The sequence below is a fragment of the Carassius carassius genome, chromosome 19, assembly GCF_963082965.1.
Source record: "Carassius carassius chromosome 19, fCarCar2.1, whole genome shotgun sequence".
Classification (NCBI taxonomy): Eukaryota; Metazoa; Chordata; class Actinopteri; order Cypriniformes; family Cyprinidae; genus Carassius; species Carassius carassius.
This window is the reverse complement of record NC_081773.1, coordinates 5,597,260-5,837,963: the sequence shown is the minus strand read 5'-3', so window position 1 is coordinate 5,837,963 and position 240,704 is coordinate 5,597,260. Positions and strand designations below refer to the sequence as shown.

The window sequence follows — 240,704 nt, the reverse complement described above, 5'->3', positions numbered from 1 at the left end:
GCTATAGTGCATGATGGATAAGATTGGACACCAGATCGTCATCTCTTTTGTTTCTCAGATCAGTGCTGGAAAGGGGAAGCAGATTCCCGCCCTGCAGTTCACCCTTGACCACTGCTTTTACTCTGCCAAAACACTGCAGCTTCCACAAGCGCTGGTGTCATATGGGATGCAAACACATCCAGATGTTTTGGGCTGAGTCAAGTCAAGTCAAGTCCCATTTATTTATATATTGCTTTAAACAAAATACATTGCGTCAAAGCAACTGAACAACATTCATTAGGAAAACAGTGTCAATAATGCAAAATGACAGTTAAAGGCAGTTCATCATTGAATTCAGTGATGTCATCTCTGTTCAGTTAATTAGTGTCTGTGCATTTATTTGCAATCAAGTCAACGATATCGCTGTAGATGAAGTGACCCCAACTAAGCAAGCCAGGGGCGACAGCGGCAAGGAACTGAAACTCCATCGGTGACAGAATGGAGAAAAAAACCTTGGGAGAAACCAGGCTCAGTTGGGGGGCCAGTTCTCCTCTGACCAGACGAAACCAGTAGTTCAATTCCAGGCTGCAGCAAAGTCAGATTGTGCAGAAGAATCATCTGTTTCCTGTGGTCTTGTCCTGGTGCTCCTCTGAGACAAGGTCTTTACAGGGGATCTGTATCTGGGGCTCTAGTTGTCCTGGTCTCCACTGTCTTTCAGGGATGTAGAGGTCCTTTCTAGGTGCTGATCCAGCATCTGGTCTGGATACGTACTGGATCCGGGTGACTGCAGTGACCCTCTGATCTGGACACAGACTGGATCTGGTGGCCACGGTGACCTCGGAACAAGAGAGAAACAGACAAATATTAGCGTAGATACCCGAACAATGTTAGGTAGGTTATTCCAGAGTTTAGGCGCCAAATAGGAAAAGGATCTGCCGCCCGCAGTTGATTTTGATATTCTAGGTATTATCAAATTGCCTGAGTTTTGAGAACGTAGCGGAAGTAGAGGATTATAATGTAACAGGAGCTCATTCAAATACTGAGGTGCTAAACCATTCAGGGCTTTATAAGTAATAAGCAATATTTTAAAATCTGTACGATGTTTGATAGGGAGTCAGTGCAGTGTTGACAGGACCGGGCTAATATGGTCATACTTCCTGGTTCTAGTAAGAACTCTTGCTGCTGCATTTTGGACTAGCTGTAGTTTGTTTACTAAGCGTGCAGAACAACCACCCAATAAAGCATTACAATAATCTAACCTTGAGGTCATAAATGCATGGATTAACATTTCTGCATTTGACATTGAGAGCATAGGCCATAATGACTTGGTTTATAAATCTTAACAACATCCAATCAGCCTTGTGTTTCTCAGTTTGTTTTGTTACTGTCAAAAGACTAGTTTACACAAAAATGAAAGTCATGCCTTTATTTACTTTATATATGTTTTTTTATCCTTAAATGATTGAGAAACACATTTATCATTTATCATTTGTGTCCATCGAATTTGTGTCCATTTGTAAGTGAACTGTCTATTTAAAGTTCCTGGAAGTTTGTCTTGATAGTATGTTTTTACTTCATATTGAGTGATTCCCTCTCTTCTCCTCATTCTTGTCATCTTTCGTCACTGGATTATGTCAGATGGGTGTGACGCTGTGCTGTACTCTCCAGCGTGTCAGGGATGCTGATTAGTTTAGCAGGATGTTCAGTTCCTGTGGGTTTGTGTCTGTGTCCAGCTGGCCCACACTCACCCACACTTCTCATTTTCCCAGCACTGAGTCCAGGCTCCGTCTATAGCTGCATACTGGCCTTTTACTGCTGCATGATGCCAATGAATGGTCACTTACCATTTCATCACTTGATTTGTGCTGTAGAAAACCCCCCGGGAGCCCCGACAACAAACTGTGTACACTACAGCCAAAAGTTTAAGCAAAATTATTTGTTGGAAATGTATTGGTTTCTCATGTAAAAAATAAAATAAAATAAAATAAAATTATTTGTTAAAACATCAGCTTCTCATCTTTTTGTTTGTTTGTTTAAACTAGATTCAACATTTTAGAAATATTTTTTGTTTATTTATTATTATTATTACTATTATTGTTTTTTATGTTTGTGGGTGTTTGTTTGTTTTCACCCAATAATACTGTAAACTAGAGTCAAGTTTTGAAATATGTGACCCTGGAGCACAAAACCAGTCGCTGGAGTATATTTAAAGCAATAGCCATAAAAACATTGTACGGGTCAAAATGATCTTTTTATGTCAAAAATCATTAGGATATTAAGAAAAGATCATGTTCTATGAAGATATTTTGCAAATTTTCTACTGTAAATATATAAAAATTATATTTTTGATTAGTAATGTGCATTGCTAGGAAATTCATTTGGACAACTTTCAAAGAGATTTTCTCAATATTTCGATTTTTTTTGCACCCTCAGATTCCATATTTTCAAATAGTTGGATCTCGGCCAAATATTGTCCGATCCTAATAAAGCTTATAAATCTCAATTTCTGGTTGACTGGTTTTGTGCTCCAGAGACACAGATATGTTTTAACAACTTGTTTGTTCCTAAATCTTAAATGTGTCTTGTTTTATTTTGTTTCTGTTGTTGTTTTGTTTGCTTGTTTTTATTGAAGTAGTATGGGACCCAACCACACTAAAGTTACAAATTTAGAAACTTTTCTGTTCTAAACTTTGTTTCTCTGTCTGTGTGTGTGTGTGTGTGTGTGTGTGTGTGTGTGTGTGTGTGTGTGTGTGTGTGTGTGTGTGTGTGTGTGTGTGTGTGTGTGTGTGTGTGTATGTGTGTGTGTGTGTGTGTGTGTGTGTGTGTGTGTGTGTGTGTGTGTGTGTGTGTGTTTTGTGTTGTTTTGTTTTGCAGGGAGCAAAGGAAGACCTTCTGTGTGGATCATCTAAATGCAAATGCAAATGCAAATGAATGTTTTCAACATAGAAAATACTGTCTTAAAGGTAGTTTATTTTTACGTTGAAGTAACTGTGGTTCACACAGTCATCCCCGCCATTTTCCCCTGGATTATTGCCTTTCTCCCAGGAGAAACTAAATTATGCATTATGCAAGATTGTTCCATAACAGGTCATATTTTAACAAGACACTGATGTATCATAGAGACAGGCAGTCTGTGAAGGGGTTGTTTCTGATCGTATCTCTGCTTCAGTCATTCAGAGCACACACTCCCTCTGCTCATGTGCATACCTGCAGGACATCAGCATTAACACACTGACCCGCTTCAGTCACAGGAACTTTAACCTGGAAGAGCATGTTAACTCAAATCGACTGAGCTTTTTTCACAGTCCATACACTAGGTTTCACCTCCCATCATAATTTCAGTAAATGTGGGTAAAGAAAAGCATGCACATATTTCACATGCAAATAATTCCTAGTATGCACCAATATAAACACTATAAACAAATATTTCGGAAAGTTAAACAGCTCTGAATGAAGCTCTTTTATACAGTGTGTGTACAGTGGCAGGGGGTGTAACAAGACTCATCAGTGTGTAATTATGCAGAACCTGAAGTCTGGAACATTGTAGTTCTCTTCTTGTGAACTTACACGATGGCCTGATGCTTTACGAAGCCAGAATTTGATTTATTTCTATTAGACGCCCATTGCGTACAATTTAGACAAACGACAAATGATCAGTACGGCCAATTGAACAGATTGTGCATCTATCCCTCAGCCTTAATTTAATTCACAAAGCATTAAAAATGGCATATTCCCTTGCTAAGACCCATGTAGACTTTCTTTTTATTCATTTTTCGTTTGAATCAACGATCAATATAGTGAATTGTGCATAATGAGACCATGACCATGCATTAGGAAAACAGTTTAAAAGTAGAATTTACAGATTTCATCATGATTTAATTGAAGTTTCTATCCAGTTATTTAAGTATGAAGGAAGTGTGGAAATATGTCTAATTGCATTTTCTTGATATTTAAAAGAAACACCAAGCTGGTGCTGCCATGCCCTGTTCATTGAGCAGAGAGTAAATATAACATAAGCAGCTCCAATTGAGGTGACGTGCACTATCAGGTCTGTGTGTGCTGTCCTAGAGTAACTTAAGTATTAGGAAACACTGTGCCCACACGTTTAACCCTGGACTCCGTTCTGCATGCCTGCAGGTCATGTTGCACAGATCACAGCGTCATGTGATCGCCGGAGACATTTTTACATCATTTAAAACAGTTACTGTGGCTCCACTGCTGAAAATTACTCTGCTGAATGAGGCAGTTAAGATATACAGGGAAGAATATGGAGACAACATGTCATAATGTTGACTTTAATATTTGTTTATGTCTTATTTGAGAATGTTAAATCGTCGAAACCTTACAACTGCATCCTGCATGGCACAGTACTAACACTGTTTATTTCCCTACAACTGCCTTTAAGGCCTCTAGGCATCCTTCCTGAATCGGCAGACTGTTCTTTTAGGCTTAGTACTCTATTGATAATCTTCCACAATGTCATTTGTGTGGTGGAAAATATTGCACACGACTCATAAATCAGGGCAGGTAAGAACAGGGCGAGTGGCGTATCTGGAGAAGTGGCAGAGGTGAAGCCAGAGGAAAGACTGAGCATCTGTCTCTCTTGTTTGAGGAGAACCAGCTCTGCACTGAGGTGGGCAGTAATGAGACAAGGTCACTGCACACCCATCCCTGCAGGCGTCCAGATGCTGAGAGCCTTAGGTGTCCTGACACAGACATGGACTCAAAGCAGACCTTCTAATGCAGCTATCAAAAGTGACTTCAGGCCCAAAAGTTCAGTTTACTCTGCTTTGAGAACCCTGACCAAACAAAATAAAATAAAAAATGAAATAAAATCTTATTATAACTAATGTAATACTTCTTAAAAGTAAAAAAGAAAAATTGTTCAGGCTACTGCTTGAGGCTACTCCTAAAAATAAATGTTCCAGCCCCTTCAAGTCTTTTGTTGAACTTTGTGATATTATACATAATATTATAATAGAGGATGAGGATACATCTTAATGTGCATCATAATGATATCAACCCCAACTTTCCAACATAAATGTATTGTTGATGTTAGTTGTGTTGGATTTCTAACTTACACACCCAAAGTAGCAACCTATTGGTTGGCATTATAATACGATTTAATGTATGTTGTGTGATCTTTTGCGTGGGTGGGTGTGTGTGCAGGTGTTTTGTAAGGGTTTTGTTTTTTTGAGCATTAGACATGGTTACAGACAATTGAATCTTTGTTGTGAGAATAAGTGTTTATGTCAATAAAAGTCAGCAATAAATAAAATAAAGGTTCCAAAAGTGGGGTTTTGTAGCAATGCAACAGAAGAAACATTTTTGGTTACTCAAAGATAAATGTGAAGAGTTCCTAAAAGAACACTTGTTTATTGATGAATGCATGCATGCATGAATGAATGAATGAATGAATGAATGAATGAATGAATGAATGCATTAACAACCATTACAAATGAAAAAGTTCCAAACTTTAGGTTTATTATATCTCAAGCCAAAGTAAAATGAAATAAAAAATAAAAAGGGCTTGATGTTACATTAGTTATAATAATAATAATAATAATAATGACAATAATAAATGGTAATAAAACATTGTTTAAGCTCATGCTAAAGACAGCATGTTGGTCATCCCCAGAACTACTGTGTCACAGCCCAGCATTCTTTCACATGATGTTGAAAGTAGCCTGGAGTGAAAGTTGGTGCAGGTCTAATGAGTGGGTATTGACAGATGACCGTTCTCAGAGGGACGCTGCTCCAGGCTGAAATAGTCCAAATCCCTCTTTTAATCCTGAACTCAGTGAAAAACTTTGGAGTCTTTAGTAACGGTTCAGTAAACCGATGTGAGTCTGAAGTGTGTAATACTGACACGTTCCACACACAACGACTCCTGAGAGAAAGAGGAGATGATCTGTTGTTTCTGTGCTCTTTCACCCCTGAGGCTGCTGGGAGATTCACACACTCCTCTAAATGAAAGGGCACACACACTCACCCACCTCTTCGGACTGACAAGAGGAAAATGAGATTAGGGTCAGGCGGGTTGTGTTTGTTTCATGCTGTGAAACGGTGTTGGTTTGAAATGGCTCATTTGCTGTGGTTATGAGTTCTTAAATATTTCAGTACAACATCTAACCCTCTCAGAAGCTGTGCAAACCAATGTGGAGGATTTGTTTGAGAGTTTGAGGTTTATGATATTATAAAAAGTGTAGCCGAGATAGCCATCAAAACTTTCCCTGGAAGAAATCAGGCTACATTTAACCAGCCAACATAAACCAGTCTGTGTGTCACTGGCAGACTCCTGCCTAAAACTCATTCTCAAGCTCTCAAAGTGGCCTTTCTTTTCTCCTCTGGCAGCCAGTGGCCTGCCACAAGCAGATAAGTGAGCTGTGCTGAAAGATGCATTGAGGAATGAAGAGGAACAAATTGTTCAGCATTACAGATGATAGTGCTACAAGCTCACAGTCTCACACTAGGGCCCCTGGATGCTGCTCGTATAATTGAAGGGAATATTTAGCTAAAATCTACCATATGCTGTTTTTTGTTTTGTGGAACACAAAAGGACAATTTTTGTTGTGAATTATTGTGAGTAAAAGAGCTGCTGTACGTGAAGGTTGCAGATTAAATAGTGATTATTCATGGTCACCCATAGAAATTCACAAATCAAACTGCTCTCTTATCAATGTCATTGTCAAGTGTAATTGGGTTTGCACTGAAAGCATTTAGTTGGCTGGGCTGAATCTTATCTCTTACACACATTGATCTCTGGATTCATGTGACCTCTCAGTCCCTCCTGCTTTATTTTCTGAATGAACAAAGAGCAAATGATTCACTTATGACAATACGATCATAAGACTTGGTGACCTCCCATTACATTTTCCTTTAAAGCAATTTCAACTGGCCAGGGGTCAGCGATGACTGCATGTGCTTTTATCCCATTTTAGATTCATTTTAACCCTTCAGTTTTGGGTTAACCAGTGCAATCTGCCGATTATGGCAAGTTGTGATGTAGGATATGAGAGTTTGTTTTTTTTTATAAAAGAAGATTAGTTTTTTTTGATTGCAAACTTTCGTAAGACCTTCTCCTGTCAGGAAACAGCACTAGGATGAGGATAGTTTAGCTTGCCTCAGAGCCGTGCAGCAGATGGACATCAGACGGTCTGATCACAATGAAAAATGAGTCTGAATTATGACACACCATCTGGGACACCACTGTATTTCACTACTGCTTTATTATTGTAATGAGGAACCAGTTAGAACACAATATTTAATTTTTTTGTTTATTTATTTGTTTTATTTTTATTTTTTCAGCCGAATTTTAAAAAGGTAGTTTTATATTTTATATTGACTTTTTTATATTGTATAAATTAAATGAAATAAATATTAAATAGACGTTAAATTACATTTTAAAAATCCTTTTTTCTTTTTCTTTTTCTTCTTTTTTTTTTTTTTAGAATACCGTAGTATGGGTTGGCTAGTTTGGGACCAAATATTGTTTTAAAGTTGAGTGATAAGCTTATTTTGCTATAAATAAAACATAAAAATAAAGGCCTGCTTCAGTTCAGACAGGGCTTAGGTTAAGCCAGGATTAGGCTATAGTTCAATTAATACATTTAAGTATCTTTTATAAACGTTACTGGTGTGCATCTTGAGAAAAAAAAAAGGCCCTAACATACATTTAAGATTTGCATTTTAATCTGAGACTATGTTTAAGCTTTGTCTGTGAAACCAGGTGGGAAAATAAAAATGTATAAAACGTTGGTAACAGGTTGAACACTTGAGCTCAATGAAGTTACAACTATCTTTTGTTATCCGTTTCATTCACCCATTAGTTCTGTAGAAACACTGAAAGACAAGCAATTATGCTGACAATTTTAATTTTCTCTTTTTCCCAGAATCATTTAGACACTTTGAGCTCCTTTGGTCTTTTCAGAGGTTACGTCAAACCGGATTAAGCACTATTTCACGCTGTTCAAAGAGAGAAATTCTTCAAGCGTCAAGCTTCCGCTGTCCTTTCTCCCTCTGGAACCCCGGTGTCTTTTTGTGTGACCTTTGACCTGGGCTCTTTTGCCATGGGTTTGGGTGAGAGTTGGCTGGAGACTGGGGGTCAGGGGAAGGACAGACACAATGAAGGGGCTGAGAGTCTTCATCCTGGGAGTTCCTTCACTTTAAATCAATGTGCCTCACTGGACACCACCATCAAACCTGTATCCCCGTGTGGGATTTCTGTGGTGTGAGTAAGGCCTATAGATTTATAGTGTTTGGGTTATTCTGAATTCTGTTGTTCACGGATTCATCTGCAAATTCTTATAAGAGGACTCATTTTAATATGACGTGATACTTTCATCTTCAAGATTTTTGTTATGTTTTTGAAAGAATTCTCTTTATGCTCACTAAGGCTGCATTTATTTGATCAAACATATAGCAAAATAACTGTATTCTACTGTAATCTGTTGTAAAATGTCATTTATTCCTGTGATTTTCAGCATCATTATTCCAGTCTTCAGTGCCAGTAGTCTCTAGGTCGATTCTGTTGATTGTTGGTTAACATAGTAATATTTCGATTAGCCTATAACTCAACAAGAGCTTATAAAATGTGTAAAGGAGTCAACGAGTATTCCTCTGTCCTTCCTCCTTGAGGATTCTGTCCTTTTTAGGGTTGCATCTTATTACATCACGTCTTGTTTTTGGTTGATTTAGACGTCTTTGGTCCATGTTACATTCATATATCAGTGGAACTGGACCAGAGTTTGTTTGGAAGTGGACCTAAACCCCCTGAAAAGGTTGCTTTCGGTTTTCTTGTTGGGTGCGCAACAAGGTTCAGATGCCAGCGCTCACACTTAATCAGTTGAGCCACATTAACAGAGTAATCATTTGAATCAACCCAGAGCTTCTCACTGTAAACACCCTCAGACCAGAAGTTAATTTCCAGTCTGGAAATGACCAAGCGAAGAGCAGTCACAGATAATCCATCGATGACGGATGATCAGTTCCACTCTCACCAACAATTTAGCAAAAACAGCCAACAAAAGTGCAGAATGTTCACCTTTGAAATGCTGATCATTGTGGAACAAAAGCCAAACGTGAAATATTCACAAAGAGAACAATTCACAGGCCTGTCAGTTATGAATATGAATGTTTACATTTCCTGAGCTCTTTAGAGAAATCACTTGCCTGTAAGAGTATGCCTGTGCTGATGTTTCTTCAGTGAAACGCTTTTATTTTCTGCACACAGTCTGTCAGACATACCGTCGTGGCTTCTTTCAGGATGAACTATAGCTCATGTTTGCCCCCAGCTGCTGTCACTGGAGGAAAAATCGCTGTTATTTCCATCTTGTCTAACAGCATGAGTTCACAGAGAAATGCTCTGTTTAAATGTTTAATGTCTAATGTATGGGAACACGCTGATGTGTCAGTGCACTTAAAATATACGTTCACCCGACAGCGAATATACTAAAAACAGAAAAGTTTTTCCTTTGCATTTTTGTGTTCAGACAAAATATTATCCCCATTTACAAATTGAGTAAAATCGCTATATTAATCATGCCAGGCCAGAAGTTGGTGATGTTACATTGTAAGGAAACACTACACACCTGCACACATAAATATAGACTGAACAGTTTACATGGAGATGATAGTAGTATCATTTTCAATATTTTGCACATTGAAACCTATTTTTAAAAGTTTTCATTTCCAGGGCCCCAAAATGCAGTTGTTGTGTAAATGAACACCCAAATCGCACAAGAAATTTCAGTGTTTAATTGAAAATAATGCCATGTAAATACATCCTAAGAAAAAATTCAGGGAACCTATCACCAAATGTCTGCATTGTTTTACTTAATTTTGTTTTGTATTTTTCATGAGTTGTAGTAAAATAATGATTTTGTCTTTTAATTTATGCAGTGGATTTTTACTTCCAAGAGAGATTGGCTGCATCTCTGTTTTTTAGTAAAGTGAAGGATCTGTTGGAGTTCAGTTGGACAGTTAAGAACAAAGTTTAAATCACAGCACATAATCATTGCAGTTACTAGTGTTCACCCTCTGTTTGATTACGTGAACTAACTGCATGATTCTTACTGTACATTTCTGCCATAGTGACCACTAATAACCTACTCCTAAATGTCATGTAGAAACTTCATATTTTCTGTAAAGCTGCTTTGCAATGATTTGTATCGTGAAAAGTGCTATAAAAATAATCTTAAATTGAATTTATCATTATATCATTCATTAAATTTACATGATAAATAAGTTACCTTTAACTTGCTATGCAAGCTATTATGACTGAAAGAGATAAGATTAATGAAAGGCTCAGTTATGTTAAAGTAGTTGGATCAACTTATGTTTATTAACTTAAGTAATCAACTTAAACATTTGTTTATACTATTGTTTGTACTCCTCTAGTTTGTTAGAAGTTGTCATAACTCATTCTTGGTGAATTTCTCCCACATACGGACACTGATCTCCCACTTGGGAAAGTTGTTTGTCTTGGCTTAATGTCCAGTCGGACATGTTATTCACCTCTCACATTTTCCCACACTTCCAGACCACTAGCTGTCCTCATCCAGCCAAGTCCACAGAGCCAGAGCTGCCAGGAGGTGCCAAGCAACTTATCTTGGAGTTGAGCTGTTATGTCAACACATTTAGCACCCGCAGGCCTGTGCTGATGAGGACGTGAGAGCACTGCTGCTGCTGCTGCTGCTGTCCTGAGCACAACAATGAGCACAGGTGCAGAACAGCTGCGGGACAGCGGGTCTGCTGCATGTGCCAGCTGCACTGAAGAAACATACCGGGAAACATCCGTTTCATGCGGACCGATGCTCAGCTGGATTGTGCCAAAGTTTGATCTGATCTGATGAACTTGATGAGGCCTCATGAATTTCCACACAACTGTCTTTTATTAAAAATGGATTGAGCAGCAATATGATATAAGGCACCAATGTTAACTTCATTAATTAATATTAATAACTGCAATGAACAAACCTTCTGGTAGTGATTCATTAGCGTGCAATTTCACAGGTAGAAAGATCTGTTCTTAAGAGTGTAGGGATGTATGAAGCACAGTTCACACTGAGGTCACTCTCAAACCAAAGCAGCTTTCTGTTGACCAGTCTGACGAATTCGCATGACAAATTTCTATTTATATGACTGAATCACCCACTATATTTCAGAGCAACAGTAAATGTGCCCACAGCTTATGTGTAAGGTGGATACAGTCACTAAGCACTGTGTTGGCTTGGCAAATTAATATTTAATATGGTCTCAAGGTGTCTGCATTTTATAGTTGTTTTTTAACATTGTTCATCCTTTGAACTACTCATTTGTACCACACTGGTAAGGTGCGGTCACATTTACAGATGTAATTTGCACAGGTGAAAGGATTTGCTTGTGGATTCGATGCGTTGATCAACAGAAAGCTGCTTTGTTTAAAAGTGACTTCTGTTAACTGTGCTTCATACATGGCTACTAATGACAATAGACAATGAAGCCTTTTTTTGCCTGCTGTATTTCACTGATGTAACCGCACCCTAGCTGATGTTTGAGCGATGACTTTACCAGACCACATGCTCACTACATTTTCTTAAGATTTGAATTTCAAATGACACATTGGAGCATTGCCAGGACAGACATTTCTGGGATGTTTTACCTTCTATTCACGGAGCATCATGGGTTTTTTTGCAAATGAAATTATAAAATGTCAACTGAAAACTTTATTTCTGAGCATCTTTGACCATGATCAAGACTAGCTTACTTCGTAGATATTACTGGAGTATGTAGGCCAGCTCTATACTGTTTTATAATGTTTTTAAATAGACTTTATCCAATGATAGCTGTTGCAAATTATAGTATGCTATGTTGTCACATGACCTCAAGATCGGCAAGTTTAAAGTTTTTCTTCCATGCATCAAGCATGTATTAAATTGAACATTTATAATGCAAAAAAAAAAAAAAAAAACTCAAATGCTGAATTGCTGAATATCATCCATCATGGTTTCCACAACATTAAGCAGCACAACTGCCTTCAATATTGATAATAATAAGAAATGTTTCTTGAGCAGCAAATCAGCATATTATGATTAGTATGATTTCTGAAGGATAATGTGACACAGTAATGATGCATGCTGACAATTCAGCTTTGATCACAGCAATACATTTTAAAATATATTCAAATAGAAGACAGCGATTTAAATGTGTAATATTTCACTATATTACTGTATTCAGTGTATTTTTGATCAAATAAATGCAGCTTTAGTCAGCATAAGTTATTTTTCATTTTTTTTAATGGTTTAACAAATTTCAAGTCCAATCAAATAATAAATCAACTCTCTGTCGAGAGGATTTCTTTCGGTTTAATGATCACATAAGAAATGTACGGTGACAGACGGTTACTGTGGCAGGATCCAGACACAGATTTGGACACAAAGTGCTGAGGAGGTGACCAGGTGTCATTTTCTGCAGAGCAACTGCTCACGGTCTCAAGCCCCTGCTGTGGGGTCAATCATTCACAGACTGCTCAAGAGCTTTAGCTGACGGACCCACAGCCCTGAATTAATTAGCAATGAAATCTTAGTGTCCTAAAGTAAATCTTCTGTCCACACCGAGAGTGAGAATACTGCAGAAACCAGCTTCTGATGCAACCAGACACACAATGAAATAATGCCATGACACATCTTAAAATCTGTCACCTTTTAATTTCTTAGAAGACATTAGTTGTATTAAATACACGTTATTATTGCTTTTCCAGTTTTTCTAATGAATTAAGAATTACGTTTTTCTTCTGTGACAAAAGGCTTATAGCAAGGCGATATTTACATGAAATACAAAAATATATATACACAAAACGGTATTACAGATACATTTACAACCAACTCTATAAAATTAAAAATATATTTCAATAAAAAGCTATTTAAATAATCTTACAGCTTAAGTTTTTCAGAGAGCACAGCCATTCCTGTCGAAAGTGTATTTTTATGCGTTCGTATTTGAGTGTTTGTATGGGCGTAAGTATACACGTTCAGCATGTGAAACCCTGACCATGTCTTCTCCATCTTCACAGTAGTTCAGGTTCGTCAGGAGCAGTCTGGCTGTCGTCCCCCAGCGGAGCTACAGTGTGGTGGGCCCCAGTCATCCCGTCTCTTACTCACATGCCTGGAGGAAAAACACAGTCAAGCAGGGAACAGACTAAGTACATTTTCATGTCCTCGGGTGTCAGGGTTATTCTCAGTGTGTATGCAGTTCCCCCCCAACAAACACTGCAGTCCTATTAGCAAGTCTTTCATTAGCTGCATAAACAGAAGAGCATTTAAAAGCCTGCATGACACATTGGGAAACATTTAAAGGTGTCTGAATTCAGACACATAAGCAAAAGAGATACGGAGGAAAGCAGTCATAAAAAAAAAAGATTTATGACAGTTCTATTTGATCAAAATATAGTAAAAACTGTAATATTGTTAAGTATTTGTATAATGTACTTTCTTTTTAAACATATTTTAATAACTAGGCTACCATCTAAATGTTAAGGTTGTTTTTTCATTCAGCCCTTGCCATCAACAGACAAGAACTAAACTGCAGCATGGTTTTATGCATGTTTTAAACCACCCAACAGTTCACCCTATTTTAGACTTTAAATCTGACATCATTTAACACTTACTTGCTAATGTTCTGTCAAGGTCGGCAATGAAGTCCTCTAGCTCTTTAGTGTCTCCGAGTTTAGCTGAAGAAGACAATACCCAGTTGATCAACATAGTACAGCAAATAAACCTAAAACCGACACATTCGCATTAAATATGTCAAAAAGGAACCTATATTTGAACTCACGTTTAGGAGATGTGACCAAGGGACTGTTTGTCGAGAAGACGCTGGGAGAGTTGAGCTTCTCATCACTGAAGCTGAAACTGTTTCTATTCAAGGACTCTGCACCTGTTACAGGAGGAAAGAAAGAAAGAGACAGAGGAAGTCAGAAATGAAAAACTGAAGCTTCCTGTATGTGTACAGTAACAGCACAATGCCTTCTCTTAACTCCACCACAACAGGTGGATAACAACTACAGAGTCTGTCACTTAAGTGACTAAATCTAAAGTGACAGACACAGAGAGCAAAGAAAAAGCAATGATGAAATGCAAATACAATACAGCCCAACATGTAACTGTGCAGAAATAAGGACCATTCGCATCATGGATGATAACTATAAAGATAAGTGTAACTATAGTTTTAATAATCATTCATATTCTCTGTGAATAGGGAAATCCACACCAACAAAAACCAGAATGAGTGTAACGATATCAGTGGAATCACTTCTAGTTCTAGTTCTTGGTGTGAACGGGCCTTTAGGATTGAAAACTCTACCGTATTTTGTTGCAAATTCATATGTCATGATATGAAATTCACATGCAATGTCCACAAAAATAAATAAATAAATAAATAAAACCTTGAACTACATTAAATACTATTCCACTTGCAACATTTGTACACTTTTCAGTTACACTTTATTTTAAGGTGTCCTTGTTAAAGTGCAATTATACATTTAAGCACTGAGTAATACTAACTACATATACTTACTTTATGGTTAGGGTTAGTAACATAATTATGCGTAATTTATTGTTATTATAATAGTAAGTACATTTAACATGTGTAACAAAGACGCTGTAAAATAAAGCGTAACCATTTTTCCTTGCCGAGAGCATGAAACCATTGAAATTCAAGGGGCAGCTGGAAAAACTCTAGTCTGAAGGTCTATAGTATTCAGTTGTGTTGAGGAGCACTGCTCTCCACCACACAGGCTTGCCAAACATGTGCAGTGACCCATAACCGGAGGGGAAGGGGGTGTTAGGGGTTAATCTTTGCTAGTAGAGCGGGTTGAGTTTGTAATCAATGCATACTCTTCTAATAATAGCCTCTCTCTCACGAGCACACTTTCAAAGCAGGTTCAACTGCGACCCACCCTCAAACAGGTTCATTTGAATCCAAGGCAGAGCAGGCATGCTATTACATGGAAGCTCAATTTTTCCCTTCGCCTCAGTCATTAGATCCTCTCGCCTGGTGAAATGTGCGAGTATCCTCTCATCTACATTAGTGCTTTTAAACCTTAAAATCAGCCAAATAGTCATATATTTATACACAATTAGATTAATTAATTAAATGGAAAAAAAAGCATTGTTCTCTTAAGGATATGCTTAACAGTTTTTAAAAGCGAGGCTGATGTTTTATCTAGTATAAAGTCCTGAAGCAAAAGCGCTTGTAGCCACTGATCCAGATCAATGGCACGTGTGTCAAAATGGCAACAGGCTTGATTGGATCCAAAATGCAGTTGCACAGATCCATGAGGGCGACTACAGGGCACATAATGTCATCACTGCACCAGAAGAAGGTTTATTGTGCAAGCACAGAGTCTGTCACATTCCCTGTTTGTTCCAGAAGGAAAAGGGTGGGGTAAAGAGATCACTTGTTGCTTAATCATTAAACACAAGAACACCTCTAGAGCAAAAGTGAAAAGGAACATTTCTATGCACTCATAAGCAATCAGACTGCTTCCATATATCCATTCACGATGCAATCCATCTTCAGATTCTGGATGCTTCCCATCCGCACTTCAACACAGAAGGAGGTTGGGATATAATGGGACTCAGGCTAAGACAAAAGTGAGTGTTTAACTTAAAATTGATACCCTGAAGTCTCCACAAAACGTCTGAGCAAGGCTCTGGTTCTTTGTCACTGGCTTCATGCTGTGCTCAGATCCAGACTGTCTCAGGGTCTGACTGAACTCTCATCTCCTAACAGCTATTACAGCTGATCTGACTATCAGAAATCTCAAGGTCTTTTAAAAGACGTTTAATGAACCCCGGCTGTTCTGTGTGCTCAGATTAGATTAGATGAGATTAGCACTGTAACTTCTGAGGCCCGGGGCTTTAGTCGTGAGTGACGCAGAGATAGTGGCTCTTCTGGAATAATCAAAGCAGCTTTCTCCTGCTGCAATACTCACTCTCGGAGTCGCTGATGCCGCTGTCGCTGACGCTCGCGCTGCTCCGTCTCTTCACGGTCTTCAGGTGCTCATCATATCTGAAGTGTCGCTTCTCCACGGGGGACGAGAAGTCCTCGATGACAGCGTCGAATTCACACAACAGGGCGCTGAGGTCGTCATCCTCCTCAAGAAACGCTGCAAAACGCAACGCAAGAGATTTGTTGCAGACTTGCAGAAACAGAAGTATCGCCTCAGTGTAACAAGCATTCTTAGTAGCACGTGTAGGGTTTCACTGCATTAAGTGAATGATGTTTTTGACTTACATTTGCTCTGTGACTTTATCTTTGGAGACTTCTTCATCTTCTGTGGGTACTCCTTTAGAGTGTTAAACTCCCAAATATCCGATATTAGCCCAGTGTCCTCCTGCTGACACACTCTCCTCTGTGTGTGCTGTGTGTGTGAGCGAGCTCTGTGGGGTGTTTTAAATATCGCCCGGCTCTAGGAGAGGGCGGTGACTGACGGGGCGTGCTGGACGTGGACAACGCATCGCCAATGAGACGCTCGCGCCTCGCGCTCGTTTTAGCCCTCAGTGTGAGTTACATGACTGGCGTCATTCCTCCCTGAACTAGGTGTTTGTAAACAGCTACTATGACATATATGCGACGACATCAGTACTGCTTTATTTTTAACCATAACTCCATCATGGTCACCCTTTTGCGATGACTTCACTTGCTGCAATGTTTTACCAGCAATAAAGCAATATGTTACTGGAAAAATGGCTAACTGTGTGTAATGCAATACGAAGCCCTTTGGAATGTTCACATGTGGCTCAATATATTTATTAAAATGTTAATTCTTCGTGCTTTGTTTAATGTAAATTGTCAGTTTTGGCCAAAAACAAGACGGGCAGAAGCAGTAGACATGTCATATAAAAGAGATAAAAAAAAATAAGTTATTTAATTGTGATGATGATTATGATTATATGAATGACACACACACATAACTTTTGTTTTCAACATTGATAATAATAAATGTTTCTTGTAACTCATTATATTAGAATAAAATTTGTATAAATTATGGGAAATTATATATAATTTCTCCTTTTCTGCTTTACGTTTCCCCAAAAAATTTTATTTTCAATGTAAGATATAAATGTGGTAATAAATATTCCAGAACTACTTGGTGCTTCACCAAATATTTTAATATTTTGAATCCACATAAGTTTTTATCAATAAATGCAATTACATAAGTCACATAGGATTAAAAGTAAGGTTGATGGTTTAGATGTAACAACATAATTTGATGTAAAACAAATGCATTATGTGTATATTACCCAGTTTTTTCTGTTTTAATTATTGGTGTTAAATCCAAAGTATTTGCATTTTCTGTGTCAAGTCTAATCGTTGCTATTCCTGTTACTGTTATTCACAAAACTCATCTTGTCCAAGTTAAGTTCCTGCAGACATCTGGTGGTGACTAAACGTATGTGCACTCAAGTTATTAGTTCATTGAAATTAGATTAGATTCAGATAAAAAAAAAAAAAAAAATAAAAAAAAAAAAACCTTTTTACTGTTCAGGTGTGTTCACATGCATTAAATATTTGTCACTTATTTCAGAAGCTTCGGTACTTTCCGGTGCACAGGCATTTTCACAAGGACAAAATATACTTTTGAGGCCTAACTACTTAATCATAAGCGGTTAAATCCTGCTTTTTGTTATTTTTAGTGGGGCTGTGAGATTTATCACTTGGAGAAGAATTCTTCACAGCTCTGGTGTTGGAGTTAACAGGTAGACACATGGTAAAACAAGACGTGTTTGCAGCTGCACTTGCCTGCTGACTTTAGGATTTAAGTGCACATGGAAGGTGTAAAAAACAACACTTACTGTCTGAGAGGCTGAGATCTGTTCGGTTCACAAAATAAAATGGTCACAAGGATTTGACGAATGTTGCAGTCAAAATAAAAAATAAATAATAATAATAATAAAAAAAAAAAATATATATATATATATAAAGTATTTGTTAAATTCAAAATTAGTCTTTGAAATTCTCTCTCTCTCTCTCTATATATATATAGATATATATATATAATTTCAAAGACTAATTTTGAATTTAACAAATACTTTTTTGCAAAGATTGTACTTGTAAATACTCATTTCCGAAATTCATATTCCGAACATAACCAAAAAAAATATGGTCACTACAGAAAAGTCCATGATTTTTAATTGTAACATTTTCCTGATATTTCTATTTTTTCCTTTACTATCGGAATCCTTTTTATATTTAAAATCTTTTAAACTCCTCTTTGATCCAGATTGATCACAACTGTTATATACTATATATCAAAAATAATTCGGTTTTTTTTGCACATTTTATTTTCATATTCACTTCCAAACACATCTGACAGTCACTGGTACTGCAAACTATTTACACAATGACAATTTTCTCTCAAATACAACAAATTATACATGATGCTGAATAATCAAGACAAACGTCAGATATGATACAATCTTAATTTAAAGTGCAATACAGTCCCTGTTTTCCAAATGCTACTGCTTACAAAAAATAGCTGTGAAAAACAAAATAAATAAATGATTGAAATCAAGCCTTTGAGATGTGTTGAAGTCTCATTGATTTGCTTGTAAAAGATGACAAAAAACACTAATATGTTGCACATTACTGTGTTTCACAAATGCATCACATTGAGGTTGGGATAATATGTGCTCACATTTATGATAAAGAGTGCGGGTTCTCTTGTTTTTTTATCTCACTTTGTTTCATAATAATGCTCTGAATGCTTTGACAGTGGCACCCACTAGTGTTTATGATGGAGTCATTAATAGCTTTAGTTATGCAGTCTGTCTGGTTCAGTTTAGATATAATATATGCTTTCAAAAGAAATAAAATTGAGAATCAAGTGCAAAATAAATATAATAGTAATTGATCTGTATCCGCAAGCATAGTAGAACGCTCACGTTGCACAATAATGAGGACCAATGTGTTATTTCATATAAGTTAGACATGCACAAGATTGCCTTTAGAAGTTTCACAGCGGCAACCTGTGGAATAATAACACTGAAACAACATGCAAAGTTATTACAGACTGAAAATGTTATAACAGTCTCTCTTGAATGAGGTCTTCATGACATTGAGCATGTTTCACTCTTAAATAATAATAATAATAATAATATGTAGTAATAAGACATATAGGCATCCCTTGCTGCATGTGAGTTAAACCCTCAAAATGCTCCACAGTCTATGTTTCCAAAGAAATCTGTAAACTGCACAATCCAAATGCAATCCTATAGACATATACTGTACTGTATATCTCCCAGTCACTCTTTCTGTCTTAACTTCATACAGAACTCCACCCTAAATTATTGCATGAAACTGTACGGGCCAAAGTGCACTAGCACAAACAGGATGTCTTCTCCTCCTGTCCACCAGCGAGCTGCAAGAAGTTGCTCTCACTCGGCTGTTTCAGTCTCAGGGGCTTGTGATTCTTCAGCCTGTAGGCCAGCGTGAGGAAAATGGCATCGACATGCTCTTTTTCCGCAGGGTCTCTTGCAGACGTCTCAAAAAGCGGGAAGTTGTAGCTGTCAGCCAGTCGCTGAGCTAAAAACGTGGACACCTCTCTCGCTCCTCTCAAGTCACATTTGTTCCCAACTAGGATGCGTGGGACCAAGGGAGGGACTGAGTGACGGCTGCACTCCTCAATCCACTCGGGCAGACTCTCAAATGAAGCCAGGCTGGTCACGTCGTACACAAAGATGATGGCATGCACGTTTCTGTAGTAGTGCTCCACCATGCTCTTCCTGAAGCGTTCTTGTCCCGCCGTGTCCCAGATCTGCAACTGAGAAGGAGAATGCAATTTGCACCAGTGTAGATATAAAATATACTAGCAGTTTAGAGTCCAAAGTCCTATAACACAGTATACACACATCACGTGACATTAAAATGTATAGGTTTGAAATCTAACTACACGTTAATACAAGTAAACATTAGCTACACTACTCTATTGAAACAATATTACATTATTTACAAATATTTCAAGTGTTGTTTGTCTAGCTCTGTCAACAGTAACGTTACACACAATAGGCTACATCCGCTGGGTGAAGAATCTCATACTCCTTATTCATGCTCAAAAGGCTTTTTAAAGCTTTCTGTTTGGATTCTTACCTTTATGTTTTCTCCATCGAGGTCCAGGGTTCTCTCTCTGAAATCTACTCCGATTGTTGCCTCGGGGTTTTGGAGAAATTTACCACCGCAAAAGCGGTAAGTTAGACACGTCTTTCCCACATTTGAATCCCCGATGACTATTATCTTAAAGACCCTCTCCCGAGGACTGTCGTTATCCGGACACGAGTCGTTGGCCAGACCGTCTCTTGTGTAAATCGTCGAGAAATCATTGTTGCCCGTTGTGTTCTCTATTGCCATAGCTCCGATACTCGGGAAATATCGCGAGAGGATAAGAACGAGATCTTAAAGTGAACTCCCGTGACCTTTGCATTTACTGTTAGCAGAATAACATGGAGTGTATAAGTGTATAAGTGAATAAGTGTAGTAATAGCACACTTGAGAGGTTATGAAATGCCCCAAGATATGTGAAATAAACAGTAAATGCTCCATCTTTCCTGAAGGATGGGTTATTTTAATATTGTATCTAAATGTTGTCTTTGTAAATCAAAAGCGTATTAACATTTTGCCCCATATCACCTCAAACAATGTAGCCTTTATATCTGAAACCTCGTTCATCATGTATTTTCACATCAATTAACCCCCCCCCCCCCCCCATCAGTATTACATAAAAATAAATATTTGTTTTCTTCTGATCATTATACACGTTGAGACCAGAAATAGACACGTTTTTTTTAAGAAGGACTGTTAGCCCCATTATACCCTGTTCAAGATTCCAGCTAATACTGTTCTTTATTTATGTAAGATTTACAATTAGAGAGCTCTTTAATGCAATTCTTACTACTAACAACTGAATTAGAGAGCGCTTTAATTCAGTTAAATAGCTCTGCAATTAAACATCTTTAATGTTGTTGTTTTTTACAAGTAAGAATTGATTTAGAGAGCTCTCTAATAGGAATTGTTACTAGTAAGAATTTAATTGAAGAGCTCATTCATTCTAGTAAAAATGCAATTATGATGAGTAACACTGGGAATATTTTAAAGGGAATGTCACCCAAAAATGAAAATTCTGTCATCATTTAATCACCCTCATGTTGTTCCAAACCTGTATTGCTTTCTTATGTTGAACAGTTGGTGGTTGCCATTGACTTCCATAGTATTTTCTTTTTCCCACTATGGAAGTCAAGGGCAATCACCAACTGCTTGATTACCAAAAATCTTCAAAATATCTTCTTTTATGTTCAATATAAGATAGCAACTCATACAGGTTTAGAAGTCAAGCTATTAATATAATTAGAATTAGAATATGAATTTAATATAAGAGAAGACACAGTTATGACCTTTTTATTATAGAAAGAACAAAACTAAGAAAAAATAGAATAAAAATAGAATAAATGCCTTCAACTTTTTTTTTTTTTCACAGACCAAGTGCCATAAAAGTCACCAAGTTTCGTACAATTCTGGTGAAGCTACAATTTAAAAAAATTCTAAATGTAAGCGTTAATATAAAATTATATTAACCTTGTGCAGTCTTCGGTCACTTCTGACTTCTTCTCTGAGAATTTACAATTTTGAATATACTATATATATAATTTAAAATTAAATGTATGTGCAAATTAAAGTAATATAATCTGATTTAAAAATAAACAAAATTGTCAGAATGGAAAGTCATGGTTTATCTGAGCATTCAATTGCATTAGATTTCACTGCTTTTCAAGTGGACCTTTTTTTATTATCGAAACACCGAAACATAAGTAAATGCATTGTGAATGTAAACATATTGTATGAGAGTTTGATTGAATGATAGAAAAATAAACAGAATTTGATTCATGCAATTGAATAATTAGTTACAAGAAGAATGGTTTCATGAGGTGTGTAAAAACGTATAGAATATATAAAACTACTGAATACTATTGAATATTCTTCTATGTACACTGGGATCTAAAAGTCTAAGGCCACATTGAAAATCTGGATAATTCTCAAATCATGCTGGATAAAATTAACATGATGAATTAACATTATCATGGAAATCATCTGAATTGAATGTAATGTTTTCAGTTAATTAACATCTTAATTACAATGAAATGAAAATGTATTCTAATTAAAATGTATAAAAATGCACTTAGCTAATATGAAAACTATATTTTAAAGATTTTAACTAAACTACAAGCATTCAGGTTGTAATGAAAAATAAAGAAAGTTTAGAACAGCATTTTCAGCATCAATCAGACTTTTAGCTCACATCATTTTTCTTTGCAAAATGGTCTTAGTTATAACTGCGATTGAGCACATTAATCCTGCTCAAGGCGTCCTTGTTGTCTATGGTCTTGTGGACAGTAATGATGAAGGGGAAGGCAGAGGGCAGCTCGACTCTGCGGCTGAGCTTCTGGTGACCCCAATGCAAGCAGCGCAGTCTCTCAGCTAGATCACGACGGCCCGCCCGCTCAAGACCGTCCTGCAGAAGCTTGGTTTTGTTCGGTTTGTCCCAGGAACGCTCATACCTATCAATCAACAACACAGCTCATCGGAGCTATCACCAATTAACACCAGCACAGCTCTCATAGAAAAAAAAGTGTAAGTTCTGTAAAATAAAGTCTAATTTAAAAAACAATAATAAACAGTTACAGTTAATAGTGTGTTGGATTAATACACACCATGATTCCAGCATTCTTTGAGCCTGAACCCTCTTTTCTTTGGATGTGGCATGAAACTGTCTGACTTCATTTCTGGTGAATCCCAGTTCAAATGCTAGGACGGTCCACTCGAACCCTAACTGCTTGGCAATCTCCTGCACAGATTTCATATTGATCACAGCATCCTAAAGGACAAAGTACGGTACACATTGACATATAATGGGGAAAAGACGGCAGTTTTAATAATAATATTGTAGAGATGACTCACCTCTTGTGCCTTGTTTGGCATTTTATCCACTTACGCAAGGAATCTTGTTGGTTCCACAGGCAAAAAACAAAAGCTACAGTGTGAAGTCTGTCAGAACAGTACCATTTAATGTCTTTCTACTTGAAATGAATTACATTCACAATCTATATACATAGTTTAAAACACTTACAAATGTGTGCTGTTGTCGCGTATGCGACTGGAGCGGTCAGTGGTTGTCAGAGAGACTGTCCAACACACACCTGTCTGGTTAAAAATTAAAACATCACATAGTTCACTAAAGCTTTTACATTAAGAATTCAGTGAGTCAGTGTGAGCGTAATTTTGAAAATTATTACAGTTTAACACATAAAGGTTTGTTTAATTATTAAGCATACAAAAACGCAAAATGATTGTGTTTATAGACATATTAAACTATATATTATCCTAACAGAGATATTGTTAAATATTGTAAAATGATCTCATCTCATTTTAAAAGGACAGCGATATATTTAATCATGTCTGCCAACTTGACAAATATATTTACAATAATATTATTGAATGGAAAACTGCTTTCAACACCCCCAGAGGGCATTTTGAATATTTGGTTATGCCATTCGGTCTTTCCAACTCCCCAGCAGTTTTTCAGGCACTCGTGAATGACGTGTTGAGAGACATGGTAGATCAATTCATATATGTTTACCTGGATGACATATTGATTTTTTCTTTGTCTCTCCAGGAACACGTTTCTTGGTTACATCGTCTCTTCTGAGGGAGTGCACATGGATCCTGACAAGGTTAATGCTGTGATAGACTGGCCAAGTCCAGATTCCCATAAGGCCCTACAGCAGTTTCTGGGATTCGCCAACTTCTATCGGCGTTTCATTTGTAATTTCAGCCAACTAGCCGCACCTCTGACCGCCTTGACCTACTCCAGAACTACATTCAGGTGGTCCGATACAGCCGAGGCTGCATTCACCAACTTAAAGAGCTCCCATCTTAGTTGCCCCTGATCCCAGACGTCAGTTCGTGGTGGAGGCCGACGCATCAGAGGTGGGGGTAGGTGCAGTTCTTTCCCAATGCGCTTCCTCAGACAACAAGATGCATCCTTGCATGTTTTTGTCCCATCGTCTATCACCTGTCGAACATAACTATAACATTGGTAACAGAGAATTGTTGGCCGTCAAGTTAGCATTGGAGGAATGGCATCATTGGTTAGAAGGGTTGGGGGTACCCTTTATTGTTTGGACTGACCATAAGAACCTTGAATATATTAGATCTGCTAAAAGACTCAACTTCAGGCAGGCTCGGTGGGCACTTTTTTTCGGATGTTTTGACTTTTCTCTCTCGTACTGCCCGGGTTCCAAAAACATCATACCCGATTCCTTATCTCGCATTTTTGATCCATCCAAACGCCCGGTTACTCCTGAGTGCATTTTACCTGAGAAAGTAGTTATCTCCACACTCATATGGGAGGTCAAATCAAAGGTCAAGACGGCCCTAGAAGGGGTAACGCTATTCGATGGGGTCATTGCTCTAACGTGGCTTGTCATCCAGGAGTAAGCCGTACTAGCTGCTTAGTCAAGCAACAATTCTGGTTCAATCTCTTGCTCTCCTTATGTTGTTATATGCATGTTAACAGCAGCAGCAAATGAAGACTGACGCCAGGACGTGGTTTTCCCAAAAAAACTTTTTACTTCGATTTCAGTTTAATAAGAAATAATTGAAGTCACATAAATCACTGTTTACACAACTTGCTTTTATTACTGCTCATTTATATCACATTCCTCACTTACATTACACTGCTTACATAAATTATTCACTTATATTACACTGCTCCCTACTATCCATATGCATCTTTGCTCTTTCGTGTTTTTTCACCTTCTCCGAGAGATGATGCATTTCGGTGACACCTGTATTTTTCCATGCAATGTCCATCATGCTCTCGCGATGTAACAAAATGCAGCTGTAAATTAGCAGAATAAAGCGTCAGCTACTTCACAGCCTATTAGCCTTTTTCTCTGTTCATACCACTTCCTCGAAAATACTTTTTTACACGACTTCCCGCCCTTTGTAGATACTTGTTTGATGTTTAATTTGGTCTTGGTTGTCCTAATTCTTTAATTGCCCATTTATCCTTATTGCTACAACGAATGAATGGTATTTCTTTCAGCGACACGATAGAATTAATCTACGCTGAGGTAACGTTCGCCGTGATGTTTATCAAGTTCAGCTGACAACTGAATTTGCATAGCTGTCCCCGTCTCTCTGTTTTTTTTTTTTCACATTTGATAAAGATATTAAAGTAGTTTTTAATTTTTTCCTTGTTGTTAAAATTAAAAATAGTTTTTAGGATGTCACTGTTCCCACCAGTAGTTGCACAGGTTAAGGTTACGCACGATGACGAAAGCACGTTAGGGCGAGCCCTCCCGGAACTCATTGAGATTGCATTGCAGTGGCTGCAGTTCGAAAAAAAAGATCTTTGAATGGAAGTCTATATGAGAGCACTCTGGGCGATTCACAGTTTGACAGAAATCGCCCAAAAAGGGGCGGTACTACACAGAACGCGACTCGACGCTGATTTGACTATTTAGAGGCAGCAAAAACAGTCTAGCGTAACACTGTGGTTGAATGTAAAAGAAAAAAAAATTTGGTGGTGCGTCGCCCTAATGGAGAAACCGCCACTGTTCTCCCGCCCTCTAATGGCATGTCGGTTGTTTTGACCATAGTGGACCAGTTCTCGAAGTGGCATGCAGATGAAGAGAGATGAGCACAACATGAAACCTGTTTTAGACAAATGATTCATGCTGCATTTTAACACACAAAAAAACATTATCATTAAATAAATAAATAATTTACATAAAAATGTGGGATACTGAACTTACCGTGCTCATACTTCTTTTCAATGACCTTTCTTTATACACATTTCATGATAAAAAAAAAAAAAACGAAATAATTTATTTCTAGAGATTTACCCTGATGGTAAGACAGATATCTTGTTTAGCCGACACAAGAACTAAAGAAACGCTAATATTCAGTACTAGTGTTATGCCAGAACAGAGATCGAATGTTTATGTAGGCTACAAAGTTTTCATTTTATGTAAATTTAAATTAAATTTATGCATTTAGCAGACACTTTTATCCAAAGCAACTTACAGTGCATTCAGGCTATCAATTTTTACCTATCATATGTTTCCGGGGAATCGAACCCCCAACCTTGCGCTTGACAGTGCAGTGCTCTACCAATTGAGCTACAGGAACACTGTGTGGATTATTTGGTTTTATTGGAAAATTTCCGACTCAACAGCTTGCGATATGTGGCACAAAAAGCATATTTACCTGCATTTGCAAGGTGCCCGTTACATTTTCAGCTCTAATCTAATAATTGCGAACATAATAAATCCCATATTTTTAGGCTGGTACTAAATATGTATGTCATGTCATACAATACATATTTTTTAAATTTGACTGAATTTGTATTTAACATGACCACAATTGAATAAAAACATTATATAGCCTACTTATAAAGCTTTCATTTACAATTCAAATAGCGAGGGAATGACATAGAAAAAGAGCAAAAACATTTACATTATCAAATAATATTATTCAGTCTAGCGAGCTTTAAGCGCTCTCAAAAATAAATAAAATAAAATAATAAAAACTCCCCTTATAATTAGAAATTGTCTGCATTGTAAAATGAATCTCTTACTTTGTTTATGTGTATATTTCTGATATTTTTTAATAAAAACAATCTCTTACTTTCTTACTCTTACTGTACATCTGCACTTTGTTGTTTATATCAGTGCACACAGAACAAAACTCAATGCAATGACTGATCTGAATGCTTCTGATTGGCCATTGCATTTGTAAACTCAACACAACTTGTAAACTTGTTTACAATGCCTTACACTGAAATAAAATGCGTAAAAAATAAGCTAAATGCTAAATAAAATCTGCTAAATGATTGAATGAATATAACTTATCATTTTGTCGATAATATCTCAATATAGTGCATACCAGATCTTGTGCAAATCAGACAAACAGCCTAAGACGAGTTAAAAAAGTAGCCCCCCCCCCCCACAGTTTTTTTTAAATACTCTCTTGAATATCATATTTTAGTACGAAACATTTCTAAACATTAGAATTCAGTTCAAAAGCCTTTTTATTCAACACTGGAAAAACATACCATCCATTCCCTTCCATCCAACCTGTTTAAAAAAAAAAGAAAAACAAATGTCACCATTTGATGTGCAAATGTCTTGTCCACGGTGCTCTGTTTCACGAGCATCATGTAAACATACAATCTTCAATGCATGCCTTTCACTCTAGGCTGCATTTAGTGTTTTACAGTCCATTTCATCTGCTTTTACAAATGCACCAGATCACCCTCATAATTCACTTGCCATATGTTGCATCATAATTGACAACATTATTAAAAAAGGAATGCAACATGTGCAAAAGAAACCAATTGGGTACTACTCTGGCAATACTGGTTATCTAATGTAACAATGCAAGTTAACAGTAAAAGTGCTATTTGACTTATGCTTATTAAATTATAACATCTACAAAACCCAATACAGTCCTTATGTTCTTATCTAATTATTAATATCATTTGACAATTGGTTTCAATGGTTAAAAAATTGTGCTGCAATTAGGCAAATTATTTGCACGTAAACACTTGTATGCATAATGCTCTGGGTTTCAGCCATCAGGCATATTGCAGTGGTGCTGTATTGCATTTGTTAACAGGGCTTTTCAACTTCGAATCACTTGATGTTATCTTATTTCCACGTAAGGTCTAGTTGTGCCCAGTTGAGCCCAGCCAGCTGGGCCTGAGACATTTAAGGTCAGAGCAGTTTAATAGCAGCCGTCCCTCCAGCTGCCGTCACGCAGGGCGCTCAGAGCAGAGACACTCTTCGGTGGGGTCAGTAAACTGAAACGACAGTGACCAGTGTTAATTAATCTATTATACAGTATAGTATACAAAATATCAAAATCTTTTACCATCATGAACTAACAATGAACAATTTTAACCAATAAATGTACGTTTCTGCATATATTAATACATTTGAATTGAAATTTCAAGTTGCATAAATGAACATGAGTTGTATTCTAATGAACTATGAACAAACATGAATTAACAATGAAATAGGCTTACTGTGTATGAAATGAAATATATTTAAATCATTTTAAAACATTAAGCTACACTACTGCTCAAAAGTTTTGGTTCAGAGAGTGTCTGTGATGCTCATAAAGGTTGCATTTATTTGATAACAATACAGTAAAAACAGAAATATTATTATAATCTAAAATTGTTTTTTTTATTTTAATATATTTTAAAGTGTAATTTATTCCTGTGATCAAATCTGAATTTTCAGCATCATAACTCCAGTCTTCAGTGTCACATGATCCTTCAGAAATCATTCTATAATGCTGAATATGCTCAAGAAACATTTATTATTATTATTATTATCAAAACAGTTGTCATACTTAGGATTTTGTGGAAACTATAATATGTTTTTTTTAGGTTTATTTAAAGAAATAAAAAGCCCATAAAGCTCATCTTTTGTAACATTATACATGACTTTACTCCTTCACTTTTGATCAGTTGAATGCATCATTAATAAAAATACAAATATGCTGATTCATTAATGAAAAAGAAATTGCAAAATCAATATTTTGCAGAGAAAAGCTCTAAATCAAGTTGTTTTTGCAGATAAATCAATTATTGAATTACAAAAAGTGACTATGGTTTGTTTTATGTCCATATCATTGAACAGAAGCCTAACACTATTTTGCAGCCAACAGCAATACATTTTCTGAGTTTGTCTGAAGTTTACTGGTAACTACATGTGCATTTGCTTCAATGAATATGAAATTCTGTAATTACCAGTAAATGTTTAACAATAAAACACTTGTCCTCTCTGGAACAGCTAATGTTATAAAAAGCAAAACCAGCCTCCTGGATGAGAAGCCCATGAGCGAATGTACAGTAATACATTCACAAAAGTAGAGGAGGAAGAATGATTACCTGCGCATGGGCTGGCCAATTTTACTGCGCGAGACCCCACTTGTCCCAACAAAGGAAGCAGGCCGAGGTAGAGCGCTGCGAGTGGAGGAGGGGGCGCTGGGTTTGCTGGGGAGAGGGATGCTGCTGCTGCTGCTGCTGCTGCTGGGGATAGAGCTGAGACTAACAGAGGAAGGCATTGTGGTGGCACTCTGGATGGTAGGGCTCACATACGCCGTGGCTTTCAGAGGGGGCCGTGTTGAGAAGTTGCCCACGCTCTGAACCCGCTGCTGTAACTGGCCCGGACAGGGAACTGAGATTGAACAGAGAGCAATGAAAATTGACCCGAGGTTCATAAAAAATGCGATATAATCAGGAACTAAGATAATTATTATCATTTACTGTGATGTTTGGACTTACTTGCAGACTGTATCTTGGTCAGACCACTGTGGGAATCAAAACTCTGACTGTTTCGGAGTAATGACAAAGATGAGGACGATGTGGCAACGTGAGCGGCCGGAGCAGGAACACTGGGCACACTGATGACACTGGGGATGCTGGGAGCTCGAAGGAGGTTTGGCATGCTCCTCCGTAGCTTGTCTGAAAAACAGGCCAGTTTGTTGTTTTGGTTGTTTTCTTGTTTTAATTGGGTAATCCTATAAAAATAAGTTTTGTGCTCAACATATTTATTACAACTAACTAAATATCTCTAAGACTATTTAACTTCAGTTTGGTTTCCAGACACTAGATGGCACCACTCAGCAATCGATTCTACCAAAAAGCTTTCATATTAAAACAGAGAGACTGGAGTCACCGTAGCAGTGAGTTATTGCTGTGTCAGTGTTATCAGTATATTTTCAGCCTGACCTGTGTGGGCTCTGTAGCTCTGGGTCTCTGTGGCTGTGCTGGAGCTGAGGTTGGGCATGTGCAGCTGCTGGTAGGACAGGCTGCTGAGGTACTGAGGCGTGGAGGGGCTGCGCCGGCACTCTCTCATGCTGGAGAGGCTCTGTGAGTGGGACGTGCTGCGCTGCATGGAGGACGTCCGGAAGAGCCGTGGCTGCGGAGCGGACAGCTGATCGTACTCCTCCTCTTCCTCTAGCTCGGCCTCACTCCTCATGCTCCTGCGCGCGCCTGTGTGCACCGAAAAACTGGCACTACGGCGCGTAGCTGTGGCAGTGGTGCTCGCGTACTCCTGTCGTAGACCTAAACACAAACACACGAAGCATCCTGAGTACAAAATACTTCTTCTGACCCAGTCCAAGCTTTTGAAGAATGTTGGTAACATAACAGTTTTGCTTCCCTTTGACTTCCATTGTACACTGACTTCCACCTGTGGTGCAAGGAGCCTATTGGAAGTTTTTTCTTCTTCTTCTAATCCAAAACGAATTGCAATTTTTAGGGCCTAAACGTGCTCGAAAACTCATGAAACATACCATGTTCAATCTGCACCAAACTTTACGTTTGATAAAAATCCTGGCCTGAAGACATCTACGTGTCAATATTGAGTTATAGTCATAGCGCCACCAGCTCGCAGCAGGAAGTTTGACACATATAAATGACATATTCCTCCTATATTTACTGCTTTAAATGCATATTGCTGACCAGTCGCTGTTTTCCTAAAGCCACCAGGTGGCAGTGAGCCTGATGCAAGGGCCCTTTCAATTATAATGGCAGTTTATGGGAACTGAACGTGTTTGGTGACCAACATTCTTCAAAATACCTTTGTTCTACAGAAACGAATCATACAGGTTTGTAATGACATTAGGGTGACCATGTGATGTATTAATATAGACTTACTCTCCTCCTGCAGTCGGGCCATGACCTCCACATCAGTCATGTCCTGAAGCTTATAGCTCATAGAGATGGAGTCGTCCTCCAGTTCAGAGACACTTAGGTCACTGTCTATTGACGACTGAGGACTGAGGGGCCTTTGATGATGACTATTCCCTGAAAGAGACATTTAAAGTGCATTTTTATATTGATTGAAAATCATGGAGTCCTGTTTTGTTCAGTCTAATAACAAAAGTGCTATGGCAAATAATAGGGGGAAAAACAAACATTTAAATAGCATTTTTGCTTGACTCACAGTTTTGATGTGCAGAATACATACTGATTTACTAACTGCAGAAATTACTCATGGTTTTATTTATTTATTTAGTTTTGTGCATCACAGAAAATAGGATGCATATTTTAACAGAAAACACAATAAGCATTACTTTTGAAGGTGTCTTTATTTTATAGCAAGTAAACTAAATTAAACATTGACTAACAATCTCAAATGAAAATTGTACTGTCATATTATTTATGCTGAAATTAAATTGTAAAAAGGCAAAAAAAAAAGATCATACTGACCTATGTTAAATAACATTTTGGCTAACATCTACTGAAAATCTAATGATATGATCTTTCTACTTTGTGTGAATGTTGTTGTGTTTGGGGAAAGAAATATTTTTGATTAATAGTACATCAAAATTTAGGGTTTGAATCAATTCATAAATATAATTTAAGAAGCAGCACAACTGTTTTCAACGCCGATAATAATAAGAAAGCAGTAAATGAAAGTAAAGAAAGCCGTTAATCAGCATATTATTTAGAAAGGATCATGTGACACTGAAGACAGGAGTAATGATGCAGAAAACTGAGCTTTACCTCACAGGAACAAATTACATTTTCAAATATATTAAAATAGAAAACAGTTGTATTAATATTTCATAACATTATAAAATATTGTTTTTGATCAAATATATGCAACCTTGGTTGGCATAAGTGACTTAATTCTAATGGAAGAGTTGTGTGTTTGCTTTGATGGGAGATCTTGGTCAAGCTTACCTTGTGTAGCCGTGTGATAGAGGAATGTGGGAGATCTTTCGTTTAGGCTGGAGCAGTTTCTCCCTGTGAGAGTCTTCTGATGGTTTGGTGAAGGTAGATCTGCTTCAGGAGAGAGATGATAGATAAATCAAAATACGGTATGGAGTAAAAATCACCTTTATAAACAATGACTAAACCATAAAGACATTAAATTCGGGTTTGTGTACTAAAGAAATTCTTTGTTGGGTTGTCATTTGCTGTCCACTGTCAAAGCTGTGCCCTAAAGCAAAACCGGTTGAGAACCACTGATCTAATGCATATAAATCTTTAGTCCAACCAGGACCATATGCAGACCTTCTGTGACAAAGTATCACAAGCAAATATCTGTTGTGTGTAACATATGCTGCAGCGGTCACTACCAGACACCATGAACTCATCAGTGATGTATCATATTTCTCATGGCTTGGAAAATGCTGATCTGACTGATGGAAACGATATCTGATGCCGGGAAAAAAAATCAATATGTTCTTTCTCAGCTATTCTGATTGCTACGTCTTTACGTTTCTCAACTTCCTAGTTCACCAGTATATTTCAATCAAAAATTAATAGTAGTTCAATATTATACTTATGGCCCTTGTGAAAAAGAAGGGTGCTTAAGTGTATTGAATATGCAGCTGTAGTGCACTTTAAATCTGAAAAGAATTTATATTAAAAAAAGAAAAAAACTGTACATGCAGATTAATAAAAGGCCACTTAAGTGTACTTAAAGAACACACTTAAGTGCACCTTTAAAATAATGCACTTAAGTGCACTTTGTAATAATGTCAAGTTAAAAGTTTTGCTTTAAAATACATTTTATTTTGTTGTTTTAATAGTTTAAAGAGTACATTTTACTAAAACACATGTAAAGTACTTCATACGTGTAAAGTGTCATTTAATATTACATTTAAAGTTAATATATTTTAAATGTACTAAATTGCATTATTACAAATGTAATTACAGATATATTGAAATACACAACATTTTTGCATTTCAATAGAAACTGGTTACACTTTATTAATTGAAGGTGTCCTTATTACAGTGTAATTATACATTTAGTACTGAGTAACATTGAATAACTACATATACCTACTGTATGGTTAGTGTTTGCCTTAGGGTTACTTGCATGGAATTATGCATAATTAATTGTTATTATAATAGTGTAAGAAGGACACCTTAAAATAAAGTGTTACTGAAATGATATTAAAGTATATTTTATTATATCATAAATGCCAGTACATTCAGCAGTACACTTTATATTTTTTGAAAGACATACAGTATTACAAATCAAGATATCCTTTAGTCCTCTGAAGCACTCTGAAGTTGAGCAAATTGCATTTCATATTAAAACAATATAATCTTTTTGTAATAAAGTGGCTAAAAACATTACATCCAGTTCACTTTTAAAGTATATAATTTCTGTAATAAGCACTCTTATTTAAAATAAGCTATGTAAGTCTACTTCTTTTCCACAAAGGATTGTATAATACGCAGTTCAAACTAAGTAGTTTATCAGGCATAGAGTACAGAACCTCTATTAGCCCAATAGAGAGAGTTAGAGAAAGCATGTAATGAATAATAATGAGAAATAGTTTCTGGTCTTGAGTTAGGATGAGTGAGGCGCAAGTGTTACCTGTTTGCTCAGTTAGTGCAGGTTTAGTATAGGGTTTAGAACAGCTGCTTAAAGCAGAGAGTTCATCTACAGGACTGTACAGAGCGCTTGAAGAGAGGACACCTCTCCATCTTTTGGCTAATGGGAAAAGAGAAGTGCAATTAATAAATAAACATGACAAACAGCAACATTAACATATTAATAGTATGGTTAGTGTACTATTGTGAATAAGGATAACAAATAAGTAAATAAATAAAGTTTCTGTAGTTTTTATTAAATGTATATATATATAAAAAAAAAATTCCCACAATTAAGAAATGTAAGCTATTTCTGACAATTTTGGAAAACAGTAACTAGGACATTCTTCTCAATTTCTCCTTTGAAAGGTTTGAAAGGTTCATTCTGGGTCAAACTATTCCTTTAAAAGAGTGAAACTGGGTTGTCAAGCGTACTTATGCTTACCTTAACAATTAGCCTTTTTCAAGATTGCATAAAAACAAGCATTCACGGCTACCCAGAAAAACAAAGGTTTTCAGAGGCTGCCGGAACAAAGATGTATTCATGATCCCGTTTACAGAGAGCCAAGCTCTCGCTGAATCTGGCCTTTCAAAAGCCTTTCAGAGCGCCCGCAACTCCACAACACACGTCTCTGTATACGTGCGCCTCATACATCATTTATGTATGGACTGATCCAAAAGAATAACTGATACAGTACAGAAACATTCCACCATGTCCCCAGAACAGTCTCCAATACATCAGTGTGAGTTAGAGCGGATTCTGCACTAGGAGTTGTTTCTATGGAGACCATCTCCTCCAGCAGAAGTACAGAAAATGTAGGTTATCTGACACTGACATAGCTACCAAGACACTGCAGTGCTAATTTTGTATCTTCTCAAGGTCTTATTATTTATCATCATACCAAGTTCTATTTTATATTAGGCTGAGTAAAAGAAAGTCTGCCACTCCCCAGTCTGCCACTGTTCATTATCAGATTCATCTTACAGCTTTATAAAATTAAATTGTATATGTATCTGCATTATATTGAGACTCCATTAAAGAAATAGGTCTCACATACACACACACACACACACACACACACAAACTTCACTTCACTTCACAAAACTTCACTTTCATGCCACTTTGATTTGAAGAAATTAACATTATGTCACTTGCTCACCAATAGATCAATGGATGCACTACAGTGAATGGGTGCCGTCAGAATGAGAGTCAAAACCGCTGATTAAAAACATCACAATAATCCACACCACTCCAGTCCAACAATTAATGTCTTTTAAAGTGTAAAGCTGCATGTTTGTAATAAACAATTCCATCATCAAGATGTTTTTTACTTTAAACCATCGCTTCTGGTCAAAATACAGGTCCATAATCCATAATAAAACTTCCAAACAAAGTCCACCCCTGTTGTTGTCTTACATCAAAAACATAACAACATATTTGTTTGGAACTGTTTTCACTTGTTTCCCTCCCGATTCAGACAAGATTGCCTTTTCACTCTATAGTTTTTCACAATATTATGGATAAAGCAATGTTTTGATGTAAAAAAAAAAAACAACAACAAAAAAAAAAAAACTTGTGGTCGATTTGTTTCTTTTAAAACATGCCGCATTTCAATTCACAAGATGTTAACTGATGGACTGGAGTGCTTGTGATGTTTTTATCAGCTGTTTGGACTCTCAGTCTGACGGCACCCATCCACTGCACAGCATCCACTGGTGAGCAACTGATGTAATGCTAAATTTCTCCAAATCTTATCTGATGAAGAAACAAGCTGGATCCTTTGGGTGAAATATTTCTTTAAAAAAGCTATAATGGTCAATCTCAAATTTGACATTGACATTTTAGACATTCACATATCATACTCTAGTTCCATGGGAATGATGGTTGGTACCTTGGTCCAGTTTGTAGCACAATGAGCGTTTGGCTAACTCCACTTCTGGTCTGGGGTTGTCCAGCACATGTCTGCACCACTGAAGAGGACTGAGAAGAAGATGAGGAAACAGCTTGGCTTTTGGAGACACGTACAACCTGGTGACATAAAAACATGGTTAGAACTTCCCAATCTTTACTTTTGCAAACATTCATTATTACAATGTTGCATGGATGGTTCATGGTTCATGTTTCATTAATGTAGTAACATTTGAATTAGCTCAGCTGATTAAAAGAGAGTTTGAAACTAAACCTAAATTATAAAAATGCATGAACGACCACGACCTGCTGAACTAAAACTAAGCCATTTGTTTGAAACATAACTGATCTCTATTTAAAAATATATAAATACATGATATGATTTATTAAAAATATCCTACTAACTATTTAACAAGATAAAAAATAACTACTATAGGTCTAAATTTTAATTCAGGATGTGAATGATGTTAATTTGACCTGATCAAATGTCTACCCATCTCTGTGAGTGTCCTGATGTTACCTTATGTTATGGTTTTCAGGAACATGTAACATAATGTTTTAAATACATATTTCAGTCTTAATCTATATCTTGTGCCATGCAGTATGAACACATAAAGTGGGCTTTACCTCTGAGGCATTTTTGTGCAGTTTTCAAACATAACTTTTTTGTCATTACAGATTATATTATCAGCATAGCAACCGATCTTAATAATGGCCTAGTATTTGGTTTGTCTCTCTTTTAAAAACCCAAGAACTTTATGAGGTGCCATGAAATTGTGTTGGCAGCATTCAAGCTGCATGAACTCCACAAGTTCTTCAGCATCGGCAATTCCAGCAATATGGATGTGACATTTATCAGACGCTTTTATTCAAAACAACTTACAGTGCATTCAGGCTATAACTTTTTTTATAAGTATGTGCATTCCCCGGGAATTGAACCCACAACCTTTTGCGCTGCTAATGCATTGCTCTATCACTGAGCCACAGAAACACATTTGAACTCATAATGACAGCTGAAATAAACATCTTAAAGTATTTTAATTGGTAATGTATATTCTCAGAGCACCCAAACTGGGGAATCAACAGGCAAAATATGTTTTTCTAAAATATACTTAAACCTCCCCAAAACAGGCAAATAGGCATACTACATTATGGATGTGACAGAATCCTCAGTAGACCATTTTGATTAAAGTCTGTGAAGTCTAATGTATAAATATACTAATAATACAGAAGTGATCTTAGCTGACCATAAAAATGTATGGTAATATATAAGTACAAGAACGGAATGGAAGCAAGAACTTCTGATCTGTAGAAAAGTGTCCACATGGACACAGATTTGTTACTTGTAGGAATTAAAAAAAAAAATTATTTCTTCAATTTATTTTACAGTCTCCACTTTTTTTTCAGTGTGGTCTCAGACTTTCGAGTCCCACTGTAGGAGTTTTGCATTCAAGACTAATGTTGCGTCCCATAACGAAGGCAGGCCAGATTAGCTGTTTTTATTTGTCTGTGTAGTGCTCACGTTCAAGTTAGAACACTTGTGACCATCTGGTGTGAAATGATCACAGACGAACATTCAAATAATTATGCATCTGTGCACTTCACATTTAGAAGACAAAAGATCTTAAGAATAATAAGTCAATTTTTCACATCAGCAGAGCATGCCAATCTGCAGCAAGAGACCCTGCATCAGTGCTGTTCAGACACTCACCAGTAACAGTAACTAACAATGGATCTGGACACATGGTCTACTACTTATGGTGACATTTCATGGGAACTGTAGCTATTTAAGCGATGACAAAGAACATGCAACGCTGGAAACCGATTGTTTACGGAGCAAATAATGCAGCATCAGTACCAGATGTAATCAGACTCTCCATCGATGGGAAGAACAACACGAAGGTCTAGTATTTCCACCTCATCCAGTACAGTGGCATCTTCCTCATCAGCACCAGTCACTGACTGCGGATGAAAATACGGATAGTGCTCCTCCGAGGGTCCAAAAGATGGAGAATATGAGGATGAAAGGCAGTAGCTCCCGGTGTCTGGGCCGAGACGGCCGCCGGAGGTGCAGTTGTTTACGGCGTTTGCTCTGGTCCTGAGCTGCTCGTTCTGCCTTTCCAGTTTTCTCACGAGCTCCTGAAGCTTTTTCACCTCCAGCTCTGCGTTCATTATCTTACTGTTGCCATTGACGTCCGCCATCGTCTGCGGGTTGAACAATAGTCCGTCCATTGAAGAGAAAAGCATATAAACAGTAGTAAGATGGTGGCGGTGCTGTTTACCCTGTGTGCCCAGACTCGCAGTGCTTTCAGACGGCTTGCACGCTTCATTCAGATGCTGATGTGTCTCTGTCTCCTCCCCCTCAGTTAAAAACAACACACGACCACCACAGAACCACCAGGAACAAAAAAACAAAAACTTACCCATGCAGCTCCTCGACAGCCTTCTTTCCAATCAGATGACTGCGAGAAAATGGTGCCTTACATCTGGAGTGTTCTATTCTATTCTATTCTATTCTATTATATTCTATTCTATTCTATTCTATTCTATTCTATTCTTGCGTCACAGGAATACATTGCTCATGTAAATATATTAATTGCAATAATTTTACACTTTTTATTGTATTTTGATCAAATAAATATAGTTTGGTGAGCTTAAGATATCCTTAAAAAAGTGTAACTCTTACTGACTCCAAATGTTTGAATGTAGTGTCTTAATATATTGGACGAGATATTAAACTCATAGTTTCATTGTTGTAGCTACTGTAAATGTATTAGTTCTTTTATCATAATATCACAATTTAAATGGAGTACTTTATTACATTACTGCCCTACAAAGCAAAAAGGCAGTAACTACGCAGAGTGCAGAACTGAGAAAAATGACTTAAAAGTCATCCAGCCTAAGTAGTTACTGTACAAACAACTACCATTTTTCTCCAAAACGACACACATTTCAGATAAGATGTTTTGTCACATAACAAAGGATGCCTTGAATGTCATGAAAATGACAATAACAAATTTTTGACCAAAAATGCAGTTACTGCCTTTTTGCCTTGTAGGGCAGATTAGTCTTTCTATGTGAGAATTCCATGTTAAATTCAGTTACTTGTTTCTTTCTCATTATTTGTAAAAATTACAAGCAATTTCAGAGAGAAAATTGTTTCAAGGTAAATCCTAAACCGTTTGTGTTTGTGTTCTTTGGATTGAACTTTTCTGCTGAAAAATTGATTATTTATAAAGAAATATTTCAGGTGTTTCTTAAATTTTCCATTATCTAATTGTAATATTTCGAATTGTTTTAATGTATAATTTGCGAATGTTTTCCTTTGTCCTCTGTATCAACTTAGATTCTGATAGTCTTTGTAAAATCCATAAACTAACAAAAGTCACTTAATTAATGACATCATCTTCCAGGAAGTGATTTTAATTGTATTTATTTTATTGTTATTTTTTGTGTGTGTGGGAAATCATGGCACAATAAACAAGCAACTGATTAAAAAAATCTGTAATGAAGTTTAGTTGGTTAAAATTAAAGAAATCCAGATAAAAATCTACATTTTAAAGGAGTAAAAGGTCAAATAATATCAAATTAAAAGTTGACCCTCTCAAGCACAAAAAATAAAATAAAATAAAAAACAAAAATAAAATAATACATGCAATGGCTAGCTTTAGCTCTTTATTTGCATCCTCTTATGAATCCTGTCATAATATACAAATTGAAGAGTCTGATCTTAATCACAGCATATTTCTGAAAGACTGCAATTCATTAGAAATACGTACAACACAAGCATATTCGATTTATAGCTACCGAGGTGAAAGCTACTGCATAACTTATCTCTGGAATGATGTTTAACCAGATCTGAACAATAAAAGATAATCAGATGAAAACTCAGGAGGAATATGATATCTTCTCATCATATACATATATGCTTTGCTTTAATAATACAACAAAAGGGAAGAAGAAAATGAAGCAACTCAAAAAAAAAAATTTATTGTCATGTATTAGGAAAAATATTCTTCTTGAAAAATATTCTTATTATTTTGGTAATTAGATAAGATCCTTGTCACATCATCGGGGAGAATAGCAATCAATGCAATTAATAAACCCAAAGTCTATTATCAGACAGAAGTCCACCACCAGAAACTGTTTTATGCACTTCAAATGGCCCGGGAAAGTTTTGGAATAGTCTCTCTCATAACATCACTTCATTAACGCTAACTGTGGTTTCAGCGGAGCCATTTGCCTGTAAAACAAATTAATTTAGTAAACACATTGACTGTATCATTCAGAAAATTGAAAAATAGAGTAGAGCGAATCTTACCCTTAGTGACACCAAAGCAGCTCTCACAGTGGATGGCACGACGGTACACCCACAAACTGTCCCCCGCCTTCAGGTGTCCCAGAGAAAGATGACACACCCCACACTAAAATAACAAAAGTTATTTTATACATAAATTATATATTTCAAATTTTATTGTTTTAGGTTTTATTGAAATTAAAATAAAGTTATGTCATAAAGTAAAAAAAGACACATATTAAAGCATTAATAGCACCACCAAAAATCTTAATTCTAAAATAAACCATTCATATTTCATACTGCACTCACCTAAATACTGATTTCATGAAAACAATTACTACACATTTTAAAAGAGCTTGAAAAATAGCTAACCTTGAAACAACTTGCGTGACAGTTGATACTCATGTCATCCAGGACAATCTTTTCATCCGTGTACATGTTTTTATGGCAGACTGTGCAGATGTCCTTCCCACTTACTACCCTGCAACAAAATGATACGCCTTTCACGTGTGCACTAAATATCACATCAAGCATGGGCAAATATGTATTGCTTCCATACCTTTCCGGTGATGTGTACACAGTCGAGGTGGTTTTTGATGTGAGCGTTTCAGACAGGTAATCAACAGGCCTGTAGACAAAAAGACCTTAATAAGTCTACAAACCTGGTCAAATGTGATCCGTAATTCTTGGAACGGAGTAGTGTATTAATTGACAAGACATCTGAATATGTGGAAGTGGATACTCAACCTGCTCTCTGTGTAAGATGTCCTGGTGTAAGAAGGACTTGTGACTGTACTCCACTCATCTCTATATGCAGATAAATAAGTGTAATAAACAACAGATAATGTATCAGGCAAAGACGCTTGAATAAGAAAAAGCATCCTACCTCTCGTTTGTAGAATAGATGGTTCTGATGGATTTGGAGACCGATACATCCTCGCGACTGTAGGAACGATAAAAGTCCATGATAGAGTAAACACTGCTGCAGTGAGAGTGAAGCTCTAATGGAAAGTACGAATGTGCAACTGCTTTTGTGCTTTTAGCCTGTCAGTCGTAAGACTGGTTAAACTACTTAAAGGCAGAAGCAAATGTCAAACTCGACACGAATGTGTTCACACCTTATTAATATGTAAACGCCACATACCTGCTGTCATACTTTGTGTTGGCTGACTTGATTGATGCAGGTATGAGAGTATCGAACAGTTGATCCTCAGTGCTGAAGAAAAGCATCGAGTCAGTGATGATCTTTGTGTGAAAAGCATTGATGGGCGTGGAGCTACTTGGAAATATCTGTCAGATTCTTACCTCTTTGTGGATCGGACAGAATATGCTGTTGTTTTAGTTGGTGAAACATCCTCGGTGTAGGTTTTGATGCTAGGATTGAACATGTTAAGAGGTTAATCTTATTATTTCAGGCTAATCAGAAGACTGTAAGCTGGAGTTACTGTACCTTGTGGTGGTCTTGACTGGTGAAGTTGGTCTAGAAAAAAAAAAATATATATATGATAGGCTTTAGGTCAATGCACTCAAAATACAACAAAAATATACAAATTAAATGTAAATAAAACATCAGCAAGCGAATTAAGAGATTTTGTGTAGGTTCGATATTACTACAGTGGTTTAGGACAAAAATATCCTTCAAATATTCTGTTCATTATAGTTTTAATTAAAAAGGAGATTAATAATCTTTTGTCTTGCTGTAAAGTACACCTACTGTAATACATTGACTAGCATGCATGTAAAGTACGTTATTATAATTAACTGTTATAATTAATTATTGTTTTTTTTATTAAATATTACTTTTAAAGTTTATATATTTTTTATGAAAAAAAACGTAGTTTCCCAGTTACAAATGTATTTGAATACATTTGACAAAAAGAATTATGAAATTACATTTAAATATGTATTTTAGTCCTCTTTAAGTGGGTCAAGTTCAACTCACTGCATTTAATATAAATGCAATCTATAATACAGTTTAATTACCATATAATTAAGTGTCTGAAAACATTACATTCAGGTCACACTCAAGTATGTTCTTTTAAAAGTATGCTAAAGTATATTTTTTCTATTGCTGTGAAACGATTAATCACGATTAATCACGATTAATCGCATTCAAAAATAAAAGTTTTTGCTTACATATGTATGCTGTTTATATTTATTATGCATATATAAATACACACATCAGAAATTTTTGGGTTAAATATTAAATATATTTATTTATGACACACACAAATATTATGCAAACAAAAACTTTTATTTTGTACGCGATTAATTGCGATTAATTGTTTGACAGCACTAATTTTTTTCACAAGGGATTCATTTGTAACAGTTATAAAACAACTGAGGATTTTGGCAAAAGATAGAGCTCATTTCTTTATCTATTCTATCAATGCATGATTATATGGTTTGCTGTATTTTTAGCTGCATAGTTTTTTCCTCTGTTGTGTGTGAACTATTAGAATAGATGAAAGTCATCTGTGGGTCGTGACCCTTGGGTTGAGAAGCACTGATCTATGACACTCACACATCACTGATGTCCTTTGAAGACTTCACAGTAACCACTTCAGTCTTGTAGTCACTTTAGAGACACAAAACAAGAGCAGTTAGCAACAATTCAGTCCATTAATGCAGGTTAATTTCATCGCACTGCACGTTTTTTTTTTTTTTTTTAATTTAAACTAGAATTATGATGTGAATCTTTCACCTCTTTGTGCTGTAGGATGTTGTTTTAGTTGGTGAAACATCCTCCTTGGTGTAGGTCTTGATGCTGTAAATGAAACAGGTTAAAAGGTTAATAAACCGTATTAGTAACCACATTTTTTCCAGGTTAGTCAGCCATCTGCAGCTGTATTTTGTTTCCGGTTAGTCAGCAAGGCTGTGGTTACTGTACCTTGTAGTGGTCTTGACAGGTGAGGTTGGTCTAGACAAAAAGAATTACGCTTATTGTTAATATATGCAAAAACAGTAAATGAATTATGAAATCAAATCATTTTACACATATTTTAAATTGCACATCAAGTGTTCACAATGCAGTATACCAAAATAGTGTTTTCAAAAGCACAAGGAAATGTCTTTAAAATACTGGTATACATTAACATGAACTGTACTTGCCAAACATCATGAAAAAATATTAACAATACATAAGCTGAATAAGAACATTTTTGTTTATTAAATGTAATCAACAAAATGTATGGCATAACTTTAAAAGTTGTTTCTCATAAGTTTATGCATGCATATATGGTAAATTGCCTGGAATATTGCTATTTAGCCTCTTCCCCTAACCAGACATACAGATGATATGTGGGTCATGACCCTTGTGTTGAGAAGCACTAATCTATGACACTCACACATCACTGATGTCCTTTGAAGACTTCACAGTAACCACTTCAGTCTTGTAGTCACTTTAGAGATACAGACAATGTTCAGTGAGCAACGATTCAGTCTCTAAATGCAAGTTCACTGCACTGTATTTAATTTTTATATATATATATTTTTTTATAAAAGCTAGAATTGTGATGTGAATCTTTCACCTCTTTGTGCTGTAGGATGTTGTTTTAGTTGGTGAAACGTCCTCCTTGGTGTAGCTCTTGATGCTGTAAATGAAACAGGTTAAAAGGTTAATAAAATGTATTAGTAACTGCATTTTTGCATCTGCAGCTGTATTTTGTTTCTGGTTAGTCAGCAAGGCTGTGGTTACTGTACCTTGTAGTGGTCTTGACAGGTGAAGTTGGTCTAGACAAAAAGATTTTAAATTGCACATCAAGCATACACTAAAATAGTTTTTTCAAAAGCACACAGAAATTTCCTTAAATTACTGACATTCATTAAAATGTACTGTAACAAAATGTATGGCATAACCTTAAAAGTTGTTTATATTGAATTTATGCATGCATATATGGTAAATTGCCCGGAATATTGCTATTTAGCCTCTTCCCCTAACCAGACATACAGATGATCTGTGGGTCGTGACCCTTGTGTTGAGAAGCACTAATCTATGACACTCACACATCACTGATGTCCTTTGAAGACTTCACAGTAACCACTTCAGTCTTGTAGTCACTTTAGAGATACAGACAATGTTCAGTGAGCAACGATTCAGTCTCTAAATGCAAGTTCATGTCATTGCACGGCATTATATTTTACAATAACAATTGTGATGTGAACAGTCTCTTAAGTGCCCACCTCTTTGTGCTGTAGGATGTTGTTTTAGTTGGTGAAACATCCTCCTTGGTGTAGGTCTTGATGCTGTAAATGAAACAGGTTAAGAGGTTAATAAAAGCTATAACCAAATTTTTTCCAGGTTGGTCAACGATCTGCAGCTGTATTTTGTTTCTGGTTTGTCAGCAAGGCTGTGGTTACCTTGTAGTGGTCTTGACAGGTGAAGTTGGCCTAGACAAGAAGAATTACAGGCTCAGTGTTAATACAACATTAAAACAAACGCACACAAAAAATTGCATCCAAATTATGAGATCATATCAGATTACACAGATTTTACATTGCACTTTAAGTTGTGACATGACAAGGTATCCCAACAGTTTATTGTTCGAAAGCACACAGAAATTTCCTTAAAATCACCACAATCTGAAAAAATTATTCACATTACATAAGCTGAAAAAGGAAACTGATATTGATTTCTTAATGTAAACACAAATATACAGGAATAGATTTTTGTGATTTTATTCATGCATGAATAAATATATGTTTGCATTTCACAATTTATCTTTTTTTCTATAATTTTTATTTGTTTAGCATTGCTATCCTTCATCTATGGGTCTTGACCCTTGGGTTGAGAAGCACTGATCTATGACACTCACACATCACTGATGTCCTTTGATGTCTTTACAGTAACCACTTCAGTCTTGTAGTCACTTTAGAGAGACAAAACAAGTTCATTATTTTCTACAATAAATACAAGATTTTTACAATCAGTTGTGGAACTAGAACATTATAGAATGCTGAGGTTGATATTGTGATGAAAATAATCTTTCTCAATGTTTTGTGGAGCACGATGTTGGGTTAAGTTGTTTCATTTATATTAGTGCTGTCAAACGATTAATTTTATATTATTATATATAATCTTTATTTATTATAAAGACACACACATGCATGTGTATATTTAAGAAAAATATGTTATGTTTTATAAATATATATAAATTTGAATGATGTCATTTGATCAACTAAGACTGAAATACAACTTATCACACACACATTTTCTTAGGTTCCTACAAATCAAAAGCTTTATACAGAATCCAATTTGGCATAAATTTACTCTGGAAATGTCACCAATTGAGCAACTACTATACAAAATACATAGCAATAAGGCTATAGTAAGGCGATGCTATGAGGCCTTTTATAAGTCCATTAAGACTAATAATACAATTATTTAAACATGGGCTCGGGACCTTGGGGCAGTAATAGATAAAGTTATGGAGGCGGACATATGGGAGCATGCTAACAGCATATCCATGTGTAATAGAGCGAAGGAATTACAATTTAAGTTACTGCATCGCCTTCAGATATCACCTGAACTCAGACATAAGATGGACCCAAGGAAATCAGCTCTGTGTATGAAATGTAACAGGGAAGTTGGTAGCTTTATACATACTGTATGGACCTGTATGCATATCCAGGATTTTTGGGTAGAAGTGGCTTTGAAATTAGACTTGGTTTTTAATAAGAAGTTGGACCTGGACCCAGTGTGTTTATTGTTGGGATTACCACACCCACAAATAAAAGGATCACATTGTCAAAAATTGTGGAATGTTTTAACATATGCTGCACGTAAAGCTATATTGTTGAAATGGATTTCAAATAAACCACCTACAGTTTTAGACTGGCATAAGGTAATATTTGAACTTTTACCCATGGAATACTTAACATACTGGTCCAGAGGGAAAATTGGTTTATTTTATCATATATGGACCCCATTTCTTGATTATGTAGGACCTAGAATATCTGCCATATTTTGGAAGGTGCTTCCCAGACCAAGGATTAACAGTTAAATGTTATAGGAGAAGTTTTGCTGTTTGTAATATTACTTTTGGTTGTTTTGTTTTTTACTTTATCTTATCTCCTAACTGTTGTAATGTATACTTATTTTTTTTTATTTATTTATTTATTTTTATTTTTTTAATTATTATTATCTTTTAATTTTATACTATTGTTAATTATTGTCATTACCATTGCCATATGATACTCTGCCATGATTGTGACTGAATGCTGTGCTGTATGTTCAACTTTGGAGGGGGGGGAGGGGGGGGGGGTGGGGGTTCTCTTGAAGGGGGGGATGGATGTAAAAAAAAATCTTGTATATGTGAATAAGATGTGATGCATAATTAATAAAAAAAAAAAAAAAAAAAAAAATATATATATATATATATATATATATATATAAATTTTATAAATATAAATATATTTTTATATAATATAAATGATATGAATATAAATATATAAATGTAAATACATGTAAATATTTTCAAAATATGTACTATGTGTGTGTGTTTATATATACAGGTGCATCTCAAAAAATCTGAATATCATAAAAAAAGTTCTTGTAACGTATTTCAGAAAGTGAAACTTTAATATATTCTAGATTCATTACATGTAAAGAATTTCAATTTTTTTGGTTTAATTTTGATGATTAGAGCTTACAGCTCATGAAAGTCAAAAATCCAGTATCTCAAAACAGTATAATATTTCCTAAGATAAAAAAAAAAAAAAAGATTTTGCAAAACAGAAAAGTTCAAGTTCTTTAAAGTATGTTGATTTTTTTATGCACTCAGTACTTGGTCAGGGCTCCTTTAGCACAAACTCCAGCATCAGCTCGTCTATATTGTTGGATCGACTGTTTCTCATCTTTCTCTTGAAAATATCCCATAGATTACATATGGGGTTCAGGTCAGGCATGTTTGCTGGCACAGTAATATCATGATTATCAAACCACTTGGAAGCGGTTTTGGCACTGTAGGCAGGTGCTAAAGTCCTGCTGGAAAATGAAATTAGCATCTCCATAAAGCTTGTCAGCAGATGGAAGCATAAAATGCTCCAAGATCTCCTGGTAGATGGCTGCATTGACTTTGGACTTGATAAAACACAATGGACCAACACCAGCAAACATCACGGCTCCCCAAATCATCCCTGCCTTCAGAAACTTCACACTGGACTTCAAGCAGCTTGGATGCTGTGCCTCTCCAGTCCTCCTCCAGACTCCAGGCCTTGATTTCCAAATGAAATGCTAAATTTACTTTCATCTGAAAAAAGGACTTTGGATAACTGAGGAACAGGCCAATTATTTTTCTCCTTATTCCGCACCTTATCCTATCCAGTTTCTTCCTTCCAGTCAACTTTGCATTTAATATGCTTTGATACAGCACTCTGTTAGCCAGCCCTTTCAGTAATGACCCTTTGTGACTAACCCTCTTTGTGGAGGGTGTCAGTGATCTTCTTCTGGACCACTGCCAAGTCAGCAGTCTTCCCCCATTATTGTGGTTTCAAAGAACAAGAGACTCTCGGAATTGATACTTTAGGGATGACTATTTATTGGAACTCACATATAAATATTCTAATATACTGAGATAATGGATTTTTGACTTTCATGAGCTTTAAGCTATAATAATGAAATGTTTTACTTTACGTAATGTAACGGAAAAATAAAACTTCTTCACTATATTTGAATTTTTTGAGATGCACCTGTAGGCCTACATAATAAATATACACAAGTACACACACATATGTTATGTAAATACAATTTTTTATTTTGGATGCGATTAATCGCGAATAATCATTTGACAGCACTAGTTTATAGTTATGCAAATACCACATACCTGTGGTCTGGTTTAGTGTTGGCTGATTTGACCGATGTTGGTATGAGAGTATCAAACAGGTGATCCTCAGTGCTGTGGAAAAGCATTCAGTCAGTGATGCTCTTTGTTTTACAATGACTGAAAAGCATTTACTTGTAATTGTCTGTCAGATCCTCACCTCTTTGTGGATCGGACAGAATATGATGTTCTTTTAGTTGGTGAAACATCCTCTTTGGTGTAGGTTTTGATGCTAGAATTGAACATGTTAAGAGGTTAAGAAGGCAGCCACATTTGCTCAGTTTAGTTAGCAATCTAAACAAGGCTAACCAAGTTACTGTACCTTGCGGAGGTCTTGACAGGTGAGGTTGGTCTAAAAGAGAATTATAGGTTTAATTGTAATACTCATAAAAATAAAAGATTAATTGAATTATGAGATTATTTCAACTTCATTTTATAACTCTCACCCATCAACAGTGTCCTTTGATGACTTGACTGTAATAACCTCAGTCTTGTATTTTCTTTAATAACAGATGAAATGCAGTGAGACATAGCGCGACAATTTTGCACATTTAAGCGACAAATATCAATATGAATTAGATAACAGCAACAAACCAACACATTTATTTTATTTGAACAGTATATCTATTAGTCATCATCTACAACTAAACACATTTTTTAAATTTGTGTGAAAGGAGTGTTTGTGCAAATAAATGCCACTTGGTTTGACATTTATTTTTGTATTCAAATGAATGAATGTATTTTGAATTCAGCTGATTTACCCAGAACTCTTGGTGTTTAAATCTGCCAGGTCTTTATCGGTGAGTGTTTCAGACTTGGTAGATGATTTCACCACATCCTGGCTAAGGACCAGAAGACAACACAGTTTAAAATAGTTCAACTGCCTGTATGAACTGACCCTGACATTCATAACATGTTCCGCGATTGTAAGCGAAGATGATTATAGTGTGAAATAGTTCTGACAGATTTGACATTGATATGATGTCTTTTCAGCATCTTACTTGGTAGTGGTAACAGTTGTCTCGGTTATCTTTGTGCCATCTTTGATTGTTGATGTTGTTGAAGAAGTAGAGCTGAAAGAGCAATCATCAGGTTTGTAAGAAGCTAGTCTTCATTCGGTCAGTCAATCATTCATTAAGCAGGTGTGTCTCAGAGTTGTTACCTTCTCCTCGGCTCTGTTTTCACTGTTGTTTTAGTTCCTGTGGTTCTGTAGGGTTGGGTTGGGAAGATAATTGAGCTCTTAAAATGCTTAAAATTCCAAGCTTTTTTTGGCTTCTGAACACTCTTACAAACAGGTTTTAAATACAGCAAACGCTGGTGACTAATCGTATTGTAAATGTAAGTCTACATTCTTCAACAGATTAAGTATTATTGTGCTGTATAATACTCTGTATAAAGTGAGTTCAAGATTTTTACTGTGAAACAGATTTCAGCAATAAAGGTGATGATTTTTTCAGTGCTAGAAAAGAGTGTGCATATTTACCTGGTTTCATTCAGCTTGTCCTGGCTACCACCAAATCTACATATTTAAAACAATCAGTGAGACCACTTGATTAGATTTTATTACATAAACTTTCTCCAAAAAAACTTTTCTTCTACATCAGAAATCTTGCTTCGGAAAATCATAATTATGACATAAAAGTCACCAGTTTGACATAAAATATAAATATTATGAAATGAAAAGACTAAATTATGAGATACCAAGTAATAATTAGAGCTGCAAGCAGCGATCAAAGGGCCCTCGCACCCGGGCTCACCACCACCCAATGCCCATAGGAGGAACATTGAACGTTGGGCCATATGCTTATAAAATAGTAAATATATTTGCCACATTTCCTGCTGCCAACAGGTGGCGATATGATTACAACTGAATATCGGCATGTTAAAGTCTTCAGGCCAGGACTCTTACCAGACAAGCAAAGTTTCGGGCAGATCAGACATCTCATGTTTAAGTTAGTATAAAATAAGTCATTTCCTGTTGCCACTAGCTGGCGCTATACTTATAATTGAATATTGGCCTTTAGCTGTGTTCAGGCCTGGACTCTTATAAAACATGTGAAGTTTGGGTCAGACTGGGAATGCTGGGTATGCATGAGTTACAACAACTTCCTGTTTCATAGTATTAATAGCATTCTTTAACACATAGTAAGTGTTGCTAGCATGTTTGAAAATATTTCTAGCATGATTAGCACACAATGGCATATTTTAATGTGTTGCAAACAGTGCATAAGAGTGTTAAACATGACACTTCCTGTTACCAACAGGTGGCGCTATGACTATAAATGAATACAGTCATGTTGATGTGTTCATTACAGGACTCTCGTCAAACTTGTGAAGCTTGGGGCAGATCGAATATTGCTAGCCTGAGTTACAGCAACTTCCTTATTCAATGCAATAGTTGCATGCTTTAACACTTAGCGCAGTGTTGCTAACATGTTTTATTATACTTCTAGAATTTTGCCAGCCTATTTAACACTTTTTGACACTTTTTAATTTGTTCCTAGGAGTCCATAACAGTGTTAACCTTGTCACTTCCTGTTACCAGCAGGTGGCGCTATGACTATAACTGAATTTGGTCATGGGTGTTTGTTCAGGACAGAACACCCATCACACGTGTGAAGTTTGGGGAAGATCGGACATTGCTTGCCTGAGTTACAGCAGCTTCCTTTTTCACTACATTAGTAGCATGCTTTAGCACTTAGCTTAGTGTTGCTAGCATGTTTTAGTATGCTTCTAGAATGTTGCCAGCCTATTTAACACTTGTTGATGCTTTTTATTATTTTGCAAGAAGTCCATAACAGTGTTAAACATGCCACTTCCTGTTTCCATTAGGTGGCGCTATGACTATAATTGAATACGGACATGTAGATGTGTTCAGGACAGGACTTTTATCAAACTTGTTCAATTTGGGGCAGATTGGACACTGTATGCCTGAATTACAGTAACTTCCTAATTCACTGCATTTATATGATGCTTTAGCATTGAGCTAAGTGTTGTTAACATGTTTAAGTATGTTTCTAGCATGCTGCCAGTGTATTTATCACTTGCTGGCACTTTTTAATATGTTGCTAGGAGTCCATAACAGTGTTACACATGACATCAAAATTTGTCAGGCCGCCATGGACACGCCCTTTAACGAAACCTCAAGATCTTCGCAATTTAACATTGCAAAGGCCTTTAGATAACACTGACCAAGTTTTGGCTGAATAAATCTCTAGGACGTGCATGAAACATAGCTGGAAGGCTATTGATTTTCTTAGTATAGGTGGCACTGCTGAGCCATTTCGCCACGCCCTCTTCTGAATCCTATATCAGACGTAAATTTTCACCAGGTTAGACGCGTGTGCAAAGTTTCATGACTTTTTGAGCATATTTAAGCCCTCAAAAATGCGATTCATTTTGGAGAAGAAGAAGCAGAATAAGAATAATAATAATAAACGGAGCAGATACAATAGGGTCCTCAGACCATCGGTGCTCGTGCCCTAATAAACGGAGCAATTCCAAAAGGGTCCTCGCACTGCAGTGCTCGAGCCCTAATTATGAAATACAATACATACGAAGTCAAAATTACGAGTTAAAAGGTAGAAATTGCTATATTATGAGTTTGTCATAACCATTACTTTTTATCTCATTTTGACTTCTTATGTCATCATTTCAAATTTTTTTATGAATGACAATTTCAATTTTAACTTAGTATCGAAATTTTCGACTAATTTTCACTTTGTATCTCATTTAACATTTTATCTTATCATTCTAACATAATTCAACTTCTGTCATAATATTGACTTTTTAACTCATAATTCTACATTTTTTTATCATGATTTCAACTTTCTTTCATAATTCTGACTTTTTATCTCATAATTATGTATCTCATAATGAATAATGTATCTCATAATTTCAACTTTTTATCTTATAATTAAAATGTTTAGGTCATCATTTGGATTTAACAGTTGTTTTTATTATGTGACAGAAATGGGCTACCACACTAGTGAGTATTGTTCTGTACTGTGTGTAATCTGCTGCACATTTGTAACACATTTGATAAGATGTCAGCAGTGTATTACCTTTTACTGAGAGCTTGGACAGAGGTACCTGATGAAGTGGTGACAGTGCTGGTTTTGCTCTCAGTTTTGCTAGTTTTATCTTGAGGGCTTCATAACAAAACAAAAAAAAAGATCATAAGGATCTCATATTACAATTTTTAATAGCAGCATGTTGATCCAGACACGAAATTACTCACCTGACAAGGTTTTCGTTGGACTTGTAACGACTCAGAACGCTTCTGCCGAAGTTCGAATCACGTCTGTAGAGAGAAGGGAAAAATATATTTAGCTTGTCAGTTGTTTAGTCTGTCAGACACACATAAATCCCACTGACATAAATATTACAGAGGTGAGATATAAATCAAGTTATGTCTGTCTGGTTTGCTGTTAACTGATGAATGTGTTGAAAACTTACTCGACTTGTTCGTTCTCGTTCACATTTGTCTTAATCCAGCTATTGTCCTTCAGCAGGGATTTCTTTTTGCCATCATCCACTGTTTTAATGGATCTTGTGCTTGAAGTTGTAACTGTTTTCAATAAAAAAAACAGGTAAATAAAATGACTTGATTTAGCAAGATATATAATGAAAACAATTCAATTTTAAGGCGTTTTCTCACCTGTTTGGGGATTACTGTATGACTTTGGAGTGAAAGACATGGTTTACGCTGTAAGATGGAATTGATACACATTATTACATTTCCAGTAGATACAGTGCAGTCACTTCTAACAAGAATACCATCCACAAGATGCTGCCACTAGATCAAGTGCATTAAATGCATAATTTCACAAATCACGGTTAACACATTCCATTCCTAGTAGTGTTTGATGTAGCACTGTCCTTTTAATTCATGCTTTTCTGGATACACCCAAAACTAGTTTGTCCTGATCCCTGATCAGACACACCCTGTTCAAACACCTGCCACTCAAACCATAGCAACATTCTCATGCTTGGAAATAAACGTCAGATGTACTGAACATCACTCAGCTACACGGGAGGCTTCGCTGGATTTTCTGTATCATAGTTAAAATTGTAAAAACTTTCCATATAAATATGTAATTTCCTTTGCTGATCTTCATATTCTGGTAGTTAATTTTAGGAAGCTGACCTGCTAAACTCCATCTTAAACTATCTGAAACAATGTTACCAATTCTTTTTTAATTATTATGCATGCAGCTGACGTGCATGATGCAATTTTAAAGAGACTACACACTTTAATATAGCCTACTTTATGCATGTTTTATATTTTTAAATAAACAATAAGGAATTTATATCCAAACAAATTATTTACATTTTTATAATATTAATGCATCATATAAATATATATCATAAATGTAACATGAAATCTCGGTGTTTATTTAAAAGTCAATGCATGAAATACCCATTTATAAAAAACACTTACAAATCAGAATAATCTCTGTGGGAGTTTACAATGTTTTTCAAATCATTATTGTAAAACATAACAGTCCAGGTAAAACTACTATATGGAGAAACGGATGTATTTGTATTTTGATTTGATAGGAAAATCACTGTCACACTTTTGACGTACAGAAGCACTATTTTAATTTTATTTTTGAAAACAAAAAAGAAAAGAAACTGCAGTAAACGTAATGTTCTGACATTGACCTTGACATAGTAAACTGTTCTTTAGTAAGACTGCACTGTGTTATTACTAAATACTAAACAATGTTTAATCACAGTCATACAATACATCCATTTCACAAGAGAATCCATTTAAATGAACATGCTTTAGAACTGATCACTAAAAACCCTTTGATTTGACAAACAAATAGACATATTCAAAATATTAACCATGAAAATAGAATTAAAACAGAATTCATAGACACACATACAGATAGAAGTCTATGTGGATAGAAAACAGTCATACCTCGGTATTTCAGGTGCGCGGGACGTGATAGAGGTTAAGTGAGAATAACATACAGTTTTCTGCTCTTCCCCTCTTACATATTTGACCTGGGTAGGGAAGGCAGACCAGTGAAAGGTGTGGCTTCATGCAACTGAACCTGAACTGTCAGCACAGCTATGTCAGTGTAGTTTACTGTAAAGGGTGTGTCTTCATGAGGTCTTTCCCTCCAGCTGATGAAAAAAGCACTAAGTAATGGATGGCAGGACATCAGCAGCCAGTTGTCTGTGTTAGGAAGCTATGTGAAACCACCATAACAACCTCCACCAAGATGGCAAGATAAAACTGTTTGGGGTGTTGCTCTCAAGGTTTACAAGTTCAAAAGTCTGTAATTCTGATTGTTTATTGCTTATAATATCAAGCACTTAACTGGAATTAAAACGTAATGTTAACTTCAATTAATTACTTGTTTCTGTGTAATTGTGAAAATTATATTGTATATATTATATTGTTTCAAAGTAGCCTAAATCTCCATATTTTTAGTGTACACAAAAAAAATAATTTGTCGAAATTGTAAATTAAATAAATAAAGATTATTGGAGTGTGTTTACAAGAAAATACGTCTTCCTACTTCAAAATTTCACTGTTAATTCAATGGTGCCATTTCTTTGTGAAATTTACTAGCAATTATGATTTCAACACTATTTTTTCAGTGCATTGTTAAAAAAAAAAGATTTTTCAGTTCAATTTTTCAAGTTGTAAATAAAAAAAAATATATTAGTGTTTTTACAAGAAAATAGGCTACTATTTATGGAAGCCTGATAATGCCACTGGATAAAAATAAAACAAGGTAATTGCGACTTTTTATCTTGCAATTCAGATTTTTTTCCAGCAATTGTGAGTTTATATCTAGAAATTCTGACTTTCTGTTTATCGCAGAAGTTATACAGTCAGAATTACAAGATAAAAAGTCGCATTTACCTTGTTTTATTTTTATAATTTTTTTTTTGTGGCGGAAACGGGCTTCCATAACTATTGCAGACTTTCTACTTTGAAATTTACAAAAGTTACTTTCCATGTCTTTGTAATTACTTGTGAAATGTAGAGTGAAAAGTATTTCAGTATTTTCAGTGTACTAGAGCAGGCTGAAATCAAAGTTACATGGTGAAGGCTCGGCGAGAATACATTATATAATAATACAGCTCTGAACCTCAGAAGATGAAACCTTCTGAGCCAGAAAATATATTTTTGCTTGTTCTAAATGAACGGGGGTGTGGCTGCAGAAGCATGTGGCTTGTTAGGTTTGTGCTTTATTGTGAGAGGTAACGTATGTCTGACAGAAAACATGCAGAGTATGTCTGTGGGGTGTGACACTGCAGTTCATGTTAATCACACCCTTTCTCAATAGTTTTAAAGTGTGTAATATGCAAAAGACAATCAAACTCGGTGACATTCGATGAGGAAGAAGCTGCTTCTGATGTTACGCCAAACATGCCTCATCATTTTAATGCAAATATTAATGTTTGCAAATACAAGGTTTGGACTGAGAAAACAATGACTGTATATATTTAACAGGAAACATTGTGCATCTAAGGTTTAAATAAGGTTATTTCATCTGCTTGTTCAATTTTGTAAGATAAGTACCATAACTGCAGGACATTTTGTTACTACAACTTAATTTCATTGTGTTCAGTTCACTCAAATATCTGAAAATGAAGTTGACATTTTATTTGTTTGTTTCTATAAATGAAACATCATGGCGAGTTTAAGTTCCCAGCACGCTTTCCATAGGACTCATTTGGGAGAGTAAATGTTGAAATGAAGTGCTATTTAATGTGTAAAGGAAACCCAAAGTTCAGCTAGACATTTAAAAGAGTTTCTGTTGTTGACGTTTTGTGGAACCTGTGATTAGGTTGTAGGATGGTTATAACTATTGTGTTAAGTTAGTTGTTCCATTCAATGAGAATAGCTGTGCTAACGTCAAAGGCAGTAATAAATTAAAAGTGTATGTCTCAAATAAAGTAAGTTTGTGTAAACACTTGCCTTAAATAATTGACTGATCATGCGTCCTCTTTCCCAGGACATTTCTAAATTGCCCAAAGTACCCTGATTTTGTCTTTGTTTTCTTATTGTTTTCATACTTGCTGAAGGTAATGACTGATAAGTAGTTCGACCAATGGCGTGCAGGCATCCTACATAATCGACCAATCGTGGCGTGCGAGAAGGCGGGATCTACAAAGAAAATTCTTTATTTGAAAAATCTAAGTGCAAAAAAACAAACAAAAAAAAACCTTGCACAATAAAGTGTAGATGAATGGAAGATCGTGAATACTCAATCGCACTGTTCTTTCAGATGAGGAAGGACAATTAAAAGATATGAGAAGCAATCAGAATAATATGCCATATGCCTAAAAGTCATAAAGTAATTAGTGTGTTTATGAGAAAGTACCAGACATGGCTATTTTGTGACATATAAAGAGATTAATTAGGTCTATATTAGGTGATTTGGCAGCTTTAAATAAATAGCTTTTGAAAACTACAATCTCTGTTATTCTTTATGATGGTAAACTTGAAACAGTTTTCACTTGTACCTTTATGGAAGTTTCTAATGATCCCAGCAGACTTTGATTAATTGGTTCAGGTGTGTTTAATCAGGGCTGGAAAGTGGCCCTCCAGGAGCAGGACTGGATTTACAAATGAATAAATAGATTAAATAATTTATTAACACTAAATCATAGTCGTTCTTTAGATTTTGTTGAGAGGTTTGACAAAGTGAGTCATATTTATCATCAGATATTCATCAAAATTCTCAAATATTGTAGTGCTTTTATCCTTTTTGTGCTGCATTTACTCTGTCCTGTTATTATACCAAGTTCTCTTGAAAGATTTTTTTTCACTGAATGTAAAACTTCCTATTGATTGTGTTAAAGTGTCTCTGGAAAGGTGTCTTTGTTAGCAACGTTTTACTGTTTTAATGAAAACTGGTGTCATTGTATCACAGAAGTGTAGCTGAACAGTTAATGTTGTTTTAACATTAATTCTGAGTACATCAGATTGCAACACTGTTGTATATATTATCCTTACCTCAATATTGTCGCAAGAAAAGTGATTTAGAACCAACCATATTTGTAAGCTTTCTTTAATAAATCAAAGTTGTATCATCATGCAACATGGCATGCTTTCTTTTTAGACAGACAGACAGACAGCAATGACGTTTCTCACCACTAGATGGGGCAAGACATTATAAAGTTAATGTCTAATTTGTGTTCATGAATTTACTGCAGGGAATAAGTAAGAATCTCGCTGCATTAAACATTTGTTTTAATTTTAGGATTCTTGTGCATATTGTGTTGTAAGAAACCTTATTATGACCTTTTTAAATATGCACTTACTCTCATATAGCCTGACCTTTTCTCTCTATCTCTCTTCCTGTTTTATAGACATCCACATATATGTCTCACACCTGCTGATCATTCTAGTGTGAGATATTTGAAACAGGAACCTTTATTTGTAATAGTGCACTGTGGGTGGATTGTCTATTAGATTATTTATGATTATATTTTAAAGGCAAAGGTTGCATGAACAGTAGGCTATCCACATAAATGTTTTTGTGCCTTCTGCATTGCCATGTTTCAGCTCTCTGAAGAAACAGTGAGGTATGCATTAATATTTTTGTTTCAAAGGTTTCGTTGTTGTTCAAAGATGACATGAAAACTGAAGTGTGCGAGGTTTAATTAAGGTGACTGCTCCCGCCAAGACAACTGGAATTTTTTTTTTTTTTTTACCAGTAAAGAGAAATGTGACATCTGAGAGGAGATCTTTGCAGGTATGCAGAATTTATATCAAAGTGAAATGTTGTGGATACAACAAGAATATATGGGTTGCAAGTCAACCCTATGTTTTAAAGTACTAGGTCCATAACACCGTAGATAGTGACCCTTCAGCAAACTTTCAAAAATAGTACTTATGGAAATTTTATATATATTTATACTTATTTTTCTCAAGGGGACACATATCCCCATTATTCAGATTTGTAGGTTATAATTCATTCACTCGTTCATTCATTCATTCATTTGATTGTTTGATTGAGCGTTTGTGGTGATTTTTTTTTAATCTTGACATTTTTACCGTACTTCTCCAAGGTTATATCCCTCGTTCTATTGTAATAATGCTCAATGGTGCTTAAATGGTAATCCTATACCAGAAACTGTACACCAGAAAACATGCTGTAACGTAATCCATGGAAACACATTCTGACAACAAGACTAAGGTTTTGAGCAAATTATTCATCGTGAAGGAGTTTATTTTGTTAAATAATCTCTGGCCAACTATGCATTAAATTAATATTTCAGCTTAATATGATATTTCTGTCGTCATTCATTCACCCTTATGTGGTTCCAAACCTGAATTGGACCAATTTTTTTTATTCTGCAGCACATAAATACAATATTTGAAGAATGTTGGTAATCAAACAATTTTGATAACGAAGCAGTTTCGGTGACCATTTTAATTATATGCCCCCCCAAAAAACTACATTAAAAACAAATAATCTATCTATCTATCTATCTATCTGTCTGTCTGTGCTCCCCTAAAACAAACAAACAAACAAAACAATAAATCGTATAAGTTTTTTTGTGATGACATGAGGGTGAATGATGACGTAATTTTCATTTTTGAGTAAACTTTCTTTATAGCCTAACTACTAGCCAAATAAATGAAAACAATTAATTCGTTGCAATTATTTTATTACGTGAGAATTAAGTGAAAAATTTGAAATTACGTCCTAAAACTGCATGCTGCTGTTGACCAATCAGAATCAAGTATTCCAGTTTAATAATCATACAATAACGTATAAAAGAGCTTATAAATAGGCCTTATATCACCAGATGTTGCCAGAAATTCATAGCTCATGTCATTGTCAGGGCATAGTAAGCTTACAAAACTAACATATTGTGGAATTGGCTGCGTGATTCAAATTCAAATTGAGAAGAAACGAACGTTAAAGCATCCAAACCCGCATCTGACGCGCTATACTCGGCCGCTTAATCGTCACTACAGCGGGCGCGTTTAAAAACCTACCAAGTCCACTAGCAAGACAGCACTCTAGGCGCCTTCCGACTTGTCGCGCGCATCGCGCCCAAACAGCGTCTAGGTAGGCAGCGCACTGCGTTTTGAGTCCTAGCCGGTGTGTGCTTCGGATGGGAATGTATCCCAGCATGCTTGACAGTCAGCAGCGACATGAGCAGGGAAGGATGATGAAGCTAAGATGGCAGCGCTGTTAGGGGTGCTGTCTTTACAGGGTCAAGAAAAACAGCAGGAACAAACGCAAGGCACACACGTCAGCTCGCGCTCTTGACTTCTTTCACTAAAGGCAGTTGGATCGCCTGCAATCGAGGAAATAAAGGTTGTTTTTTGACCCGAGCTGAGTAAAGAAGAGACGCTTATATCGCAGTCGCAGCAGAGTGGCTAACGTTAACCGTAAACGTCGTTTAAATTGGAGACAACGTACTCGGATGTAATTCGCCGGGCGTTTTTGCGGCTTCACGGAGCGGATTTATGGAGGGTGCTTGGGACTTTTAGCTCTGTTGACTGACATTGATATCTAATATATGCGTTGTTCTCCTAAACGATGATGTGTGCTGCTGCGGCAGCGGGTGCCGGGGGCAGCGGGATCCCGTCCTCCTCGTCCCACTCCACGGGGATGGGGGTCAGGGTCATTCCCGGATCTGGAAACGAGTTCGCATCGATCGGATCAGGGATGGGCTCCTGTCCCGTTGTGGGGACACGCTCGGACTGTCGGAGCCGCTACCAGCTTCTTCTCTCAGGGCGAGCTCTGGCGGAGCGGTACCGGAGGATCTACACCACCGCGATCACCGACAAAGAGCAGGGGCTCCACCTCGGCAGGTGGGTCTGATTCACCGGCTCGGTTCGGGACGACAAACCGGCGTACCGATGGACGTGTTTGTAAACAGAACAGCAGTAACTTAACGTTAGCAGTTAGTTAGCATGCGGCTAACTTCCTTAGCGAGCGCAGCTAAAACACTCGTTTCATCTCACGCAGGGTCAACGCAGAAGCTCAGTTTGTGTTGAATTTAACTTATGCCCTTTTTAAAATCACGTTCACTCTGCTGTCACGGTCAACAGTGCCGTTTCGAGACACCTTGCACGACTAGATCAATAGCTGTAACGTTAGCTATTAAGCAGCTGCTTATAGACTCATGATGTAACGTTAGTGTTGTGCTAATAGGACGTGGTTGGATGAGTTTAATGTGTATAATAACACTAAACTGGCTTCAAATACAGTGAACACACAATGATATGTTATGCGAAGAAGAATATATTAAACCTTTTGCAAGTTTGTGTACATTTAAAGACAAGCGAAATATTGTCAGGCAGTTCAGGTTGTGGATATCAGCCTGCTTCACTGAATTGCATGTTCAGGGTGATTGTTATTCATAATAAGCTACTACATTTACATAACCGTGACTTATTTAACGATATTACATATGGTGTCGTGTGTATTCAAAGCAGAAGGCGTGTGTCTCACTGAGGTGAAGGGCTGGGTTCTGTTGTGCCTGACGTCACCCTGCTGTAGACACACACACACACACACACACACACACACTGATGTGCTTCACCTCATAGCTGTCTCTTAGTGATCCCACTGTACAAATCGTTATTGTTTCTGTTCATATATTCATGCTGTGACCTTTGCTTAATCCATAAATTGTTTCACAGTTGCCAAAAAAAGAATTAAGTTAAAATGAGAACATACTCATAATAAATTAATCCGACTCATACAGAAGACTTTCATTTCAAATTTAGATTGGCCAGACTGATTAAATCTATATGAATTTTACAAATAATAATAATTTCACACATAAAATTTGACTATAGGTTAATAAAAATAATCTTTTTTTTCTAATATTTTTTAGAGTTACAATTGTCATAATTCTGTAATTTTATTTAGTATACTATATAATTTTGACTATATTGCTATGTTATTATTATTATTATTTTTTTACTGGCTTTTGTCTATTCCAATTTTTTTCATTATCAAGTTGTGGTGATGTTCTTACAAAAATATGTCATGAAGAATTTCTAAAATTGTCTCAAATTATATAAAAACACTGCAGAATGTGAAAATGAGTGACCACATTTTTTCCTTCTTAAAATTACTGGGAAGCATAGAAAGTGATTTTTCTTGAGGTTTGGTAGTCATTTACAAGCAGCAGTTACTAAAAAACTGCAAGCTCCTACTTTTATATTTAACCTCTTTGCCAATTAGTTGATTTCTTATTTGATTGAATAAATAAATCAAAATACTCATTAAAAATAACATTTAAAATTTTTGGTTTTAGTTTTGCCTATTTTCTTTTAATGAATATTAAATTAAAAGTTTACCTAAAAAAATAATATGGGGCAAAATTAAATGAACATATACAACTCTAGTCAAGATTAATAAGCACAGAATGACTAGAGGTCAACAAAAATAATCTAATAAATTATTTAAAGATCTTTGAGATTAAGATCAAGTAAAACAAGGATGCTATATGTTATGTTGTTACTGACTTCTCTTTGCAAAAGTTATCAAAAAAATAAAATAAAAATATCTGTGTTCATTAGAATATATTTGATGAAAGTCCTTAGTTAAAATGCATGTCTTATTTTGTATTAGTTTGCAAAATCGAAAATAAATTGACCACATTTTTCCCCACATTCCAATCTCTGGGAATTACAATCCTTGAGGTCTAAAAATCCTTTTACCAGTGGCTTCATAGTGTAAACTTACACCATCCACTTATGACGCCGCCGGTTGATAATGTGCAAAGTGTGCTGAACCATTGAACGCCCCTCCCAACCTTCAGGCTCTTCATCACAAGCAGCCTCTGTGCTTTCACTTTTCTCTGCATATGATCAGCTGCTGTTGTTCCGCTGTTTAATGCTGCACACAAACTCTAGCACTTCAGCACCATTCCTTCATAACGTTCTACATAATAGCAGATTCAGATGGCTCTCTTGATGAAAAGAAAACTATGATCTCCCGCTGCAGGAGCGCTTTCTTGTGTGGGGTTGCCACTAGGATTCAGACTACTTGCAGTTTCTCATGTTAGACAAACAGTGTAATTTTACTGTGTGTAAGAAAATTTAAACCAGTGTGAAAAAGACCAACATATGCTTTATTGCAAAGGTGTTAACATGGCAGCATAGCATCTCTTTAAGATATCACTGCTCTTAAAATCCATCCTTATTAAAAATGCATGTTAAAACCACACATTACAGGAATGACAACATGTGCTGACCGATTAAGAAATCTGTGTGACCTCTGGACTTTATACCAGTATGTTGAACTGGTACTAACTACATGACAAACCAAATTGAAAATGCCAAATATGTTAGTAGTAGTGTCAGCCTCAGATACCCACAATCAATTCACTGGCTGGCTGATTCATATTGCACATTCAACTGCAAACCATTATCCAAAAATCAGTCGATCAGAAGTCATCGAGTACACTATTTCTGTCTCTCGAATTGCAAAGTCCACCAGAGAATGAAGTCGTGTTTATGAGATGCTGGATTGACAAACTGCATGTTTTTTGGACCGCTGCTGCTGTTCAGTTTTTGTAGGCATAAATCCATCTTTTACCGTAACGTTTACCGTATTTTCCGGACTATTAGTCGCACTTTTTTCATAGTTTGGCTGGTCCTGCGACTTATGGGCCTTTCACACAGGACGCGGTATGCACGGCGCTTGCCGCTGGGTTCAGCGTTGCCTTTCAGATACAACGCGATTTGCGCTGCGCTATGGCGTAGGCGAAGTTTTAAAAACTTTTAGCGGGAGCTCTTTCATAGTCTGTTGTTCCTCCTTTCGGTCAGCAGCAAACATGTATCTGTCCCGTTGTCAGAAGCGAGCGATAGTGCTAGTCCTGCTGATGAGAATTAAGAGAGAAGCAAGACACAGCTTTCCTGACGATGTCCCTATACGACCTCAAACTTGTAACGTTATCGTACAGCTCAGGAAATTCTGACACACACAGTACTAGTCGTTCATCCATTTTGATTCCCGTGCTTGTTTGGATCCCCCGATTCTATTGTTCACGCTGGTAATCGTCACAGAGCGCAGCGGCAAAAGTTGAACTATTTTGAACTTTGACCACGGCGTGCGAGCAAGCATGCAAATGATGCGCACTGCTGTGCTTGCGCTTTGGTCGACGCAACAACAAAACGTCCTTGCGCGGCGCAAGCCATTGAGATGAATGGGTTTTATAGCGCAGCGCCGCGCATACCGCGTCCTGTGTGAAAGGCCCATTATAGTCAGGTGCGACTTATTTATCAAAATTAATTTGACATGAACCGAGAGAAATTAACCAAGAGAAAACATTACCGTCTCCAGCCACGTGAGGGCGCTCTATGCTGCTCTATGCTACTGTAGTCTACACTGAAAACATAGAGCGCCCTCTCGCGGCTGGAGACGGTAATGTTTTCTCTCGGTTCTTGGTTCTAAATAAATGCGACTTATAGTCCGGTGCGACTTATATATGTTTTATTCCTCATGACAACGTTTTTTTTTGTGAAATGGAGTAAAACGTAACTGTGATCTATTGGAAATTGTATTTTCAGACTGTGAAGTGTTGTTAATACAACTCACTGTCTGCTCCTTAAGCGTGTATAGAACATATTGAAACATCACTTACATTTTCTTTACTTGGTCTTAAAAAGGCCTTTACAATTTAAATTAATCTTCAGAAACCATGTCATTTGTGATTATTGATAGATCACACTGCGAAACCACTAACATGTGTCATTCTTCTCCAGGGGAAAGAAAGTTTTGAGCAAGAAGAAGCTAAAAAGGCGGCAAAAAGTCAAATCAAAAGTGAAAACAAGAACAAAGGTAAGATTGTGAATCTGACTGTGGATACTGTAGCCTTCATTGCTACTCCTGCTGAAACTGTAGGGTTTAAAAGCCATTATTGGTAGCATCATTTCCATATTCACATATTCGCTGACTGTATTTTAAAAACTATAACCTTTCTCGTTTTAACATCATGTAACAGTGGTTCTTTTGCCAAATGTTGATGTAGCGTTATCCATTGAAATCTTCTGTCTGCATTTTCTCTTTGGCCATTTAGGTGCAGCTCTGATTCCATTAAGATTTTTTTTTCATGTATGTATACATATGTATTTTCATGCTTGGAAACTGCTTAGTTGTCACAGTTGAGAAGACGCCAGTAAACACTCGCACACATGGCGGAGGATTCAGGAATGGTGGGGTCATGATTGGCTGTTGCTCGGCGACCCGTGTGTTGCACGTTTCCATGGCAACAGCTTCCTCCATCTCCTGCACTGAGCACCTATGGTGTTTGTCTCGCTACGTCTGCAGCGTTTACCAGCGCTCAGAAAATAGACAGAGACCCAAAAGGTCTTTTATTGGAAATTGTGTATTGTCTTGCCATTCTCCAAAGCATGTGTGGGGGTTAATGCATGATTGTGTTTGGATATCCTTTCCCAGGCACTCTGTTTTCCCTAGTGGATGCGAGTGCTTCGCAGGCAGGGATAAGAGAGAATAATGTGATTGTACATATGCCGTCATAATCCTCCACCCTAAAACCCTGCTGGCTAAGGAGAAAGAGCTCACTTATATTTCTCCTTTCTGCCACAGCCTCCTTAAAGGAGCTCCTTGGCTTTGTTTGCTCATAAACAGATGGGTGGAGTTTCTCCAGCAGGGAGGTGCTCATCTCGAAGACGTGCTGCTGAAATGTCTGTCATGTTCAAGCACTTCACATTGCTTCGTCCGATGGATAAGAATGTGTCTTCGTATGTGTGCTGCCCTTCTGGTTTGATTTCTTTCCTCGTCTGAGATACATTACACAATCCCAGAGAAGCTTTGTGCTTCTGATGACTAAGACTGGCCGATATTGATGGAGCATGACATTTATTTAGCTTTTTTGTATATATTTGATGTTTGTGTATTTGCTTTAAAGTGCCCCATTATGACTATTACCTTTCTTGTAGTGTGTCATGTTGCTGTATGCGAACATAAACTATCTGAAAAGTTGTGCAGGGTCTCCGCGGGGTTGTAAAAGGTAGTAAATGAAATTAGCCAAAATTAAGGGCATGAAAAAGTATTAAAAAGTAATAAACGTCATCTGACTAGGAATTAAATTTTCAAGCCCAATTTTTTATAGATACAGTTTCAATTTGTGTTAAGTGCAGGCCTTTCCTCTAAAATTCACGTGGATTTATTTATATATTGAGAGTAAGACCTGAGCGATATCATGTGAGGTGTTCAACTGGGTGCCCAGCTGGCTTGCTGCCAAACATGTACGCGAGATTGCTTCCATTCAGTAATTTAAAACATGGGGAAATGCAAGTTTTCAGACCAATTTTTGCAAAAGCAGCGTCCCGTGACGTCCTCGCAATGTGCATTCAGTCAAAGAAAGGCCTTGTGTTCTCATCATGTCCGATTTATAAGAGCTACACTGGATAAACAAACCGAAAGCGGAACTGCGCAGACCGTTTATCTGCTCGAGCCGGAGCCGAGACACCGTTATACACAGCTCTGGGAAATACAGTGAAGTAAGTGGTCGAATTCACCACAGAATCAATAACATCTCTGTGAAATCTTGTTAGAAGCATTCAAATTCAGCTGAGAATTCTGTTAAAGCTGATATCAGAACAAACGCCACTGATGTGGAGACCAGGAAAAACATTGTTCAATAAACACACAATCTCCACCATTGACCATGGGTTTTTACAGTAAAGCTACAGGGACAGCTTGTGACAGAAATGGTCTGTTTTCGAGTGATTTTAAATGCTTCACACAACATTTCCCACAATTCAGTGATTTAAGTAAGTATTACCGAATTTGAAAGTTATTTTTAAATTCATCCTTAATAGGTTTTCCCCATATATAAAACCAAAAGTTTTATAATATAGGAAAGCAAACACTTATTTAAAAATAATACAAAGAAGCTATTAAATGACCACTTGTAGATGGCTGCAGAGAAGTACTTATTTATTTTTGTATTCATTAAATTCTGTTTCGACATTATGAATGGCATTAATAAAAGTGCATTTTATCAGATGTAATTTATTACATCTGTAAGACATCTTCTGAAGATCTGGGAATCATCTGTGTAATCAGATAAAGGTCTTAGAAGCAGTTTTACATGCATTCTAATTAGGAAACATCTTAAGGACATACTGCAGATGAACAAGCACTCTTAAAAATACATCTTGCATATGTAAATGCAGACATTAGACATCTCCGAGATGTAGATGTGTGATTATGGTGAGTGCTTTACTGTCAGGTGCTGGTGCCACCTTCTGTAGAACTTAATGTCACTAGTGCTGGTGTCCTCAAACGTTAGTCTGGAGACCTACAGTGCTTCTCCAAGTCAGAAAAGTCAAATTTTGAGAAAAGCCACAGCAAAATCAGTCATTTTGATTGCAAAAATCACAGAAAAAAAAAGAAATCCTGTAGGGGCTGCCTAATGTTTGGTAGACCTATATGCTTACATAGTTGTTTGCATTCAAACATTTTCACGCATTTGTGATCATTTTATTATTTAGTCTACTGTTGATTTTCGGTAATAGTAGCTATAATATTGGAAAATTGATTTAATTAAATGTAGGTTGGAGTAGACTAATTTACCTGTTAAATATGCAAACTCAGGATTAATAGCTCCAGTCTAGGCCACAAGCAGCCAGGCCACAGGGTCCTGCTCCACCTCTCAAATTGACTAAACATCTAGGTCAGTGGTTCTTAAACTTTTCACAGAGTACCCCCTCAGAAAATATTAGGCTTTCCAAGTAACACTATTTGACTAACATTGACATGGCTTGTGATGGGCATAGTGTTATAGACTTACTGTAAAGCTTAAGGAGGGAAACTGCAGGCAAAAACACAGTTTTTTTCATGTGCCTGTCAATGTTTTGATTTTGGGCTTTTTGGCTTTTCATAAATGTTTTTTTCAGACTAATGGAAATAAAACATCCAAAATACACTGTTAAGTATTTATTTTATAGCACAATCAATAGAGTTCAATTACAAAACATATTTGTAAAGGCCGTTTTCTCAAAATGAATTTTTTCTCCAGCACTGAGCCATAAATCTCCACTTCAGTTGCACGTAAACACACCAAAGTTGACATATTTATTCCTGTCTATATTCAGAAGGTTTTTACAGAGGGATGTGTTCATATATAATTTTCTTTATTAAATACAACATTTTATTCCCCCCTATAAGAATTTTGAAATTGACTTCATCCAGTGTTCAGGTTTTTGCACTAGAAATGTATGCAAAGTAGCACATATTTCATTAATGCCTCATTTGCATATTTAAACATAACATTTTAATCAACTTAGTAAGTAAGGTGATAACTATTTTTTTTTTTACCCACTTCACCTGCAGTGTCTCGTCTTAATCTGGAGGTTTAGCATGGCTCTGATAAAGCCAAACATAAATTATAGGGATTTTGTTTAAATTATTTTATTGTATGTTTAATCGTATCCTGAGTACCACCAATAGTGAGCCACAGCTGAAGAACCAATGATCTAACTTTGACAAAACAGTCCTGACTAGGGGTGTAATGGTACGCAAAAATCACGGTTCGGTACGTACCTCGGTTTTAAAGTCACAGTTTGGTTCATTTTCGGTACAGTAAGGGAAAGAAATGCAAACATTAAACTGCAGGTTGTTTATTACTATACACTTTTTAAAAAAAATACTTTTTAATAAAATATATTTAAAATAAAAAAAGAATAAGAAATAAAATTCTGCTGCAAAGTTCTCCACTAAATAAAATACTCTCAGTCTCAAACCAATATCATATAATAAAATATAATGAAAAATATAATAAATAACTATGATTACAGTGCAGCATTACCAATCCCAGCGTGTAGGCCTGCTTCACCAGAATCGTGCCTGACTCCTTCCTCTTCTGTCTTTATTTCTATTCTTATCTCTGTGGGCAGTTTTTGAGTCCAGTGTTGATGTTAAGTTATAATGACCTCGTTACATTGTGATGCAATATTTTATTCCATTCGGAAAGATATTTAATTTATACCACTACAGTTGCAGCTTGAAGTCGCGCTGGTATTAAAAAATATTTTGAAGGTATTAAAAAAGGTAGTAAAAGGTATTAAATTCAACTAATGACGTTGTGTATATACCCTGTTGTGAAGCTGACAGTGCACAATAGATAGAAGTATTTGTCAAAAAAAAAAAAAAAAATCGGCTTGCAATCACCTAAAGGAGTCTGAATCTTCTTCTGTCACAGCTCTACGTCATGAAGTAATACATTTGCATAATGTCCGCCCACGTTTTATGTCGTCATTTCACCATTTCAGAAAAAAAGACGCTGTATCCTACACTGTGAGAATAAATTTGTTTTGTCACATCCATTAATTACCACAAACTTGCCAACACTTGCCACTTAGCACTGAGAAATGTCCTGCTCCAGTCGTGCTTGTGAATCAGTCTCTTGTGAATCAGCCGTTTTAACCGTTTTATCATCAGACTCCGGCTCGAGTTGGTAAGCTACAATCCATACCATTTTTTCTATGTATTGACAAGTCTACAGGGCAGTTATTCCGTAACAGCTATGGGTGTTTTGTCGCGTATGCGACCTTTTGAAATGACATTGCGACCCAATTTTTTTTGAGGTCGCAAATGTATCACTGATTATTTTTGTACCTACCTTATGTTTAAGGCAAGATGCTATGATTTACTATGAGCATTTATTAAAACAGAAATGCGTATTTTAAAAATAAGTTTAATAACGTGCTCTGAGCATTCAACACATCAAGTTGGCTTCAGCCCCGCGATGCGGTAAAGCTGAACTGAGCAGCTGGTTACTCGCGAACTGTGTTCGGTGCGCACGAGAGAGCCGCTTCTCACTGACAGCAACACTGAACCAAGCTCTCCTTCAGGACGGTCGCGTCCTCCTGCACCTGAACGAACAAATACAAATGGCAGTTTAAATAAACAGGAAAAAAAGAGCGAAAAGCGAAAGAGCTCAATTCAGCACTGCGGTGTTCTGGTGTTCAAGAGGCAAACAGAGACGCGTCTCAATTTCAATTTCAATTTTATTTGTATAGCGCATTTACAACAGCCTCCCGGCTGACCAAAGTGCTTTACAGAAGAGCAAGAATATTACACATACCTGAAAAATAGACCAGACAAAAATTTAAAACCACCCATTTCAAAATTTAGCATATCACAGTAGTCCGTACACTAAGGAAAATAAAAAAGTTTTTAGCAAGGACTTAAAAATAGACAAGAAAGGGGCCAGTCTGATCTCTAAAGGCAGGGTATTCCAGAGTCGTGGCCCAGCCACCGCAAATGCACGCTCCCCTCTACGCTTTAGCCTAACGCGAGAGACCACCAACAGAGCCTGGTCACAGGATCGTAGGCTTCTTGATGGAGTATAAGGATGAAGGAGATCAGATAAATAGACAGGAGCTTTGTAATGAAGGGATTTATAAATGAAGAGCAGAATTTTAAAGTCTATTCTCTGAGAAATCGGCAACCAGTGAAGGGATCTAAGAATTGGAGTGATGTGATCATGTTTACGACAGTTTAAAAGAAGTCTGGCTGCAGCATTTTGGACAAGCTGAAGTCGTGCAATTTGAGATTTAGATATACCGCAATATAAAGAATTGCAGTAATCTAGACACGATGTAACAAATGCATGAACAGCCATTTCTAGAGTTTTTGGAGTGAGAAAGTTTTTAATTTTAGACAGTAAACGAAGCTGATAGAAACTGGATCCAATAACAGAAGAGATATGTCTATCAAATTTTAAGTTTTGGTCAATAATAATACCTAGGTTCTGCACCCGAGAGAATCTAAAAACGGACAAACTTTCTAGCTCAGGGCTTATACACTGAGAGTTCTCATTAGGACCGAAAACAATTACCTCGGTCTTGTCCTCGTTTAAGAAGAGGAAATTTTGGGCTAGCCATAATTTAACCTCCTCTAAACATTGGAGGAGAGAAGTGATCGCAGTGGAGTTGTTTTTCTTAACTGGATGATAGATTTGAGTGTCATCTGCGTAGAAATGAAAAGACACACCATGTTTTCTTAGAATAGAACCCAGAGGTAGCATGTATAGAGAGAATAGAGAGGGAGCTAAAATAGAGCCTTGTGGAAGGCCGCAGGTCAGAGGAGCAGGGGAAGAGAAAAAATTTCCCAGTTTCACTAAAAACTCTCTGTCAGATAGGTATGACTGGAACCATTTCAGAGCGTTTGCTTTTAGACCTACCCCAAGACTCTAATCTATATAATAGTAAGGAGTGGTCTATGGTGTCAAAAGCAGCCGATAAATCTAAAAGAGTCCCAGGAATCAGTGGAGAGGTAAATATCATTTAACACTCTCAGAAGGGCAGACTCAGTGCTGTGAGCAGACTTAAAACCAGATTGAAAAACCTCATAAATAGAATTACTAGTCAAAAAGTGTTGATGTTGATTCAGCACTATTTTCTCTAAAACTTTTGAAATGAAAGGCAAAACAGAAATTGGACGAATTTTTTTTTAGAACAGTGTGGTCAAAGTGAAGGCTTCTTGAGTAGAGGAGTGACTGTAGCAACTTTAAAGTCGGCAGGAACAGAGCCAGTTTGGAGACACTTATTAATAAGAGACAGCAGACCTGGCCCAATCGAATCAGTAATTAATTAAAAAAATTCGGGGTGAATGATATCGCTAGAACAGAATGAGGGTTTAAGATTGTCAATCACCTCCTTCAATTCCTGGAGACTGATGGGTTCAAAAGCGTCCAAAAATGCAGAGGAAGATGACATGATTGGAGAGATGGTTAAAGTTAAAGTGGGGCAGACACCAAGTCTTAAGTTAGTAATTTTGTCACTAAAATATCTCAAGAAGCTTTCACAGAGAGCATCAGAGGCAACAGGCAAGGTGTTAACAGAAGGATTGGTAACAGATTGAATAATTGAAAACAAAACCTTAGGTTTAGAGTGATTAGTTTCAATTAGGTTAGAAAAGTATGCAGCTTTTGCAGACTTAGCTGCAGTCTGGTAAGAAGGAAGAGTCTCTGAACATTTGAATAGAGATATGCAGCCTGTCTTGTTTCCATTTACGTTCTGCCTTTCTACAGTTTTGTCTTAGGAGACGGGTATCAGAGTTTTGCCACAGTACAGATTTTGTTTTTTGCTTGTGAGGCTTAAGGGGGGCAGTTGCATTTCCTGCCTTAAGCCAGGCAGAGTTCAAGAGGCTAAGATGTTGATCAGCATCCAAGTCAGATAACGGTTGATCCAAGTGCAACTGTGAGCAACAATCAGCAAAACACAAGTTGAAATTTGTGCTAAACTGTGTAGAGTAGAAGCGAGAAAGACTTACAGTTGTATTTGAAAAATAAGAGAGCTCTGGAAGAGACAGTGTGAATAATATAGGCTTATGGTCAGAGATCATAAAATCTGAGAGCACAATATCAGACACATCAAGCCCATATGAGAGTACAAGATCCAACGTATAACCCTGAATATGAGTAGCGTCACTGATCCACTGGGATAGATTGAAAGCATCGATAATATTAAGAAACTCATGTGATAAGGGGTTAGACGGACAGCAGAAATGGATATTAAAGTCGCCCACCAATAGAAAGCGATCGTAATTTGTGGCAATATTGCAGATCAGTTCAGTGAAATTCTGTATTAAATCCTTCGTGCAGTGCAGAGGACGGTAAATCACCACTAGACATACAGGACCATTCCAGTCCAAGTGAAGAAACTAAGCTTCAAAGCTGGAAAAGGCTGTTCCAGGGACCAATCGACAGCGTGCAGAGAGAGAGTTCTTTAAAATTGTTACTATGCCACCCCCGCGTCCACTCGGACGAGGAGAGTTAAAAAATGTGCAGTCATCAGGGATCAGATCAGAAAACTGAGTTAGATCACCATCCTTTATCCAGGATTCCGTGATAAACATAAAATCCAAGTTGTGAGCTTATTCACCAAGGAACGGGCATTTAATAATGCCATCTTTGGTGGAGAGATAATAACAGGAGATGAGGACACTCTTTCCAGCGCGCGTAGATTTCTGTGAGTTACTCCCCGACGTCGGGAGCCGTGGGTGATTCGGCGGAGACCGGAACGAGAAACAGGGCTCGTGTACAGGGGGAGAACATGACGAAGCCACTGGTATGCCACGTCCAGTGGGCGCTAGGTAGTAGAGCCATCGTAAAGCGATTCGTGAGAAGGATCCGAGAGAAAGCCAGCCCGCAGATGAGCTTTCAGCTTCACGATGTATCCTCCACGGTTTCCTCGTTTCCTCCTTCGCTTTCTCCGCGGGATGTTGAGGGGCCACCGGCGGCTTTGTCCCGGGATAGCCGATGTGAACGACTCATCAGTCTTGTTAAAGGAGCAGTCCACATCTAAAGTGTAAGATTTTGTGAAAGAGGTCTCAACAGAGTTGCGAATATCCAAGAGTGCTTGACGGTCGTAGATTAAAAGCGTGTAGCAGTTTAAAAATAGAGCAGACAACCAGACAAGCAACCACAAGAGAGACAGACGGCAGGCCCATTACACAGGCGCCATCTTGGTTTCCAGTCCCAGTTCTCAGATTCAAATTTCAAAGTCTTCTTGCCTTTGTACCGACAAATACATACTAAATATGTCAAAATACCCGTCTTGGAAAGTGTGTCCGAAAAGTCTGTGGTTATGTCTTAAATGAAAGTAAAGAGTTGGAAAGAAATCGGATGTGTATAATTATAATGGATGCATTGTCTCTTAAAGTGACCGCGCCTAATTTACTAGCTCTGCTGTCAGTGTCTTTAATGTATGAAAATGAAAGTAAATCACTCACTGCTCTTGACTGAATTACTTTGTAGTTTTAACAAGAATTTATCCACAGTCAAACCAAAAATCAAATGTAATTGATTATATTTTTTACTAGTGGGTGCAGGACACTATAGTTCATTTATGTAAGTGAGTATATTAAAATACAGTGAGCTGTGAAATATTATACCCCGAAATTCTTCATACTGTAGACTACCAGTGAAATTGATAAAAAAATAAAATAAATTAGGGACCTGACCATTTCGTGCTTAAGTGTTTCTTTCTTTAATTGCTAATGTAGCCTTTTCACACCACAGACTGAACAAAATTAAGCATTGCTTGCTTGGTAATTGTTCAACAAAGTATTGATAGTTGTGTAAATATTGTCATACTGACAGTTGTCTGAAGTTTTGGTTGATTCCATTATATATCATTCTATCAAAGTTATCTGACACTATCAAGATGAATTTGTTCTGACACAGTTTAACTCTGAGTTCTTGTCATATTTTATTACCAATTTCTAAACTAAAACAAATAAACTGTGCTAATGTGAGAAATGTTAAAGGTGTCTGAATACATTTTGGTTTGACTGTGTATTTTATTTTACAGTGAAGACTATGCAGTGCTATTTTAAATTAGTTTCTGGACACCTACAAAAAAAAAAAAAGTAAACATTGTGTAAATAGCACAAATAAATAAATAGAACGAACATACAGTAAATATTAAACCATTTCAAACAGGGCCCACTGTACAACCTGCACAAGGGCCCCTCTAACCCCAGCTACGGCCCTGGGTTAAGGTACCAAGATGGAGCAATGCACTGTGTGTACCGTAAGAAATAAAACAAGAAGGCATGTGGTTTAAAAGATGGCAAGTAAAATAAAATGCACATCTGTATGCAATACAGTTTCATTATTATCCAGAGCGGCCAAATCATGTTTTGCGCCAGTAACTGAAAAAGTTAGTCGCGCAAGTGCTACCAGTGGAAAAGGTTAGTGTAGTTCCCTGATGCGCTCTACGCAGTAGACCAATCCAGAGCCAATCTCAAGTCTCTCTACGGCTCTGGACCAATCACAAAGGACTGCGCCAATTGACCAATCACAGCAGTGAGGGCTCATGGAAAGGAGGGTTTTAGAGAGACTGATACTTTGAACTGCTTCGCATGAGTCGTTTATGAATCATTTAGAAATTAGGTCAAATAAAATCTATTTCCTGAGAAAACTAACATGTTTTTTGACCTTGCATGCATGTAAACTTGTTTTAGGAGACTCATAAAACAATGTGACCAACCTTAAAAATAACATTATGGGGCACTTCAAAGTTTATTTCCTTTTCATAGTAATTTATATTAGTGCTGTCAGAGGTGGAGAGTTAAGGCCCTGCTATACTTTAAACGGAATCGAAGAACGAACTGATATGACATAATTTCGAACAAAATCAGGGGGAGGGTTGAGCCCAATCGTAATTATGGGAGCCCTAAGAGGAGCGTCGGTGGATGTTTGAAAAAAACAAAAAACTATTTTCATTTAAACAAATCGGTGTAAACTACACATTTTGAGTTAATCGATAAAATCGATTTATCGCCCAGCCCTAACACTACGGCTTTCTTCTTTCGTGAGGGGGTTTGGCAACACGGTATCTTTGTTTCCAGACAGAACATTAAAGAACGCGACACTCATCTAATCCAGTCCGATTACGACTTCTACACTCCTGAAGTGTTTCCACTTTTGTGTCCCATATACATCAGACATTTAGCCAAAGGTCCGTGGGCTTGACGTCTAAGGCTGAGACTAATTACGTAAATAATGACAGAATTTACATTTTTGGGTGAACTAACCCTTTAATTAAAACACTTCAATTGAATCACAGAAATGAATCAAACCTACCTGTTCTTTATGCTATTGTAATACTTTTGATGGACGTTAAATAACAAGCTTACAATCATTGCATTTTTCATGATGATGCTTAATGTTACATCAAGTCATCACATTATTACACTGAAAAAATGTGTAGAAAAAAATATTCATTTAGAATTACTTGTACATTTTCAAATAATTACAAAGAAATTGCAAGTAACCGAATTTTGAAGTAGGAAGACTGAATAAATTTTTTTTTTAAAAACACTCCCAATTGTTTTATTTATAACTTTGAAAAAATATATATTTTTACAGTCTACTTATAATGAAATTTAGTTTGTAAAATGTATACTTGCATAAGCAAAGATCTTAAAACTAGCTTATCTCATTTTACCTGTAACCAGCATTTCTTGTAAGTTGATATCATCTACCTCTGACCTTTTAGGCGACAGTGATGGGACTTTGTATCTTGGGGTGGTGCTAGCGCAGTGGATAAGACACATGTCTTTGGTGTGAGAGACCCGGGTTCGAATCCACTGTGAGACACCAATGTGTTCCTGAGCAAGACACTTAACCCCTAGTTGCTCCAGAGGTGTGTGACCTCTGACATATGTGGCAATTGTAAGTCGCTTTGGATAAAAGCGTCAGCTAAGTGAATAAATGTAATGTAATGTAAATGTAATATAGTATGACTCATGTACCTTTGTACGGACAACTGACTTTCATATTCTCAATGCAACCTTCAGGCCTCTCAGCATTTTATTTAGCTGAGTTCTTCCACCATGGTTTGCCACTTGTTAAAGCAAGACACCAATTTCTGGCCACAGAGCAGAATAGCTGATACAGTGCAGGTTTAATTTACACATCACTGTGTGTCCGCAATGGTATGATTGATATTACCACAGAGCACAGCGTTATTGTCACCCCCTTTTGCTGACACAGGCACTGAAGTATATATCCTCACTGAAATATATATGCTCATAAAGAACCGGTGTAGGCGCTAAACAGAGGTGGGTAGAGTACCCAAAAACTGTACTCAAGTAAAAGTAAAAGTACTTTTAGAAATATTTACTTAAGTAAAAGTAAAAGTACTAGTCTTGAATAGTTACTTGAGTAAGAGTAAAAGAGTATCGGATAAAAAATCTACTCAAGTAGTTAGTTACTAGTTACTTTTGCTCATATATACTGAGCCTATTTTTATTTAGATGTATAGATAAAATGTATGTAATGTATGTGTGTGTGTATAAATGTATATATTTCATCAGCCTTTACTCCAATTCATGTAATTTATTATAAAACCCAGTCTGTTTACTTAAGTAACAGATATAGGTGTCATGCCATAACATATTTTTAATACGACTGACTTTATATTAAATGTGAATTTAACATTGAAAGTTAATGTGATATAAATATTGCTACTAATCTTTCATTGTTCAGAAAGAGAGCAAATAACATTTACATTATTAAAGATCATTTTCACTGACAGTCTAGATTTCAATCACTCTCAGAAACTCCCATTAAAATCACTGAAACTGTTAACACTGTGAATCAATATCTTAATTAAAGATTCGTACACACATCTGCACTGTTGTTTCTGACGAGAGAATTCGCCAAAAAGAGGTATTCAGTCAGTAGGCGAGTGAAGGAAGCACCGGCATTTTAGCGATGACTCATCTGAACACCTCTGATTGGTCAATGCTTTAATAAGCTCAAAAGAATCATGTGTGATTTGTTATAATGGGCAGCGCTGTATAAACGCATCTATCTCTGGCTCAGCGCCAGCAAGCAATCACAGATCTGAATTTAGCAGCTGATAATATGATTCGCTGACCGTACTTGCACCAAGTGTGATTGTATTAAAATTAATAAAATCTTAATCGGCTATTTTTTGTCTTTTGGAAGCTGCATTCAACTTGACTCCCCCGTTATAAGCCACACACGTACAACAAACTAATGCCACAGTGGTATCGTGTACTGTAATCGAATGTAGCCCAAGTTATTACCTGTTAAACAGTAGACAGCACACGCGGTGTTCATCTAATAAGGATCTCCATTGCAAGCAAATAATAGCCTTTGCAGATTTGCTTTCAATTCAGTGCCGTTCCAGCCACGTTTTCAACGCTGCTGATGTTCTTAAACGTTAAAACTCTGAGTGAACCGCTTCAGATGCTCAGCGCGTGCGGCAGGGAACTGAACGACTCATTCAAACTGATTCATGAACCAGTTCACTCGTTTGCCAATTGGTTTGATCAAGCCTTTGAACAGAATTGACTCAAAAGAATGAATCATTCACGAATGGGCATCGCTCATTGCCCAGAGAAAAGTAGACTGCGCGTTTGGAATAAACTGAAGCATTTATAACATTTATTGCATTAAGATAAAGTAACGAGAGGATCGTCGCCCACAGTAACGGAGTAAAAGTACAGATTTTTCCCCAAAAAATTTACTCCAGTAAGAGTATAAAGTACCCATCTATAAATATACTCCGAAAAGTATTAGTTACCCCAAAAAATTACTCAAGTAAATGTAACGAAGTAAATGTAACTCGTTACTACCCACCTCTGGCGCTAAAGATATTGAATTTTCAAACACCACAGAGCTGCAATTTATAAATGCCGTGCTTAAGTGTTTGTTGAATCAGTTTTAACCCATTTTGGTATTGAATGTAAAGAAATGGCATAGTTTGTATGCCAAGAGCTTAAGGAGTTTCAGTTTATCAAAGTACATTCATTTCCTTTCTTCAAGCTAATGTGATAATTTGAAACATCCCTTCCTGTTTCAGGCTCATATATTACACTTTATTGTGCGTTCCTCATCTATAAGGCCTGTATGTATTCTCCCTTTGTACAGGTATAAAGGAAGATCTCCTTTCCTTGCCTTGTGCAATTATGGTTTGTTAAAGGTTGTTCTTCCAAGAGCTTGTTATGTCCGTTGGTTCCTTTCTCAGTATGAGGCTGAATGCGCTGTTATCGAATGAACTCAAATGTCAGTGTAGTCTGGGGAAGAAAACAGCAGAAGTCCTCTTTGTTGATCACAGTATTTTTGTAGTATAGTTCACAAGGCTGGTGGTATTTTTTTGTCGTTGTTAGCAAGTTTCAGTTATGTAATCATAGTGTATATATTAGAGCTGGCTTGAAAATATCAATTTCTTTGTTAATCGATTCTTAATTGATGAACCAATCCCAATAAATGATTTATGCTATTTTTAGTTGAACAAAACGTTGCAGAGCATTGCTACTTTTTACAAGAAACAAAGTCTCAACTTTTAAATTCTGTCAGTGTTATGAAATTAAACAATAAATGTAGGGCTGCCCCCAAATAGTCGACTAAACGTTAGTCGATATGAAGAGGGCTTGGTCGAATACATTTTCATTAGGTGGTTAGTCGCAAAAAAAATCACGTGAAAAAATTACGCAATCGGGGGCTGCGCAGTCAGTGTATGACATGACATCAAAGTAACGAGAGATCAACGAGATCTCGTGCCTCGTGGTATACCAAAGCGCACTTGTGGGAGAGGTGTCTGGCTGATGCTAATAATTATGTCAAGAAAAAAGTCCAAAGTGTGGGATCATTTTGAAAAGTTGAAGGACGACCCTAAAAAGTAGGGCTGGACGATTAATCGAAAAATAATCAAAACCGAAATTTATAACCTCTAACCGACGTAATTTTCCCATGTCGGTTATTTCGGTTTTTTAATCCTGTTAATACTTCCCCCTTAAAAGCATACTAGAGCGTGTGTAGCCACGTGACTCTGCTCTCCAGTCAGTGGCATAAAAGCAAAACACGGAGGTGAACGTGGGTTCAACATATACTGATGGCGCGTGAGCGGTGAGCCTTGCGTCTTCACTAAAATTTGTCAGTTGTATTTGTTTTATGGTTTGGACATTCAAGCGATTAGATGAACGGATGTGTATTCTTATATCTAGCTACCATGTTCGCGCAGCTGAATTGTGGCACGGACACTCATATAAACATAGCTATGAAGATCGCGCGCACAGAGGAACGCAGAAACTAGTTGCCAGCGCTTTCCTGTGATATATCACTAAATAGCTTAGAATCGCAAAACTTATTATAGCATGTTTGTGTGCAGCGCACATGAAGCACAAGCGCGTGCACAGAGAGTAGCGGTCGGCGGACGCGCTGCGGGTTCCCGGTTTGTGTCCGTTCTTGGACTGTTTTGTGTATTTTAACTGTAGAAACGGTTGTTCCGAGTCGAAACTACGATGCAGAAAACTACATCAGTATATCATCATAATCGCAGGCGTTTTTGTCTTACGTGAACATAAACAGATGAGAAAGAAAACACATATGTACAGTATTTTTGCTTAAAGAGACAACAGCCTAATAAACGCGCTGTCTATCATTAATGTTAATCAAAGAACAAAAGAAAATCATTCACTGATCTTGACTGAATATATTTAATAACTTTACTTGATTAATTTTTATTTTATTTATAAAAAGAAAACTATTGCAGTGTTTTTAAACTTTTAATTACAGTTTCTGTACCTGAAATTTAGTTTAGTTGTATTTATTTATGATATTGCTAATTGATTTGTTTGTTCCTTTCTTATTACTGATTACTTATTTGAAATTTATATTAATATAGTTGTTTTTGCTATGGTATTATTTTTTTTTGTCACAGGCAAAATTCCTCTTGCTGTGTTTTGTAGGCTGCTTATTTTTGCTCGTTATTCAGCTGCAACAGAATGCTTTGTAAAAATGTTTGACATCTAAATGTTTGGCTTAATTTTTTTTATATTGGATTTTTTATCTTATTGGAATCGAAACTAGGAATCGATAAAATTCAAACAATACCCAACCCTAGTAAGAAATGTTACGAGATAAAATAACTGCTGATAGTCAATCATATTTACAGTACAAACCTTGTCAGTGAACTATGAGGGCAAAAAACAAAAACAAAACCGAAACACAATAATCGTTCATTAATCGTAATCGAGGTAAAATGTTCAATTAATCGAGGTTTTGATTTTAGGCCATAATCGTCCAGCCCTACTAAAAAGGCTGTTTGCAAACTCTGCAGGCAAACATTTGCCTATCACTCGTCAACATCGAACTCGTCTTTATCATTTAAAACATGTAAGTAGTAATGTTAACCACCACATAACCACCACATAAACACATTTCCGCTGTTAAGTTAAATCATATTCATGGTTTTTGACATGCATTTGTCTCTAGGCTCATCCACAATATAGCAGCGATGATGTGGCGTCGTGCACTTCGACTTCTGAGTCAACAATGATGCAGCAGAGATTAGTTTTGAGACCCCCTCTAAGTGAGAAAAGAAAGCGAGAAATCACAGAGAAAATTTCGATTTCATTGCGCTTGATATGAGACCAATCAACGTTGTCCATGGTGACGGGTTTAAAGAAATTTTTGAATTCCTCGAACCAGGCTACACCATTCCCAAACGTGACACAATAATGCATGGCTTAACAAGCAAGTTCAACACGACTAATGAAATTCTTGTTAAGAAAATTCATAGTTGTACAGCAGTCAGCTTTACAACAGACACATGGACCTCTATCAAGAGTGAGGGTTACATGACCGTTACTGCAACTAAATTACCAAACGGTCTGAACGAGGTCTAGATCTCACAACAGCACATTGGCTGACAGCTGAGGACACGGTCGCAGTACTAAAGCCTATGATCACTCTCACTGAGCTGCTTTCTCAGGATTTAAACGCATCCCTATCTGCCACACTGCCCATGTTAATAAACATGAAGAGACGCCATTTGGTGCTGAGAAATGAAGACAGTCCCACCACAAAAGCACTAAAGACAGAACTAGCAAAAGAAATTGACACGAGATGGCAACTGACGGAAAATATCGCGACCAGCATTTATATTCAAGTTGCTGTCTTAGACCCATGTTTTAAGAGCTTGTCATTCTTTGACCAACACGAACGAGAAGATGCGTACTCCTCAGTGTCGGATCTGGCAGAAAGTTTATCTACAGAAGCTGCGCCAGAAAGTGATCATGACAGCATTAGCCCTGCAGAGGAGGGTGAGCCCGAACCGAAAAAGGAAAAGCAGGCCGAGATATCCATGCTGATGGCCATTGATGAGGAGGAGCGTGCAGAAGAGAAGGATGAACTAAAAATGTACTTGGCAGATAAAACAAAGGTTGATTCGGGACCATTGGCATGGTGGCAAAAAAATGAACATCGATATCCAAAGCTCGCTAAAGCAGCTAAACGCCTCCACTGTATCCCTTCCACATCCACTCCATCAGAGCGCATCTTTTCAAAGGCCGGCTTCATTGTGAACAAGTCGAGAAGCTCCCTTCTTCCCAACAATGTGGACAAGCTGGTGTTCCTCTCACATGATATGAAAAAAATAAAATCGAATTGAAAGCTTAGGTTAGAATGCTTAATTTCCTTTTTGTAGTGTTTCTGTTTGCTATCTGTTAGGCTATATAAAAAAAAAACGGGTATTTTTATAACGGGTAGGCTATACAAATAAATAAATACATATTATTTTTTATTTATTCGTTTTTATATAATGCAGAAGTTGTTTTTTATTCTGTAACAAAAATTAGTCTGATGTTTGCAATTTGTTGTTTCAGGTCGAGACTCATCCGTCGTCTTAATGGCAGTTTGCGGCTTTGCTGTGATATTTTTCATTTGTATTAGTGTTCTTTAAATTATTTGTTCCACATTTTGTCTTAAATATAGTTGTTCTAAACAATTTAATCAAATACTTAGGCTGTTGATTTGTTTGCCGCCTTCTTTTTTTATTCTAAGTTTTGGCGTTGTGCGATGTGCCATGTGCATTTATTAAATTGTTCGTTTTTGTTAATTTTCCTTTTGAACAATATAAAATTATATAAATTTTCCACTGTATTTTTTTTTACCAAACAGCGTTTTTGCTACAGTATTTATTTTTATTTTTTTGCCTTGTTTTGTACTAGGCCTAAGTTACTAATAAGTTTGATTTATTTTAAAGAACGAATTTTAGTTTATTTTATTCAAAACGGTTTTTTTTTTTTTTTTTTTTTTTTTTTTTTTTTTACATGTAACTGTTACAGTTTGTATTTTTGATAATAAATTATTAAAATGCACAGGGAGTATGATTGCTGTTTTTATGTTATAATTAGCCTATAAAGTTCCGGCCACTGATTTTTGTGTCCGTAAGCGATGTATACTTTAAACGCTTTACTATTCTGTTTTAAGCGCTTCATTTTAATTTTGAACGTGCTAATATCATGCTTTAGCATTTTCTGTCATATGGAAGTGTTAAACTTCAACTTGGACTATACCTTTCCTTGTATATACGCAAGTTTGTATATTAATATCAGAAATGAACGATTATTCGACTAATCGCTAAAATGCAGGAGTGTTAGTCGACTAGGAATATCTTTAGTCGGGGGCAGCCCTAAATAAATGTGAACTGTGCTGGCGAAATGAGTCATAATGAGCAATCAAAAAAATGAAATTATATTTATTTTATTTTTTAAGACCTTCTAAATGATGAATGATTTGTTGGAAATGGATTAAAAATTATGGAGCTCAAGTTGAAGGTTTCGAAGCAAAATCATCAAGCAACGTTGCATCTTTTCCTCCAGTTCTTTTCTTAAGAATAATTACTGTATTAATAATCACAATATAGCTATTTTTATTTGATCTTTGTTATTATAAATTAGAACGAATTCAAAAATCAGTAGAACAAATATAAAGAAACAAATAATTGATAAATAACCTTTTCCATTTTACATCTAAACAAAGGGATTCAAGTGCGAAAAACAATTAATCAAATGTAAAAATCCCTTTATTGCGTTCATTACAAGTAATTGAATTATTAAAACTACAAAAACAGTTCAATTAAGAGCCGCGAGTGATTCCCTCTTTTATTGTTTGATTATCATTGAGACAGACCGCCTATATATTAAAACAGTCATATGATGTGATTAAATTTTTTCCTTTCTCTTTGGAGTGTTACAAGCTCTTGGTGCATAAAGAAGATCTGTAAAGATCGCATTGAGGCGAAACAATGTACAGTATGTGGAAAATATATATATTTTTTTTATCTTAAACCACATAAACACATTTCATTACACCAAATAATGTTCTTTTTAGCAGCATCATATGACCCCTTTAAGACCTACTGTAATGCACGGATCTAATACAGTGTTACACATCAAATGTTTTTCTCCAATAGTTCCCCAAATGTTTACTTTAGACATAACAGGTTATGATATGTGAACACTTAAATACTGTAATTCCGTGTGTGTATATTTATCGCCTTTTAGCGCCATATATTTAAACTGCTTTTATGCGGGCGCTTTGGATGAGAATCAGCTTGAGAAGTGAATGGAGAAAAGGTAATGCCCTCAGAAAATGCACAAATAAAGATAATTATAGATGTTTAATTACTATTTGGAGCATTGGGATTAGAGCCCGACCGATATATCGGCCGGCCGATATTATCGGCCGATATAAGCTAATTGCATTTAAATCGGCATTGGCATTTATAACGACCGATGAAACATGAGAAACAGAGTCTCATGCTTCACTCATGTTATGAGTGTTGCATAGTGTGCCCACCAGAGGGAGCTCTGCAGCTCCAGAGTTAACAACAGCGCCAGAAGTCCACTACAGAAGAAAGCGATCAACTGTTTTGACGGTGAGTCTGTCGTTCGTCATGTGAAATGATTGTAGATTTAGTTCATACCCTGTATATAAAAACTGTGTGGTAGTTCTAGCTAACGGTCCTATCATTATCACTTCTAAATATTCTGTAACATCACTTACAGCCGCTAATGCATTGCTATATTAGATTAGCCACAAAGCTAATACCATGTTTATCAGTGGAAGAGCGCGAACGTTAATAGGAGGTCAAACTATAACGTTAGCGTTTAACTTATTCTTATTCTATTGCGGTGTGTTTCCCACATAATGACCGCGTAATTGGGCCTTTCACACAGTACGCGGTATGCACGGCGCTTGCCGCTGGGTTCAGCGTTGCCCTTCAGATACAACGCGATTTGCGCTGCGCTATGGCATAGGCGGAGTTTTAAAAACGTTTAGCGGGAGCTCTTTCATAGTCTGTTCCTCCTCCTTTTGGTCAGCAGCAAACATGTATCTGTCCCGTTGTAAGAAGCGAGCGATAGCGCTAGTCCTGCTGATGAGAATTAAGAGAGAAGCAAGGAAGAAGAGGCTACCCTCAGGTCCAGAGAACAATTTGGTGAATTCAGGCTGGTTACCTTACTCTAACGCTAATAGCTTCCTTTTTAGCAGGCCCCCTTAAATGCTTGCTATTAACTTGTTTGAAGGTGGTTCTTCTCAAAATTGACAGCGGTGTGTTCATGACACTAACGTTAACCATTCAACTTCGAATTGATTCCGTAATCTTCCGGTAATAGTAGGCAAGACGATGTTTTGATTCAGACTGCACAAAGAGAAGAGAAGATGTACGGGTCTGTTGTGAATGTGTCTGTGAGAGCAAATATAGTGTAGTTACAGTAACTACAGTAGCTGCATCAGAAATGATTAAACCAGAGTGACATGTAAATAAATGTGAGCTGAACAAGCGCTTTTTTTTTTTTTTTTTTTACATATTGTTTCAAAGCAGCTTTACAGACATAACAGGAAAATGTTGAAATAATATTGTTAAATATAAGTAGGTAATACCTATTGCTTGACAAATAAAAAAATATATATATATTTCTCATTTTTGCCTATGTAGGAGATCCCAGTTTATTATTATTATAATTCTAATGATGACATGAGTAATGATACATGGTGATATTATTAATACACATGCTTATTCTTTCTCTGTCTCTCTTTCTGCCTACAGATGGCTGAAAAAGGTGAATGCTGTAGCAGCAAAGTGTGGGACTACTTCTGCAAATACTTTAACTTTAGTATTATAATTTATTTACAGTAAACACACAGACTGTTAAAACCAGCTTCAACTGGAAGAAAGTAAAAGTGTTAAATGTTTAAAATCAGACTGTTTTTTGATCATTAAAAAAATATATATACTTTTGATGTGCAATTGTTTAGTCATTGAGACTGTAATCTAAGGCTTTTTTTTAACATAGTCCATTCTGGAAAATGGTTTATACAGCCCACATACATAGAACAGGCAGATATGTTGCTATTGAATGTTGTGTAAATGCAGTTTATAGGAAATGGGTATAATATCCAGATTATTTTTAAAATCAAAATATCGGCTTATAAATCGGCTCTTTTCGAGTTAATATCGGCATCGGCCCCCAAAAATCCATATCGGTCGGGCTCTAATTGGGATCGCTAGATGTGGGTTTAATGAACTCATATTTGTGAAAACCTCAAATTCGACTAAATGTAAAAATTATTATTGTTTTGCCTATTTTTCAAAGTTAGCCCACACGCATTCAGACTCATTTTGCCAGCACGAGTCACAAATATTGTTTTGGTGCTCTTTAAAAGTATTGTGACAGATTGCTGTGTCACATGAACAATCATCTCCTCCTCTTTACTACTAGCCATAGCACAAAATAAGCATGAAAGAAATTCAGAATATGTTGAAAAAACATTTCAAATGACTGAAATGTATCCGTTGACATGTAATCACTCATTCAGTGTTTCAAACAGCTTGTAAATAGTGTCACATAATGTTACATTTTACCTCATTTTCAGCTAGAAAATTCAACTCTAGAAATTCACTGTAAATTCATTATTTTACCTAATCTTTTGTTTTCATTATTTAGTGTGCGTCAGAATAAGTAAGTAATGAAAATAAGTTCTTATCACAGCCACTGCTGAAACAATTTTGTTAAAAAGTTTTTTTTCGAGATTTTAGGCTAAATAAAAACAAACTCATTTGCTCTTTGCTCGCAAGGAAAACTCAATAGAAAGACCATGTTATCTTGTCTTCATTATGAATTCAATTGAGGATTTGGGTAAAAAAAATTTTTTTTCAAGTAGAATTTCATTTGCATTAGTAGATTTGCTCCGCAATTAAATGTACTATTGGAAACTGGCGTCATTTATATAATTTGAATATTAGATGCATTTTTTCCTAGGGCTCTAGGCTAAATGACTAATACAATAAAAAATAGCAGGCAGAACTTTCTTTTACCTCATTTAAGCTGTACATTATTTACTTCAGTGAGCTTCACATTGATTTTACTGCCAAACTGGGGCATTGCAAATCCAGGACATTGGATTGGAGAGTAAAGTCAGAGGCAGTCTCTTCCATCAGCAGCCACTTCGCTGTCTGACGAGGACAAGATTTCAGAAGCAAAAGAGACATCCTCCCCAAATCAGAAGCTGTCTGTTTGTTGGGTAACACCTTAACCAAGCTGTTCTTGCTTTACAGCAGTGATAGTAAATTACAGGAAGTGTGCTGAGCTGCTAGGCTTGGCTCAGATGTGTGGCTTCCTAATGACTTTAGATATCTGACATCGCTGTGCCAAACACAGTGCGGTAGATTTCTCTGTGGTGTCTGCCTAAAAATGAATGACCTTCTCTGCATTACATCATCCTTTATTATGGGCTGATAGACAAATGGATTAGTCAAGCCTATCAGGGGAAAGATTGATGAATGAAACTTTAGATACATTGTAGGGCTGGACGATATGACGGAGTATACTGGGCAACGGTTGACATTTTGACTCTGTTTATGTGATTGTGGATGTATCCATGCTGTAATCAGTGGGTAGGACTGCTTTGCTCTACTCACAGGTGGTATATGAAGTAACATATCAACATGAGTGTTATTCAGAATGTAAAGACAAAGTTACATTGTCCATGACAAAATGATGCACTGAAATGAAGTTGAACTGATGTGTGGTTACAGACGTGTGTCTTTTTACAATGTAAAGGCCTTTGCGAACTAAACATGAAAATTGGCGCGAATGTTTGTCGCATTGACGCATTTGAATTTAAACAATAGATCCTACGATCATTTGTGAGAATTTGTGTCGACCCCCATAGCTCTGCGATGAAATGGGCCATCCAATCAGATTTGAGCTTAATCATGTGCCCGGAGCAGCTGCTGTTGCACAAAAGGGCGTGAGTGGCGCTGTTTTTAAAACCAGTGTAAACAAAAAAAAAAAAACACAGAAGGAGAGTATTCTGAAAGAGGAGAGAGTGGATGCCGAGTTCTTGTTGTCTTTGGTAGCCTATCTGAGAACAGGTTTATTTTTTACTCTTGAGTCTTGATATAACAGCCCTCTACAGAGTAAATCACTTGCATATGAAACTAAATCTACGCTCTGGGTGACTAAATTATGTCTCATATTAGCCAATGGCTAATAAATTTGCAGATTTTACTCGCCAGTGTGTGAGTCGGAGCCTAAGTGTAAGTTTAGCACATATATTTTCACTCACCAAACACACTGACTGAGTGCTTCAGAGTTCCACTTTCTATCAAGCCATCTGTGCTGTTTTTCAGTTCATCTGAATGGATGTGCAATGCATCTGTATTTGACGTACATTTTTTTTTTTTTACAGAAACACTGAATGACCAAAAAAGCACCACCACCAGTCCAGTTAAAATGTTCAGACTGACAAGTAAATATAAAAGGAGCTGATGATATTGCACATGTGTGATTCAGCGTGAAGCAGACTGACACAGAGCGCGTCTGAACCGAACTGATTCTTTTGGTGTTTGATTCTGAACTGATTCTGTGCTACTGTTATGATCTCTGTCCACTGGAATGCTATCGCTTTTAATTTAAAATGGGTTATTTAAAACAATTACTTATCAAACAGATGGAATTAGAAATAAAGGCCTGCCTCTAATAAAAGCCTGCTTCAAATAAAAGCCTGTTATCTTCTGCAGTTCAGGTAAATAAAGGCCCCGGCTTTTATTTTAGGAATTACGGTAATATGTCTTTGATCATGCAGCCCACCCCCTAAATGCCTAAAAATATTTTATTCTGTTATTACTGTAATTATGGCCCTATAAAATCAGTTTTATTTTTTATTTTTTTTCAAAATTGCTTTTTACATTTTTTTTTCTCCCTTTGTTCTTCAGTTTTTATCTTTTCCATTCCTGTTTTTTTTCTCCTTTTTTTCTGGATACTCTTTTAATGATATGTTTTTATTTTATTATTATTATTAATATTTTGTAGTTTTTTATTATTAATTTTGTTTTATAATTGATAACAAATTATTATAAAAAAATTGTTAATTATAAATTTTTTTTTTTAAATCAAATAATGTTGGTGCGATTAAAACAAAGATGCAAAGTGTTTCATTCATCCAATCAAAAAAAAAAAAATGGGTAAAGATTGACATCTATATTTTTTTACTTGAGCCAATGAAAAATAAATAACTATTGACTCAAGTAAAAAAATATTGATGTGAATCATTACCCTAAATTTTTTTAATTGGATGAATGAAACCCTTTTTTTCAGTGTGCTACAGCAGGTGATTTTAAAATCAAATTAAGTCGATGTAATTTTAAGGTAAAATAAAAATAATCATCCTATACAAAACTGACGTTTACTTCTGGCTTTTCAAATGTGTATGCAAGTTCTACTTTACAAAAAAAAAAAAAAATCAGTTTCGTCAAATTTTAGTCATCCTCTCATCCAACACATGAGAAGTTGAGCTGAACATCCCTTCACTGTCTCTGCTTGTGCAGTGCGTGGACCGGTACAATACGCTTGCGCAACTTCAGTGAGCAGGAATGGGCTCTTATTTGTGCGCCAGTACACCAGCTGCTATTTGCTTCCTGCTATCTGTGCCTCAGACGTGTAGCTCTGCACTTCCAGTGCTGAACGGCTGCCCTGAATCGGCCAAAAATAGACCCAAAACCAGCCGATTGCCGATCGCGTATTTTAAGCAAAAACGGTCCGTTTCGGATTTATGGCCGGTCAACCGGTGCATCCCTACTACAAACAGTAACGCCTCTAGTTGCCTTAGAAAAATGTATGAAGTACAGTGTTCCCCAAAGCCTGTAGTTCTACACGCATCATAGCCTGCTGTCTCTTATCACAGTCTTTCTCCCTGCTCCTTCCCTGTGTATCACTCCTAATTCTGTACATCTTTTTGTTGTCTGGCAGTCAGAGACTCTGGATGGGGCCTTTCCAGTGCCTGACATCAAACTCCACAGCAATCCCTCTGCGTTCAACGTCTACTGTAATGTTCGGCACTGCGTGCTGGACTGGCAGCAGAAGGAGGCCGCGTTGGCCCTGGCCTCCCGCAACTTTGTGCAGAGCGGCGACTCCGACAGTGAGGAGGAGGAGGAGTACCGCGAACCCACCGTCAAACTGCCCAAGGTCAGTTCATGACATTAATGCATATATGAAGCCCAGTCATGTGATTAAATCATTTTGCTGCCTACCTTTACGATCAGTTTGTAGGCTTTCTTGGAGTGTTCTCATTTGTGATGCTTTAATCTTCCTAGGCATATACACTCATGTCAGAGGGTATTTTTTTAATTTGAGATGTGGAGGGGGGCATTTTTTAGATGATTATTTAGATATTTTGATAATTTAGATCTTAGAAATTAAAATGGCAAGGAATATATCTGGTTGTGATTCCACTAGGGCTGTGACGGTTGCCGTGACAACCGCATCACCGCGGTGGTCAGTTGCTACCGTGGTTGTCTACTGCCACCGGCGGTAGCGCACGTGACGTCACAAACTCTATAGCAAGCATAATACAAAGTTTTGTATATAAGTGCAATAACTGTAATAGTTGCAAATTCTAAGTCTATGGTAATTAACAAATAACCTCAAACACAGTGTTTCCTTTAGATCGGCAGATTTGAGCGCGGGAAAATACAGTTTATGCATTCAGCAAATTCATTTAGTGTTGGGCGATGGATCTTGTTGGGAAAGCAAATACCACATCACCGATCTGGAGTCATCTGCATTCATGTCACCCATCAGCATTTGCACAAGTTCTCGTGATCGCAAACGCTGGCTGGTCAGGTTTGGTGAGGCTTTCTCCAAACTGGCCAAATACAAACGAGACAGTGATAAATAAAAGATGCTAACAAGAAGTATGGCAACGATTCCTATTTCAAAGAGAGCGCGTGCAGATGAGGAGTTACTGAGCTCGCTTGGTGGTGGAAAAGTAAACCGGATGCGTTGCGACAGCTTTAGTCTCTCTAGTATACAGGACATTTGAACTCCGTGACCGGACGGGGATTTATCATGTCGTGTTGTGCTGCCCCTACGTTAAATATTTTGCATACGTTAAACTGAAAAAAAATTATCGCCTTCGTTAACGAGCAAATTTTGACACTAATATATTTATACATTAACACACACATATATATATATATATATATATTTTAACACCGCGCCACCGGCGGTTGTTGGTCCATGACTACCGCGGTGGTAAAAATCAGCCACCGTCACAGCCCTAGATTCCACTTAATGTTTCTAGTTCCCTAGCGATCCAGTTGACAATACGTAGCACTTTTAACTTTTAAAAACATGTTCTAATTATAAAGGAAACAAAAATTCTGCACTGCACAAATTGTTTTAAATCAGCATACCATTTTTATTCAACAAACATCTGTGAATGTTTATCTCATCTATAGGCTATATTAATATTTACGGTAGTCAGAAATGACACTGATTAAAGCCTCACAAGCTCTGAAGTTGGATTGATGAAAAATAAAAACTTGTTCTAATGGATAGCAAAAAGTCAATGACCTAAGATCAGAATCTAGATAGGAATATGCAGAATGGTTCCCGTGTTATACCCCTGATGACTATTATTTTAAGATGTGTAAATTGTGCAAGGGTCTTATGATTCACTATTGAAGATGCTTTTATATTTATTCAGGATAATTTATTATCTCTCTTGGACGTCTTATGGACAAAGCAGAAATTCCTTATTTAGATTATGACCTTGAAAAATGAACCAGGTCTCTTGTTATGACAGCCCAATACAGTGTCTTACAACCAGAAGCAAGCACTTTCAGGAATAAACCGTTTCCACAAAGAAACCTCCCAAAGATTTTTTCATTAAAATATCTCTGTTAATGATCAAGGCTGTAATGAGGTCACTGAGGAATACTACACAGCAAGATCTGTATCTTAACATTTAGGTAAAAGAGGCATAGTCAAAGTAACTTACATTCTCATATGACCTGAATGTTCTACATGCTAGTGCTCACATAAACCCATTAGGTGAAACGGCAGCACAGCATTAAAAATCTGTTTGTATTAACACAATCGCTCCTCTGTTTTTATTCTTTTTCTGTTAAAGCAAGCCCTACTGTTCTCGGCACATATGGAAGGCATTTTCTGCCAAATTTAAATAAATAAATGAAATGATTAAAATTAAAATTAAAACCAGATTAACTATTTCATTACAGAAAACTGTACGCAAAATATGTGACAATTGAGAATGAAATTAAATGATTTCATTTTCACGGTGACATACCTGTCAAATTGAGAAATAAAATGCAATTGCTGATTTCACATTTCATTTTCAATACAGTCTCGAGGCAAGACTGCCAATATTAAAATGAAAAGCAAACGTGAAAAAGAAACTACACATACAGTTTTTACAAAGCTCTTTATTAACGTTCACGCAATAATAGTGACACAATTCAAATTTAAATGTAAATTTTACTTGTCATTTTAATTCCTCTTTTATTTCACTGTTTTCATTTTCGTTTTCATTTTCAAAGACAACCTGCATGCAAATTATATGTTAATGAGTGGGTGTGGCTTATTGAAGTAACGGCGCTAGAGACAATCGTCGAAGTCTCGTGTGCATGAGTTGAATGGTGGTTGAAACAATGTGTGAAACGACATTAAAATGTGAATATATTGTAATCGAGACATGGCGAATCTGTTAGTGAGCTTTTGCGGGAAGCTGCTGCAGCATTAGAACGTGGAAGAAACAACCAGCCTGACCAGCATGCGTCAAACCCTCGACCCACTGCAGTTCCTCGGCCTGAGCCTCCACGAGACTCCCCGGAAAATCTGCTGTCTGCTGAGTTTGTGACGGCTGCAAAATGTCCAAGTGTATCCAAGATTAGGGTTGCTCCGATCACGATCGGCCGATCGTTAATGCGCATCTCATCAGTAAAGCCGGTTCTCTAATCAGCGGTTAATTCCATCAGGTGCGTGATTTCACATAGAGCAGCTGTTACTACACAGAGCCGTTGTTAACTAAGAAGATGCGCCAATAAACGCTGAAAATGAACGTGGATTTGCGCATCTTCTCAGTTAACAATGGCTCTGTGTAGTAACAGCTGCTCTATGTGAAATCACGCACCTGATGGAATTAACCGCTGATTAGAGAACCGGCTTTACTGACGAGATGCGTATTAACGATCAGCTGATCGTGATCGGAGCACCCCTATCCAAGATAGATTCAACTCGTAGCAAAAAGAAGTCATTATCATCCGAAATGTTTGCTAGCTGGTTTAATTCTGCTGCTATACTGGCCATAACCGCCATTATAGCTCCTCCACGTAACAACGTAATTGAGCCACACCCACTCATTAACATATAATTTGCATGCAGGTTGTCTTTGAAAATGAAAATGAAAATGAAAACAGTGAAATAAAAAGAGGAATTAAAATGACAAGTAAAATTTACATTTAAATTTGAATTGTCACTATTATTGCGTGAGCGTTAATAAAGAGCTTTGTTAAAACTGTATGTGTAGTTTCTTTTTCACGTTTGGCTTTTCATTTTAATATTGGCAGTCTTGCCTTGAGACTCTATTGAAAATGAAATGTGAAATCACCAATTGCATTTTATTTTTCAATTTGACAGGTATGTCACCGTGAAAATGAAATCATTTAATTTCATTCTCAATTTTGTCACATATTTTGCGTACAGTTTTCTGTAATGAAATCGTTAATCTGGTTTTAATTTTAATTTTAATCATTTCATTTATTTATTTAAATTTGGCAGAAAATGCCTTCCATAGGCACAACCCTGTTGCTATAGTGATAGATTTTTCCACACTCATTGTTTTTAGATATGGCATTTCTGTTGAATGATGATGGTTTTATACTGAATAAGCCACATGATTATTTTAGGTTTGTGCTGGAATAAGTATTACTTGACTTAGGTTGCTTGCAGAGTGAGAGAACGAGTGTGACGGATAAGTTATTTAAGTGAAAAAACAAAAGAAGAGAAATTCTTGTAGAGAAATTAAGCTTGAACAGTTACATATTAACCTTTTGTGACTGACCTATCATGAGCTTAGCAGTTCATTGATGTTAAATGCTTTTTCGAAAGCCACTCCGTTTCATTTTAGAATTCTTTCTTAAATACTACATTACCCACAATCCTAAAGAGTAGGGCTGTGCAAAAAATCGAATGCGATTTTCATGCGCATCTCGTCTGTGGAGGCGCTCCTGTGATTAGAAGTACATCTCCAGCACGTGCGTTCAGATCAGGGTTGCCCACTTGCTTCTCAAAACTAGTCCAAAACTAGCCCTATCACGTTTCCAGCAGGTTCCCCGATAAAAATTCCCAGGGTTAAAATACAAGTTTTTTGGGAGGGTTGCCTTGGAAAAATTTGCATTTTAGGGGCTAAACATCATGTTATTGGTATTGAGGTCGCTTCAACCCGCGGACATGAAAAACAACCGTGGACTTGGCAACACTGGTTCAGGTGGAGCGGCATTTACTACACAGAGCCGTAGATCACAGACAATCTACACAAAATCGATTTCAAAATCGGAGGCGATTCTTTGTCGATTTTGAAAGCGATTTTGTGTTAGTTGTCGGTAGACTACGGCTCTGTGCAGTAAATGCTGCTCCACCAAGTGCTACCAAGGGAACCCCACCAAAAAATGTGTATTTTATCGCTCGGAATGAAACGTGATTGGGCTAGTTTTGAGAAGTAATTGGGCAGGTTTTGTTTTGTAAACGTGGCGATCCTGACCTGAACGCACGTGCTGGAGATATACTACTAATCACAGGAGTGCCTTTACTGACAAGATTTTTTGCACAGCCCTACTAAAGAGATATCCACCAATCAGAGTAGACGCTGTTACCACGCTGCAGTTTAAATAAAAGTTTGTAATGTGTGCTTCAGCTCTTGAGTTGGTTTGTTTGGGTCTTGGCTCTATTTTGAATCATTGTTTTCAAATGTCAGAAAATGTCTGAGAAAATGCTCAATTGGGTCATCCGACTGTCTAGATATTGACATTGGCCATTAAAATTTATTTTGGTGGATCTCTATTTTGGATTAATGTTACTTCACAGCTGTGTTTCTCTGCTCCTCAGATCATTGGTATTGGGCTCTGTGGAGTGTTTGAGCTCATCAAAGAGACTCGTTTCTCACACCCGTCACTGTGCTTACGGAGCCTTCAGGCCCTTTTAGATATGCTCCAGGGACAACAGCCGGAGGGCTTTCAGACTGAACCTCCAGATGTGCTAGGTGAGATACCTTCTCCTGTTCAAATAAAGTGATGACTTACTCTGTATAGTTTAATCATGTTTAAACTGTTGGCCCTGCAGAGTCTCTCTTTCATCTTCTGCTGGAGACCACCGTACGGAGCACAGGGATGAACGACCCCACCGGTCAGACCCTCACAGCGTTGTCCTGTGCCTGCCTCTTCAGCCTGGTGGTGGCCTGGGGAGACACTGGCAAAATCCTCCAGGCTGTGTCTGCCATCCTCACCAACAATGGCAGTCATGCATGCCAGACCATCCAAGTGAGTCAGTGTTTTGAGACTGCATGCTTTAAAGTGTTGAGGAAGATGCTCCTTCCACTGATGCCACTGAACAGTTTCTAAATAGAAGTTAGTAAATATTTCTTATTCCTAAACACTAGAAGATCTAACACTAAAAGGTAAATGTGGTAAAGTCTGTAAAATTTGTACTGTTTCTGACTGTGTGTTGCACCTACTGCTCTGCATCTCTTTCTAAAGAATCCAAACTTTAGAAAAGAGTGCCTGAAGGTTTTTTTTTTAACAGTTTAGTGGATTTCTTGCTTGGTAAGTGAAGTTGAGGTTTTAGAGTGCATAAAAAGCTGCTGTTTATCTGAGGTCAGGATGACAGCACATTACCGCTCATCTCTCAGCGTGCGATAGCCAGAGCCGCAACTGCATGAGGAGGTCAACAATTGAATTGCCTGAACATGTCAAATCCCTCCGATTTCCCGTCTTTATTATATTACTCTGCCAGCGCAGAATCCCTCAGCCAATTACTCCTCAGTCTTCTACCATCTGCATGATATAGGTTGGTCATATTTTTGCTTATTTAAATGTTTTTAATGTTCTCTGTCAGTATCACACACTGATTTAGACATCAGAGAAGCACAGAGTTCATTTGTTGTTACCAAGGTAACTACAACCTAATTGGAGCATGAGTAAGTTGCATAGCTTGTGTAAAGTTTGATATCTGAGCCGTCGCTCACTGTCAGTTTACAGTGCACACAGCCAACTTGGAGCAGTTCAGAATGAAACTGAAAAACAGGCAAATGTTGACATGTATATCCAGATCAAGTGCTTTGCAGAGCTGGACAATGTTTTTCAACTTTTTATGAAATAATAGATATCTCTCTGTATATATTTGATTTTAAATATATAAATTGTATATATGGTAGGGGTACGTACCTCGGTTTTAAAGTCACAGTTCGGTTCATTTTCGGTACAGTAAGGGAAAGAAATGCAAACATTAAACTGCAGGTTGTTTATTAGTTTAAACTTTTTTTTTAACAATTTGTTTACACTTTTAAAAAAATATTTTTAATAAAATATATATATAATAAAAAAAGAATAAGAAATAAAATACTGCTGCAAAGTTCTCCACTAAATAAAATACTCTCAGTCTCAAACCAATATCATATAATAAAATATAATGAAAAATATAAATAAATAACTATGATTACAGTGCAGCATTACCAATCCCATCTTGTAAGCCTGCTCATATTTAAAAAATATATATAATTTTTCCAAAGTGTAAAGTGCCGCATCAACAGTTTCAGTTTTTAGACCTGCTCAGATTTCGTTATTGCGTTGGACCGATCAGAATTAAGAGCAAAGGTTTGTTTAAATGCCGACGGGAGCTGCATTTGAATTACAATCGTTTTTTTCCTAGTTGTAGTGATGTTCACACTCGCGTGATGCCTTTTGAAAACCTTAGGCCGGTGACACACTGGCATATTGCACCTGTCAAACATAGTCTATTTTGCCGTCAATACTGTCGACGGTGTCCTTTATCAGTAGGCTTTATATTTATGCTCAACATGAAGTATAGAATTGTTGTCGTGAAGACAAGATCCTGGTCTGTCGGCGGTCTCCCTCTATGTCACCTACAAAAGGAGCAGCGCGCCAGCGCCGCGTCAGGCACAATTCTGGTGTAAAGACATAGAAAACGCGAAGCAGCCGCCACGCAACTGACACGCAGCAGAAACGCCACGCTTGCGCCACGCAGCCAGTGTGTTACCGGCCTTAGAATCAGCTGCAGGGCGGGATTTGCGCTGAACGCGGAGACTTCCGCCACTTAATATGTTTGTTTGGAAACACGAAAATGTATATGTTCCTTGCACAAAATATTGCATTCGGTCATTCGGTACACACGTGCACCATACCGAAAGCCCAGTACCGAAACGGTCCTGTACGAATACACGTACCGTTACACCCCGAATATATGGTAGAAATATATTTATTTCTCAAGTGTATTGTTTATGGTTTATGTGTAAACCAAACAGTCACTGTTGCCAAATGTAAATGCTTAATGCATTTACGTAACATACAATGAAAATAGAATTTAAAATAATGAAGATATGTTCTCCACTTTGTTTACGACTAAATGGACTTAAGGTTAAACAATATTTAATCGTTTTAATTCATATTCACAAATATAATGATACATAGAAGGAAACCTCAATATTTACTTCTTTGTATGTTCTTTCTATATGAAAAAGCAACAGGAATGTCCATGAGCAAATCGCTGAATCATGGATTCGAAATCGATTTATTGAAATAATTAGAAAGCGGGCAGTGTAAGACTTGAGTCAAAGTTCAAGAAGAGAGAAGTGTACTTCATCATCTGGAGAGCTGGTGCAATAAAACGAAATGTCATTATTGACTGAAGAGTCATCTAAAGCAGTAACATTGATGTTCTAAAATATCAATAAACCTCTTTGTCATCTGTAGCATCACTCATCAGAGTACCTTACTGCCATCAGCTGAACTCTTTGGCAGGGTCAGCAAAGACAGACACAGTGATTTATGTTAAATAAAGATCAACATAAATATTAAACAAGGGGAAATAAAGTGTCCTGGGGATATGATGTGAGCTAGCTGAAGGGGGGGGGGCATGCTGTCCATCTTGTGAAGGTCAAGAAGTGCAGAGAGGGGTTTGGTAGGTCTTTATCTTAACTTCGCACAGTCAAATGAACAACCAGTCAGTAACTGCAGTGTTGTAGGTCTCACAAGCCTTAAAGTACAACATTAACACTTGTTCATTTTGAAACGTAACATCACTGAGTGAGTCATGTCAGTGTTATTCAGCCACAGAGTGAGTCATTAGACTGATTCAAACCAGTGACAAATCAAACAAGTCGTTTTGATCAACGCCAGTTTTTGGCTTGCCAATATTTTCACTGGTCTTACCACAGAAGAGTTTTTGTTTTTATTTTTTTGACCCATATTGAATTGTATTTTAACAAATATGGTTGTTGTGACACCAAAATTGTACAAAATTATAAAAAATTTCCCAATTCCTGGGTGCAGTTTAAATGCCACAGCAAAAACTACAAGCCAACTAATAAGTTCAAACATTATTAAAGACAGGTAAACAGAAAACATTCTAACAGTAGCATTTAGGAACAGTATGAAATCCAACAGAAATTTAATAAAGTTATCAAATGTAAGGTAGGCTAAATTAGGCTGCTGTCAGTTTAAGACCTACACTGAAAAATAAACAGGATTTATTTATTGCAACAGTTTTACTCAGAAATTGCTAGCAAATGGTACAAATAGAAATAATGAAGTGTACTCCAATAATCGTTATTTAAAACTATTAATTATAATTTTTTTATATACAGTGTATTGCACTGATGTAATATACTGTCACAAATTAGATGTTTTTTTTTTTGATTTTCACTTAACTGATTGGTTTACAAGGATACTCAATAAGATGGGCATTTTGCCATTTTTGTGAATTTGTCCGTTTAAGTGCAAGAAGACATGAAAAGTAACTCTGTATTTGTGTGCATTCTCTGGGTGAAGAATGCTCAAGAACTCTTGAAGACTATTTTTAAGAACTATCTGACCCGATTATATTTGTGTAACAAAAGGTTCCAACAATCCTGAATGCCCTTCAGAGGAGCGTGCAGGCAGTGCTGGTGGGAAAGATCCAGATCCAGGACTGGTTTGGGAACGGCATCAAGAGAGCCGCACTGATGAACAAATGGCTTCTGAAGGAGGTGAACATCGATGAAGATGAACGCTGTCTTCTTCAAACTGACGGTTCCTTCCTGTACCTGCTCTGTAAAGATGGCCTCTACAAAGTGGGCTCTGGGTACAGTGGCACTGTGCGGGTAAGGACATCCTTTATTTACCTGACTGCACAATTAAAATTATAGAAGTTAATTTTACTAAGCACTAAATAAGTATATAAAACTTCGTTAAGTGCAAATTGAATGTTTCCATACAACTCAAGTTTTGAGAATTTTGAGATTTGTGAAGTTGTGAATGTGGTTTGCATTGCTGATGCAGCAGGTTGTATATCCATGTGTTTGTGTGGCTGCTAATAAGAGGCTATTGATTGCAGGGCCATGTGTACAACTCCACATCACGGATCAGGAACCGTAAGGAGAAGAGGTCATGGCTGGGATTCGCCCAGGTACTGACCTCTTGTTTTATGAGCTTCTCGTGATTGTCTGTCTATATAACATCAATGTACTCCATGTACAGTACTTAATATGGCATAAATGAAGCATTAGGTGCTTATGATGTTTTCAACCAAAAATGTCATTCATTGAACAGCCTTACAAAAGAAATGTTCCGGTGGCGATTTGCTTTACAGGGTTGTTTGCTGTATCGAGACATGAACAGTCACAGTATGGCGGCCATTAAGATCAACCCAGAGACTCTGGAGCAGGAGGGCACCATCGCAATGCCAGGTACAAATGCCCCTCTTATGTGCTATTGATCGCTAAGAGCAGAGCAAATAAATGGCTTGACCAGCACTCCTGTCTTATCTGTGTTGACATGTTTCCAATTTAAGGAGGATGTATTTAGGGGCTTGTCCCTTATTTCCGTGAATTGTCAATAGCCTTTAATTTGTCATCTACAAAGCAATAAATATATTATGTAGTGATATAAAGTAGTTTATATAAAATAAAACGTCTTATGTTGATTATGACAAGCCTTTCTTCAGTGTAATGTTCCTGTAATTTGGACTGTAGTCTGGAACAGTAAAAAAGTGTGTCTAATAAATTAAAATGTCTCTCTTCTCAGGTCTACAAGCAGATGGTCAGAATATCATATTCACTGATGGAGAATATATCAACCAGATTGCAGCCTGCAAAGATGTAAGTGGTTTTATTCTTTGGCAAAACCTATTGAGCTGTCTTTGGATGCATCATAGTCACAAAGGCTTTTTCAAAATGTGGGCTGCTTAATTATACCAAATGAAAAGGCAACTATGTATAAATTCTTCATGGTGAAGGCAATCCCACAGTGCACTGTGCCAAATGGAAAAAAATCTATCTTGGATGGCAAACAAAGCGAGAGATATTTATTGAATTTAAATATACTTGTATGTAAAAGGCTTTCTTTGGTAATGATTATACTGATTTGTAAAGGTCTACTGAGCAAAAGAATTGCTCAGAATAATGTAATATAATGTAATGCACTAAAGTTCAAAATGTTTTGTTTTTTAGTAATAAATGCTTTTATCCATCACTGATATCAAGCCATTTTAGTAAAGACATTTTCTAATGTTACAAAATGTTCCTACATCAAATAAATGCGGTTCATTTTAAAGGTCCTGTTTTTCGCGCTTTTTTGAAGCTTTGATTGTGTTTACAGTGTGCAATATAACATGTTCATGTTCCGCGTGTAAAAAACAGTATTTTTCACACAATTCACCTATCTGTATACCGCTGTTTTCACTGTCATAAAAACGGGTTGTGATTGTGCCAGCGGTTCCTGTGTTGTGATTCGACAGCAGCTGAGCGAACGCTGCCCTTCTGGAAACGTGATTGGGCTAGTTTTGAGAAGCAAGTGAGCAGGAGCATGTGCTGGAGATGTACTTATAATCACAGGAGCGTTATTACTGACGAGATGTGCATGAAAATCGCACAGCCTTAACATCTAGTTAACAAAGCTAAACAGCGTTGCCCTTTGTGTAATAAGTTACAGTAACTGTTAAACGCACCAACTTAAAGAATAAAATACACTTGCCGGTTGTGGTCCATAAACACGCCTTCTCCAGACAAAGAGGGAACTGCTCCATCTTTCAAGAATAATCTTTGTGCGAATACGGCTTTAAACTGATTGAGATTGAGGAAGCTGTCCTCAGCAAAATGTGCTGCACATAGTTTGACATGTGGATTATAATTTTCGGGAACCGAGTTAAACATAAATTGGAACCATTAATCGCCAAGTACGGCGTCCCCGGGAAGGCCAAACAAAGATGATTGGACTCTGAAATGAAAATAATAGCGTTTCGACGACATGGCGACAAACACAAACGAAGCTCTTCCTTCTTCTCCATCGGAGCGCAACAAGACCACGCCCCCCATTTTTGTGAATTCATGTGGGCGGAGGTTAGTCAAAAAACTGATTTATTGACGTCATTACTGCAGGAACTAGAGGGATGTAGTCCAAACGGGTCGTTTTTTTGTTAATGCGAATTCTGTTAAAATATCTCGCTTGGCATTGAACTTTGAGCTTTAGAATTTTACAGATATTATTTATATTCTAACAAGAACATTATGAAAGAAAAGAAAGTGAAGTGACATTCAGCCAAGTATGGTGACCCATACTCAGAATTTGTGCTCTGCATTTAACCCATCCGAAATGCACACACACAGAGCAGTGAACACACACACACACTGTGAGCACACACCCGGAGCAGTGGGCAGCCATTTATGCTGCGGCGCCCGGGGAGCAGTTGGGGGTTCGATGCCTTGCTCAAGGGCACCTAAGTCGTGGTATTGTAGGTGGAGAGAGAACTGTACATGCACTCCTCCCACCCACAATTCCTGCCGGCCCGGGACTCGAACTCACAACCTTTCGATTGGGAGTCCGACTCTCTAACCATTAGGCCACGACTTCCCCATAATAATTAATAATCCCCATAATTACACACTAACTAAAGTTTAAAACATGGAATCACGAAGGAGGGGACCTTTAACTTTCTATTCATTGAAGAATCTTGAAAAAAAAAAAAAAAGATACCTTTACAATGATATAGTTGTTACCGTTTTTACTGTTTTCTTGAGCAGCAAATCAGCATATTAGAATGATTTCTGAAGGATCACGTGACACTGAAGACTGGAGTAATGATGCTGAAAATTCAGCATTGCATCACTGTAATAAATTCCATTTTAAAATATATTCAAATAGAAAATGGTTATTTAAAATTGTAATAATATTTCACAATATTACTGTTTTTACTGTATTTTTTATCAAATAAATGTAGCCATTGTGAGTATAAGAGATGTCTTTCAAAAGCATTTAAAAATCTTACGACTTAATGTGTATACGACTTAATGTGTATATCTAAAAATTTGAGGTCGACCGATATTGGATTTTGTCGATACCGATAGCAAGGTTGGACCACACTGCCCAATACCAATTAATTAACCGATAGTTTTTAAAATGGATACTGAAAAAAAAATAAAAAAAATAAATAAAATAGTACTTAATTTACAAAAAAAAATTAATAATAATAATAGTAGTAGTAATAATAATAATAATAATAACAGTAATAGTAAATGTTGAAATTACCACACTCTAATAGGGCCCTATATAATCTGTTTAATTTTTTCCTAAATTCCATTTTATTTTTTCAAATTCTGTTATTTAATTTTTCTGGATTCTGTTTATTTCCATTTTAATTTTACTCCACTCCTTTTTAATAGTTAATTTAAAGCTACGATACGTGACTCATGAACTGATGATGTTCCAAGATGTTAAAAACGCTACGCTGGTCATAGACAAAATCATAGTTTTTTTTTCTTATCATAGCCTACAAATGTCTTCGTTCATAGTTTGCCATATATTAGAAGCTATGTGTGTGTCTGTCATGGATTTGCACTGAATTGATTCTCAAAAATACGGAACAAGTGTGTTCCGTATCAGTTCAGTGCGGAACAAGACTTTTATGTGTCAAATACGAGAATGGTTGGCAAACCTACTCACTGGTATCACACACACTCCGGACGCATCGCATTCAACTGTTTAAAACAGTTTATTTATTCATCAAATGGACACAAGTTGACTTCAAGAATGAACAATGAGGCAAAGATACGTTTGAAGTTCAGTGTTTAAAAAATTGTGCAAAGGGAAAGAGCGATCTATATTATAGCTCTATGCATAGTATACAGACTTTATTAGAGCCACAGGAAGACAATTGTTTCAATGAAAATGCTCAATATACAATTCATTATGTACATTAACAACGATTCGGGGCGAATATAATGTAATTTAATGTTAAAATATGTAAATGGCGCTCTGAGGCGTTTCTCGCTCTGTTCAGTGTGCAGCATCACATGTCTAAACAAACAGCACATGCTGTCAGTGATTTCAGCCACTAGAGGCCGCTCTCACACTGTATAATGAAAACAGAGCCTTCTCAGCCACTGCAGCAACGGACCCAACGCCGGAAACTATCAACCGCTTCAGTAAAGGACGAAACGCGGAAAACTATCGGCATGGATTTTTGCCGATAACCGATTGTTCTACAACTATCAGTGCCGATTAATTGGCAAAACGGATAAATCGGTCGACCTATAATAAAAATATTTGCATGTACTTATTTTTATTTTTTTCCCCTGCTGTTTAAAGTTTCTTGCCATTAAATTAGAAACATGCTTATGTAAAACAATTATATTTTACCAATTTAACAGTCATTTAACAGTTAATTCTTCAATTATTTTTGCAACCAACTTATGTTGCCAACCAAGACAAGTGTTCAGATGGTTCTCTTATGGTGTATTAACACCAAACACAAATGTAATTATTCACGCGAGTAGATTACATACAAAGTCAATGTAAAGACGCGAATAGAGGTGAATTTGCGTCAGGCAATGCGAATGATGGTTTGCCAACGAACATGAGATATTCGCTTCATTCGAGTCTTCTGCACAAGTTAAAAGATTTCAACTCCAGCTGAAAATTCGCCTGAGCTTATTGGCACATCTGGTTGAATCAGAAAATGAAAATGTTTGCGGGCACCCCGAAATCTATGATACAACTTCACCGAGTTGTTTCTGCCTCTGTATTGTGTTGTGAACCCAGACACGATCGTATTTATCCTTACCATGTTTATACTCGCGGATGTTTTTGGCCTGACTCGCACAAATAAAAACAAAGCATGAGTGATGCGAAAAACATCCCGCGAGTGATCAAGAGCGAAGGACGCGATGGGAATATTTGCTTCACGTTTGGTGTGAACACACCATTAGACTGTGAGTCTGAGAGTTTAATAGATGGATAATAGTGCAAGAACCCCAAGAAATGTTTAGTTTGTTAAATTTAAAATGAACAGCCTGTTCTCTCCATGCTGCGGTCTTCATCAGGCGACAACAGATTCCTCGTTTCCTTTACCTGCACATCATACAAACACGATCAGTGCCTTTTTCTCAAGTGGTATGATTGTGGCTGTCAGCAGCACCTGATCTCTTTTGTTTCAACCCATTTCAGCCGTGCTGTGTGTGTGTGTGTGTGTGTCTCTATATGTGCGTGTACATAATAGCCATGTAGGCAGGGGAGGGACTGCAGCAGTGGACGTGGGCATTTCTCTTAGGATTGATTGTGAGTGGGCAGCAGTACGGGGAGGGGATGTGATAATTCATATCTGCCTTTGATGATCTCTTTATGCAAACATGAATGAGAGATGATTAGTGAGGGTGTGCTGGGGTTGGGGGTGGGGGTGTTAAGGGTTAATGCTATGAACTGTTATGCCATGTATATTTGTTAGCAGCGTGATTTTGCCTGGAGCAAAGAGCGAGGTGTTTGAAATCTCGCTCACTTACAAAGACTCCAGTGTGTCGTTTTCTATTTTTTTTTCACATGCTCACATATGCAAACTCACAGACTGCAAACCCTAGTCTCACCCATGTTGTACACACCCTGAAGTGTGTGTGTTTCTGGATGAAGCTGGATCAGTATGTCTGAGGGTGCTGCTAGTGAGGGTGCGTTTTTGCTTTGCATCTCCCATGTGCAATGCTAACACAGTTAAATTCTCTCTTTGACTCTCACATGCTCACTGTGCTTCCTCAGATGAGAGGCTAAAACCTCTAATGGTGTCAAAGCCTCTGAGATTATGACTATTCCGGTGAGCTTTGAAGCAAGCCCTGTCATCAGAAGAAAGTTTAACTGTTCAGTATTAAAACGCGGTCACACTGGAGTTTAAGTATGCAGAATTATCATAGTAAAAAAGGAGGATATGATGTCTCTAGGCTCCTGTTTGTAATAAAAACAAACAAAAAACATTAGGAAATTTAAAATGTGAAAATGTGCAGTCCACTCCATATTACTGCAACACTGCAAACCAGCAACTTTAAAGGTGTAGTTCAAAAATGGTCATCAATTACTCACCCTTATGTCGTTCCAAACCCACAAGACTGGTTTTGTTTTTCATTTTTAATGAAATAGATTTGTCTCTTTATTGAAAGTACATTACACCAAAATTCAAAGAGTCTGTAAAAAATAATACCTATTGATCGAACAGTTTTCTTGTTTAGTTCACATGAATCTGTTGGAGAGACCTGATTTCTTAATGTGATGAACAGATTTTAATTTCGCTTTTATTCCTTTATGAACATTGACCAACAGACATATAGAGCTCATCAAATATGGTCAATGGAATTGACTTGTTCTCTGAAATTGCTTGTTTCATATTTACCTTTGCTATGGATTTTGCTATGGGCAAAATCCAGTAATTTCAGTAGAAATTTTCATGCCAGAGGGAATGACTCCATTTATATTTTGCAACAGATTCAAGTTGATCAACAACGCAGATTAGAAAGCTGCTTGGTTTGAAAGTGATTTTTGTATGAAAAGTGCATCATATGTCACTATGCTATTTACAATTTACCTTTTGTTGCCCATGAAATTTCCATAAAATGTCATTATTATGACTGCATATGTGCAAATCAGTCCAGGCAGTGCATAAAGCTCACTAACTAGCGGAAAGATAGTTGTGAAAGAAGTGTTTAAAGGCTGCAGTTGAAGTGAGCAAAAGAGTGACACTGCAAAATCCCATATAGTTCCTAGGCTTGAGTTTGGTTAGGCAATTTACCAAGACAGAAGGAATGTAACAGAATTGCTGCAACAGATATTCCCACCTCAAACTCACGCCATTGTGTGCTTTTTCAAGAGAAGATCACTATGTCAAACTAACTGGGACGTTCAAACAAACAGAACAATGTGTTGGAAACATCGGTAGCACTTTATTTTACAGTCCTGTTCCTATGTACTTATTATAGCAATTACAATAAATGTGTAATAAATATGTAATTAACTAGGTACTAATCCTGAATCTATCCCTAAACCTTACTTAACCCATGTAGTTACCGTATATTATGAGTATTCTCCGGGGTAAAGAATACAATGAAAGTGCAAATACTGTACAATAAAGTGTAATCAAAACATCTCTTTAGCGCAATCAACCTACAAATGCTTGCTTGTAGATAAATGTATTAAGTTGGGGTTTTTTGCATTGAAAAAATACCTCACATCACTCTCCTAAAGAACTTCATATTGCAGCTCATCTTAAATGTTTAATAACCATATAATTGTGCTTTAAATGCTTCCACTGGCTACCAAACATTGACTTTCCATTGACAAGCAGATGTAGTTTTTATGAAGATTCATGTTTTTGTGTGTATGTTTGGGTTTATTTAGGATGGCTTTGTGGTGCGGATCTACGCCACCAGTTCAGACCCGACCCTACAGCAGGAACTGCAGCTCAAACTGGCCAGGAAGTGTCTTCATGCCTGTGGCATCTCCCTCTTTGACCTGGAGAAAGACCTTCATATCATCAGTGAGAGCGGCGCTTTAGTGCACACACATCTACACATGCACATCAGTGTTTAAGAGGAAGCGCGTGTTGAAATGAACTAACTTGTTGTTGTCACTTTTGCGGTGTGTGTGTGTGTGTGTGTTTATGTCCTCAGGCACAGGGTTTGATGAGGAAGCAGCCCTGATTGGAGCTGGCAGAGAGTTTGCTTTGATGAAAACGGCTTCTGGGAAGGTAGACATACCTCTCTATATTCCTCAGTGTCTCTGTGCTGGCATTTAACTGCGTCTGAAATACGTGGTGGTGGAAGTGCTACTGTCTAGCATATTTACAGCATAAGCTTAGAAGTCAAGATAAAGCAGATCATGATTGGCTGAATGCCAGTAAACCTTTGCAGAACATGTTAGGGATTTAAGAAAGTATATATTGGAACCTAAGCCTATTTAAGGACTATTAAATTAATATGAAATAAAAAATTATATATACTTGAAATCCAATATGTGTATGTATTTATGGTTTTGTTAACCATGTAATCTTTAATCAGAGTCCTTCATCTTATAATTAGTGCTGTCAAACGATTAATTGCGATTAATCGCATCCAAAATAAATGTTTTTGTTTACATTATATATGTGTACTTTGTATATTTATCATGTGTATATAAATACACACACATACAGTATATATATTTTTTTAATATTTGCATGTATATACATTTATATATATTTATATTCTTATTTTTTATATTATATATAACTATTTAATATATAAAATTTTTTTTTCTTAAATATATACATGCATGTGTTTGTATTCTTATATGCATAAAAAATATACACAGTATACACACATATATCATGTAAACAAAAATGTTATTTTAGATGCGATTAATCACGATTAATAGTTTGATGTAGTTCGAATGTACAGTATGGAATGTGCAATATTGCAGTATGGGGCTCTGTCGCAACTTCTGGTTTATGATCATGTTTTGCATTAAGATGCTATTTCCATGTCAGTTAAGTGTATGTATGATTTAACAGTTTTGCTAAATTGTATGTGTTTGATGTATTATTTTTTGTATTTTTATTGTAGGTAATTAGTTGCTGATTTCAAAATTGTTGTATTTAATGAAAATTGAATAAAAATCACCATGTGAAATGAAAAAAAAAAAAACCTAATAAGTAAAAAATAAATTGTGCGTACACATCATGGTAATGAGAATATTGAGGGAAGATATATACTTTATATATATTTATTTATATTTTTTTTAATTGTAAAAAAAAAAGATATATATATATAAATATTTATATAAATAATAAATATAACAATAAAATTAAAAGAAATGCATACATACATTTATTTTTGTGCAGTGAAATGACTGTGAATCCAAACTAGAAGTAAAAGAAATGTGGTCAGCCTGTAGAGCCGCACACATGCTTAAATAACTGGAACTAATTTGATTATTCTACCCTTCCAGTTGAGCGCAGAGGCTCTTTGACACTCGGTGAGGCTGGAGCGTTTGAGAGGCCAAAGTGAGCACAGCTTGTGTGTATTTACACGTGATCCTAAAGCAGTACAAATGCAGGGTGTAGTGGCCAGGATCCAAAACTGACACACAATGAGCATTAATGCAAGTACAAATTGGCTTTGGCAAGTACATAAAGCAGTTTCGACATCTGGCATCTGGCAACTAACTTGATTAGGAATAAAAAAAAAAAAAGCTTTGTTAAATAATATCGGTTAATAATTTATGATTTATTGCTGGGCAATTATCTCAGTTGACCTGCCATTGTCAGGTGTGGCAAAAAGTTAAATACGGATGCTGTGTGTCTCATTGATGTGTAGTGATGGAGTGTGTTTTAGGGAGGTGCGGTGTGTGCCAGGCATCATGAGATATGAGAGCCGCTGTAGGTTTATCATTCTGTAAGGCTGAACTCACTCTTTACCTTATCTGGAGATTATCCAGTCCAGTGAGCGTGGCAGTAAAAACAGCCCTGGATGAGTCGTGACTGGGCAACTGTCCCAATAAACGCCATGGACTGCAATAAAAGAAGGTCATGTAGTTTTTCGCACACGTACATTAATGGACTGCAGAAATGCTGACGTGAGTTTTCTGTCATCATTGATTGTAGTTATTGTGTTTACCATTCCAGAAGTGCAGTGTTAGCCTCCCACATGACACAGTTTTGTTTAAAAATACTGTAATACTATATTTCATTAATGACTTCTTAAGTTTACCAAGCGCTTTACTAAAATGAGTTTTAAAAAGTCAGTAATATCATTATATGTGTTTCAGGGTTATTGTAGTGACCTGAAACTAAAACCATAAAACAAAACCATTTACTACATTTAATAAACAAGTAAAATATAAAAAATATACTCTACATTTCTTATTTTAATTGTTTAACTTGACGTGCTAAATAAAAAAAAAAATAAAAAAAAAATTCATGAAACCTGACACGTATAAAAGAAACAAAAACAACTAACAAGAACAAAAACACACAACAAAAGAAATGATTATAAATGAAAAATAAAAAATATATATAATTAAAAACTCGGGACACATCAAGACACCAGGTTTGTTGAATGATACATTCGTAGCATTTGTTCTTGGATATGTTGTGACCAACTAACATATTCAATTTACACAAATCATATTTTCTAAAAACAATGGAGAGGAAATGTCAGAAGCTTCAGATTACTTGGAATATAAAGCACAAAGTCATTTGGAATAGTTATATGGTCTTTGGTAGAGTAAAAAATCATGTTTACAATGAAAAGAAGTTAAGTAAATAATGTTAGATATTATATATTTTCATGAACTATCCCTTTTGTAACTCCAGTTGGGTGCAATTATTGGCTGTTGCAAAATAGTTGTCCCATCAGTACTTGAGTGCCTTAATTAGTGTCCATGTGACAGTTCTTGAATGTCTCTCAGCGCTTCATTTCTTTTATCGGACAGAGTTATTTGTGAGGCCATTGAGCACGGACTTAATAACACCCAAGGGAGATGTAAACATGAATGTCTTCCTCTCCTCTGATGCAGATCTACTATACTGGAAAGTATCAGAGCCTCGGTATCAAGCAGGGCGGCCCGTCGGATGGGAAGTGGGTGGAGCTGCCAGTTACGAAGTCACCCAAGATTGTGCAGTTCTCGGTGGGCCATGACGGTTCCCACGCCCTGCTGGTGGCGGAGGATGGGAGCGTCTTCTTCACGGGCTCCGCCAGCAAAGGGGAGGACGGAGAGTCAAGTATGACGGAAATTATTATCATTTACATGCTTGATCTGCTATAATGATGTCTTAGCACATAGCTCAAACGCTTGTGATGGTGTTTGTTTTTAGCAAAGAGCAGGAGACAACCAAAGCCCTACAAACCCAAGAAGATGATCAAACTCGAGACCAAGACGGCCATCTACACGGCCTGCAACAATGGCAGTAGCAGCATTGTCACTAAAGATGGAGAGCTCTACATGTTTGGCAAGGATGCCGTTTACAGTGACAGTACCAGTAAGTGCCACCTACCAGAAGCCCGTTAAAGATGGCAGGGATGAAATGATGGCCTGTCATAATGCTGTCTGTAAGACTGTATATCTGTCTCCTGTGGGAGAGATTATTTAGAGCCAGTACATGCTCCACATTCACAAAAAGGGGGATATATTTAGTCTGAACATCCAAATATGGTGTTTTCGAAGTACATAAATGTCTTTCTTTTCTTAAAACAGGTTTCCTGCCAGCTTAACTTTGCTGAAAGAGCAAATATTCCTGCAGTTCATGCTCTACATATGGGATACTCAGTTTGCAGTTCACTGAGTCATATTTTTTAAATAAAGAACAGTTTAAGGATATGAAACCACTTGCTGCATATTCAAATTCAAATGCATATTCAGTCTTCAAACTGTAGGTGTTTGTAACTTTAGGTTACATCTAGGGATGTCCAGATCCGATCACGTGATCGGAAATCGGGCCCGATCGCGTGGTTTCAGACTCGATTGGAATCTTACGTTACCTCCCGATCAGGACTCGGATATATATATATATTCTCATTAATTTTTAACACATCTTTTGTTATGCGGTGGCACAGAGTTAGACCCTTTTGACTCCACACAGAAACAGCGACGCGTGCGGCATGACATCACTTTGTTTTCAAGAGCTGGTGTGAATATATTGGTGTGATATTTCATTCGGACCCAGGATACAGCGAGATGAACATCACAGAGCGCTAAACTCTCATGCAGTGTGTGTTTCATTCATACTCGAAGCCGGAGCGCGCTTTCGCGCTGATATCAGGATATTCCTAATATGGACAAAAGCGTCCAGCTATGGTGCTCACAGGAAAACAGAAACTTATGCAAACACGAAGACATTAATATACGATCACGACAATAAATTGTTCTTCAAGTCATCTCCAGCAGGTGATAAATAAAGTATGAACAACGCAATGCTGATTGACATAGTATTTATTACAGTATAGAAACTATTCTGCATTATTATGTGATAAACAGTGTTTGTAGTATATAAACAAATCATTATTATTTGTTATTGTCCAGCATTTATAGATTTCTAAGCCAATTAAAAGCTAGAAATTAGAGAAAAAATAAAGTTGCCTATACTACCAGTCAGAAGTTTTTGAACAGTAAGCTTGTTAAGGTTTTTTTTTTTTTTAAGAAGTCCCTTCTATTCACCAAGCCTGCATTTATTTGATCCAAAGAACAGCAAAACAGTAAGATTTTGAAATATTTTTACTAGCCTATTTAAAATAGCTGTTTTATATTTGAATATATTTCAAAATGTAATTTATTGAAGATCCTGGATCTGTTTTTTCGCTCTTCTTTATTTGTTTTTATGTATTATAGATGTATCGGATCGGGACTCTGTATCGGCAGATACTCAAAATCAAATGACTCGGACTCGAGAACAAAAAACCAGATCGGGACATCCCTAATTACATCCACACGAAGCCAGAGCTTTCTCTATTCAGCCCCCCCCCCCCCCCCCCCCCCGTCTCAAGAAATGTCTGCATACACACAAAACCATGAAACAGACACAAAACAATGTAGTAAACATGCCAGACCAGTATGTGGCGTGGTAATTCTGCTACAGAGATAAACTTTAAATGGAGAAGACTTGGACTATGCGCAAAAACCTTGTGTGCAGTATACTGACAAACATGGAACAATACATTTATTAACCTGTGTTAAAGGGTCATGAAACCCCAGACTACTTATTCTAAGATTTTAGCAGAGGTGTTTGTGTTGCACATCATAGAAGACAATGTTAGCATCCGCTAATTTTAACTGTTGGTTAATTTTAAGCTTTTTTGCTCTATTTTCATCTTCCGGATTTAGAATCTACATTGTGTTGACGTCACGATTTTTGACGTGGCAATGGACTATAGTACATTGATGACGCGTCGGTGTCTATTCAATTATTCATGAGATTGCGTGTTTATCCTATGAGAAGACGCTTCGCTTAATTATTCACAACAGCTTGTGTTGATTTGCTATGAAAGACTCATCAGACTGTGAAATGACATCGCACACATTAACAGAGAAACATTCATGGATTGCAGAAGAGTGTTTGTTTTTTCTTTGTAATAAGAGTTCGGCACAAACGCGATTCATTCCCTTGGTGAGTGTAACCGTTTTTATAGCTCTGTGACACAACCTGTCAGAAGGCTTATATAAACGCCACAGAATAATATATATGTCTCATTTGTGAGTCGCTTTGAATATAAGCGTCTGCTAAATGACTGAATGTGTAATATGTTTTCGATGCAGAGTGCAAATTTATTTGTGCTTTTAGCTCGATGGGAGCGAAATGAAACTTTCTAAATGCAAAGCTGTGTTTGCTGTCTGTCTCCCCTCTTTCTTCCCCCTCCCCCGGTCCGCTGCACACCACGCCCACTTTTTTAGCATTTTTTAAAACCGTGGTGAGAACTAACCTGTGCTGAAATGGGAGGTTTCATGACCCTTTAATGTTAGTTAATAAAAAGACAGTCGTTCAGTGTTTGGTCATGTTGTTGTTGACGTAATGTGACGTAGCGGTGTCTGACTAGGGGCGAGACGGGGAGTGATGACATCATCCTTTCACAAAATATAAGGATTAGCTATCAACACGAAAAACGGGTGGCGTTTTCAGATTTATCCACTCTATGACCTGGTTTAGAAATATAGCGATTTCACCCTGCCAAAACGCCGGATCCGTCTGGACGAAACACCTGTCCAATACAAAATGTTTGCATATGCAGCTAAACGCTCGGTGTGGACGGGGCCTTAGAGAGCCCATAAAATCGGTTTAATTTTTTTTCCAGATTTCATTGTTACAATGATTTAATTAAAATTGTAGTTGAAAAAAGCTCAATTTATTAAGTTCAACAAAAAAATACGTTTAAGTCTTATGAAATCAGTTTTATATTTTCCCAATTTAGTGGTGGGCGATATGGAAAAAAAATATATAATATTTTTTTATATTAGAAAAAAAAGTACCACGATTCACAATTTTATCACAATTCTTTCTCATGTTGGTTTAACTATTTTGCAAGCTGTCTGAGCATTACAGCCAAACTAATTTCCTGTTATAATTTACTAATTACCCTATCCCTTTAATGATAGTTGGCAGCATGTTCAGTCCTGTCCCTTTATGACCTTAACACATCTAATATACAGATATACAGGCACGCATCCATTTTTCTCTCAACTGTTTACTTTCATTTTAGACATAACCAACTTAGTCTATATGTAAACCTTGTGTTTTGATCGTAAGTTAGACCAGTTATAATTAAGGGTCGGTTGACAGGCTTTTTTGCACGTGTAGCTACCTGCTGAAAGAATGATCCACGATCAGAAATCTTAATATTGCACACCCCATACCAAATTCTGTTTTATTTCTCCAAATTTAGTGTTTTCCGTTTACATTTTTCTGGATTCCATTTTTATTGTTTGATTAAATGTTAATAATCATAAAGCATGTTTAATCAACTGATTTTACGAAACCTTAGGTATTTAATAATTTATCTGAATTTCTTTTACGATAATACATCCCTATGAATTGTTTATCTTTTCAGAAATTGTTGCCCGTTATAATTTTTTTTCTGGAATTATGATTTAAAACTAATTCATTATCAAACACAGTATTAATCAAATGAAGGCATAGACCAATAGAAGTTTAATTAAGCTTTTAAAATGAAATAAAATGAAAATATAAAATTTACATACATTTTTTGGCACAAATTGCTGCACAACAGAGGATACAGTTAAAATTGAAACGTGCAAGAAAAATGTTATTTCTTGAAGTTTAATAATTATATATCTTTTTAGAATAATTATTATTATTATTACTTAAGTACATTCTACTCTACAATAGTAGTATATTTATGTCACAGTCTCTTTAAGCTTTCTTGTAAATTATATGTTTATGACTGGATTCCATGTTTCTGTCAGAGTTTTCAAATCATTTGCCCCTACATTAAGTATTTGTAATAACAGACAAAAAATGTTCTGATAAGTTTTAGTACTTTCAAACAATAAATCGCGATTTATCGCATACAAAGTAAACATTTTTGTTGCATAATATGTGTGTGTTCTGTGTATATTTATTATGTATATATAAACACACACATACAATATATATTTTATAAATTTTTACATATATTTACGTCTATATTTATATTCATATAATTTATATTATAGATAAATATATTTAATATAAAACAACCTATTTTTCTGAATTATATACATACAAGTGTGCGTATTTATAAATACATAATAAATATACACCGTACACACACATATATTATGTAAACACAATTTTTATTTTGGATGCGATTAATCGCGATTTATTTTGCATGTAATTGTTCATGAAAATGAATAAGCTGTGATTGATGGTTACTCCAAAATGAAACATCATCAGGTCATTTTATTCACTAACTCTGTTTGAAATATAAGTAACTTTTCTCTTGTCAGCTTCTTCATTTGAAACTATTATGGGAAGAATTGTTGTAATGGTTAATTTGTTTCCCTCCTCTCATCATCACAGGTCAGGTGTCCGATCTGAAGGGACACTTTGTAACTCAGGTAGCCATGGGAAAAGCTCACACCTGTGTCCTGATCAAGAGCGGGGAGGTGTGGACATTTGGAGTGAACAACAAGGGCCAGTGTGGCCGAGACACTGGAGCCATGAGCCAGGCAGGGAAGGGTGAGGACTTTTCAAGCTTTTCACACTGAACATGACAATTATACAGAAAGAAAAAGCCCTGAAAACTTCTGACCATCTTCAGAAAGTGACAACAAACAGAGTGATAGCGAAATCATTTTTCCTGACCTTATTTGGTGCTTCTATCACAAAACTATAAAAGGGAAAAGGATATTATTACAGTTGATTCTAACATGATGTGATTATTTTCAAGATGTGTGGTCAGAAAGGTTGTTTGTGATATTTGATGTTTTCTTGCCATAGCGTTCGGAGTGGAGAACATGGCTACCGCAATGGACGAGGACTTGGAGGATGAGCTGGATGAGAAGGAGGAGAAATCTATGATGTGTCAGCCAGGCATGCACAAGTGGAAGCTGGACCAGTGTATGGTGTGCACCGTGTGTGGAGACTGCACCGGGTACGGAGCCAGCTGTGTGAGCAGCGGCAGACCTGACAGAGCACCAGGAGGGTGAGAGAAACCGAACACAGATTACACAGATCACCATTATCCAGCAATTGACAATATTCATCAAAACAGTATTTTTTTGTTGGCCCACATAAAGTCATGTAATGTGGTTAGAGTGAGAACAAGTAAAAAGAACTGAACTCTTGCTCTTGAAAAGACATTAGCTTATTATTTTAAGAAAATGTAAATGTAAAATGTAAATGTACTCCGCCTCAGGCCATTTGAGATGTGAAAGAGTGTGTTTATTAATCTGAACAGATTTGGAAAAATGTATCATTATCACCACTGAATGCTCTGCAGTGAATGGGTGCCGTCAGAATGAGAGTCCAAACAGCTGGTTAAAACATCACAATAATCCACAAGTCATCAGCACAACTCCAGTGAAGTGAAAAGCTGCATGTTTGAAAGAAACAAACTCATTTTTAAGATCCATTGTTCCAGATCGCTAGTTTGCGTTTTGGTAGCCTATCCATCCACTCCGGCTGCCATACTGAGGCTAGATATGTGGACGCCCCTTATCCGGTTGCAGTCCAATGACAGGGACGCACATTTTGAAGGACAACACACTTACCTATAGGATGTATTTTGAATGTTCGGTAGTCCTCAAATAACATTATAGTCCCGTCTCGTCTTATTGACGTAGACGTGGCATGCATTTTGTCATAGTTTTTATCATCATGTTTTAGTTTTAGCTTGTCATCGTCTCGTCTTCATTACAGAAAAAATGTTTGTCAACGAATATTTTTCGTCCTCGTCTTCGTTGACTAAATTAACACTGGTCCTCTATCAATAAAATTGCTATTTTCAGCGCAAAAGTCGTCATGTTTGTATAAGGAGAGAAATATGCACAGAACAAAAACAGTTCCTAACAAATGTATCTGCTAGTTTTAAAGTGAGACCGCAGCAGGTGATGGAATTGTTTTATTATGGGATATGGACTGATGTCTCCAGAAGCAACCGTTTAAAGTTAAAACACCCTAATGATGGGTCTATTACAAACATGCAGCTTTTCTCTTCACAAGATATTAATTGTTGGACTGGAGTGGTGTGGATTATTGTGATGTTTTTATCAGCTGTTTGGACTCTCATTCTGATGGCACCCATTCACTGCAGAGCATCCATTGACGAGCAAGTGATCTAAATCAATTCTTACTATTCCATTAAACCTTAAAATGACATGCTTATACATGCTGCTTATTAAGATTGAGCGGAGGCTGATTAAAAAAAAAAAAAACAACAACTCATAAAAAGACTGAAAGATGTACTTAAGTGCTGTAATGAGAGTAGTAGTAATTTGTGACGTTCTTCTTTTGAAATGTATTATTCTATATATCAAGTCACTGCTGCAGTTCGTTGCATCAGTGTGTATCAGTGTGTATTTATTTGTGTCTGTCCTCTGCAGGATTTGTGGCTGTGGTTCTGGTGAGTCGGGCTGTTCGTCATGTGGCTGCTGTAAGGCTTGTGCCAGAGAGCTGGATGGTCAGGAGGCCAGACAGAGAGGAATCTTTGATGCCGTGAAGGAAATGATACCGCTGGACCTGCTGTTAGGTACTGAGGTGTCATCCAGTCACACTCACTACAGTTCCATAGCCATCAAATCACATCCTGTCATGTGTTCAACCATACTGTCTTCATGTGTCAAATATGCAGCTTAGGAAGGGGCGGAATGAAAATTCAACAATTACACTTTGAACAAACAACAAAAAACTGTTTTACATATTGGCTATTAAACACTTGTTTAATGTTTGTTTGTGTGTGTGTGTGTGTGTGTGTGTGTTTTGTTGGGATCATCTCTCTGCTCTTGCATTGCATCTCATGCTCATCATTCACCTGCCTGTGTTGTTTCTCATTTTTCTCCTCCGTTGGCCCCTGTCTGTGCTGGACCTCTGTTATTTTAGCTGTGCCTGTCCCTCCTCCCCCAGGCGTCAATATAGAGGAGCATACCCAGATTCGACAGGAGGAGAAGAGACAGCGCATTAACCGCCGGCACCGGCTGGAAGAGGCCCGAGGTATGACGACTACACCCAGACACACAAACATACTATTGCATTACGATGCAGGTTATTTTAATCTTCATAGTATTTTACATTAAAGCCAGAGGTGGGTGATATATCAAAGTTTATTTTTGCAACTGATATACATTACTGTTAAAATGTTTGGGGTCTATATTTGAAAGACATCTCTGGTGCTAACTGAGGCTGCATTTTTGATTAAATAAATGCAGCCTCAGTTAGCACCAGAGATGTCTTTGTAACAAATGTTTTTGTAACATTATAAATGTCTTTACTGCTATTTTGGATTAATTAAAATCATTTTTACTTACTTAAAGTATCAGTTTCTTTAAAATAAAAATCTTACTGGCCCCAAACCTTTACAATGGTTGTATAAAATGTATGTTTACTAATTGCCAAACAATAGCTATTTTGTTAAAAAAGTTTAAGTTTTTAGGTATATCACCCAGCTCTCAACAACAAAATTATTTTATTTTGCACCATAATATGACACGAGAATTTGATGGACAGGCAACTTGCATCCATTCTCCTTGATTATGAGCACATCATACATTTTCCATCAGATTTTCCTCTATTATTACCTCTTCGATAATACTCCAAAGCGATCATCTAAACTACTTCACATGAGCTTGTTTCCTCTGGGAGTTGGTTTGCTTCTGGATGTTCCCTTCTCATTATATACCATGTGTTATATACCATATTTTATTTTCCATTTGTGAGATGCTTTGCCCCATGCATGTGAAAGTTTCTCTTTCCCCTCATAGGCCCCCTTGTTTTCCCTGGTCCCCTTTTAATGAACCAGCGTGAGCAGGTGCTAGCCAGACTAAGACCCCTTCAGGCCTTTAAGCTAATGCGGGAGAGACTCAAAGGTACTGCGGTCTTCACTACAGGCTCCACCTGGAGCCCCATAATGCCCCCCTCTCTCCCTTCCTTCAACAAAATCTCCTCTGCTGCCTTCTCCAGCTTTCTCTGGACACAGTAGCGTCTCTATCTATCTGCATCTCTTCCTCTGTCTCTCTGGTGAAAGAAAAAAAAAAGGTTATTTTACTACCTCTGTTCTCTTCTAACATAATAATCAGTCGGAAAATATCACAATTAAACCAAACACGGCTCTTCTTTCTGAACTGTAGCAGGACTAGGGATTTGTCATGCCACGTTAATTGCAAAAACAAAACAAAAAAGCGTTCGCCAAATGTGGTGTCTGCTTAAAATAGCAAATTGCATCTCGGTCTGACTTTTAAGTTATCATTTTGAGTCAAGATTAGATTTTTATTTTTTTTTTTTTTTTTTTTTTTACAAGGGCTTAAAATAAATCCTAGTGCATGGCCAATATAAATAGAGCGTTATGCCTTGTAGTTATTTTAAGAAACATTGAAATACTAGCCATGCTTAATCTCCTTCTGAATGTCTTAATATTTGGCTTACCACGCTGTAGTGTGAACCTGTGACCGGCACTGGATTATTAACTGTGTTATGTTATTATTTGTAGAATTAACATGATATCAATATATATTTTTTTAATATTGTGATTATTGTCAATACTGGTATATCGTGGCACCTCTAGTTCATAGTGATCACAACTATCAAACACCAAAAAAGACTTCGATCTTCCATCTTCTCCCATTATAGCTATTGAATATCATAATCAATTCAGTAATTGATCACACGATGTAGCCTACAAGAACCAGTTTTTTATTTAAACTTGAAAGCCAATAAAAAGGATTATTTAACAATGAACATTATTATCTGAATTATCAAAGATTAACCACTAAAATGACAGCATATAGGTTTTGGAATGACATAAAACAGAAATTCCATATTTGTACTATTCCTCTCTACTACTAACCATTATTTTTAAAGACATTTTTATATGCTATTCAACACAAAGTCTGTTCATTTCAGATCGAATTGAACCACATTTACCACTGCACCAGTGAATACAGATACCTGTTGGTCATTTGCAATGTCCCTAAAACCATCAATATAAATATATTTCATAACATTCTATCAAATATGATCAAACATATTTTAAATATGTGGGGCATTTTTGTCACTTTCAGTGGCATTTTTGCTCTGAATCCTGAATTTGTGAGCCTGGTCTAAATCTAGCAGTATGTTCCGTTCTATAAAATGTATTGTCTGAGTGTATTTTTGCATGCAGGGGACACAGAGCTGCACTTACTTTTACTCTGTCGTGGCACATTTACAGATGTACACTATTTTAATCAGTGTGGAGTGAAATGAGTCAACTTTTCCTGTTCCTTCATTGGATCTGTGCCTCCGGTCAATGCCAGATCTCTTTTATTAACCCTTGATAGAGGGAGTTTAAAGTTGTATACAATCACAACTTCCCGCTCAATTAATCTTCTCTCCTTTGCTCTGTTCCGCCTCTGTCCACGCATGCCAATATTTCATTTCTTCTCTGTTTTTCTCCTTTCCTCTGAGGCACCAGGTCATTTTTCTTCCCAGGTAGTTAACAGTCCCCGGCTTTACTCGCTGCTTTTAGACATCCATCTCGTCTCTCGCTGTCCTTGTCTGCCCTTTACCGTCCATCCGCCCAGGCTCACGCTCTCTTCTGTGTTACAGATGGCAGCAGTGAACGTGGGGACAAAGATGCCAGTAAGATCACTACATATCCTCCTGGGGCAGTGCGCTTCGACTGTGAGCTGCGAGCCGTGCAGGTCAGCTGTGGTTTCCACCACTCCGGTGAGTCAAGATCACATCTAACCTTGATAATGTTCCTCATCATTACTTTGGGTCAATATTTGTTGTTCCTGTTTTTTTTTTATGAATTGAAGTCATGTGTCCATTTATAATGGTAATCCTGTTTTTTGGCAGTGGTGTTAATGGAGAATGGAGATGTTTACACCTTTGGTTATGGACAGCATGGACAACTCGGACATGGAGATGTTAATTCTAGGTAATGAGGGTTTAAAGGGAATGGAGTTAACAAAATTTTTGTGATAACAGTTGTCAATCTCCAAAAATTACAATCATAAAAATAGCCCAGAACTCTATGGATGCAGGAAAATTAAAGGTCCCGTTCTTCGTGATACCATGTATAAAGAGAGTATAAATAATCTCTGTAAAATTCTAAAGCTCAAAGTTCAATGCCAAGCGAGATATTTTAACACAATTCGCCTACATCGAACAACCAGTTTGAACTACATCCCTCTAGTTCCTGCAGTAATGACGTCAATAAATCAGTTTTTTGACTAACCTCCGCCCACATGAATTCACAAAAAGGGGGGCGTGGCCTTGTTGCGCTCCGACGGAGAAGAAGGAAGAGCTGCGTTTGTGTTTGTCGCCATGTCGTCGAAACGCTATTATTTTCATTTCAGAGTCCAATCACCTTTGTTTGGGCTTCCCAGGGACGGTGTATTTGGAGATTAATGGTTACAATTTATGTTTAACTCGGTTCCCGAAAATTATAATCCACATGTCAAACTATGTGCAGCACATTTTGCTGAGGACAGCTTCCTCAATCTCAATCAGTTTAAAGCCGTATTCGCACAAAGATTATTCTTGAAAGATGGAGCAGTTCCCTCTTTGTCTGGAGAAGGCGTTGTTTATGGACCACAACCGGTAGGTGTATTTTATTATTTAAGTTGGTGCGTTTAACAGTTTCTGTAACTTATTATACAAAGGGCAACGCTGTTTAGCTTTGTTAACTAGATGGTAGGGCTGTGCAAAAAATCGAATGCGATTTTCATGTGCATCTCATCAGTAAAGGCGTTCATGTGATTAGAAGTACTGTACATCTCCAGCACGTGTGTTCAGATCAGGGTTGCCAGGTTTTCAAAACAAATCCTGTTTGTCCAAAAAAACTTGTCCAAAACTAGTCCAATCGCACGTTTCCAGGAGGGCAGCCTGCGCTCAGCTGCGGTCGAATCACAACACAGGAACCTCTGGCACAATCACAACTCGTTCAATAAAGTCCCTCCTTCAGAAATACGTAACAAGGAGGTCAGAAGCCCGTTTTTATGACAGTATAAACAGCGGTATACAGATGAATTGTGAATTGTGTGAAAGATACTGTTTTTTTTTTTAAACACGAAACATGAACACATGTTATATTGCACACTGTAAACACAATCAAAGCTTCAAAAAACACGAAAAACGTGACCTTTAATAACAAATAAATGTAATTTTCTTTTATTTATGTATTGTAATTATAATTTTTTAATTATTGTCATTATTTATATACATAATTTTAATTATTTAATTGTACTTATTGTATGTATTTTTGTTTTTTATTATTTTAATTGTTTAATTGTTTCATTTCAATTTAATTGTATTTTATGTATTTATATGTTTATGCATTTTACTTATATAATTTTGATTATCTGTTTACTTTAAATCATAAAATTATTTGTTAATTATAAATATATATTTTTTGCATGTAAATGTATTTTACTTTTTAATTGTTTTTTTATGTACTTTTTTAAAATATTTAATTGTTTTAAGCAATTTTATTTATTTTATGTATTTTTATATATATATATATATATATATATATATATATATATACACACACATATATATTAATGTATATGTATTTATTTGTTAGTTTCATATTCATTTAATTTTTTAATACACAATTATTTAATTTATTTTAAATATTTAAGTTTTGTTTTTTATTTTGATGATTTCTTTATTTCAATTAAGTTAAAGTCTTTAATTTTATAAAAAATAATTTAAATTAATAACAAACAAACTATAACAACAACAACAACAGAAAAAAACCTTAGCCTATTCTACTTTGATTTTTATCCAAACACACAGGGGGTCTCCCTCTCTGGTGCAAGCTCTGCCTGGCCCCAGTACTCAGGTGACGGCAGGCAGTAACCACACTGCAGTGCTTCTCATGGACGGACAGGTCTTCACCTTCGGGAGTTTCTCTGTAAGTTAGCTGTTCCCCCTTAAACTTGTTCTCTCGTCAGTCAAGTTCAAGATTTTTCCATCCATATGTTGGTTAAGAACCTGAAGATATATCTCATGTCGTCTCAACAGAAAGGGCAGTTAGGACGGCCCATCCTAGACATGCCCTACTGGAACGCCAAGCCCTCTCCGATGCCCAACATTGGCGCCAAGTACGGCCGAAAAGCCACGTGGATTGGGGCCAGTGGTGATCAAACCTTCTTTAGAATCGACGAGGCACTAATCAACTCACACATCCTGGCCACCTCCGAGATTTTCGCCAGCAAACACATCATCGGTACTCTCTCTCGCTGCCTCCCTGTTGTGGTTTAAAAAGCCCATGTGTTGTGTCTCCCGTTAAAGCCTTTGACTGTTCTCTCCTGTCCTGGCCTCTCTAGGTTTGGTTCCAACATCGGTATCTGAGCCTCCTCCCTTCAAATGCCTACTGATCAACAAACTGGACGGGAGCTGCCGCACCTTCAATGACTCCGAGCAGGAGGATCTCCAGGGCTTCGGTCTCTGTTTGGACCCTGTCTATGATGTCATCTGGAGGTGAGGCTCATCTGGAGCCAGCCGACTCGTGATAATGCCTTTACGATCATGTCACCTAAAAAAAAACACTGTACACAGTTTCTCAGGGTTTCAGTGCTCGACATCTGTTCTGCAGACAATATTCTCTAACATTGACTGATGAATGACAAGCTGCATGCTTAACTTGTGCCCCAAACTATATCTTCTCACTTCAAGCCATCTTGTCATTTTTCCAGGTTTCTTCCTTCCACACGTGAGATGTGCTGCTATAACGCTGTGATAGCAGACGCCCGTGTGCCCACCGCCTCGGACATCCAGGCCCTCTGCAGCATCCTGTGTCCTGAGCTGGCTTTGCCCTCGGGCTCCCACGCCACCACCACCCGCTCCCACGGAGCGCTGCACATCCTGGGTACGACAACAACATCACACTGCCACTCACTACCTCAGATTTACTGCTGTTTAATGTGCAGGTCACAGCACTCTCTTGTCAAGCAGGATCTCAAAGCCTGTCTCATGATGGTAGGACATTAAGAGCTTGCTAGCTGTTTCTCGAGCTAAGCTGTACAGAGAGGAAATGGTGCTGCTTGACTGGCATTGTCTAAGAAAGATCGACAGTCTTTTGAGCTTTGTCTGTCAAATCTAATTTCCCTGTATCTTTTGAGAATAAGAGATCATTTTACTGTGGAAACACAGTGTAACTTTCAAAACTTCTTCTCCAGTTAGAAAAACAGCTCCCTCTCAGTTTTGTAGCTTACTGTGTTTCATATAAGCCACGCCTTTTTACTATTCAGAAATTTGGCTCATCCAGTCACAGTGAAGTAATTATGGTTAAATCAGCCAAACCGTTACTATTTCTGACTGTGTGTAGCACCTACTTCTCTGCAGATTTTTCAGATCCTTAAGGTTGGAATACACTACATGACTTTAGCCCAGATTTTTCTCAAATTAAAGGCACAATACGTAATGTTTATACACAATATGTTTTGGCCACTGGAGGGTGCGTAGTCAAAACAAACAAAGAAACAGGCGTAGCGAAATAATGCCAGTGTGGAATCGTAGGAGTTGTTGTCTTCATCCCCACAGCCGATGCAATCCGACGGGACTCGGGCAGAAATCATGTTCATGGATGAGCTAATGTATTAAAGATTTATAAACGTAGTAGAATGAAGCAGGGTGAGGCTGAAAGCCGTGGAAGTGAAACGAGGCCACTGAACAAACGTGACACACAGCTCCAAAGCAACAGAGCTTTTATTATGCCACTGTCGACTGCTCCTGATCCACCAGGTCATGCGTTATACTAGTTTTATCATACTAGATACATTTGAAAGTTCTGTTATAATATATAATGCTACTCTGTGTGATCTTCACCGATGTAATAATAATCAACTGTCTTTGGTCAGTTGTGTTGCTGTCTATGCAGGGTTGCATAGACCGCATGGAATTTCTGTTTTAAGTAAATTATTGTAAGGAGTTTAATTATTATAATTAATAAATAATTATATATTTTAAATTATTATAATATTTAATTACTGCAATTATTATAATGGATTATAATACGTTTTTAATTGTTTTAATTATAAAGAGCAGCAAAAATAATTTATCTTTATCTTGCTTTGTAAAAAGGCTGTCATTAGAGGATCGAGTATTTTAAAAACTATATTATACTTATAAACTTTAGAACAGTACAAACTGTCATATGTGAAGGCAAAATAGCAGATTTTTACTTTAACCGTTTTATTCCATTTTATTCTGGCGAAAGTGGAAAATGATCAGAATAAACTATATTATGACTTAAATGTTTTGACGCAAAAAAAAAAAAAAAAATTATGAACATCTATAAGTAGACCAAACTCTAAAAAAGAATAAGAAAACTGCATTGGAGTCTTGAGTTGTAGTGTGTGAGTTGTAGTGTGTGAGCTGTGAGGTGTGTGTGAGCTGGGAAGTCGTGGCCTAATGGTTAGAGAGTCGGACTCCCAATCGAAAGGTTGTGAGTTCGAGTCCCGGGCCGGCAGGAATTGTGGGTGGGGGGAGTGCATGTACAGTTCTCTCTCCACCCTCAATACCACGACTTAGGTGCCCTTGAGCAAGGCATCGAACCCCCAACTGCTCCCCGGGCGCCGCAGCATAAATGGCTGCCCACTGCTCCGGGTGTGTGCTCACAGTGTGTGTGTGTGTGTTCACTGCTCTGTGTGTGTGCATTTCGGATGGGTTAAATGCAGAGCACAAATTCTGAGTATGGGTCACCATACTTGGCTGAATGTCACTTCACACTTTTTTCACTTTCACTTTGTGTATGCAGGGTGTCTGGACACACTGGCTGCGATGCAGGAGCTGAAGATGTGTGTGGCCAGTGCTGAGGAAGAGACTCAGGCTGTGATGAAGGTCTACTCTAAAGAGGACTACAGCGTGGTCAACCGCTTTGAGAGTGAGTTCGTGAAGAATCATACAGCTGCTACATCACCAAATACTATATTAGACTAAGGCACATTCACAGACAGCAAACTGACACCGTCCAGCAACATGAATTGTACATACAATGGGTGATTAGATATTCAAAAGCTACGTGAATCAGTAGGAACATCTATTACGATCAAAAACAAACAGAATCACTTGGCAACCTCCAGCAATAAAAGATGGCTACATTTAGTACAGTTTTTAGTCAGATTGCATTTGTTGATTGTTGTTTTTTTTTAGGTCACGGAGGAGGCTGGGGTTACTCTGCCCACTCGGTGGAGGCCATCCGCTTCTGCGCCGATGCTGACATCTTGTTAGGAGGATTGGGTCTTTTTGGTGGCCGAGGGGAGTACACTGCAAAGATCAAGGTCAGGTGCTATCTAAGTGTCTCCATAGCCCACTTTATTCTCAGGAGTTTGTGATTGAGAGCTGTGATTGTGTTTGCAGCTGTTTGAGCTGGGGCCAGATGGAGGAGACCATGAGACTGATGGAGACCTGCTGGCCGAGACAGATGTTCTGGCATACGACTGTGCTGCTCGGTAAGGCTATGTATATCAGTACAATCCAAAAATATATCATTTCATTCTTGATGATAACTGATACATAATTGCTATAATTACTTGTATGTACATAAGCCAACAGAGCCAATCTTAACATTAGAATTTTCTTTATTTTTGTGGTGTTTATATACTATTATAGTATTTTTATATATTCTGAATTTCAAATTTTGTTTTACATGTCAATTATATTTATTTATTTTTTTATTGCTTTAATTATTTATTGTAATTTTGCAGTGTACTTTTGTCATTTTTATTCTTTTTTTTTTTCTTTTTTTTTAAATGGGCAAATATGTTATTTAAGTAGTATTTATATGCTATTCTAAAAATAATACTTTTTATTTTATTGCACCTTTTCATAGCTCAAGAGTGCTTTACATTTAAGATCAGGGATGGAAATTAGCACCCGCCACCAGCCAAATGCGGGTGATTTTGTGTTGTGGCGGGTAAACTTGCTTCACCTACCGGCCACCGTGGCGGGTAAATAAAAATAGCATACTGTTTCACCCGGCCGGTGGACAAAAAAGTTATTTCCATCCCCGGTGTGTGTACAACACGCAATAAAGTGTAATATCATTCGAAGCAGCTCTGTGGAGAAAGGCGGTGTAAACTGGGCTCGAAACGGCGGCGTTGTTCATGCGATCTGTGCTTCTTTTTTTTCCTCAATGGATGCGGAACGCACCTGTATAATGTACTGTAAACTCTAGTGTTAAGTAGGGATGTCCCGATCAGGTTTTTTTGTCCTCGAGTCCGAGTCATTTGATTTTGAGTATCTGCCGATACCGAGTCCCGATCCGATACTTCTATAATACATAAAAAAAGAATAAAGAAGAGCGAAAAAACTGATCCAGGATCTTCAATAAATTACATTTTGAAATATATTCAAATATAAAACAGCTATTTTAAATAGGCTAGTAAAAATATTACAAAATCTTACTGTTTTGCTGTTCTTTGGATCAAATAAATGCAGGCTTGGTGAACAGAAGGGACTTCTTAAAAAAAAAAAAAACCTTAACAAGCTTACTGTTCAAAAACTTCTGACTGGTAGTATAGGCAACTTTATTTTTTCTCTAATTTCTAGCTTTTAATTGGCTTAGAAATCTATAAATGCTGGACAATAACAAATAATAATGATTTGTTTATATACTACAAACACTGTTTATCACATAATAATGCAGAATAGTTTCTATACTGTAATAAGTACTATGTCAATCAGCATTGCGTTGTTCATACTTTATTTATCACCTGCTGGAGATGACTTGAAGAACAATTTATTGTCGTGATCGTATATTAATGTCTTCGTGTTTGCATAAGTTTCTGTTTTCCTGTGAGCACCATAGCTGGACGCTTTTGTCCATATTAGGAATATCCTGATATCAGCGCGAAAGCGCGCTCCGGCTTCGAGTATGAATGAAACACACACTGCATGAGAGTTTAGCGCTCTGTGATGTTCAGCTCGCTGTATCCTGGGTCCGAATGAAATATCAGGTCATGCGCAAACTATCATGTCTCTTTGAGTTTGAATCTATATTTATTCACACCAGCTCTTGAAAACAAAGTGATGTCATGCCGCACGCGTCGCTGTTTCTGTGTGGAGTCAAAAGGGTCTAACTCTGTGCCACCGCATAACAAAAGATGTGTTAAAAATTAATGAGAATATATATATATATCCGAGTCCTGATCGGGAGGTAACGTAAGATTCCAATCGAGTCTGAAACCACGCGATCGGGCCCGATTTCCGATCACGTCAAAGTCAAAGTCACCTTTATTTATATAGCGCTTTAAACAAAATACATTGCGTCAAAGCAACTGAACAACATTCATTAGGAAAACAGTGTCAATAATGCAAAAATGATTGTTAAAGGCAGTTCATCATTGGATTCAGTTATGTCATCTCTGTTCAGTTAAATAGTGTCTGTGCATTTATTTGCAATCAAGTCAACGATATCGCTGTAGATGAAGTGTCCCCAACTAAGCAAGCCAGGGGCGACAGCGGCAAGGAACCGAAACTCAATCGGTGACAGAATGGAGAAAAAAACCTTGGGAGAAACCAGGCTCAGTTGGGGGGCCAGTTCTCCTCTGACCAGACGAAACCAGTAGTTCAATTCCAGGCTGCAGCAAAGTCAGATCGTATCTGGTCATCCCTATTGTTAAGGCGCACAAATCGCCGTCACTTTCTCTCACACTCACATACAGAAAGAAAGAGAGAGAGAGAGGGGGGATTGACATGCCACATTTAAACAATATTATTTGTTGTATTTTCCTGTCAAAATAATGGCATTCCTATGGAAGACTTCAGCTTTTAAGAACAGCCGGGTTTTCCGGTAGTGGGTGGAGTTAATGCACGAATGGCAGTCTCATTGGCTGGCGCTCACTCATTATTGTCCCTGTTTTGATTTCAGCAAATCTGTTCAAGCGAACACACAAAACCTGATTAATATTCATGAATCCAGCAGCTCATTAATCCTTAGTGTGTTTTATAGTTCTTATTAGTAGGAAGTGTATTATTATTATCTTATCAGTATTTTTGTAATTTTGTTATTTTTATATTTTTTTTGTTTTACAGAAACACTGAATGACCAAAAAAGCACCACCACCAATCCAGTTAAAATGTTCAGTTAAAACGACTAATAATCATTCAAACATGGTTATCAATTTTACTTCTAATTACTAAAGTTCTATTCTTAAATGATACTTGATTATTATAAATCTTGACTGACTAGCGATTAAACTAAAATAATTACTAGCCAATGGCGATTCAATTGCCAAGGTGTCCATAGAGGGTTGTAAGTATTTATATAGAAACAACATTGTATCTCTACACATGTTTGACAGCTCTGGCGTGACGAGACGCGTAAAAACGATGTATTAAAAACGCTGTGCGTTCGTTTGTCGACGGCGTAAAAGTTTGTGAGCCGAGATTTCTTTCAGTGATACAGTGCTGAACAGGGGACTTTTGGTTCCCTCAACCACCAAAAATAAATAAATACACACAAAAAAAATAAAAATACACGTACACATACAAATACTGGTGAATCCTTTCCTTTGGAATTAAATACAACATATTAATGCATACGAAAACAGTGCAGTGTATCATCTGGTTGGGCTACGGAGTTGAGAGAATGAGCTACTTCAGCAAGAGTCGGCTGTTTCAAAACCTAGTAAGCTGCCTAGATAGGCAGCATTTTTGAGCATCACTGAAAGAGAAAATGTCAGTATTTCATTGAGACTTGAGATTAAATAAATTGCTTAAGTATTGTAGATCTTGTAGTATTAATTGTCACATGCAGTTATACATTGTCGGTTAAAAACAAGAAAGTGGCTGGTAGATTTTGAAATCCACCAGCCACAGTGGCCGGTGGACAAAAAAGTTAATTTCCATCCCTGTTTAAGATGCATAATACTGTTAATACATATACTGTTAATAAGTTAGTATAATAAATACGGTTGTTTCTATAATACATCAGTATAACAGTATTTTCATATTTTGAGTCAGGTTCATTTTTATATTTTCATTGTATTATTTTTTTATGTTTTAGTAATTTTAGAAAGTGCTTTTGTCTTCCTTATTAGTTTTTGATTAAAAAAAAAAATAAATCAATTTAGCTTTAAAATATTTATTTTTCTTTAGTATTTCAACTAATGTATTTCATTCCAGTTAGTTTCCAGGGCATCCTTGCTCATTTAAATGTCATTTTTTTTTTGTAGTGTCATATAGATTTGATTAGTTTTAAATGATAGATATTCTGTTCAAAATAAAGGCAAATTGTATGGTAAGACTTTTTAAAATTATTATTATTAAAAGGTTATTGTACTTTTTTTCTCAGAACGGCTTTATACAAAGTCGCAATTCTGAATTTGTTTTCTCAGAATTGCATGATATTGCGAGTTAAAAAGTCATAATTGTGAGATAAAAAGTTGCAATTCTAAGAATATATCACCCCACCCCCTCAAAATTGTACTTTAACTCCCAATTTTTGTATCACGCAATTCTTACTTTATAACTCCCAATTGCGAGAAAAAAAGTCTCAGACAGAAAATTCAGACTTTTTTCTCGCAATTGCTAGTTACAAAGTCAGAATTGTGAGACATAAACTCGCAATTTTGAGAACATATCAACCCCCCCCCACACACACACACAAACTTGCAATTAAAATTTCAGAATTGCTGGTTTTTACCTCGCAATTGTGACTTTATAACTCGCTATTGCAAGTATATATCTCACAATTCTGTTAACAAAAAGGTCGGAATTTGAGGTAAAAAGTTGCAATAACCTTTTTTATTTTTTATTCAGTGGCAGAAACGGGCTGAACATTTGAGCTGCATCTGTTGTAACTGAACATGAACTGAACTTACTTCTTAGATCCGTTAAAAATAAACACCAGCTGATTAAAGACATTGAGTGAAACTGCCTGGTAAAGACTGATGTTATTTTGATATTTTGTTTGGTGTGTGCAGGGAGAAGTATGCCATGATGTTTGATGAGCCTGTGCTGCTGCAGCTGGGCTGGTGGTATGTGGCGTGGGCTCGTGTGTCTGGACCCAGCAGTGACTGCGGCTCTCACGGCCAGGCCGCCATCACCACTGATGACGGGTACAAACACACGCATTACTGTGATTGTGTGATCAGTACAGCATGATAATTCTGTCAAGACCATCGTTATAATCATGAACTCTCTGCTGCAGTGTGGTCTTTCAGTTCAAGAGCTCAAAGAAATCAAACAACGGTACTGATGTGAATGCTGGACAGATTCCTCAGCTGCTTTACAGGTACATGAGAAATTTCAGTTCTGTACTCGAAACATTGGTATATCAGGAATGTTCTTTCTGTCACATGCCTGTTTTGTGTTTTGGTTTTCCAGGTTGCCCTCTAATGATGGTAACGCATCCAAAGGAAAGCAGCAGACCAGTGAGCCTGTGCACATCCTCAAGCGTTCTTTCGCCAGGACCGTGTCTGTGGTATGTGTTCAAAAACACAATGAGTGATCATGGGCCTATAATGTGAAGCTTAATGTTTTTTCCAAATCTAATAATTTTCTTTAAAATGCAATACAGTTCGTATGAAGGTACAGGGAAAATATGAATATATATATATATATATATATATACAGGGCTCTACATCTACTCTTCTTTTTAGGAGCACTTATGCTCCTAATAAAAAAAAAAATGTAGGAGCACGGTCAAAAATTTAGGTTCACCTTCTAATCAATAATAAAAAATAAACCTTCCCATTACGAGGTGATATCAGGGAATTTTGTTTTTACCTTTGTGATGGCATGTTTCTAACTTTATTAAAAGTATGTCATCTTTTATGTCCAATTGAAAAAAAACAAAAACAAATTTATAAGCTTTTTAACATTTCTAATTAAAACAACGGAATGAAAATCAGTAGAATATGAATAAGTTACCAATCAAATTAAATCAGTATTTAAGAAATAAATGAGTACTACAGAGGTGGCACAGAACAACACACACGTGGCTTGTAGGTGTATTTTCAGCAGTTTAATGAGGCTCAGAGGTCATATGAGTTTAATTAAATTCATAAATTCATGTTGGGGTTAATGTTTTAAATATAACATTTTGAATATAGAAATATCAAGTGATTTAAATACCAGAAAATGAATGTCTTTATGAATGGGTTATTGAATCATTAACTCACTAGATTCATTTAAAACGCAGTTTGTTCATAAATTAAACACCACTGTGTTTGAATGGAGATGCACAGCGGCTCAGCTGTTACTTTGACTTAAACTATTTTTGTTGACGAAATAGAGCAAAATAAGGCAATAGTGTTGTAGTCAGACAATATAAGTCAATTAATATTAACTTCTTGTTTAATAAACTGTTGTATTAAATCGGTATCATATTTGCAAACTCCCTTAATAATCATAATCAAGCTGTCACTCATCTTAGTTCATCGCAATCTAGTGTTAATTTCGTCAGACGAGACGAAATATGTTCGTCAACAACCTTTTTTTTCATGACTAAGACGAGACGATGACAAGACTACACCACTGTCCAAAAACGCTGACTAAGACTAAATTAACATGCATTATTGTTGATGAAAAAAGACGAGACGAAAATGTTTTGCAAAAAATAAAAACTAAGATAAAATCTCTCTTCATTTTCGTCTACAATCGTCTCTGCTTTTTCATCAACTGTTACGCCTTTAAAAATTCAGTTTTATTGTATATGACAGCTTATGACCCGATGACCGGTCTTTGCATTACGATTAATAGCAGTATCAATAAAGTAAAAAATTGTGATCAGGTTAATCATTTGTGAATGTGTCTCCTAAATCAGAATTTGAAAACCAGACACATTTAACATTTGCATCCAACAAAAATCATTCAACAAGTGTATTTTGTCAGGTAATTATGACATTTAACCAATGTTTGAGATATGTGAAACACTTTTTTTACTGAAATGTTTATCAGTAACAATGTGTTATTTTAAAAAAAACACTAAAAAATGTTGACTAAAACTAGACTAAATTTAAAAGACTTTTAGTCGACTAAGATACCTTGAGTTTTCTTTTGACTAAAACTAGACTAAAATAACGAGATTTTAGTCGACTAAAACTTGACTGACAAAAAAAGATATGTGAATGACTAAATATGACTAAAACTAACAAGGACATTTGGCACAAGACTAAGACTAAATTAAAAATAGATGACGAAATTAACACTATCGCAATCTCACAAAACTCCATTATAATCAACGAAGCTCCTTACACTGCACGATGAATCTGCAAATCTGGAATTAATTTTTTTAACAAGCAGTGAAGCAGTTTTGTATAACGTATTGAATTTAATATAATATAAAATGATTTTGCCAAATGAACCAACATAATGAATTAATTATTATATACTGTATATAATATATCAGTCAACTTAATATCTACATTTTGACTTTTTTTTTTCATGGCAGTGTTGTTAAATGGAAAAACCAAAAGAAAACATTACAAATATATGCGAGTCAAAATTGCATGAATTTTGTGGAATCTAAAAGCATTACTTGTTACTGTGCGTTCACACCGCCGGCGTCGAGAGCGTTAAAGTGGCCGGAAGTCATTCATTTTCAATGTAAGCCAGCGTCGAGTAGCGGCGCGGCGCGACTTGGCCGTTGAAAGCGTCGAGGAGAGTTGAAATCAAAGCAACTTTATGGTAATGAGCTATTGACGCGGTTGGGCAGCAACCAATGGGAACGTAGAAGTCCACCGCTTGAGAGGATTCCAGAGAACGCAGCTCCGACCACATTAGTTGTCAAGCACAATACAGGACAGGTTGATTATTGCCGTTTTCGCGTTTGCAATAATCTATGATTTGTCCCTGTTTGCGTGCAGGGACATAAAAAAATTTATTAAAAGTGATATGTGGACCAAGGTGTCTGAGACTGTTCATTTTGCTGGTGAGTTGCTGATGTACAGCATAATGAATAATAATCTAATGATATAATAAATAATAGTACTGTAGTCCCAGTTTACTTTTAAACAAATTTCCCTGATTATACTTACATTAAATAATGTTTATACTTGATTATATTTACTTAAGTAGCATTTTCAATGCAAGACTATTACTTGCATCAGAGTATTTTTACATAGCTTTATACATTATTAGGTAAAGGAACTTAATACTTCGTCCACAACAATATTTAACGAGGTTAACTTATAACGTTACCCTCCTTGTGGTTAGTCTGCACGAGATCAACAAGCTTGTTTGCTTTGCGGCCGCTTTAAATACAAAATAATCATTCGATCTACGTCAGAGCCTCTGAGCGCTCACGAATCTTTCTGCAGCGTCGTGAGCAGAGCGGCTAGAGCGATTTCTGACGCTCTCGACGCCGGCGGTGTGAATGCACAGTTACACGATAGTTGCAGCATAGAATCCATATTTGTTTGAAATTTGTTTCAATATTTTTCAAAAAGTTTTGAAACATAAATATACAAATAAATAGATAATTATGCATAATATATAGACATAGATATGCTTCAAATTTTGCACACATTTTAAATGTGATGATATAGATATTATATTAGACTATTAGATATATTAGATCTTCTTTTCATCTCTAGTAACCTTGTTTGTCATTGACCCATAAACGTTCTCATGCTGATATTTTGACCTGCTGTTACCAGAAATGGATATATTAGCAACACTAGTTTGAATTTCCATATAATATTCTTGTGCCCTGTAAAAAAAAAAAAAAAGGAAGACAAATAAATAAACAAACAACAGATCTGGCAACAGTTCTATTTTAAAGGGTTTGTACTTGAGTGTGTTTTATTGCTTGTTGGAAATCCCTTGACTGTTGGTGCTTTTTTTTCCCATGTGGCCTATTCGCTTTGTGCAGTCAAACGAACAAGTTAAAGTTAATAATAGTTCAGATCCTTGGTTCATTTCCCAGTTGTGTGTGTTTGTTGTTGTCCCAGGACTGTTTCGAGTCTCTTCTGAGTGTCCTGCACTGGAGCTGGACCACGCTGGTGTTGGGGGTGGAGGAGCTGAGGGGCCTCAAAGGCTTCCAGTTCACAGCCACCCTTCTGGACCTGGAGCGTTTGCGCTTTGTGGGCACCTGCTGCCTGCGACTGTTGCGCGTCTACATCTGCGAGATCTTCCCCATTTCTGGTATTACACACCAATTTTTCTCACATTTTAAGGTTAAGGTAGTGCCCCATTAGCTGTTTGGAAGACAGGCCCCTTTCATTCATTCTGTTATCCCAGTGACTGTATAAGTGAAGCTTTTGGCTTAAAACCCAGCTAATGGGACGCTCACCTAAGTAATATAGATTTTGAGCACCGCTGTCACTCTCTTGACACTGTTGTACAAGACCTTGTCTCCAGGACTTATAGTTATACACTGAATCTGTGCTGTCACTTCTTGCTGAGTCAGACTGTCGATGTCACAAGCGGAGTTCCCTGGAGTTACAGATGAAGTTTATATTGATTGTCAGGGTCTCATGTCACGCTAGGTTTTTAAGTACATGTAATTAAGAGAGAGACAGCTTTGGGCAAGTGTTAAATATGTTCATATTTGAGACTATTCCGTAAAGACTTGTGTTAAAGAGAGAGAGAGACAGCTTTGGGCAAGTGTTAAATATGTTCATATTTGAGACTATTCCGTAAAGACTTGTGTTAAAGAGAGAGAGAGACAGCTTTGGGCAAGTGTTAAATATGTTCATATTTGAGACTATTCCGTAAAGACTTGTGTTAAAGGGTTAGTTCACCCAAAAATGAAAATTCTGTCATGGATTACTCACGTCATTCTAAACCTGTGAGACCTTCGTTCATCTTTATATCACATATTAGGAAATTTTTATTAAATCGGAGAGCTCTCCTACCCTCCGTAGTCAGCAACGCAACTGAAATGTTCCCAGGTCCAGAAACCTACTAAGGACATCAGGGAAACAGTCCATATGACATCAGTGGCTCAACTTCAGTTTTGCAAAGCAAAAAGAATACTTTTGTGAGCAAAGAAAACATGCGTATGCTGTTCTGTGTCAGCAACACCACAAGGATACTTTGTTTTCATTCAAATCAAAGCGTAAATAAATGTAGAAAACATAGAACTCATTTTCTGTTCCCTTGATGTTCTGTTCTTTTGCATTAAAAGAACATGCTGAAGGATTGTACTCCCTTTACTTTGTCTAAAAAAGATTTAAAAATAGCTTGCACAAGGATTTCTGTTGTCATACTGTCTGGTCCACATTGCGTTTTATAATGCCTGTTTGTGTCTCCTATCTAGCCAGTACCAAAGCGGTTGTGGAGGAGTCCAGCAAGCTGGCGGAGTGTGTAGGAAAGACACGCAGCCTCCTGAAGAAGATCCTGTCAGAGGGCATGGACAACTGCCTGACCAAGCTGGACAACGACCCGCAGGGGTATCTGAGTCAACCCCTCACACTGCTGGAGGCCGTGCTGCAAGAGTGCCACAACACCTTCACCGCCTGCTTCCACTCGTTCTACCCCACGCCGGCCCTGCAGTGGGCCTGCCTCTGTGACCTGCTCAACTGCCTGGACCAGGTAATCACCATCACCAACACTTCGGCTTCAAGTTGTTCTTAAATCAGCTGATGACTGATGTGGCCTCATTTCTAATCTGTAAATCATAAATGGATGAATCTAAATAATAAACCTCTCAAGAATTTCACCCAGAAAAAGTCAGATATTTTTCAAAAATAGTTTACAACCTAAAATGTAAAAAAAAAAAAAAAAAAAAAAAAGTTATTCTAATGCAAAACCAATTAATGATTTATTATTTTAAAATTTTTAAAGTGGTTGTTTGTTAATATACTGCTTTTAATTTTTGCTCTATAATACAATGCATTATTTTCATTTTATTATACTGTTTGAAATCAAATGATTGAGAATAATGTGAAATACATAACTCAATTAAATTGTTCTCTATTTGTAGGGAAATGTGCATACTTGTAGGGCTGGACGATTACCGAAAAGTAATCAAAACCGAAATTCATAACCTCTAACCGACGTATCTTTCCCATGTCGGTTATTTCGGTTTTTTAATCCTGTTAATACTTCCCCCTTAAAAACATACTAGCACGCCGCGTCTAGTCAGTGTTATAAAAGCAAAACACAGAGGTGAACGCCGGTTCAACACATAGTGATGGCGCGTGAGCGGTGAGCCTTGCGTCTTCACTAAACTTTGTCAGTTGTATTTGTTTTATGGTTTGGACATTCAAGCGATTCGATGATTGGATGTGTATTGTTATATCGAGCTACAATGTTCGCGCAGCTGCATCGTGGCACGAACACTCATATAAACAGTAGATTTGAAGATCGCGCGCACAGAGGAACATAGAAACTAGTTGTCAGCGCAGTCCTGTGATTTATCACTAAAGTAGCTTAGAATCTCAAAACTTATTATAGCATGTTTGTGTGCAGCGCACATGAAGCACAAGCGCGTGCACAGAGAGCAGCGGTCGGCGGTCACGCTGCAGGTTCCCGGTTTGTGTCCGTTCTCGGACTGTTCTGTGTATTTCATCTGTAGAAACGGTTGTTCCGAGTCGTAACTTCGATACAGAAAACTACATCAGTATATCATCATAAACGCAGCCGTTTTTGTCTTACGTGAACGTAAACAGATGAGAAAGAAAACACACATGTACAGTATTTTTGCTTAAAGAGACAACAGCCTAGTAATCGCATTGCCTGTCATTAATGTTAATTAAAGAACAAAAGAAAATCATTCACTGATCTGAATATATTTAAGAATATATATTTAATATTTAATAACCCTAATTTGTAAAAAGAAAACTATGCAGTGTTTTTAAACTTTTAATTACAGTTTCTGTACCTAAAATTTTGTTTAGTTGTATTTATTTATGATATTGCTAATTGATTTGTTTGTTCCTAATTTATTACTGACTGGTTACTTGTCTTTAACACTTTAATATTTGAAATTTATATTAATCTAGTTGTTTTTGCTCTGGTACTTTTTTAAAGCACAGGCAAAATTCCTCTTGCAGTGTTTTGTAGGCTTGCAGTTTTTTACTCATGTTATTCAGCTGCAACAGAATGCTTTGTAAAAATGTTTGACTTAATTTTTTTTATATTGGATTTTTTATCTTATTGGAATCAAAACTAGGAATCGATAAGAAGAATCGGAATCGATAAGCAGAATCGGAATCGATAAAATTCAAACGATACCCAACCCTAGTAAGAAATGTTACGAACATAGATAAAATAATTGCTGATAGTCAATCATATTTACAGTACAAACCTTGTCAGTGAACTATTAGGGCAAAAAAACAAAACCGAAACAAAATAATTGTTCATTAATCATAATCGAGGTAAAATGTTCAATTAATCGAGGTTTTGATTTTAGGCCATAATCGTCCAGCCCTACATACTTGTAATAAAAATATGAAAAAAAAACATAAAATATAATGTATTTTTTAAATATATTTAGTATACATGTAGCGTAAGCTATACCTGTCATTTTTCTTTATAAATCGACTATAATGCTATTTTGTAAATGTGTATTTGTAAAATTGTACTTCTACATATTATTTTTGTAATTATTATTAAATTGTAATTATGATTCATATTTTCATGTATATTTTATTTTGTCTGAAAGTGTTAATTTAAGGGGCAATATGTACAATTTTAGTGATATTCACCTACAGAGCCTCTTTAACAGATTTTTTTTTTCAGCTGAACCACTTTTATTTCCCAGCTCACACTGCAAATGAACCTCTTGACAGGTTTAGAGCTGATGAATTTGAGATCTAAAATATCTCCAATGGGACACTAAATCAAAGAGATTCTCTTATTTAATAATTAATTTTCCATAAATTTTCACATTTCTGAGCAATACATTTATCACTTTGCTGGTATCAGACATAGTCCAGTTAGCTGCAGCAGAGGCTCTACTGATCACAACGTTGATCTTTATGTTGACCTCCAGGACATTCAAGAAGCCAACTTCCGCACGTCGAGCAGCCGTCTGCTGGCCGCGGTGATGTCAGCACTGTGTAACACATCGGTCAAGCTGACCTCCGTCTTGCCCATCGCGTATGATGGGGAGGTGTTGCTGCGCTCCCTTGTCAAACAGGTCAGCATTGAGAATGACTCTGCCCTCGCTCACCGCTTCCCCCTGCTGGTGGCACATATGGAGAAGCTCAGCCACGTGAGTACTAACGTCCTTTCATCTTTCACATTTTGTTCATGTTTATCTGCCTTAGCAGTTACAAAGTTTTCTTTATCGTATTAGACGGAAGAGAATCTCATGGGCATGACTACTTTCCGGGAGGTTCTGGAGAAGATGCTTGTCATTGTGGTGCTTCCTGTAAGGAAGAGTCTGAGGAAGGAGGTTGAGCTCTTTTCTCCTCATCTGGTGTCCAACACCTGCGGCCTGCTGGCCAGTATCGTCAGTGAGCTCACCGCCTCTGCTCTCGGCTCTGAGGTTAGGAGGACAAATCTCCCGCTTACCTCTCATTCCTTTCTTTTACGCACACACTCTTCCTAGTCTCTTTGTCCTTCACGGGCAGAATCCTGTGCAAAAACTGTATCCAGAGAGCTCCACAGAAAGATTTGCACATCCGGATTATTCTGAACATCCTAGTCTCATGTCCTTTATTTAAAAGGTTTATATTAAAATAAAGTTTTTAAATTTTTATAAACATAAAGACAGATCTATGTAAATATATAAAAAATCTCTCTCTCTCTCTCTCTCTATATATATATATATATAAGAGAGAGAGAGAAAGAGGGAGAGAGAACTGGTACATTTTTGTATAATATACAATTTATATAATTTGAATTCTGACTTGTGTACATTTTCATATTTTATTCCTATATTATTCATATGGTAATTTTTGAGAGTTGGAAATCCTCCATGTCATATAATGAACGCTTGTATGTGTGAGAGAAAGAGAGATAGAAAAATTATTAATATATTATTAGAATATAACAAAATTATGATATTGAAAAAATGATAAACTATTTATATATTTTTAATAATATAGTAAGGTATAATTAACGATTTAAATGGAAATTGAAATAATATTAACAAGGTGTAACGTATATTGAAAATAGCAGAGGACCTAGGACAGATCCTAGTGGCACTCCATACTTTACTGGTGATAATTGAGATGACTCCCCGTTAAAATAAGCAAAGTGTTAGCGATCGGACAGGTAGGATCTAAACTATCTTAAAGCCTGCTCTTGAATACCTGTTTATGATACTATTGTTGTAGAAAGACTGATATTTAATTTCATTAAATCATTTGTTTTGATTTGATGAGTACCTTTTTTATAAATTTTTTTATAATCTGGTCAACAAGACTGTACTACTCCAACTTCGTTAAACATTTACCTAGTTTAAATTCTTTGAATTCTATTTTTCTCTAAAATGTAAAAAAAAAAAAAATCCTAAAATCAGTATACAAATGTAAATCATGCAGATTCCATGTCAGCCTGCTCATGCGGGATTCATGAAGCTTAGTCATGCGCACAGGTGTCTTCCACCAGACCACAGCAGTCTGCTGCAGTCCATCTCTCTTCCAGCCCCTTCAGAAAAGGCCACTGGCTCGCTGCCATAGCAACTGGCCTGTCATGCTCTATTTGAGTATGTTATGAAGAGCGTTACAGCTGCTTTACTTTTCTTAAACACTGTCCATTTCCAAATGTGAAATACAAATCACTAATAGAGTTGCACAAATGGCATCCAATTTCTGCTGTTTGCTGTAGCTCATAAAAATAATGGTTGTAAGTGGCGGTTCCTATGGAGGCTCCTTTTTAAAACAAAAATATCCTCCCTCAGTTATCTGTCCTGCTGCCACCTGCTGGGAAAAGAAGTGACACTTCATCTTAAAGGGACAGTTCACCCCAAAATTACACAACTGAACCTTCAGTGTGCTGCAATGACTACATTAAATGTAAATTCTTGTCAACACTTTTGAGACTTCTTTATTGTTGTGCAGGTGGACGGGCTGAACTCCCTGCACTCTGTGAAGTCCACCCCAAACCGCTTCACCAAGACCAGCCAGGGACGCAGCTGGAACACAGGGAACGGCTCCCCCGATGCCATCTGCTTCACGGTGGACAAGCCAGGGGTGGTGCTGGTGGGTTTCTGCGTTTACGGAGGAGGAGGCATCCATGAGTACGAGCTGGAGGTGCTCGCTGATGATGTAAGTCTTTTTTGTTTATATCACCTGATGTTACATGGACGCTAGACTTATGTACAATGTTTGTACAAAAATGAATGTTCTGTCATTATTTACTCATTCTCATATGATTCCATACCTGCATGATGTTAATTTTAATGTGGAACATAAAATGAGGATTATTCTTCACGCAGCTCCTTTCTATACAACAGCAGTTTATTGTGAACATGTCTGTCAAGATCAAGAAAGTCCTAGAAAAGTGGCGTATGGGAAATGTTCTGTACAGAGAGAAATAAAAACTGAAACCAAAAGATACAACATTTCAGTACAGACACACAGACCAGTCATTTCTAATTCACCATCAATTATCTTCTTGCACTGACCAATGTCTTTCCACAAATAAAGACTTTTAGAAGTAAAAATAAAGCTGTTCCGCAGCATTATTCTACTGTACCACATTAAAGAATGCAAACATTGGGATTAAAAGTGATTGAAACAAGGAAAATCAACTTTAATAAATGTTTAAATGCCATACAATAAGTGGAAATCCCCTGCAGTAAAGATAGATGGTGAGAATTTGAGAAGCGAAAGAAAAGGTTTCATCTTTAGTCTGGTACTGTAGTTCAAGGAATATTGTTAAAATCAAGGAAAAAAGGGTGAGCAGCTCACCAAACAGAATATAAATATAACTTAATCCAAATTTCTGGGCCCACGTACCTCTTAGTTTAACACAAATTAATTATTTTATTGTTTTTATATTAATAATGTGACATTTGGTTGCTAACTATTGTAAACCTGGCTTTGTTCCAATATCCATGTAAAACAGCAAACTTCACATGGGTACAAATGTGTTTGATATACCACCATGATGGGGCAGCTGTCACACTGACTGGCACTGCCCTGTTGTACAACTAAAAATTTCAAACGAGTTGTGTAACTGTTTGGTTGAATGCATTTTTGTTGGATGATGAATAGGCTGCGATGTCAAGTTAGCAGTGCTTGAACGGATTTGATGTCTATGCATGCAAAAAAAGTGACTTATATTCTGCAAAATATGGTACTTGGTGCCAAAGCTGAGACAAACTCGTTTTTGGGTGAACTGTTCCTGTAAGTTAGAGTGTTTGTGAATGAGTTGTCCCAATGTCTTACCCTGTTGTTTTTCTCTGTGTTCCTGTTCTGTCCATCTGTCCCGTTTCATCAGGCTCAGACGGAGCACCCTGGAGATTCCACCCACTCCCACAGATGGACGTCTCTAGAACTGGTCAAAGGCACTTACAGCACTGATGACTCCCCCAGTGACATCGCTGAGATCCGTCTGGACAAAGCTGTTCCTCTGAAGGTGCTGTGAATTTTACACATGAATCACGCGAAGCATAAACTTCACTTCAACACAAACTGACTCCTACCCTGTTGCTCTTGCAGGAGAATGTGAAATATGCTGTCCGCCTGCGGAACTATGGCAGCCGCACAGCCAATGGGGACGGAGGCATAACCACCGTACAGTGCTCTGATGGAGTTTCCTTCACCTTCAGCACCTGCAGCCTGAGCAGCAACGGTACCAACCAGACCAGAGGCCAGGTCCCCCAGATTCTCTATTACAGGTCTGTACTTTAATCCTTTCACTGAAAAAAAAAAAAACTATTATAAAAATGTTACATCTTGTTGATCCGGGTTGTTTCCTACAGGAGTGAATTTGATGGTGACCTGCAATCACAGCTGTTAAGCAAAGCTAATGAAGAGGACAAGAACTGCAGTCGTGCTCTTTCTGTAGTCAGTGTGGTGGTGCGGGCGGCCAAAGACCTCCTCCACAGGGCCTTTGCTGTGGATGGTGAGGATCACTTCTGTAGGCTCCCTACAAACTTTCCCATCTGCTATTGGTCGCCAAAAAGCATAGTCCCAAACCATACTCACACCATTTGTTGAGCTAATGCTAATGTTCAGCTTTGTTGAAAATAAGGAGGTTCTTTCAAAAAATGTAAAAACCTTACCTACTGCTAACATTTGAGATTATTATTATTACTGTTTAATGTTATTTGTTGGATATACATTGATTGATATTACTGATGTCTCTACAGTTGAAGACATTCCAGAACTCCTGAGTTCCTCCAGTCTTTTCTCAATGCTGCTTCCACTTATTTTGGCTTACATTAGTCCTGTGGCTGCCTCTGTCCCTAAGGTATGGGAGTTTTTCTCCATGTAATTAGCAAACTTGGCTCTTGATGTGATAATGATCAGTCTCCTCTGCCAAGTCAAGTATTGTTAGTTCCCCTTTTTCTCCTGATATTTTTCTCAACACCTTACTGTTTTAAAATTGTAGTTACTGTCTTATGTTAGGCTGCGGTGGAAGTGTTTGGTTTGGTCCAGGAACTTCTTCCAGCTGTTTCTGCCTTGAACCAGAAATATGCCCCTCCCGCTTTCAATCCCAACCAGTCCACAGACAGCACCACTGGGAACCAGCCAGAGCAGGGTCTGTCAGCTTGCACCACCTCAAATCATTATGCTGTCATAGAGAGTGATCACCCCTACAAGCAGGCTGCTGTCACCCAGTACAAGGTACATTAGTTCTCGTTTTTTGACATTCAACAGAATATGGGCAAATCTAGCTATTTACTATCTAGTAACCTGTTTACATCACCCTACCAACTAACTAGAATAACTTAGCAATGCGCTAGCAACCACTCATGACACTTTAGAAACTGCTTACAGGACATGACATTACCATTGTTTGATTGTTCTTGATAACCATAAAAAGTAGTCAGACTTTAAAAACCACAAACGCTGACCAATCAGTCATTACATGTAAACGCAATTCAAAAAGTTTTAGATTCAGTTTTAAATAAGACACAAAGGACGCATAAACTGCAATTTAAATAGTAGGGAACTGTTTCATGCGCTTATACTGATTAATGGTTTTCATGCACATTTTTCTAATAATTATAATAAACTCCTCAGCAACTCCCGAAACAGTCGCCCAGAAAGCCCAATCAACTGCCTAGCAACACCCTAAACAATCTCACAGAACACCCAATAAACTCCCCAGCAACATCCTAAACACTCACCCAGAAAACCCAATCAACTCCCCACCAACATCCTATTAAATTGCCCAGAAAACACATTCAACTCCCCACCAACATCTTATTCAATCACCCAGAACACCCAATCAACTCCTCAGCCACATCCTATACAATTGCCTAGTACAAACAATCAAATTCCCAGCAACTTACTATACATTCGCCCGGAACACCCAATTGACTCCCCAGCAACACCCTATTCGATCACCCAGAACATCCAATCAACTGCCCAGCAACACCCTATTCAGTTGCCCAAAAACACCCAATCAGCTCCCCAGCAACATCCTATACAATTCCTACCAGGATCCTATTCAATTGCCCAGAAAACCCAATTAACTCCAGAGCAACTTCCTATACAATCGCCAGAACACCAAAATAACTCCCCAGCAAAATCCCATTCAGTCCCCACCAACATCCTATTTAATTGCCAGAACACCAAAATAATTCCCCAGCAACATCTTGTACATCCACCCAGAACAACCTATCAACTCCCTATCTGCACCCTTTACAACCAACCAGATCATCCAGTCAACTTGTTGCAAGTTGAGATGCAGTATGACCAGTGTACCTCAACGAGAGTGGTTTAATCACACCCTCCTGTGCTGGTTTCCAGGTTTCCTTCCCAGACTGCGTTCGCTGGGTGACCATTGAGTTTGATCCTCAGTGTGGCACAGCACAGCCAGAAGATGTCCTCCGTCTCCTGATCCCCAGCCGATCGATGCACTTCTCTGGGCTCGGCTCCAAATCTCTGGCTCACGAGACCATCAACAGCTGGACCGAGCTCAAGAAATTCTCTGGCTCCACTGGCTGGCCCACCTCTGTCTTGGTGCTGCCAGGTAACAGCGATGTCGCAGACAGCCAAATTCAGAGCTTCATAAATGTTAACTTATTCCTTCATGCTGATTAACATGCTGTTTACGTGTCAGTATTTGTTGATATTCAGTTATTAATAAGAACCCATTTATTGAGATTGTTTACTTAAAGGGATAGTTCACCCAAAAATGAAAATCATGTCATTAATGACTCACCCTCATGTCGTTCCAAACCAGTAAGACCTCCGTTCACCTTCGGAACACAGTTTAAGATATTTTAGATTTAGTCCAAGAGCTCCCAGTCCCTCCATTGAAAGTGTGTATACGGTCTACTGTCCATGTCCAGAAAGGTAAGAAAAACATCAAAGTAGTCCATGTGACATCAGAGGGTCAGTTACAATTTTTTGAAACATCGAAAATACATTTTGGTCCAAAAATAGCAAAAACTATGACTTTATTCAGCATTGTCTTTTCTTCCGTGTCTGTTGTGAGTGAGTTCAAAACACTGCAGTTTTGTGATATCCGATTCGTGAACGAATCACTCGATGTAACCGGATCTTTTTGAACCAGTTCACCAAATCGAACTGAATCGTTTAAAACCGTTCGCGTCTCCAATAAGCATTAATTCACAAATGACTTAAGCTTTTAACTTTTTTAATGTGGCTGACACTCCCTCTGAGTTAAAACAAACCAATAGAGCATCACAGTCCCGCCCACAGCCCGAGAGAGCTTTGGTGCCGGAAGTAAATTTCCCATTCATTTCTCCCATTGACTTTCGGAAAAATCCGTATCTAAAGAGTTTTAGAGCATGTCTGAGGATAACCAGCTACGGCTGAACTCATAAGCATATAACATATCATTTTGAGTGAAAAAAATAAGAGAAAATCCAAACAAAGTCAAAGGTACAAGACTGTGTACATATTTTCATTTCGAGCGCAGGAACTACTTATCCCATAAACCACCGCGCCTCATTGAATTCGACTGAAGCCACAACCGCGAACGAGCCTTTTGAGCGACTTCCAAACATTCTTTTACTGTCTATGCTTCCAAATCTGTTGACGGCCGCTCACGCGAACTTTTTCCTCCAGTGAATTTTATTTTATATAGTGAGTGTGCAGTAATAGCAATTCTTTCAGTATTAATCATGTAAATAAATAGTGTTTTATATAGGTATTGTGTATTGATTTTTATATTTATCATCGTGTAATTTATATTGTGTGCGTGTGTGAAAGTGGTTAACATGGTGCAGTGCTTTGTACCTGACTGCAATCACCGCTCAGTCGTCAACACATGTCGTTGCCATTACACAAATGTTCAGTAAATGCACAAAAAGGTATGCCTAGGCTTAATATTGTTTTGACAGTGGCATTATAAAATGCTTGATATGACTCGTACCATATGAAGGCTACATTAGCCTTGCTAAAGTGGACGATAATGCTAACTAACGTTACCAACCTCCCTGCAAAACTCTCATGGCAGCCAAGGAGATCATGATTGCACTGATAAGTCTACCGTGCAAAAACGCAACACAGGATTTATTTTATTTTTTTATTCACGGACCTTCGCAGGGTTTAACCAGAGAGTTACACGAGCTCCACCAATCAGATGCATCACTGTAGGATTGTGGGATTGTTCAGGATTGTGGGTAATGAAGTACTTAGCCAAGACATCACGAATAAAAGGCATTTATATCAAAACAAGGTTAGTGCCCCATGATCCTTTTGCGTTTATATGAGCATATACTATCGCTTAGTACAGCCGTAGCTGGTTTTAAGTCTACCATGTATGGTTACGTTTTTATGGCTTATACCCCAAATGTCAATGCAGAAATTGCATTGAATTTTTACTTCCGGCACCAGCTGTGGGCGGGACTGTGATGCTCTATATCCCGGAGTAATTTATTTACTCAAACAGTACACTGACTGAACTGCTGTGAAGAGAGAACTGAAGATGAACACCGAGCCGAGCCAGATAACGAACAAATGATTGATTCGTTCACAAGTCAAGAACCGGTTGCATCTGTTTTTGGATCACCAGTAGTTCTTTCGGACAGTTCGATTCAATGAACAGGTTGAAGAAAACGGTTCACCGGTTCTTTTGCGCTCAACGTAATGACGTCATTGGCGATGATTGCCCTTCATTTAAGCCTTCGGTTTACCCGCGCTTATAACATTAGCTCAGAATCAATCAGCAAAAGAAACAGTTCGGTTCACGCTGAATCACACATGTGCAGTATCATCAGCTCCTCGGTTCTCGAATCGGACGCATCTGACAGAAACGGTTCTTGACTCGAGAACGAGTCAGTCTTTTGTTCGTTATCTGGCTCGGCTCGGTGTTCATCTTCAGTTCTCTATTCACAGCAGTTCAGTCAGTGTACTGTTTGAGTACATTAATTACTCCGGGATATTGGTTTGTTTGAACTCAGAGAGACTGTCAGCCACATTAAAAAAGTTAACAGCTTAAGTCATTTGTGGAATAATGCGTATTGGAGACGCGAACCGTTTCAAACGATTCAGTTCGATTTGGTAAACTGGTTCAAGAAGATCCGGTTACATCGAATGATTCGTTCGCAAACCGGATATCACAAACTGCAGTGAACGCGCTCACAATAGACACAGAAGAGAAGACAATGCTGAATAAAGTCGTATTTTTTGCTATTTTTGGACCAAAATGTATTTTCGATGCTTCAAAAAATTGTAACTGACCCTCTGATGTCACATGGACTACTTTGATGATGTTTTTCTTACCTTTCTGGACATGGACAGTATACCGTATAGTATAGTTGAGGTTTTAGTAATTATTTTTGTCTCTCCTAGTTTTTTTTCTGTTAGTATATTAAGTTATATATATATATAATTTTTTTTTTTACTTTTATTAACTGTAATAACACTGCACCTTATTATTATTCAAACTAACTGACGCGCCCAATAACTGATTCACTTTCTCTAATATCAGGTAACGAAGCCCACTTCTCCTTGGAAACTGCATCAGATTATGTGAAAGATGAGAAAGCCTGTTTCTATGGATTCAAATGTGTAGCTGTTGGTTATGAGTTTAACCCTGGTCTTGATGAGGTATGAAATTCAGTATGAATGTCTTAAACCTAAGCCTAGTGCATGAAATGAAGTATTAACATTTGAGGAGTCCCTTTACCCTACTTTTTACCCTATGTGTTCCTGTACTGTTAAATTACATAATTTGCAGGTCAACATTTACAGAAATGTAAAGAGAATAAACATGAGCAGTGCTGTTGTTCATACAACAAGTTTGTATTGAAATGTAGGTGGAAATGTCCACTTTTTCAGCTTGGACATCTAAAAGTTTTAGCATCTGAATGACAGATGGTTTATGACCAGAGAAAGGAATGGTGATCCATACTATGTATGTATTTGATGCATGTGTCATGTAGCTGTAAATCTGAATGTAATGTAAATGTGGCTGTGGTTTTAGGGAATTATTCAGCTGGAGAAGGAATTGTCCTATTTGGGAAGCGTGTGTGCAGCTGCACTCATGAAAAAGGATCTTGCCCTACCCATAGGTAAGAATGACTGCTGCTTGCCAGTGCTGGAGAAGAAGACACTCAAGCTACTCATAATTTTAAGCAGATAAAGTAGCTAACTAATAAATTCATCACTACCATTCATAAGTTTGGGGCCAGTAACTTTTTTTTTTTTTTTTAAGTAAAGTAATATTTTTCCCAGCCAAGGTGAATTACATTTATCAAAAGTGAGAGTTAGGACACAGAATGTTATAAAAGACTGTTTCAAATAAATTCTGTTCCCTCAAAAAAATCTCAGTTTCCACTGTTGAACTTTTTCAACACTGATAATAATACGGAATGTTTGTTGAGCAGCAAATCAGCATATTAGACTGATTTCAGTAGGATTGTGTGACAATGAAGAAGTAATGATGCTGAAAATTCAGCTTTGCCATAACAGAAATATTTTATTTAAAAAATATTATAATGGAAAACAGTTATATTACATATTTCACAGTATTACTGTATTATTACTGTGTTTCTGTATGTACACTGTATTTTTATCAAATAAATGAAGCCTTGATTAAGAAACATTCTTTTAAGAACATAAAAAAAATGTATTGACCTCAAATATTTGAACGGTAGTGTATTTATTTACATATTTACATATAAAGTTGTTTAAATTAATCTCAGATAGAGTAACAGGATTTGAATGGATAAAAAAGGATTCATTTTTAATTTATACTTTTGATAGTAGATACATTTAGTAAGTTTAACTATAATTTTTAATTTGGCTAAATATTTTTCTTTAAAAAAGAATGTACAAATGAATAATTTAATATATGTAAAAATTCCAAAATGAAGTGATTCACAAGAATGAAACAAGCTTTTTAAAGCTGAGAGGTGGTTTGAATATTGCCACAGCTTTCTGTAAAGCCTAACACAATTTGACATTTATACAGCAATTGTGTTTTGTCACTGTTCACTTAGTCTTAAAAATAGCTTGTTACTGGAAAAGCTCTAACTAAGCTATTGAAAAAGGAAGTTAACTTAATATTTCCTTTATTGGTGCTACTGATAAATTCATAAGCATGCTCTTTGTGTCTTTTTCATCTGCTTATGTGGATTATGTGCCATCTTACAGGAAATGAACTGGAGGAGGATTTGGAGATTTTAGAGGAGGCCTCACTCCAGGTACTGAATTAGAACTAGTTTTGGTATTTATGAGCACAGTACCATCATCAGACTGAGCTGTAATCATGTGCTTGTGTCAAACAGGTTTGTAAAGCCCACTCAGGGCTCCTGGGGAAGGGACTGGCCCTCACTCACTCTCCCACAATCCTAGAGGCGCTGGAGGGCAACCTGCCACTGCACCTGCAGACTAACGAACACTCCTTCCTAGAGGACTTCATCACCTGTGTGCAGAACTCCAGCGGCGGACGGCTCGCCAGGTCTGCATCCAACCTTTTTCAGATCCCTTTATTCATAAAGAATCTATTATGTACTGTTTATAGATCCTTTAAAACTTTGCCCTCATTCTAGCATCTTTACCATTCTGCCATGCCAGGTGGCTTCAGCCAGACTCCTACGCAGACCCTCAGAAGACCTCGCTCATCCTGAACAAAGACGACATCCGCTGTGGCTGGCCCACTACTGTTGTGGTGCAGACCAAAGACCAATATGGAGATGTTGTGCATGTGCCAAACATGAAGGTTAACATCTTTCTGGTATCAAAAGGTATGTTATGAAACCAGCATTCATCTAACTGCCTCTGCTCTGTGTTGTAGGTTGAAGTCAAGGCTGTTCCTGTCTCTCAGAAGAAGTCCATCCAGCAGGAGAGCATGAAGAAACTGCAGCGTTTACCAGGCAGCTCCTCTAATTCCACATCAGGCACTGACCTCACCTACGGTGGCCATCCACCGCCCAAACTGGAGGCGACATATGAGCCCATGATCATCAAAGAGGCCAGATACATCGCCATCACCATGATGAAGGTTCCCCTCATCTCCTGACTTGATAAATACAGTAGCTGCAAAAATGATTTGGACTGGGGCTGCGCAATTAATTGATATAGTTAATTGATATAACAAACGTAGCAATTTTTTAAAATATGCATTTAAAATCACAATAAGAGTTTTGATGTACAACTACGTGAAATGGATTATTGAGGAAAAAAATGTAGGGCAGATATTTGATTCTATCCATTGTTTGTTCATTAGATTAGAAAATCAATGCAAATGTGCAGTTAGTTCTTGGATGAATCATTCAATATAAGATAAAAAAATGCATTTACAAAATATGTAGGGTGAATTTTCATTACATGTCAACTTTTCTACATTTTCTACATACATCTACATACAACTTTTTTTTTTGATACAGGCGTATGAAAATTACTCCTTTGAAGAGCTTCGCTTTGCCTCACCGACACCAAAGAGGTTCAAAGATTATTTTTCTACCTGTCATACATAAATTGCAGACAAATTCAAATGTAAGAACAGGTTTCATGTTCAGTGTGTTCACTTTTTTACTCAGACCCAGTGAGAACATGCTTATCCGGGCAAACACAGACGGCACCTACAGTGCTAACTGGACCCCTGGTGCTGTTGGGCTGTACACCATTCATGTGACCATCGATGGCATTGAGATTGGTGAATGCTTTTCAGGATTTCTTCATATTCATATTAGAGCTTTATGTTTGGAGGGTGTCTAAAGGGGATCATTTTTTGAGTTTCATGAAATGGGTTTGCTGACTAGAATAATGTATGTTCAGATGCTGGTCTGGAGGTGGAGGTCAAAGATCCACCCAAAGGAATGATCCCTCCTGGCACACAGATGGTCAAACCTAAAGCTGAACCTCAGCCTTGCAAGGTGAGTTCCCAAATTCCCAAAATCTACTGACGCATCTCATTCAATTTATACCACATTCAAAAGTTTGGGGTTGGTAATATATTTTCAAAAAATTCATTCCTATGATGCAAAGCTGAATTTCAGCATCATCACCCCTTCAGCATCATTGCGCCCTTCTGAAACACTGTTTTTTACAAAGCTCTTTGTTCTGAAAAGCGAGGTGTGCTCTGATTGGCCAGCTATCTAGTGCGTTATGATTTGCTAAATACCTCAAGCTGTCGACGCCCCTTACCGTACTGTGATGCCGTGTCCTGGCGTGACAAGACTAAAACAATAAAACACATTATAAACAAGGCATTTGTTGCATCCAGTGGGGACATAATTATTGATTATAATGACTTGCATTGCATATTGCGCTGCGTAAACATAAAACCATGTCTGCATTTGTTATCGGAGAAACGACGAACAAGCGCTACTCTACACTGCTTAAAACTCACGTTTGAATCATCAGTGGTAAATTCTTTAAATATAAAAACGTACTTACAGACTATGAGTCAGAAGCGTCAGAATGTCCTTGCAAAGTTAGTACTGCTCCACCTTATAGAAACAGACACCGGCATTGTATGTTACTCTCACAGGAAACAGTCCTAGTCCTCCGTAAAATGTGCTGCACACATCTAAATATTTGGGTTGGAATGTTCTGGAACAGTGTTGTAAATACAACTTAACCACTGATTTCTAGTCATGTCATCTTTTGGAAGACCAAACAAAGTAGTTTCATTTTCACAACGAAACACACAGCGTCTCCACAACATGACAGTGGAGGCAAAAATAATACTACAGAGAGAATCAAAATTACTCCTGTCTTTGCGTGAACATTTGGGTGGCGTTATGCAAATCTTCCCACACAGTGACGTAGACAAGTGGGGGCGTATTTAAATGAGGCGTTTTAGTGGGGCGTGGACGAGTCTAAGTTTTATAAAGAATATCTCTTTGGGTTTGAGATTTTACCCTTTGCAACTTTACAGATCTTCATGCACTAGGGCTGTCACAATATTAGATTTTTCATATCACGGTTATTGTGGCCATAAGAATTCACAATATCGATATATTGTGATATCTATAGAAGCCTTGGGGGGTGGGGGGGGGGGGTTATCAGTCAAATGATTTTTTTACTTTGTTTTTTTAACATAAGCATACTGATAAACGCAGGGCACAAGACTCTGGCTTTCTCCACGAGAGAGAAAATACTGTCAATTTCAACAGTATGATGAATAAATCTTAATGGTAACACTTTACAATAAGATGTCATTTGTTAACATTAATGTATTAACTAATATGAATGAACAATGAACAATACATTTATTACACAATTTATTAATCATTGTTAATGTTAATAAAAATGTAGACCACAGATGAGGCACTAAGTGCATGGCACTGTGACCAACTTAACATTTTATAAATGGTAAATGGACTGCATTTATATAGCGCTTTCAACAGACCCATGGCTATCCAAAGCGCTTTACAAGTTGCCTCACATTCACCCATTCACACATTCATTCATACACCGACGGTGACATGTCAGCCATGCAAGGCGCCATCCAGCTCGTCGGGAGCAGCTGGGGTTAGGTGTCTTGCTCAAGGACACCTCGACACTTGGTCAGGTGGAGCCGGGGATTGAACCACCAACCTTCCGGTTTGTAGACAACCTAATTTAGAAATGTGGTTGATCAGTTTTTCAAGATCAGTTTTTAATCGTGTAACTGTTAATAGATTTGAACAAAGAAATAGTTTTAAAACGCTCAGGCTGTATTGATTTCAAATACAAAAATAAGATGAGTAAAGAAAATGCGGTACCCATTAAAATAATCACCCTTTACTTCAATATATGAACACAGAAAACCGTTGTTAACAGGTTAATATAAAAAGTTTCCTATTCTATGACTAGTAAAATAATGTCAACTTGCTCTGATGAACACTGCTCTCTTCGGAGCAGCTGCGAGCGCTGCGTCTTCTTCTTGTGTGACAGATGTCAGCGTTAAGGCACAATACTGCCACCTGGGAGCTCATCCAGGTACGGATGCTAGAGTATGTACATGTGGTGTTGTCATAAGAGAACTGTTCGTTTTAAATATTGTGGTTATCGCTAATACCAGTATATCGTCACACACTAAATTCACACGAGATCGATAATTGTTGCTTTGAATATCACGGTTATTGTCAATACTGGTATATCGCTACACCCCTATGATGTACCAAGAGCTTGTAACACTCTAAAGAGAAAGGAAAAAGTTTTAATTGTATCATATGACCCCTTTAACATTGTTATTATTATTTTTTTTTAATGTCACTTTTAATGCATCTTTTTCTGTATAAAAGGATTCATAATGATGATCCCCCACTTTTCAGTGATAGTGTAAATGTAAACTGGAAGTGATGATCAAAAATGTTTTCCACTGAAAAAGATGTATGTAAATGTCTGATTCTGGAAGTCGACATCTCGTGGCTCAACATTTAATAACATCCATCTCAATATCCATTATTTAATTATTATAAATATTTTGTAATTTTGCATGTAGCTTACACAGCATCCATTTCTTATATATACATGTTCACATGTTTGTTTTTGTTTATATAGGTGAAAGTTAATGTGGAGGGCTAGATACTCTTTATACATAAAAGTGCAAATACCGTGTATTTCTTTAGTGTGCATTGAACTGGGAAACAAGCAACACAACTGCGCAAAATCAAATGTCTTTCCTGCTCTTTGCTACCGAATGTCTCTCATCGGATCGGACGTTTCTTTTGTCTGACAGGATGTACGGTTCTGTGCTGTGAAGCCTCGCTCTCTGACTGCAGCTTCCTGCCATCTTCTCATCTGTCTCACTGTCTCTCCCCCTCTGCTTCTCTCAGGTGCGCAAATTCGTGGCCAAGGACAGCGCAGGGCTGCGTGTGCGTAGTCACCCCTCTCTGCAGAGCGAACAGATAGGCATAGTCCAAGTCAATGGCACCATCACATTCATTGACGAGGTAAACCGCTCTAGACTAGGGCCAAACTGTTCTCAATTCAAGTCCTTTTTCTGTTTTCTCTTTCTTTTATTGGTGAACATAACTATGGATGATTTATTAATGCTCTGTTTTAAAACAAAAGGCTTTTAAAACAATTTCTGCTTCTCTCTAAGCTTTCAGTTTGACTTTTGATTTGGTCACCAGCGTTTATTTGCCTATCCTTTGCTTCATTCACATGCGGGAGACTTTGAGGCTGTAGTTAAATCTCAAATAGGAACTATATATTCCGGCCAATTGCTAAAAAGCCCATTGCTGCATGCCTATCACTCATAGCTCCTATTAGACCCAATGTCACATCACAATGCTGTCGGTTGCTCTGAAGGCCCTTTCACATGACTGGCAGGTGCATTGAACTCTGTGGAGAAAAGCATCAGCTACAGCTTTACCTAGAAACTTGCCTCAATCATTTGCCGTTGACCTTTCAAAGCACATCTAATTGGAAAAACTGCATGACTTTTGCATGACAGGCCAAACTATTTATAACAAAAACACCCTGCAGTCAAACGTTTGGACACATTTAACTGAATTTTTTTTATTTTATGAAACACTTTGTATATGCATCTTATTAATTACATATGTTATCAATTCATATCTGTCGTTTGAATATTTAGACACTACAGTTTAGAAGTTTTGTCAATAAAATAATTCTGTTTGTAGAAGTATCTGCATTCATCAAATAAAAAAAAAGAGTTTTACAATTAAAAATAACTTCACTATTTTATAATTGTTTTAATATACTTTTTAACATATTTTAAAATGTAATTTATTCCTGTGATCAAAGCTGAATTTTCAGCATCATTACTCCAGTCTTTAGTGTCACATGGTCTTTCAGAAATGATCCTTATTTGCTGATTTGGTGCTCAAGAAACACTTTCAACATTTTTATCCATATTGAAAACCGTTCAGATGCTGCTTAATATTTTAGGGGAAACTGTTGTATGTTTTTCCAGGATTCTTCAACATTTATTGGTAATGGAAGTCTATTGTAACATTTATAAATAATTTTTGGTCAATTTGATAAATTCTTTGCTGAATTAAAGTATTAATTTCTTACTTTGATTTCTTAAGTATTCAATTAATCTTACTGCCCACAGACTTTTGAAGGTTTTTTATTATCTAATAATTATTTAAATATTATATTGGCAAATTTAGATCAATGTTTAATGCTTATTTTTTTTGCAGATTGATTGCTTTTCAAAACTAAAATAACTTTTTTTAATGGATTTGTTGGAATGGAAATTAAGGCAATCAAATGAATATTAAAGTGTGTGTGTGTGTGTGTGTGTGTATATATATATATATATATATATATATATAATTTATTTTATTTATTTTTTATTTTTTTTCAAGTCCAAACTTTTGAGTGGTAGTGTAAACTTCATACTGTCTTGCTAACTGGCAGAAGTTACCCTTTTGATGGCACTGCAGTGCTTTTTTACTTTCTCAAAGTAGCGAATGACTCTCGAGCTGAGCATGATTGAAGCTTGAACTTGAGTCACGTGAAAGGGTCTGTTGTTCTCTGCTGATAACCACTAACAGCATTTACATGCATATACAAATTCTGTAGATGACGCATCTCATTTTCCCCTCAACTGGACTTCCACTGTAAATCCAATTGGTTGGTGCTGCGCATTAACGCAATGGGCTCTGCAGCCTCAGAGGCTCATGCGAGAGGCGTGTTAGCAGTTACAGGAGGGTATGGCTCCGCTCTGTTGCTTGTTTCCCATAGATCCACAATGATGATGGTGTCTGGCTCAGACTGAATGATGAGACAGTAAAGAAGTATGTTCCCAACATGAATGGGTACACTGAAGCCTGGTGCCTCTCTTTTAACCAGCATCTGGGCCGAAGCCTCCTCGTCCCTGTCGACGTAAGTAAAAGGCCTCCCCCTTCGTAGATTAGCCCAAGCCCCTACATTTTTCTCATTTGGGAACGGGATTTGTAACTGCCAGCGTGTTTAGGGTGATCATTCGATATACTTCAGTTTGGCTCTTTTTACTGTGAATCATGGGTATCTAAGGACCCACTCCCAAATGTGTACAAGCATGCTGTGTCGATTACTTACAAAGACCTAAGAACTAAATGTGTCTGCATGTGTTAGTGCTACAGTGTAGTTGCGTTTGGGCACGATTACTCTGAGACCAGGATGGAGAGTGTGCTATGGGTGGGTGCATGTTGCCAGTCCTTTGTCTTATTAACTTTTGATTGAAAGTCACTAACTCATGCACACTGTGTAGGGCTGCACGATTATGACAATGTTCGTATTTTGTCATTTTGCATTTGTGATCACATTGAATGACATGACACCTTGTTTATTATAAAGACTGGAATATACTAATTTTAGCAGATTTTGAAGCACTGGGCATCATACACTTGCCAACTTTGTAAACAGTTACAGAGAAAAACACAAAATAAACATTTGTTTTAGAACATATTTCCTTAATATTTTCATGGTGTTTGTCATAATTGACACACCACAGCCACAATAGCACTGTATGACAGAAGTATTGCTTTTCTATTTAGCTTTTCCTTTTTTTATTCAAAATAATTTGCAAACTTGATAACTATGTCATCAGCTGACTGATATTTTAATTCTCAATTATGTGCAAGTGAATGTTTTGTTGTTTACAAGCTAGCGTTGTCAAAAGTACCAAATTTTTTTATTTTAAAAATGTCCATTTCCCGCTAACATTGGAGCGCTGTTGAGCGGATTCTTAAACATTGCTGATTGGCCAATGTGTTCTTGCGCTCGACAGATATGACTGTGATTGGCTACAATGATCACCGCTTCTCACGCTTCACGGAGCATTTACATAGAAGCACATGGGAGCGTTTGAAATCTGCATCTATCAGCCGATCCGTCTAGGTGCAGATATATTAGTCAGAAAAAAATAATAAAAAGCACATCTCTTAACATTCTGGATTAAAACACAAACCCACATTGTTCAGCGTAGTTTTGCAGCTATCAGAGCAGAAAGGAAAGCCATTGCTCTCCACATTGTTTTTCATTGTATGTTTATATGCAAAGCGTGCAAGCTTTTCCACAGTTTTAGATCGATAGATAAAAAAAGCCCATTCTTACACCCAACCTTTGACCCTCCCTTTAAAGTAGTCTGAAAAGTGGTTGAAAGTGAACAAAAGAGATGAATTAAAACACCAGGTGTGAATGGGAATGTCTGCCTTGTCTAGTTGTGATCCCAATTGACCAAAATGTATCTTAATACCAGGTAAAAACAGGGCCAGATTCTGAAGCAAAAAACCAAAATAGGCCAATTAGTGCATCCCAAATTCTGCAAACTGACTTTGACTTTCTCCAACTAGCATTAAATCAGAATCCAGTGCAGATGTTGTTTAGTGTATTCCAGTGTTCTAGGTTTGGCATATCTCTCAAGTTAGGATCTACACTATCTACATTGTTTCGATTTGCTTCTACAGCATTTTCTTGGAATGTCAGGTCATGTTTCTTAGAAGTCTTTTTTAATGTAACAGAAATAAACACAAAACCGAATCCAGTGCGCAAACAAGTTGACAGGAATACACCTGAAGGAAATGCTGTAATCGATACTTCATGATTAGTTTATTGTGGCATCTATAATCATGATCTCTTCGATTAATTGTGCAGCCCTACTGTGTTGTTACTCATTATATGTGGTGTGAAAAATAGCTCTTGTGTGGTAACGAGCATCAGTGGACCGAGCTTTGCTGTTTCCTGGTCATGACATAAGCTGTGAATCTCTTCGCATAACCAATCTGAAATTGTAAAGATTAATTTGCTTAAAAATTTCTGTGCATCCTTTTCAAGGTGATTGATCCGTTTCTATTTCTCAAACTAAATTAGCTATCGGGGTCCCACAACTTTTTAAAATGAGGTTCTGCCATGAAACAAGCCGTTGTCTAAACCCAAGGCCTGAAAGCGAGGGATTCTGAGAGCATAATTACCTCTGGATGTGAAAATATCATCAAGGCTCCCAGTATGAACAGCATGACACACCACCAATCTTTTTTGGAAGATTATGAATCTTCGTATTTCTTATGTGGTTTATTTTTCATTTGCCGTATTTCGATGTGATTGAAATTCACACAGAATTCTAATTTTAGGATCGTTTCGTTTCCTAGACCTTGAAGTTCTTGTACTGTCTCATGAAGAAATATTCAAATACACAAAGAAAATGTCACCACAACAAATCCATCTCTTCCAAAAAAAGACTAACCATGCCATCTGCGTTTCTAATTGAAGGAAATTCCCCATCGTGTTTTGACTTGCTTGTAATCTCTTGCTCAGAATATCTTTAGCACTAGCCAAGGAGTCAGGGATATCGACTTTTTGTCTTGGGCGACCTTAACTTGTTTTCCTCAGGTGAGTTGTGAGATGAGGTGTGTGTAGCTTGGCTTCTGCTTTGCTTTTCACCAGTGTTTCTCATGATTTTAAGACATTTCAGATTGTGGTTTTTACATGTAGTGCTGGAGAATCATCAGAGTTGCATGTTTAATTGTGTAAATTGTGTCAGTGAAACATATATTTTGTCATCTTTTCCTTGTATGCACAAAGATTCCAGTAACACGTTTTGAATGTGTTGTAAGAACCTAATAGTCATTACATTACATTTATGTTAATCTTGGGTAAAGCTTTTTGCGTTTTCATGTCGTAGTTCACAATTGAAATTCAGTTGCATGAGGATTTAAAGCAGGGTTCCTCAAATCTTGCCCTGGGAGGTCCAATGGGCTGCAGGGTTTAGCTCCAACCCTGGCGAAAGTCACCTGCCTGTGATTTTCTAATGATCCCAAAGGCATTGATTGGGGCTGATTAGCATGCTCAGGTGTGTTTGATTAGGGTTAGAGCTAAACTCTGCAGGAAAGTGGATATCGTGGTCCAGATTTGAGGATCCCTGATTTAAAGGAACAGTTCACCCACAAATTAAAAATTTTGTCATTATTGTCCTTTTTTTTAAATCGTATGCTGTTTTCTTCCATGAAACACAAAAGGTAAATACATTTTTACACATTTTTTACGACCATTAGTATTGACCCCATCTGTTAAGCTCAGAAAAATAATTTATGCAGATAAGTTTGATGATGGTGTTAAAGACGTCCAACCATATATGGAAAAGATTCTTCAAAATTCTCCTTTTGTGTTCCATGGTACATATAACAACATAATATATAATAACAATAATAATAATAATAATAATAATGACAGAATTTATATTATAAGGTGAAAGACTTCTTAAAACAGAATATGTGGATGCATGTTTTTGTTTTCCCTCACACAAAGGCAAAATGATTTTTGTCAGTTTATGAACAGCATGTCTAAATAGTATTAGTCCTCAGAACTTGACATCTGTTATGTTTGTTATAATGATCTTAATTTCACAACCTACAATTAGTTACAAGTCACAGTTATGATAAGATGATGTTTGTAAAGATTGTTTTCTTTGTATTTAGAAACACAAGTTGGCAATTTTACTGCTTCTATGAAATGCATTTTCATTTTTTTTTATTAAAATTCATTTTTTTATTTTTATTGTTTTAATTTTAGTGGACAGGAATGTCAAGTTTATACAATTGTCCCTTAATCATAATCTCTCTTTGCTGAAAATAATATTAACTAAAATTAAAATGAAGTATTATTGTCTTTTAATCTAAAAAAATAGATTGAATATTTTGAAAGCATACATTTTATAATGCACCACTCATTTATAAAATTAACCAGTGTCCTTTGGTTTTGCAGGAGGGCAGGTCAAATTTGGATGATTATGGAAAGGAGACCAGTGGCCACCCTTCCCAGGATGCCAATGTTGGTGACCTGGGCACAGGCCAGGGTGGCGGACCGGGTCTTTATAAGGTAGTGAAGACCGGACCTTCGGGTCACAACATCAGAAGCTGCCCAAACCTTAGAGGTATCCCCATTGGAATGTTAGTTCTGGGGAACAAAGTCAAGGCGGTAGGCGAGGTATGGACTCCCAACTGTGTTACTGTGGCTGCCAATAAATGACTAATTAGACAGATTTCTTGCTATTTCTGCAGTTTCTGTCACACAAATTCTTCATTTTTCTTTAGACAATTAGAGAACCCTTTGCGTAACGTCTTTTGATAAAGGCCATACATGCTATGGCTCTGGTGTGGGTGTGTTGTTGTTCTGTGCACATTATTAAAGCCCCTCTCAAGAATCACCCAGCATGGCTTCAGCTTTTGCACAGTGACAGTACAGTGTAATCTGGCATGCTCTGTGTGATGCAACAATTAATAAATGATCCTAATTACCTATTAACAATAATGACAGATGAAGCTTGTGAATAAAAAAAAAAAAAAGTCAAATGATAATTTCCACTCTGTAAAGACCTGGGTTGAGCAAAATTCAGAATAGGTTCCCTTTCGATTTGGGATTGTGAATTTGAATTGATTTAGTTCTGACCCATATGAGATGGAACTGGATTTTGAATTGGAATGATAGGAAGAGCAACTTCAAAAAAGAAATTCAGTTACTCAAACATGCACATTTTAGTTGTGAAACAGAACATAAATAATTACATCATTACTTTGGGTAATTGTCAAATTATTATTATACTATATATTGTTATTTGATGCAGTATTATAACTTCTCTAGATACCCTGGTATATTATATTATGTTGTGTTATACTTTCTATAGATATGAAGATATTGTAGAAAAGACAATGTAGAAAAACAGATTAAATTTAGATACATTTTCTTTGAATTTTATTTCATTATAATTGTACTTTAATTCAAATGACAATTCTGCATCTGGTTTTGTCTCGATTCAAAGTCAGAAATTGAATGGGAATTCTGAATGGCGCACAATCTTGGTAAACACCTGTGTTTTATGGCATTTGAATGGTCTCCATGTGTGAACATGGACTTTGCCTCTTTCTTCTCTCAGTAGAGGGTGTGGTGTGTCATGCTGTCCTCAGATGCTCTCCTAAACTCGCTGTCTCTGAGCCTCCCAACTTACACAAATACTGCTATTCTTCTCACGTCAAATTTACAACAGTGTCTTTGTTTTAACTGGTTTCAATTCATAAATCCTGAGAATTGAATGGTACATCACAGATTTGTTTCCACATCATTTTAGAGCCTCCGCTGAGTTTTGCTTGCTGATCAGTCATGCTCTTTTGGATTGATGTTGTGTGTGTGTGTGTGGTGGTGTGTGTGAGAGAGAGATGAGGTAAATAAAGCTGTATCTGTATCAGGTGATTAACTCGGAGGGCACCTGGGTTCAGCTGGATAAGAACAGTGTGGTGGAGTTCTGTGAGAGCGATGAGGGGGAGGCCTGGTCTCTGGCCCGAGACAGAGGGGGAAACCAGTACCTGCGTCACGAGGATGGTAACACTAACACACATACTTAAATGTATTTCAGTTAGTTGCCAAAGCAACATTTCTAATGTAAAATTCTAATTTTAAGTGAATTGTTTCTTTAAATTGGAAACCAGTAATGAAATAATGCATGCTTAAACCACAAGTTGAAATTCAGCTGGCTGTTAGATATTGATGATTATTAATGCTTTTTGTTTCTCTCTGGAACAGAGCAAGCGATTTTGGAGCATGGAGCCCAGACCCCTCCCCCCAGCCCGTTCTCAGTCCAGGCGTTTAACAGGGGCATGGACAGTTCGGGAGCTCAGGGCTTCGACTACGGCATCAACAACAAAGGTGAGAGTAAAGATCCTGGAGAGATGTAGATAAAAAGAAAAATAAGTGATGTATTACGTTACAACTACACCTTTGTTTATATGATAAAATTTCATCTTTTTTCATACCATGTTCTAGGGGGTGGGTGATGTACCTGTAGACACCAGTAGAACCAGTTTAAATTTGTCAACTGCTAGAGAATTTTGACTATTGTTTCTATAGCAACACTCACGTGATGTTGCTGTGCTACATATAGTTTGCACACATTTTTAAGCATTGCCGTTTCAAAACTAGTGATTTAAAGCCATTGAAACAGCTGTGAAAGAAAACACGTGTAACATTATATTGGATCTGGGCAGCTCTTAGAGTGACAGCAGTCCAATGTAGACATGTGCTGGTATTCTATAATGCGATATATCACGTTAATGAATATGCATGATATTGTTATCGTGGGCTTTTCTAAATACCGTGAATAATTATATATTACAAATTATTCCGAATTTGAAATGCATTTTAAGAATAATTTTCCCATCAACTGGTCAAAATGCACAACACTTCTGTATGCTGCTTGAAAGAGTGTGCGCTCTGATGTAAACAAGCACGCATGAGAAGCACATGGAGGACACTTGAGAGACTCGCTGAATGAAAGCACATTCACTCTCTGACAGCAGATGGTGCTAAACTGCAGAAAATGCAGCCTTTATCCTGGAAACCCCATATATAAAGCAGCTATTCTACTTTCTAAAACATAGTTAAATAATTTTAAATAGCCATTCAGATTTGTGGATTAGCTGTGTGGTTCATCACAGCACCAAATAGTTTTTCAGTTTAATCTGGACTACAACATGCCCTAGATATTGTTTGAAAATATTTTTGATTCTTTATTGCTTTACATTAAGGCTTCATTAGTTAACATTAGTTAATTCATTAGTTAACATAAGCTGCCAATGAAAAATTATTCTGAAAATTCATAATTTTAGTTATTCCAATATTTAATAACATGTTCAAATCGAAAGTTGCAGCTGTTATTTAATGAGCAAACATGAACTAAGACTTGTATTTTTTAACAAAGATTATTAACTTCTGTAGCAAATGTAGCTATTGCTCATTGTGAATGTTAATGGTTAACTAAGGAGGTCTTATTGTAAAGTGATACCGATTGGTCTTTATAGTTCTTTTGCGTTCTTTTGTAAAACTGTTAACTTTATAAATTTTTCTGTATTGCTTTATTGCGTAGTTATTTTTGTTATAAGATAAAAGTTATTAAACCTGTTATACTGTATTATGACTAAATTTCAATACCGTGATAAAACCGTATTAGCAATTAATCGCAACAGGAAAATTAGATACCGGCATATCCCTAGTCCAATATTCTGTCTGTCTGTTATTCATGTTAATCAAACAACAACAATAAGAAAATCCCTCACTGCTCTTGACTAAATCACTTTCGTAACTTTAATACAATGAAATACATATTTAATTGACAGTGAAGAATATGCAGTATTTTTATACATTTGATTACTTTATACAATGTACGTAGCATTTCTTATTTGTTCTACTGTAGGTTTTTTTGTTTTTTGTCCTATTGCTGGTACTTAGTTTCTTATTTAATTGCTGACTGTTTATTTGTCTACAGTTTTTATAATTTTTTTAATTTACTTAGACTAGTATTAGTTGTTGTTTTTTTGTGATATTGACACTAGTGACAAGAATTATGGCATTTCTATGATATAATTTTTTTTTATATCGGAAAGAACTTGTTTAAAACAAAAATGAAAAATTATATGTTAACTATATATATAATTAACTATATGTTAATTATATTTCATATATATTAACTATATGAAATATAATTACAGTGAATTAAACTCATATTGTGATTAAACTCCTATACAGTGAGGTTTTTGGTCATATCCACTGATCTATAATATAGACCTGGATTGCTCATGACGTCATCCCTAGTGTGCTTAAACGTTCTATTGAATTAATAGGAAATTGTATGATTTTAATGAGAAAACATCACCTAACAAGTCAGTGTTTATAAATCTGAAGTATTTCTGTACATTATTACAATGCAAACACCCTAGGCATGTAAACGGTTATTTTTTTAAATGTCTGGAATTTCCCCTAATGTTACTTATTAAAGACCTACGTTCATCACAGTAGCAAATATCATGAACATGATAAACATCAGACGGACACAACCTCAACATATATAACAAACGATAAAGTGCTCATTCTGAAATTTGAATTTATTCAAAGAAATAACTGACTATATACACTACGGATTTAAAGACATAAAGCTTTATTTCCAAGATAGTAAGTTAAGCTTTTCATTTCATTATAGAGCAATATTAACAACATAATTGTATTATTCATTGTAATATATTCAAATCAGAATAATTTGTGTTGGATCAGTTACCGGTGTCGTCAGTGCGCAGCCACACCCACCTAAAGGGTTTAAATATATCGCTTATACTGCCCCAAAAGACCGTAAACACTGAAGAATCACCTGAAGTAAACATTAATTAACACACATATAACATAAAAATTAGTCCTGTTTGACTGATTTGCTTCAGATCGGGTGATTTTAGGTCAGCGGTTTGCATGTGACTCAATGGTGCTGTCTTCCGGTAGGGATTAGTTGGCAGTTTAGATCGTGATGAGTGATCCAGTCATAGATATAGATCAGTGGTCATATCGCCCACCCCTACCATGCTCCTGCTAAATGACATATTTGATCATATATCTTGGTAGTTTATTCCATGAATTTAAATGTTATTTCACTTAATTGATGCCAATCCAACTGTGGTAGAATAGCCAGTCATCCAGGATTCATGTTTTAGTACCTCCAATTTCCTTTATGGTCCTTAAAATTGTCTTGTTCTTAAAGTAAAAACTTTGTAGGTTAAAAGTGGAAATTAAATGTTGTGGACCAGAATTATCTTTTTTTTCTACAAAACATACATTATTGTTCAAAGTTTGGGGTTGGTAATATTTTTAAGGTTTTTAAAAGAAGTGTCTTGTGCTTAAAAAAACAGTAAAACTAATATTGTGGACTATATTTAAAATAATACTTAAGATCGTTGCAGTTTAAAATAATTTAAAATGTAATATTTTAATACAGTTCACATGTAATTTATTCTTGTGATGACAAAGGTGAATTTCCAGCAGCCATCATTCTAATTAATGCTGAAAACAGCATGTGCAGCAAGTGTCTTTAATGTCACTTTAAATCAATTTCATGCATCCTCGCTGAAAGAAAGTATTAAAGTATTACAAAAACAATCTTACTGACTCCAAATGGTAGTGTATGTTTAACATAAATGATGTTTTAAAATCCTTGTCCAGTAATTACAAACAACAGGAAAAGTCTTGGAAATGTCTTGGAGCCCTGGATATAGTGGACATCAAAACAGTGTCTTTTATCTAATTAAAGCGCTGTATGACCCCTGATTAATAAGCAAATTACAATCATTTGTCTCAATTCAGCTCTGTGTAATCAGAGTAATTGTGCTCTGCATGCTGTGATCTGTGTCTTGGCTGTCGTCTGTGGTGTGTGAAGGCATCATTGTGTGCATGGGCAAGACTCTGTGTGCTGCAGCTGGGTCTTACCCAATTATTGTCCACTGGCTCTCACCATACTGTTCTCATGCACCGCTGCTTAGTGGCGTTACCCATAGACCGCTGCCTGATGGGTCCTTCATCACCTCTTATACTTGAGTCTTATCTGAATAAAATACACTTGACCTAACTATGGTGCTTCGGCCAGTGTCACCTAGGATGTTCAGGCCATCTTTTTAAATTCCTGCCAGTATTTGCAAATAATGTCAAAATTAAAAATGCAGTCCTTTGATAATGTTAATGTAATACAATAAAGATTACGGCAGTAATCAGTTAACAAAAAAGTTAAGAATGTTCATAAATACTTCTATAGGGATAACTTGATCTGTTCTCAAGGGTGAACCTGGCCTTAAACAATCAAAAAGTCTTACCAGAATTCACTGCAAACTCTGCTACACTTTCCATTCTCTTATGAAATGCATACTTTTTGTGATCCAATCAGTTCCTGAGATAAAATCAGTTCCCACCCTACATTTTTTTTTTTTCAATAACTATCTTGTCAGACAGCATTGCATTATGGAAGTCATTTCATGTTGACTTTAACAACTCAAATAAAATCTTAGTTTTCAGTAATGTCATGCTACTTATTAGGTTAATATTAAAATGTTTGATACAATTTGGACAATCCCCCTCCCACCACAGAATGTCCATGAGTTGCACTATAAAAGGAATGAAAGAAGAGCATTGGCTTTGTCTGCCAATGTTTTATCTGTGACCTTATAGATGTTCCAGATATGAGGTTTCATGAAAACCTAAACTACGGCTCCCCCGGCCTTTCCTTATTCCCCTCACGTTGGTTCAGCTGACCCACTCACACACCCCAAATCTTCCAGTGAGCGTGCTTGTGTGGGGCGTTAAACTGACGAGTGTTTTGTATGGCTCCTTTAAAGGATCATATAAGCTACAGCACTCCCATTGTCTTCCGCATTGCAGGTGACCGGCTGAGTGCCATACTGAATTCCATTCAATCTGGGCCTTTCCTCCCAACTCCTTCCATATTTGAGCAAGCTGCCAAACCTCCCTCTTCCCTTGTCCACAGCCCATTTGTGTTTGGACAATCCCTTTCCCAGCAGCCTCAACCGCATCCACAGCTTCCGAGTAAGTCTGTCTGTCTATAAGGTAGTGACGGTGCTTGTCTTAAGCGCTTATTTGTTTAGTGTCCCATAGGTTGTGTTAAGATCCGTTTAGGCTTATTTCCCCCGCTTTTGTGTCGGCGTCCACCCGCTTGCTTGCTATGTTTGAATTGTTGATTCTTTCTCATCTCATTTTAACCTCAGTGGCCAAATAACATTTAAGCTGCTCTTCTGTTTCTATTGTAGCTCCTAATAGTGTGTTTCATGTCAGATGTTTCTGTTAATTTTATTGCATTTTTTTTTCTTAATTTGATCGTTCATTAGCTAAATAATTACCAAAAGGTCCAGGAATCTGTTCACGTAAAGAAAAGAAAAAATATATATATTTTTCAGGTGCAAATGTCTCAATATTTTCCACAGCCAGAATACTCTGAATCTGCATTTCAGTTTCATAACAGTTCTTCATATTTTATTCTCACTCTTCTGCCACCCTAATTGCACTGGTTGATGCCCAAGTTTTGTTTTAGTCTTGTGCCTGCTTCTAGCAGTCTCTGTCTCTCTCTGTGTCTGTCCTTCTACTTGTTGCTTTTTCTCTATTCATACATCTTTCCCAGTACCTAGATGCTCCTCTTACCCTGTTTACACTTCGTGTTAACATCCATCATGGGTGATCCGATCACCAATTGCAGGGCGTGGTTGCATATATATTCTTTGTCCATTTGGAGGTAGTCAGAAACACTGCACATGTTGTAAATACTAATGCTTCCTAGACAACATTGTCTGCCCACTGACCATGATTTCATTGCACCGAAACAAGTTTTTTTTCATTTTTATCTACCTGTGTAGTTTGAACATTTGTGTAAGTATTTTTTTTTAATCATACGTATGGATGCACAAGACTTTACAGAACTTCTCTGCAATTACACAGATAATCTAAAATACTCAGTTAGTGTAGGAGCTTGACTAAAAATAAGGAGCATTCCACTTAAAAGATCATATTCTGGGTGAGATTAAAACTTTAAAAGTATATCTGGACGCAGACAAATTATATTTGTAATGCTGCCTTAGAATTAGAACAGTTTGTCTATGCAGGATGCATAATTAAGATGCATACTTTGTAAAATAACTTTTATATCAGGAGCACAACTATTACATCAGTTTTGAACATTAGACTGTTTAAGACAACAGTCCTGGTAAATTACCGTAAAATAGCCAGAATGATTTTAGCAGTAAATACACAGATATGCTATTCACACAAGCAATGGAGTTATGGCTTTTTACCAGTAAGAGACCATTCACAGATTAGCTCCAAAATACTGATTAATTCTGTGATGTCAGTCAACAGAATGATCTTTAAAAACCATACCATTGTTTTCATTTGCCGACGTGAGTAGAAGCACTTTAGTTTCCTGTCTAACATATTTGAAGTCTGAGTGACAGGCATAAAGGGGTGGTCTTGCTCTGTAATGTTACTTGTAATGTTACATCTTCTCATACCGGTAATTTGGCAGAACAAATTTACCAGTATTTTTGAAAAGGTCCTGTTCACACATGATCTATGGTAATTTACCTGTAATTTACTAGTAAAGACTATGTGTGAAAGGGGCTATAGCATATGATGTTTTGTTATACATGTAGTCACAAAATCTTTTATATTCCCCTTGAAAACTAAGTAGACACAGACACATTTGAATTGCATGTTAATACCAGGTGTAAACTACAAATATAAGTTGTCCACCTGCGATTAGATCAACCAATATGATTGTAAATATCAAGTGTAAACAGGGACAGAGTCCTTTTTTCCCTCATACACTTTCTTCCACTCTTCATTGTTCATTGGCTCTCACTTTCTCATTCTGATGGTTTTCCTTGGTTCAAGCCTTGTTGCTTACTTTCCTTGCCACTGTTTTCTGCTGTAGATGCTTCATCACGCAGCCTTGCTTCACGTGAGCGTGTGCACAAAAGCAATGCGACTGGCCCTGGCACCACTCTCTCCTCTCTTGTTCTCAGACAAAAGGGTGGGTAATGCATGTCTTCTCCTGGGAGCACCCTGGAGACTCACTACAGGGGAGGGGTTTCATGTCATCCTCTCTTCCACAGTTCATTTATTTCCCCTCTTATGCATGGCAACAGAGTATGTAGTGGTTTGGAATATATATGGGGACAAGTTTACGAGCTTGACCAAACATTTCCCATGACCTGGGTGCTTTCCATTTGCATCGATATTTATGCAATTGCTCCCTTAAAGTCTTGTGAATACTTTAATTTTTATGTAAATAAATGTTGGTCAGTAAATCGAAATTTAGGGGCATTTTTGGATTTTAGTGGATTCTTGTAGACGTCATTTTAAAATTTACTTTTTTTTTTTTTAAGTTCCTCTTATGTTGTAACTAATTTTTCCTTTACATGTTCAGATGTCTTCTTTTTTTGTCTTGTTTTTTTATTAATTATTATTTCTTCCTACTTACAGTCTGTGAAAATGCCTGACAAGTCTTTGTGGAGTGCTTCCTGCACAAATTAGTTTCACATTGGTAACTGTTAGTGTGTTATGATACGCAGGTGACAGGGATAACTTGGCCAGTCGGACTATGTCTCCAGGCAGCAAGCATCGTCAAGAGAGTCGATCCTCCAAAACGGACAGTCACTCTAGCCGATCTGTTGACCAGGTGAAGAGCAAGAACAATGACAGTCTGTCTGCCAGCGAGGCCCTCTGTCTCAAATCAGACACCGGCAAACTGCGGTCTGACTCTCACAGCCGCTCCCATTCCCCTAACCACAACACTCTACAAGCCCTGAAAGCTGATGGCCGAAATTCAGGCCTTAGGGCTGAGTCTCCGAACCCTGGCTCCCGTTCTTCCTCACCCAAACAGAAGACCTTCAGTTCAGGTAGATCTAGCCCTTCCACCAACAGTTCTCCACGTTCATCCTCTCCTCATGATAAGAACCTGCCCGCTAAAGTTAGTCCTTCTAAAGCCCATCTGGACCCTCCTCGTGAGAGATCCAAATCTGACTCCTATACGCTAGACCCTGACACACTCAGAAAGAAGAAGGTTCCTTTCATGGAACCTCTGAGGGGCAGGTCTACATCTCCCAAGCCAAAAATTTCACCCAAAGAGAGCAAAGGAGGAAGCAGCAATTCTGAGAATCGAGCCCCATCTCCCCATGTAGTTCAAGAGAACCTCCACAGCGAAGTGGTGGAGGTTTGTAGGTCCAGCACCTTGCTGTCCAATGATGAAGCCAATGATGAGAATGCAGAGTTGCACAATGCTGAAGAGGGCTCTTCCAAGGTCCACTTTAGTATTGGAAAAGCCCCGGTCAAGGAGGAACTTGAAAGTCGTTCTTCACCCAAAGTTAGCCGTAAAACCTCCAGCAGGCATGTGAGACCCAAAAAAGACAAATCTGGGCCACTCTTTAAGGGTGAAAACGTGCGCCCCACTGAACCCGCCAAGCAAGCCATGTCGCCTTCTGTTGCAGAATGTGCTCGTGCCGTTTTTGCTGCCTTCCTGTGGCATGAGGGCATAGTACATGATGCCATGGCATGTTCTTCCTTCCTGAAGTTCAACCCTGAGCTGACCAAAGAACATGCACCCATCCGCAATTCTCTCAGCTGCCAGCAGGGTTTTGAAGAGAAGGAGAGCAAACTGAAGAACCGTCACTCTCTGGAGATCTCCTCGGCCCTCAACATGTTCAACATATCACCACATGGCCCAGACATTTCCAAGATGGGTAGCATCAACAAGAACAAGGTTCTGTCCATGCTGAAAGAGCCACCCTTGCCAGAGAAGTGTGAGGATGGAAAAAGTGAGGCGGTCTCCTATGAGATGACCAGCCACTCCTCCATGAGGTCTAAGTCCATCTTGCCTCCCACCCTCCAGCACCTCGTAGCCTTCTGGGAGGATATATCCATGGCAACCATAAAAGCGGCTACACAGAATATGATCTTCCCGAGTCCAGGTTCCAGTGCTATCCTTAAAAAGAAGGAGAATGAAAAGGACAGCAAGAAGACCAAGAAAGAGAAGAAGAAAAAGGAGAAAGCTGAGGTTCGCCCTAGGGGGAACCTCTTTGGGGAGATGGCACAGTTAGCTATGGGAGGCCCAGAGAAGGATACCATTTGTGAGCTTTGTGGAGAGTCTCACCCATACCCTGTTACGTACCACATGAGACAGGCCCATCCAGGTACAGTGCCGTCATTTCTTGGGTCTTACTCCATTCGATTTTATTCAGAGTGGATATAAAAACAATATATGGAGTATATCATCACTTTTCTGTGTTGTGTTCTTTCAGGCTGTGGTCGGTATGCTGGAGGTCAGGGCTATAACAGTATTGGTCACTTTTGTGGAGGCTGGGCTGGTAACTGTGGAGATGGTGGGATTGGAGGAAGCACCTGGTACTTGGTGTGTGATCGTTGTAGAGAGAAGTACCTGAGAGAAAAACAAACGGCTGCCAGAGAAAAGGTATACCTGTCACAACCATTGTAGGGAAATTCATATTTTTATGTGTGTAAAACATTGAATGATTCTTTCTGGGGTTCAACCCTGTGGTTCTTGGATTAGGTCAAGCAGTCAAGGAAGAAACCTCTCCAGGTGAAAACGCCACGGGCTCTGCCCACGATGGAGGCCCACCAGGTGATCCGTGCCAATGCACTCTACCTGCTGTCTCTGAGCAGCGCCGCTGAGCCAAGTCTACTTTGCCATCACCCACCTAAACCCTTCCATGCACATCTGCCCAGCCTCAAAGAGGGAGTGTCTGAGGAACTACCCAACAAGATGGGCTGCCTCTATCTGCAAACTCTATCCCGGTAAATACCTTGTGTTGATCACCATGAACACGGGCAGCATTGTTGTAGTAATTCAGTGCAATTGAGTATCTCATTGAGTTTTTTTAATGTTATTTTTGCAGCCAACACACTGAGAACTTTGGGGCCTATCAAGATGACAACTTGTTTCAGGATGAGATGCGTTACCTGCGTTCTACATCAGTTCCTGCTCCCTATATTTCAGTCACTCCTGATGCATGTCCCAATGTTTTTGAAGAGCCAGGAAGTAACATGAAGTCCATGCCCCCAAGGTACTGTAACAAACTCTTACACAGAGGTGGGTAGAGTACCCAAAAACTGTTCTCAAGTAAAAGTAAAAGTACTTCTAGAAATATTTACTCAAGTAAAAGTAAAAGTACTAGTCTTGAATATTACTTGAGTAAGAGTAAAAGAGTATCGGATAAAAAATCTACTCAAGTAGTTAGTTACTAGTTACTTTGGGTCATATATACTGAGCCTATTTTTTATTTAGATATATAGATAAAATGTATGTAATGTATGTGTGCGTGTATAAATGTATATATTTCATCAGCCTTTACTCGAATTTATGTAATTTATTATAAAACCCAGTCTGTTTACTTAAGTAACAGATATAGGTGTCATACCATAACATATTTTTAATACGACTGACTTTATATTAAATGTGAATTTAACATCGAAAGTTAATGTGATATAAATATTGCTACTAATCTTTCATTGTTCAGAAAGAGAGCAAATAACTTTTACATTATCAAAGATAATTTTCACTGACAGTCTAGATTACAATCACTCTCAGAAACTCCCATTAAAATCACTGAAACTCTTAACACTGTGAAATCAATATCTTAATTATAGATTCGTACACACATCTGCACTTTGTTGTTTCTGACGAGAGAATTCGCCAAAAAGAGCGAGTGAAGGAAGCACCGGTATTTTAGCGATGACTCATCTGAACGTCTCTGATTGGCCAATGCTTTAATAAGCTCAAAATAATCATGTGTGATTGGTTATAATGCGCAGCGCTGTATAAACGCATCTATCTCTGGCTCAGCGCCAGCAAGCGAACACAGATCTGAATTTAGCAGCTGATGATGATATGACTTGCTGAACGTAGCCTACTCACGCCGGTGTGATTGTATTAAAATTAATAAAATCTTAATCGGCTATTTTTTGTCTTTTGGAAGCTGCATTCAACTTGACTCCCCTCTGTTATAAGCCACACACGTACAACAAACTAATGTCACAGTGGTATCGTGTACTGTAATCAAATGTAGCCCAAGTTATTACCTGTTAAACAGTAGACAGCACACGTGGTGTTCATCTAATAAGGATCTCCATCGCTAGCAAATAATAACCTTTGCAGATTTCAATTCGGTGCAGTTCCAGCCACGTTTTCAACGCTGCTGATGTTCTTAAACATTACAACTCCGAGTGAACCACAGTAACGAAGTAAAAGTACAGATTTTTCCCCAAAAATTTACTCAAGTAAGAGTATAAAGTACCCATCTTTAAATATACTCAGAAAAGTATTAGATACCCCAAAAAATTACTCAAGTAAATGTAACGAAGTAAATGTAACTCGTTACTACCCACCTCTGCTCTTACATGTATCTCCCAAAGCGCCATGCTCTAATGCTGACTCCTATGAACATTTAGCCATTTTTGTGTGCTTATCTCTATTTGACTTCTTTATATTATTTTTTTCCTTTAGTTTGGAGACAAGTCCAATCACAGACAGTGACACAGCCAAGCGAACAGTATTCCAGCGCTCATATTCAGTGGTGGCCTCAGAGTATGATAAGCAGCACTCATCCTCCCCAGCACGGGTCAAAGCAGTGCCGAGACGCAGGGTACACAGCGGCGATGCAGGTAATGTTGTATCACTTTGTACAGCACAGTTACAAATGCTTTATTAATTAAGCTAACTACCATTATTACCATAAAGACAGAGAGTGAAATCTGAAAATATATTTACATCAGGTGTGCTGCTGCTATGCAGGAGTGAACCAGTTTCAGCCTCTTAAAGTTATTCTGTATATCATTTGCATTTGACTGGTGCTTTTATCCAACTTGCATTGCGTCTGGGATTTGAATTCCATGAACTTGGTGTCATTAGGTCCACGTTTTACTGTTTAACCTAGATGTTAAACTGGCTGGTATGCATCAATAAAATGATGCATAGCAATATTAACCTATACCTTTTAACAATGTTTGAGTCCTCAAATCATCAAAGCAGAGTTTAGAATTGCATTCATGAAAAGGTGTAGTAGGTATAGTAACTTAAATTGCTAAGTTAAATATTTCAAATGTGAGTTAATTTCTGCTGGTTTCTACAGAAGTTGGGTCATCACTACTTCGTCACCCGTCTCCCGAGTTGTCTCGACTGATCTCAGCCCACGGCTCTCTAAGCAAGGGTGAAAGGAACTTCCAGTGGCCTGTGCTGGCATTTGTTATCCAGCATCATGACCTAGAGGGCCTGGAGGTGGCTATGAAGCATGCACTCCGCAAATCAGCCTGCAGGGTGTTTGCCATGGAGGTCAGCGACATTATCTCTGGCCTTCTGCCGACTTTCAGTATTCTTCTTCCTGTCCCAAATTGTACAATGCAGTCACTGTATTAAAATCCATTAAAAGACATGTATTCAAATCCTTATCCAGTTAAAACAATTGACTTAAAGTTTAGTCAGAAGTTCTGGGAACTCTAAACAAACCTTTTGTCCTGCATTTCCTTTTCAGGCTTTTAATTGGCTGCTGTGTAATGTTACCCAGACCACCTCCCTCCATGATATCTTGTGGCACTTTGTGGCATCTCTGACTCCGTCTCCCTTTGAGACAGAAGAAGAGGAGGAGGAAGAGAACAAAGGGAACATGGAGAACCTCGAGCAGGTGTGGCCTTACGACAACACTACTAATGGTTTATTAAGAAGTCACTATTGTCTTATGATGAACAGAGGTTTTTCTGAAACGGGATGTTTTTCTTCTTGTTCTCGCAGGAGAATGATTTAGGTGTATGTGAGCACCCCCTGTCTGACATTCTCATCGCTGGAGAGGCGGCTCACCCGCTGCCCCACACCTTCCACCGTCTGCTCCAGACCATCTCTGACCTCATGATGTCACTTCCCAGTGGAAGCTCACTTCAGCAGATGGCCCTCAGGTATCTTTCGCCTGTTCACAGAGACACCATTTGCAACCTCCTGTAAATGTGATGATAAATGATGACAACTAACATTGTCTTCATAAATGTACAAATCTAGTATTTGTTTGGCTGTTTCATTAGATGCTGGAGTCTTAAATTCAAGCAATCAGATCATCAGTTCCTGCACCAGAGTAACGTGTTTCACCACATCAACAACATCCTGTCCAAATCAGATGATGGGGACAGCGAGGAGAGTTTTAACATCAGTGTTCAGTCAGGATATGAAGCGATTAGTCAGGTGGGAAACTTTCCATTACCAGCATCTGTGTTGATTGACAACAAAGACTTTCTTTCCTATTGCCTTTAGATTTATTAGTTTGGCAGAGGCCAACATCTAAATAAGCTTAAATCACAATTAAGGTATTTTACATGTATTGCAGGAACTTTGTGTGGTGACCTGTCTGAAAGATCTGACCAGCGTGGTAGACATTAAAACGTCCAGCCGACCAGCCATGATTGGCAGCCTGACTGATGGCTCTACTGAGACGTTCTGGGAGTCTGGAGATGAAGATAAGAACAAGACAAAGAGCATCACTATCAGCTGCGTCAAAGGCATCAATGCTTCATATGTCTCTGTCCATGTCGACAACTCTCGTGACATTGGAGTGAGTTCACAAATTATTGTTCTTTCAGTTTTCTATCCATTCTTTCCCAGTCAGTATATTAATACCGCTCTCTATGTTTGATTTTATGAAGTGTTCAAAGTGCATAAGGTAGGGCTGTGCAAAAAATCGAATGCGATTTTCATGCGCATCTCGTCAGTAAAGGCGCTCCTGTGATTAGAAGTACATCTCCAGCACTTGCGTTCAGGTCAGGGTTGCCAGGTTTTCAAAACAAATACTGCCCAGTTGCTTCTGAAAACTAGCCCAATCGCGTTTCCAGGAGGTTCCCCGATAAAAATTGCTTCCCGAGGTTAAAATATACATTTTTTGGCAAGGTTGCCTTGGTAAAATTAGCATTTTAGGGGCTAAACATCAAGTTATTGGTATTGGAGTCGCTTCAACCCGCGGAAATGAAAAACAACTGAGGACTTGGCAACACTGGTTCAGGTGGAGCGGCATTTACTACACAGAGCCATGGTCCACCGACAAGCTACACAAAATCGCTTTCAAAATCGACAAAGAATCGCCTCCGAGTTTGAAATCGATTTTGTGTAGATTGTCTGTGATCTACGGCTCTGTGTAGTAAAGGCCAACCAGTGTTGCCAAGTCTGCGGTTGTTTTTCATGTCCGCGGGTCGAAGCGACCCCAATACCAATAACATGATGTTTAGCCCCTAAAATGCAAATTTTACCAAGGAAACCCGCCAAAAACTTGGTATTTTATTGCCCAGAATGAAAGGCCATTGGGCTAGTTTTGAGAAGTAATTGGGAAGGTTTTGTTTTGAAAACTTGGCAATCCTGATCTGAACACACGTGCTGGAGATATACTACTAATCACAGGAGTGCCTTTACTGACAAGATGCAGATGAAAATCGCATTCGATTTTTTGCACAGCCCTTGCATAAGGCCTATGTAACGTTCAAACCCTTAGGTATGAAGTTTTTCACATTTTTCTGGTTTAAGTTGATTGTTTTGTTACATCATTAATACATCTTTAATACATAATATCTTTAAACATCTAGTGATTCATATAACCTGTGCTTTGTGTTCTGTCAGAATAAAGTCACGTCAATGATAATCCTATGTGGGAAGGCTGTGGAAGATATCTGCAGAATCAAACAGGTTGGACTTAAATGACTCTATGAACCTTTTTACCAAAAGGTTTCTTTTAACGCATACTCTGATGATCTATACTTCTGCATATGACATTAAGTCAGTTTGAAAAGGTTTCACTGAATGGACTTTTTTGTTGTCTCAGATTGACTTGGACTCGAGGCACATGGGCTGGGTGACCAGCGAGCTGCCTGGAGGAGACCACCACGTGATCAAGATCGAGCTTAAGGGTCCTGAGAACACGCTTAGGGTACGGCAGGTCAAAGTGCTTGGCTGGAAGGAGGGCGAGAGCATCAAGATTGCTGGGCAGATATCAGCCAGTGTAACTCAGCAGAAGAACTGTGAAGCTGAGACACTGCGTGTCTTCCGCCTCATTACATCACAGGTGAGGCCAAAAACCTTCTCAAACCGCTCGCGAAGGTACAGACCGCAGTACGGTTCCAGTACCAATGTACAACAAACTCTCGTTCTGAACTATCGACGTGTTTGTTTGTGTAGGTGTTTGGGAAACTAATTTGTGGGGATGCAGAACCAACACCGGAACAAGAAGAGAAGAACCTGCTCTCCTCACCCGAGGGTGAAGACAAGGTCAGTACTAGCATCCGTTTTGTTTGGTGGCTCGTTACAACCATATCAAGTGATGAAGCATAAGATGAAGTTGTTCAGTTATGTTACAAATGTTTTCGTCTTCAGGCTCCATCTGATGCAGACTTGAAGGAGCACATGGTTGGCATTATTTTCAGCAGGAGCAAACTGACCAACCTTCAGAAACAGGTAACACCATCAAAACAACTCTCGGCTCTCTCTAAAACCAAACAAGCAGCCTAAAAATCCATCCAAGATGGCAGAGTAAGTGATAGAAGTGTTGATTATAAATGCACCAAATAATTAACAAAAAAATCAGCAAAAACAGTTATTTGTAAAAAATGGATTGTTTAGCCAATATCTGTGCTTTATTAGGTTATTATCTTCTGTGATAAAATTGAGTAATGAATGTATGAATACATGAAATACATGGACACCAGTATGTTTGGGGGGGAAAGCATAATATTATATAACCACTATAAAGTAATTGTATAGGACATAAATATTCATAACCAAACCATTTTTGATGGTTAACATTTTGGCAAGTCTTACCTCATGCTTTTTATTTGAACAGTCGCATGTGGTCCAGTCGCAAAACTTGTCACCAAATCATTCTGCTTATTAAGTTGTGATGTACCAAATACTGTTTCTGGGTCCAGCATCTCAACAGCCGTTATGAGCATTTATAGCACATATTTAGATTTAAATAATCACTGTCAGAGCACCTGATTTTTTTCTCTATTGAGATAAAAGTAAGAATTATGATTTTCAGTAGTATTAAATCACACCATGAGTCTAAATTAGCATTATTCATCGCTTTTGGGATCTGGTAGAGCAGTTTGAGCCAGAAACAGTGGTGCGTGACATCAGACTTAAGGGTATTGTGGGTGCTTTTCCTGTGAGGAAGAGTATTTGTATGTCACAATTTATAGTGTTCAATATCCATTACTTATGAGGTACGATTTCAGGCAGAAGACAGCCAGCCTTTTCCTGTTTCCAAGTCAGTTGCTCATCACCTGACTGCTCGCCTCCGCAGGTGTGTGCTCATATCGTCCAGGCCATCCGTATGGAGGCCACGCGAGTGCGGGAGGAATGGGAGCACGCCATTTCCAGCAAGGAGAACGCCAACTCTCAGCCCAGTGACGACGACGCCTCTTCTGATGCGTACTGCTTTGAGCTGTTGTCTATGGTGCTGGCTTTGAGTGGATCTAACGTTGGGCGGCAGTACCTGGCCCAGCAGCTCACCCTACTGCAGGACCTCTTCTCCCTCCTTCACACCGCCTCGCCCCGCGTCCAGAGACAGGTTTGTGAACGCATCAACTGCTGCTAATCTAGAATCATGATCTGGAAAGCATCACTGTTCTTGCCGTGCAGGTGACGTCTCTACTCAGACGCGTTCTTCCTGAGGTCACTCCCATGCGTCTGGCCAGCGTCATCGGTGTGAAGGCTCTACCGCCAGCAGACATCAGTGATATCATCCACTCCACCGAGAAGAGTGACTGGAGCAAGCTGGGCATTTTAGATATGTTTCTGGGCTGCATCGCCAAAGCCCTCACTGTGCAGCTCAAGGCCAAGGGCACCACTATAGTTGGCACAGCTGGCATGGCTGCAGGCAAAGGAGTCACTACAGTCACCCTACCCATGATCTTCAACTCAAGGTCAGCTTGCCCGCATTTTGCCATTTTTAAATTAAACTGCCTTGGATCATATTTGCTGAATGAAATCCAGTACTTGTTTTTTACTAATTTTGGGCAGTTGATTCTAAAAAGAATGTCTTTTTTACTCTAGCATGTTGCACTTTTTCACAGAATATCTGCATTTCGTAACGTTTTTGCTTTCAACAACCATATGTATGTTGGAGAAGTCTTGCCTTATCCTTTAATCGCCAGAAGAACTGCCACAAAGATATGATTCTTATCTTCCTCTGAGCCAGATTCAAACTATTTGTTCACAATTTGTCACAGACTATTTTTACCTGTGTATAATTCTTAAAATCTGATAAAATAAAAAAAAAGTCCACTCTTGTACGTTTTTTTTAAGATGCAGGGCTGTGTTTAAAACACAGGTTCTGAGATTATCTTATTAAGGGTCTTAACATTTTAGAAATGTATATTTAATAACTTTGTTTCTATTTGTGTGTGTTTGTGCAGCTACATACGGCGTGGAATTAGTCACTGGTGGATGAAGGGCTCCACTCCACCTCAGATCGCTGAGATTATTATTAAACTTGTCAAAGACATGGCTGCTGTGAGTAACGATGGCCCATCTTACTCCAAACACCTTTTCTGTCTTAACAATATGCAGCAGATTTGCTGTTCAGCTGCATGTTTATGAAGGATATTATATATAATCTTGCACTGTGTAACCTAAACTCCTGCAGATGCGTTTTAAATAGGGCTGTCAGTCGATTAAAATCTTTAATCTACTTAATTACATGATATGTCGATTAATTAATCTAATTAACTGCTAATTTGGCTATGAAATTATCCACGAAAGATCATTTGAAGTCATTATTGTGTTAAATGAGAGAGTATCAAGTAGACATTAAAATACTACCTTTAGAAATAAATATTTTGTTTGATTTATTACCAATAAACGTTTAGACTACAGCAGTCTAACATAAACTATGGAACATAAAACAAGATAATTTGAGAAACATCAAACAAAACAGCTTATTACCTACAGTCTTCAAAATACTTGTTTATGTTCCACAAAGATAGTCATACAGGTTTGAAATGACACGAGGGAAATTGATGACTAACCCTTTATTTTTATTTTTTATTAATTTTCTTTTTTTAATTAAATGATACTCTAAATAATAAACTTATGGAAGCCCATTTCCACCACTGGATAAAAATAAAATAAGGCAATTGCCACTTTTTATCTTCAAATTCTGACTTTATAACTCGCAAATATAAAAAAATAAAAATTGCAAGATATGAACTCGCAATTGTGAGAAAAAAAGTGCGCAATTCTGAGTTTAGTTTTTTTTTTTTTTTTCTAATTGCGAATTCATATCTCACAATTCCGACTTTTTTTTTCACAGAATTACGAGTTATAAAGTAAGAATTGCATGATATTTCGGAGAAAAAAAGAATTGCAAGAGAAAAATTTACCTTGTTTTATTTTTTATTTAGTGGCGGAAACAGGGTTTCATAGAAACTAAAACTGCCAGCAGGTGGCAGTAAATGTGTTTTTGAGTCATTCATTCGATTCAGAACGCGGATATATTTACAGAAATGGTCCCTTCTCATTTAAGTGTCTTTTTACCCCAGGGCCACCTCTCAGATGCCTGGTCCAGGGTGACTAAGAATGCTATTGCTGAGACCATCATTGCGCTCACTAAGATGGAAGAGAAGCATCGCTGTCCAGTGCGCTGCATCGCCACCACTCGGGTACGCTTCATCTGTCATAACTGAACATTTGCCAACTTGGTCAGTATTACTCAGGATCCCTCAGCTGGAGGATCAGGGGTGATTGGCCGTTGGAGTTTACCAGTCATGTGATCTGATATGGGTCAGCAGCACAACTAAATATCAGTTGGTTAATTTTATGATCTAGATGAATATGAACAGGGCACCCAGTGTCTTAGAAAACCTGGATATATGTAAGAACTTGAGTTTAAATTTCAAATGATTCTACTTGTTCTCTTCAGCTATGGCTTGCATTGGCCTCACTATGTGTGCTGGATCAGGACCATGTGGACCGACTGTCTTCAGGACGCTGGATGGGCAAAGATGGGCAGCAGAAGCAGATGGTATGGCACACTGAGCCTCTAAGGTGCTATAAAGCACAATCAATGCAATAGTACATTTAGTCCTTCTGCCAAGAATGAGCTCTTTACCTCTTCACCCTGACGTTTAATCCTCAGCCCATGTGTGATAACCATGATGACGGGGAGACGGCAGCCATCATTCTGTGTAATGCTTGTGGAAACCTGTGCACGGACTGCGACCGGTTCCTCCATCTCCACCGCCGCACACGGAGCCACCAGAGACAGGTGAACCTGAACACTCACACACAACTAATCATCAACATACAGATCAATTTGGTTAGTTGTTCATATGACATCATGTTGTTCAAAATACTAACAGTGATCAGAGTTAATGGTGCTTTTAAAGATATGATACCATTTTAAGTTGCTCATAACACATTTCATGTTGTGTGCAGGTCTTTAAGGAGGAGGAGGAGGCCATTAAGGTGGACCTACATGAAGGCTGCGGTAGAACTAAACTCTTTTGGCTCATGGCGTTGGCCGACTCTAAGACCATGAAGGCCATGGTGGAGTTCCGTGAGCACACAGGTGACTTTCTCTTCCTTTAGTAATGTTTAATAATGTAGAGAGAAGAAGGAAAAAGGAGAATGCTGCAAACAGGACTTAAACTTTGTCCAAGTAGACACTGCAGTGTTCCTTTTGTATGTTTTTAGAGCCGTAGGGCCTGTTTTACTAACCGCTTGAACCAGCACAAACCGTCTTTTGGCGTTACAATTACACTGTCAGGTTTTTCTTTAGACACAGTGACGAATTAGAGCAGAAATGGTGTGGACAGTTTTTTTGCTCCTGATCTCATTGAACATGCATTTATAGGAGTCTCCTTTTCAGACACAAAATTTCTGGGAGGAGAGTATTCAAATGAATCACGCAACACGTTTTACTAATGTTTAAGCTCGTCAAAGTACTGGCATTTGTGCCATTATTTAATGCCCCCCAAAAAAGCATGTCTTAAACTGTTTTGCGCTTGAAATGCAATTATTGTTGTTAGGAGGAGGCACCGCAGGTAACAATAGAGCGTGTGGTAGAAGGGAGAGGATTTTTTCCACATGTATTATTTTATCTGGTATGCCAGATTAACACATTTCGTTTGCATATATCATATTGTTTGCCAGTCCATGTTATTTTTAATTTGCTTCAGGAAATAAAAGGCGACTTGGAGTCACGCAGTACCAGGTCTATCAAAACTTCTAGCAAACCTTAATTTTTTGGCCTCCGGTTCTTTTCAACGTATTGTTGCTTTTTTATTATTTATTTGCGACTACGCTAATTTGCGCTGCACTTGGTATATTGTGTTAGTCAAGATGTCAATTAGATGTTGTGTCTGTCTTCTTTATTTTGCTCATTGTTAGTAAATCACCCACAGAAACCGTCTTGGAATTGCGTTCTCGTGCTAATTTGCCCTGTTTGGTAAAATTGGCCCTTATTTTGCAAAACCTCAAACTAGAGAATGGCGCTAGGTCATGGGTTTGATTCTCAAGTCATAAAGTGTGTACCTTAAATGCATAAATGTAAACGTATATTAAATTCTTAGTCAGCAGTTATGCTTGTTGGCTATAAAATCAAATATATATATATATATATAAAAACTAGCTTTAAGTAACTTACAACTTCAAGACATGAGAACACTTGCTATTCAACAGATCTTACTCTAGTTTCTATACAGGTGCTGGTCATATAATTAGAATATCATCAAAAAGTTGATTTATTTCACTAATTCCATTCAGTTAAATTTGTATATTAGATTCATTCATTACACACAGACTGATATATTTCAAATGTTTATTTCTTTTCATTTTGATGATTATAACTGAAACTAAGGAAAATCCCAAATTCAGTATCTCAGAAAATTAGAATATAACTTAAGACCAATACAAAGAAAGGATTTTTAGAAATCTTGGCCAACTGAAAAGTATGAAAATGAAAAGTATGAGCATGTACAGCACTCAATACTTAGTTGGGGCTCCTTTTGCCTGAATTACTGCAGCAATGCGGCGTGGCATGGAGTCGATCAGTCTGTGACACTGCTCAGGTGTTATGAGAGCCCAGGTTGCTCTGAAAGTGGCCTTCAGCTGTTCTGCATTCTTGGGTCTGGCATATCGCATCTTCCTCTTCACAATACCCCATAGATTTTCTATGGGGTTAAGGTCAGGTGAATTTGCTGGCCAATTAAGAACAGGGACACCATGGTCCTTAAACCAGGTACTGGTAGCTTTTGCAATGTGTGCAGGTGCCAGGTCCTGTTGGAAAATGAAATCTGCATCTCCATAACGTTGGTGAGCAGCAGGAAGCATGAAGTTCTTTAAAACTTCCTTGGACCTCAGAAAACACAGTGGACCAACACCAGCAGACGACATGGCACCCCAAACCATCACTGACTCTGGAAACTTTACACTGGACCTCAAGCAACGTGGATTGTGTGCCTCTCCTCTCTACCTCCAGACTCTGGGACCCTGATTTCCAAAGGAAATGCAACATTTACTTTCATCAGAGAACATAACTTTGGACCACTCAGCAGCAGTCCAGTTCTTTTTGAAGCGAGACGCTTCTGAGCTGTCTGTTATAAGAGTGGCTTGACACAAGGAATGGGACAGCTGAAACCCATGTCTTGCATATGTCTGTGCGTAGTGGTTCTTGAAGCACTGACTCCAACTGCAGTCCACTCTTTGTAAATCTCCCCCACATTTTTGAAGGGGTTTTGTTTCACAATCCTCTCCAGGGTGCAGTTATGCCTATTGCTTGTACACTTTTTTTTCTACCAAATCTTTTCCTTTCCTTCGCCTCTCTATTAATGTGCTTGGACACAGAGCTCTGTGAACAGCCAGCCTCTTTTGCAATGACCTTTTGTGTCTTGCCCTCCTTTGTGCAAGGTGTCAATGGTCATCTTTTGGACAACTGTCAAGTCAGCAGTCTTCCCCATGATTGTTTAGCCTACAGAACTAGACAGAGATATTTAAAGGCTTTGCAGGTGTTTTGAGTTAATTAGCTGATTAGAGTGTGGCACCAGGTGTCTTCAATATTGAACCTTTTCACAATATCCAAATTTTCTGAGATAATGAATTTGGGGTTTTTCCTTAGTTGTCAGTTATAATCATCAAAATTAAAAGAAATAAACATTTGAAATATATCAGTCTGTGTACAATGAATGAATCTTATATACAAGTTTCACTTTTTGAATGGAATTAGTGAATATCTTTTTGATGATATTCTAACTATATCACCAGCACCTGTATATAACTGTTTCAAGCTGTTGGGAATCAAGGTTTTCTTTGGAATCTTTTTTTGTTGTTGTTGTTGCTTCATCTAAACTCGCCTCTGAGACCGTAAATACAGCTACAAGTCTGGAACAGAATATTATGAAATGTATGTTGACTGTTAGATACAAGCGTGCCGCACAAGCCCTGAAAAGTGAAGCCAAAACGTCTCGATCGCCCCCTGGTGAGTGGTCCTAGTATAGGTCATAAACCCCGCCTCCCCATGTTATTCAATGGGACGCGAGACCAACTAAACAATTAAATTACCCTTCAAATATCTTTTTTCCGAAGCTGTTTTTTGTCATTTACTGTAGTTTGTATCACGCTAATGAAAATTTAAGTGTTCGTTTTTAAAATAAGTTGTTTTTTAGATAGTTATTTAATGCTCTAAAAACGGTGGTGTGACGACGTGATTGACAGCTGTGATTGACAGCTCTCTGAGCTGGAGGAGGCACTGAAGCGTCAACAGGCTTTTTTCATGATCTTCGGAGGACTGAGGAGATTGTATTTACCTTATTTAAATGAGATTGGAGTGGAACGGAGCAGACAGAGTTCACAGGAGCAGGACTCCACTTCCAAAACAGTGCAGATTACGGTATGTGCATTCTGCGAGGGAGAGTTAGGGCGGGGCACAGGGGCGGGGCCGTTGATTCCGCGGCTTTACTTCCTGCTTGCTACTGCGCAGAACTGGTCCCTAGATCGCTATCTGCGCAGGTGCAAGTCCAAGATGTCAGCGCCATATCGGGACACTGGCGGCTTCAGTTTTGACCAATGGAAGAGAGCGAAGGCGAGTCGTCCATCTTTTTTTACAGTCTATGGTTAGATAACATTAAAAAACAGAGCAATTCACAACAGGGATGATATTCCCCCCAGTATTTAAATATCTGTGGCATTTTTGTCAGTTTTGGAGGCATTTTTGACCTGAGGACTGCATAGTTTCTGACCACTAACTGCCAGGCCATAGCTGTGACGCGTCCTATTTCCAGTATTCCTCTTTATTTGACCAGTGGCTTTATTTTATTGCTAGTTATAGCTTAAATCGCATTATTGTATTGTCCTTCAGGGAAACCCGCTTCCAGCAGTTCAGACGTCTGCCGCTTCTGTGGCACCAGGAATGGCACAGAGCTGTCTGCAGTAGGAAGTGTATGTTCAGACCAAGACTGTCAGGTATTCACTCAACTTTTTTTACACTGTGAAATGTTTTCCTGGAATCAGTGATTTCATAAGCATACTTACAGTATGTATTTGAACTGTTGTGTAGGAGTACGCAAAGCTGGCCTGCAGTAAGACTCATCCGTGCGGTCACCCGTGTGGAGGGGTCAAAAATGAAGAACTGTGTCTGCCCTGTTTACATGGTTGTGACAAAAGCGCGGCCTGTCTGAAACAGGATGCTGATGATATGTGCATGATTTGCTTCACTGAGGCTCTGTCTGCTGCTCCAGCAATCCAGGTACAGTGGAATACAGTCACTGCGTGAGATGGCATATAGAGGATATATAGTTACAAACATACAGTGTAACTGTCTGTCCTGGTTTATTTGCAGATGGACTGCAGTCACGTATTCCATCTTCAGTGCACAAGAAGGGTTCTGGAGAACCGCTGGCTTGGGCCCAGGATAACCTTTGGGTTCATGTCTTGCCCTATTTGCAAGGTAAATAAGCTAGTCTGGACTCACTTTGAGGGGGTAATCAGAATAAAATCAAAATCACACTATTGCTTGGTGAGATTATCTAATCGCCAAGATTGCATTTTAAGTAGACATATGTACTGTCAGAGTGAAGGACAGCACGGTGTTCATTTACACGTGAGCAGCTCATGAGCTGGTGTTTTCAGTGTCTCAGGGCAGCTCGCATCAGAGTAAATAATATTGGTATTGTAATTTCACAGTTGTAGTTATTTAAAATACATTTTTTTCTTAAATTATTGAATTTTTACTTGATGTAATAGTGGAAAAATAGTAATTGTCCTTGGTTTGTTTCGTCTTACAATGTAATATTGAAATCCTAATAAAATAATAATAGAAATTATCATTTATATTTTACAATTAAAAAAAGGGCAAATTGTACAGTTCTGCAAATAAAAAAACAGCTAACATGAAAAAGGAAAATTGCATTTTAAATTGCAATAAAAATAAATAATTTCAAAAGTCACAGTTCGATTTTGATGCGTCTTTCCTGTTTCCGCATTTCTTTTTAGAACAAAATCAACCACTCTGTCCTAAAAGATCTGCTGGACCCCATCAAAGAGCTGTATGAGGACGTGAGGAGGAAGGCTTTAATGAGACTGGAGTATGAAGGACTGCACAAGAGTGAAGCCATCACAATGTCTGGAGCTCGGTTCTACAACAACCCCGCTGGATTTGCCATGAACAGATACGCTTACTACGTCTGCTTCAAGTGCAAAAAGGTTCGATCTTCCCGAGTGTTGTTTGTTTTCTGTGGTGCTCTCAAATCTTCAGTGGAGCACAGAAGCAGAGTTTAAAACAATCTTCCTCCTTGTATATTATAGCTGAGGAAGCTTTCAGAAAGAGAACAGTTGGGTTTGAGTGAACTGTCCCTTTTAGGATGTCATGGATGTCAGAAAAACATGGTTGACAAAAACGATTAAAGCAGCTCACTCCTGTGGAGCAAGAGCTATTTGCCAGCATGTAATGAGATTTAGACTGCCATAATGAAACCATTTCTCCAGCTGTTGTGCTAACAGTGTGCCTTCTGACTCATCCAGGCCTATTTTGGGGGAGAGGCTCGCTGTGATGCCGAGGCAGGACAAGGTGACGATTATGATCCCCGTGAGCTCATCTGTGGCGCTTGCTCAGATGTGTCCAGAGCACAGGTCAGTGGGACACACATATCATGTGCTTGCATGTTTGTTTAGGACTCTGTTTTTAACACAATAGACGGCTGCAAGAAATGACTGTGAAAACCCAGGAAAAAATGTTTAGCCTAACTTTAACTTTTGACTTTTGGTGAAGGTATTTAGGCTTCAAAAGTTAATTTGTGAGGATTATCATGTAAGAATCTAACTTTACTGGGATAATCCAAAAGCCTGTTGGCTTTTTGTTGAGAAAAGGCAGGTGATGCAAACTTTCAGGTTGGCCTATAAATAAGATGCACTATTATACTTAATCCTGGGATTGTTCCATATTGACATTCGTGAGGTCTGCACATCCAAATGATTTAGTTTTACAAATCTAAATGTTTACTTGGCAGATCAGTGTGATACAGTGGAAAGTCATGGCTGCTTTTCAGTTTATCAGCACATCTGTTTTCAGTCAGCTCTATGGTTTTTCAAGTTGATTGGTGAATCTCATGAAACCATTAAAGCATATATTTTACACTTAAATAACTTATTTCATAAAAATTATTTTTTTACAAATTTATAAATATATTATATATGCATTTTTTTTTTTCAAATATTCTTAAAATATTTATTATTTAAAAAGTAGTTGCTTTTATAAAATTAATCATATCATCATAAATTCTAACATTATTTTCTTGACAGTTAAACACATTTACCCTCGAAAATCAAATGTTTTTGCATTATAAAAGTGTTGCTTCAGTTTCTGTTTTCATGGGATTGTTTGTAACCGAGAGAAAGAGTTTGTTTACACCTCGTTCTTTTTGTTGCAGATGTGCTCTAAACACGGGACAGATTTCCTGGAGTATAAATGTCGTTACTGTTGCTCTGTGGCTGTGTTCTTCTGCTTTGGGACGACGCATTTTTGCAACGCCTGTCATGATGATTTCCAGAGGATGACCAGTGTCCCGAAAGAAGAGCTGCCTCATTGTCCTGCTGGTACAACACTTAAATGCTTGAATAATAAAAAATACAAAAAAAGTCCCACCACCATTTTTGGTCTGTCTGAAACTCACGTCTTCTTGAATTAGGCCTTTTGTTCCATTATGAGCTGTTATTGAAACTTCTTAAGCCAACGACATGTTGACTTCAATTTCTTTCTTCCCTCACAGGACCAAAAGGAAAGCAGTTAGAAGGAAGCGAGTGTCCCCTGCATGTGGTGCATCCTCCCACCGGAGAGGAGTTCGCTCTGGGCTGCGGCGTGTGTAGAAATGCCCATACCTTCTAAACACCTACAGTGATCTCTCTCTCTCTCTCTCTATATATATATATATATATTCCACCCTCCTGTGGCGGCCGACTCCCTCTTCAGCGCAGCCCGAGAGCAGATACACCGGACGTCCTGTTCTGAGGGGGCTGTGACGGGCCGCTGTGCTCCAGGGTGCATCCTCCCCTCTTTAGACGCAGAAGAATGAAAAAAAAGAACAAAATAAAACGAAGTTGTGATGTGTTTGCATGCAGCCGTTGTAACTCTGCGGCTTGTAGAAACGTTGCACACCTCCTGACCACTGAAGGGTAACAATGTATGAAGGATTTTGGGATCCGAGACCACATGGATGGGCCATGATTTCAGCTTCTGGAATACAAGTTTAAGATTTTATTGTTGTATGTAAACTGACTTTGTTTTCGTAATCCTGTACAGTATTCCTTCACTTCGGAGTGCATCATGGGTAAGATTCAAATGCTATAAGAGGACTTAAGTATGTGACGCTGGAGGAAAATAGTGTACGATTTATCTAATCTTGTATATAATGACAGTAACCCTTCATATGTGTATTCCGGTTCCAGCGTTTTGTTTGATATTCTGGGTTGTTTTGAGCCAGAACTTTTAATGAAGTGCAATACTGGGTGTGCCTCCTCCTCGCAGATGTAAACATATGGAATGTATGTCAATAAAGCCACTGTACATTTCGATACAGTGATGCACACGCTGTTTGTTGTGTTTTCCCCAACAAGTGTGCTATCATTTCTGTAGTCAGATTGTTATCGAGGGGCTTGTTGTCTGCAGTGTCTGCCCTTTTGTCTCAATGACGTGATATAAACCCCTTATTTCTGTCATTTTAAAAACGAAGGTTGGTTGGGGGGCTGATAAACAGCTGCTGTAAAAGACAAAAATTGCAACTTGTGAATCTGCTTTATATTATTATCTGTGGATGGAGCTGAATGGTATTAATAAACCGGGTTCTCTGTTCAGCAAGGTACATTACAAAAGGAGTGTCCTGTGCTTTTCTTTCGTTTCTCATTCATTCCTGAAACATGCAAGCTCGAAAATGAGTTTAGTCGTTTATATAAAATACAGATAGAAAAGGTGGATAGCATGGCTCCTGTTGAGATGTTTTAGGAGCTTCAGAAGGGCAGAGCTTGGCGAACCGAATGTTGTGTAATATTGTATGTTTATTTCGTATATGTATATTGTCTTTGGTTTAGGCATATAATATAAGCTGCGCCAGTCACAAATTGTCTGTTTGTGTGAGAAGACCAGAATTCAAAACAGATGTGAGAAATCCAGTTTATATGCAAATATAACAATATATCATTTATATGCATAAATACTTTGTCCTATCACGACATCCTGTGTTTTGAATAGATGTAATGCAAGATGAATTTCAATCGGCCTTAAACATTACAGCATATCGATGACATTTACTGTATCATTTGATTCTGGAGAGTGATGGAGCTGGAAACATTAATATATTTTTCTTGTATTTATCCTTCAGGAATTTCTTATAATATGACCGTAGTTAAATATTTTAGTTCAGTAATATGTATTTAATATATTTTTTAGATCTTTTGGTACTTAATACTATTTGTGCAATAATTATTTTCCATTAATGATCACCTAAAATATATTTCTAATATTTCTATTAATTGTTACAGTGTGTGTAGTGTTTAAGGTTCAAATATAATAATTGGTTTTAAATTCCAATGCAAAGATGCAAATTAAAGTTATTTTGTGGTCTGATAAGAAAAAAATCTTTTCATTTGTAATGCCATGTTCTATATAGCTTTTTAATATGTATCTATTTCTCAAAAGAGTATTGTAGGTCATACCTGCTTTAAGGTTTGCATTTGAATAAATATTTAGACGTGATTGTTTTTTATTTTTTTAATGAAATCCGAAATTAATAACTTACATGCTTTTCAATTTTACTGATAATCATATAAGTATACACTCGCAACTGAATATTAACGGATGCAAGCAAATATAGCATCTAAGACGAAAGTTTAAAATTGTGCTGAAAAAAAAAAGCATTCATGCAAACCATAGTTGTGCACTTTCAGCGCATTTAAAAGCACATCAACAACAAGAGTAACTTTACTGCATTAGAGTCACCGATGCTGCTGTTATTGTCACGTGGTGCATGTCACCTTTCTCTGCGTGTATAGGCTCGACCAATCACAGTCTGTCACTGTAGGGTTTGTTTTTAGAGAATGCTTAGACGACTTTCTATTACTAAGTCCCTCACAAACTAATAATTAGAATCACATTAAAAGCGTCTACTCATAAATGTCTATCAAAAGAAAAAAACAGAATACTGTTGTAAGAATGGTTGATCTTTCTGAGTGAGCGCCTCCTGGAGGAAGAGCCCAGTCACGCGCACGCACGCACGTCCGACTCTCAACAATAACAACAACAGCGCCATTTTCATCGCTGGAGGAGGCGGGCCGCTGGGATGTCCCTCGGTAAACAGTGACAGCGCAGTGAGAAGTAGGTCAAGCAGCGACATCTGCGAGACTCCCGAGAAAACAACACATAAACACAGAAATCCGCCCTCGTTCGACCCCAATGCGTATGCCCTACGCCGCTCGGATGTGTTCAGCTCCCGGTCCTGGTTAACGTTCAGACCACTTCTCAGGATTTGGATTATTTTTCACTGTTTGCGAGCGATCTGAGCAGAGATAACACGAGCAACGCGCAAAACAGGTCATTTGGGATCCGCAGCAGCGCAGTAAGATTGTTGTTGGCTTAATCTAACTAGATCTCACCGCCTCTGTGACTAAATGCTTGTGTGTAATGTGTTTATTGGATTAATGGTGTGTTTATTCACGGAGAATATCTCATCCGTCATGATAATTGATTGCTGGTCAGTCTTCGAGTTTTTACGCAACTTAAAATCGCTTCGAGCACACTTCGAGCGAAATGTGTCACTTGTTTTGGATTTTAGATTTATACAACAAATAAGCTTTCCGCTGATGCATAATTTGTTAGGACAGTATTTGGCTGAGATGCAACTATTTGAGTAAATCGCCTTTAAAGTTGTCTAAATGAAGTACTTCGCAATGCATATCACTAATCAAAAATAAGAATTGATATTTATGGTATGGAATTTACTAAATATCTTAATGGAACATGATCTTTACTTGATATCCTAATGGTTTTTAGTATAAAAGAAAAATCTATAGTTTGGACGAATTCAATGTATTATTGGCTATTGCTACAAATATTACGTTTCCCTTGTTTCCGGAAAAGCTCAAAGCCAGTTAAACGTAATAAATATAGCTAAACCTGTAAAATAATCTCATTTTAGTATGCATGTCCTGTTCGAACTGCTTCCTGCATGTTTGTATCTGCCACTGTGTGTTGCATTGGGCCTGTTAACACTTCACTTCTTTTGCTTCTCCGCTCTCTCAGGCCCTCGAGAATGAAAAGGAGGTTGAGCAGAGAGCGTGAGGACAGTCCCTCATCCTGCGAGGGGCCGACGGACTCCTGCAAGAGGGTCAGACAGCCCACAGAGGACTCTGGAGATCTGCCGCCCGACTGGGCTCGCCTGCCGCAGGAGATCCTGCTCCACATCTTCCAGTTCCTGCCTCTCCTGGACCGGGCCTTCGCCTCGCAGGTCTGCCGCGGCTGGAACGAGGCCTTCCACATGCCCGAGCTGTGGAGGTGCTTCGAGTTTGAGCTCAACCAGCCCGCCAGCTCTTACCTGAAGGCCACCCATCCTGACCTAATAAAGCAAATCATCAAGAGGCACTCCAATCATCTACAGTACGTCAGCTTCAAGGTGAGGAAGAGGACGGTTACCAGCTGGCTCCACATCACAGTTCACAAATCAAGCTGTCATCAAAGGGATAGTTCACCCAAAAATTACAATTTCAGGCAAAATTTACTGACAAGAATCATGTGGTTTCAAACCTGTATGAGTATCTTTTTTTCTGCAGAGTATTAAGATATATGGAAGAATGCTGGTAACCGATGTATGGCGATGGAAACCAAAACTTGGTTTGGTTCCCAGGATTCATATTTGTGACCAAAACCAGTCATAACTGTCATTTTTTTGGAATTGAGATTTATACATCATCTGAATGCTGAATAAATAAGCTTTCTTTTGATGTATGATTTTTTTTTTTTTTTAGGATACAGCAATATTTGGCTGAGATGCATCTATCTGAAAATCTCAATCTGAGGGTGCAAAAAAAAAAAAAGAAAAATCTAAATATTGAGAAAATAAATTTGTCCAAATGAAGTTCTTGGCAATGCATATTACTAATTAAATATTAAGTTTGAATATATTTATGGTAGGAAATTTACAAAATATCTTCATGGAACATGATCTTTACTTAATATCCTAATGCTTTTTGGCATAAAAGAAAAAAAGATAATTTTGTCCCATACAGTGTATAGTTTGCTATTGCTCCAAATATATGACTTATGACTGGTTAGGTGACCCAAGGTCACATATATATTATTTTTTATAATTCACAGAAAAAAGAAAATCATACAGGCTTAAAAGATTTTTTACGATTTTGCGAGGGTGTACTATTCTAACTAAACTATAATTTACATTTATATAACCAAATCATGTCATTCCAAACCTATAAGACATTTATCTTTATAATACAAATGAAAATATTTGTAATAAAACCTCTGAAAGTCCACACAACCAAAACTTCAAAAAGTACATAAAGTAATCCGTAAGAATCAAGATATTTAAACCGGATCTTCTGAAGAGACAAAATAACTTTATATGCAAACAGATTTAATTTAGGCTTTTATTTACATATAAACACTGATCACATAGAGCTCATCACATATGGTAAACAGAATAGATCTGATATACTTGTTAGATATGATGGATGAATGTCTTGGATTAAAACGTATCATGGTTTGGTATAGATTACTTTTAAAATGTCTTTATAAACGGTTTGAAGCCTTAAAAATTTGATTGCATAGACTTTCAATGGAGGGACAGAAATCTCTTGGCTTTTCATTAGAAATGTATTTGTTTCAAAGAAAAATTGATATTTTGTGGGTTTGTCATGAGGGTGAGTAAATGATAACAGATTTTTCGGTCACACTTTCTTTAGCCCCAAAACTTGCTAGTAGCAAACCATTAACTACGGCTTTTGCTTCAATAAACTGCTTATTTGCTGCTTATTAATAGTTAATGAGGTAGTTGTCAAACTTATGTATTTCATAGGATAAGGTATGTAGAATATGCTCATGCAGAATATGTACTAATAAACAGCCAATATGTTGATAATAGGCATGCTAATAGTAATAAGCAACTAGTCAATAGTGTGAATTGGTCCCTATACTAAAGTGTTAGCAAATTTTCATTGCATTATAAGTGCACGTAAAGAAAATAATGTACATATTATACATTGCTGGACAACGATTAATCGGATCCAAAAGTTTTTGTTCATGTAATATAGTATATGTGTGGGTACTGTGTTTATTTATTATTTATATGTAAAGACACTCAATATCCAGGATATTTGGAAAATATTTACATGTATATATTTATATTCATATAATTTATATTATATATAAATATATTTAATATATAAACTAGTGCTTATAAAATAAGTTTTTGTTTACATAATGTATATGTGTGTACTGTGAATATTTATCATGCATATATATAGACAGCATATATTTTGAAAATACGTGTATATATTTATATTCATATAAATTATATCATATATAAATATATTTAATATATAAACATAACGTACCTTTCTTAAAGATATACATGCATGTGTGTGAATTTATGTATACATAATAAAAATACACAGTACACACACATGTATTACGTACACAAACTTTTATTTTGGAGTTGATTAATCGCAATTAATCATTTGACAGCACTTATATAAAAAATCATATATTTCTTAAATATATACATGCATGTGTGTGTATTTATACATATTAAATATACACAGTACACACACATATATTAGGTACACAAAAACTTTTATTTTGGATGCGATTATTCGTTTGCTCAGCAGTAAATATTATATAGACTTGCTTTAATTAAAAGTGAGTGGATGTGCATATGACGGCTGTTTTACGGTAGCTCTGAGCATGGCTCATCTGATCAGTAGAGTCGCTGGAGCTGATGTTAAGTGTGTGTGTGGTCTGTGTGCACAGGTGGACAGCAGCACAGAGTCAGCGGAGGCTGCGTGTGACATCCTGTCTCAGCTGGTCAATTGCTCTCTGAAGACGCTTGGGCTGATCTCCACTGCTCGGCCGAGCTTCATGGAGCTGCCAAAGGTATCAGGACCTGTGTTACTGTGGCTGGGCTGTGTGTTGGGATGATGGGTCGGCTTGTTTTCTGATGTCCGATTGTTTCCTCTCTTCAGTCCCACTTCATCTCTGCACTCACCGTGGTGTTTGTCAACTCCAAGTCTCTGTCGTCTCTGAAAATTGACGACACGCCAGTGGATGATCCTTCGCTCAAGGTCCTGGTAGCCAACAACAGTGACACACTCAAGCTGCTGAAGATGAGCAGCTGCCCACATGTTTCTCCTGCAGGTATGACTTACTCATCTGCCGCTGGAATATGATGCTATTTGGGGAACTGTGATTCTATAGTGTTGGTCAGTCCAGGAAATATACTCAACGCCAAATTCGGTTGCTTGAGCACATTCTTTTATTTAAAAAGTTGATTAATTTTAATTAACACTGTTAATTACGGACGGGTGCTATTAAGTTTCAAATCGAAAGGAATCCATATCACTTGTGCTTTAGGTACAAAGTCTTTCTAAGCCTTTCATGCAAAACAGAAAGTAACAAAGCAGTTTAATAATAAAGCAATTGAATTCCTTAATCACTGAAAATCTCAAATCTGAAATGGTTTACAAAGGTTGTATGGACTACAAATATGGAGCACTGACAGCAAACAACATTAGGTTTGTTCACATTAAATGAATAGTTCACCCAAAAATGAAAATTACCTCATGATTTACTCACCCTCAAACCATCTTAAGTGTATATGACTTTCTTAGAGTTATATTAAAAAATGTCTTGACTCTTCCAAGGTTTATAATGACATATATAAAAGACATTATAAAAGTGCATAAATGGTTTAGGTTAAAAGTGTTTTCCTTACAAATCTGATGAAAATGGCACATGTTGCATTCCCAGATGAACATTATAATAAACCCAAATATGCAGAGATGCTTCACACATCATAAATAACAGTTCGTCTGGAGTGGCATTTACTGTGAACAGAGCTACATGCATGGAAATACAGCGCATATTAAACCTGCATTGCATATATTTATTCAATTTAATTGTAAAGTTTGTGAATTCACAGTAGCACTATGCTCTATGATTTTGTCAATAAATGATATCTTTGTTGGAAAACAGGCTCACACATGCTACTGTAGTACATTTATTCAGGCTGATTTTTTGTGCACTGTACAGCCCTAACCAAACCAGTTCCAGATTGTAAAAGGAGCTCCTTGTTTATCAATAAACTCTGCAATGTCACTTCGCACACTCACAGAAATGTGTTAACAACTAGACTTTATTGGTGTTATCGCAGGAAGACTAGTGTAGTATTTTAATTGAATCAAGGAAACTCGATTTACACCTTATTTAGATCAAGCAGCTGTGCTTTGTATATTATTTGTAGTGTCAAGTGCAGGTGAAACCCATCCGTCTGCTGTTTTTGCAGGTATTCTGTGCGTGGCTGATCAGTGTCACGGTCTGAGAGAGCTGGCTCTGAACTATCACTTACTGAGCGACGAGCTGCTGCTGGCGCTGTCCTCCGAGAAGCACGTGCATCTCGAGCATCTGCGCATAGACGTGGTGAGCGAGAACCCCGGCCAGCAGTTTCACACCATCAAGAAGAGCAGCTGGGACGCCATGGTGCGCCATTCGCCCAAATTCAACCTGGTCATGTACTTCTTCCTGTATGAGGACGAGTTTGGGCCCTTTTTCCGTGATGAGATCCCCGTTACGCACCTGTACTTCGGCCGCTCGGTCAGTAAAGAGGTCTTGGGCCGCGTGGGCATGAACTGTCCGCGTCTGGTGGAGCTGGTGGTGTGTGCCAACGGTCTGCGGCCGCTGGACGAGGAGCTGATCCGTATCGCCGAGCGCTGCCAGCACCTGTCGGCCATCGGACTGGGCGAGTGCGAGGTCTCCTGCAGTGCTTTCGTGGAGTTTGTGAAGATGTGTGGCCGCCGTCTCTCTCAGCTCTCCATCATGGAGGAGGTGCTCATCCCAGACCACAAATACAGCCTGGATGAGATCCACTGGGAAGTGTCCAAGCACCTCGGGCGCGTCTGGTTTCCAGATATGATGCCCACCTGGTGAAACGTTCATCGGTTGTGTTCAGAAGACCGTCTAAGCCTTTGGTAATATGGACTCGATGGCTTTTTGTGAGTTTCACAGTTTGAGATGGATATTCCCACAGTGCTATAATGAATGTGGACTGTTGTAAAGGGACAGTTCACGCAGAAATGAACAAGTTGTCATCATTTACTCACCCTTGAGTCCTTTCAAACATGTATGATCTTCTTCTGTGGATAATGAAAGAAGATATTTTGAAGAATGTTGAAATCCGTTTTGGTGGCCATTAACGTCATTTCACAAAAACATTTCACGGAAGAAAGTCACACAGGTTTGTAGAATGACATGACATGGCATTTATATTATTTTTGAATTAACCATTACCATTAAGATTTTTGCCATAAATAACAATCGAGCATTTTTTACCAATCACTGATTCTTGAGAATTTGGATAAAACAGGATTTAATTTAGAAAATAAAAAGTTAGTTAAATTACAAAATCTGAAGGTATATCATTATAGAACAAGGTCTTGGCTGTTCAGCAATGTCCTGGTGCAACCTCCCCATTTTGTATTTTTTTCATAAAATAGGTATTTTTCCAGTTATTACTTTGTTTCTGTTGACACCGTCAAAAAAAAATATTAGATTTATATTGTGTCTATTTATTTGGTCTAATATGTATTTAGAGTTTTTAAATAATTAAGTAGCATTCTTAGTACACATATATGCTGTTAAATGTTGAATATTCACTTTTGTAAAAAATTTTTATACTGTTTCACTTACACTCCTTTAAAAGATCTAACATCATATAACGTTTACTTTAAGCCTAAATATAAAAAGTAATGTTTTTTTTATTTAACAAACATATTTTTGTATTAAAATAGATTATTTCTTTAATAATTCAACAGCACTGAAGAAACATATTGTAAGCATATTCATTTAAAACAAATACAACTCCCTCTGACGGTGGTGATACTAATCTGACGGTGGTGACAGTGGCCTCATTACAACATACAATTCCAAAATGTATACCACTCAAGTCAATGGCTTCCTGCTTCCAACTTTATTTAACTATTTTGTCCAAAAAATAACAATCCTAAACACTGTGATAAACATGTTTCAAGGAATATAAGGTACAATTAAGCAATATCTAAAAGTACCACATCCTACATGTCATCAATTATAAAAAAAAAAAGTAAAAAAAAAAAAATCATAGTAAAAAATAGTCATTACCAGTAGGAATAATGATGCATTACTGACATCATCTTAAACTGTCATCTAGTGACCCCTACTCATAAAATAATACATTATATTCTTCTGAAAACTGGACTGTAAACTGTATATTGGACGTGAAGAACAGATAACAACAATTGTAACAGCACAGTCGCAAACATTCAATAAGAAACATATAGGTTTAATTAGCGATAGGCTATCATTAATAAAAGGCACTACATTAATAGGCACTACCCCTTAATAATCATCATAAGTAAAAAAAGAAATCATTACCAGTAGCAATAAGATAGAATTCATCACTGACCTCAGATTTAACTATCATGTAGTGCCCCCCACTCATAAAATAATATAATCAAATTCTTATGTAAACTAGACTATAAACTGAAATAATAGATAAACTGAAATGTTGCAAAATACAGAAAGCATTCTGTGTAAATACCACAAAAAACATCTGGCACAACAATATTAATAATTCAAATGTGAACTCATGTGAGTATTCCCTGACTGATTTACATCACTCCACCACTCATGTAGCTTTATCAGGAAGTATATGGTGTATATGTTTCTCCTCTATGAAGTCCATGACTTCAGAAGACAGGTTGTAAATCTCCCTTGTCCTGCTTGCACGACCTGGTGATGACGGTTCCACAAGTTTGACCAGAATATGGTCAAATGGTATGAAGCACATATCCTTTCCACCTCCTTTTGGATAGAATCGTGTGTTAGGCCCATGAGGGTGGAAAAACTCCACTTCCAAACTTGATGATGAGCATCCACAGTGACAGCTTTTGCTAACCACCAGTTCTGGTCATAAATGACTGCAAGCCAGTCTCCGCAATGAACTACATCAGCAGATATATCTGTCACTGTCCCATCAGGACCACTCTTGGTCAGTGATTCTTGCTCCATTGGCTCTTGCTCACTTTCCTCTCGTTCCATTTCCTCCAACAACATTGCCAAAGGACCTTTCCTCTTTTGCACTGGTATAGGACTGTCATCCTCGACCTGTACCCTGGGTGCATTGGCAGTCAACTGGAATATTGTTGGGCTGAAACACTCGCACATCTGTGGCTCACTGCAGAAACAGGACAGTGATCTACAGTGGATCTCAGAGTCATTTCTGTATGTCGGTGTGACCTGGTGGAGTTTCCTTGTTGCAGGTACAGGTTTTAGTGGTTGAGAAAGGAGTGCATCATATGGCTGCATGTCAGCTTCAGTAATGATATAGAGCTTAGTGCTGCAGAGGCTTCTGCCAACCATCTCATGGAAGATGTTCCCATTCACAATGTCATTCCCCCGCAGTATAAGGCTGTCTGCAGTCCTTTTCACAGTTCCTCCAATGCCATCTGGGGCTCCCTTCCATTGTGAGGTGGGGAAGAAGTTCCAGGTTGTTCTCTTGAAACCTAGAGTTGGAGGGACACTGCAGAGGAGAGAAAAGTTCTTCTTGTTCTTGTATTGCTTGCTGGGGCCGTCTGACCAAAAGTGAATAGTATCAACTTTTGGAAACTTTAAATGAATATCTGTCAGGACTGGTTCCATGTGAGTCCAAATTGCAGACGCATCTTGTCGCTTGGATTCTGATACAGTGCAAAAGCCTGTCTTCTGTTCTTTTGTATAGTACATGCCAGTGTGCAAGTTAAGCTGTGGGAGGTTCTGACCAAAATGGCATGACTGTACCTCAGAACTATACTTGCATTTCCACGCCCCAGAAAAGTCCACATGCACAATTACTGTGCTATCATTACACTTCTCGATCATGCTCCTGAACTCTCTGGTCTGGTTCTGAACTGAGCACACATGTGTTGTTGTTTCGGTCTTCAGTTTGTCTTCATATTGTTGGATAAGCTCTCCCAGTGTGCCACTGTGCATCACACGTCTTGTGTTGAAGTGGAGCCCATCTGCTGTTTGATCCTGAACTCGTTCCCATTGCTGCCATTCAACATTGGTCTGGTCTTGCTGTGGTGTGGGAAGTGTATGTTTGTGGAGACACCGGGTGCAGGAGCGCAGAAGACATGCCTCGCTTGTCTGTAAACAGCAGACAAGTTCAAAACTATCCTCCAGTTTGCTAGACTTGACGACTCCATTTTCTCTTAGGACTTCAAGCATCAGCTTAGCATTGTCATGGTACTGACATTGGCATGTCTTACGATCGGACGGTCTTGGTGCTGTGACATAGAATGGACGTAAGGCACAGAAGGATGAATAACTGAGCTTCACTATTGGTTCCTTCTTGGTGAACTCCTTGTGGAGGTTCAATACTGTATCAGTCAGAATCATTCTCTGATGCTTTAATTTATTGCGTGTAATTGTGTCCTGTTTGTCAGTTGTCATTCGTGCTGCATTATGGTGGAAATCCTGAACTTTCTGAGTAATTGTTTGAATGTATGCGGTTTTTTTGTCAGTAAGCCTCCTCTTCCGCAGTGTGTTATATGTTATGCCAAATTGTCTTGTCTGGTGAATGAGTCGATATTTTTTTAGAACCTTGCCCGACAGAGTCAAGTTCTTGTGGGCAGACTTGTTTTGTTTCAATTCATGAATGAGTGCATTGTGGAACAGCAGAGTTTTCTTGATGGAGGGGTTTTTGAGTTGGCTTCCCCGCAGCAGCTGCTCTGTTTTTTTTCTTGGTGATTCTTGTGTTTTTTTATTCCAAGCTTGTTCTCGTACCCAACGCTTTTTCATTTTGTTTCTATCCTTCGTTACCTCTTGAAGTTTATTTCTCATAGCTTTCATCTCTCTAGAGTATCTTGCTCTTGTTTTCTTTCTTTCCCTTTCACCTGCTATAGCCTGTCTACTCCGAGCTGGCTTGTGTATGGCCTGATCCACTGGACTGTCTGGGGGAGTTTCTGAGGGATCTGAGCTCTTTCTCTTGCGTTCTCTTGATACTTGTTGTCTACGTTTCCAAGCCTTTCTTTGACTTCTCTTTTCCCTTTCATTCAAGTCATTTATATTTTTTACCTTCCCTTTCTCCACCCTCTTCTTCCATCTTTGCCTTTCTGTTCTGAGGTATTCCTCCTTTAACTCTGCCTCACTGTGTATTTTCTCTCTCCTCTTCTTTTGATATTCCCTGTTTCTTCTCCTTCTCTCCTCCACAGATAGCTGCTGCCTAGCCATAACTTCCTAAAATACATTACAGGTCATATTGGTATTTATTGTGATCAACAATTATATTCTAGCCTCCGTTGAGGACCATTTGGAGGATTTTGTCACCACCGTCAGACTGTAAGTCACCACCATCAGACAGAAAACCTGACGGTGGTGACGTCTGACGGTGGTGACAAAAACCTACTCTTTCACATGATATACATGAGTTGTTCACATTAGCCATCTAGTTTCCCCTCTGTTGCTAGCTACCTCAGACCTCTTCTTAAAAAGTATACATTTATGTCATAATCTAATTTAATATTTTTTATACAAAATAGACGGTGTTGACATGTTATGGTTGTGACAGTAGCAGTGTCCAAAAATATGAACAAGTTTAAGAGAAAATAGCGAACTTACAGGAGCTTGATTGATCTTGATGCATGCAGTAGAGCTGAAGGCTTAAAAATGGGGTCCTCGGGAATGTAGTCGACCTTGTAGTAGCCTGATTTTATTGCTTTTTATAAATATCTGACGGTGGTGACGAATATGTGGGACACAATTTGAGCAACCACAAAATAATAGTAAATATTTTTTCAAAACTCACTGTTTGTAGTTTTAAATACATATTACAGTGTACTCTTTCGTGTGGTAAAGATATTATTCAATTAAATTATTTCTTTTTGTTTTTTTAATCAAGTTGAAATGATAACCTCCTATCAGGGGACAACTGATTTTGTAGGCAATGGGCCAGCATATAATCATTAAATAAAAAAAATAAAAATTAAACCTATAAAAAAACCTTACAAATTTGCAAAGGAGCCCCTGATTATAACCTTGATTCTTTTTATGCATGAAAATTGTATTAATTTCCAACAGAATTAGCACTTTTCTTAGGGGGACATGTTTTTGCCAATGTTTCAAGAATCAGTGCAATATCATTATTGTTTGACTTATTATTAGTCCCATTAGATACTCGTTACTGCAATAAAGTAATTGCAACAGCTCTATTGTTATTATAATCTGCATAAAGGCAGTGCAACAAAATTCACTATGATCTATATATTAAAAAACTGCCAGGATCTAAGTATTTTATACTATAAATCACAAAATTAAGCTTATTTGTGAAAAATAGTTTGCATTATTGATTTTTGAGATGTAACATAACCTGCACTGCGTTTACCAAAAGCATACGTTGATCCTAGTTCCATTGGTGGAAATGGGTCTACGATGTTATAAGGCTTATGATGCTTTCGGTAAACAGCCCTTGATATTTTGTTAAATTTACTAATTTATCTTTTTCTTTTTTTTTTTCCTCTGGACATTTTCTTTATAAAACTAAATCAAATATTGATGTACATGGAATAAAATGTATATACTGTACAACATTTTCAGATTGTTTTGCAGGACAAAAATGATACATTTAATCTAGAAAAGAAACTGCAACAGACAGCCGTTTTATTTCGATGCAGATATTCATTATTCATGGTTTTCAAGGAATGGGTTCTTTGTCTTTGTTGACGTCCTAAGCAGATGCTTCACTATTTCTTAGTCACTTAGTTCTGCTGTGTATCTGTCTTCAGTGGCTCAACATTTAAGCAACTAACCATCCATTTTCCCAAATGCTTGTCTACAAGGATGTTGCATCTGGCCTTTTGATTAATCTGGCCAATCTGAAGGCTGCTTTGTGTAGCAGGTTCTCACTATGAATCTCCAGCAGCTCTTAATGGCATGAAAAACCATAACACTAGTGAGAGCGGTTGTCCCTTGCCAACTAGTGGCCAAGGTTCACTAACCAACACAAAAATAAAGATAAAAAGAAGTGGGTTGGGCTTTTGGTTTATGTAGATAGATGATTAACTATATTTTATGTGATTTGTATAATATAACATGTTTGGTATTGCAGTGCTTTTGTACAAAGATGTATAGTGAATAATATGCACCTTGTATATGTACCAAATTTAAATCTCTTTCTGGTGGTTTAATTGCTCATGTTTTGGTGTAGCAGGGAATAATAAAACAGCATATTTTCAAGGTTTGTCAGAGAGGAAGGAAACGAAAGGATCAGTGTTTGGCTCACAGCACACTTGGGTCCTTAGATTTGGAAGAATATTGTTAAAGCATCTTAGGGATACAATGAAGCGTTGACTGGTTTATATTAGATTGTATGAAGAATGTTGTGCAATGATACAACCACATAATGAATGAATTAGTCTGGATATGTACGCAATGCACGATCTGGCTGCGTTAAAATCCACCCCTTAATTTCAGTTCAATATGATTCAGTATTGGAGTGACTGAGTGAAAACATTTTCCTTTAAGAAGGAAGTCCCACGTGTCTGTATATAAAATGCTGTGTGTTTGATATAAATAGAAATGCTTATTTCTCTGTGGAGGTTTGAAGTGTTTCTTTGCTGATCTCTTTAAGATGAGTGAGAATTACTCCGTGATGGTTCTTTTTACCCTTGGATTAGATTTAATCAGTATAATTTATTGATATATACATTTTCATTATTAATAATCAGCTTATATTGATAGTTAAGCTTTAAGTGAGATGCTCCTTGTTGATTTATATGCATATTATATCATTAGTCAATAGACGAAAAAACAATATATATTTTTTTTTGTTTGTTTAACCGTTTCTAGAATTAAAGCGGTTTTATCTTTTGCAAATTGTTGTAGTGACTAAATTAAGGAAACTGGAGATTCCTGCCAGCATTTGAAAGTTAAATATTCTTTAAAAAACGATCAGAAAAGGGAAGTCACAGTCCAGTTGCTCACATACAAATGAAAATACACGAGCTCTGCTTTAGTCAGCAGTGCATATCTTGCCAATTTGAAACAAAAAGCTTTTTGTTAGACTAGCTTTTTGGATATGCAAGCTGAAGTGAATTACATCAACAACTCGATGCAAACCAGAGCACAGGAAATGAGAAAAAAAATGTACAAATAGCATCAAACCCAGTGCTTATGTATTTGATTTTTTTTCTGAAGCAAGTGAGCATATTGCTTGTATTGCGAATATGAAACCACATTTCATTTTTGTGTTTTACAAAAAATTTATATAACTGTCTTTTATTGAAATAAGGGTGAATAAACATTGTGTGAAAACCTGGTGTGGCTGTTTTACAGATCATCAATTACAGGTGCTGGTCATATAATTAGAATATCATCAAAAAGTTGATTTATTTCACTAATTCTATTTAAAAAGTGAAACTTGTTTATTTCTTTTAATTTTGATGATTATAACTGACAACTAAGGAAAATCCCAAATTCATTATCTCAGAAAATTTGAATATTGTGAAAAGGTTCAATATTGAACCTCAAAACTCAAAACACCTGCAAAGCCTTTAAATATCTCTGTCTAGTTCTGTAGGCTAAACAATCATGGGGAAGACTGCTGACTTGACAGTTGTCCAAAAGATGACCATTGACACCTTGCACAAAGGAGGGCAAGACACAAAAGGTCATTGCAAAAGAGGCTGGCTGTTCACAGAGCTCTGTGTCCAAGCACATTAATAGAGAGGCGAAGGAAAGGAAAAGATGTGGTAGAAAAAAAAGTGTACAAGCAATAGGCATAACTGCACCCTGGAGAGGATTGTGAAACAAAACCCATTCAAAAATGTGGGGGAGATTCACAAAGAGTGGACTGCAGTTGGAGTCAGTGCTTCAAGAACCACTACGCACAGACATATGCAAGACATGGGTTTCAGCTGTCGCATTTCTTGTGTCAAGCCACTCTTGAACAACTGACAGCTCAGAAGCGTCTCGCTTCAAAAAGGACTGGACTGCTGCTGAGTGGTAAATGTTGAATTTCCTTTGGAAATCAAGGTCCCAGAGTCTGGAGGAAGAGAGGAGAGGCACACAATCCACGTTGCTTGAGGTCCAGAGTAAAGTTTCCACAGTCAGTGATGGTTTGGGGTGCCATGTCATCTGCTGGTGTTGGTCCACTGTGTTTTCTGAGATCCAAGGTCAACACAGTGACAGGAATATACCAGGAAGTTTTAGAGCACTTCATGCTTCCTGCTGCTGATCAACTTTATGGAGATGCAGATTTCATTTTCCAACAGGACTTGGCACCTGCACACAGTGCAAAAGCTACCAGCACCTGGTTTAAGGTTGTTCCCTGTTCTTAGTTGGCCAGCAAATTCACCTGACCTTAACCCCATAGAAAATCTATGGGGTATTGTGAAGAGGAAGATGCGATATGCCAGACCCAACAATGCAGAACATCTGAAGGCCACTATCAGAGCAACCTGGGCTCTCATAACACCTGAGCAGTGTCACAGACTGATCGACTCAATGCCACGCCGCACTGCTGCAGTAATTCAGGCAAAAGGAGCCCCAACTAAGTATTGAGTGCTGTACATACTCATACTTTTCATGTTCATACTTTTTAGTTGGCCAAGATTTCTAAAAATCCTTTCTTTGTATTGGTCTTAAGTTATATTCTAATTTTCTGAGATACTGAATTTGGATTTTCCTTAGTTGTCATTTATAATCATCAAGATTAAAAGAAATAAACATTTGAAATCTATCAGTCTGTATCTAATGAATGAATATAATATACAAGTTTCACTTTTTGAACGGAATTAGTGAAATAAATCAACTTTTTGATGAAATTCTAATTATATGACCAGCACCTGTATAAGGCGGCAGCAATATTCATCAATATACAGTGCAGCGACCACAAGAAGACATTAAAAATGATTTCTGCATTAGTATGAATGATTAACACTTCATCTGATAAATCCGCCATCCTCTGCAAAGGAAATAAAACATTTCAAATGTAATTTTATTTACAAGCAAAGATAGGGGTTTTCCAATATCGTTTAGGCAAAAACAATATGGTGGTTATGGTAGAGGAATCTCCTCAAAGGTTATTTTAATGTAAGGATATTTCATCGGCAGCATCCAATATTCAGAGTTGTAGTAGAAATAGAAGGTCTTCTCTAGGACCATCTTTTCAAAAGCCTCCAACAAGCTCTCAATCATTTCCACGAAAGACTGGTGCGAGCGGAACGAGTGGAAGAACTTCTTGATGTCTGTGGCCAGATCTTTGGTGGAGGACTGCTGAAAGATGGAGTCGTTTCCCAAATGGACCGGCACTCCGCTGAACAGATAGATCTTGGTGTAATAAGTAGGAGTCTGGCTGGACAGCTCGGCACCCAAATCCAGCAACGTCTTATATGTGCGGTGCACAAACTGAGAACAGTCGTAGGACTCAAACCACGTGGTGGCGTTTGCACCAGCATCTGACTTTACCGTCCAAGTCTCGTAATAAACACCCGTTTCATTGTCCTCCTGAACCCAGCGAGCCATCTCATTAAACATCTCGCCTAATAAAAATAAAACCATCATGTTTGTTTCTTTGTTTGAGAGCTTCAGGATACACCAGCTTTCTAATTCACAGAAAGTTGTGTGTGAGGGGTAGGTTTACAGTTTTTACAATATAAAAACCATCATGTCTATGGAATGTACACATAAAACATGGCCATGCGTGTGCATTTAATAGTAATCCAAATACATAATATTATCATTAATATTTTCGCCAGGCTTACCCGAAATCTCTCCGATCTTCTCCAGAGTGCCGTTCTGTTTCCAGTGGATGTCATCGATGCCCTCGTAGAAACAGGCGGCTCCCTGATTACACCAGAAGGGCGCGCTCACGCTCGCTCTCTCGTGCGGAAAGGTGCAGTTCCCCAGCTGAAACAGCTCGTACCACTCCATGGTGAAGTTTCGTCCCGTTCTTGCGCTTCCAAAGCCGACGGCATCATGCATGATATGCTGAAGAGTGTGCAAAACCTTCGGTTAGATGCCAGCGAGCAAACTCTTAGAGGACAGAGGTCTGCTGTTCACTTACAAACTTTCCCAGCATGTCTCCGTATTTGAACTCCCACACCGGAGTCTGCAGTCTGAACACCGAGATGATGTCCGAGTCGGTCATCACAGGGATCCGGCCTTCTGGATCCCCGCTCGGGCAGAACGGGTACAAAGCCTGGCAGTAGGGATCCACATCTGGACGCCTGTCAAGTCGCCTAGAAAATAATATGACAATGGGTTGGTGCTTGTCATATAACAAAATTAATATTTGTGACCCTGGAGCACAAAACCAGTCATAAGTAACAGAAGAATATTTGAAGCAATAGCCAAAAATACACTGTATGGGTTAAAATGATCATTAGGATATTAAGATCATGTTCCATGAGGATATTTTGTAAATTTCCTACCGTATATCTATGAAAACATAATTTTTGATTAGTAATATGCATTGCTAAGAACTTCATTTGGACAACTTTAAAGGTGATTTTCTCAATATTTAGATTTTTCTTTTTTTCTGTTTTGCACTCTCAGATTCCCGATTTTCAAATAGTTGCATCTCCGTCAAATATTGTCCGATTCTAACAAACCATACATCAATGGAAAGCTTATTTATTCAGCTCTCATGTGATGTATACATCTCAATTTTGAAAAATTGACACTGAAGACTTAAGGTTTTGTGGTCCAGGGTCACATTAATCAAAATAGAACTATGAAGTAGTGTGTCACTGGGATAAACTATGGGGCGCCCTTCTAAAGAACAGGTTTGACCTCTTTAATAATTTCCAGGAGCACAAATCTTAATGTATAAGCATGTAATGATATTCCAGGGAATCGTGAGCTTGAATTTTAATGCAACCGTTTGGACGGGACACTTTTCTATTCTAACATGACAATGCCTCTAGCAAGGTTAAAAAATTAATTATTCAACACAAGTTACTGTAAATATGCACAAGTAAGAAAACATTGTTAAACATTCAATAGTGTCATTAATTTATATATTCATGTTTAAATAGCCTGCTAACTTAAAAAAAACAAAAAAAAAACAATTAAACCATTGTGAAAAGTAACTTGCAAACAGTGTACTGAAAACGAAACACTATGAAGCTGACAGTGAGAGTGAACACATCTGACTGTGTTTCTGACTCACTCGTAAGGCACAGGCCAGAGCTGCTGTCCACTGAGCGATCCCACAATCCAACAGAAGAACACCAAAGAGTTCATGTCAGCACGGGCTCGCAGAAACACTCATGTGATGTTTGTCCGACTTGCAGCTGTCTAAACGATTGTTTCTGTCTCACATCCTTGTTTTAGAGAACATGGATCACGTGACTCTCTAAATTGAGTTATCTGGTAAGTCACGCGCTTTTTTGTTGTTGTCACGTGCTAAGATCCTGTCAAAATAAAAGTCTCGTTATTATAATACAAAATAGTAGCCAACATAACATTCATATGATTGATATATTATATCTAAATAATAACAATAATACCACTTTTAATTATTATTATTATTATTACATTTCAAGTTTACATTTTGTAACCGAAATATATAGCAGATATGTTCACTGAATATAAACCTAACAGAGCACTCTGATCATTAGGATCGAGTCAGTTAGAAATACCAAGGGTTCAAATAAAACAAGGGGGAATCAGCTTCCAGAAGAGATCAGATGTGCTAAAAATATTAGTCACATTTAAATCTAAACTCAAAACTCATCTGTTTAACTGTGAATTTACTGATTGAGCACTTTGCAGTGTCCGAACCGATTGCACTGTATTTTACGTATTCACTGTATTTTATGTAAAAATCATTTCCTGTTTTTCATTTTAAATAAGTCCACTTTTAAATCATTTCCAAAGTTTTAAAATTTCTTGTTTTTATTTTTGTATTATTTTCTAGTATTTATTTTTTAGTAGTCATCTTCATGACTATTTTACTTTCTTTCATGTTAAGCACTTTGAATTACCATTGTGTACGAAATGTGCTATATAAATAAACTTGCCTTGCATTTCTAAAGATTGTATAAATTAAATTTACAAAACAAATTAATATAAAAATGTATCCACTAAAATCAAACATGAGGAGTCAAAAGCAACTTCATGATTATTTTCTTAAACATTTATTTTGCATTTGTCTCCAAATTCAACTTCAAGCATTAAACCAAGCTTTCAGATAAAAACGTTTTTAGAAAATAAACGTTCAGTGAAGTGTCCCAATGTGTTTTTTTTCTGTTTGGTTTATATTAAGATAGATAGATAGATAGATAGATAGATAGATAGATAGATAGATAGATAGATAGATAGATAGATAGATAGATAGATAGATAGATAGATAGATAGATAGATAGATAGATAGATAGAAGGTTAATGTATCTATCATTCAAATTAGTTGTCTATTTTAAAAAAGTATTATTTATTTTTAATGTTTTAAAACTGTTTATGCAGAAAGTAAAAGGCAAATAAGGCAGCGTCGTACAGTTCAAAGTAACGTTATGTATAACAGATAACAACAACAAAAACAACATGAAAATGAAAATGAAAATATACATAAAAACTAGCATAAAAAGTGCTAACGTTATATAACAAAGTGTTGTTGTTGGTCTGAAGTTAATTGCTATGGTAACGGTAAACAGTGTCGAAGTGAAGCGGTTGTTTCGGCGTGGTTGTTCTTCTCTCTTCAGTAATCTCTAGTTCATCATGTCAGACGCGGGCTCTGAAGAGTTTGAAGAAGAGCAGGGCTCTCTGGGGGTGAGTTACTCTCAGTGACGCTAGCTCGGCTGAACTGACGTTGAGTAGACAGTAAGAGACAACAGTCGTGTGTTGCAGGAGTACGAGGGAGACCGAAATGAAGCAGGAGAGAGACATGGACAGGGCAGAGCTGTCCTGCCGAAGGGAGACACTTACCAAGGAGCTTATGAAACCGGCAAGAGATGTGGCCAGGTCATTCTGCTCATCAAACACACCCATTAGATCAATTCTGCTCTGGTGCCTCTGACACTACATACAGTTTCTGTTCTCATAAGCATAAACATACGATAAAGCTTGTGTTGTCTGTATATCAGGGGACATATAAGTTCAAGAAAGGGGCCAGATACATTGGAGAATGGTACATGAATTTAAAACACGGACAGGGTATGTTTTATTACCCAGATGGCTCCAAATATGAAGGTAAGTCAACATTATCTAACGTTATATTATCTCAAGAACATTGATTTAGGTTCAGTTTGTGAACATTCGTTAATGCAGATTAGTTATATTGAACAGTGTACTTAACAGAGAGTTGTTATCTTTAACTAAAACTACTAAAAAGATCTTTGTTAAATATAGCTAAATAAAATACTATACTATACTACTAACATCAGTTAAAAAAAAAAAAAAACCTTTTCAAATTTTGAAATGCTAATTGAAAAAAAGTGGAAATACTGAAACTACTAACAGGAAATCAAAATAATAAAATAAATAGAAATAAAAAACAAAGTAATGAATTAAGACTATTTAAAAATATTAAAGAAATAAAGATAATATAAAAGCTAATTTAAAATACGAATAAAAACTATAACAATATAAGTAAAACTCACATAACATTGATTTGACTTATTAAGCTATGTTAATGTTAATTTCTATATATATATATATATATATATATATATATATATATATATATATATATATAACATTACGAATTGTGTGAATGAACATAGTTTATCATTTATTATAATTTAAATAGTTATTTGTAAGTAAATTTATTCCAAACATGAACTGACAATGAACAATAATATATATTTATAAAGTCATAAAAACATTTAGAAATAAATGTACATTTTTCATATCAGCAATATTATGCTGGTAATATAATTTAGAATTAAAAATGTTGTATTCAAGTAGAAATAATAGTTTTAGTGGTCACTAAGTCACTAATTCCCCCCCAGGAATTACAGCACAAAATGCCATCTTCTCATATCATATTTCTTACACAGGAAGCTGGGTGGATGACCAGCGGCAGGGTCATGGTGTTTACACATACCCCAATAGAGACACATATGATGGGGAATGGCTGCACCATCAAAGGTAGTCTTTCTCACTGATCTAATCTGGTTATCTATATGTCTACTCTATGGATATTAGTTATTAAAATATTCTTAACGACTTCAGTTCAGCTAAAAATGAATGGCAAAGCATTCTTATAAAGTTTCTACTGTTTCTCTGTGTTTCTCTCTTAGACATGGGCAGGGTACATACACACATCACGAAACTGGCTCCCAGTACATGGGCACATGGGTCATGGGAAAGATGGCGTCCACTGGGCAGCTGATCCATCTGAACCACAGATATCAGGGCAACTTTGTCAATAATAATGTAGGTAACACTCCACATTTGTGGTTCTGAGCTGGTGGCTTGTAGCAAATGATTGGTTGATCTGATCAAATTGGGTGCAGACAGCAGGGAAAAACCATTACTATTTAATAATAAAATGCAACTAACTGTATAGTCCAAATAGCAGAATAAATAGACTTAACTGGCTTTAAAAATTGTGCATTAAAAAAAAAAACCTCTGTTTTATTGTGTTCTATATTAACTCCAGCGTTAACTATAACAAGACAGTTGCATTTCTGTCGCACAATGATCTCTTATTTGTTGTAATTGTTATTTTGTAGCCCTCTGGTCCAGGGAAGTATGTGTTTGACATTGGCTGTGAGCAGCATGGAGAGTATTTCCAGTTAGAGCCGGTATGTCTCTTCATGCTTTACAAGATGTAAAATACATTTCATGTATTTTAGGTGAAATGATCGTAAAAACCTGCAGAAAGAGTTTTGCTGGTATACATCTGTCTTGTTTATATACCCTTATGAAAAAGAAGTGCACTTAAATGTACAGAATATGCACTTGTAGTGTTGTTCAAATCTTACAAATATATATATATATATATATATATATATATATATATATATATATATATATATATATATATATATATATATATATATATATATATATATATACTCTATGGAGAGGACTCTCCTGATGTTGTAAACTATAAGCTAAACTAAACTATATTACATTTTCACTAAATTGCAATTAGCATGCGGTTAAGTGTCTGAAAATATACAATTAGGTTCATATATATATATATATATAGACACGATACAATTTTCATAATTGTGGCTCTGTAGACCACCAGAATAGAATTTAAATGAAACAATCAAGAAGAAAGCCTCTGTATTTGCCCTGGTGAAGTCGTCTCTTGATTGTAGACTTTGACAGAGACATGTCTGCCTCCTGGAGAGTGTTCCTCTCTTGGATGTTGTGAAAGGGATTTCTTTACCATGGAGAGGACTCTCCGATCATCCACCATTGTTGTCCTCTAAATGCAAATGGCACACATAGAATCACCTCCAGACTTTTTACCTGCTTAATTCATGTAGAAATAACAAAATAATAGCCCACACCTGTCCATGAAACAGTTTTGAGTCAGCTGTCTAATTACTTATGGTCCCTCGAAAAAGGGGGAGGTACATAACAATTGTGATGAGAACACCCTCAAATTAAAGCTGAGTGTGCCCATATTTATTATATAACTGTAACGTGAATATGTTTTTGTCAACAAACTTGCTTTACTAAATCTCCAGCCGGCACTAGATGAAGCAACCAGTAAGGAAGAAAAGGCAGTGAAGTTGCGTTGTCATCGTGATCAGGGCCAGATCCTCTCTATTGCCCTTTCAGCTTTTGGAGATGAGGTTTTATGGTGTCCTTCTGCCTCTCAATAGTGCAGTTTGCCTGTTGCCTGCTGCATGCCAACAGAGGCTCATGAAGACAACAGTCTTCTGCAGTGTTCTTCCCTTAATAGACTGTAGTCAGTCGTGGAATGCCCTCAGAGCATCGAGTGGATGAAACACTTCACCTGAGTGTCAGACGTTTTACATCTTGGCATGCTAGTAAACGCTGCCAACCTCTGAGTAGATTAAACAAATTTTATCATATCTCAAACCTGTTACAAGCAAATGAAGCCTATGAATACAGAATATGATAAACCTTAATACTTGAGAGCATACCAAGACACTAAAAACATGATATTCTGTGTCTTTTAGAGATGAACACTCGGGTACAATGGGGCAAATTAATTAAATATGTCTTTTAAAAGTTGTTTTTGTAGCTAGAGATTAATTCAAGTCAGATATTGAAAAAATGTTTTACATGCATTTTTTATTTATTTAAAATGAATACATTTTTGGATCATCATCATACAGTTTGTGGACAATCATTGTAGCTCTATTGTCCCTTATATACTGATAAAAAGATGCACGGTATTTTTGCGTGATACCAAATCCTATTTTTTAATCGCATGTTCTGACTGCAGGACAGAGGAGAAGCAGAGGAAGATGAGACTCTCATTACCACCTGCTTAAAGTGGAACCCCAAGGCAGTTACTGGGCTTTCTGTTTAGACCAATGAGAAGGATTCTGCCACCTCGGGTACATTCATATCCAGTTCTGAATATCAAGCATACTGATGATATACTGTAGGACTGCTTTACATTATGCATTGTGTCATTATACAGCATTTGTAGTCACCTTCTATCACCTTTTAGGGGGTTTTGATGTTACTAACATTATATTCACAAATATGAGAAATGATGCAGAGTGCATCCTCATATAAACAAAATCTGGAAGTGTATCAGTGATAAAACATCACCTATATACTGCGTTTTTTTTTTTTTTTTAGTACTTTCATATACAGTAAGCTGAACTGAAGTACTGTGTCTCCTTGTTGCAGATCAAGCCGTGGTGGAAAAGTGAGAAAGACATACAGACAGTGAGAAACACAGAACACCAAAAGATGATAAAGAAAAGAGGACCTCCGGTTCATTATAGCTGACACTGTCACAATGGGATCCTGTATCAGCATAATCGTTTCTGACTGTACATTATCACGCCTATTACATGGCCTCTTGACAAATAAATAAATGGACATGAACTATTTGTTTGCGTTTTAATTAATTAATCATATCAGAAGAATGAGTCATGAAACATGCCACGATGATGAAGGAAATGAGTTTGTGTTAAGTGTCAGTTATACAGTTACACTAAATATCTGACCACAGAATGCTGCAGCTGACCAATCAGAGGCGAGTATTCAGAGACTGCGAAGTCTAATTCACTAATAAAAGAAATCGATTTTCACATGATTTGGATGCGCTGGAACTGAAAAGTGTTGTGATTCTAAAACCAGCAGAGGGCGCATTTGGGAAACCCAGAATGCTTCTTCTATTTGCATCAATTGTTTGGTCAGGATCCGTCCAGACCAAAGCTGAAGAGAGGATTGATCCGAGGGGAAGTTGAGTTCAGGGGAGGGGTAACATATGATTTCTGACTGCCATAATTTAACTGTTGATACAGAAACTTGAAATCTGATTATGGTATTGCATTCGTACTCATAACAAAGCCACTGTTTACCTTTGATTAAAATACAGGAACTGTAATATTGCTTTATATTATTATAATTTTAAAATAACTGTTTTCTATTTTAATATAAATAAAAATGCAATTTATTCCTGTGATCAAAGCTGAATTTTCAGCATCATTCCTCCAGTCATGATCCTTCAGATATCATTTTAATATGCTAATTTGCTGCTCAAGAAACCTTATTATTATTATTATTAATAATGTAGAAAACAGTTGAGCTGCTTTATATTTTTGTGAATTTTTCACGGATAGAAAGAACAGCATTCATTTGAATAATAAAATAATTATTTTGTAACACTATATATGTCTTAAATGTCTCTTTAGAGAAAATTAATGTGCCCTTGCAATAATAATATCCATAATGCATCAGGATATAATTTATTTTAAAATTCTCATTATTTTCATAAGATTCTATAATTGTTTTATTACAATGTGTTTTTACTATTAAAATGAGTAAAAAGCTTATTTAGCATGAATACTGGTAGTTAGAAAATTAAACATTGACTGTTTATCATCAGACAAACATTAGACATTGCTCTTATCCCAGCTGTATTAATCACCATCTATTCATGTTTAAATGCACAAGTAGGCTATATCAAATCTAACAGAAATAACAGTTATCTCACTGTTTGCTTTCTAACGTTATCTTTCCACACTTCCTAAACAGGTTTGTCAAACTGTCTCACCCGTGTATTAATACTTATTTAACAACAAAAGCGGCCAATGACATTCTTCTTATTTTTACTAACCATGGTTCAGATGAATGTGCTACAATTATTGGAAATGATCAGGAAACTAAATATGGGTGCTAAGAATAGACACATCTGTGTAGGCCAGCTTTGTCAATAATAATTGCAGAAGTTTCCAGAGCTCATTGTTGTCTTATATACAATAGCGGGTGCAGAGGGTGAGGGCAACGCTTGGGTCACTGCATGTGCTCTTTCAATGCCTTTTTGAATCACGTCACCCACACTTCTCCTGTTTAATGAGCATCACCCTCCATCGGTCAAACAGATGTCTAACTGTGACTGGGGGTGTGGTTTAAACTGGCTTGACTAGATTTCCCAGGAGTCTGTGTTGTGTTTCTTTGATATACACTACAGTACATAACTGGCACCAGTGGAGCAGGGAGAAAACTCACACTTGCACATATTTGTGTTGCTGGGAGCTGAGAACATGCCAAGTGCTTCCTGAATGCTTCAACAGATCCTGCTTAGAGCTCACAAGTCCATTCCATAACACAGGGTTGACTAAAAGAATCTGGGCTACTCAAAATGAAGCAATATTCAACCATCCAGGGATTAAAAGCAATAAAAGGTAATGTTTTTTTTTTCTCCCATGTTTATCAGTTTAGTAGAGACAGAGAAAGAGAAAGCATGATATATTGATATCCAGGATTTAGATTTTTAAGAAACATTCTTCTGTAGATCAGTGGAAGATATGGAATACAGAAATTAATCATTGTTATCAAGTAAAAAAAAAAAACCTAAATACTGTTAATATTAAACAGTTGTTATTTGTTTGTGTTATAATTCATATATTAAGTGTTTTGTGTTCTCTGGTTTATATGCAACATTATGAATTAATTACATTGAATTATCACAGAAATGCAGTTTTACAACAGTGTGGTGTGATACATATGGAGACAATCCAAACAATCCAAATGCGGCAGATTAAGAAAGTTTTGTGTATGTGTGTGTGTGTGTGTGTGTATATATATATATATATATATATATATATATATATATATATATATATATATATATATATATATATATATATATATTGAAACTGGTAATGTATTATTAATAATTATAATAGATAATAATAATATACACATACACACACACACACACACATATATATATAGAACTGTAAATGTAATATAAAATAACAAACGCCAGTTAAAAATGATGAAAATAATTATAATTGAACACTACAGTTAAAATTATAATAAAATACTTTCTGTGTAAGTCATCAAAATAAGGGTATTTATTCAAATCTAATAAATAAATAAATAAATAAATAATAAACTATATATATATATATATATATATATATATATATAGAGTTCGATTTAGACCAGCGGAAGGAATTATATCAATATATCAGCCTGCATATCATTTAAAACATAAACTCATGGCTCATGGAAAGCAGAGACACTGATAAAATAAAGAGGAACCTTACAATTGAATATGATCTAGTTATTGCGAATTCAGTAAACCAACATAATCTGAAGACTGGATTAGAGATTGTTGTGCAATTCATAGGTGTGTGTGATTTCTTCGAGTGTCCTGCAGAAAACAAAGGCCACTCTTATATTCATAATCTTTCTCCCTAAGGAGCTTGGGTGGGCTGTTCTCACACACACACACACACACACACACACACACACACACACACACACACACACACACACACACACACACACACACACACACACACACACACACACACACACACACACACACATGCAACAGCAGTCTTTCCTGTTTGAAATCCTTCTAGTAACCGGATAGTCGGTGATTTGGAGCGCTCTATTTTACTTTCCTCAGACAAGTTCAGAATACCCAGCCCTTGGCGTTATGCTCACTTTCCAAAACCACAGTCCAGGCAGCTAGACTAAGGATAAAACATCAGCAGTCATGCATCTTACTTTTGGTGAACGAGCCAGTCAGTGGGATATTTGGAGGCAGATTCCAGTGAATGCTCATATATATTATGTTCAGTACAGTGTCAGAACAGACTTTATAAATTACAGTGATCATGATGAATGCGCAGCAGTGATATGTGGACTGGGAATACAGCACAGGTTTTGAATTAAAACCTGAGTTTAATCCTTCCTTTGACACAAGAGCTGCAGCTGAAGGCATAATGCATGGATAAGCATCTGACAAAAATGTGACCTTTACAAATATAGTCTGTTTTCTGTTACTCAATACCGACTAGGACAATTTTACTAGAAAAACACATGATCACACCAGGTTTGTTATTGTTAACTAAAATTAAAACTATTACAATTGTTAATGGAAAATAATCTATAAAATATATCAAACAAAAAAAGCTTAAAAAGTATTAACTGCTGTACTAATTATTATTTAACTATTATTTTTCTGTAAACAATTGAGCTGATTTCGATACTGATTGAATTACTTTTTAAACCCTTTAAGCAAGCTATAAGAAAGAATGAAAGTGTACAAGAACAGACAGTTTATTTGCTTTATTACAGGCTTAACTGGCCTTAAAGGAGTAGTTCACTTCCAGAATGAAAACTTTGGTATCCGAACAGTTGATAAGCACCACTGACTTGCATAATAGGAAAAAAAAAAATACTATGCAAGTCAATGGTGCTCATCAACTGTTCAGATACTAATATTTTTCAAAAAATCTTCAACAGAAGAAAGAAACTCATACGGGTTTGGACGTGGAGGGTGAGTAAATGATGATAGAATTTTCATTCCGGAAGTTAACTACTCCAGAATGAAACAAAACAAAACAAAACAAAAAAAGCATTTTAATCACAGTCCAAAGAACAGAACAGCAAAACATTATTTTGTGTATTTGGTGTAATGAAATGTGTTTATGCGGTTTAAGGTTCAAAAAACACAATATTTTCTACATAATGTACATTATTGTTTCTCCCCTATGCCCCGCCTTCTGAAACACTTCGATTTTAACAAGACTCGTCATTCTGAAAAGCGAGGTGTGCTCCGATTGGCCAGCTATCCAGTGCGTTGTGATTGGCCAAATGTTTCAAGCGTGTGATGGAAATGTTACACCTCTCAACATATACTGTTATGGCGTGTCCTGGTCAGAACACTGGCATGACAGGACAAAAACAATAAAACGAATTACAAACAAGGCAGTTGTTGTATTCAGTGGGGACATAATTACTGATTATAATGACTTATACTGTCTTTTTACGCATTTCATTGCATATCGCGAAGCGTTAACATAAAACCATGTCTGCATTTGTGATCTGAGAAACAACAAACAACAAGCGCTACCCTACACTGCTCAAAACTCACTGTTTGAATCATCAGTGGCAAATCCTTAACATAATTATAAATCCTAAAAAAATTAATTCATTATGATTAATTTATAACTTATTATAGTAAAACATAGATGCTTTTGGATTTAAATGTTTAACAAAGCATGCAAACAAACGGCCGCATTTATGATGTTATTTTGTGATCGCGCTAGTTTCCAGTGACTTATTTCATAATTTTCTGATAACTTCTCTTTGTTGGTGAAATGATGTGGTTGCGTGACGTTGTTCCCGAGAGGCGTGTAAAGGGGGGGGGGGGGGGGGGTTTAGTGAAGCGCGGCAGAGCTTGGAAACGCAGCGCTATTTTGGCCTCAGTGGTACAGGTCTGAGGCTATTAGCCCCACCCGGTCCGTTTAAAGCACTAGCTCGCATTTGACCGACAATGGAAAAGTGGCTAATAAAGACACAGGCTCAACAAGTCTGAAATATTACATGTAAAACATTCTTAACAATTACCACTTCAACAGCCTCAAAATAATTATGCTAGTCTTTATTACATGATGCTGTTTCCTTTAGGAAACTAATGTGCATTCAGTTTAACTGCGATAAATAAGATAACAAATTAACGAGTGTAACCGTAACCATAACAGTCTATTAACACCTCAAAAAGTGCAGATATTGTAAAATCTTATGTAAATATGACATAAGACACTCACATGGCATGGACATAAAAAATCTGAAGATTGTTATGAAAATGAAAAAAATAAATAAAAAATCTGACATGAAAATCTGTCTATGAAAACATGAACACATGATTAGGACAGGTTAGATTATGATTATGATCAAGCAATGTTATTAATAAAGGAGCAAGAAATATCTGCCTGAGGTGAAGAGTATACCAATAAACGGAAGCTAATTCTATGACACATCCTATGATAAATCAGATAACTGAGATACATATCAGACGTAACATTACAACTTGTATCAGCACAATAGGATGCTAAGTTATGCGTTAGACAGATAGAGAGAGCGCGCGCGCGCGAGCTCCCTCTGATGCGTTTTCATGACAGCGTGCTGAGAGATGGGCAAGGACAGATTTGACTATAGATTCCTATAAAGTAACACTGGGGTACAACTACCTCCAACATAAACTTCAAAATGTTGCAGAGCCATGAGGAGAGCTAAAGTCTCTTTCTCTATTGTGCTGTAATTCTGCTGACATTTGGAAAGTTTTCTAGAAAAATAACATACTGGGTGGTCCACTCCAAAAGCATCTTCTTGCAGGAGAACTGCTCCTACTTCAGTTGCACTGGCATCTATTTGCAACTGGAAAGGCAGGGTGAAGTCTGGGGCAGCAAGCACAGGGGCATTACACATAATGTCCTTTGCAGCAGCAAAAGCTTTGGCACACTCTGCACTCCATAGGAATTTCTTAAAGGGACTCAGAAGGTTAGTTATTGGAGAGACTACGGTGGCAAAATCCTCACAAAATCCTCTGTAGTACCCTACCATACCCAAAAATCTACGCAACTCTCATTTATTTATGGGAACTGGAAAGTCCAGGATGGCTAACACTTTAGGCTCCACCGGGCAAACTTGACCATGGCCAACTTTCTTACCCAAGTATGTAACGATGGCTTTTGCAAAGTCACATTTTGCCAGATTCAACGTCAACGAAGCTTCAGCCAAATGACTAAAAACCTCAGTAAGTGTGTCTAGATGGTTTTCCCATGTATCTGAAAAGATCACTACATCATCCAGATAAGCTTCACAGTTGGCTACTCCAGATAACACTCTGTGCACCACCAGATAACACATCAGACGCTGGAAAGTGGCTGGTGCGTTTCGCATCCCGAAAGGCCATTACAGAATATTGCAGGAACTTATCTGGAGTAACGAAAGCAGATATCTCATGCCCCGTTTCCACCGCAGGAACTTTACCCAGGAACTAGGGACTTTGGCCTGGTACTCGGTGTGTTTCCACCGCAGGAACCAGGAACTAAATAAAGTTCCGGGTAAAAAAATGCCCCTCAGAAAGTCCCTGCTGGCGAGGTGGTACTTTTTCAAAGTTCCGGAACTTTTGGGGGCGGGACTTGGCCACTAAACATCCTGATTGGTTGAGTTCACGCAGCTTTGGTGGAGTTCAACCACCATTTAATCGGATCAACATTTTCAAAATATTACTGTTATTGTGTCATGAAATGTAATTTTAAAAGTATTTCAGGCGAGAATGTAGTTGTTTAAAACTCAAATCTGTGGTTTATTTATAAAGACAGCGCCTATTTAAAAATATGTTTCGCCGATCTCAGAGACGGTCAGCTCGACGCGACCAGCGGGAGCTCAGTAATCATGTATCCGCCGAGAAGCAGCCTCACCTCGGCTAGAACTTCTGATGTCTCTTTAGTGGTTAAACATAAAATATAATTCAGCTGCGGGGTAAATCTAACAGGTTTTCTTTGGTCTGTATTCAATTTATCTATATGTTAAAATGAAAATAAAAAAGGCAAATCTATATAATATTTCGTTTCATTGTAATGGCTGTATATCCCTGAACTAAGTACATTTATGCAGCTGTTATTATGTTTAAATGAAAACGAAAGGAGGCAGTGGTATTTGATATCCTATTTCGTTTTATTGTAAATATACTGAGAGGAAAATTGCAGTAAAGCGAGTTGAGTTCGCGCAGCATTGATTGAGTTCAACCACCATTTATTCGGATCATGTTCAAAATATTACTGTTTTATTGTGTCATGAAATGTAATTTTAAAAGTATTTCAGGCGAGAATGTAGTTGTTTAAAACTCAAATCTGTGGTTTATTTATAAAGACAGCGCCTATTTAAAAATGTGTTTCGCCGATCTCAGAGACGGTCAGCTCCACGCGTGTGATCATCTATCCGCTGAGAAGCAGCCTCTCCTCGGCTAGACCTTCTGATGTGTGCCGCTGGCTCTGATGTCTCTTTAGTGGTTAAACATAAAATATAATTCGTTTTGGGTAAATCTAACATGTCATCTTTGGTCTGTATTCAATTTATCTATATGTTAAGATGAAAATAAAAAAGGCAAATCTATATAATATTTCGTTTCATTGTAATGGCTGTATATCCCTGAACTAAGTACATTTCTGCAGCTGTTATTATGCTTAAATGAAAACGAAAGGAGGCAGTGGTATTTGATATCCTATTTCGTTTTATTGTAAATATACAGAGAGGAAAATAGTAGCCATGGTCAGCTGACTGAAGTTATCAAGTATATGCTGCTGTTTGCAGATTTACTGGATTTGCGTCATCGCGGACATCACACTCCCGAGTCGAATGCACAAAGTCCGCACTACCGAGGATGCACGTCCAAAATCAGCGTACTTTGTATTCAGAAATGCGCGCAGACCTACGTAACCAGTCTATTTGCCTAATCTTCCCGGTACTTTACACCGCGGTGGAAACGCAGAAAGCAACAGGTCTGGGGGGGAAAAAGTTCCTGGTACAAATGTTCCGGGTAATTTCGGTGGAAACGCGGCATCAGAGGCCCGGTCTGTTAGTGGCACTTGCCAATAGCCCTTTAGTAAGTCAAGTTTAGTGATGTAGCGGGATGCACCAATTCGGTCCACACAATCCTCCATCCGAGGTAATGGGAAAGAGTCTGGTTTAGTAAGACTATTAACTTTGCGATAGTCTGTACAGAATCTATACGTAGTGTCAGACTTCTGTACCAGCAAACAGGGGGAGCTCCAGGGGCTTTGACTAGGTTGAACGAAACCATGCTGCAACAAGTATCGCACTTCCTCTCTCATTATCACACGTTTTAGGTGGTTAACCCGATAAGGGTGCTGTTTGACGACCGGAGTTTCCAACATTAATGTCATGACAAATGACAGTAGTTTGACTGGGGACATCTGAAAACAGCATAGGGAACCTACTAATCAGACACACAATATCTTCACGTTAACATGTAGAGAGGTGAGCAAGATACGTCTCTAGACTATTTAAAATGGCTAAGTTCTCAAGGCGTTCACAGGACACGTTCTCAATGCCCATACCTAAGCCATCCTGTTTAGGGGAGTATACAGGTGAACAAGCATCAGCAATAACAGGGGTAACACTGGAATCATGGAAAGTATTTGACTTCGCTAATGTAAAATATGCTTTCAGCATGTTTATATGACATACCCTAGTCTTTCTCTTACGATCAGGCATATTAACAACATAGTCTGTTTCACTCAGTTTCTCTTTAATAGAGTATGGACCAGCAAAGGAGAGTTCTGAATAGGGAGCAACACTAATACAGAGTCCCCTGGCTGGAAGCTGCGGCTTAGACTTTTGCAGTCAAAATGGGTCTTCATTTTAGCCTGGGCAGTTAACAAGTGACTTTTAGCAAAATCATGGGCTTGATTAAGTTTCTCATGAAAACAGCTGACATAATCCAACACAGACACTGGGCTTTGATTTGCAGACAGTAATTGTTCCTACAGCAGTTTAAGAGGACCCCTCACAGTATGGCCGAACACCAGTTCTGTTGGACTGAACCCAATTGACTCCTGTTTTGTTTCCCTGGCGGCAAACATCAGCAAGGGTAAGCCTTCAACCCATTCTTTCCCAGACTCTAAACAATATGCACGCAACATTGACTTAAGAGTCTGGTGAAAGCGTTCCACAGCACCTAGACTGTGTGGGTGATATGCGCTTGACAGCACATGACTAACACCTAACTCTTTTGCCACCTGCGCAAACAACTTTGAAGTGAAGTTAGTCCCTTGGTCCGTCTGGATGACTCTTGGTAACCCAAAAGTAGAAAGATACTTAACTAGTTCTTTAACTACAGTTTTAGCTTTTAAAGTATGCAGAGGCATAGCCTCGGGTAAGCGAGTCGCAGGGCACATTATAGTCTAGGAAAGACTATCCAGTATAAGGGACTGACAAGCCCCAGTGTCACGTAGAATCGAGACCGGGTATGCAGGGGAATCAGGGGAGAGCGAAACGGTTCCTCTTAACATAAACGGTTCGTAACCAGAGATGTGTGACGGCATAGAATTCTCAACAGCTGCAGCAGAGTGAATGAAAGCAACACTTTTAGTCTTTGTGCCAATTTTCTGCTTCCACGCTTTACAGTCCACTATTTTATGGCCAGGGTTGAGACAATAAAAGCATACACGCTTATCTCCAACACTGTTCGAGATGGTCTTATGGCCTCTTTCCAGTTTACCCCCTAAAAATCTGTCCCTCACACCACTCTCGGTAACAGGGGGCTGATTCTGAAACATACAGTTCACCGGAAAAACATTTTTGTGGGTAAGCACAAATTCATCAGCGATAACCGCTTCTTCAGAGAGTGTCACGATCTTCTGGTCGTTCAAATGAACAACTACACTCTCTGGCACAACATTTTTAAAATCTTCCAGTAAGATTAGTTCTTGAAGCTGTTCAAGACTCGAAATTTTACCAGCACCACACCACTTTTCAAAGAGGTTTTTCTTTTCTCTAGCAAATTCCGTGTATGTTTGATTGACTGTTTTCGTTAATCTTTTATAACGCTGACGATAAGCTTCTGGCACTAACTAATAAGCTCGGAGAACGGCTGTCTTAACCACTTCATAGTCCAAACACTGCTCAACTGACAGAGCAGAGCACACTTGCTTTGCCCTGCCAGCTAAGTTACACTGGAGCAATAGCCCCCACATATCTTTTGGCCACCCCAGCTTACCAGCTATACGCTCGAACACTATAAAATAAGAACCCACCACCATTTCTTTAAACGGTGGTACAAGCTTTATGTGCTTGGTCACATCAAAAGTGGAGTGAGACTCTTGAGGACCTGAGAAAAAGTGGTTCGCACACTAGCAGGGAAAGAGGGAAGTCTAGCATGCGGTACCGGGACAGGTTTTTGCTGTAAAGTCTCCGCCTCTATATCCAGGGAACGCAATTTAATATCTCTGTTAGCCTGTACCTCTAATGTACAAAGATTAACTACTTGAAGCTCTTGTTCCTGCTTCTTCAAGGCAAGATCTAATTCTTTAAATTTAAGCGCAAGCACAGGGTCAAAGCGTGGACTGGTAGGATCAATACTGGGAGGCAGACCAGCAAAAGAACCTACATCTGCAGTCTCAGTATTTTCCTCTATGTCTTCCGAATCGCTTGGCAGAATACCAGCAGTAACTAGCTCCATGTAAAGCTTATCTTTAATTACCCGTTTAGCAGCTTCTCTTGGAACAGTGATACTAAAAAAATCTGCTATCACCAGCAAGTCCTGCTTTCTGCATTTGTTATAGACTTCAATAGTAGGAGCTAAAGTAAACGCTGTAAGATCGAACTCCATACTCACCCTCCAAGAGGTCTCTTCTCTATCGCCCAAAAACGGAAACAGTCAAGCAAAGTAGAGTAAGAAATAATCTCTTTGAAAAAAAAAGTTTAAGACGAGCCCCCAAATATGTTACGTCCCCCTCTGTGTCTAGGGGTGACAAGGGGAGTAACATATGCTACTTAAGAAAAATTAACAATTGTGTCGGTGAACTTGCAAACAAAATAGTGAGAGAGAGTTGACTATCTGTAATCCCAGCACTCACACTCATGGAAACTCTTCAAGATTTTATTTACAATGTGAAGTCTTTGTACAGCATAAAAGGGTAAGGGAAAATTAGAGGTTTAACAGCCTGTTGTACTGGCTTTAGTGATTAGAAATTTGTTTCTTTTTTCTTCTGCCTGCAGATGCAGTAAGGAGGTGGGTGCCACTTTTATTTTATTAACGTATGCTTTTCTCCTGGTTTTGTGGAACAGTGAGGAAGTCAGGGAAGAGAAATGTTGTTGATTTTGATGTTTTATTTGCTAGGTAACTTAGATTACTTTGTTTTCAGTTAGCATCCCCTTTTTGTTTGTTATTTTGGCCTTAACCCCCTCCTGAAGCTACAAGCATCTTATTCTTTCTTTTTGAATTATCCATATTGTTAAACCTCTAATTTTCCCTTACCCTTTAATGCTGTACAAAGACTTCACATTGTAAATAAAATCTTGAAGAGTTTCCATGAGTGTGAGTGCTGGGATTACAGATAGTCAACTCTCTCTCACTATTTTGTTTGCAAGTTCACCGACACAATTGTTAATTTTTCTTAAGTAGCATATGTTACTCCCCTTGTCACCCCTAGACACAGAGACCTCTTGGAGGGTGAGTATGGAGTTCGATCTAACAGCGTTTACTTTAGCTCCTACTATTGAAGTCTATAACAAATGCAGAAAGCAGGACTTGCTGGTGATAGCAGATTTTTTTAGTATCACTGTTCCAAGAGAAGCTGCTAAAGGGTATTGATATTAAAGCAATATCATTATCGGGCATTGCTTATATGAGCATGAAACGAATCGATGATATGCAGCGATTTCAGCATAATTGTTCATGTTAATTAATCAGACGTAGACTAGCTCTTGCAACTTTTATCTGAAAAAAATTTGCAGATGCAGATGTGAACTTGACCGAAAGTGTAACTCGGATTGCGCTTTACAAACACGAAAGTACAATAAATTCACATTAGTGTCACTATCGTTATTTTTTATGTATTCTAATATTTAATTAATATTTTGGAATAAATTCGCTCCGCTGGAACAGATGTTGCAGGAACAGCCAGGTACCACTGGACAAGTATGCTTAGCTTTGTAAACCGATTCTCATTTACCTTCAACCACAGTTAAGGAAAACTCTAAACCTTCTCTGTCCCTGAAACTAATGGGCAGCAAATCTTTCACCACCATTTCAGCGAATAGCTTTGTCATCTTCTCAGTTCTGCCTGCGTTGCATTTAGGTCTTACGGCAAGTGATACAATGCTCGTCTGAGTTCTGTTCTGAGTTCTGAGCCCTGTTATCGCCAGATATGTTTACAAATTTTAGATGATAGCGCATTGTATTTGTTATAGATTTGTGTGACAGCTTGGCGCTGCACAGCTTACCCTGAACTGTATTTTCATCATTCTTCTCAAAGGGAAGCCAGCCATCACTACGTGACTTTGAGGCCATGATTATCCGTCTTCTTACATCTTTTGAGGCATCAAGTGGGAAGCTAACCAATCAGAGCTCAGGGCGCCGCCCAACGTGCTGCCATAACCAATCAAAAAAAAAAAAAAAAAAATTCTATCATCGTTTACGTGATCGATCATCGTTGTCGCCATCGAGTACTCGAGTACTTGATCACTGTTGCACATCCCTAGTTAAGACCACCGTTTCTGAGGCGAAAACGGCGTCCACATATTTTTCAATATAAGCTCTTTTTTTTTCTTTCATGAAATGTCAAAATACTCCCGGACATAAACAATGAATGATAACTTTACACTTTGAATCTGTACTTACCATAATGTCTTTCACTCGCTTCTCACTTCTTTCACGCTAAGAAAATGGCGACTTCTCGCACTGGAGACGAATGATTTTAACGTGACGTGTGTGCTCTCCTTCACGTCTGCGTTCCCAACCCAGCATCGCTGGGTTATAATCGAGACCAATTTTCAACTCAAACTTGGGTTAAAACAGCCCAATGTCCTACCCAGCAGTCTCAACCCAGCATTTGGGTTGAAAAAACAACCCAGTGTTTTTTAGAGTGTGTAAATTTTACATACCGTGAGTCAGAAGCACCAGACTGTCCTTGCAAAAAGTGAGGAACAGCTGGGGACTTGAGTGAAGAACAGCCAGGGGCAGAGGTGGGTAGTAACGAGTTACATTTACTTCGTTACATTTACTTGAGTAATTTTTTGGGGTAACTAATACTTTTCGGAGTATATTTAAAGATGGGTACTTTATACTCTTACTTGAGTAAATTTTTGGGGAAAAATCTGTACTTTTACTTCGTTACTGTGGGCGACGCTCCTCTCGTTACTTTATCTTAATGCAATAAATGTTATAAATGCTTCAGTTTATTCCAAACGCGCCGTCTACTCTTCTCTGGGCAATGAGCGATGCCCATTCGCGAATGATTCATTCTTTTGAGTCAATTCTGTTCAAAGACTTGATCAAACCAATTGGCAAACGAGTGAATAGGTTCATGAATCAGTTTGAATGAGTCGTTCAGTTCCCTGCCGCATGCGCTGAGAGTCTGAAGCGGTTCACTCAGAGTTGTAACGTTTAAGAACATCAGCAGCATTGAAAACGTGGCTGGAACTGCACTGAATTGAAAGCAAATCTGCAAAGGCTATTATTTGCTAGCGATTGAGATCCTTATTAGATGAACACCACGTGTGCTGTCTACTGTTTAACAGGTAATAACTTGGGCTAACGTTACATTCGATTACAGTACACGATACCACTGTGACATTAGTTTGTTGTACGTGTGTGGCTTATAACAGAGGGGAGTCAAGTTGAATGCAGCTTCCAAAAGACAAAAAACAGCCGATTAAGATTTTATTAATTTTAATACAATCACACCGGTGCAAGTACGTTCAGCAAGTCATATCATCAGCTGCTAAATTCAGATCTGTGATCGCTTGCTGGCGCTGAGCCAGAGATAGATGCGTTTATACAGCGCTGCTCATTATAACCAATCACACATGATTCTTTTGAGCTTATTAAAGCATTGGCCAATCACAGGCATTCAGATGAGTCATCGCTAAAATGCCGGTGCTTCCTTCACTCGCTTGCTGACCTGGAGACCTCTTTCTGGCGAATTCTCTCGTCAGAAACAACAAAGTGCAGATATGTGTATGAATCTTTAATTAAGATATTGATTTCACAGTGTTAACAGTTTCAGTGATTTTAATGGGAGTTTCTGAGAGTGATTGAAATCTAGACTGTCAGTGAAAATGATCTTTAATAATGTAAATGTTATTTGCTCTCTTTCTGAACAATGAAAGATTAGTAGCAATATTTATATCACATTAACTTTCAATGTTAAATTCACATTTAATATAAAGTCAGTCGTATTAAAAATATGTTATGGCATGACACCTATATCTGTTACTTAAGTAAACAGACAGGGTTTTTATAATAAATTACATAAATTGGAGTAAAGGCTGATGAAATATATACATTTATACATGCACACATACATTACATACATTTTATCTATATATCTAAATAAAAATAGGTTCAGTATATATGACCCAAAGTAACTAGTAACTAACTACTTGAGTAGATTTTTTATCCGATACTCTTTTACTCTTACTCAAGTAACTATTCAAGACTAGTACTTTTACTTTTACTTGAGTAAATATTTCTAGAAGTACTTTTACTTTTACTTGAGTACAGTTTTTGGGTACTCTACTCACCTCTGGCCAGGGGTTTGAGTAAGGAAGAAGTCAGGGGCTAGAGTGAGGAATGGCCCGCAGCTTGAGTGAGCTGCATCTGGCGGCTAGAGTGACGCACAAGCTGGGAGCTAGAGTGAGGAACAAGCCAGGGGCTTGAGTAAGGAACAAGCCAGGGGCTAGAGTGACGAACAAGCTGGGGGCTAGAGTGAGGAACATTCCGGGGGCTTGAGTGAGGAACAGCCGGGGGCTTGAGTGGGGAACAGCAGGGGGCTTGAGTGAGGAACAGCAGGGGGCTTGAGTGAGGAACAGCCGGGGGCTTGAGTGAGGAACAATCCGGGGGCTTGAGTGAGGAACAGCCGGGGGCTTGAGTGAGGAACAGCCGGGGCTTGAGTGAGGAACAGCCGGGGGCTTGAGTGAGGAACAATCCAGGGGCTTGAGTGAGGAACAGCTGGGGGCTTGAATGAGGAACAAGCCGGGGGCTTGAGTTAGGGAACAGCTGGGGGCTAGAGTGAGGAACAAGCTGGGGGCTTGATTTAGGGAACAGCTGGGGGCTATAGTGAGGAACAAGCTGGGGGCTAGAGTGAGGAACAAGCCGGGGGCTTGAGTAAGGGAACAGCTGGGGGCTTGAGCGAGGAACATCTGGTGGCTTGGGTGAGGAACATCTGGTGGCTTGGGTGAGGAACATCTGGGGGCTTGGTGAGGAACATCTGGAGGCTTGAGTGAGCGGCGGCCGACAGCTAGAGTAAGGAATAATCTGAGGGCTCGAATGAGAGGCAGCTGGTGGCTAGAGCGAGGAATAATCTGGGGGCTTGAATGAGGAACAAGCTGGGGGCTTGAGTTAGGGAACAGCTGGGGGCTATAGTGAGGAACAAGCTGGGGGCTAGAGTGAGGAACAAGCTGGGGGCTAGAGTGAGGAACAAGCCGGGGGCTTGAGTAAGGGAACAGCTGGGGGCTTGAGCGAGGAACATCTGGTGGCTTGGGTGAGGAACATCTGGTGGCTTGGGTGAGGAACATCTGGTGGCTTGGTGAGGAACATCTGGAGGCTTGAGTGAGCGGCGGCCGACAGCTAGAGTGAGGAATAATCTGAGGGCTCGAATGAGAGGCAGCTGGTGGCTAGAGCGAGGAATAATCTGGGGGCTTGAATGAGAGGCAGACGGTGGCTAGAGCGAGGAATGGCCGGAAAATTCGACGAAGGAGCGGCTTGGGGTTTGCGGCAACCACATGTAATGTCCCAAGGCTGGACTCCGCCTCATCAACAGTGAAAGCCAATCTGGCGATCCACAGCACAAAGTTGATGTATTTCCTCAGTGACCAGCACAGATCAGCTCTAGGCATGATAAAGCACATATCATGCTCTTTTAGAAGGCCAAAGATAGTAGTTTCACTTTCACAATGAAAGACACAGCTTCTCCACAAAATGGCAGCGGCAGCAACAGAAAGAATAAAATGTACGCCTTTTTTCTTTGCGTGAACATTTGGGTGGCGTTTCGCAAATCTTCCCACATAGTGACGTAGAGATGTGGGGACATGTTTAAATGAGGCGTTTTGGGGGGGCGTGGCAGAGTCTTAACTTTGATAAAGAATATCTCTTTTGATTTGATACTTTAGTCTTTGCAACTTTACAGACCTTTTTTATATACAAAGAGCTTGTAGCACTCCAAAATGAATTGAATAAAAAAAAAAATCACATTAAATGTCCCCTTTAAAGCAAACGGAATGGTATGACTGGCTGTAGATTTGTGAAATTATTCTAAAAACGCAAACTCACTCTCTGACAACAGGTGGCGCTTATGGAACTGTTGTAGTACCATTTCCTTGGTTACCGATGTAAACAAAGCAGATGCACGCTTATAAACACTTCTTTAAGGTAGGATGAAAGGAAAATGCCATCGCAACATTATTATTATTTCTTTTAAGACAATAACTTTTCTTCAGAGATAGGCTAGAATCATAGTCCCCTCCCATGATTCAGTGTTGAGTAGCATGGCGAACAGTGAGCTTGTACAGTATTTTCTGTTCCAGTGCGTCTGTCCACTAATCTTATGTTATATCAACGATAGATGATCTCAATTATATCAGAGGTCAGTGGTTGTGTCCCGCCTCTAGCCTCTGTTGACGTCCTGTTTGCAGACTTCGACAAAAGCATTTAATCTTAAACTTAAATTCATAAAGTATAAACTAAAATTAGGTTACAAACAAATAAACTGTAGCCTAAACATAGAAATAGAAGCTTATTTAAAATATGAATAAATAATAACGTTACTATAGTAGCAATATAAACAATAGGCCTAATGTTAGTAGGCTACTATGTAACACTGTGAAACAGATATATAACTTCTATATATTTTTATCATTTCCAAAGTTAAAATTGTTACTTGGAAATAAAATGTGTTACTTAACAATTATAGGGGTATGTTCATGGCCAAATTATTATTATTAACTTTTTTTATTTTATATTTATGAAATATAATATAAAAATTACATTTCTATTTTTTTTTTTTGCGTGCTTGAATTGCTTTTGTTTTTGTTTTTCATTCTCCCAAGAAACTTTGCCTTTACATGCAAAACTTTATATTCTTAGTGAGCATATGCAAAGCTTGGCGGAATGCTAAATATTTTCGAGTGAATACAAAAACACTGATAGGCCTATATATTTTTTTCCCATCACCATGTCACTTTAGGGGATCTGTGATGTTGTTTCTGTGAAGACTTGACCAATTAAGCTCCAAAGTTTTGGCATCACCAATGTCAAAAATAGCATTGATTATCATCTGATAATCCAGATTTAAAATCATATGGATTATGTGTGTTTTTAATTTATATATATATATATATATATATATATACACACACACACACAGTTGCAATCAAAATTACTCAACCCCTCAGAGACTGCAGTACTTTACAAATACAAGCTTTTCTGAAGATCCAGGATAAAATAAAATTGCATCTATAACAGTTCACTGGCATATTAAAAGTGATATTGTCAATATATAATGTAATATTTTTGAATTAAGATTTTTTAATAATACTGCTATGACATACTTATTCAACCCCTATTCAACATTGCTGTTTTTAAATCACTTATTTGCATGGTGGGGAATAAAACAGTCTCAAAACACAATTAAGCCTTTAACTCTATTAAAAACTCTATTAAAAACAGAATTGGCTTGAGCTGTTAGCCCATGCATGTGTTGAAGTTGAGTAGCAAAAATGTCAACAGAGATCTCACAAAAGTAAATATTGTATTACTTTAGAAAGACTAAGGCTATATGAAGATTTCCAAGACACTGAAAGTTCCTACAGACACAGCTCTCAGCCTTATTCCTTAGCTTAAAGTGTTTTTTTTTTTACCAGAAAACCTTTGAGGGTGTTGAAGAAAAAGCACAATATCATAAAATGTTTAATCAGAGCAACTGAGAAAAACCTGCAATGTACAGCCAAAGACTTGCAAGATGACCCGATGAAAGGACTCAAACCATTTCAATGCAGTGTGTAAGAAAAACACTAGACAAGTATGGCCTTCATGTTGAGACATCTTGATGAATACCACTCTTGATCTAGAAGAACAAAAGGCCAACTTGAACTTGATCAAATTAAATTTTGTAGACCTGTGGAGCTCTGGAGGAATGTTTTATGGAGTGATTTGACCAAACTGGAACTTTTGGGACCCATGGATCAGCGGTATGTCTGCTGCAAAACAGGCAAAGCTCATAAGCAGAAGAACACTATCTCCATCGTCAAACATGGAGGTGGATCAGTCCTGTTATGGGGTTTCTTAACTGTAGCAGGAAGTGGAAATCATGACTGTATGAAGGAAATCATGGATTCTTTGAAGTATCAGGCCATTTTGACAAGAATTGTGATGCCTTTGTTGCAAAGACTGAAGCTGATGATCAATGGACTTTCCTGCAGGACAGTCATCCCAAAGTACACATCCAAATCTACTACTGCTTGGTTCAGGGATCAGACATAGAATGTACTTGAGTGACCTGTTCAGTCTCAAGGCTTAATTCTCATTGCAAATATTTGGTTGAATTTGAAGAAAGCAGTAGCAACGTGAAAACCAAAGATTATCAGTGATCTGGAAGCTTTTTTCAGGCGTGGAATGGGCCAAGACTGTAGTAGAGAGGTGACAGAAGCTTCTAAACACTAACAGACAGCGTTTAATGGTGATTTTAAAGAATAAAAGATTCTGCACAAAGGGGGTTGAATAATTTTTAACATAAATGTTTAGAGCCAATTTGAATTTTATCATGATTCATCAATGTTCCATTCTCAGAAACACTCAAAATGTATTAACAAACTTTCTCTAATACTTTACTGATGCATTTGTTGAATTGATTTCATAAAATGTTGTTCACCGCAAAATGTCATAATGTCTTGCAGGTCAAGGGGGTTGAATAATTTTGATTGCAACTGTATATATATATATATATATATATATATATTAAAAGGCATGGTCACTTTGAAATACAGTTGTAAACAAAATTATTTTCATAAAACAAAAATGTATAAAACTAAATCATACAAAACAAACAAACAAAAAAAAAGACCCCTTAATTATTTGAAATAAAATAATATGAAAAGTATAAATAAATCTAACAAAAAAAACTTAATTATACTGACATATATAAAAAGACAAAAACACAACATTTCTGTAATGAATTAACCTTTGTATTCATCCGGAAGAAGGAGGCGGGAACCGGCGCACAATCAACAGAAAACTTTAATGATCAAAATAAACACAAAACAGCGCACCAGCCCCTCACGGACGAGTGGTGCGCATAAAATGAAACCAAAACACAACTAAAAGCCCAGGCCTGGTCCTCTCTCGTCCTTCACTGTCGTCGCTCCAGTTTTATATCCTTCCATCTCCTCCATGGGCCTCGAGACCGGTGGGTCGAACAGGTGTAGTTCATCTCCAATCACTCCACCGGCCTCGCTCCCATGTCCCTCGGCCACAGCACCACTGCTCGGCCCTCCACCAGCTGGGCGATCTCCTCCGCGGTGCCTGGCGGTGGCACTGGACGGCCCTCGGCGGACGGCACGACACTCCTCCGCCGCCCGGTGGACGGCGACGGCTCCTCCGGTTTTGGGCAGCCGGCAGGAGTCCCCCGTTCCGGCGAACGGCGCCGACTCCTCCGCTCCCTCACGGACGGCAGCCGTCTCTCCACATCGTGGGCGGCCGGTAGCGAGCTCGCCCGTCCCCGGCAACTCGCTCCAGCCCACCGCCTCGAGCGTCCATGGCGGCACACTCCTCGCCAGCTCGATGGCACCGCGGATTCACCACAGCGGCGAGGGATCTTCAGCAGCGCGTCCCTCCTTCTCCCGGGCTTCGGCACCATTGTAATGAATAAACCTTCCTATTCATCCGGAAGAAGGAGGCGGGAACCGGCGGACAATCAAAAACATTTTAATAACAAAATAAACACAAAAACAGCGCACCAGCCCCTCACGGACGACTGGTGCGCGCAAATAAAACCCAAAACACAACTAAAAGCCCAGGCCTGGTCCTCTCTCGTCCTTCACTGTCGTCGCTCCAGTTTTATATCCTTCCATCTCCTCCATGGGCCTCGAGACCGGTGGGTCGAACAGGTGTAGTTCATCTCCAGTCACTCCCCCGGCCTCGCTCCCATGTCCCTCGGCCCCGCCCCACTCGTCACAATTTCTAAATCATTAACTAAAATTATAATTAAAAAAGAGAATATAAAAATTAAATCAAGTAAAAAATAATAACAAAAAACACAATAGTAAATTATTATAATAACTGGGTGCAAGAAGAAAAAAACAGCATACAAGTTTGGAACAACATGAGGGTGAACTAATATTGACAATTTACTTTACAGGTGAACTTTCCTTTATAGGAAATTACATAAACCAGAAATTACATAGAAAAAACTGACACACACTAAAAATGAGGACCGAAAAGACAAAATGTGACAATACTGTTACTGTTATTGTTAACTCAATATCCCTTCTCTGGTTATTTATAGGATATGAGAAGCAGAGGAACATTTTACACACAGAAAACACTCAAATCTAAGAGAAAATCTGCCCTGGTCTTAATCAAGGTCGTCTGTCTCTGCAAACATGAAGGACCGCATGGAGGAGTTGCGTCAGCGAATGAAGGCCAGCGATAAGCTGGTGGACAACAACCCCTTCAACGAGGAGGAGGAGGAGGACATGGACCCGTCCTCTCTCATAGGCCTGCAGGCTGTGATCTTCGAGACAGAGCCGGTCCTGGAGAACTTCCTGAAGGAGGCTCAGAGCATTCGTGACAGCATCGAGGAGCTGAACTCTGAAGTCAGTAAGTTCAGCCAGCAGCAGAGCAACTTTGTGGCCACCATCAGGCGCCTCAGCATCATGAAAAAGGAGAGCAGCATGACACGAGACATCAAGCTGTTGGCCGAGAGCCTGCATAAAAGGTTAGACATGCTTTCCAAGCAGGCTAAGCAAACCGAGGCCGAGCTGGGCCCGGATGTCGCCACGTCCCGTATCCAGAAGGCCCAGCACGCAGCCCTCTTTCACCAGTTCCAGCAGGTAATGCGCCAACACAATGACTCGATCCTGAGCAAGCAGAACAAATGCAAGCAGTTCATCATCCGGCAGTTGGAGGTATCGGGCCGCGAGGTGTCCGAAGATGAGGTGGACGACATGATAGAGCAGGGCAAGTGGGAGATCTTCAATGAGAACATCATAGTGGATGCAAAGATCACCCGTACGCAGCTTTCAGAGATCGAGCAGCGCCACAAAGAGCTCCTGAACCTGGAGAGCAACATGAAGGACCTGCGAGATCTCTTTCTAGAAGTGTTCATGCTGGTGGAAGAGCAAGGCCACCAGATCGAGAACATACAAGCCAATGTGGAGAAGACGCAAGACTATGTAGCGGTCACGAAGGAGAAGTTCAAAATGGCTGCGAGATACAAGAAGAAGAACCCTCTCAGAAGACTGTGCTGTTGTTGCTGTCCTTGGTTCAGATAGCAGGGCAAGGCTGGCAGAATAAACCATGGGAACGTTGCTCGTTCATTGTGCTCTCCAGGGCTGAATACACTAACTGCAGACATTGACCTCTGTCTGATGAAGATAAAAAGCAAGGGCACAAAGCACTTTTTTTGTTGAAAATATTAAAACAGGAAGACTCTATACACTCTTAAAAATGAAGGTTCCAAAAGGAGGTTTTCACAGCGATGCCAACGAACCTTTGGGTGAACAGTTCTTATAAGAACCATTTTTTTCTTATTGTAAAGAACATTTTAAGAACCTTTCTCCACTGTAAAGAACCTTTTGTGGAATGAAAAGATTCCATGAATGGTAAAGGTTCTTTGTGGAACCATTGATGCCAATAAAGAACCTTTATTTTTAAGAGTGTTGCAATGTAGACTTTTAGCTTCAAATGGTTACAGATTTCACAAAAGGTTATTATGTTTTGTTACATTACATAAGTTATGTAAGAGTTAATCAAAGGTAAATTTATTTTATATTTATTATTGTGGAAAAGGTGCACTATTTTGGAAGTTGCCAATGTATTTAGCTGACTTCAGTTTTTTATGTCAGAATTATTTAAAATTTGTCTTTACTAATGTATTGTCTGCATTATGTTGATCAAATATCTAAGCTAAAAATAGATATTCTGTAATAAGAGATAAGACTAAGCAAATACGTCCTTTTTTTCAAGCAAAAGGACTTCTGAAAGATTTCTGCAAGGTTTAAACTTTTTATGCGTTTTGGTTTTTCATTAAGCTACACAACAATCGCATATTAGGGGCCTGAAATGCAAACTTTTGAAATTGTGTTTCAAATCGCAGATTTTTTTAAACGTTTGAATTTACTTCCCAATTGTTAAAAGAGTATGTTCTATAGAACGAATGAAATAAGTCAGAAAATAAATATAGCCTATGAATGTGTCGTTTTTCCAAAAACTAATACTTGAATGTTATTAAAACTTGAAATGTACTTCATTTGACTAAATTATTTTTTAAAAAGAAACTATTATGTTGTTTTATTTCAAGCTGCATACAGTGAGATTGCATTGAATGACTGGAGTCAGATGGACATTGTCAAAGCAGGAAGTCCTCATAGAAAAAGAAGCAGCAAGTTTAAACGCATTGGACAACATGGCCATCTGTTGACAAGTACTTGAAGTACAAATTGGCCTTGATTTTTTAAGGACAAAGCACATGCACACATTCCTTTGACTACATTAGTGAGGAGGAGGACATCGTATACAGTATAGCATACGCAACATGGAGGATACTGTATTTGCTAAACCCCAACACTGACTATTTAATGTGTTTATTTATTAAGCTATTTCCCTTGTGATGACCATTGATCCCCAATATGAATAATAATAATAATAGAGAGAGAGAGAGAGAGAGAGACTTGAACAAACAACATCCCACGTGAGTCTATGCAATTGCAAAAATGTCCCTGATTTTCATTTGACCTCAGCATGAAGTCTATTTTAGAGAAGTCCATGTGGGACATCACTGAACAGGTAATGTCACAGAAGTGAAGTATCATTATGTTGAAGACTACAAAGACGTTTCGAAGTACTTCTGAAGTAAGCAGACAGAGCACCCTCCACACTTTGAATCATCATCCGAGTCAAAGGTCAACTGTCTAGTTATGTCAATCACAACACTTAAGTATAATCACACAAAGAGTCTTTAAAAGTGCAGTTCACTCAAAAAGACAACGTCTCTCATAAGGCGACGCTAGTATTTTTCCGAGGGACACTAAAAGAAAACTATTTTTACTTATAATACCTGGGTAAATGATGACAGAAATCTTAATTTGGGTAATTCATCAGCATACAAAGATCTGTTGAAGCATCTTGCTCGTCTTGTGGAGCTGCTCGAATGCAAGTAAGTTAGCTCGTGGCTAATAGTTATATAATTCAAAGGCAAGTTTTGTTTTCATTGCATCAGCTCTTTATAAAACGTTAGCGTCTTTTCGCAGTCCAGAAGATCTTGTAGGCTACTCTTCATGTGACTGTAAAAGCTGATGGACACTAGATGGTGCTCCAACAGAAGAGATTGAATCTACCTTCACAACACTGCAGCAGCTGAAAGACGAAGAGTTTGATCGGGAAAGATCTGGAGAATGTTTGTGGGTGTATTCTGCAAGTTCTACAGTATATTGTGTGCTTCGCTCTATGTGAAATCATTATCAGATTAGAGTAAGAACACAAATAATAAATGCTTAGTCCTCCATTCAGTAACAACAACCCACCTTTCTAGACATAAATCTGAGAATAGTTCCCACAACATATCTATGAACATTTCTTGTTCAAATGTAACAGTGTTTTAGTAATGTAGATTTTAATCAGTCAACATTTCCATTCTTCAGATAGGACAAGATATATATTTATCTGTTCTTTATACATGACATATTTCACTTTAGTCTTTTGAGTAATAGTAATAAAAAAATCATCTGCCAAAATGCTTAAGAACACAACTGTGTTTTTGGGCTGTTCTCTGAAAAACAAAACAAAGCAAAACAAAACAAACAAAAAAGAAAAACATAAGAATATTATATTATATTATAATCCTGGAAAATATATATCACCATGAGATGAATGGTATTACGGTTACAGCAGCGTTTTTGACTGGATTGCTATTTTCACTCCGGTTTAAAGAGTTTATGGACTGACATTGGTACAATATGATTAATACTCCCAGATAAAAAGATTAAACATCCCAGTGGCTATATCATGCTATTTGTCCAATTGAATAACTTCCTGTGATTTTGTTAGAGGCAGTGTGTGGAGAAAACTCAGCACTTTTTTTTTGCTTGCACAATCACAACTGAAATCTTCCGAGGGTTTTTGCTTTGTAAGGATGAAACTACATCCTATTAATTCTTTCAAGAGGACAATAAACACCTCTGTTCAGAGGTTACAATTAAACAAATGCATAAAAAAACATGAAAAATGAAAACAGAAGGATTTGCTGGAAAAGATGAATGTGCACCGTTCTTAAAAAAAAAAAAAAATCCCTTTTTCCCTTAGGCCAGTTATAACAATGAATTGACCCGTACTGTGATGTAAAGTATATGTTACATGGGTAATACGTAATAGCATTATCTCAAAGCACTGATATAAAATTTATTGAACTTCCTACCAAGTATGAAGCAGAAAAGGTCAAAAGTAAATTTGCTCGTCCTTATTAACATGAATTACATCACTGATTCAGCTTTTAAAAGATCACATCAGTGGTTTAATAAACTTTCACTACCCGACCGCTTCAGAATGAGTGAATAGAGCTCTTTGTTCCCTGGTCCCGGTCTGTAATATTTTGGCTTGAACCGCCGGGTCCTGATGAGGTTCATCAGCTCGGCATACTGCAGTGTCCCTGGAAGAGTGTTTCACTGCCTCAGGAAACACTTGCACTCAATAGGAGCCACCCCAGCCCCAGCTGGCCCGTCTCTTTTACCGCCACCGGTGACACGCATGCTCTGAACCGCGAATATTTGGAGGGCCGTGCTTCCCAAATACTTCTTTATTTTGCTGCCTCATTAGACGAACAGGGCTCCAGGGATGAACTCACTCTCAGTAAGGAGCAAGTTTAGTGGTGGATCATTAAGGAGATGTCACTCAGGTGATGGGTTTCCCACAATACTCAAATGTGTGTTTTCTAGAAATCACTTTTCAGGAAATAAAAAGGTCAGTTGTGTGATTTCAAACTGAAGTGAGAAGAGACTTAAAGCCCCAGTCTCAATAATATGGTAATGACAGCATGTAAAAATACTTATATATTTATGTCTAATTTTGTCATTTTTTTGTATAAGTTTCATGTATGGAGAAACCCTTGTGAAAACATGCTCTTAACTGTAGTGTACAGTACTTTAATTCTTAAAATTATATATTATATAAAAATATAATATTACTGAAATTTAAGGCCAATTAAAACTACTTATGTTTCTTAAATAATCTTTTAAAAAGTGCACATAAAATAATGCCAAATTCCTTTTACAGTACATTTGATATCAATATGTTTTAATAATAATTTGTTGTGTTGACTAATATACTACAGCCAATGTAAAGTTTTTAATTAGAATTAGAAACTGTACTAACAGTCAATGTTTTTTTAAAACAAAATTGCAGCTTCACAATTAAAATGTGTAGCACATGACAAGTTTTAATATTTTAGTATGCTATTAATGGTCATCAGTATATTCATTAATATTTAAAAAATAGACATAAAAATACTTTTATTCTAAAACTTAACTCTGAACTTCAGTTAATTGTATTTAATATAATATAGAAGCATTCACCAATATAATATAATACAAATTATATTTCATTTAATTGCAATTAACATACAATAAAGTGTTCAAAGATAAATTTGATTATTTTTTTTTATATTATTTCCATAATTTTTTTGTATACATATATATATACACACACACACACACACACACACACACACACACACATATATATATATATATATATATATATATATATACACACACACACACATATATATATATATATACTGTACATATATATATATATATATATATATATATATATATATATATATATATATATACACACACACACACATATATATATATATACTGTACATATATATATATATATATATATATACACACACACATATATATATGCTGTACATATATATATATATATATATATATATATATATATATATATATATGTGTGTGTGAGTGAGTGACATGTTAAAGCAACTAAAGTATTCTTTATATATTCATATATACTTTTAAGATTAAATCTTGATGTTCTAGTGCATGTTATCTGTTAACAGCCCTCATGAATAGGTTTTAAACTAGGAGAATAAAAACTCTATTTCCATAGAAATTGCTCCATTTGTGCATTAAAAAGGATAAAAAATCAGAGAGTGACAGCGAGAGATGAGATAGATCCGTGACATATTATCTTCAGTGTGAGCTTTACATTATAGCAGCGAAAATGAGAGTGAAAAATGCTAATCAGGAAATAGATTTAACCTAAAGCATGTGGTATAGACATTTTATTTACAATGCATCATCTACGCCTTTACTGGAGTTAATGACATTCCAAATAATCCAAATTGAACATCATTAAACTGTTATTTGGTCTGGAAGTGAGTCTTGCTGTATCTGGAGACTCAGGATGGTGACAGATATCCATTATGGCATGAAATGTCTGCAGTGGATAGCAAGAGATTTGGCGAAGCAATCAGGAGAAATGTTGTGGTGAAGAGTGCATTAGACATTTGGTCGCCAGAAGAAGAGGCCTTCACCAGTCTGAAGCTTTGTGATTGCTGCTGGGGAGTGTGGCTTCAGTGTTTGCTCTGTGAGCCTCACATCTCTGCCACACTCTGCCAAACCAGGACGACTGTGGAAATCTTAAGCGGACATTATGAGAGAGCATCAAGAATTACAACAAGCAGCCAGCTGCGTTTGATAGGATTGGCTCACTAGTCATGGCACAACAGGATATGTAAAAAAAACAACACTATATGTGTGAGTGTGTGTGTGTGTGTGTGTGTGTGTGTGTGTGTGTGTGTGTGTGTGTCCACCCATTCTTCAAACCAGGGTCGAAGTAATGCTTGAAGATATCATTTCAAAATTAATTATAGACTCATTATGTTAGAAATAATATTTTATATGATTAATGTAAGGGAGCATATGCCTTAAATGTCTGAAAAAACAACAACATAAAAACACATTTTACTTTGGTCATTAACACTATACATTATTAATATGATGAAAAAAATGTATGTTTTAAAATTACATCAATTCATTCTAACATTGCATAGCATTCTATTTAAAAAATAAAATAAATGTATTTGTGTACCTCAAAATAGTGAATTATCATTTTAAATGAAGTGACATAATTTGCATTTGGATAACACTTTACAATAAGGTTTGATTGTTAACATTAGTTATTAAGGGTTAATAAATGCTACAAATATATGTTGCTTATGATTAGTTGATGTTGGTTAATGAATTAACTGAAGATAACAATTGAGAACTTGTTACAGTTATTTCAGAGGCCAATTTCTAGAGTCATTTCACATTATTAAGTTTTTTGATTACACTTATTAATGTGTTCTTGTTACCGTGTAATTATACATTTAAGTACAGAGTAATATTAATTAAATACATGTACTTACTATATGATTAGGATTAGGGTTTGGTTCAGGGTTAGTTGCATGTTATTATTATAACAGTAAGTACACCTAACATGTGTAACAAGTACACCTAAAAATAAAATGTTACCATTGTTCTTTTGTTTTTTTTTGTGTGTGTGTGTCCTTGACAAGACTCGTCAAGCATGACATATTCACCGTCACATTTTTTTTTTCACTCTTGAGTCTTGAATGATAATCATAGGAGGCCATAGCCTTGAACACAGGGAGAACTGCAACCATTGTTTTTTTAGCCCTCCGTTCATAATATCCTATATCCCAAAATGCAATTCTTCAGCCCTTACAGACATTCTTTGTCTGTTTGAATGATGAAAATCTTACAGACAAGGCACCCTGATTTCACAACCAGATTTCTAAATGCATCTGAAGGGCCAGACTTTAATCTGATTTCCCGGAAACAGATGAAAAAATAATCCATGTTGAGAATGCAGGAAGAAAGCCTTGTTAACGGCGCTATATCAGGTCTAATGCAGGTGGATATTACTCTCACTCGACCCCGCGCTGTTCTTCGCTCACACTGAAGGACATCTCAACACCTGCCCCGAGAAGTCAGGATCTGCTAAAGCGCCGCATCTCTTTTCCCAAGCTGCCCGTCCCGTGGCAGTCTGAGGCGCTCGGCTGCTGTTCTGTCAGTCCAGGTTTGGGAGAGAGATGGATCCTGGCTTCCACAATGAAAGCGATACTCGTGAATTCCAAGGTGCAGACCGAAGAGGACCGTGGCTGTGACATTTTGATGTCACAGCTGCCACAGTTGTACTTCTTGAATTTCTTATTTGAGCAACACTCATAAATATTGCCAGACATTTTAACATACCGCCAGCTGTTTTTCTATATCAGACACATTCTTCTGCAAATGTTTGTAAAATCTGTATACAGACCTGGCTTTCACGTGCAGATATTTACTGTTAACAGGTAAAAGACTGCAAGTAAAACACACACACACACACACACACACACACACACACACACACACACACATTTAATTTTTGAGTTGTGGTGTCATACCATTAAAGCACAGATTTCAAATGATTAAAACCTGTCCTGTAACAGCTTAAACAAATTAAATCTATTTAAAGGATTTTTTTATTTTTTGCATCGTGACATAATTTCTTGATAATTAAACACCGTCTCCTCCAAATCCCCAAATGCTCAAAACCCCACTCTCATTACTGTAATTTGATAATATAATTATTAAAATAATGATTTAAGTATATTTCTATAGCATGTAGTATTTGTTGTACTCCCTTGAAACTTTTAATAAATAATCAATCTAATAAATTATTATTTTACTGTACAAACAGTATGGGGAAAATAATAACCATATCACAATACTGTAAATCTAGAGGGAATCACCACTGAGAGTAACAAAAAATACAAAACAAAAAGTGAAATGTACATACACATTGGAATAATTGTTTTATTTAGTTTAAGGTTTTACATTGTTTTAGATTTATTTAACAACAGAACAAATATGCAAATATAAAATATTATTACTATTATGAAATAATAGTTTGGATATAAAATTAGTAAGAAAAGAAAAATAAAATGGAGTAGGTACAATTTTCACTCAAAAATG

General features: G+C 37.4%; 10 protein-coding genes across 36 annotated transcripts; 4 read left to right on the top strand and 6 right to left on the bottom strand.

Moving 5' to 3' along the window:
• Window positions 1-12,645: 12,645 nt before the first annotated feature.
• Window positions 12,646-16,419, bottom strand: rgcc (regulator of cell cycle). Its single transcript, XM_059499623.1, has 5 exons — window positions 16,255-16,419; window positions 15,953-16,126; window positions 13,792-13,893; window positions 13,625-13,687; window positions 12,646-13,122 (listed from the first exon to the last, which is right to left on the bottom strand). The coding sequence occupies exons 1-5, from the start codon at window positions 16,289-16,291 to the stop codon at window positions 13,115-13,117; spliced, it is 384 nt and encodes a 127-aa protein (XP_059355606.1). The 5' UTR covers window positions 16,292-16,419; the 3' UTR covers window positions 12,646-13,114.
• Window positions 16,420-18,701: 2,282 nt separating this feature from the next.
• On the bottom strand, window positions 18,702-20,404 carry LOC132094933 (ras-related protein Rab-33B-like). Its single transcript, XM_059499622.1, has 2 exons — window positions 20,110-20,404; window positions 18,702-19,783 (listed from the first exon to the last, which is right to left on the bottom strand). Exons 1-2 carry the CDS (start codon window positions 20,365-20,367, stop codon window positions 19,340-19,342), a joined length of 702 nt encoding a protein of 233 aa, XP_059355605.1. The 5' UTR covers window positions 20,368-20,404; the 3' UTR covers window positions 18,702-19,339.
• A 1,373-nt stretch (window positions 20,405-21,777) lies between these two features.
• wu:fc50b12 (uncharacterized protein LOC103911624 homolog) lies at window positions 21,778-23,186 on the bottom strand. 2 transcript variants are annotated; one of them, XM_059499325.1, is made up of 4 exons: window positions 23,138-23,186; window positions 22,969-23,011; window positions 22,722-22,855; window positions 21,778-22,568 (listed from the first exon to the last, which is right to left on the bottom strand). In XM_059499325.1, exons 2-4 carry the CDS (start codon window positions 22,987-22,989, stop codon window positions 22,334-22,336), a joined length of 390 nt encoding a protein of 129 aa, XP_059355308.1. In that variant the 5' UTR covers window positions 22,990-23,011; window positions 23,138-23,186; the 3' UTR covers window positions 21,778-22,333. The 2 variants fall into 2 exon arrangements, with proteins under 2 accessions (XP_059355308.1, XP_059355307.1); XM_059499324.1 differs by having other exon boundaries at window positions 21,779-22,568; window positions 22,722-22,885; window positions 23,138-23,177.
• Window positions 23,187-27,103: 3,917 nt separating this feature from the next.
• Window positions 27,104-37,826, bottom strand: slain1a (SLAIN motif family, member 1a). Of its 6 annotated transcripts, none has more exons than XM_059499619.1 (10): window positions 37,760-37,826; window positions 37,195-37,541; window positions 35,320-35,456; window positions 33,432-33,548; window positions 31,781-31,882; window positions 30,749-30,898; window positions 29,819-30,154; window positions 29,372-29,551; window positions 28,976-29,264; window positions 27,104-27,877 (listed from the first exon to the last, which is right to left on the bottom strand). In XM_059499619.1, the coding sequence occupies exons 2-10, from the start codon at window positions 37,536-37,538 to the stop codon at window positions 27,802-27,804; spliced, it is 1,731 nt and encodes a 576-aa protein (XP_059355602.1). In that variant the 5' UTR covers window positions 37,539-37,541; window positions 37,760-37,826; the 3' UTR covers window positions 27,104-27,801. The 6 variants fall into 6 exon arrangements, with proteins under 6 accessions (XP_059355602.1, XP_059355599.1, XP_059355600.1 ...); XM_059499616.1 differs by lacking the exon at window positions 37,760-37,826 and adding an exon at window positions 37,619-37,732; XM_059499617.1 differs by lacking the exon at window positions 37,760-37,826 and adding an exon at window positions 37,619-37,732 and having other exon boundaries at window positions 31,781-31,879.
• Window positions 37,827-38,997: 1,171 nt separating this feature from the next.
• LOC132094929 (mucin-2-like) lies at window positions 38,998-53,638 on the bottom strand. Of its 5 annotated transcripts, XM_059499611.1 has the most exons (33): window positions 53,555-53,638; window positions 53,383-53,468; window positions 52,114-52,161; window positions 51,912-52,023; window positions 51,694-51,756; window positions 51,518-51,604; window positions 48,937-48,972; window positions 48,616-48,660; window positions 48,455-48,526; window positions 48,215-48,295; window positions 47,900-47,953; window positions 47,776-47,805; window positions 47,614-47,685; window positions 47,457-47,528; window positions 44,448-44,501; window positions 43,993-44,022; window positions 43,816-43,878; window positions 43,639-43,692; window positions 43,336-43,365; window positions 43,164-43,226; window positions 42,981-43,034; window positions 42,524-42,553; window positions 42,338-42,400; window positions 42,158-42,211; window positions 41,084-41,113; window positions 40,939-41,007; window positions 40,778-40,849; window positions 40,520-40,576; window positions 40,381-40,440; window positions 40,193-40,261; window positions 40,006-40,114; window positions 39,658-39,760; window positions 38,998-39,579 (listed from the first exon to the last, which is right to left on the bottom strand). In XM_059499611.1, the coding sequence occupies exons 3-33, from the start codon at window positions 52,151-52,153 to the stop codon at window positions 39,563-39,565; spliced, it is 1,845 nt and encodes a 614-aa protein (XP_059355594.1). In that variant the 5' UTR covers window positions 52,154-52,161; window positions 53,383-53,468; window positions 53,555-53,638; the 3' UTR covers window positions 38,998-39,562. The 5 variants fall into 5 exon arrangements, with proteins under 5 accessions (XP_059355594.1, XP_059355596.1, XP_059355595.1 ...); XM_059499613.1 differs by lacking the exons at window positions 42,524-42,553; window positions 42,981-43,034; window positions 43,164-43,226 and having other exon boundaries at window positions 53,555-53,635; XM_059499612.1 differs by lacking the exons at window positions 43,639-43,692; window positions 43,816-43,878; window positions 43,993-44,022 and having other exon boundaries at window positions 53,555-53,635.
• A 4,935-nt stretch (window positions 53,639-58,573) lies between these two features.
• Window positions 58,574-186,418, top strand: LOC132094926 (E3 ubiquitin-protein ligase MYCBP2). 16 transcript variants are annotated; one of them, XM_059499596.1, is made up of 86 exons: window positions 58,574-59,262; window positions 63,175-63,250; window positions 88,028-88,243; window positions 93,185-93,338; window positions 93,419-93,615; window positions 97,209-97,451; window positions 97,685-97,756; window positions 97,940-98,036; window positions 98,374-98,447; window positions 104,995-105,133; window positions 105,267-105,343; window positions 108,151-108,355; window positions 108,449-108,613; window positions 113,141-113,299; window positions 113,561-113,765; window positions 115,165-115,310; window positions 115,685-115,771; window positions 116,539-116,643; window positions 118,361-118,480; window positions 118,613-118,694; window positions 120,560-120,677; window positions 120,788-120,992; window positions 121,093-121,246; window positions 121,462-121,634; window positions 123,525-123,650; window positions 123,920-124,047; window positions 124,127-124,218; window positions 128,695-128,829; window positions 128,922-129,005; window positions 129,098-129,194; window positions 132,667-132,859; window positions 133,977-134,251; window positions 136,656-136,877; window positions 136,962-137,153; window positions 138,673-138,879; window positions 140,057-140,194; window positions 140,278-140,456; window positions 140,541-140,683; window positions 140,931-141,031; window positions 141,190-141,408; window positions 142,540-142,762; window positions 145,694-145,812; window positions 146,189-146,276; window positions 147,361-147,410; window positions 147,495-147,667; window positions 147,784-147,928; window positions 148,004-148,210; window positions 148,596-148,651; window positions 148,749-148,864; window positions 148,987-149,084; window positions 151,977-152,093; window positions 153,862-154,002; window positions 156,415-156,489; window positions 157,861-158,082; window positions 159,339-159,471; window positions 159,673-159,795; window positions 164,332-164,496; window positions 166,391-166,489; window positions 167,031-168,647; window positions 168,756-168,925; window positions 169,025-169,269; window positions 169,371-169,538; window positions 170,978-171,135; window positions 171,603-171,802; window positions 172,002-172,151; window positions 172,259-172,419; window positions 172,543-172,699; window positions 172,842-173,066; window positions 174,119-174,184; window positions 174,321-174,560; window positions 174,674-174,763; window positions 174,869-174,949; window positions 175,797-176,063; window positions 176,135-176,418; window positions 176,911-177,007; window positions 178,036-178,155; window positions 178,416-178,517; window positions 178,632-178,760; window positions 178,931-179,063; window positions 182,850-182,953; window positions 183,048-183,236; window positions 183,330-183,437; window positions 183,983-184,192; window positions 184,511-184,618; window positions 185,416-185,581; window positions 185,755-186,418. In XM_059499596.1, exons 1-86 carry the CDS (start codon window positions 58,988-58,990, stop codon window positions 185,868-185,870), a joined length of 14,286 nt encoding a protein of 4,761 aa, XP_059355579.1. In that variant the 5' UTR covers window positions 58,574-58,987; the 3' UTR covers window positions 185,871-186,418. The 16 variants fall into 16 exon arrangements, with proteins under 16 accessions (XP_059355579.1, XP_059355584.1, XP_059355578.1 ...); XM_059499601.1 differs by having other exon boundaries at window positions 115,661-115,771; window positions 157,861-157,974; XM_059499595.1 differs by having other exon boundaries at window positions 115,661-115,771; window positions 171,606-171,802.
• A 2,809-nt stretch (window positions 186,419-189,227) lies between these two features.
• fbxl3a (F-box and leucine-rich repeat protein 3a) lies at window positions 189,228-194,592 on the top strand. Its single transcript, XM_059499610.1, has 4 exons — window positions 189,228-189,645; window positions 192,015-192,137; window positions 192,227-192,398; window positions 193,546-194,592. The coding sequence occupies exons 1-4, from the start codon at window positions 189,286-189,288 to the stop codon at window positions 194,184-194,186; spliced, it is 1,296 nt and encodes a 431-aa protein (XP_059355593.1). The 5' UTR covers window positions 189,228-189,285; the 3' UTR covers window positions 194,187-194,592.
• Window positions 194,593-203,250: 8,658 nt separating this feature from the next.
• On the bottom strand, window positions 203,251-205,644 carry cln5 (CLN5 intracellular trafficking protein). Its single transcript, XM_059499323.1, has 4 exons — window positions 205,444-205,644; window positions 204,337-204,511; window positions 204,035-204,260; window positions 203,251-203,812 (listed from the first exon to the last, which is right to left on the bottom strand). Exons 1-4 carry the CDS (start codon window positions 205,515-205,517, stop codon window positions 203,328-203,330), a joined length of 960 nt encoding a protein of 319 aa, XP_059355306.1. The 5' UTR covers window positions 205,518-205,644; the 3' UTR covers window positions 203,251-203,327.
• Window positions 205,645-206,891: 1,247 nt separating this feature from the next.
• On the top strand, window positions 206,892-211,263 carry LOC132094658 (radial spoke head 1 homolog). Of its 2 annotated transcripts, XR_009422370.1 has the most exons (8): window positions 206,892-207,041; window positions 207,120-207,233; window positions 207,356-207,461; window positions 208,271-208,361; window positions 208,514-208,649; window positions 208,949-209,024; window positions 210,656-210,763; window positions 211,065-211,263. XR_009422370.1 is itself a non-coding variant. In XM_059499322.1 (7 exons), the coding sequence occupies exons 1-7, from the start codon at window positions 206,991-206,993 to the stop codon at window positions 211,164-211,166; spliced, it is 672 nt and encodes a 223-aa protein (XP_059355305.1). In that variant the 5' UTR covers window positions 206,892-206,990; the 3' UTR covers window positions 211,167-211,263. The 2 variants fall into 2 exon arrangements, 1 of the variants encoding a protein (XP_059355305.1); XM_059499322.1 differs by lacking the exon at window positions 210,656-210,763 and having other exon boundaries at window positions 208,949-209,020.
• Window positions 211,264-212,845: 1,582 nt separating this feature from the next.
• stx19 (syntaxin 19) lies at window positions 212,846-233,738 on the top strand. The gene is made up of 2 exons (XM_059499593.1): window positions 212,846-213,070; window positions 231,941-233,738. Exon 2 carries the CDS (start codon window positions 232,038-232,040, stop codon window positions 232,926-232,928), a length of 891 nt encoding a protein of 296 aa, XP_059355576.1. The 5' UTR covers window positions 212,846-213,070; window positions 231,941-232,037; the 3' UTR covers window positions 232,929-233,738.
• The last annotated feature ends 6,966 nt before the right edge of the window (window positions 233,739-240,704 follow it).

What these genes read in the sequence shown, in the direction of transcription:
- rgcc (XM_059499623.1), bottom strand. Translation starts at nt 16,291, where the DNA reads ATGAAGAAGTCTCCAAAGATAAAGTCACAGAGCAAAT. An exon ending in GATAAAGTCACAGAGCAAAT is followed by an intron (nt 16,127 to 16,254) that starts GTAAGTCAAAAA and finishes TGCGTTTTGCAG; the next exon opens with CGTTTCTTGAGGAGGATGAC. An exon ending in CTTGGTCACATCTCCTAAAC is followed by an intron (nt 13,688 to 13,791) that starts GTGAGTTCAAAT and finishes TGTCTTCTTCAG; the next exon opens with CTAAACTCGGAGACACTAAA.
- LOC132094933 (XM_059499622.1), bottom strand. Translation starts at nt 20,367, where the DNA reads ATGGCAATAGAGAACACAACGGGCAACAATGATTTCTCGACGATTTAC. An exon ending in TCGATGGAGAAAACATAAAG is followed by an intron (nt 19,784 to 20,109) that starts GTAAGAATCCAA and finishes TCTCCTTCTCAG; the next exon opens with TTGCAGATCTGGGACACGGC.
- wu:fc50b12 (XM_059499324.1), bottom strand. Translation starts at nt 22,989, where the DNA reads ATGCCAAACAAGGCACAAGAG. An exon ending in TGCCAAACAAGGCACAAGAG is followed by an intron (nt 22,886 to 22,968) that starts GTGAGTCATCTC and finishes TTTGTCCTTTAG; the next exon opens with GATGCTGTGATCAATATGAA. An exon ending in CAAAGAATGCTGGAATCATG is followed by an intron (nt 22,569 to 22,721) that starts GTGTGTATTAAT and finishes GTTGATTGATAG; the next exon opens with GTATGAGCGTTCCTGGGACA.
- slain1a (XM_059499616.1), bottom strand. Translation starts at nt 37,666, where the DNA reads ATGAAGCGTGCAAGCCGTCTGAAAGCACTGCGAGTCTGGGCACACAGG. An exon ending in GTGCTACAAACTGGACCAAG is followed by an intron (nt 33,549 to 35,319) that starts GTACCAACCATC and finishes TTTTCCCATTAG; the next exon opens with CCAAAAGATGGAGAGGTGTC. An exon ending in GGCCCGACTGCAGGAGGAGA is followed by an intron (nt 30,155 to 30,748) that starts GTAAGTCTATAT and finishes GTTTGTGTTTAG; the next exon opens with GTCTACGACAGGAGTACGCG.
- LOC132094929 (XM_059499611.1), bottom strand. Translation starts at nt 52,153, where the DNA reads ATGTCTTTCACTCCAAAGTCATACAGTAATCCCCAAACAG. An exon ending in ACATCCTACAGCACAAAGAG is followed by an intron (nt 43,693 to 43,815) that starts GTGGGCACTTAA and finishes GTATCTCTAAAG; the next exon opens with TGACTACAAGACTGAAGTGG. An exon ending in CCAGTCAAGACCACCACAAG is followed by an intron (nt 41,008 to 41,083) that starts GTACAGTAACTC and finishes GTTCAATCCTAG; the next exon opens with CATCAAAACCTACACCGAGG.
- LOC132094926 (XM_059499594.1), top strand. Translation starts at nt 58,988, where the DNA reads ATGATGTGTGCTGCTGCGGCAGCGGGTGCCGGGGGCAGCGGGATCCCG. An exon ending in AGTACACTGCAAAGATCAAG is followed by an intron (nt 124,048 to 124,126) that starts GTCAGGTGCTAT and finishes TTGTGTTTGCAG; the next exon opens with CTGTTTGAGCTGGGGCCAGA. An exon ending in GTTCAGACCAAGACTGTCAG is followed by an intron (nt 182,954 to 183,047) that starts GTATTCACTCAA and finishes ACTGTTGTGTAG; the next exon opens with GAGTACGCAAAGCTGGCCTG.
- fbxl3a (XM_059499610.1), top strand. Translation starts at nt 189,286, where the DNA reads ATGAAAAGGAGGTTGAGCAGAGAGCGTGAGGACAGTCCCTCATCCTGC. An exon ending in TACAGTACGTCAGCTTCAAG is followed by an intron (nt 189,646 to 192,014) that starts GTGAGGAAGAGG and finishes CTGTGTGCACAG; the next exon opens with GTGGACAGCAGCACAGAGTC. An exon ending in GCTTCATGGAGCTGCCAAAG is followed by an intron (nt 192,138 to 192,226) that starts GTATCAGGACCT and finishes TCCTCTCTTCAG; the next exon opens with TCCCACTTCATCTCTGCACT.
- cln5 (XM_059499323.1), bottom strand. Translation starts at nt 205,517, where the DNA reads ATGAACTCTTTGGTGTTCTTCTGTTGGATTGTGGGATCGCTCAGTGGA. An exon ending in CTCTGGCCTGTGCCTTACGA is followed by an intron (nt 204,512 to 205,443) that starts GTGAGTCAGAAA and finishes ATTATTTTCTAG; the next exon opens with GCGACTTGACAGGCGTCCAG. An exon ending in GAAGATCGGAGAGATTTCGG is followed by an intron (nt 203,813 to 204,034) that starts GTAAGCCTGGCG and finishes TATTTTTATTAG; the next exon opens with GCGAGATGTTTAATGAGATG.
- LOC132094658 (XM_059499322.1), top strand. Translation starts at nt 206,991, where the DNA reads ATGTCAGACGCGGGCTCTGAAGAGTTTGAAGAAGAGCAGGGCTCTCTG. An exon ending in AGATGGCTCCAAATATGAAG is followed by an intron (nt 207,462 to 208,270) that starts GTAAGTCAACAT and finishes TTTCTTACACAG; the next exon opens with GAAGCTGGGTGGATGACCAG. An exon ending in GCAACTTTGTCAATAATAAT is followed by an intron (nt 208,650 to 208,948) that starts GTAGGTAACACT and finishes GTTATTTTGTAG; the next exon opens with CCCTCTGGTCCAGGGAAGTA.
- stx19 (XM_059499593.1), top strand. Translation starts at nt 232,038, where the DNA reads ATGAAGGACCGCATGGAGGAGTTGCGTCAGCGAATGAAGGCCAGCGAT.